At 37.0% G+C, this 288,358-nt stretch overlaps 1 protein-coding gene, 2 long non-coding RNA genes and 1 pseudogene across 3 annotated transcripts; 2 read left to right on the top strand and 2 right to left on the bottom strand.

Moving 5' to 3' along the window:
* Positions 1-842: 842 nt before the first annotated feature.
* LOC123601500 (small VCP interacting protein) lies at positions 843-9,241 on the bottom strand. Its single transcript, XM_045484799.1, has 4 exons — positions 9,076-9,241; positions 6,969-7,019; positions 6,140-6,253; positions 843-1,536 (listed from the first exon to the last, which is right to left on the bottom strand). Exons 1-4 carry the CDS (start codon positions 9,127-9,129, stop codon positions 1,522-1,524), a joined length of 234 nt encoding a protein of 77 aa, XP_045340755.1. The 5' UTR covers positions 9,130-9,241; the 3' UTR covers positions 843-1,521.
* LOC123601502 lies at positions 8,650-231,295 on the top strand. Its single transcript, XR_006714138.1, has 9 exons — positions 8,650-9,012; positions 52,297-52,373; positions 115,808-115,930; positions 116,045-116,123; positions 162,330-162,515; positions 176,981-177,109; positions 177,597-177,711; positions 224,094-224,146; positions 230,951-231,295. It is a non-coding gene; the product is annotated as an uncharacterized LOC123601502 (long non-coding RNA).
* LOC123601499 lies at positions 21,370-22,796 on the top strand (annotated as a pseudogene).
* Positions 22,901-25,498, bottom strand: LOC123601501. The gene is made up of 3 exons (XR_006714137.1): positions 25,408-25,498; positions 24,587-24,631; positions 22,901-23,000 (listed from the first exon to the last, which is right to left on the bottom strand). It is a non-coding gene; the product is annotated as an uncharacterized LOC123601501 (long non-coding RNA).
* Positions 231,296-288,358: the final 57,063 nt, after the last annotated feature.

The following is a 288,358-nucleotide window of genomic DNA, read 5'->3' on the forward strand; positions in this document are numbered from 1 at the left end:
AATTTTATTTCTAAAATAAAATTCAATGATTTCACCATCCTTTAACAACAAAAATACCACTGACCTTCTAAAGGATGAAGAAAAACTGAGCCTGTCTAAATATATGTCTTGCCTGGATATTCATAAACTATTTTATGCCATAATAGAAAAAATAATTTTTCAATGAAGAGTCAAGAGACCTATAATATAGTTCAAACTCTAAAATTATCATATATGATATACTGCTATGTAATACAGGTCTTGTGGGAGGGATGAGCACAATGATGGCTCAGTTTTCTTTTTGTAAATCAAATAAGCTGGTCTAATTTATAGTCTCCATTGGCACTTAACTGTCTTACAAATTCTAATTTAGGGCTCAGATTGTGGCCTTGTCATCCAAAAGAGTTAGCAACCAAATTAAAAGATACAGGAATTCTCCTATTTTAGCTTATTATATACTAAAAAGGAAAATTCAAAAAACAAAAATGCTATAATGTTACTAATGCTCATGTTACTAATGAACAAAAACTAGAAAAGTTTATGACTATGCATCACATAGAGTTACCTCATAGTATGTTTATTTTTAAAGTAGACCTTTTAAATACAGTACCTACATGTTTCTATTTCATACATTCATATTTGCCTTGGCAATTTCGCATGTGTATAAATCTTGAGATCATTCTTTAATAAATACAAAAGAATAAAAACACCTATGAAATTTGGACAAATCTATTATCACTCAGTATAGCCCATCAGATTCTTAGTTTACCTCATTCAGTTACTACAAATATCTTTAGAGCTGAGTCTGACATTGTGTAATAGATCACTGCCCTCTGATGGTACTATTAATATGTAATTTTAAATTCAGCAAGCAAAAAAACACTTTTATTGCAATGTAAAACCCTACATGTTAATTTTATAAGCCACAGAAATAGAAAATAAATTAGGAGAAATTCAACAGTTTCTACAAATTTTCATTACTCTTTCATTGGTAAGATACAAAAATTTACAGTGTCCCTTCAGATAAGCCCTTCAAATGATTTTTCAACATTTTCCCTGATGATCAGTTTAAAGGCACAAAGTCCATAATTTTAAGCAAAAGCCTTCATAGATAATGAAATAAAAAAAGATACAAGGCTAAGCAGAAAAATATAGATTGCTAGGTCATCGTATAAAGGAGAGAAAATACAATGGCAAACTTTAATGTCTGAGGTGTATGCAGACTTTTTGCATGCGACATATATATATATATTCACTATTTAGGTCCATGTTTTAATTACTAAAAAATGGCAAATCACCCACTACCTGCACAAGAGCAAATGTAAGAAAATAAGTATGTGTTGAAGGGTCTGGCCATTTTCTAAGTTTGAACATCAAAAACAGTTTCAGTCTATCAATACTGGAAAAGCACTGACTGCATTTAATGGCACTACAATTACAATAAATTATTTTATTTATTCAAAGAGAAGACATTAGGCTGCGGACGTCCACTTGATTGCAGATATTAGTTACTGGCAGTAGACTTTTCTACTCACGTTACGCTTATGAAACTGTCCACTAGAAAAGATAAAAACACATGGAGACAAGTAAATTTTATTTAAAGTTAATGTGAAAATATCCTAGTGAACAAAAATAGAAGTATGGGCTATACAAATGTGAAGTGATTTCTGTGCATAGCAGTGATTAGTATAATTTTACATGATGGTCAACTTCTGAAATAAGACAAACGATTGTTTAAAGACATAAAGAAGTAAAACAAAATACCTGGGCAGATTAACGGGTAGCTAAATCCCAAATAACCAGTAATTAGCTCAGGAAAACCAAAAGAAAATACCACAAAATAAAAACAATGAAACTGTAAAATAAAAATACAGGAATTCTTGTTTGAGGCAGGGAGCCACAGAATGGCAGAAGTTGTTAAGTAATGGTTTGGCAAAGTCTTTTTCTTGCTTGACTTGAGAAACTTCGTTGTTCTGTTCCATCAAGTCTACTACATCTGCAGGAGTAAACTCTGAAAAAGTCACTGGGATAGTACCAGGTACTTACCAGTCTCTTGAGTAGTGGTTTTCATGTACATCCAAGCAATATTATTGGGTGTTATATATATTTTTGAAGTCTGTATTTCAGTTTTGAAAATTAAGGGTTAATCCAAGTAAATTTGCTTTCATTTTAGGACTTCTTAGAGACTTGGAACACTGTGCACTTTTGAATCTCTAAGAAAGGGAATCAGTATACAATATTGTGTCCAGGAATTTAAAATATTTTATTTTTTACCACGGGACTCTATTTCCCACAATATATCTTTGAAGATTAGTGTTAAAAAGACCAGAGCAGTGATTCTCAATCTGGTTTGGCGCATTAGGCTACCTCGAGGAGCTTAAGAAAGTCCTGATGACTAAACTCCACTCTCAGAGATTCTGATTAGCATGAGGTGGGAGCCAAGGGTCAGCCTTTTTTGAAAGCTCCTCGTGAGGTTCTAACATGTAGCCAGGGTTCCGAGCCACTGCATTAGAGGTCTGCCACTACTCCTGTACTGTCATATCCTGTACTGATATTAGTTTGTACCATGTCATCATCACACTGAGCTCGGAAAATAAAGCTCCCTTGCCACTCTAGAAGAGAGTGGGGGGGGGGTCCTCAAAAAATTAAATCATTTACATGATCCAGTAATTCCACTATTGGGTATTTACCCAAAGAAAATGAAAACACTAATTTGAAAAGATACATGCACCAGTATGTTTATTGCAACATTATTTACAATAACCAAGTTAGGGAAGCAGTCCAAGTATCCATTGATAGATAAATAAAGAATATGTGGTGTATGTGTATACACACACACACACACACACACGCACACGCACACACAAATATCACTTAGCCATAAAAAAGATGAGATCTTGCCATTTGCAACAACATGGATGGACCTAGAGGGTTTTATGCTGAGTGAAATAAGTCATACAGAGAAAGACAAATACCATGTGATTTCACTTATATGTAAAAACAGACAAAACAAAACAAATTTTAAAAAGCAGAAACAGGGTCATAAATACAGAGAACAAACTGATGGTGGCTAGTGGGGAGGAGGGCGGGAGGATGGTCAAAATGGGTTAAGGAGAGTGGGAGATACAGGCTTCCAGTTATGGAATGAGTAAGTCAGAGGGAAAAAAGGTACAGCATAGAAAATACAGTCAAGGGTATTGCAATAGGGTTGTACGGTGACAGATGGTGGTTCTAGTGAGCATAGCATAATGTATAGACTTGTGGAATCGCTATGCTCTACACTTGAAACTAAACTAATGTAAAATCATGTGACAATGAAAAGAAACTAAGAAGAAAAAAAATGAGGTTGCCTTCCCAGAAGATAGTGAGCATTGCCAATGCCAATCATCCCGGGAAGAGGCAGCGCTGGTCAGGAGATGAATATGTGGAGTACATGAAGACAGAGAGAGGCCATGTTTTCCTCATACTGCGAAGTCTGGTGAGGCAAAATCTAGCTACACGGTAGAGGCCACACCAGGCCAGCCTGCAGAACAGGCCTGGCAGCAGCCCTTAAAGGACCTTAGGCCAACGGGTTTGAAGATTAAAGTTACTCTCTGCCTTCTGTTTCCCCTTCTATTAGCACTGAATCTCTAAAAACTTATTTTGAACTTCACTGTATGCTCTCAATGATCTACACAGGTGGTGGAGGGGAAAGGAGCATGTCTCTTAAAGCTAGTGTGTCAGTGGTAGAAGTGATTAGGAATATTCCAAGGGAAAATGACCCAGAGTACAGCAGGAGTGGTTTATCACAATGAGCCACTGTCCAACTTGATGGCCTTGAGGGTGATTTTTATTAATGGAACCAGAGAACTTTCTTGTAAGAACAGTACACAAAGAAAAACGGCACAAAATTTAAAATTGGGATGATTTTAATTCTGAACACTGCTGAAGGGACCAAAAGCAGTACATGGCCTAATTTATTTCTAAAGTATAGGCTTCAGGCTAGGCTTCAGATTTAATTAAGAAAGGTACTTTCTTTCTTAGAGTTTAAAAGCTGATGTTAAATTTATTAGATTAGAATATGTCAAATAAATACCTTCTTAACTCTGACTATATATAAAGTATCTTCTTCTTATAACATTATATGTGATTTTGATTGTCACTCAATACCCCCATTTCTTCTATTATAAAACACTGAAATTCAGCATAATTTCCGGTCACACACTTTAATTTTCACAATTTTTGTTATTGTTTTTGAGAAACTTCTATGAAATAAATCTGGTGGCATATACCTATATCTCAGTAATGACCGCAAATATCTATACTTCTGATAAATATCCTGACTTTGTATCAACCAACTGTTTCACTTTCCAGAAGATTTATTCTCTTCTATTGTGCAGGTATATAAAAAACATAAGCACAACAGTCACAGCTATTTACCTGAAGATTGAAACCAATTATTCTATACACTGTTAAAAGTTGATAAAATTTGGGGCGCCTGGGTGGCGCAGTCGGTTAAGCGTCCGACTTCAGCCAGGTCACGATCTCGCGGTCCGTGAGTTCGAGCCCCGCATCGGGCTCTGGGCTGATGGCTCAGAGCCTGGAGCCTGTTTCCGATTCTGTGTCTCCCTCTCTCTCTGCCCCTCCCCCGTTCATGCTCTGTCTCTCTCTGTCCCAAAAATAAATAAACGTTGAAAAAAAATTAAAAAAAAAAAAAGTTGATAAAATTATATTTTCTTTTACTTTCATTGAGTAAACAAAACTAGATGAATTAATATACAATGGTAAAATACACACAGATAAATCATACTTCTGCATGATATTCCTGAGCCAGAAGCACCTCTTCTCAGGATGCTTCTAAACTGCCTGCCCCACAGGATAGGAGGATATATACATGTATGTATTTATATATAGTTTTAAGAGCTCCCCCCAAAAAGTCAGTGCTATTGTAATAACATTGTATGGTGACAGATGGTATCTACACTTGTGATGAGCCCAGCAAAATGTATAGAGATGTTGAATCGCTATGTTGTACACCTGAAACTAATGTAACACTATATTAACTAGACTTAAAAAAATTAAAAATCAAAAAAACTGAATTGCAAAGACAGTAAATCAGCTAAATAAGTGCTAATAAATCATTGACAAGTTAGATATAAATGACTGAAATTCAGGACATTGTCCTTGTCACAAAAACACTTACTTGAAAAATTTATTTCCTTTAAAAATGGACCAAAGAATAAAATATTTTTTTTTAATTTTTTAAAATATTTATTTATTTTTGAGAGACAGAGTGAGACAAAGTGAGACTTGGGGGAGGGGCAGAGAGAGAGGGAGACACAGGTTTGGAAACAGGCTCCAGGCTCTGAGCTGTCAGCACAGAGCCCGACACGGGGCTCCAACCCACACACTGTGAGATCATGACCTGAGCTGAAGTCGGACGCTCAACCGACTGAGCCACCCAGGCACCCCAAGAATAAAATCTTAGTATCTGAACAATATTTTCTTGTGCTTTAACATGTAAAATAAAACCTTTCTAGAAAACCTTTATAGAAAACTGCAAAGATCCTCAAGTTCAGGGTCCTGTTTAACTTGTCCATCATTGTATTTCCATGTCAAGAGCTGCAATTGCTACGTTGGGAGGTGGGAGGTGTGTATGTTACACTCACCCTGTATAGTCTATTGTCCAAACTGACATTTACTGAACTATGATAATGAGTGACCATGAAAAGCTCAAAATCCTCAAATTACTCAGTGAAAAAAATGTAGGCTATTTAAAAAAAAAAAAAAGGAATCTATAGTGTAATCCAATTCAATTAAGATTGATGTACAAATGGAGATTAGAAATGAGGTCTGTCAAAATGACACTGAATTGGGGTGAATTTTATGTTCTTCTTTATACTCTTCCATATTAAGTTTCCTATATATTGTTATTAATCATACAAATACAAAATATTAAAATATAGTGCTAAGGTAATCAGGAAAAACAATCTATTTTCATTTTTGGAAATGCTGGAATGTCCACATAAATTGGCACTTCTTCCTATCTATTTATTTATGCTTTTAAATTAATTTAAAATTTGCTGATAATCCATTTCAAGAAGAAACTATTGAATAGATTGCTACTGACATTTTTTAACATTCCAAATAAATTAAACTGTAAGTAAATTTTAATACTTACCCTAAGTCCACCTTCTGGTGGGGGCCCAGATGTAGCAATTTGTTTTTCTATTTTTTCCTTTTTCTTTCTCTTTTCTTCCACAGACCGAACATCCAAAATGCCCCGAGATGCAGCCTTTAGAAAATGTATTAAATGGTTTAGAAGAACAACAAAAATTAGTATCCAGTGTCCAAAAGGTATTTGTTTGTTGCTTTTTAGGTTTTTCTTTGGAAGAGAGTTTTATTTGTGGTAACAAAGAATTAGACTACTTCTATAGAAGCTTTGCATAAAGCATCATTTCTTCACTGGGTATTTTTCCCCTAAACTTAACTTGACATCTGTCAGTGCTTTATAAAGTATGGTCACTTTATCCCAAAGAAGAAGGTTTTATTAAAGGGGCATCTCACATTACAGAAGACATCTGTACAGTAATTTTCATGCATTAAATGATATAAATGCATTAATGTATGTTATAGAAATACAGAAATCATTTAAAAAATGATTATATATAAATTTATAGGATATCAGACACAATTTTCATTACAGAATACTAGTAATAAACATCTATTGAGAATAAAGAACACAATTATCTATGTGGGCAGAATTTTATTAAAAAATTTTTTTTTTACTATTTATTTTTCGAGAGACAGAGCGTGAGCAGGGGAGGGGCAGGGAGAGAGGGAGACACAGAATCCAGAGCAGGCTCCAAGCTCTCAGGTGTCAGCACAGAAGCCAATGCAGGGCTTGAACTCACAAACCGTTAGATCAAGACCTGAACCGAACTCATATGCTTAACTGACTGAGCCACCCCAGCACCCCTATGTAGGCAGAATTTTATTTCTACTCTTACCTCCTTCTGTCTTCTCTCTGCAGCCTCTGCAAGCTTTGCTCTTTTCTCTTCCTAAAGAAATTGTGTGTAAAAATATGTTGTAAAATAAAGCCAAACATCATGGATAATTTATATATTATAAACCAATATATATAAAACCAATTTACAAAAATATTTAGTACTCGTTCAAAATGTCCCACTAAGACTGCCACTATTTACAATATTTATGAAATACTTAACTTCCTGAAATTCATTCTCCAAACCGATATACCCTCAAATAAGCACATAAGACACATATACGTAACATGTATTATAAACGCATATATATTATATATATTCAGGTTGTGCTATAAAATAATATAGTTGCTTTTTTTTAAGGCTTACAAGCTAGTCAGTATAATAATAAAACAAATGGCATTTAATAAGACAAGAAAGGAAACATGTGGTTTGAAGTAGGTGGTATTTTCAGGATACAGTCATGAATGAAGTGGGCTAATCTTATTGTGTAGGACATGAAGCCCTGAAGGACATTTTAAGAGGTACTGCTCCATGTTGGGGCACACTGAACATTACTTTTTATATCATGTATTACTATTATTAATTATAAATTATAAATTCATTAAATATATAAGACAGTAAGCAGCATTCCCTTGGCAGCTGTGTTAATAATTTCTTTGTTTACCCTACCACAATACATATATTCATTCATTCACTGGACAAATATTTATTGAGCAACCATCATCCCCCAGGAACTTTTCTAGGTGCTGAGGATGCAGTGGTAAAAAAACCTGACAAATGTTTCCAACCACATGGAACTTACATTCCAGTGAAGGCACACAGTTAAATATAATCAAGTCTGTTTAACATGTCTGTTAAATAGTTGTGCTTTGAGAAAATACAAAGAAGAGTATGGTGATTAAGAAATGGAAGGGTGGGTGGGCGGTATAGTGGGAGATCTATTTTACTTTGGGAGGTCCTGGATAAACCCCAAAGATAAAGTGACATTCCAGTAGTGAACCATGTGTTTATCTGTGGGGATAGCGGGGAGGGCTTAACAAATGCTGGCATATTGGTATTTTACCAACAGCCAAATAAACAAAATTAACAACATTTAAAAGCAACACTAGCAAGAAAGACAAGGTAAATTTTCCCACATCAACTTCCAGATCATTTTTAGTACCTATAATCAAATGGCTGAAGAGTTAATGTACTTCCCCAAACACCTTACTTCCTTCAACGAATTTTTAGGTAGAAGAAGAGAATAATTTAGGTTTTCTATTATCAACAACCTGTAAGGACTATTAATGTAAAGATACTGTTATAAATAGAAAGCTACAAAAGGTATAAATGACTTGTACCACAAACCACTTAAATACAAATTTCAGCTAAACAATGAATAATTTCTAATATATGTCCCAAATATTGCATGAGATACACCTATTCTTAAAATATATATATTTTTATCTACAAATTCAAATTTAACTGGGCCTTTTGTATTTCTATTTACTAGATGTGGCAAAGTTACAAACTCTACATTCCGTACTACGTAAAATCCTTATTGTTTAAAAAGAAGAAATTAATAAAGAGATAAAATGGTAATGGGAAATAGCTGATTATTACAATATCCAACAGAGCACAGGAGTGTAAGAGATTTTATTAAGCACCTTCTTTATACAGTTGGTACAGACACAAGAAAACGCACATCGCCTAGATTAAGAACTTCAGTTGCACCCTGACTTCATCCACCGCATCGCCAAGAATGGCCCACACACCGCACCGTCTGCGTACGCCTGCGTCCTTAAGAACTCCCAATTTCCCCCAAGTCTGCGAAAGGTAAACAGACTCCGGAGCCGCCTTTGGGCAATTTTTTGTAACGGAAGTGGAGAGACCGACACGGAGGCGGCGGCTGTGGTCCCACGGCCAGACCCAAGGTCCCTCAGAGCGTGTCCACACGTCTTCGCCAGCAGAGACCCACCGGCGAGCTGTCCGGTCCGCGCCTCCGCGCCCAACGGCCAGCCCGGGAGCCCCTAGCTCGCGGCCTCCGACGCGCACCTCCGGAGAACAGGTGCGCGCGGCGCGGGTCGGCGGACACGGGAACCCGGGGACGCGGGGACGCGGCCTTACTCACCAGGTCCGGCGAGGGAGGCGCGGACTCCCCCGGACAGGGAAAACACATCCCCATGGGGAGAGCGGCTAGGGGGTCCCTCTCTGGGCCCGCCCAGACCTGACAGTGCGAACTGCGCGGTCAGATCCGCTTCCCAGGTTCGCGGCGCTCGCCCCGCCCCCACCCCTGCCGGGCGCCTCGGCTCCGCCCCGCCCCTCTGCGGCAACGCCCCGCCCCACCGCTCCTCCGCTACAACGCCCCCCCCCCCCCCCGCCTGTCACTCCACCACCCCGCCTCTCCCTACCGCCCTCTAGAGGCAATTCCCCACCGCGCTCAGCACAGCTCCTCCTGGCGAGTGCCAGGGTGGCAGGCAAGCAGGCAAGGCCTCCACGCCAGGAAAAGCTTGCTGAGTTTGGGCATCTAGAGGGAGAGAGAAAAATAGAAAAACTACCTTTTCTTTACTCACTTGTCAATGGACAGATTAAGTTGTTTCCATACGTTGCTATTGTGAGTACTACTGCAATGAACATGGGGTTACAGATTCCTCTTCCAGACGATGCTTTGGTTTCTGTAGTCTATAGATCCAAAAGTGGGATTCCTGTATCATATATATGGTAATTTTAATTTTAATTTCCAAAGAATTTCCATCATGTTTTCCTTGGTTACTCTACTGGTTGACAATCCCAGCAACAGCATACAAGGGTTCCCTTTTCTCCACATCCTTGCCAGCAATTATAACTTGTCTTTTTGGAAATAGATATAGTAGCAGGTGTGAGTTCATACCTCATTGTGGTTTTAATTTGCATTTCCCTGATAATTAGTGAGTTGAGCACCATTTCATGGACCTGTTGGCCATTTGTATGTTGTGGGGAAAATGTCCTTTTAGGTTCTTTGGCCTTTTTTTAATTGGGTCATTTGCTTTTTGCTGTTGAGTTGGACTTAACTTGTGTATTTTAGATACTAACTCATTATCAGATATGTAATTTGCAAATATTTCCCCCATTCCATAGCTTGCCTTTTCATTTTGTTTCTGATTTCCTTTGCTGTGCAGGCGACTTTTTAGTTTGATGTAGTTACACTTATTTTTGCTTTTGTTGCCCTTGCTTTTGGTGTCAAATCTAAAATATCACCAAGACCAAAGTCAGGGAGCTTACTGCTTATGTTTTTTATTTTAAGGAGTTTTTTGGTTTCAGGTCTTATGTTCAAGTCTTTAATCCATTTTGACTTCATATTTGTGTGCGGTGTTAAAAAGTCCATTTTTGTTCTTTTGCATGTAGCTGTGCAGTTTTCCAAACACCATTTATTAAAGACTATCCTTGGGGTGCCTAGTTGGCTCAGTCAGTTGAATGGCCAACTCTTGATTTCTGCTCGGGTCATGATCCCAGGTTTCTTGGACTGAGTCCCACATGGGGCTCTGAGCTGTGTGTGGAGCCTGCTTGGGATTCATTCTCTCTCTTGCCTTGAGCTCCTCTCCCCCGCCCTGCCATGCTCTCTTTCTCTCTGAAAGAAGAAAAAAAAAGTTTAAAGAGACTATCCTTTATATGTTATTGGGTCCTTTGTCAAAAATTAACTGATAGTATGTATGTGGGTTTATTTTGGGGCTTTCTATTCTGCTCCCTTGATCTTTACATCTATTTTTATGACAAACCATGCTGTTTTGATTGCAATAGCTTTGTAATATAGTTTGAAATCAGGAAATATGATGACTCTAGCCTTGTTCTTTCTCAAGATTGCTTTGACAATTCAGGTTCTTTGTGGTTTCATTCAAATTTTTAAGATTTTTTTCTATTTCTGTGAAAAATGACATTGGAATTTTGATAGGGATTGCATTGGATCTGTAGATTGCTTTTGGTAGTATGGACATGTTAACAGTATTAATTCTGATCTATGAACATGGGATATTCTCCCATTTATGTCTGCGATAAACACTGCTTTCTCTCCCTATAGGTTAACTATATTTTCTAGAGTTCCAGATAAATGGAATATCATATGTGCTTTAACTTCTTTCCATTCAGATAAAGGTTTTAAAGCTCATCAATGTTATGTGTGTGTAAGTTCTTTCAATAATATTCCAGTGTTGTAGACATATCTTTTTCATTTCATTTCATTTCATTTCATTTCATTTCATTTCATTTCATTTCATTTCATTCCATTCCATTCCATTTATATCCAGTTTAGTTAACATAGTGTAATAGTTTCAAGTGTACCATGAAGTGATTCAACAATTCTGTACATTACTCAGTGCTCATCAAGATAAGTAGATATACCACATTTTAACAATCAGTTTTCCTATCCATGGACTTAATGGGCTATGTACATTTTGAGGCTGTCATGAACAAAGCTCTATAAATATTCCTGTGCAATTCCTTGTGTGAACTTGTTTATTTCTCTTTAGTGAACATGTGGGTGGGATAACTGGGTCATATTTCACATGTATGGAAAACTGTTAGGAATTTTACAGTGCTTGTTCCATTTACGTTCATAGCAATGGTATAAGAAAATACCAGTTGTTTCTTATCCTAGCCAAAGTTGGTACAGTCAGCTTTTAAAATTTTACCAATTCAAATGGGTGTATAGAGTGGTATTAGTTTGCATTTCTCACCTTTTCATGTACAACTTGGCTGTTGGTGTATCTTTTTAGAAATAGTTCAAATCTTTTGTCCGTATTATGGTATGTTTATATTCTGTAATTTAATTGTAAAAGTTTTTTGTTTTAATTTTCTGGTCAAAGAACATATTCTTTATCACTTCAATCCTATGAAATCCACTAAGAGTTACTTTATGGCCCAGCAGATGGTCTATTTTAGTGTTCTGTGGTGTACTTGAAAGAATATCTGTTCTGTTTATGTTTGTGGCATATTCTATGAATATCAGTAAGATTATTGGCTGGTAGTGTGATTTAAGTCTTCTATGTCTTTGCTGATTTTCTATTTGTCACATCATTTGCCTAAGCGATGAATGTTTCTATTTCAGTTATAATTGTGGATTTGTCTATTCTTTGAATTCTTCCAGTTTTTGCTTAACATATTTTGATGCTCTGATATTGGGTACATATGTTTATGATGATTATGTCTTTGTGTGAATGTTTTATCATTATAAAATGTTCATCTATGCACTGATAATATTATTTGTTCTGACAACCAATTTATGTTAATATAGTCATTCGAGTTTTAAGATTTTTGTTTTCATTGTATATATTTAATTTTTAAACCTTTTAATATTTATATACATAGTGTGTTTCTAATAGTTTGTAGTTGTTCTTGCATTTTAAAAACTCAGTTTGACAATCTCTGTCTATTGGAAGAAAATTCTCCATGGGTCTTTCATGTATCTGTTTTCTAAGCAAAGATTTTAATATAATTTGTTCTAGACTATCTTTTCAAGGATGTTTGCATAGTAAGCAAACTTGGAAGATATAGTCTCCTCTAGAGCAGATTTGTTTACTTTCCGATATAATAGAGATGATGTCTCCCTCCAGAACAAAAGTTGGATAGATTTGCTAGTAACTCTTTATAGAAGATTGGGGTTACTTTAGCTGTGACACAAACCCACTGTGTGCACAGCATTCACCTGGGCATACCTCTTACCAAGGGAAACCAATGTAAGCATGTACTTGAAGTAACAAAGTCCTTTGTTTTCTGCCAACATCTTTGAAGGTATGACAGTCTGACCTCTTATCTTATGAAAATAAAGTCTCAAATCCTTCACAGTTCTTGCTACTTTCTTTTAGTTGGAATGCTTAGACCATTTACATTTAATATAGCTAATAATCAATCTGGGATTGATAATCTTGCCATTTGTTTTCTTTATTTTCAAATCTGTTCTTTTTTCTTTTTTGCTTATTTTTCTATCTTCTTTGGATGGATTTTCAGCATTCCATTTTTATCTTCACTAATGGCTATATGTCTTTGTGTGTGTGTAGTTTCTCTAGTATTTACAATACATTTCCTTAACACATCTGAGTCTCCCTTCAATGTACCTATTTGTGTAAAATATAAGAAGCTTTCTTTGAATTGTATTTCCATTAATCCTCTCCCACCCTTTGTTATTGTCATACATCTTATCCCTGCATGTTATTAATATTACAATACATTAATTTTGCTTAAAACAGTTATTTTTAATTAAAAATTGGAATAAATTTCTCTTATGCTTACTCATATATGTATCATTCCCAGAGCTCTTCATTGTTTTGTGAAGATCCAAAAATTTATCTGATATAATTTTTATACTACCTAAAGAATTGTCTCCTGCATCTGTGGGTAATAATTTTTTTTTTTTGGCTCTTCTTTTCTGGAGAAAATATTCTGTACTTTTGCTTTCAGTTTTAAAGGATATTTTTGTTCCATATAAAACTTGAAACTGACCTTTTTTTTCCCTTTAAAAATGTCCTTCTGATTTACCTTGTTTCTAATTAGGTTTGTGGTTTTCTTAAACTTGTTTCTCCATATTTAACGTGCTCCAGTCCCCCCTGATGCTTTCCTTTCTCTTTTCAATGCTTTTCAGCAGTTTGATTATATCAGGTAATTTGATAATTTTTGGTTTTTATCTTACTTGGTTTTTATTAAACTTTTTGGATCCATGAAATTCATTTTCATCAAATTTGGAAACTTTTTGGGAATTTTTTCACTCCCATCGTCCCCCATTCAGACCTTCCCAGTTATTCATATGTTAGACCACTTGAACTTGTCTCAAAGTTCAATAAGGAGCTAATCATTTTCCTAGTTTTTTTTTTTCCTTTACCTCAGTTTGAACTATGCTATTGCTATATCTGCTATATCTTCAATTTCAGTGACTTCTTTTTTACATCTAATATACTGTTAATATCACTCAGTGAATTTTAAAATTTCAGATATTTCTCAGTTATAAAAGTTCTATTTAGTTCTTTATAATATCTTTCATTTGGAGTGCCTGGGTGGGTCAGTCATTTGGGCATCTGACTTTGGCTTGGGTCATGATCTCACCATTTGTGAGTTCAAGCCCCATGTTGGGCTCCATGCTGAGAGCTTGGAGCCTGGAGTCTGCTTCAGATTCTGTGTCTCCCTCTGTCTCTGCTCTTCCCCTGCTTGTGCTATGTCTTTCTCTCAATAAAATAAAATAAAATAAAATAGTATAATATAATAATAATATAATATAATATAATATAATACGATATCTTTCATTTCATTCTTGTTATATTCATGTTTTTCTTTAAATTGCTGAGCACAGCCAACATATTTATAATAGATGTTTCATTCTTCTAATTCTGTCATCTCTTTTCATTTTGTGTCTGTTTCCAATGGCCTGATTTCCTTTTGATTATGTGTTACAATTTCCTGTTTCTTGGCATGCCTAGAAATTTTGATTGGATAATAGACATTGGACACTGATAGTAGACAGAGAGTAAACAGGTATGATCTTTTTGAGTTTCACCGTATGCATATGCAGTTTAGTATTCAACAAAGACTCAATACAAGCCATTGCAGATCTACAAAGTACTTTGAGTAGTTCCTTACTTTCTGGAATTTGGCCCTACAACTTCCAGTTACCCCAAGATTCCTGAATTCTTATCTTTGTTCCTCAGAGTTCATCTTTACCTCAGGAAAACTACTGTGCTCTGCTTATGGTCCTCTTCTCTGCATCAAGATCTGGAATACTTCTCTAGGCAGTAAATGGGATTCATTTTGTTTCTGCTCTCTTAGAGATCACAGCCCTTTTTGACTTTTGCCTAATTTCTGAAATTTTGTTTTTAGTATTTTGTCCTGTTTTCTAGTTGTTACTGTGAAAGCATAATTCCAATAACTTCCTTTAACCCAGAATAAGAATTCCCTGTATTTTATGTATTTATTTTTTTAAATGTTTATTTATTTTTGAGACACACACACACACACACACACACACACACACACACACGGAATCTGAAGCAAGCTCCAGACTCTGAGCTGTCAACACAGAGCCTGATGTGGGGCTGGAACCTTTGAACTGCGAGATCATGACCTGAGCTGAGGTCAGACACTCAACTGACTGAGCCACCCAGGTGACCCATCCCTGTACTTTACTTTAAATTTTATTTTGGAAACTGCAAATCAGTTATCAAATATAATGTTTTTATTAATTCAGCAGTCAGTACTTTGTTTATAAAATAATTGTGATAATTCTATTTGCATGTTAGAAATTACTTATGAAATTAAGACAGCATTTTACAAAGATAGATGTGATTATTATTTATACATAAAAGTAAAATTTAATTCAGCATTTAAATTTTACCTTAAATGAAAATTTTAATCACATGATAGCTCATTTGCAGTATGGAGATATAGTATAGGCTTTAGTTATATTAAAACTCTTTCTGGGGAGTCTGAGTGGCTCAGTCAGTTAAGCATCCAACTCTTGGTTTCAGCTCAGGTCATGATCTCACAGTTCATGGGTTCAGGCCCCATATCGGGATCTGCCCTCGCAGTGTGGAGTCTGGTTGGGAGCCTCTCTCTCCTCTCTCTACCCCTCCTCTACTCTCTCTTTCTCAAAATAAATAAACTTAGGGACTGTGTAAAGATTTTAAACGTTTTATTTAAACACAAGTCGTTATATATACAGCAGAGAAAATATCTTTTCCCCTTTTGTTAAAGCATAATTCTAAATCTTTAGATAGGTGATATATTTCCATGCAGAAATTTAAACAGGAGTATATAATTTTTAAGGACCTGTATATCTTATTATTCATTGAAAAAGCAGAAAATCCCAAATTTACCACAGGAAAAAAATGGTGATGATGAATTATGGTATTTAATAAAATTCTAGACCCTGTGGTTTGGATGTTACATGGTTGCACTGCATTTATTTTGCTGAAATGACAGAGTATTGCCTTTATTTTTCAAATGAAGTCAAATTATGAGATGCCACTTGATGTTATAAATCTGCATGTTATGGTCTGACATGATGTCTTCTGTACAGATTCCAGCTTTATGACCACTAGAAGAAATTAAAATACATAAAGAAAAATAGATTCAATTAAAATGTATACAAAGAAAATTTTATATAAAGCTATAAATTATTTGGGAAAGGCCTCGAGAGGGAGTATACTTTCTTATACAAAAAGAATTTTATAAAGAACTGGAAATGCTATTCTAAATTATAGCAATGTCACATTCAGATAATAACCAAATATGAAAGGCACTATTATCAAATAACTCATTACAAAGAATGAATATGATATAAAGATGTTTTTCCCCTATGAGTCAGGTAACAAACACTAACTATAAGCAGGAAGAATTTGTAGAAATGAAAAATAACAGTTTGGAGGAAGGGTTAAAGTCATTTCTAAACATAATGGATATGATGGAGATGTTAAGCATAGGGGTTTTCTTTTTTCTTTTCCAGTCTTATGGCTTGTGGTTGCGAAAGCATATTACAGGTGGTTGCAAAGAGTGTTTTAAGTCTTGAAATGACGGAAAGTGAACAACAGGGACAAATAAGTGAAAATAGAAAGAGTTCATATACCAGTATTGGCAGGAATTTAACCATCAAATACTATTTCAGGATTATTTTAATATCCATGATTATGATTAGTAATGATATAAGTAAAAGATAATTTTGTTATAGAGACTTTAGACAGACAAAAACCAAAACAAAAACACCTTTCAAACTTTTTACATCTAGTTGCTCTAGCCTTATCAGCCATATCCTCCTTCGCCTGGGCACACCCCATATGTTGAAAATACTTACCTGTATGGACTCAGGTTTTTATTTTCATCCCAAACCATTTAAGTTGTACAAATACTGTTGTTATATATTTTCCTGAAGCCAAAGGTCAATTTAAGAATAAAGAAAAAGGAGAGGGTATTAGTAGGGATGCCGTTGACAACCCGGCAATTTGCAGAAGATGTAAGAGAAGAAAAAGTGCAAGGATCAGTACAGGTGAATGCTGTGTTACCCTGTGTGGTCTGGTTTGCTTATGGTCATTACAGCTTTGCAACAAGATCAGTTAGACAAATTGAGAGTAAACATTTACGTTCACTTGAAACAATTTGAAAATGCTGTGACATTTTGACCATGTGTTACAAAATGATCACGTGTCCACAATGATTTGGAAATTAGACGAAACCAAGCCAAATCAGACAAAATTGGGCCTGACCACATTTGAGAAGCACTGAGAGTTCAAGCCTTAATATGATACAGTAAACCTCTTGGTCAACATATAGAAGAAACACTAGAACAGGGTTTTCACAGTACCTCCCTGCTATTATTACCCTGTGGGGAGTGGGGAGAGGCCCTTTAGCCTAGGGTGTACTTTGGGGCTTTGAGGCCCCTGATGTTCTTTCTTGGTAGAAGGGTGCATTTTCTCTCTTACAGGATATAAGAGCTCTCATGACTACCTAATACTGCCGAAGGAAAATCTCTAGATTCTTTGAAGACAATTCCAGAATCCTTGTAGTAAGGAGAATAAGTACTAGATTGAACTCAGGCTTCTCATATGTCATACATTTTATATTCTATATTTTTATTTACTTGGAGACATTTTAGTTGTCTCTGAAAGCTCAAGTAAGTTGGTTGGATAATTGATATAGAACAATTTTGTAGATGCTTCTATAAAAAAAAATCTGGCAGCTCAAGGAGAAAAAAAAGGAGTTTTTTAATGGAGAAATCCTAAACGCTGTGTTGTTGAGGGGCAAGTCACAAGGAGAGAAGATTCCTGGCAGGAGATATCTGAACTGGCAATGAGATTGGAAAAATTAACCAAACTAATGTGTGTCCATAAATTAAAAGTTAAAAGGCTCGGAAGTACTGGCAATTGCCAGACCCTCTAGGAAGGTGGTTGCAAGAATCACTGCTGCCTTCTCCCTCACATCCCTTATTATTATACTTTCCCAAGGCATAACTGTTCCGATGTAAAATACGTTGTGCGAGCATATTTCAATGCATATCTAAGAGGCCATGATTATGTGGCGGTATTACAAACACTAGCCTATCAGCAAGGAAAGAGCTGTGTGGATATTTAAGACAGTGCAGTAACTCTGTAAGGTTGAGGATCCTGGATTTGTAGGTGGCAACCGAAAGCTCCTTTGACTGTGCAAAGACAAATGAAGGGGTGGGGGATGCTGAAGGGTTAAACTGTTACTAATAATTTGTAGTTAGTCCAAAACTAAAGAGGAGGGTGAATTTTAGAACGAAGACCATCACAGCCTGAAAAAGGAAGGCACTTTCCTCCATGCTAATGGAGTCTTGATTCTCTTCAGAGCAGCAAAGAAGCCAGTTGAATTTTTCACCACTCTAAACATACTTGCAGCTAAGGGTGGCCAGTGACTCCATTTGGACAAAAGAAATATAAGTGGGGGTTTCCAGACTGACATGTAAAAGAACTTGGAAATCATCAGTCCCATCCTCATTAGAAAAAAGTTGAACCAACTGAAAATCAACAACTCTTCTACATCCATCAGAGAATTGAGGTCATGGGACACACTGCTGTCCTGGAACCTGGAGAGACCAATGATGCTCCTGGAGCCAACACTGTCCCAATAGGAACACTCAAACTTTAATGGACAAATTGCTGCACCTCAGTATGGATAAGCTTCAAAGTTAAAAACTCAAGGTGGGGGGCCAGTGTTAGGGAGGCCCCCATATTTCCTTGAGTTTTACCTCCAGGAGCCCCACCAGGTCTTACTGTGATAATCAGGGGAAAACCTCCTTTCACATCCAGCAGTAGGAGGGAAAAAGCAACTATTTTGAAATTCTCCAGGGCTCTTTCTTCTCCTTAATAGGGCCCTCAAGGGAAACTATTTTATCAGAACCTAAACAATTTGGGCTTTATTAAACCCTCACTGACCTGGGGAAGGGGAATAGCTGAATCCAGACTCTTCTACATGGCAGAGAGAAATACCCAACTCCAGTTCCCTATAGACTCCCTGTTTCACTTAAGGGTAAATGTAGCTCAATAGTTCTAAGGACACAGACTCACTAAAAGCCTGAGACCTAATCATAGGCCATAATAGGCTTCTCTTTCCCCCACAGTTTACCACCACATTAGTAAGGCTCCTGTACAGTATCAGAAAAGTCCAACGTAAAGTGCTGCAAGCCTCAGTTCCTGCTTAGAAAGAGTCTCCAGGGGAACTCAAATACAAGAGGAGACACAAAAATAAGGACACCAGAGTAAACTTTCACCTCTGACACTACAGGTACAGCACACAGAAAACATAGCCTAAATCCTAGCCAGATAAACACAAAATCTCACACTAAAGGTTTGTCTATCTCAGTTTCTAACTTACTCAATGTATCATGTCTGGCCCTTAACAACAACAACAAAATATAAGACATGCCAAAAAGTAAAAACAAAAACAAACAAAAAACAGCTTGAAGAGATAAAGCAAGCATCAGATCCAGACTCAGATATGGTAGAGATTTTGGAATGATCAGGTTTGATTATGACCAGGGGCGCCTGAGTGGCTCAGTTAAGCATCCAACTCTTGATTTCAGCTTAAGCCATGATCTCACAGTTCATGTGAGCCCACATCGGGCTCTGTAACAGCATAGCCTGCTTGGGATTCTCTGTCCCTCCCCCTCTCTCTTCCCCTCCTCCACTTGCTGTCTCTCAAAAATAAACATTAAAAAGAATTTAAAAATGAAATAAAAATGATCAATACACTAAGGACTCTACTGGCAAAATGGACAAGATGCAAAAACAGATGAGTAATGTAAGGAAAAAAAAAGAAAATTCTAAGAGAATTAAAAGCAAATGCTATAAATCTAAAACACTGGCATACATTAAGAATGCCATTGATGGGCTCTCATCAGTAGACTGACACAGTAGAGAAAAGAATTGGAGCTTGACACTATGTTAAAAAAACCTATCCAAACTAAAAAGAAAAAAAAAAGGATAAGAGGAAAAAAAAGGGAATAGAATACCTAAGAACGGTGGGACAATTAAAAACTATAAAAACAAATTAAATCCAACAATATATATAAGTTGTTAATATTTTATTGAAGATTTTTGTATCTGTGCTTTGAGAGACAGTAGTCTGTCATTTCTTTTCTTGTAATGTCTTTGGTTTAGGTATTAGAGTAAGTAATGCTGGCCTCCCATAATAAGTGAGGAAGTTTTCTCTGTGCTTCTATTTTCTGCAAGAGATTGTAGAGAACTCGTGTAATTTCCCTTTTAAATGTCTGGTAGAGTTCACCAGGGAACCTATCTGGGCCTGGTGCTTTCTATTTTAGAATTTAGTAATTTAATTTTATTGATAAAATTTATTATAGTTGACTCAACTGCTGGTATGAGCTTTTTGTCCTCTGTCCTATAATTTTTTCTCTTGGAATGTAGACACTGTGTCTACCATTGTGGAAGCCTTTTTGAGACCATGAGAATAAAAATCATATGAGAAGTTTGAAGGATCATAAAGACAGAGGGAACCTGAGACTTCTTTGGTGATTTTTGGAGCCAACATGTCAGTTGTAGACTGCCTAGGTCAGGAGTTCTTCTTTGGAGACAACACATACTCTAATATGATTAAACCACTGAAGTTGAGTTTCTGTTATAAAGAGCTAAAGTTAGCAATTCCTATTTTACATAATTATTCATTAGTTGTGCTTGTAAACTATTTTCTTTCAAAAAGAAAACCAACAGGAAAAAAATCATAATTATTGGAAATAACATTTTTCCCAAATTTTTCTATAATAAAATATAATATAATCCTAATCCTGGAGATTGCCTGAATAAGGCCAGGGCTCACTACTAAGTTGAAAGAGGAATGTATGAGGAAAATGGGGATTTTCACCCTGAAAAAAAGCCTAAATATGAAGGAAGGTAACAGTTGTCCTCAAGTATCCGAAGGGCTTTAAAATGGAGGGCAATTGGATTCATGTCTGGGTACAAGCAATATAATTAATACTACATGTAAAAGCCTCATGGAGGCATTATGACATGTTATGTGGAAGCACTTTTGAATTCTTGTCAAGAATAGGGGCTCAGTCAGTTAAGCATCCAACTCTTGATTTCAGCTCAGGTCATGATCTTGTGAGTTTGCGCTCCACACCAGGCTCCACGCTGACAGTGTGGAGCCTACTTGGAATTCTCTCTCCCTCTCTCTCTGCCCCTCCCATGCTCTCTCTCTCTCTCAAAATAAGTAAAGTAAACTTAAAAAAAAAACTAAAAAAATATATAAATAAGTAAGTAAGTAAGTAAATAAATAAATCCACGTCAAATATATGCAAAAATGGAATAAGCTGTAATTGGTGTAGATTGTTCTGATGTTGCAAGTGATCAAGCCTAGGCTGAATAACTATTTGGCAGAAGATTTTGTAATTTATTTTCTAAATAATACAATCCAAAAGATTTAAGTAATGATTTGGGGAAGTCAAGGCCATATATGGTAAAGCAAAAACTGAAAACCAGAGTGATGTGGTATATAAGATTTTAGTCTTTTCAGTAAACCCCATCATCTCCAGGAAACAATCTGCAAAGGAGATTTAAATAGGCTCTCTACTTCTCTCCATTGGACAGAGAGCCACTTCTTTTTGTGAAGTGCCAGCTAGGTCCCTGAGATACAATGGTGAAGGTTAAAATAAATGTATTTGGACATAATGGGTTCCTGGTCATCAGCGCTGCTTTTAACTCTGAAAAACCAGATATCATCACCATCTATTACTGCTTCATTGATCTCAACTACATGTTCTACATGTTCCAGTATGATGATTCTACCCTGGCAAATTCAATGGCACAGTCAAGGCTGAGAACTGAAATGTGTTATTGATGGAAAGCCCATCTCCATCTTGCAGGAGCAAGATCCCACCAACATCAAATGGGGTGATGCTCTTGCTGAATATGTTGTGGAGTTCACTGGTGTCTTCACTACCATGGAGAAGGCTGGGGCGTGCTTGAAGGGTGGAGCCAAGAAGGTCATCATATCTGTCTCTTCTGCTAATGCCTCCATGTTTATGATGGGTGTGAACCATGAGAAGTATGACAAATCCTTCAAGGTTATTGGCAATGCCTCCTACATCACCAACTGCTGGGCCCCTTGGGCCAATGTCATCCATGACAACTTTCATGTCATGGAGGGACCTATGACCACAGTCCATGCCATAACTGCCATCCAAAAGACCTTGGACCTCTGGGAAGCTGTGGCATGATGGCTGAGGAGCTTCTATTGGCATCACCAAGACTGTGTGCAAGGTCATCCTTGAGCTGAATGGGAAGCTCACTGGCATGATCCATGTCCACACCCCCAGTGTGTCAGTCATGAATCTGATCTGCCTGGGGAAAGCTGTCAAATATGATGACATCAAGAAGGTGGGCTACACTGACCTGGTTGTCTCCTGCAACTTGAATAGTGACAGCCACTCTTCCACCTTTGATGTTGGGGCTGGCATTGCTCTCAGGGACCACTTTGTCAAGCTCATTTCCTGGTACAACAATGAATTCAGCTACAGCATCTGGGTGGTAGACCTTATGGTCCACATGTCCTCCAAAGAATGAGAACCCCCAGACCCAGGGAGAGGACAAGAGGAAGAGAGAAGCCCTCAGCTGCCGGGGAGTCCTTGCCCCAACTCATCCGCCGACACACTGAAAATCTCCTGGGCTAAAATCCATCGTAGAGCCCCTGAAGAAGGAGAGGGACTTAAAGAGCCCTACCTTGTCATGTACTATCAATAAAGTGCACTTTACCCAGCCAGAGAGAGAGAGAGAGAGAGAGAGAGAGAGAGAGATTTAAATAATAGATGAGAATTTGATTAGAGGAGTTTTAAGGTGACTTCCCAGACTACTATTACACATTTCTCAAAGGAAAGGGGAAACACAAAATTTAGAGTACTGCATAAATTAAAAATAAGGATGTGTTTTGCATTTAAGGAGCTGTTGATTTCAGTGAAGTCTCTATGTTGTACTTACTAGGAGTCCTGGTTCTGGAATAGGAGCAGGTCTTGTAAACCATTTACTAAGTTTCCTCTTCTGTTTCCTTAGGTTTTGCATATTCTCAATACGTTTATCTCTGAACTTTTGGAAAATTAAAAGGAAGGAAAACAAATAATAGTTTTATAACAAAAAGTTAACATGCTGATTGTATATTTTTAATGTCAGTAAAAAATATAAATACAACCAGTACATAGCTATGTAAAAGTAGGAAAAAAATCCTTTTTCAAATGTGTGGTTCCTAGATGAAGAAAACACCCTAGGGCATCCCTAGAGTTTTCAAATGAGCCTGTTTCATCTCTCTGTCTCTCTTTCTCTCTCTTTTTTAAAGTTTATTTATTTTGAGAGGAAGAATGGAAGAGGGGCAGAGAGAGAAAGAGAGAGAGAGAGAATCCCAAGCAGGCCTTGCTCTGTCAGCATGGAGCCTCACGTGGAGCTCTCTCTCACAAACTGTGAGATCATGACCTGAACCGAAATCAAGAGTCGAGTGCTCACCGACTGAGTCACCCAGGGGCCCGAGACTATTTACTCTCGATTCCCATTTCACCAACTATGGGACCCCAGACTCATATATATATATATATATATCATATATATCTATATATCCATATATATATATCTCATATATATTTATATATATCTCATATATATCTATATATCTATATATATCTCATATATATTATATATCTATATATATATCTCATATATATATATGTATATATATATATATATGTCTGTGTGTGTGTGTGTGTTTACTTTTATTTTGAAGTGATGTTCATTTGGGGCATGGGGCTGGTTCAGTCAGGGTGGTTCAGTCAGTTGGGTTAAGTGCCCAACTCTTAGGATTCTCTCTCACCCTCTCTCTCTGCTTCTGTCTGTCTCTCTCTTTCTCTCAAAACAAACAAACAAAAAAACTTAAAAACAATAAAATGAAAATAATGTCATTAAAACCCCCAAAGGAATTTCCTTTATGGAAATAAGAAAACAAAATTTATGCGCATTCTTTAATTACCTTAAACACTGCATATGCCAAGCAGAAATTTTTATGTTCCCATTTTATGCCATCTTTAAGTAACAGAGACCTTAAGGGATCAAACTAGAACACTTTGAAGATGAGGAAGAGTATTAGGATGCAGAGTACATGCATAATAAAAATTTTATCCACTTCCAGTGGGAGTGCAATTGGTGTAATTGCTTTGAAACCTACGCGGTATTACTTTATAACAATGAAACATTGTCTTGTCCTATTATCCAGCCATTCTATTCCTATTATGTTAAAAAAAACCAAGAATACAAAGCATTTAGGTTATTCTCATGAAGACTCACTCTAATAGTAGTCACAGTCCTGTGAAAGATAACACAGAAGTATCTAGCTAGTACAAGTTCTATCATATTAGAGACCCCTGCACATAAAGGAACAAGAGAAAGTCACAATCTTGAAGTTCCCAGAATTATTTATTTTTTATTTTTCAGAGTGACAGCATGAGTGGGGAAGGCACAGAGGGAGAGGGAGACAGAGAATCTGAAGCGGGCTCTGCACTGACAGCAGTGAGCCTGCTGTGGAGCTCGATCTCAGGAACCATGAGACCATGACCTGAGCTGAAGCTGGACACTCAACAAACCGAGCCACCCAAATGTCCCCAGAGTTATTTATTTAAACATTACCTGCCGTGCAGTGACATCTGAAGGGTGTTGCTGTCTTGGCCCTTCCTATATAATATGTAAAATTAAAACAAAACCATAAAAATCATGAGCAAACAACTATTCAGTTATTATAATGGGAAGCCTATGCTACTGCTTTGTATTTATGTAACATATGCTTATTATCTCAATTTGCAAAAGGCAGGATCAGAATAAGAACATGAAGGTGAAAATCAGAGTGGAAGATGGCAATAATATCACGAGAAAAAAGAGTCAGCTCTGAATTGTATTACAAAGACCACGTAGCATACTGAGATTTATCATGGAAGGAAAGACAGGTATGAGCAATCAGAAAATTATGTTTCTGCTGGTCCTCAGGATGATTAAGGAACCCCAGCAAGTAGTATGGTTTTCTGAGACACAGGGAGCTTGGCTTTACTTTCTGGGGTTCCCACACCTTCCACTAATTTCTAAATTGTGCTTTAAATACCTTCCGCTCCCCTCATTTTGCTCCAGATGTTTAGCCCAAAGACCCAAAAGCAATCTCCTCCCCATCTGAATATTGAGAAACTTATTCTGCCCCACCCCTACTTCTGTAAGCCCCATCCCACCTCCGGGACAAACGACTGAGGGTGCCTGGTTTCTAGTGGGCACAAAGGGAGGCTTTTCCTCCTTCAGGAACCGGCTCAGGATCTAGCCTGTCTACCTCACCCGGGATTCTCAGCCCCCAGCACCAAAGCGCCCACACTGGCCGTAATTGCCAGTGATCAGTAATCACAAGTGTCCCAGGCACATGGCCTGGGAAAGGGGCAGACAAGTTGGGTTTGGGGTCTTGGAGAACTCACGGGGTTCACTTGGATGGCTTCGTCCCCCCTACAGCACAGACACATGCTGCTGAGCCTTGGAGCATCCCCCGCTCGGCAAAAGCCCCTGGTCCTGACCAGGACGAAGTCACTGAGGGGTACACCACGCGACACCCCGGAGCCCCGCCCGGCCGCGTCACAATTCTCTTTGTCCTCCCCTGCGGCCCCCTCCCCCCACCCCCCAGTGCCACTGTGGGATCAGGGCTGCTGGGTTACCACAATTGCCTGTTCTGCCAGTACTCTTGCTCAGACAAGCACATGATACAATAAACAGAGTTTAGTGCTCAACTCTGCCCTCTTTCTGTGGACCTCTAACTTACTTCCATGGTCCTTCTCTTCAGCCTGTCATCGGGTTCTCAGTTCCATCTCCTGGTTGTTCTTCCGTCATGACTTCCAGTTGGGTCTATCCAGCTATCTGCCTCATCCCTGTCAATCACGAGGCTAAAGAGGGGGAAATTTGAGAGTTGTCACAATTGCCTAGACATCATCTCCAGCTTAAACTGGGTCTTCACCACTGCTTCCCACCTCTTTTATGTTTGCCTTGCTTTTTCTTGTTTTCACTCGGCAGTATTCCTTCAAACTGTCTCTCCTCTGTTGAAATCTCTGAGCCCACTGTCCTCCAGACACTTTCAGCAGAAGTAGGACACTCTTGCTTCACACACCGAGAGTGGCTAAAGCTTCAGTAGAGCTTATGCTCAGCACTGTTAGATGAGTGCATATATATTAAATCATCAACTTCTTGCAACAACCCAAGAGAACAAGAGCATGGTTATTGTCATCTGGGAAAAGAAGGCGTTAGTAGGTTAAACAACTTGCCCGAGGTTAGGCACTGGGACTTAAATACACAGAGTCTGCTAATGGGACCTGTGCTGTTTGATCATGGTGCTGGGCCGCCAATTGCTTTTAAAAGCCCAGACTGGGGCTACCTCAATTCCTTCCCACCTGTAAGTCTATAACATTGTCTGTATCCACATTATTCTTTTTCCCCTGTAACCCCATTAAATTGAAAAAGTTGTTGCCCTTCTGTTTTTGTCTCGAACAAATCTGTTCATTTTTGTTCCCATGCCATTTTCCTCTTAGAAGCCTCCTCAGAGACCTTGCTCTAGATTATTCCCTCCCCTTGCTAACATCTGTATCTTGCCTGTTTTCTTTAAACAATTAAATGCAAGATGCTCAACTCATCCCCTATTTAAGGTAATAAACCAAAGCCCTTTGAACAACAGCTAATTGTAACTATTGCCCATCCCCTCTATTTACAATAAATAATCCTAAAAGCTGTTGGATGAGATCGGATTCCCATTCCTCTTCTTTACGCCTAATGCAATATTTGGCTTACTGCAACCTTCAACCCCCATTGGTACTTGTTTCAAAGTAGGTCTCTGGTGATCTTCCTACGGAATCCAGTGGGCATTTTCTATTACATGACATTTGCTTCGCGTTAGAAGCTGCAGAGATTTCTCTTGAAAGAGTTAGGCTTGGAAAAATTAAATAATCTTACTCACCCAGGGTGCTGAAAACCATTGGCCACTTCCTTCCTGCAACTCTCCTCTCTGGGAAGAATACAACTTAGAAAAATTGTGTGATCTTGCTCATGATCACGCTCCAGAAACTGATTGGAAATCCTGTGATTTTTCTAATATGCCATGTTGCCTCAAGAACATATGTTTTGGGTACTTACTATTACAGATCTCACTAGGTCCTGGGAATACAAAGATAAATAAACTCATTCGCTGCCCCCAAGGAAAGTCGACAAACTAGCAACAATAAAAAAGTAAAACAGTGTGTTGGGAGTAGTAATAAGGACACATGTTCCGTTAATATGTTAATTTTGTGGCAAATCCTTGTGATTAATGGATAGGGAATTCAGTGCAGTCCCTTCAGGTTTTTGGCGCCTCTAATTATTGTAACCTCTTACTTCAATCCACTATTTCTAGTTCTGTCCTCATGGGCCTCATAAAATAAACTCATTCTCCTCTACATGATGATAAGGTTGGTGAAGAGGCTGAGGTTGTCAGACTCTACAGGCTTTGAGGAGGGAGCCCACAAATTGGGAATCGGACCTCTGAGGAGGGGAATATCGACAGGCTGAACTGGTACCCCTGGATGTTGGTTTGGCGGGGGGATCCTTCAGAGCTGGGGATCAGAGATCTCTTAGGAGGCACTATCTGGCAGGTGCTGTATGACCAACTCTGATTGTATAGAAAAGATAGAAACTGGAAACAACTGTTGCTGGAGACAAAGGCTACGGCCAGGTGAAGTGTCACTGCTGGGGTGACAACTGAGGGCAAGAAAACAGGCACAAGTGAGACCCTTCTCCACTCCACTCACCGTCCTATCTCCCTCCAGCATCCTCACCCCCTGATTGGCTAAACCTACCAGGACTCCAGCTGGCCAGATCTCCAACTTTTTATTTCTAAAGAGAAATAAAATATGCAGAGTCCCAGCCCAGGCTTTATTTACAAGGTAGGATATGGAAGGGCAGGTTTGGAGCCGAAAGACAACAGGTTAATGTGGCACAGCGACCATCGTGCCCCAAATCACCTGCAGTCCTTGGATTATACATCTTCGAGAACGGTTTCAAGTTTCCCCATTATCCAGGTTGATAACTTGTATTACACTACAGTCAGCCAATGTCCTGCACCAGACACAAAACTCAAAGTGTGGTATAAGGAAGAGCCAGAAGGGCAAGAGCATTAACTTCCCAAGTTCAGGCAGTACATTTGCATAAACATTACCTTTGCAGAAATGGATAAAATTTAACTGTAAAATAAATTATGAAAACTCCTGAATACTAAATGCAAGCACAGTCAATATTCCTGTTTGTTCATGTTTGATCGGTATAGAGCTACAATTCTCAAAGTAAACTCCAGAAACTACCATTTCAAAGTGTTTATAATTTTATGTGAAAAATAAAACAAGTAAATAAGCCACCCTTTCCCCTTACATAAAAATAGGTACCAAGTTCAAATAAGTTTGGGACATTCTAACAAAGGCTAAACAAAGATAAACACCTAACTTTACTGCAGGGCCACTCAGAACTGGTAATATGCTGAAGTAATTATGAATATACTATACAAAGGTGTAGTATACAATGTTTCTCCAACTTATTTACTTGTGGGACCAGACCCTCTTTTTTAGTGTGCCATTCATAATGGAAGATTCTATATTAAAGATCGTAGTTATTTCTGAATAACTAAGTATTATTTTATATTACTTCAAGCATGACATATTAATTATGTCACAAACTGACAACCCTGGGTATCCATATTTAAATCACAATTTTTTCACATTCCAATTATTTTCCTCATTTTCTTCCTAAGGAACATTTGCTGATTTTTGTTTTAGATTTTAAATGCAGTTTCTTAACAAGTCAGATTCACTGTCATAGTGTTTCCATAAAACAGAATTTATGGAAAGATGTAAATATTGCATTCACATCTTAAAAAACAGCTCATCCTGTTTGTTTGATGTTTCCATAATTAGGTGTTATTTTTGTAAATTTGTACAAAACCAGAGCAAGTTCTTAAAGAATTAACTTGTAGGCTTTTCCACATAAATGAAACAACTTGTGCAGAAATATAGATAGAATATCAACATTGATCTAATTTGTACCATTATTCACAGATTTTCGGTTTTGTTCATTTTCTGGGTTTACAGTGGGTCATGGAATCTATTTTGGGGCATTCAGAAACTTTAATTATTTACTTTGATTTCAATGCAACTGTTTACCTTTTGATGTGAAACTGTTTTACAAAGTAAACGGAAGAGCCTGACGCGGGGCTCGAACTCCCGGACCGCGGGATCGTGACCTGGCTGAAGTCGGACGCTTAACCGACTGCGCCACCCAGGCGCCCCTAAAACGCTTAATTTTTAAGCAGCCCTGCATTTTTCTTTGGCACTACGACCTGCAAATTGCGCTAAATGGTCTTAAACCTAGCCTCCGAAGTTTGTGAGAAATTGTCTATCTTTCTGCCTGTCTGTACTGAGTTTATAACAGATTTTCTTTTTTTTTCTGTACCTAGGCAATTATATTGTGAAATCTAGGTTATAGACTTTAAGTTTGTCCATATAGTAAGTTACATCTTTTTAGATTCAACTTTTTCCAACCTGTCAAGAACAGTTTTTTTTTTCTTTTCTATAGCACACCTTCATGTCTTATGCCATGAACCTTGCTGCCATTCAATTAAACTTTCTCCTAAGTAGTTTTACATTTGGTCTGCATTTCAGCCTCCTTACCTTTGCTGACTCTGCACCTATCATGACTGCCCCAATATAAAGCCAGATCTGTCCTCGAAATTATTCCTCAGAGGGGCGCCCCGGTGGCTCAGTTGGTTACGAATCCAACTTAGGCTCAGGTCATGATCTCACGGCTGGGCTCCTGAGTTTGAGCCCTGAGTCGGGCACTGTGCTGATAGCTCGGAGCCTGGAGCCTGCTTCAGATTCTGTGTCTCCCTCTCTCTCTGCCCCTCCCCCGCTCACACTCTCTCTTTCTCTCTCTGAAAAATGAATAAACTTAAAAAATATATATATATCCCTAAATCGAGTCCAAGATAAAAGAATTAAAAAAAAATTATTCCTCAGAAAAGAGTAAGTTGCTTTATGCCAGAATCTTTATGAAGTCTCTGTATTTCAGACCCCTTTAGTTTGAAAACAACAGAGTTCTTCAGAAAAATGTATTGGTTGGGAATGGACTTGAATGCCAGCTTTGGATACTTATCAAGGTCCCCTATATGAATTGGCAAAACAAAGTAATTTAGTAATTATCTCTTTTAAAAGTCATTGTAAGCAAGTCTTTTAAAGATCACTTTAAAGATCAATTGAATAAATAAGTGGCTGTATTTTGGAGATCCTTAATATACACTTACAGCACAAATGAACAGAACAAACAACTTCTAACGTTACGTGAAAGAGTACTTAGGCTTTGGATAAATTTCCAGTAACATGTAATAGGATCAAACTAGAATTTAGAAAGGGCTGTATTTCAAGGCACTGAGATGGGAATGAAAAGTTAATATCTTTAAAAACTGCTCAAAAAGTGGCTTTGGCAACAATTAAGACAGTGACATTAAAAATGCATGCAAAGAGGTTGAATAAAACTGTCTAATCAAATGTGGGGACAGAAATAAACAATATTTTAAAACTAATATATTGTTTATGTAATGTGGTTTTAAATGCGGATGTGTAAAAAAATTAAATTAAATATTACAAGTAGACATTTGGCTATTATAGCTACATCTCTAAAAGTTTAAATGGTCAAGTTGACCAAAACAAACAACTTGGGTTTATTTGCCCTTCTAAAATGTCTCTTTCTCTTAATTGAAATAGTTTAATTTTTTATCAATCCTATATTATAATTCAAAATGTTTGAAAAAGACTGTAAACACAATTTCTTATCAGAAAGAACCCAGTCTTAACTATTGATCATCAGACACACACACACACACACACACACACACACACACACACGCACACACACATTCTCTCTCTCCCTCTCCCTCTCTCTCTTTCTGTCTCTCTCTCTCCAAATAATGCTGTTGTTAAAAGAAACTGAGGCATATTAAAATTGTTTAAACTTCATTTGAGCAAGAATCAATTCAAATGGGACAGTGGTTAGGAAGTGGTTAGTAGGATTGCCAGCTCACAGGAGCAAAGAGGAAAGACTTTTCTAGAGAAAATGCAGAAGCAAAGAAAGGAAATCATTTGTTTGGTTATAGCTTAGAGCTTAGTTGGCGGTTTGTGATTGGTTGTCCTTAGAGTCTTGACTTTGTAACCCTGAGGCATTTACAGTTTAGATTTTGGTTTGCTTATATAGGCCGCCATGGCATGAGAGCCACATCAGGCTCATGGCTTCCTTGTTTAATTAATTTAACAGAGCGTAACGTTTTCGCATCCCTCAAGTGTATGAGCAGACTTACCTTTCGTGACATACAGTCAGCCTGGAGAAAAATGTAGGAGCCCCCTCATCTTGGTTTGTCATCTGTGCTCTGGTTTGGGGAAGTCTAGGTTATATGATCCTTAGTCCTTGCCTCCATTACCCTGAAAGGCAGATCTTTACACTGAAGGGTAGGCTGGATCTTCAGTGTTTTCTGAACGGAGTATCAACAACACAAAAAAGACTTGTTCTGCTGATGATGATCAGCTTTCACAGCCAAATTTAAATGATCTTTTCCCCACAAGGGGTGAACTTAAGAAAGGGGAAGAAAAACCCCTTGTGGCCTAATTTCTATCTGGAGAAATCTTCCAAAAGTGCTGATAGCTTCATGATTCCTCTTGGAAATGTTATGAATCTAAAGGTGACATATTAATAAGTTACTCATCTGCATTGGCAATTAATTCTCTGTTGGGAAAAACAACCCCAAATTTAAGAATCTTACATTAATTTTTAGGTAATCATCAAAGCAAAGATGAAATGAATGATTTATAGTCACATTTCATAATTGTTGAGTATTTAACTTTATATATTTTTAATGTTTATTCATTTTTAAGAGACAGAGACAGAGCACGAGAGAGGTAGGGACAGAGAGAGAGGGAGACACAGAATCTGAAGCAGACTCTAGGCTCTGAGCTGTCAGCACAGAGCCTGACAAGGAGCTCAAACCCACAAACTGGGAGAACCCGGGACCTGAGCTGAAGTTGGACGCTTAACTGACTGAGCTACCCAGGCGCCCCTATTTAGCTTTAAATCTGGGTAGGGCATGCCTTAAATGGCTATACTGGATGTATCTTTATTAGACAGAATGCATTTCTAGGAATTGTCTATTAAAAGTAACTTGATATTAGAGTCAGTAATGTTCAAGACTCATGGTCAGTTATAGTAAGTCCTGGCTTCCCTTTACTCTCCATATATACTCTCCATCTCTTCTTCATATATTCTCTAGTTTTGGCTATCATACAATTTTCTGCGCTAAGTTGCTATTTTGAGAACACATGAAAATACATAGTACAGAATTGGAGATTCACATAGAACACAGACCTATTTGTTAAGCGAGAAATATATAACCTTATTTAAGTTATGCTCATCTTTACTTGAAGAAGTAATTCTTTTAGATATCGGATTCCATCTTATCTTCGATCTTTAATTAGTCTACCAAGACTGCCTTGGGTACTTAACAACATAGAAATAAATATGAATTGCTTTGGTAATTCTTTTTATACAATTGCAAGAACATTAAAGGTTGAATCAATATTTCATAGAAGATGTTGTCCAGTTAGCAGGAACTGAAAAATCAGTGTGGGAAATGATCCTCACTTTGCAGTGCCAGACACAATGACTTTACTTTGCTACAAAAGAGAAAAAAAATGTAAATGCAATGTTGTTTCTTAGGAAGCATTTTCTTTCAAGTGCCTACTGTATGTCAAATACAGATGTCAGTGATCATTATACTGATACACTAACTTAATCAACTTTCTTTGTCATAACATTGAGTGACAGTGCTGTATTAAATAATAAGTCCTTTGGAAAGCTCCCCATTCCTATCTTCATGTGTTAGAACTGACAGCGTACAGATTAAACTTTATTGAACATATACCATATTTAAAAAGCGCTCTGCTGGGCGCATGGATTGATTTCTTCAACAGTATGATAGGTTTATATTTATATAGCACATTTATAATAAGTTTCCAAATTTTATAATGAGAAATCTTTCATTTCATGTGGTGTTCATTTCATCTGAACTCCGTAAACCTTGGGAGGGAAGTAAAGTATGAATCCATGGATTTTATAATGGAATTTAAAAAGAGGAAGCTCGGAGAACTTAGGAGAACTAATGAAGGTCATCCCATTCAACATTTCTTAAGTCAATAAATATTTCTGGAGTTTTGTATTAGGTAGTATTCTTTCAGTGGCGAGAACAGAAGCATTGAGGAAGTGACAAACTGAAAGGGATTCTTTTCGGTTTGCATGACTAGGAAATACAGGAGGAAATTTCGTTCGGTCAAATAATAATTACTCATTTCTGTGAGCTATGCTTCACTCTTCAGGTTGGCCTTTGTCTTGCTGAAAATAGATTTTTCTGTAGCTAATGGGGACCTCTAGCACCTCCTCTATCCTGCTAAACTATCATCCTTTACAGTTTGACCCACAACCTGGGAGAAAGTCCTCACTCACAGCTTTTGGGGAGGACTCTGATTGGCACATATTACCAGTTAAGCGGACATATAAAATGCATAATTAAAAAACTCAAGTGGAATCACATTAAATATGACTAGTGTTGCAAATTAACGGAGCATCTCTCTTTTTTTTTTTAACTCAGAAATTTTAGCATTCTTATTTTAAGTTGAATCTAATCAACACTTTAGAAAAAGTGACAAATTATTTTTTCCTTCTTTGGACTTTTTTGTCCAGATACCAATATGGAAGATGTAAATTCATCATTGTTTTTAAAGATATCCAGGCAGAAAGAAGCCCAGGATGACAAATACAAAGTGTGGAATTCAACCTGTAAAAAAGTTAATAAAGGGTATAAAATGATGTTGACCGAAAGCTAGAAAGTTCTGACAAGGAAACATATCCATTGAGATTAGAAAATCCTTTAATAGGCTTTAGGGGCGCCTGGGTGGCTCAGTTGGTTGAGCGTCCGATTTCAGCTCAGGTCACGATCTCACAGTTCGTGAGTTTGAGCCCCGTGTCGGGCTCTGTGCTGACAGCTTGGAGCCTGCTTTGGATTCTGTGTCTCCCTCTCTCTCTGCCCCTCCCTCGCTTGCACTCTGTCTCTATCTCTCTCAAAAATAAATAAACATTAAGAAAATCCTTTAATAGGCTTTAAATAATCATATTTATAGAGAGTCTACATTTACCTAAATCTTATTAAGTAGCAATGAAAACAGGGTAGAAGAAAAAGAGGCTTCTTCTAAAAATACCTTGGTTCAAAATTCTCTGTGTTCCATTTTGATATAAGGTATTTTATGCAGCTAAACTACATTTCAGTTTTCCAGTGGGGCTAATAGGGATAATACTATTTCTTAGAGTTGTAAAATTTAAGGAATAATGTATTCAAGTATGCTCCAGTATTATTTTATTTTCCTCTTTAACTAATGGGTGGGTAATTTCTCATGTGTCTAAAGGTTTCATGTGGATAGCAAAAGAGCTGAGAATGGGTTGCCAAAGGAATATATAGCTTCTTTCTCCATAAGAATAAGTAAAATACATAATAACTCTTTGGATTATTAGAATATTATGTGTGGGTACTTTAGGATAATTCTTAGAATCAGGAGGTCTAGCTATTTTGCAAATATCATGTTTTTTTCTAGGGCGAGTAGAAGTCTTGCCCTTGCAGATAATCATCTAATGTCTCAGCAGCTCTTCAGGGTGTTTGTTTTTAGACAAAAAAATCCAGCAGGTGGCGCCTCCATCATAATATTTACACAGTAACGATTTGAAGTGAGAAAGAAAACAAAATTATCACATAGCCAGAAGATGGTGCTAGATGACCAATCTTTAAAAAACAACGTCTGCATTTCAAATAGGCAACTTCAATTTTACCGAACCTGAGAATTTATAATAAGGGTATTGTTGACACCATTGTTTGGGATGCTTCAGTAACTTCAGGAGCTTTAATTTTAAACTTCCAGTGTATTGCTTGTACAATAAAAGAACCTGACCAGCACATGAAAGAAAGAAATGCTTTCTGACTCTACTTTTTATCACTCACAGCCTTTACAAAGAAAGATTATATTTAAAATGTTTTATTTTGCTGTCCCTCTATCCTCATCTGTTTCATGATTATACTTCTAAAAAATATATAAGCACTACTCACCTCAAATTCCTTGCTCCTTTCCTTTTATTCTTTCTCTAAGATTCTCTCAAGAAGATGAGATAGTAAATTAACATACCTAGAAACCCACAGATACAGTTTCTGATGTATCCAAATAAGAAAAAAGAAATGTGTAGGGGCGCTTTGGTGGCTCAGTCGGTTGGGCGTCTGACTTCAGCTCAGGTCATGATCTCCTGGTTCCTGAGTTCGAGCCCTTTGTTGGACTCTGTGCTGATAGCTCAGAGCCTGGAGCCTGCTTCAGCTTCTGTGTCTCCCTCTCTCCCTCTCTCTTCGCCCCTCCCCCACTCTCCCCGCGCTCTCTCTCAAAACTAAACATCAAAAAACTTTTGAAAAAAAGAAAAAAGAAATGTGTTGAAACGCTTCTTTGCTGTACTTTGTGGACTTAAAAATATTTATTTATTTATTTATTTATTTATTTATTTATTTATTGTGCTTTGTGGACTTTCAAAAACTACTGTTTAGTTTTAGTATCTTTGTACATTCAGTATTCAAGCCTTTCATCTTGCAAAATAATAGGAAATTAAAATTAAACTGCTTTGTAACCTTGTTTTATAAAACCAAGCAAAATTGTATTAGCAAAAATTATTTTCTAAAAATTGTTGCTGGTTGATTTGGCATTCCAAACACTTCCCAGTTAAATATCTCCTAAAGCATCTATTTCTTTCTCACCAGCCACCCCATCTCCTTCATCATCTAGCCTTCGCTACTGGACCATCACGGTAGCCTGCCAATAGTTGACTTTCCTTCCTTCTTGCTTTCCCTCCATGTGTTTTCTCTCACAGGATCAGAGCCATATTTTATAAGTGCAAATTTGGTTATTTCATTCCTGTTCTTAAAACCCTTCAATAACCTCCCATGGCTTCTAAATACCCAAACAAACCTTAACCACACCCAAAAGGCACTTCTCTAGGCGTACTCATACCATTCTTTCTAATCATTTTCTACACACTCGCTACACCACCTTCCTCAGACTCTCTGCTCCCTCCTCCTAGAAGTCTGGTACAAGTCTTCTTTCAGTCAGGAAAGCTGTTCTCCCATGTCTCCACCTTTGTGTCTCATACATGTTCTTCGGATCGAACTCAAACATCACCTTTTCCAGGAAGCCCGATCTATCACCGAGGTTTAGATCAAGGCTCTATATACTATGTGCTCACACAGCACTGAGTGCCTCTCCTTAATGGCACTCCCCTCTGTAACTGGACATGATTTATGGCGGACATATCAATCAATGTCTTTTTTTGCCCTAACTCACATAAGCCTCATGAAGACAGAGGAGTGTTTGCTTTTCTCACTATTGTATTTCCAGAGTAAGAGTGTCACGCTTGACATGTGGGAAGCTCTCTATCAATTTTAGTAGATTGATAGAGTGAATGATCAACGATAAAAATCAGAGGCTTCTGAAAGGTCCACAGTATTTTCCATTGGTGAGATTTTACCCTTAAGAGAATGCCAGGATGCAGGTGATAGCTGTCATCAGATATCTACAAGGCTGTCATGTGGAGGAGGGGCTCCAAAGAGCTGATCTAAAACTAACAGCTTACAGGAGAAATTAAATCCAAGATTTTAAAAACACAGTATCTGAAAATAGAGTAAATTTCTGTAGTAGGTAAGGAACTGCCTGCATCCGAAGTTCGTAGTTTCTTGGTGGGGAGAAGAAAAGGGAATTACGAGACCAACAGGGCAGTTAGGTGGCTTTTGAAGTCCCTTTGAGCTTTGGGATTCTATGGAAGTATGATTTGTTATAAAAAAAAAAAAAAGATCTGTCTTTCTTTCCCATGCTGGTTGCATTCTGAGGCCAATGATGAATGAGGTGGGGATTAGAGTTCTTCTTAGAGTTTTGGGGATTAAGTTTCATTATGTTTAGGACTTTAAAGAATGGTGATTGCCTAGCATGATCTGTACCATTAATTTCAGCTTAAACTCTTATTTCCAACCCCTTCTTGGGATACACTTGAAACAGGATATACCTAGAACTTGTTTCCAATGTACTACTTTCTCTGATAACTGAAATCATCTATTTCAAATTACATTTTTGATCTTTTTACTGAATCACTGATAATATTTGCTTTCAGGGGGTGGGACACATTCTGTACTTCAAGTACATTAATCTTCTTAATTTCATCTGTGAACGTAAGTAGTTAATGAGCTCTTTGTACCATGAATCTATTTTTAGTCTGCTGGAGGAAAAAGGTTCAAGATCTTTACACTTAATATACTAAATCATCACTTTGCTGCCTACCCAGATTTTAGATCAAACTACAAACAAAAATATTAATTCATCCTCAAGCCTCATAATACATAAATTAAGTAGTTCTTAACATTTTTTTTTTTTGGTAGATGGCACATGAAACCTGCATTTACATAGTTTTTTCAGTCAAGTGAACTCCAGCTGTACTAAGACACACATTACCTCACTGTTTAATCAAAATGAGGAAGCAATCTCAAAGTCGATTAATAGGATAAAGGTTAAATAAACTACATAAAGTGGGCCACATGAGGCCTTTTAAAAGAATGAGGTAGTGTAATAAGTACTGATATGGAAATATGTCCATGATATATTGTGAGGAGAAAATATCAAGTAGCAGAGAGTATGTACAGTGTGGGCATATTAAAAAAAAAAAAAAAAGTAATGTATGTAAATGCATCAAAAGAGGTCGCAAAGGTTTTGTCCCAATTGGCAACAGCGGTTATCCCTGGGCAGAGGGATTGCATACTGGGATGGCCAAAAAGATAAGAGGTCAGAAACTCCCTTTTTATATGTTTTTTTTTAAATACCTTTTATTTATTTTGAGAGAGAGAGAGAGAGAGAGAGAGAGAGAGAGAGAATAAGCAGGGGAGTGGCAGAGAGAGAGGGTGATAGAGAGAATCACAAGTAGGCTCCAGGCTATCAGCATGGAACCTGATGTAGGGCTCAATCCCATAAACCATGAGATTATGACCTGAGCTGAAATCAAGAGTCAGAAGCTTAATCAACTGAGCCATTCAGACATTCCTTTGTTTTTACATGTTTGATATACTTTGTAAGGTGGATCGTATTTTTCCTACATGCGTTTACCTTAAAAAAAAAAAAAACTGAGAAGGATGCAAAATAATACAATCTAATGTTAGCTTTCTTCTATAAGAACAAAGAGGAGGAAATGAATCATAGCCAAAGAGACATAGAAGATTTTCATTTCCAGTGTGCACTGTTCAAATTCAGAGTTGTGTTGGGAGAAGAATAATAATGAAATCATACATAGAGATCAGACTATACAAACATACACTTCTGAATCATCCTTGCTCTTGTGTCTGCCAGCTCAAGAAGAAGTTCTAGACTTCTGAAAAGTCTCTTTCCACCTAAACTTTTTGAAAATCTTTTTTTTAAGTTTATTTATTTGTTAAATAAATAAACTAAAGTTTATTTAAATAATATTTAAAGTTATTTAAATAAATATTAAACTAAAGTTTAGTTTTTTTTTTAAAGTTTATTTATTTATTCGATGAGAGAGAGAGAGAGAATGAGCGGGTGAGGGGCAGAGAGAGAGGGAGAGAATCCCAAGAAGGCTCTGTGCTGTAAGCGCAGAGCCCAATGTGGGGCTTGATCCCACGAACTGGGACATCATGACCTGAGCCAAAATCAGGAGTCAGACACTGAACTGACCGAGCCATCCAGGAGCCCCATCCACCTAACATTTTTATGGGCTCGGGGATTTCCTAGCACACCATCTCACCATGTTTTTGTCCTGTCAGATAGCCCACTGCAGTTTCTCTACACAGATTGCTGTTGCTTTGCCGGGCGTGGGAGGCTGTGGCAGGAATGTGAGAACTCTTCGCCGCTGCACTATGTGTCCTGGTTTCTCTCAGGCTTGAGCAGACAAAAGGGAGACACAGACAGTACAAATGCATACACAGAAGAACGAACAAAGGGCATTTCTAAGAGTGGTAAAAAGGCCAACTTAAGTGAGAAATTTGTGTTGGAAAGGAATGGAATGAGATGTAAAAGAAATAGTTTTGTTATACAAGGTAGCTATGCTTACAGTCACAATAAAGTGAAATATAGGTGACTCGGTAGGGTTGTGTGCAGCAAACAGAAATTAAGTATATTCAGCGGAAAGGAATTTAATACAGGATATTAAGTACTTTCACAGTTGTTGGAAGGGCTGAAAGAACAGTTTCTGGGCCAGACTTTCTGGGCTGGTTTCTGGAATAATTCAGAGCTGATCCACAAGGGAAGCTCCTATCTCTGAAGCAGCCACACTGCTACATGCTGTCACAACTGCCTCCCACCCTGAAGAAAGAGCAGCTGAAGCTGTGATCCAGATGTTAGGAAGTTAGACTAGGAAGTCACTTGGTGTTTTCATGCCCACAGTAGTGGAGCAAGGACATGAGCGCAGCTGCAGGAAAGTCTCACATTTCTATATCACCAGCAACAACAGCCAAGAGAGGTAGGGAAACGGTCACCTCTGCATTCTGCCTTCCAAATCTCTCTCAAGTACTGGTGGCACATAATCTGCATCCAGAATGCTAGCTGCAAGAATATTGGGGGATCTAGATGATAGCTTTCCAGACCCTACGAATCAAAGAAGAGTAGAATGGGGGTTGACAGGCAAAGTATCCTCCATACATAGAGAACTTCCAAGTAGGAAGACTCTCACTGATAGTATCACCATCCAGATAAAATAGCTGTTAATATTCAGTTACATATCTATTATTTTTTTCCATCTGTGTTAGTCCATCTACTTATCTCTCTAACCAAATATCTATTTCATCTATTCAATTGGAAGTAGTTATTATTTTTCTAGCTTGTTGAGCAGACCTTCCTACCCTTCTTCGGTACCTCAATCCATTCACCTTTTTCTGGCCAACAAACCTTATCACCTCCAACCCTAGTACCCTGAAGTCTAACTTACAGGTTATAGGAACCAAAAAGTTCCTTTTTTCCCTAATCATTATTCACCTCAGTTTTTGTCAGTGGTATCTGATATGTGACAACTCCTGATATGTGATGTGTGTTTGTGTATCATAGAATAGGACATACTTTGCAACCTGTGTTTTTCATGTATAAATATGGAGCGAGAGAGAGAGAGAGAGAGAGAGAGAGAGAAGAAAGAGAGAGAAAGGAGTGGGGAGAGAGAGAAGGGTATACTACGAAGAATTGGCTCATGTGATTATGGAAGCTGAGAATTTCCTAGATCTGTGATCTGTAAGCTATAGACTCAGAAGAGTTGGTGGTATAATTCAGTCCTAGTCTGAAGGCCTAAGAACTAGGGGCCAATGGTTCAAATCCCAGTCTGAGGGCCAGCAAAGATGAAATGAGATATCCCAAACTCAAGCAGGCAGCAGGAAACAAAAAGGGGTCAACTCCTTCTTCCTTCACTTTTTGTTCTATCCAGTCCCTCAATAGATTGGATGATGCCCATCCTCCCTGAAGAGCCTGATCTACTTGACTGAGTCCACTTATTCAAGTGCTGCCTTCATCTGAAAACACCCTCATAGACACATCTGGAAATATTGTTGAGATATTCCTATTAGTTATTGGACTGACGAAAATCTAGAACTTCAAGGTAATGATATGAATTGCTTGATGAATATTGCCACTATTAAGATCACATGTTGTTTTCATTTTCTTATGTACTTTCCCCCACTATTTAAAGAAGCATTTCTCAACAGTCAGTCCTCATGTTATAGGGACTTTTTAACAGTCTTTTACTCCTGCCCCTTTCCGTGCTCCTCACAGGACAAGATTTTCGTCCTCTTTTTTGTGGCTTTGTCCTCTTTCTGTCTTCCTCCTGTTTGGCATTTTTGATGGCCTGAAGTATCATTGGTTTTATGGGAATTACTAGCACATATGAAACAGTATATTAGAAGATAGCAATTAAAAAAGCTTTAGCATCAGACAAACTTGGGTTTGAAGTCCAGCTCCATCTATTATTAGTTGCCTAATCCTGGGAAAATCTCTTTGAACTTTATTTCGTTATTTGTAAGGATTTTTACAGAGATAATATATAAAAGCAAGGTGTTTAGCACATAGGAAGTTAGCATTCCGAAGACAAATTGTCAATATGATTAGTATCCATTTTCTACAGTCTGATGAATAAAACAATAATGAAAGCTTTTCCTGTACATTGTTATACTATTACTATTTTCCATCTTAAGCAATTGCTGTCACAATGCTGAGCTGTTTTTTTTAATAAAGATTTATAAAACGTAGTTATTTGAGATGAAATAAGGCTGGTGATTCAGGTTGAGGATTGTTTTCTGGAGTAGATGATACCAAGAAAAGTAAAGCTTCACAGAGAAGTTTCTATTGTGTGGTGATGATTTCAGGCCGCCCTATTCTATTCACATAGACAATGGCAAAGTGTGTTATGTGGGCACGGATATTGACTGAGGACTGTCTGTGCTGCGATAAATTCTGTTTTAGTTGTCTATCCTAAAGCCTTCTATTTTAGCAGAGATCCCAGCAAGTCAGCAGCATTTTTTTTTTTTTTTTTTTTTTTTTTTTGTGGTGCAGTCAGAATAGTTTTCAGCTGAGTCCCTCTTTCTTTTTTAACATTTATCACCGTGGGTTCCTCGGGGTTGTGCAGCCCATACGAAACAAGGTTTACATCCGCCTTTGGCTCATTTCTCTCCACATGGCAGCATTCACCCCATAATGGGCTGCGCTGTGCTCCAGCATCCTGCAGAAAAAGCGCTGGTGTGATTCATCTCCTTCCTGTGGATGTCTCAGCTGCTTTGTCACCCCGGCCTTACATTGCAGCCCAAGAATGATGAGAGGAAACAAGAGCAGAGATGTTGCTTATAGTACCTGAAGATGATTTCTCAGGGGAGAGTAACCAAAGGGCTCCTCCTGTAAGCAGCAGATTGCAATTTTAGACTGCATACTGCACTTTGCAAAGGAACGAATACTAACTAACCCTTTTGAATAAAACTTGAATTCTGTTTCCAAACTTCTGACTTTTTTTTCTGGTTACTTTTTGAGAAAAGGGTGGAAAGAACAAGGATAGCGCATACACCACCATGTTTTTCTCTACTCCTGCTCAGGGCTAGGGTGGTTGCACATCCAAATGTGTCTCTTCCTTTCTTGCTAAAGGGATTCCAAATGGGTCTGTAGGGTGCCCAGTATCGTGATATTTTTTTGTCTGGGAGTTGGAGGCCAATGAGATGTAAGGCAATCCCAGTGGGGGATATCCTAGAAATAATTTGCCTTCCTGGGAAAAGCATGTAAGCGGAAACCTGTTTTGTCCATGCTTCTTTCTTCTTTTTATGTCAGTGTCGAAACATGTTTTTTTTTTAAATTAATTTTAATTAACAATGTAGTTAACTAGCATTGATATATTAGTACAATACAGTATTTCAACAATTCTGTATGTTACTTAGTGCTTATCAAGCTAAGTGTACTCTTAATCTCCTTCACCTATTTCAACCATTTCCCCTAGCCACCTGCCCCCTGGTAACCTTCTGTTTGCTATAGCTAAGAGTTTATTTTTTGGTTTGTCTCTCTTTTTTTCCGTTGTTCATTTGTTTTCTGTCTTAAATTCCACAGAAGAGTGAAATCATGTGGTGTTTATCTTTCTTTGACTGCTTATTTCACTTAGAATTATATACTGTAAGTCAATCCATGCAATTGCAAAAATGGCAAGATTTTATTCCTTTTTATGGTTGAATAATATTCCAGTGTGTGTGTGTGTGTGTGTGTGTGTGTGTGTGTGTGTACCCATGTACCACATATATCACCTCTTCTTTATCCATTCATCTATCGATGGGTACTTTGGCTGTTTCCATAATTTGGCTATAGCAAATAAAGCTCCAATAAACATAGGGGTACACATATCCCTTCGAATTTGTGTTTTTGTATTCTTTGGGTAAATACCCAGTAGTGCAATTACTGGATCTTAGGGTAGTTTTATTTTTAACTTTTTGAGGAAACTCCACACTGTTTTCCAAGTGACTTTACCAGTTTACATTCCCAAACAGTGAACGAGGGTTCTTTTTTCTCCACGTCCTCACCAACACTTCATTTCATAGGTTTTTGATTTTAGCTATTCTGACAGGTGTGAGGTGGTATATCATAGTGGTTTTGATTTGCAGTTCTCTGACGATGAGTGATGTTGAGTGATGTTTCATGTGTCTTTTGGCCATCTGTATGTCTTCTTTGGAGAAATGTTTGTTCATTTCCCTATTTTTTAAATGGGATTATTTGAGGTTTGGGGTATTGTGTTTTATAAGTTCTTTATATATTTTGGATACTAACCCTTTATCTGATATGTCATTTGCAAATATCTTCTCCCATTTCTTAGGTTTTGTTTTAGTTGTGTTGGTTTTTTCCTTTGCTGTGCAGAAGCTTTTTATTTTGATGTAGTCCCAATATTTTTTTTTTTTTTTTTCCTTTTGTTTCCCTTGCCTCAGGAAACATTATCTAGAAAGATGTTGTTATGGCCAATGTCAGAGAAATGCCTGCCTGTGTTCTCTTAGGGGATTTTTATGGTTTCGGGTCTCACATTTAGGTCCTCAATCCATTTTCGGTTTATTTTTGTGTATAGTGTAAAAAAGTGGTATTTCACTCTTTTGCGTGTAGTTGTCCAGTTTTCCCAACCCATTTGTTGAAGAGACTGTCTTTTTCTCATCGCATTTTCTTTTCTCCTTTGTTGAAGATTAGTTGGCCATATATTGTGGGTTTATTTCTGGGCTTTCTACTCTGGGCTTTCATTGGTTCCACTGATATATGTGTCTCTTTTTGTGTCAGTACTATATGGTTTTGATTACTACAGATTTGTAATATAACTTGAAGTCTGGAATTGTGATACCTCCAGTTTTGTTTTTGTTTTTCAAGATTATGTTCGTTATTCTGGGTCTTTATTGGTTCCATACAAATTTTAGGATTGTTTATTCCCGTTCTGTGAAAATGTTGTTGGTATTTTGATAGGGATTGCATTAAATATGTAGATTGCTTTGGATAGTATAGACATTTTACCAATATTTGTTCTTCTAATCCATTAGCATGGTAAATCTTTCCATTTCTTTGTGTTGTCTTCAATTTCTTTCATCAGTGGTTTATAGTTTTCAAAGTACAAGTTCACCTCCTTGATTAAGTTTATTTCTATGTGTTTTATTCTTTTTGGTGCAATGGGATTTTTGTAAATGGGATTGTTTTCTTTTTTTAATTAAAAAAATCTTTATTTATTATTTTTGAGAGAAAGAGAGGCAGAGTGCAAAAAGGGAGGGGCAGAAAGAGGGAGACACAGAATCTGAAGCGGGCTCCAGGCTCTGAGCTGTCAGCACAGAGCCCAACATGGGGCTCAAACTCACGGAATGTGAGCTCATGACCTGAGCTAAACTTGGATGCGTAACCAACTGAGCCACCCAGGTGCCCCTAAATGGGATTGTTTTCTTAATTTCACTTTTTGTTGCTTCATTTTTAGTGTATAGAAATACGACAGATTTCTGTACATTGATTCTGTATCCTGTGACCTTACTGAATTCATTTATCAGTTCTAGTAGTTTTTTGGTGGAGTCTTGAGGGTTTTCTACATATAGTATTATGTCATCTACAAATAGTAAAAGTTTTACTTGTTTACCAATTTGGATGACTTTTGTTCCTTTGTCTTGTCTGATTGCCATGGCTAAGATTTCCAGTGCTATGTTGAATAAAAGTGGTGAGAGTGGACATCCATGCCTTGTTCCTGACTTTGCAGGAAAAGCTGTCATTTTTCTCATGGTGTCTGATGTTAGTTGTGAGTTTTTCATGAAGGCATTACACACAGCTGTTTCTTCTAAACATACTTTATTGAGGATTTTTATCATGAATAGATTTATACTCTGTCAAATGCTTTTTCTGTATCTTTTGAAATGATGATATGGCTTTTATCCTTTCTCTTATTGATGTGATGTCTCATGTTGATTGCTTTGCAAATATTGAATTACTCTTGCTTCTCAAGAATAAATCCCACTTGATCACTGTGAATGATTTTTTTTTAATGTATTGTTGGATTTGGTTTGCTAATACTTTGTTGGGAATTTTTGCGTCTATGTTTATCAGAGATGTTGTCCTGTAGTTCTCTTTTTTTATTTTTTATATTTTTAAGTTTATATATTTATTTTGAGTGAGAGAGAGAGCATGCGTGAGCAGGGAAAGGGCAGAGAGAGGGAGAGGGAGAATCCCAAGCAGGGTCCCTGCTGTCAGTGCAGAGCCTGATTCAGGGCTCATTCTCACAAACTGTGAGATCAGGACCTGAACTGAGATCAAGAGTTGGGAGCTTAACGTACTGGGCCACCCAGGTGCCCCTGTAGTTCTCTTTGTATGTGGTGTCTTTATCTGGTCTTGGTATCAAGTTAGTGCTGGTCTCATAAAATAACTTTGGAAGTTTTGTTTCCTCTTCTATTTTTCAAAAAAGTTTGAGAAGAATAGTTATTAACTCTTCTTTAAATATTTGGTAGAATTCGCCTATGAAGCCATCTTGTGCTAGACTTTTGTTTGTTGTGAGTTTGTTGATTTCTGATTCAATTTCATTGCTGATATTCAGTCTGTCCAAATTTTCTATTTCTTCCTGCTTCAGTTTTGGTAGGATATATATTTCTAGGTATTTTCCATTTCTTCTAGGTTGTTCAAATTTTTGGCAAATAATCTTTCATAATATTCTTTACCAATTGTTTGCATTTCTGTGGTGTTGGTTGTTATTTCTCCTGTTTCATTTCTAACTTTGTTTATTTGAGCCCTCTATCTCTTTTATGAGTCTGGCTACAGGTTTATCAATATTGTTGATCTTTTTAAAGAACCAGTTCCTGGTTTCATTGATGTGTTGTACTGGTTTGTTGTTGTTGTTGTTGTTGTTGTTGTAGCTATGTTTTTAGTTCCTATATCATTTATTTCTACTATTTTGGGGTTTTGTTTGTCCTCTTTTCCTAGCTGCTTTAGGTAAGGTTAGGTTGTTTACTTGAGATTTTTCTTGCTTCTTGAGGTAGGACTGTGTTACTATAAACTTCTCTCTTAGAATTATTGTTGCCATATCCTGAAGTTCTTGGACTGTTGTGTTTTCATTTGCATTTGTTTCCATGTATTTTTTAACTTGTTCTTTGATTTTTTGAATGACCAATTCATTGTTTAGTAGCATGTTATTTAATCTCCATGTATTTGTGCCTTTTCCATATTTTTTCTTGTGGTTGGTTTCTAGTTTCACAGCACTGTTGTCAGAAAAAAAAATTATGGTATGTTTTCAGTCTTTTTGAATTTGTTGAGACTTGTTTTGTGGTGTAATATGTGGTATATTCTGGAGACTGTTTCACGTACACTTGAAAAGAAAGTGTATTCTTCTGCATTAGGATGGAATGTTCTGAACATATCTGTGAAATCCATCTGGTCCAGTGTGTCATTCAAAGCCACTGTTTCCTTGTTGATTTTCTATTTGAATGATCTGTCCATTGATGTAAGTGGGGTGTTAAAGTCCCCTACAGTTATTGTATTACTATTGGTTAGTTCCTTTATGTTTTTTATTCTGTTTTATGTATTTGGGTGGTCTCACATTGGGTGCATAAATATTCATAGTTTTTGTATCTTCTTGTTGGATTGTCCCCTTTATTATTATATAGTGTCCTTTATCTCTTATCCCAGTCTTTGTATTAAAGTCTGTTTTGTGTGATATAAGTATTGCTACTCTGGCTTTCTTTTGATATCTGTCTGCAAAATAAATGTTTTTCCATCTCATCACTTTCAATCTACATGTGTCTTTAGGTGTGAGTCTCTTATAGGCAGCATTTAGATGGTTCTTGTTTTTTTTAATCCATTCCATCACCCTTTGTCTTTTAATTGGAGCATTTAGTCCATTGACATTCAAAGTAACCATTGACAGGTATGTATTTATTGCCATTTTGTTACCCGTTTTGTGTTATGTTTGTAGTTCTGTTACTTTCTTCCCTTGCTCTCTTCTCCCATGATACATTGGCTTCCTTTAGTGATATAGTTGCGGTTTTTTTCTCTTTATTTTTTTGCATATCTATTACTGGATTTTGATTTGTGGTTAACATTAAGTTTGTATGTAACATCTTCTCTATATAGTAGTCTACCTTGAGTTGATGGTTGCTTACTCCTCTCCTTACCACATTTTAGGTATATGGTGTCATACTTTACATCATTTTATTTTGTGAGTCCCTTGACTCATTTTTAAAGATATACTTATTTTTACTGCTTTTAGTTTCTTTTCTTATTCTTACTTATGGTCTTTGCTCTCCACTGAGAGAGTCCTCTAATATTTCTTGTAGGGCTGGTTTAATGGTCATGAATTCCTTTAGCTTTGTTTGTCTGGGAAACTCTTTATCCCTCCTTCTATTCTGAGTGATAGCCTTGATGGATACAGTATTCTTGGTTGCACTTTTTTTTCCCCTTTCAGCACTTTGAATATATCATGCCACTCCCTTCCGGCCTTGAAGTTTTCTGTTAAAAAGTCTGCTTATAGCCTTATGAGGTTTCCCTTTTATGTAACTGTCTTCTTTTCTATTTCTTCTTTTACAGTTCCCTCATTATCACTACTTTTTGCCATTTTAATTACTATGTATCTTGGTGTGGACCTCCTGATTTTGTTTGGGGAGGTTTGTGTCTCCTGACACAATCTGAATATCTGCTTCCTTCCCTAGATTTGGGAAGTTTTCAGCTTTTATTTATTTAAATAAATTTTCTGCTCCCTTTTCTCTCTCTTCTTCTATGATCCCTATTATGCAAATATTATTATGCTTGATGGATTTGGTGAGTTCCCTAAGTCTATTCTCATTTTGAAGAATTTTTTTCTCTCACCTGCTCAGCTTGATTACTTTCCATTACTCTGTTCTCAGGTTGCTGATTTGTTCTTCTGCTTCCTCTGGTCTGCTCTTTATTCCATCTAGAATATTTTTAATTTCATTTATTGTGTTCTTCATCTCTGATTGATTCTTTTTCTGTTTCTTTTTTAAGGACTTTACTGATGTTCTCCACTCTTTTCTCAAGTTCAAGGAATGTCTTTATGATCATTACTTTTAATTTTCTATCAGCCATATTACTAATCTCTGTTTGATTTAAGTCTCTTGCTATGGTTTTGTCCTGTTCTTTCTTACCAAAACTTAGCACTTCATGGGTGTCTCCTATGAGTGTTGTGTGCACAAAGGCTGAGCCGTCTTTGCCGTCATCTGCAGTGCCTGTTGTGATAACTGTTTCGTCCCTGAATTGTTAGTGGACCAATCTGGGGCTGCCTTGGTCTTGAGTTGAGTCAGATGAGTCATTTACCAGACATGCAGTAGCACCAAACTGCAGGACACTTCCCTTGTGTTGTCCCCTTTATTGGTGGGCAGGGCCTATAATCAGAAAAGCTGTCTTCCCCACCCCACTGCTGAGGCCACAACCTAACTGGTGTATAATGGTTATCTTTTTTTCTCCCCATGACAGGAGTCACTTTAGACTGGTGGTGCTGGCCCCTGTTGGCACTACTTGCATACTGCCAGGCTTGTGATCCTGGTTTGAATGGACACTGGCCAAAGGTATATTGGAGGGGGCAGATCCAAATGTGCTGGGGGGATGGGTCACATAGTGCCTGCAAAGTTTGTGCACTAGTGAGAGGGGATGTGCCACCATTGCTGAGACCAGGGCCAGCTGACTAGATCCATAAAATGTGCATGGGCAAGGCATGCGATTTTAACAAGGTGCATGCCTGTCCTCCATGGGAGGGGATCTGCCGCAGCAGCAACAACTGCCACAGCAGCCAGAATGAAGCTTCAAAAAAGTGTGTGGGTCAGAAGTTATGTTGTTCACAATGGTTATGCAGGTCTTCAGAGGGAGGGGGCTCATAGAGCTGGGACTGAGGCAAGTATGAGTGGAAAGGGCAAATTCACTGAGGCAGGGGCGGTGGGTGCAGTACTCGTAGCAAGTTAGGTAGTGAGTGTCAGCACCAGGCTGGGTTTTGCAGGTGGCAATGTGTTTATGTTGGGGGATGGGGGAGGTAAATGGTGCCAGCCAGCTCCTTTTTTCCTGGAAGAGTCTCCCAGGGATCTCTGTCCCTCTAGGACATTCTCTGAGATTAGTAAATAACTCTCCCTCCTATATGCCCCAAACATTTTCAAACTGCTTCTTCTATGCTGTATCTCCACAGACTCTTTGTTGTGTTGTCTCTTTAAGGGTGGGGACTTAGCTTCCTATGCCCTTCCTGCTCTTCCAGAACTGAGTCCACTGATTTTTAACATTCTAAGCTTTAAGAATGTTGAAAGAACTCACAGAATTCAAAATTCAGCCCCTCTAGTTTTCAAAGCCAAATGCTATGGAGATTAATCTTCCTTGTGTGGGCTCTCCAGTGTGATCCTCTTTTTCTCTCCCTTCTCTGTGCCTGTGGGTCCCTCCATCCAGCAGACAGTCCCATGGTCTGTTTAACTCCCCACTGTGTCTCTTCCCTTCCTATCCTCTTTGATGTGGCCTCTAAATTTAGTTGTGGAGTTTGTTCTGCTATCCTTCAGGTTGTTTTCTGGGTTATTTACACTGATGTGTGTGTTATCTAGTTGTATCTTTGGGATGGTGTGGGCTTAGGGTCCTCCTACTCCATCATCTTACCTGCCACCAATTCACCCATGCTTCCTTTTTTCTGCTTGAAAAGCTGTTGTGCCCCAAGCTGTGGCAGCAATCTCCCTGTCATGTTGGGATTCATTGCCAGCACAGGGATGGCAGAGGGAAAATTCAGAAAGAGTTTGGATCTTCGATAACAATGTTGAAAGGCTTCTCCAACACTAGCATGTCCTACCTCTAGACTTCTTATTTGGTATGATAGAAAGTGCCAGTGTTGTTTTAACTGGTTTTAATTGGAGATTTTGTTCTTTCAGTGGCAGGCTTTCTCATTGATGAGCATGGTACTTGATGTCCTTTTTGATTTTTGGAGCAGGCTGAGTCATCCTTTCCCTGAATTTGTGCCAGGATGTAGTGGAATAAAATGGAGTCAGGAGGGATGGGCATCTGAAGCATCCAGATGAGGAAAAAGTCTTCACACTAGTGCAAATCAATTTCCAAGAAGCTTAGAGATTCAAAGCCAAGGAAAATCCTAACGTCCAAGTATACCCAAAGCTGATAATAAAACATGAAACACAAAAGATCACAATTCCCTGGGTGGGACAGCAGAAGTAAGAGTATGGGTCAAGTGAGATAATTAAGTGTATTTCCATGAAAAAGATAGGATGCCCAAGGCTGATAGTTATTGGATGTTCTCTTGCCCCCTAAGGAGTGTGTGATCCTGGCTTAAAAGCACAACTTCAGAGAGATAAATGAGTCTTCTTTCTAACATCCTAGCATCTTTTACATTCCCCTTTCCCTAAGCTCTGAACCACAGAAGGCATCTTGTGGTAAGAAGCGGATTTGTAGGTTTCTGAATGAAAAGTTATGCTCTGTGATTTTCTACAGAATAGCTCCTATTCTAAAATCACCAGCCAAAGCAACATTCTGCTCAGAAAGTGGTAAAAATATGCTTAGGGAATGTTCATATACTGTGCTTCATATAGTCAAATTAAGAAGCTTTTCCCCAGAGCCTTTTATGAGTTTGGCACTGGACTAGTTACCATCTTTCAGGAATAACAGTGCCATATTGTACAGGAACCTTATAAAATTCACAACAAAATATAGCAAAGAGCACAATTTCTTTTTCTATCAAGTTAGTTTTTCTCTTTAAAGACAATCTTTATCTATCAGAATCAGTAGAATCTGTTTCTCTAATACAACATGAAATACCTATCTATGATGTTTCTCTTCCAATAAGTAGACATCAATAAGGGGTTGGCCAGCCTCTGTAGAGAACAGAGCAAGAACACCCACCTGGAAACAAATTATATGTATTTCATAATCATTTGTCAAATCTTACTGAAACATCTGAATTCAGCATTAGGTACTGTATCAGTCAGCATTATTAAGTACAAGCAACAGTAATAACTACTCCAAGCAGAAGACATATCAAAAGCTTATTGCCAGCTGTCAGAATCTCTAAATGGTACAAAACCAAGGTTAGAAACTATGTAGCCAATAACAATTCCCCAAATGACACTGAAGAACTGGTCTAGATGCCACAGCACTGACTTGGTCATAGTTACCACAGTTCACTCTTCAGACACCATCAAAACTGATCCATGGCACGATCTTTAGATATGCAGTGTGGCTTACCAGGGATGGAACCCTTCTACTGATGGCACCCTTTGCAGAATAGACTCTATGTAGTTACTGGTTTTTGTACTATTAACATAAGATTCAAAAGCTAGGATGTATATGTGATTAGAGGAGACCGGAGACTGGACTACATCCCTGAGCTTCAGTTGGAAGAAAGACCAGGAAAACAAGCATTTGGAATATTCTTCTTTTATAATAGAAAATGGGATTTGTCTCATTAGGTAGGGGTTTGCTAAACCAGTGATTTGGGGAGGCATTTAGCCATGTCTGTAGACACTTTTTATTGTTTATGCTTTGGCTTCTAAAGCCTCTGGTATTTTTTCCAGTCAATCTCTAAATTCTTATGCCAGTAAATAGCTGAGTGCTGGTCACTTTAAGAGTTCTATTAGAGGATATGCAGCTACTGTGGCCACACCTTGGATTTGAACCAAGTCTGCCTGACTTTAAAGTTTATGACTACTCACTGGAATAGTTCATAGTATTTTACATGTATATAGGCTGCTGGAAATATTTTGGCCACCATAGTTTATTCCTGGATTGCTGAATTTTCAAATCTTTAATTGCCAGTCCATATCCTGTTCTAGGTAATAAAGTGAATGATGTAATTGTTCCCTTTAAAACACTGGGAAAAAAGAAGCATGTGGGGCTGCTACAGAATGGCTTATACTCAGAAAGAAAGAATAGAGCCTGGTAATTGTGCAGGCTCTGGTGCTAGTATTCTTGGTTTCTAATCCTGGCTCTTCAGGTGATTAAGGGGGTAGATTTGATCAAATTGCCCATCTTTGTGTCTCATTTTGCTCAATCATAAAGTGTAGATAAATGTACTTCTCACAGAGTTTTGCTGTGAAAATTAAATTAATTAATGCACAGGAAGCACTCAGAATAGTGCCTAGAATGTGATAAAAACTCAAAGAGTGTTGATTATTATTACTTTCGTGAAGTACTGATTTTCATTTTTTTTTTTCATAGTGAAAATCTCACTTCAGATGGAATCTTAACGGAAAGCCAGAAATGAATGGAAACTGAATAATAGCAGAGCTGCTTTGGTAAGTAAGATGGGAGTCCTCATTTCACTCAGTCTCAGGTTTCCTTTAAGGCATCGCCGGTAGATGACAGTAGTTCAGATTTGTCAAACTTTTACCCTGTACCAGGTTCTGTGCTCAGTTGGCTTGCATTTTTTTCATGTGATAAGTACAATGACCCTGTGAAGTAGGTATTGTCTCCATATACAGATTTACTTATTTATAGGTGATGAGACTGAGGCTTTTTGAATGTTAATAACTTGCAAGGAGTCACATATCCAGTAACTGTCAAAGTCAAGACTGGAGCCAAATCTGCCTGATGGCCATGAATCAAATATTCTTAACCAACTCATTGCGCTGCCTACCCTTGTGGATCAGGTGCCTGGTTTTAACACAATTATAGATGAATTGGGCCATTCTTGCTTCTTGCAGTGATGAAATATTGGTTGGACTCCTGGGTATTACCCAGGAATCAATTAGGAGAACACTTTTTTATATGAATTTGGGAATCTCCACTGTATTAAATTATGTGAGATATGAATCCAAAGAAGCTGAATTCACTGGGATGAGTATAACTATTAGGTATGGAAGTGAAACAAATACTATGCATGATTATAAAAAGATAGCTAATTAACAAAGAAGCAATAAAACGCTCAGAATAGTTTAGAAGGGCAAAATATTATTGATGTTTATTTCTTTGGGTCAATGTTCAGAATCATAAAATTCACAAAAAGCTACTGGAAACTCCTATGTGGAGAAATTTCTACCTGTCTGACAGCCAGAACCTTTATGATATCTGGTGATGGGCAATCTCCTGCTCAGAGTAGATGTTTTCCTGGTAGTCCTCTTGATAATCATTTATCTCCTTTCTATAATGAATCCTTCAGCAGGAAGCAACTTTTTTATTCTTAGGTGCTGCCATCTTGTGTTCTATTTCCCACTGATATCTGGAAACTTGTCAGGAGAAGGCACTGTTTTTCCTTTGTTCCTCCTTCCTGCTGCTACTTAGGTGGCAGGAAAGAAATTTCCAGACTTACTGCATCATAAAGATCACAAAGTGTATGACTGTTTACTATCTCCCTGACCCAGGCCTAAAGGGACAATTGGAAGAAATTGTTGCAGGACCATGGACAGAGTCAAATAAGATGTTCATTGTGATTAGGAGAAAAGATCTTTCATTAAGATACACAAATTACTTGAAAGGAGCTAGCTAGTGGAAGCAGTACCATCATCTTACTCTTTGAAAACTGCTCAGGAGTACCCTTTGGGTAAATCCAAGTGGAAGCCAGAAGGTACTAAAAGCTATTGATGTAGCTCATGCAAGTCAGCCTCTGAAGGCAGCAATCCAGAAGAAGATGGGTAAAAAGTAGAATGAATGAAGAAATGTGTGCACGTGCACATACACACACAGAAATACACACTTAATGAAAATCCACTTCATGCCAGTTAGGGTGCAAAATTCACTCCTTGGCTACAATGACAGAATTTTTTATTATCAGTGGAGCTGGCCTTGGCAAAAAGTTTCTTGTATTTCATTGCACTTTGTTATAACTCTAAATCAGCCAGCTAGAAAAATTGAAAAGTAAGCTAATTTACTTCTCAAAATTTGCAAATACTTGTATCAGATGAAACTGCAGAACAAAAATCTCATTAGTCCCCCAAGAGACAATTTTTGTAATAGCATAATTAAAGCTGTCAGTCATAGGTACTGGAGCAAATGATCAGAAATATATTATCCCTTTAGTCCTTCAGCATGGATGCTTTTCAGACCAACCCATACCTGTTGCATAGATTGGATACATTTTTATTCTACATATTAACTTTAGTGATCTACAGTAGGTCTAGCTGTATAGTGAACCATGATATATTCTTATCATGAGTAGTCCAGCTAATTTAAGTGCACTTCCAAGGGAATTCAAGCACATGGTCCCTAAGGCTGAGAAAAAAATGTGTTTCTTTCTGGATATCATGTATATATAGCTGCGGGTTTGCATTAAAGGAGATTTTCAAGGTTCCTGCTAAAGGGGTGTAAGTTTCAGAAGTTACATCATTACAGTGAATTCAACTTTACTGTCCCTGAAGCTTTCAACATTTTTGAGTTTTCAAAATGGTCATTAATGGATGTGCATGTTAACTTGTTAAATAAATTATGAGAGGACTTTACCGCTGAATTGAGGGTGTCAGGGAATTTGTTTGTTGACGTGGCTGTAAAGGTATCCATTCCCCTGAAACCAGGCCCTCTGTAGTTAACTCTTGGAGGGATACTGAACCAAGAAGAATTCTCTGCTCTGCCTTCCATCTCAGACTCCCAGCTCTTAGGTATTATGGACATCTCACCTGGCTCCAGTCCCTAAAGGACATAACTCTGCTCATTAAAACCAGTAGCACTCTATCTGGTCAGAAACAGGAAAGGAACCATTTAACCCAGAGGAGGTGATCTATCAGGGAAGTTCAGAGAGGAAGAACCTTACAAAACCACCCCAACCTCTCAGGACCAGCATTCTTAGTCTATTTTGGCTGATATAACAAAATACCCTAGACTGGGTAGCTCAGAAACAATAGTGAGAAGTTAACTATGACAAAAATGCCTTTCTCACAGTTTTTGAGGCTGGAAGTTTGAGATCAAACACCTGTTATGTTAAGTCATTATTTATTAAAGTTTCAGTTTTCTATAGGTAAATAAATTCTTAAATTTCCATGAGACTCTGAAGATCTCTTGTTCTTTACCTTAAAAAGTCACATAAAGATGATTGTGCACCCAAAATGGTCACTTCTACTAACTAAAAAAAAATATTTCATTGATAAGTATCAATGTAATTGACAATTCTTACTGAAGTTTTGGGTTTTTTTTTTTTTTTTGGTATTAAAGGTATCTAAAACTCTCTCAACTGATAAAAGACCACACTAAAAATCTTTACAAAGGCATATTTTGGAAATTTCATTGATATGTACCCCCTTATGAATGAATAAAATGACAATAAATTTAACTGTAAAGTTTACCAAAACAAAGTTAGAAGCACCCAAGAAACACATCCTTGATAAGGAAGTGAATAGAGACATAATCCCTAGGCATATGGGGATTGAGAGACAAAAATCTAAAAAGGAAAAAAGTCTAATATTCATCATTGATTTGAAGGTTGCTATTTTGGGTATCAATGCGTTATGCATCTGGCCATTGTGGTACATAATAAAATGATGGAATACAACTGGTTGGACTCTCTGGTCATTTGAGTGCTTTGGTTTTAATTAATCAGATATGGAGTACCTAATTTAATTATGACATTTTATTGACCTGTGCCAACAACAAAGGCACCATTTCCCAAACAGTATGTTAAGAATAAAATAAATGATTAGAATATTTTGATCATTAGTGTATTTAAAATTATTTCTCCATCTTTTATTTACATTTTGTTCAATAATGAACAGATAAGGCAGCATCTGGGTGGCTCAGTCGGTTATGCATCTGACTCTTGATTTCAGCACAGGTCATGATCTCACGGTTGTGGGATTGAGCCTCGGCATGGAGCCTAATTGAGATTCTCTTTCTCCCTATCTTTTTGCCCCTCCCCGGCTCGTGTGCTTTCTCTCTCTCTCAAAATAAATAAATAAGCATTAAACAAAATAATTAACAGATAAGGAATAGCAGATCTGTGCTGCACCTGCTATGGATGTCTCAATCGTGTACAGCCGGGATATGTTGCACATTCAGCAGCTTCACGCAGCTGCCAAGATAGGAGGGAATATGGGAATAGAAATGATTCTCTTTGACTTTAAGTATAGTTTATACCTTTCATTTTGCCTCCTATTTCCAAATATGAGTATGTTGCACAGTTGGATAGGTTTTTTCTACAGAATGACTATGTTGTGGCCTACATCCTATGGCTCCTTGCCATTTTCACTGCTCCATTGTTTACCATAGTTGTAATATACAGCTGCCTTTTTGGTTTTGTCCAGTAGAAACCCAGGTATCACATTCTGGTATTTTGGGGGATTCTGGTAACAAATACCTGATGGAAATTGAAGCTTGAATGACAATATTATTTTATTCCTTTAAATGGATTTGGTTTTTCATTTCTTCATCATTTTTATGTAAAGCAGGAGAACCAAAAGGGGGAGAAGGAGACCAAGACAAAGAAAGAGAAATAGGGAAAGAACAATGAAATAATTAGGAGGAAGAGAGCCAGTTTCATTCTCTTATGAGCAAGTGATCTTGGGAATCGTGATAAATTGAGCCTCACTATCCTCATTTGAGAAATGGAGAATATAATACCTCAGAGTGTTTGTTAGAAAATTGATATTTTTTTAAATAAAAAAATGATTTTTTTTAAACCCCTCCTTTGGTTTCAGCTTCCTCAACTACAGAGGGGGTGTATTCTAGGTGACCTGAAGCGCCCCAGTGTTCAGCTGTGTCACTGGGCTGTGTATAATCAGGTTCAGACTGTGAGGCTGTTTCTATTTTAGGCCTAAAGCTTTACCACTTTTTGGTTTGCATGACTAATACAGCTTCTGTATTACAGCATGACTAATACGAGAGAGAGAGAGAGAGAGAGAGAGAGAGAGAGAGCATGGGGGGGGGGAGAGAAGTAGAGAGATTGAGTATAACTGGATATATAGAGAGGATTCTGAGTTTCCGTTGAGTTCTCATGTTCCTTCTTCATGAATACACATATATTTAATTGCAGTCTTGTCTGCTGTATATTTTAATCTTTTTATATCACAAAGTTTGGCTAATCTGTATATGTCACTTTCTACTTTCACATGTATAAAAGTCACTTCCCAAAACCTTAGAAATGCATATTCTTTGATTTTTCTATACATTTATAGTCTATTGAGATAGATCTTGAGTAAAAGTAGCTAAACTTGAATGTTATTCATTTATTAAGGCTAGCTAGCCTTTTACTGCCTACTTTATCTTGCTGTCAAACATGCTATTGACTGTAACCTATCATGGGCAAATGTTTTTTAAACTAAGTCAATTATATATAACTTATACTATTTAAATTTATTTTCTTTTTACTAAAAACGACTCTTCTGCCTATTTGCATACTACTAAGGCACTTGTTTTTAAGGATTTATTTTTAAAAACTTGCGTTTATTTATTTTTGAGAGAGAGACCGAGCATGAGCAGGGAGGGCCAGAGAGAGAGGGAGACACAGAATCCTAGGAAGGCTCCAGGCTCTGAACTGTCAGTACAGAGCCTGACATGGGGCTCAAACCCAGAACTGAGAGATCATGACCTGAACCGAAGTCGGTGCTTACCCAGCTGATCCACCCAGGCACCCCAAAGATTTATTTTAAAGTAAACTATTTTAATCATCAAAGAAAATATCTTTGTGTATACAAGTTTATAAATTAGTTAGCCATATATACTCTAAATTGAAGTGCTTTCCTTTATCATTGAAGTTAGAAGTATAGAAAATTGAATAATATTTTCAAAAAGAAGAAAAAAGCTTCCATAATTTTGCTCTCCTGATGACAGACTCACTTTCACAGAAGAAATTTGATTTGTATTCAACATACATGTGCATATTTTAAATAGTTGTAGTCATTATGTTGACAGCATTTCTTTTTTTTTTTTTTTCAACGTTTATTTATTTTTGGGACAGAGAGAGACAGAGCATGAACGGGGGAGGGGCAGAGAGAGAGGGAGACACAGAATCGGAAACAGGCTCCAGGCCCTGAGCCATCAGCCCAGAGCCCAACGCGGGGCTCGAACTCACGGACCGCGAGATCGTGACCTGGCTGAAGTCGGACGCTTAACCGACTGCGCCACCCAGGCGCCCCAACAGCATTTCTGATTTTGAAATTTTAATAAACTTTCTCCTGTGTCTTAAGAGACTTGATAATTATGAAAGATTATGTTATATTACACTCTGTTGACTTAGCATATCAACTTATACTTTTTTATGGGATATTTATGTGTCTTTTTGTTTTCTTTCCTCCCTCCTTCTTCCCTTCCTTCTGTCAGTTAATCAATTAATTAATACAGTGCTTTCAAAAAATACCATAGACTGGGAGGGTTATAAACAACAGAAATTTCTTTCTTGCAGTTATGGAGGCTGGGAAGTCCAAGATCAAGGCATTGGCAGATTCAGTGTCTTCTGAGAACCTGCTTCTTGGTTCATAGGCAGCTGCCTTGTTGCTGTGTCCTCACATGGCAGAAGGGATTGAGAGAGCTCTCTGGGGCTTTTGTTATAGGGCCATGATCCCATTCTTGAGGGCTCCACCCTCATGACCTAATAACCCCCTGAAAGGCCCCACCTCCAAATACCATCACTTGGGGATTCAATTTCAATATATGAATTTGGGGAGGGAACACATTTAGTCTATATATGGCACCTTATGAAGAAATCTTATGAGTAGAATTATAGCATCAAAGAGTTTGAATGCCTACATGGTTCTTTCTGTGTTTTGCCATATTTTTTTTCTAAACTAGGAATAGTGCTTTTGAAAAACTTTTAAGTTTGGAGAGTCCAGTGAATATACAGAAATAGTCTTAGTTTTCATGTCTAATGTGCTAGTTTGGCTCACATGTCAGCAAATAAGAAACTCACAAAGTGCTGGTCATCCACATCAATGCTACAACAATTTTTATTCTTTTTTAAAATATAATTTATTGTCAAATTGGCTAACTTACAGTGTGTATAGTGTACTCTTTGTTTTGGGGGTAGATCCCAGTGGTTTATCGCTTTACATATAACGCCCAGTGCTCATCCCAACAAGTGCCCTGATCAATGCCCATTACCCATTTTTCCCTCTCCCCCCTCCCCATCAACCCTCAGTTTGTTCTCTGTATTCAAGAGTCTCTTCTTGTTTGCCTCCCTCCCTCTCTGTTTGTAACTATTTATTTTCCTTCTCTTCCCCCATGGTCTTCTGTTAAGTTTCTCAAGTTCCATGTATGAGTGAAAACATATGAAAACCTCTTTATCCATTTATCAATTGATAGGCATTTAGGCTCTTTCCATAATTTGGCTATTGTTGAAAGCACTGCTATAAACATTGGGTACACTTGCTCCTATGCATCAGCACTCCTGTATCCCTTAGATATATTCCTAGTAGTGCTATTGCTGGGCCATAGGGTAGTTCTATTTTTAATTTTTTGAGGAACCTCCACACTGTTGTCTAGAGCGGCTGTACCAATTTGCATTGTCACAACAGTGCAAGAGGGTTCCCGTTTCTCCACATCCTCTCCAGCAACTATAGTCTCCTGATTTGTTTATTTTAGCCACTCTGACTGGCATGAGGTGGTATCTCAGTGTGGCTTTGATTTGTATTTCCCTGATAAGGAGTGACATTGAGCATCCTTTCATGTGTCTGTTGGCCATCTGGATGTCTTCTTTGGAAAAGTGTCTATTCTTGTTTTCTGCTCATTTCTTCACTGGATTAGTTGTTTATCAGGTGTTGAGTTTGGTAATTTCTTTATAGATTTTGGATACTAACCCTTTATCTGATATGTCATTTGCAAATATCTTTTCCCATTCTGTTGGTTGCCTTTTAGTTTTGTTGATTGTTTCCTTTGCAGTGCAGAAGCTTTTTATCTTGATGAAATTCCAACAGTTCATTTTGGCTTTTAATTCCTTTGCCTTTGGAGATGTGTTGAGCAAGAAATTACTGCAGCTGAGGTCAGAGAGGTTTTTTTCCTGCTTTCTCCTCTAGGGTTGTGATGGTTTCCTGTCTCACATTCAGGTCCTTCATCCATTTTGAGTCTATTTTTGTGAATGGTGTAAGAAAGTGGCCTAGTTTCATTCTTCTGAATGTTTTTGTCCCAGCACCATTTGTTAACAAGACTGTCTTTTTTCCATTGGATATTCTTTCCTGCTTTGTCAAAGATTAGTTGGCCTTACATTTGTGGGTCCAATTCTGGGTTCTCTATTCTATATCATTGGTCTGTGTGTCTGTTTTTGTGCCAATACCATACTGTCTTGATGATTACAACTTTGTAGTAGAAGCTAAAGTCTGGGATTGTGATGCATCCCACTTTGGTTTTCTTTTTCTTTAAAAAAATTTTTTTTAAAAATATTTATTTATTTTTGAGACAATGCAAGAGGCAAAGTGCAAGCAGTGGAGGGGCAGACAGAGGGAGACACAGAATCTGAAGCAGGCTCCAGGCTCTGAGCTCTCAGCCCAGAGCCTGATTCAGAGCTTGAACTTACGAACCATGAGATCATGACCTGAGCTGAAGTCGGACACTTAATCAACTGAGCCACTCAGGCACCCCTCTTTTTCAATATTACTTGGGCTATTCAGGGTCTTTTGTGGTTCCATACAAATTTAGGATTGTTTGTTCTAGCTTTGAGGATGCCGGTGCAGTTTTGATTGGGATTGCATTGAATGTGTAGATTGCTTTGGGTAGTATTAACATTTTAACAATATTTATTCTTCCAACCCATGAGCATGGAAGGTTTTTCCATTTCTTTGTGTCTTCTTCAATTTACTTCATAAGTTTTCTATAGTTTTCAACACACAGATCTTTTATATCTTTGGTTAGGTTTATTCTTATGTATTTTATGGTTCTTGGTGCAATTATAAATGGGATCAATTTATTGATTTCTCTTTCTGTTGCTTCATTATTGGTGTATAGAAATGCAACGGATTTCTGTACATTGATTTTGTACGCTGCAACTTCGCTTAATTCATGTATCAGTTCTAGCAGCGTTTTGGTGGAGTCTTTCGGGTTTTCCATGTAGATGATCACGTTGTCTGCGAAAAGTGAAAATTTGACTTCTTCTTTGCCAATTTTGATGCCTTTTATTTCATTTTGTTGTCTGATTGCTGTTGCAAGGACTTCCAACACTATGTTAAACAACAGTGGTGAGAGTGAACATCCCTGTTGTGTTCCTGAGCTCAGGGGGAAAGCTCTCAGCTTTTCTGCATTGAGGATGATATTAGCTGTGGGCTTTTCATGTATGGCTTTTATGATGTTTGTAATGTTCCTTCTGTCCCAGCTTTCTTAAGGGCTTTTATTAAGAAAGGATGCTGTATTTTGTCAAATGCTTCTTCTGTATCTATTGACAGGATCATATGGTTCTTATCCTTTCTTTTATTAATGTGATATATCACATTGATTGATTTTCAAATATTGAAGCAGCCCTTCAGCTCAGGGATGAATCCCACTTGATCATGGTGAATAATTATTTTTATATGCTGTTGAATTTGATTTGCTAGTATCTTGTTGAGAATTTTTGCACCCATGTTCATCAGGGATATTGGCCTGTAATTCTCCTTTTTATTGAGGTCTCTGTCTGGTTTGGGAATCAAGGTAATGCTGGCTTCATAGAATGAGTCTGGAAGCTTTCCTTCCATTTCTATTTTTTGGAACAGCTTGAGAAGGATAGGTATTAACTCTGCTTTAAATGTCTAGTAGAATTCCCCTGGGAAGTCATCTGGCCCAGGACTCTCATTTGTTGGGAGATTTTTGATAACTGATTCAATTTCTTCACTAGTTATGGGTCTGTTAAAATTTTCTATTTTTTCCTGTTTGAGTTTTGGTAATGTGTGGGTGTCTAGGAATTTGTCCATTTCTTCCAGGTTGTCCAGTTTGTTGGCATATAATTTTTCATAGTATTCTCTGATAGTTGTTTGTATTTCTGAGGGATTGGTTGTGATAAGTCCAATTTCATTTGTGATTTTATCTATTTGGGTCCTCTCTCTTTTCTTTTTGAGAAGTCTGGCCAGGGGTTTATCAATTGTGTTTAGTTTTCAAAAACCATCTCTTAGTTTCATTTATCTGTTCTGCTGTTTTTTTTATTCTATATTGTTTATTTCTGCTCTAATCTTTATTATTTCTCTTCTTTTGCTGGCCTTGGGGTGTCTTTGCTGTTCTGCTTCTAGTTCCTGTAGGTGTGCTGTTAGATTTTGTATTTGGGCTTTTTCTTGTTTCTTAAGATTGGCCTGGATTGCTATGTATTTTCTTCTTAGGACTGCCTTTGCTATATCCCAGAAGGTTTGGACTGTCCTGTTTTCATTTTCATTTGTTTCCATATTCATGTTGTTAATATTAATGTTATTTTATTGTTAATTGTAACAGTTTAAAAAAAAAAAAGATTTAAGCCCTGGAGGCATTTGCAGTAGTTAGGCAATATCTCTGTGGACTGATTCACAAATTTGGAACAAAAATTTCTCCTGACTAAAAAGATGTGCTTTCAATACATTACTATAGATTATATTATCTTCTTTTTCAAGAGTTTTAAATTTTATATTTTTAGAAATTTATATACAGTAAAAGTGATCTTTTGGGGTGTATAGTTCTCGAAATTTCACTACATATATAGATTTGTATAACTACAACCACTATCAGGATACAGGAAAATGCCATCTCCTTTCCAAATGTCCTTGTGCTATGCACTTGCCTGCCAACTTTAACTCTAGACCATGACCGAGGTGCTCTCTGGCAGAGTTTTGTTAGCTCAAGAATATAATAAAAATGTAATTATATGATATGTAACCTTTGAGACTGACTTCTTTTATTCAGCATTAGATTTCCTGTTTTTTCCCTATTTCATTTGTCTATATCCCCTTCCTTCCTTCCTTCCTTCCTTCCTTCCTTCCTTCCTTCTTTCCTCCATATCTCTTTTCCTTCCTTCCTTCCTTCCTTCCTTCCTTCCTTCCTTCCTTCCTTCCTTCCTCCATATCTCTTTTCCTTCCTTCCTTCCTTCCTTCCTTCCTTCCTTCCTCCTTCCTTCCTTCTTTCCTTCCTTCCTTCTTCCATATCTCTTTTCCTTCCTTCCTTCCTTCCTTCCTTCCTTCTTTCCTTCTGTCTTCCAATTTGAACATCTTGAATATCACATTTAAATTTGTCATTAGTATATTTGATACATATTTCAACACAGCTTTTTAAGAGCAGGTCTGCTGGGAACAAGTCTTATTATTTTTTCATTTGGGAATATCTTTAATTCATCTTCACTTATGGTGGATGTTTCACTGTATATAGATTCTAGGTTGACAGTTCTTTGCATTTAAAATTGTTTTACTCCTTTCTGGCCTCCATGGACTCTTATAAGAAATTCTGAGTCGTTTGAATAGGTTTTCCCCTGTAAGCAGCGTTTCTCAACTTTAGTATTATTGGTATTTGGGGCCCAACTCTTCTTTGTTTTGGGAGACAGTCCTGTGTATTGCAAGGAGTTTAGTAGCATACCTTGCCTTTACCCACTAGATGTCAGTAGCACCTCTCCCTCTGTCGTGACTAAACCTGGCTCTAGACTTTGCCAAATGTACCCTGTGGGGAAAAAATCACCACTGCTCTTTACATAGTATGTCATTCATCTGGTGACTTTAAAACACTTTTTTTCTCTGTCTTTGGTTTTTAGCAGTTTGATTGCTGTGTGTCTGGATATGGAGTTTTGTTTTTGCCTTCCCTGTTTGGATTTGCTGAGCTTTTTTTTTTTTTTTTTTCTTGTCTATGGCCAAATTTGGGCAGTTTTCACAAATTATTCCTTAAAATCTAAAGTCTATTTTTCTACACTCTGTAGTCTCCTGGGACTCCAATAACATGGATGTTAAATCTTCTATCACTTTCTCACAGGTTCCTGAGTCTTTTAAAATTTTTTTTCACTGTTTTTTTTTTCTCCTTGTTGTTCAGATTGCACAATTTCCATTTATCTATCTTCAAGCTCACTGTTTCCTCTGTAATCTCCATTCTGCTACTGAGACTACTGAACGAGTTTTTTTAAATTTCAGTTATTGTATTTAGTATTCTAAAATTTTTATTTGGTGTTATTAAAAAATATTTATTTTTGAAAAAGAGATACAGAGAGCACGCCAGAGTGGGGGTGGGGCAGAGAGAGAAGGGGGAGGGGGACAGAGGATCTGAAGCAGTAAGCCGGATATGGGGCTGGAACTCAGGGACCTTGGGATCATGACCTGAGCTGAAGTCAGTCGACCAACCAACTGAACCACCTGGGTGCCCTTCATTTGGCTTTTTACACCCAATTTTTATTGTTGGTATTTTCTATTTTCTCTTTATTTTCTATTTCAAAACCTTTACCTTTACTTCTTAGAGAATTTTTTAATAAAAGCGACTTTAAAATCTCTGTAGTAATTTCAATATTGCTGTCATCAAGACATTGGTGTCTATTGTCTTTTCCATGTGAAATGTCATTTTCATTGCTCTTGGTATGGCAAGTGATTTTGAGTTGTATCTTGGACATTTTAAATATATGTATATGGAACTCAGGTTTATGTTTATATCCTATGAGCAATGTGGATATTTTTGTTTTAGCAGGTAATTGACCCAGTTGGATTAAGGCTACAAGTTCTAATCAGCTTTCTGTGAGTCAATGTCGTTTATATTTTCAAAGCTTTAGTAATATTTTGATAGGGAAAGGTAGGATAAAATAGGCAGAGGGGAAAAGGTTAGGACCTGAGGTCCCTGGATGGGGAAAAACACATAAATTTTTTTAAATGTTTGTTTATTTTTGAGAGAGAGAGAGAGAGAGAGAGAGAACAAGCTGGGTGCGGGCAGAGAGAGAGAGAGAGAAAGAGAGAGAGGTAGATACAGAATCTGAAGCAGGCTCCAGGCTCTGAGCTGTCAGGGCAGAGCCTGTCGAGGGGCTCCAACCCATGAACTGTGAGATTATGACCTGAGCCAAACTTGGAAGCTCAACCAACTGATCCTTCCCAGGAGCCCCAAGAAACACATATTTAAAACAATGTCGGGAGCATTTGAGCAAACTCCCTCCGGCATAAGGTTCCTCTTAGGAATGTAACAGTCACCACCCACTCCCCCTCAGGTTTCCCTCAGGAAGTTGACCATCACAATACCTAACTAAAATAGAGAAAGCATAAAACTTATGTTATACGAAGGACAGTATGACCATAGTGTGATCCCTCACACAATGGAATCGAGCCAATCAGGACAACCCAGCACCTAGAGCTATCAAGCCAGTAAGAATAGAACCTGAGAAGGAACAAGGGGGAAGGGGGCAGGCGACCAAAACCCTATAAAAAAAAAGTCATTTGCCTATTGTCGGGGGTATTCACTTTTGAATACCCCCTCTCTGTAAAGAGAGCTTTCATACTACTCTTACTTTCTGATCTTATACTCTAATAAACTTTTGCCTGCTGCTCATTTTATTTTGTGTCCCCCTCTTCATTCTTCAAAGTGGTGAGACAACCAACCCCAGGTACTGAGGTAAAAAAAAATCCTGCAACAATATTATTGTGATCTGTCTCATGTATGCACCATCCAGCAACTAGTTGGGATCTTGGTAGTGATCTATCCTGTAATTCAACTCTTAATATCTTTGGCATGCTATTTAGTATCCAATCCATGCATGCACATCTCACAGCTCTATGAGGTGCTTTCCTGAACTCCTCCAGTCCTTTCTGTCTCTCTGGGCTTCCTTTCTCTGTCCTCTGGCTAGAAATCTGGGCTTTATTCACCTTACTCATGCTATACACTTTCCATGGCTATGCCCTCGTTCAGGACCAAACAGCAGGAAGATAGGAATGGGGGCTTGTCCCATCCCCTTAGGACCTCCAGTCAGAGAGAAAATTCCCCTTTCCTTAAAGATTTAGTCTTGTGGGCCCTGTTGTCACCAAGATTACTTCAGGATTGCTTGGGAGTTGGGAGACCCTAGAAGATGAGAAAATAAACAAACAAATATGGGATCCTCACCCCCACCCCCACCTCCACCTGTACACCCCCTTTCCCACCAGCATGAAGAAACCCTGTTCCAGCTCACAGAAGGTTCCTTATGGAGCTCTCACTACCCATATCGTTGCCCATGTCCATGTTTAAGGCTCTGTTGAGTCTAGGTTGAGGATATACCAAAGAGGGAAAAAAATGGTAAACCGCCTCATGGTTCATTTGCCCTTTAAATGCTGATCTTTCTCGGTCCTCCTGCTACCATTTCCTTTTCAGAGTCCTCAAAGAGCTGCTCCATGCATTCTGTACACAGTTTATAATTACAGTCAGTGTGAGTGATACGATGGGGCATGCTTACTCCACCTTACTTGGAGCAGGAGCACATGTTACCTCAGTAATTTTGATGTAAATAACCTTTCCGAAATAGGTCCTTAGAGTAGACTGGGTAATTAAATTCATACCTGTCAGATACGTTGCAGTCAGTCTCTTTCTGCCAGGGAATAAAGCCCGTGGTGCTGTTGCTCTTCATTCACATTGTAGTGATTCCAGAATGCCTAGACCTTAGGTAGCGTTTCTTGCAAAGGCGTTGAAGACTTAACATGTGGACTAAATAGTTTGTCACATGTCCCATGGGAGAGTTGTGGTATATAGATTCCATGTGCTTGCCTTCCTGGATCTACACGACTTCACGGTAGTCGACATCTATTAATGAGTGAAAGCAACAATACTAATAATGATTAATGAACTGTTGGTGCTTTGTAATCCCCCTGAAAATGAAGTTCTGCTTGGTCAGAGGGAATCATGTCCAGCACTGATCGCTGGTATCTCCTTTACTGTGCAAAAGCATTAACTATTTCTGACATTCATCGAGTTATAACTTAAATACTTTGTCTACTGGCTTCAGTTTCAGAAAGTCACTGGATGGTAGTGTCTAAATTTTGATAGTTCTTAGCTCTAACTTGACTCACTGTAGGAGATAGCGTTTTTCAATGCAGACTGTAAAACCAACTGTGGGAGTCTTTAGGAAATCTGTGGGAGTCTATATGGTTGCACAAATGATTGGAGATGCCTCTGTCATTGAGTTGGTAGGTTTAGGAATTCTAGAAAGTCTTCAATGTGAAGGAAGACTTGGTTAAAAAAGAATATCATTCTGTTCAGCAGGACTCCAATATCCAGTGAAAGAAAATTTACAGACACCCTTAGAATATTGCAAGAGGTGTTCATATGCCAGACACTTGTGAATAACCTTATCCAGATCCTATGGAATTTTTAAAAAATCAGTTGCCTTATGTCCTTGGAATAAGGTAATAGCATTCCTACTGTGTAGATACATACCTCGTGCCACTGCTTCCATTAAGAACACATTGTTTTGGAGGGCAAGGATGATTTGAGGTGCAGAAATGCTTGTTTAAGAGAAAAGACAAATTAATTAATATGTCATATTACTTTTCTAAGATAGGATGAATGTAGACAGTTCTTGCATGCATAAGTACAGTTTCATGGTAGTGCTGAATGTCCATTTTTCTTTTGCTTCTGTTTGTATTCCAATTTATGACTACTTACAACCTAGCACAGTATTGAAAACCATTGTACATGGAAACTAAGGATCATTTTACAGTACTAAGGAGTTCACATCACTCTTAAAATTGCATATAGATATATATATATAGAGAGAGAAACAATGCACATGCAATCACATATATGTATTCGTTACATTGGCAACAAGAAAATGAATGCTATAATTGTGAATAGTTTTATTTTTAAAAACTATTTAGTAAGGTCTACTTTAAATTAAAAGAAAAATATTTTACCTTACCTAGTTTTTATTTGAAGTGTTAATGTTACTAATTGTAATTAGTGTGTTATTTTGATTTTAATAGTTTGAATATTTTAGAAAAAATAAGTTTTTATTCTAAGGCTTCCTTCTTCATAGTGATTTTCTTCTAAATTCCCAGCTTTTCTAGTTAATTATTAGAAAAAGTCTTCAGTATTGCTACATACTAAAGTACTAAAAATTTACATTTATAGTGGAATCATCCAAAGAAACAGAATAAAATGAAGGGCTTGCTCTTCTAAGTTTTGTATTTCCTGTGTCACCTGATTGCCACCCCAGAGCCTCTCTGACGAGGAAATTCTGGGACCATCAAGAAACCCTCAACTACTTCAGGCCACTGTAGCTGCTTCGCAAAGGGGCAAAGTTTTGAAGAACATTCAGTTTTGAAAAAGCCAATAAGCCAATAAGAGGGGTGCCTGGGTGGCTCAGTCAGTTGAGCATTGGACTTCGGATCAGGTCATGATCTCACCATTCATGAGTTCGAGCCCCACATCAGGCTCTCTGTTGTCAGCATAGAGCCCACTTCAGATCTTCTGCCCCCAACCCTTCCCACTCTCTCTCTGCCCCTTGCTTGCTCTCATACTCTCCCTCAAAAATAAATAAAACATTTAGAAAAAGCCAGTAAGAAAGAAAATCATTTGAATACCAGATCTCTGTGTGAGCTTTTGTGAAAAGTTTGCAAATGGATTTATGTATTTTTGGGTTTTGCGATATTTAAATAGAGAGAAGTGAAGAAAATTCACTGTAATTAAACATTTGTTGAGCTCAGACACCATGTGGGCTCTGGGAACATACAGAGAAATCAGATTCCTTATCCTTGAAGATCATGTAATCTAAGGTCATGTATCTTAAATGTTCTGTCCAAAAAAAAAATTTTTTTTTGTAGAGAAAAGTAAATGTGTAATCTCAGGACTCCTGGGAGCAGGGACTTCTCCATAATGTCTATAAATGGGGGGCTTAGAGAAACACTCTTAGTTGGAACAAGTTTAGAAGATACTTCTCGTTTTTACTTCAACTACATGTTAAAGACACTGAAAACAGCAGTTTTTCTTTCATCTTTAATATATAATCTTCCCTAAATAGGAACATTGTTTTTATTTTCTCTGTTTGGCAGTGGCAGAAAGAGACATTATGCCGTTGTGGAAAGATCTCCAGTCCTCCTGTGTCATTGCTCTAGGCTACCATTCTCTGGGATGTGATTTGAGTTGCCCCATCCACGCCGCAGTTGTCCTTTGAAGTCTAGAATTCTATTTTAGAAGATTATGTAGATTTTTCATTTTCCTTTAAAATATATCTTGTTTTAATATAAAATTAACTGTCCTGAAATTTTCCAGAAGAATGTATTCTTCAGGTATATTTCATGGTTTTGTTTTTGCTTCGTGTATCCTGCGTCTTGTGGGGTGTTTGGACACTAGCTTGAGAAACTCAGGCAGTGGGAACATGGAAATATGAAGGCTATTCAATGATATAAGTCAATTTGAAGTGATCTTTCCTTCACTAATTCATCACATTGAGAAAAGTACTTTTGTTAAAATTACCTTGATGTAAAAGAATCACAGAAAGTACATGTTTCAGTGCTTTTCATTTTTCATATCGTACAAAATTTTGGCAACCACTCAATGAAACACTTTTTTCAAAGGAGCATGGAAATGGTCTTGCCTTATGAATGTTCTCCATTTCAGTAAAATTTTAACTAATTGGCCTCACTTTCTACTTAGACTAGTGATCTCAAATTCTGCATCTCAAGATTTATTTAAAAAAAAAAAGAAACTTGGGGCCCCTGGGTGGCTGAGTCGGGTAAGTGTCTGACTCTTGGTATCAGCTCAGGTCATGATCTCATAGTTTCATGAGTTCGATCTCTGTGTTGGGCCCTGTGCTAGCAGTGTGGAACCTGCTTGGGATTCTCTCTCTCCCTCTCTCTCTGCCCCTCCCAACTCACACTCTCTCTGTCTCTCTCAAAAACAAATAACTTAAAAAAAATTGTAAAACAAAGAAACTTACCTCTGAGATTTTTTGGCAAAATAAAGACAGAATAGAAATCATTAAAATCTACATGGACCTCCCCAAATTTATTACACCTCTATGTAGTACTCACAGATATTTCAAAGGATAGAGTTAAAACTCTTATGCCAAAATAGCATTATATAAACAAATCACAATATTCATTATAAAATAAGGGGAATTTCTAAACTCTATCGATGCATCTGGCCTCACTTCCCTGAAAGCACATGATTATATTCATCATTTTTGGAAGCTTATGGTTAAAATTTTGCACACAATTACTTTATGCTAGAAAAAAAGAAATTAATATTGTTTTTCTCCACATCTTTCCACCCCCAGTTTTATATTCCTTATTTTTTTATATCCATTGTTTAGGTCTGCCGTAACTGTGCTTTTATCTTGAACATCAATCTCTTGGAATTGGAAAGGATAAAAATCACTTTATTGCTAATGAATTATCTAATTCTGCGTGTTGTTTTACACCTTCATGCTCTTGAAATAAGAGACACATGCACACAGGAAATCTGGCAGGACGGTAGGCAGCACCCATTTCAGAATTATACCCCCCAGATCTGCCTATTCTGGCATTAAACGTTTAGTTGCAGAATTGAGAGGGATTCTGCATGATCCACGTAAATGTAAAGATTCTTCAGTTCAGGCTTTCCTAATGATTGGCTTAACTCCCACTCTAGACTGAAGACACTACGTTGGTTCCTAGAGAGTTAACTTATAAATATTCATACATTCAGAACTATAACATATACAATAGGGTAATAATTTTAATTCTGATTCATTCTTCTGCCCTGAAAAATTGATGGAATCCATTCATTCACTAAAGTGGTTAAGAAAATTATTTTTCCGTCAGTTTTCTAGATTTTGCTTATTGTCTTGTGTTTGTCCCTTGCTATGTTAGTCCTAGGGCATTCTGTGCAATTTGCTTAGGATTCTCTTTAGGAAGAGAAATTATCTTTTACAGTTTTATTGACAAGAGGTTTAAGTTACTTTCAATGAGCAAATCATTACTTATTATGTGAGAGCGACTTCATTTTCTTTTTATAGGACCCCGAAATTTCCTATGTCTGTTTAACTAAGTGTTCTGTGTTTTGTGGTCAGCTGATTAAGTATTCTGTTGCAAGGTGGTATGCTTTCACAGCCCCATCTCTACAATTTTGAAAAGTATCAGAAAATTGTAAGATTTCGTGGCAAAACATGAAATGATTTGGTCTGAATCTATTAATGGTCTTTACTTTTCCCACTTGTATGAATGGTCACACATCTCACTGCAGTAATATTAATGTGTTTGGTGGACGATCCTGCCTTAGACCCATCTGGGGTAGAATGTAATACCCAGATTATGCACTTTACTGCTTTTCCAAAATCATAAAGTTCCGGACTCCAGAACAATGTGCCCTCGAGAATGTCAGGTAGGGGATTATGAATCCATCAAAGAAAGAACCTCTGTTTTTCAAATCAGATTATACCTCCTATTGAGGAACCATAGAATGATTAAGTACCTTAATGGCTATATATGAGTGTTACTGCTCAACTATTTCAGTGTCACTGTTAGGTGACTTATGATGACTTTAAATAACATGGACCAGCCTTCACTAGAAACTATTATAAGACAATCTGAGCAAAACTATACTAAGAAAAGATGATTTCCTGGGTCTCTTCCTGACCTATGATTCTCCTATAAACATGCTTTTGCTTTAAGTTTTTTATTCAATTGATTTCAAACAATTACTTGGATTTTTTTATGCTACTGGGTATAAAAATATAGGGGGGGGGGGAGGGGTCTAGAGCCCAGTGCTGATATTTAAAAGGTATCTTGAAAATGTTTTATTTTAACTTTGGTATTGTTTGAATAATTTAACAATGTCAGAAATTTCTAAAATAAATGTTTAAATTCATAGTTTGGATTTAATGTCAAATTCTTATGTAATAACATGCTAAGAATGCATTCTTCTTGGCTCAGTTTTAGATATTTTAAGGACACAAAAGTGAGTGTCAGATCAAACACATCCCCTTCACCCATAGATATTTTACAAAGGGAATGGAGACAAGCTGTTCTATAACCTGTGAAACCCTTCATGAACTTCTAAGATTGAAAAAGATCAAGAGAGGAGAGGTTATTGGTGAAGAGCTTTCTCTGGAGAGCTGTGGGTGTATTACAAGTGTCCATATGGTGGTGGGTAGGGGTGGGCTGTTTTCTGACTCCACGTTTGATCAAAAGTTCCTCTTGGAGAACTTTAAAATATGTTTACTGTAGTGAGAGTCACAGAGAATTGATGCCTGACTCACACTTGAGGAAGCCAGCCTGATGTGACTTCTACTCCTGGGAAAACAAAACCGCAAGACAGGGGATTACCAACAGCTTTGTTGGGGATGTTCATGGAGATGATGGCTGTGTTGAGATTAGCCTGAACTGTCTGAATGAATGGGACCAGGTCTCTCTGATTACCAAGCTTGTGATCCTGAATGCTGTACGATATAGTATACTTATACTTAACTCCATGTGAAATAATACTGTTCATAGATGGATGAAGTAAAAACGAATGTAAATTATACAAAGTAACAGGTTTTGTCAGACAGTGGGGCCATATTTGTATCTGCTATTGGTAACAAAACTAGACAGTTAGGAAAACAATACATTTCTTCAAACTTGAGTGAATGAGATGCTAACAAGCTAGTGGATTGAGAAGAGAGTTTACTCTCAACAAGAATCTCCAAGATGAGTGGTTAGAAGACCTTTATGTATCCCTTAATTCATAAATGATTGCAAACCTGCCTATGTTTCTCGGGAATCTATTTCTACACCCCCCCCCCCCCGCACCCTGCCCCACTGTCTCTCCTTCTCATGTTCTTTCTCTTCAAGGGTTATATTTGCAGGTATGTACTCACAAAATCAATAATCATAACTTTTATTATGTTTATTATAAACCCCCAAATGTATTTTTATTTCACAAAGAAATTTACGATCAACTAGATAAGTATGGACAAAAGTAACCTCTTGGAGATATGGCTGTTGGGCAGTAAGGTGGATTCTCCTGCTAGCTAAGTAACTGCCACTCCCCACCTCTGCACACCCCACTCCCCAACACCCAAACCTCCCACCTGCTTTTTGATTAAAAGTCCATCTCATCAAAACAAATTTTGCCATAGATAAAACTTTTTCTTACAAATAACCAAAGTCTTTGCTGCACATATTGTTTCCTCTGTTTCCTTGAATGCCAAGTACTGCACCCACACCCCCACACAAATTCTGTCCCTTATAAACATTTTTATCCAATTAACTAGTATTTGGTCCTTCTAAATTCACGTTAGGTGTTTCTTATGTAAAACTCTCCTGGTATGATTCAGATGGTCAGATTTGACCCTAAAGAACCCTCTGCACCTATCTATTGGAACTTATCCTGTGGCTGGTGGTTTATTTGTCTGCCTCCCCCACTAGATTTTACTCTGTGCAGGTGTTAACTAGGTTGGAACAGAGTTACTCAGATCAGAGGACTAAAAGGTATCAGCAAAAGGGAGGAGAGGGAAGGGCCAGAAGCAAGAGAAGAATGTGTTGGTTTTGCAGAAGAAGCAGTTCCCAACAAGGAGAGGTAGGGCCAGGTGTTCCACCAGATATCCCCTTGGGTGAGCCAGTTTGGGCAGGATTGGAGCATAAGGCATGTACAGAAGCCCCCTGAGTTGCCCTAAAGTTACCTTCTGGTCATTATAATACTAAGATCTCCTCATATGGGCGGGATTTAATGCCAGGTTTTGGACATAGGAGGTATGCACTGGCATGTAGACATGCTAAGCATGCATGGCTAAACTTAAGTTCCTAAGTAATAGAATGTTTGTAAGCATCTTAATGTATATACAAGCTCCCTAGCACCCTGAGTAGAAGTTTTCTGCTCTAACCCTAAGGGGAGACAGTGCTTTGAGAGCTATCTCCCTGCCTCCTTACTTATAACAAGTAATACAATTCGTTGTTTTCAATACTTCCTTGGGTTGTGTTCAACCTAATGCACCCCAAGAAGTGAACACCTTTGGTTACAAGGATAGAGAATGTGTATACATATTTGTTATTATTTTTCCTTTAGTGTCCAGTACAGTGCCTTGCACAGAGCAGAGGCTCATTAAGTATTTGCTGAATGAATGCATAATTGAATAAAATGTGAAAGACCTGATAAAGACAACAGAACAAAGAGCCCATCTGTAAAAATGAAGAATCCTGTCCACCTCATAGGATTATCGTAATTTAAAGGAGTTAAAAATGCTTAAGTAATGTCCAGCACACAACAAGGTTTACGTAAGTGTTAGCTATTACTATTAGCAGTAAATACAGTGAGCTGGGACATTGAGAAATATCACCGCATCCCAATGTAGATATCATAGGGAATTAGACTTAAGGATGCTGCTGGGTGGCAAGAACTTAACTGAGAGGTATGAATGTAACCTGCTTTGTACGTCTATGATCTTTGTTTCAAGCTTGGTCTAAAGTGGCTTTGGAATCTATCAGTGGAGCACGAATATTGGATACTATGATAATGCTGTTAACTTTAATGAATGGAATAGTGAGAGTGAAATTGGAATCAGTGGGCCCAAGTCCAGGGATGCCTTTCAAACTCAATAACCTGAACTTACCCAATAGAATAGGGATAGACAATGATCTCTTGTTGCAAAGACCCAGACTTAGGAAGACAGGTGTTGTTCAATATCATTGCATCTGGCCCTAATGAGGCAGTTTAATTGGACCCTGAAATAGAAGCATGCCCAGAAAACAGACTGTAAGGAGAGAATAAGCTGAAATCTGATTTAGCATTCTTATTTGACCTCTCCCTATATAATTTGGAATGTTTTTAAAGAACTAGATATGACCATCACTTCCATTTCACCTTCATAAAATAAAAGTCTTCCAATAGAAAAGCTATTAAAAATGACCAGATAGAAAACTTTTTAATGGAGTAGTAAAAGTTTCTGAACTTTTCCAATAATTGCTCTTTCCTTTCCAAAGTGTACAGCTTTAATCTACGGGGTTGGCTATAAGCATCGGTTTACTCATGTGTGACCAGCCCTTTCAGAGTCCATTTTTCAAAATGTAGGTATATTAACTTACAGTGGAAAGACTAATTTTTTTTTTATTGGGAATTCCCTCTCTAATAAGGAAGTTTGACCTTGCGTAATTGTCTTTTCTTCTGAATTCTTTGTGCTAATCTCAGTATGTTTGACTCCTTCATATATTCTTGCTAAACCTTGTGCTAATATGATATTGATTTTTCTCTAAAGTTACATTTTGTGGCAAATTGTAAGCATTTTTCAGATCAACTTATATACTATTTCTTTAATATTACTAAAAGTTTTTGAATAAGATGGATTGCTAGCATAGTGAAATAACTAGAAAGTTTTGATACCTTTAAGAAAAACATAGTATCACAGAAATTTGTAGGAAGGGCATTTCATTTACCAAACTTCACAAATAATATTTTGTGAAACTGTGAAAGAGAAGCAGAGCAGCATAAGGATTAGAAATGTGTGTTTATTGGAATTATATAGATAGGTACACTGCAAAACTTTGTAGAGCACAGGCAAGAATTCAAATGTAGGTCATGTATCTAAATAGGTAAATGTTGCAGAATTAAGCGATTTATAAAACATGTCTTATCTTCTTATGTAAATATTACTAATAACGACTTGAAAGACCGTATTTTCAAATTTAGAATGCTCAAACTATGGAGTTTTACATTGAAACATGACAGCATGGAGAGAGGGGGATGAAGACTTCTGGATCATGGCTTATCCCCTTTTCTTCTCATCCCTCTGTGTGTTCTGAATTGCAAGGTGTCTTTTCTACCCATATGGAAGTCCTAAGCTTGCATGTCCAAGCTGTGCCCAATTCTTTCACACCTGGGAGTTCGTTTCTAACAGGAGATTAAGGTTTTAGGAGATACAAAAGCAGGAATAGACATGCTTGGGCTGGAAATGGCAATTCTGGGTGCTAGTTGCTAGTAATATGGTTCTGAAAGGTGAGGTAGGATCAAGGTGCATGGAAGGGAGCCTGGTCAGCGGAGGACCAGAGAGGAAGCCCTCCAAAGTGCAGGACCCAGGATAGAAGTTTCTCTTACTTGAGTCTAATGGTGATACTTACAATTAGACTTTGGTTTAAATCTTTTTCATTCATTATTAACTGTTCATTCTTAGACAAGTAACTGAACAACTGTAAGGATTTGTCTGGCTTCAGAATGACATGGTTTGAAGTCCTTCTCCACCCAAAACTAAAAGTATTAGTGAAATAATTAACCTGTCTGTCTCTCAATTTTCTCATCTGAAAATTGAGGATAATCATAGTCCCAATCTCAGAGGGCTAATATGAGGGTTGAGAAATTTAATATTTCTAAAGTGCTTAGTATGATTTCTAGCACTAATAAGCACTGTGCATTTGTTTAAAAAGTAAAATAAATGGCTTTCTCATTTTTTCAAGTTTACTTATTCATTTTGAGAGAGAGAGCAAGTACATGCATGTGCTCATGAGCAGGGTATTGACATAGAGAGAGAGGGAGAGAGAGAATCCCAAGCAGGCTTCACACTGTCAGTGCAGAGCCCCTGACATGGGGCTCAATCTCACTAAATGTGAGTTCAAGACCTGAGCCAAAATCAAGAGTCAGACGCTCAACCGACTGAGCCACCCAGGGACCCTTGGGTTCCTCATTTAAAAAAATTTTTTTTTAATTTATTTTTTGAGACAGAAAGAGAGAGTGTAAGTGGGGCAGGGGCAGAGGCAGAGGCAGAGGGAGAGAGAATCTTTTTTTTTTTTTTTTGATTAAATGTTTATTTATTTTTGAGAGAGCACAAGTGGAGGAAGGGGCAGAGAGAGGGAGACAGAAGATCCAAAGAGGGCTCTGCACTGACAGGTTGACTGCAGCAAGCCCAATGTGGGGCTCGAACTCACAGACTGTGATCGTGACCTGAGCCGAAGTTGGTTGCTCAACCAACTGAGCCACCCAGGTGTCCCCTGATTTTTAAAAATAGGAATATACATATATTTATGCATAGAATCATTGCAATGATTAAATAGATAACAACTACAAAGTACTTACTTGGAGTCTGGAACCTGGTTATAATACATGTCCCAAAGTGTTAAATAATAAGAAAAAGAGAATGGGGGCGCCTGGGTGGCGCAGTCGGTTAAGCGTCCGACTTCAGCCAGGTCACGATCTCGCGGCCCGTGAGTTCGAGCCCCGCGTCGGGCTCTGGGCTGATGGCTCAGAGCCTGGAGCCTGTTTCCGATTCTGTGTCTCCCTCTCTCTCTGCCCCTCCCCCGTTCATGCTCTGTCTCTCTCTGTCCCAAAAATAAATAAACGTTGAAAAAAAAAAAGAAAAAGAGAATGGAAAAATTATAGATCCACATGCAAAAAAAAAAAAAAATCTAGACACAGACCTTACACACTTCAAAACTAATAACTCAAAATGGATCACAGCACTAACTTACAAAATGCAAAAGTATAAAACTCCTAAAAGATGACATAGGAGAATATCTTAACTTGACTGTGGGTTTGGCAATAACTTTTTTTTTTTTAATTTTTTTTTCAACGTTTATTTATTTTTGGGACAGAGAGAGACAGAGCATGAACGGGGGAGGGGCAGAGAGAGAGGGAGACACAGAATCGGAAACAGGCTCCAGGCTCTGAGCCATCAGCCCAGAGCCCGACGCGGGACTCGAACTAATGGACCGCGAGATCGTGACCTGGCTGAAGTCGGACGCTTAACCGACTGTGCCACCCAGGCGCCCCGGCAATAACTTTTTAGATAAAACACAAAAATTAAAAATAAATAAATAAATAAATAAATAAATAAATAAATAAATAAAAGAAAGCTTTGATAAAATGGACTTAATTAAAATTAAAAACCTCTGCTCTGTTGCAAACTTTGAGTCTGGAGTTCACACTTGTCCAGCAAGAGAATGGATGCAGAATTGAATACAAGAGAGGCTAATATCCAGGACGAGACAAGAGCCCCGAGTAAGGATCCTTGATTTATATTTATTAGGATCAGAAGGCTTACAAACGTGATGGATGTGCAGAAAGAGACAATAAAACAGTGATCATTAACTCATGTGTGTGAGAGAAAGGGGTTTTGAAGGTATATACAAATCAAAGTCCTGGCTCTGAGCAGATGGCTATTTTCTGCAGGCGCCAAGCACCATGTCTGTTTAGCTTAATTTATCTAGGGGCTAAGACAGTTAGAGCATGCTACCCCAAGGTTAACAAGGCATTTTTCTCGCTAATTAGCTCTGGGCATTTCTACCTGCTGTGGCAGTTTTTTGCCTCTCCCCTTTCTCGGACGCTTTCATCCCATGGGAGCAGCTTTCCACTCTTAAGCTGTGTTTGAGGCTGGAGGCACTTTCACCCTGTGGTGGCTTTCTGCCCTAAGCCTTGTTAACCCATGCAAGCTCAGGGAATTCCTAAACTTATTTCCAACACTGCCCTGCAGCAGACAGTGTCAAGATAATGAGAAGACAAGGCACAGACTGGAAGCAAATATTTGTAAAGGACACATGTGATGAAAAACTATTACCTAGGGGCACTTGGGTGGCTCGGTCAGTTAAGCTTCTAACTCTTAGTTTCAGCTCAGGTCATGATCTCACAGTTTGTGATTTCAAGCCCTGTATCAGTCTCTGCACTGACAGCACGGAGCCTGCTTGGAATTCTGTCTCCCTCTCTCCCTACCCCACCTCTCCCCCACTCAAAAATAAATAAACATTAAAAATACTTAAAAAATGATAACTACTATCTAAAATATACAAAGAACTCTTAAAACACAACAATAAGAAAATAAGCAACTTCAAGAAACAACAAATGTGCATGGAAGGTCATAAGCTTCCTGCTCTTGATTTTGTCTCAGCTCATGATCTCACAGTTTGTGAGATCAGCTGGGTGTCAGCTCTGCATGATGGCATGGAGCCAGCTTGGGATTTTCTCTCTCCCGGTCTCTCTCTCTCAAACTAAATAAATAAACATTAAAAAAAAAAGAAATGTTGGCAAGGATGTGGAGAAAAGGAACCCTAGTACACTGTTGCTGGTAATGCATACTGGTGCAACCACTGTGGAAAACAGTATGGAGTTTCTTCAAAAAGCTGAAAATAAAACTACCCTATGATCCAGCAATCCCACCAGTGCGTATTAACCCCCAAATACAAAAACACTATTTCAAAGGGATACATGCACCCTTATGTTTATTGCAGTGTTATTTAGAATATTCAAATTCTGGAAGCAGCCCAAGTGGCCGCTGACAGATGAATGGAGATAGATATAGATATAGATATAGATACATAGATATAGATCTATATATATATCTATATCTATGTATCTATATCAATATCGATATAGATATAGATATAGATATATAGATATAGATACATAGATATAGATCTCTATATATATCTATATCTATACCTAGGTCTATATATCTACATATCTACATGTAGATATATAGACATACATATCTACATGTAGATATATAGACATACATATCTACATGTAGATATATAGACATAGATATACATATATAGATATATATTAAATTATAAAATATTCAATAATAAAAAATGAAATCTTGCTATTTGCAATAATACAGAGTTGGAGAGTATAATACTAAGTGAAGTGAGTCATTAAGAGAAAGACAAATACCACGTGATCTCACTCATGTGGAATTTAAAAAATAAAACAAATGGGGGACGCCTGGGTGACTCAGTCGGTTAAGCGTCTGACTTCGGGTCAGGTCATGATCTCGCGGTCCATGAGTTCGAGCCCTGTGTCAGGCTCTGTGCTGTCAGTCCAGAGCCTGAAGCTTGCATCGGATTCCATGTCTCCCTCTCTTTCTGCCCCTTCCCTTCTCATGCTCTGTTTCTCTCTGTCTCTCAAAAAATGAATAAACGTTAAAAAATTAATTTAAAAATTTTTAAAAAGAAAAAAATGAGCAAAGGGAAAAAGAGAGAGAGGCAGAAAGAGAAATCAAGAAACAGAGTCTTATCTATAGAGAACAAACTCATGGTTACCAGAGGGAAGGTGGGTGGGGTGGGGGCGTTAAGGAAATAGGGGATGGGGATTAAAGAGTTACTTGTCATGATGAAAAAAAATAAAATAATTTGAAAAAAATGAAAACAACCTGAATAAAACACAGGCCAAAGATACCTTAAGATACCTTAACAGATATCTCATCAAAGAAGATACGCAGATGGAAAACACGCATATGAAAAGACAATCCACATTGTAAGCCATGAGGGAAATGTAAAAAAACAAGGAGCTCCCTCTACATACCTATCAGAGTCGCCAAAATATGGAGTACTGACAATACCACATGCTGGTAAGGATGTGGAACACAAGAAAGGTCATTTATTGCTGGTAGAAATGCAATGGCTGGTAGTACGGCCAGTTTGGAAGATGATTGGGTGGTTTCTTACGAATCTGAACGTCCTCTTCGTATACAATCCAGCAGTTACACTTTTTGATATTGACTCAAAGGAGTTGAAAACTTACATCCGCACAAAAACCTTCACACAGATGTTTATAGTAGCGTTATTCATAACTTCCAAAACCAGGAAGCAATTAAAATGTCCTATAGGTAAAAAAAACTGGTATATACAGATAGTAGAATATTATTTAACACTAAAAGAAAAAGGAGCTATCAAGCCATGAAAACACATGTCAGAAACTTACATGTATATAGTAAAATAGAGCAATCTAAAAAGGTTACATACTGTATGATTCCAACTATGTGACATTCTGGAAAAGGCAAACCTATGGAGACAATAAGAAGGTCAGTGATTGCCATAGGTCAGTGGGGAGGAAAGGTTGAATGGATGGAGCATGAAGAAGTTTTAGGTCAGTGAAGCTGCTCTGAGTGATACTATAATGGTGGATACGTGTCATTATATATTTGTCCAAACCCATAGAATATACAACACCAAGAATAAGCCCTAATGTGAACTATGGACCTCAACTGATAATGATGTACCAATGTGGACTTACAATTTCAAAAAATACATCACTCTAGTGGGAGCTTTAACAATGGGCGAGCTTATGCATGAGTGCGGCAAGGGTTATATGGGAAGTCTCTACCTTATGTTCATTTTTTCTGAGAACCTAAAACTGCTCTAAAAATAACATCCATTAAAATTAATGAGAATATAGCTCCAGAAATATACGTATCAAGATATTAAATTATAATATTTTCAGATTCTCACTATGTATTATATGTGTATATGTGGTCTTTTCACCGACAATCACTGGTTTTGCTTAAAAGTTTAAAAATGGAATTTACTTGTTTAATAAAGGTTTATATGCTTTTTCATCAACAACAATCTGGATAACTGTAAAGCCTCATTTTATTCCTGTCATTGCAAACTAACCTATCTATTTAGCTCATGTTTGCTTTATGTCTAGCAAACTGAGAAAGCATTGGGCATGTTTGCTATAAAGCAAAACGCAATGGGTTAGTAAAATACATGAGCCCACATTAATTCTCTCTGAAGCAGTCTTTTATCCAGGAAGAAAAATATCCTAAAACATTAATTTTATCCTAGAGAAAAGGAGTCTGAGAATACATATCTTCTGTGTTCTTCTGGAAGTTGTTTTACAGAAGAACTTGAAAACTGATCATTTTCTTGACTCCAGTATTTATTAGAAAAGAGAGAGAGAGACAGAGAGAGACAGAATTTAAGAAGCACTTAATGCCCAGATATGGCAGATGTGATTTCTGATTTTAGGTAATGGAAATTGACAATCTGTTTTTCTTTCTAAAGTTTCTAACATTACTCATATCTTTAAATAGGACACTTGTGTATGATAATTCATAAAGTCATTTGAGGTCTTGAAAAAACTGTTCTTGTGTTTTTGACAACTTTAGATTAAAATATCGTTCATAATTTATTAGATGGAGTTAGAAATGTTATGCGGTCTTTTAAGGGCCAATTTTTGAGAAAAGGCCAATTGTGGAGACTTTTCAGATTTGAAATGTATGCTGATGTGGTTAAATGATTCAAGGCTTCAGCCTTGTAAGCATTAGTAAAGTTATTTTAAATAATACTGAAATGTATCTAATAAAACTTAATTTTTATAGCTCTTCTGAGCTTAATAACTCTTGTGGGCAACTATAATCTGAAGATGGTTACCTCTCCGTCATCAAAACAGAGAATGTGTATATATTTCAAACTAAACTCCAATTTCTTTGAAATGCCATAACTAAAGATCATGTACAGAGCACAATTAAATAAAAAGATTGATAAAGTCAAGATAGATATGTTTGGGACAGAGGATCTGTTTTTCACACCAAGAGTTGACTTGAATCAGTAGCCTATAGTAAATGAAAAGTTAATCTTTCAAAGATTCATAAGACATTTCAACATAAACTTTTCAGTTTTAACTTTTTTGGTATTTTGAAATTTAAAATAGTTCCCCAGTTTTCAGTTTTGTGTTTAGCATTTCTGAGTAGAATGGAATCAATAACATCTGACATTGCCCAATTAAAAAAAAAACTACTCTCATTTGTAATAATATGTACCCCCCAAAATGAAGACAGAATATAATAATTTAATTTTTTTAATGTTTGTTGAGAGACAGAGAGGCAGAGCATGAGTATGGGAGGGGCTGAGAGATGGGGAGACACAGAATCCGAAGCAGGCTCCAGGCTCTGAGCTGTCAGCACAGAGCCTGATGTGGGGCTTGAACTCACAAACTGAGAGATCATGATCTGAGCGGAAGCTGGACGCTTAACCAACTGAGCTACCCAGGTGCACCTAGAATATAATAATTTAAAGCACCTAAACATAATATAGTGCCTGGAAAAATATGAATCCAGTTTTCCTGCTCCCACTTTACCTGCATTCAAGGGCTTGTCTTTTCTCTTTCTCTCTCTCTCTCTCTCTCACACACACACACATACACACACACACCCATCTTCTCTCTTTTGTTCTTTGTTTTGTTTTGCAAAAAAACCTTCTGGTCATATTTACTATGTAGTTATTTTATGGCATCATTTATTTTCAGACACCTTAGGTCTTAATCTTTAAAGATATCAAGTTAGGACTGAAGGAAAGTTAATTTTCCTGGGCAGAGGAATAAATAAATTTGTTTTGTAATCTTTCTAAACGTTTAGGAGACTCTTTTATTTATTTCCTTTAATATAAACTATTAGAAGTTCAAAATCTTATCAGAAATATTACATATGTTTGTAAATTGGAAAGATGGAGTTAGTGTGTGCATTAGTCAACTCCTACAATTAAAAGACATAGGAGTGGTTTAATCAGGCAATCTTTATACAGTCTTGATATTCAAGTCCAGAGATATCTTGTTTTTTTTTTAACCTGAATGAATCTACTAATATCCATTGTCTTGATGACTTCAGGACATCAAAGCTAGACCTGATGTTTTCTATATTCAAGTCTCTGGTTTGAATAAACAAGAACAAAAAAGATATTCAATAATTTTGTTTGTTCTTTAACAGAAAAAAAAACATGTCAAGAACAGGTTGTCAGATTGGGGTTGGCAAATATTTGAAACATTTGGACGTTCTAATACAAAAATAATTATTTGTTGTTTACCTGAAGTTCAAATTTGACCTTGCACCCTTTGTTTTATTTCTTGAATCTGATAACCCTGGTCAAAAAGAAACTTGTGATCTTGAAATTATGAAAGAAGATTACAAAGTGAAGTAAGCATCGTTAAGAAAGTCATTCAAAATAAGGCTGGGAGGATATTGAGGAAGCAGGACCTATGCATGTCTCCTGTTTTGGTTCTTGGAACACCATGGACTTTGACTTTTGTCAATTGCAACTTGTCAATTGCACCTTGGCCACATTCTGGAATACATCCTTCCACTTTGGACTGAAATAAGTTAATGTAACATGTATTAACTAAATAACCATTTGTGTATTAGTCAGTTTCACTCCCTAAGTTCCAATCATTCTTTTGAAACAAGTTACATAACCTTGTGGTTTTTGCCTTTGTAAGCCTGCACTCCCTCACTTGCAATTCTGAGCACACTTTCAATTTTGGTCCACTCCGTGTCTCCCAGATTGCAAACTCTAAGACCCCAAATCGACACTTTGGATTGCTTTACAGCCTCTTCTTCTTGGTCAACAAAATTAATGAGGGAACAACCACTTTTAATAAATTTCAGTTGTTTGAAATTTAATTACATAAACCAACCATCCCATATTTTAATTATGATTATAATTTCTTAGAATTATTTCTTCTCCCCTGCCCCACTGCTCAGTGAAAAGTTAAGAGGATTGTACTAAAGAACAGTTTTTTTCTGAGAGAATTTAATAGTTGATAAAAGGCAAACATTTTGAAGCCACATGACATTTATGGCATAAAAATTAAACATCTGTTGTAGTCCAGTGAATAGCAAATCATAGAACATATCTCTAAAAACATGAAAATATTCTTTTCTCAACACTTTATTAAATATACACATTATCAGGATCAATATCATGACATCATTCTTAATTTCTGTTATTTTATAAATATCAGGTATATTTAGACTTCCTTTAAAGTGTGTCTTTTCAGAATTACCTTTTTGTCCCCCTCATGGCTCTAATAATGAAAAATTGCCTTTATTTTGATTGGCCACCCTTCCTACCTTTAGGCTTTTAGCCTCTTCCTTCTCAAATATATTCTATCAAACACTGTAGTTAACCTTCCTTAAAACAAATTTATCATTCTGCTTCTCTAGCTGATGGTTATCAGTGGTTTTCTACTTCCTTTTAGCTTCTCTTCCAAACCATATCACCTTCCAAATAAATTTGGCCTTTTTGTACTTGACCAATATTATTTCCAGTGGCTCTACAACAAATATTATTCTTTCACTTCCTGCAATACTGATTTTAACCTCAGTCTGGTTCTGGATCTAGTGTGAGCATTACAGTTCAGAGCCTCTCGCTTAAGGACGGCTTGAATCTCACAGCATCTGCTGAGCAACACTAATAACCAACATGACATATCTAGGGAGGAAGCTATGAGAACTGAATCTCTTTCTGCTGTTTTGTCTTTTTGTTCAGCATAGGTAAATTAATCTCGTCTGTCTTCATCCAGCCTTTTTTCATTGCTTCCATGACCACTCTCCTCATCTTTCTAGATGCTACTGATATTTTGTCCTAGAGCAAAGTTCAGATTTTCCTTTCCTACAACAAATTCTAACAGGGCTTGTGGTTTGTACCACTGGACTCAACATTTAACAGTGTTAAATACTATCTCTCTCTCTCTCTCTCTCTCTCTCTCTCTCTCTCTCTCTCTCCTCATTCCACTCCCTCTATATCTTGACAGTGTCCCTTGCCCTTAGTTCTTACTCTTACCACTTTTTTTACTATCCACCCAAACAGACCCCGCTGTTTGTTTTCACTTTGTATAGAATCACTCTACAAATCTTAAAAACACTACAGTTATATGACACTCTAAGTCCATAGAATTGTTCTCGGGCCCCTGATGCATTGTGTTGAAGTTGGTCTGAGGTGGTAACTAGATGGTAACTAAGTAACCGAACCTCTGGTTCCAAACACTTTTATTTATTCTTTAAGAAATAATTTATCGCCTATCTAATGCTGTCAGGCTTTTTGGATTTATCAGTGAAGAAAACAGATGATGTGTGCCTGCTGGAGATTAAAGGTGGTGTGACCCTCCAGCCCCCTGTGACTCTTCCTGGAGAACTGTCACCACAATAGCAACGTTTCTTACTTGCCTAGGACATACAATTGGAGCTCTGGAGCTCTGTTGATATCAGTAGGACATGTGTGTATGTGAAGGTCATAGGAGTGGGTGATACCAATTTCACTGGCTTGGTGCCCAATCCATTGATGCTCAATAGGTGTTTTACGATGGAGTTCAAGGTGTGCTTGGGTGGCTCAGTTGGTTAAGCATCTGACTCTTGATTTCAGTTCAGGTTGCGATCTCAGGATTCATGAGTTCAATCCCCAGATCAGAGACTGCACTGACAGTGAAGAGTCTGCTTTGGCTTCTCTCTCTCTTTCTCTCTCTGCCAACCCTCCACCCCCCCGCCCCCGCTTGCACTCTCTATCTCTTTCAAAATAAATAAGTAGACTTTAAAAAAAAAGACAGAGTTCAATAAGTTGTGTAGTAATAATCTTCTTTGTATCAGAGAGGAAGCTGTGTACTCAGAGAGTTTCATGAGCCCAAGTTCAGTTTGCCAATGCCATTATATTGGGCATTTACACTCAGCTCTTCTAACTCAAAATTCTCTATCCTTTGTCTTCAACCATGTTTTGAGCTATTTTTTTTTAATTTAACTATTTAGTTTTATCTTTTTCAAATATTGTAAGCCTAGCAAGATTAGGGATTAGGAATTATGTCTCTTATTGCATTATTCATATACACCTTCTTGAGGGAGCAGAATACAGTAGCTGCTCATGAATACATATGATTATCCTTGTGCACTTTTTTTAAACAGAGAATGCTTTTAGGGCATAGGAATTATGCTTAGGTAGCAGTGAGAGCTTGCATATTGTGTAGTAAGTATCAAAGGTAAATCTTCAAGAAACAGATGTTACCATTTCTCTGTTATCTCCCTTTCCATTAACCAGCTCATTTGGATCTGCAAACAGATGTTCACTGAACAAAATAGCTGCTTACATGTACAATTGCCAATTCTGTATGCACCAATGAATACTCCAACTTTAGAAAAAGTTAGCTAAATATGTTCAATTTCACTGAACTGTATTTTCTATAAGGGACTAGAAGTCTTGATCTTGCTCTCATGCATTAAGTAGATAAATTGCTTCTAATTTGTCTTTTCCATTGGCCTGCAGCTATAACTTATCTGCTGAAATAGGACATAGGTCTTCTGAAGACTCTTGGACATATATTCACGGTCTCTCATAAAGACACCAAATTTTCTCTCCATACTAGAAAGAGAGTACAGTTGCAGTCAGGAATAGTTTTATTTGCACGTTTTACCTACTATGGTGTTTTCCTCAATGAAGAAAACAGTTTTAGGAGACCAGAGACAGAAAATAGAAAGCATCAATTCACCTATCCATTTTGAGTCTCCTAACCTATCCCAAGAGTCACTGAAGACAATCAGGCTTTGACTGTCATTTCACAGCATTTGGGTAAAACATAAATTTTAATACAAATTATAATTTTTAATTGTTCTTACAGGGTTTTTCATTTTTACAATTTAGAAGAAACCTGGTTAAAACAATGCACATTAGTGGGCTTTCTAGGGAAAAAAACAGAACCTAACATCAACAGTTTTAAAAATTGGACTCTTACTTTTAAAGATGGAAAACAAATTGAGGGTTGATGGAGGGAGGAGGGTGGGGGCTAGATAGGTGTTGGGCAATAAGAAGGGCACTTGTTATGATGAGCACTGGGTGTTATATGTAAGTGATGAATCACTGAATTCTACTCCTGAAACCGATATTGCACTGTACGTTAACTACTAGAATTTAAATAAAAATTTAGAAGAAAAAAAGTTGGACTCATGTTCATTAGTGTTAAATTAGCTTATATTTAGCCATTCTTTAAAAAATATCTTACAAAACAGTTTATTTCTTCCCAGCTCACTAACTGTATACAAGCGCACCTGCGCGCGTGTGTGTGTGCGCGCGCGCGCGCACACACACACACACACACACACACACACACACCTTTCGAAACACCTAGACTGAAAACAGAGTTGAACATAGACATATTTTTGGAGTCAGTTTTGATGTTGACTTAATATTTTTAAACCAGTTTGCATATGAAGGTGTGCTACAACATTTATAACCTTTCAGAAAGAAAAGGCATTTCAGTCAATGAACCAGTGAATTTGCCGATTGTAATAATTGCAAAGCTATTACCTAAGAATAGCCAATTACTGTAAGCTCTCAGAAAATATTAAGCCTTGGTTATATTTTGGATTGATATAAAACAACATACATTCCAGTTGGTAATTAATAAGATCTAGAGAAAAAAATGGCTGGTGTTCTGATTAAGGGATTGGCCAATAGCACCCACAGCTGCTTTAAATAGAATCGCTGATTGAGTAGAATGGTGGATCCCAGAGGCTGGGGTTTGGGGAGGGAATTGGGGAGATGTTGGTCAAAGAGTACACATTTCCAGTTATAAGATGAATAAGTTCTGAGGATCTAATGTATAGCGTGGCGATTGTTGTTAACAATACTGTATTACACACTTGAAAGTTGCTATGAGAGTAGATGTTAAATGTTCTCACTACAAAAAAGAAATGGTAATTATGTGAGGCATTGGGTGTGTTAGCTAATGCTATGGTGGTAATCACTTCGTAATATATAAGTGTGTCAAATCAACACAGTAAGTTTAAACTTACTTAAACTTAGTGACTAAATAGATGAAACCACTGATAAAGTTATGTTTTTTTTCCCTTAGAAATGATAACATTAACAAAATAAATTCAAAATAAACTCAAACAAAATGAATATGAGGTCATTGCTATAGTTGGAAGTATGGAGTCAAAGACTGTGTTTTTTTCAAAATAAGCTTTATTTTAGAAAAGTTTTGCATTTACAGAATTGCAAAGATAGTACAGAGAGTTCTCATATATAGCACACCCAGCTTCTCCTATTATTAACACCTTACATGTGGTACATACTAAGTACCATAGTATGGTACATTTGTCAGAATTAATGAACCAATACTAATACATTGGTTTTAATTAAAATCTATATATTATTTCATTTCTTTAGTTTCTCCCTAATGTCTTTTTATGTCTCATGATGATATCCAGGATATCACATTACATTTAGTCTTCACGTCTTCTCAGGCTCCTCTTGACCATGATGGTTTTTCACACTTTACTTATTTTTAATGACTTGGATAGCATTGAGGAGTACTGGAAAGGTATATTGCGGAATGCCCACATTTGGAATTTATTTGCTGTTTTTCTTATGGTGATACTGGGGTTATGTGTTTTGTGGAGGAAGATCCCAGGGGCAAAGTGCCATCCTCATTATATCATATCAAGGGTATATGCTCTCAAAATGATTTATCACTTTTGATGTTAACCATAGTCACCTGGCTGAGGTAGATTTATTAGGTTTATTCCCTTTACTTTCTATAATTTTTGGAAGGAAGTCTTTATGCACTGCCCATACTCAAAGTGTAGGGAATTATATTCCATCTGTTTGAAGGTAGAGGATATATATAAATTATTTGGATTTTTTTTTTTTTTGCACAGAAGACTTATCTATTCTCACTCATACATTTATTAACTTACTTAATCATATATTTATGTCAAGTGTCAGTATGGACACATGGGTATTTATTTTATATTTTGTGTTATAATCCATTTGTCAATTCTCTAGAAAAAATAGAATCAATCTCTCTCTCTCTCTCTCTCTCTCTCTCTCTCTCTCTCTCTCTCTGTCTCTCTCTCGATTTACTTAAAGGAATTAGTTCACATGATTGTTTGGGGATAGGCAAATTCAAAATCCACAGGGCTGGGGCGCCTGGGTGGCGCAGTCGGTTAAGCGTCCGACTTCAGCCAGGTCACGATCTCGCGGTCCGGGAGTTCGAGCCCCGCATCGGGCTCTGTGCTGACAGCTCAGAGCCTGGAGCCTGTTTCCGATTCTGTGTCTCCCTCTCTCTCTGCCCCTCCCCCGTTCATGCTCTGTCTCTCTCTCTGTCCCAAAAATAAATAAACGCTGAAAAAAAAAAAAAAAAAAACAAAAAAAACAAAATCCACAGGGCTGGTCATCAGGCTGGAATCCAGACTGTGATTCCAAAAACAGTCTGGAGGAAGAAGGACCTTCAGAGGACGTCAGTCTTTTTCTCTTGAGATCTTCAACTGATTGGATAATGCCCGCCTATATTATGGAGGGTAATCTGCTTTACTCAGTCTATTGATTTAAATGGTAATCTCTTGAAAATAAAAAATACCTCCACAGCATCATCTATGCCAAATATTTGACCAAATATTTGGGTACCATGGCTTAGCCAAGTTGATTGATAAAATTAACCATCACAATCAACTATTATTTTTTTTATCAAAATGTACCAGTTTTGGTCATTAGTAGCTTTTTCAATGGGCACCTATGTCCCTTTGACATACTCATCTTTTTCTTTTTTTTTTTTTTTTTTTTTTTTAGTATTTGTTTTCTGCTACATATAGTGCTCCAGGTTCATATTGTATATTTCCTTCTCCAGTCTTAAAAGCAGCATCCATTTATCAAAGGAGCTCTTTTTTCTTTAATTAGAAAAATAGTATTAGAAATGAATCTGAGAACTATATGTGCTTGGTTCTACTGGAGAGTCATTGCTTCTTTGCCCTCTCAGCTGACAGAGCAAGAAATATATCTGTCTATTTGTGTGTGTGTGTGTGTGTGTGTGTGTGTGTGTGTGTGCGCGTGTGTGGATAATTTTAGAGAGAGAGTGTGGAAATGAGAGAGGAAGGGGGGGGAGAGAGAGAGAGAGAGAGAGAGAGAGAGAGAATCTTAAGTAGGCTCAGTGCTCAGCACAGAGCCTGATCTGGGGCTCAATCCCATGACCCTGGGATCATGACCTGAGCTGAAATCAAGAGTTGGATGCTCAACCGACTGAGCCACCATGCACCGTGTCTATATTTGTGTGTGTGTGTGTGTGTGTGTGTGTGTGTGTGTGTGTGCGTGTGTATTCCCACATGGATCATTCTGGCCATCTGTCTCCTCCTGCTTGCCTGTAAGCTCCCACAATGAGAAAGGTATTTTCCATCATTGACCATCCATTGAGTTACTTGTTCAGTTGCTGTTTACATGTATAGTAATTTCAGAATGTTTAACCCATGCTTCAGTTTGAAGCAACCTTATCAATTAGAGTACAGTGTTTTATGTGCTTTTTTCCCTTTTACTCTCTCAAACTTTACTTATTTCCAAAGTTACTTAGGTTAGTTAAAAACCTTTTCCCACCCCTTTCAACAATGTTGTTTCAAATGTTTGTAATACAATTAGAGCATTTTTTTCACAATATATCTCCCAACCAAAGCTTTCTTGATCTCCCAAATTATTTTTTAAATTTGCATACATTAAGATTCACTTTTAAGCTGTAAAGTTGAATGGGTTTTGGTAAATATATAATGCCATATAACCACCATTAGAGTATCACAGAATAGTTTCACCACCCTAAAATATACCCTGTGCTTCCTGTATTCAACACTACACTCAACTACTTGACGTGACATGATTGTTTATCATATCTGTGGTTTTTATTTCTGTATAAAAATGCATATAAATGGGATCATACAATATGTAGCATTTTCAAACTGGCTATTTTCATTTGGAAATGTGAAGTGAAGGTTCTTCCATATCTTTTCATGGTTTCATAACTCATTTATTATCATGGAAAATATTTTAATTTTTATTTTTTTAATGTTTATTTATTTTTGAGAGAGAGAGAGCGAGAGAGACAGAGCATGAGTGGGGGAGGGGCAGAGACAGAGAGGAAGCCACAGAATCCGAAGCAGGCTCCAGGCTCTGAGCTGTCAGCACAGAGCCCGATGAGGGGCTCCAACCCACAGACTGGGAGATCATGACCTGAGCCGAAGTCGGATGCTTAACTGACTGAGCCACCCAGGCACCCCTAAGTTTTAAATTTTAATGTATTTTTATCTAGTGATATATTGAAGGGTGTCTTTGGTGTTTCCAGTTTTTTGTGATTATGGATAAAGCTGCTGTAAATATTCATGTGCTGGTTTTGTGTAGACATTAATTTTATTATCAGTGGATAAACATACAGGCACACGATTTCTGGGCCTTATTATAAGACTGCTTAGCATTGTAAGAAACTGCCCAACTGTTTTCCGAAGTGGTTGTGCCAGTTTACGTTCCTGCCAGCAATGAATGAGAGTTTTTGTTGCTCTGCATTCCTGCTAGCAATTGGCAGTGTCAGTTTTGGGGAATTTAGCCATTAATAGAATTATTGTGTTATCTCATTGTTTTAATTAGATTCCCCTAATGACAAATGACATGGAACATCTTTTAAATGATTATTTGCTATCTGTAGATCTTTTGGGGGGAGATGTCTGTTTATACTGTTTGCCTATTTTTTCATTGGGTTAATTTCAGATATTGGGTTTTAAATGGTCTTTTTGATTTTGGATTATCACTTTATATTTTGCAAATATTTTCTCCTGGTGCATCTGGGGTCCTTTTATTCTCCTAACAGTTATTTTTTTCACAAAGCGTTAAGTTTTAAATTTTAATAGATTCCAGTTTATCAATTTTTTCTTTCATGGATCATGCTTTGGGTGTTATATACAAAAACTTATTACCCAACCTAAATTTATATAGATTTTCTCCTATATTTTCTTCTAGAAGTTTTATAGTTCTATATTTGATATTAAAACCTATAATCCATTTTGAGTTCATTTATTGTCAATAGTGTAAGGTGCGTGTCTCATATTTTTACATTTGGATATCCATTGTTCCAGCATCATTTTTAAACAAAAGACAATCCTTTCTCCATCAAAGTGACTTTGTACCTTTGCCAAAAATCATTTGAATACATTATATTGGCCCATCTCTGCACTCTTTATTCTTTTCCATGTATCTGTGTGTCTATTCATTAGTCCATACCACTCTATCTTGATTAGGGAAACTTTACATAAGTCTAAAAATATGTCTTCCAAAATTGTTGTTCTTCTTTAGTATTGTTAAGGTATCCTAGAGTCTCTTACCTTTCCAGATAAATTTTAGAATAAGTTTGTTGGTATCTACAAAATAGCTTGCTAGGGTTTTGACTGAGATTGTTTTTAATGTATACATTAGGTTAGGAAGAACTGACATCACCTAGGATGTCAGGGTGCCAAATCTACAGACTGAGTTCAGTTTATGGATGATTTTTCCATCTCAAAGGTATTTTGACTGTTCCACTTGTACTGTCTTCATTAGATATCACTTTAATCTCGCCATTCCCCAGTGCATTTACAACATTAATTAAGGCAAGTTATGTTGCATTAACAAGTACACCCTGAAATTACTGATTTAACATAATGAGGTCTTAAGTTTCGCTCAAGCAAAGAATTGTGGCTCAGGTAGCTCTCCTCTTTCCTGCAGCCACACTATCTGGAACATAAAATTGAACATGGGGCATCCACGTTCATCCTCAGCTGAAGCCAGGATCTTTGTCTCTTCTCTTACCTCTCCATCCAGGGTTCCTCATATCCTTCCTCTTCTCCAAGCAGCCAATCACCCTTACAACCTTTTGGTTTGTTTGTTTAATTCACATCTCTGCCATACTGGCTATGCCTTGAGGTCTGCATATGAGTTTTGCTTCAAAGTGGAAGCTATGTACACTATGAAGAATAATATATCCCACTGATTTCAGAAGTAGAAGGCGGTGCAATCAGATAGATTGTTTTTTTTCTCCTGAAAATGCACTAGAACTTCTTTATTTCACTGATGTAGGAATATAAAAATGAAGTCAGTTATTACTTTGATAAATCAGGTTACAACTAATTTTTTTTCAGGGACATTATGCAATTCAAGATATGCTAAATAAGGACTCTAAAAGCAAAATATAATAATTATTGCAGTTGAGGTTACTCCTGATTTATTCAGTAGCAAAAATATTCAAATATTTTACCCACTGTAAATTTAAGACTAGTCCTCGCTTTATTAACTAAGCTAATTTTGAATGTGTTAAAGTAACTACAACTGAATGAAAGTGAAGTAATTAAAATTAAAGTAAAAAGGCAAGAAAGAATTCTGAAATCTAATTATGGTATTAATGTTCATATGCTATACATTGTTATCTAAAATCTACGTGTATTTTGTGCTTCCCTTTCTCTTACACCCCTCCTGCTTTCTCAGAAAGAACTTAAATAGCATTTTTTTAAACAAAGACTAATTTTTAGAGAAGTTGTTGGTTCACAGCAAAATTGCAGGGCAAGGTACAAATACAGAAATTTCTTGTATACTCCCTACCCACGAATACGCATAGCTTTCCACATTATCAGCATCCCTCACCAGACAGGACATTTGTTAGAATTGATGAACCTATACTGGCACTCTATAATCACCCAAACCCAGAGTTTACATTAGGGTTCAGTCTTGGTGTTTTACATTCTATCAGTTTGGACAAATATGCAATGATGTGTGTTTACCATTATATTCACTGCCCTAAAAGTCCTTTGTGTTCTCTTCATCCCTGCCCTCCCCTACCCAAACCCTGTGTGTGTGTGTGTGTGTGTGTGTGTGTGTGTGTGTGTTTTACTATCTCCATGGTTTTACCTTTTTTAGAATCATACAGTTGGAATTGTACAGTATGAAACCTTTTCAGATTGGCTTCTATCACTTAGTAATAAGCATTTAAGTTTCCTTCGTGTCTTTTCATGGATTGATAGCTCATTTCTTTTTTAGTGCTGAACAATATTCCATTGTCTGGATGTACTATAGTTTATTTATCCATTAACCTACTGTGGACATCTTGGTTGCTTCCAAGTTTGGGCAATTATGAATAAGGCGACTATAAACACCTGTGTGCTGGTTTTTATGTGGACCTAGTTTTCCGTTCCTTTGGGTAAGTATCAAGGAGCACAATTGCTGGATCATATGTAAAAGTAGGTTTAGTGTTGTAACAACTGCCAAACTCATTTCCAAACTGGCTGTACCATTTTGCATTCCCATTAGGAAGATATGAGAGTTCCTGTTGTTCTACATCCTTGTCAGCATTTTATGTTGTCAGTGTTTTGGATTTTGACCATTCTAATAGGTCTGTAGTGGTAATTGCATTGTGGTTTTTTGTTTTGTTTTGTTTTTTTGTTTTTGCATTTCCCTGATGATATACGATGTGGATCATCTTTTTTTTCAACTTTTTTTTTTTTTTTTTTTTTTATTTTGGGGACAGAGAGAGACAGAGCATGAACGGGGGAGGGGCAGAGAGAGAGGGAGACACAGAATCCGAAACAGGTTCCAGGCTCCGAGCCATCAGCCCAGAGCCCAACGCGGGGCTCGAACTCACGGACCGCCAGATCGTGACCTGGCTGAAGTCGGACGCTTAACCGACTGCGCCACCCAGGCGCCCCTGGATCATCTTTTTATATCCTTACTTGCTATCTCTATATCTTCTTTGGTGAGGTGTCTGTTAAGGTCTTTGTCTCATTTTTAAATCAGGTTGTTTATTTCTTATTTTTGAGTTTTAAGTGTTCTTTGTATATATTGTACAATATAGTCTTTTATCAGATATAGTTTTTGCAAATACTATCTCCTAACCTGTGGCTTATCTTCTCATTCTCTTTACATTGTCTTTCACACAGCAGAAACAAAAAATCAAACAGAAACAAAACAAAACAAAAAGGTAACAAATAATAATTAGGATGTAGAGAAATCGTAACTGTTTTACGCTGTTGGGAATGTAAAATTGTGCCACCACTATAGAAAACAGTCAAGAAATTAAAAATAGAACTACAGGGGCACCTGGTGGCTCAGTCAGTTGAGTGTCCAACTCCTGATTTTGGCTCAGGTCATGATCTCACAGGTTGTGAGTTCAAGCCCCATATTGGACTCTGCACTGGCAGTGAGGAGCCTGCTTGGGATTCTCTTTGGATCCCTTTCTTTCTGCCCCTTGCCTGCTCACTCTGTCTCTCGAAAATAAATAAATAAATAAATAAATAAATAAATAAATAAATACTTAAAAAAAAGTAGAACTACCATCTGATCCATCAGTCCCTTTTCTGGGTATATGCTCAAAAGAATTGAAATCAGGATCCCTAAAAAGTATCCATGCTTTCACGTTCACTGCAGCACTATTCCCAATAGCTGAGTTATGGAAACAACCCACATGTCCACTGACATATGAACAGATAAGGAAAATGTGGTATATACAAACAATGGAATATTATTCTGCCTTGAAAAAGAGGAGGGGCGTCAGGGTGGCGTCAGTTAAGTGTCTGACTCTTGATTTTGGATCAGGTTATGATCTCACGGTTTGTGAGATCGAACCCCATGTCGGGTTCTGTGCTGGATGTGGAGCCTGCTTGAGATTCTCTCTCTTCCTCCCTCTCTTCCCCCTCCCCACCCCGCCCCTGCTTGAGCACACATGCTCGCTGTCTCTCTCTCTCTCTCTCTCTCTCAAAAAAAAACAAAAACAAAAACAAAAGGAAATTATGCCATTTCCAACAACATAGATGAACCTCAAGGACATTATGCTAAGTGAAATAAGCAAGTACAAATATTGCATGAGTTATCTAAAATAGTCAAAACTAAAGAAACAGAGAATATAATAGCAGGTACCAGGGATTGGTGCGTGGAGATGAGGAGTTGTTCAATTGGTGTCAACTTTCAGTTATGCAAGATGAATTCATTCTAGAGACCTGTACAGCAGAGGGCCTATAGTCAACAAACTATACCGCGCACTTAAAAATGTGTTAAGGGGCGCCTGGGTGGCTCAGTTGGTTAAACTTCCTACTTTGGCTCAGGTCATGATCTCGCAGTCTGAGTTCAAGCCCCTCATCTGGCTCTGTGTTGACACAGCCTGCTTCGGACTCTGTGTGCAGAATCCTCCCCCGCTTGTGCTCTGTCTCTCTCTGTCTCTCAAAAATAAATAAACGTTCAAAAAAGAAAAAAAAAAAAAAAAAAGAAAAACGTCTGTCCTCACAAAGGGGTGAGAGAGAGAATCCCAATCAGTCTCTGCACTGTCAGCACAGAGCCTGACTCAGGGGCATGAACTCATGAACCAGGAGATCATGACCTGAGCTGAAATCCAGAGTCGGACACTCGATCTACTGGGCCACGGAGAGGTCCCCTGTTAATTCTTTCGAAGAACCAGCCCTTAATTTTCTTGATCTGTTTTACACTCTCACCCCTCTTTTTCTAGTCTGCAGAGCAAAAAGTTCCCGCCCTCAGAGACACTCGATCAATCACCGCTCCTGTGTCCGCAGCTTCTGTCAACGCCTCCGCCTTCCCCTAGTCTGTTTCTGAGCTGTCTGGCCACCAGGTGGCGCCTCTTTCCAGAGTTTTACCTCCAGTCAGGCTGTGTTTCAAAACTCCACACTTCAGAGAACAACCACCGTCCCCCCCCCCCCGCCCCCCGCGGCCCCGAGTTTGGACCCACAGTGGTCTTCTGGGGGAGGGTTTCGCCGCAATATGGCCGGGGCTGGCTTGTCCCAGAAAAACAGCCTAGCCACCACGCAGCAGCTCAGAGTTGGTGGTAGATCGCATCACACGGCCACACCAGGGTTTGCTGCCCTCAGCTGGCCTTTTTTTTCCTATACCGTTGAAAGTGGTGGCTTTGATGGCACCTGCTGGGTCTTTTGCCTGTGGAGAAGCAGTATCACCTCTACCAAATGTACTCCAGTCAGGGGAACCGCTTCTCCCTTTGCGAGCCAGGGGATCTTCAGACCGTGCAGCCTGTTCCTGGGGCTCCACCTTGCTTCCTCGCTGGAGCACCACCAGGGGCCGACTTCTGAAACTTCAGACTCTTTGCTCCGCAGTTTATAAAAACCTTTGGTATTGAAGCCCTCTCCTTTCTCCCCCATCAGTGGTTTTGGAGAAAAGTTTTCTTGTGCAGCCCCCTGTGCGTGTTTTCACTCTTTCTCTGCGGCTGCTTTCAGGGGGAGTGTTGCCAAACCAATGCACTGCTCTCTTCTCCCCCTCAGCCTTTGCCTCTCCACCAACACGTCTCCCTCCCCTCTGCAGCAGGGTGCTTTTCTCTCCCCCAGTTCACCCCTCTGCACCTCTCCGTACCTGCCATGTTCCTTCCTTAAAATTATGCAGATTGTTCTGTTAATCCTTAGGTCAATTTTTTTTAGGTGTTCAAAATGGCTTGATGTTGATCTAGCTGTGTTTGAAGGAGGAGATGGCCCCTTATTACTCCGCCATCATAACTCCTCCCCAGGTCCCAATCATTGTTGATCAACATTTAAATTTTAATAAATTTATATCTTGGGTTCTTTAAGCCGCATATATTTTTTGTGGTTACATGGTTTTTTATGTATTTCTATTATGGAGAGTATTTACTTAAAAAGTTTGGGGTTTTGGGGGGATTAGATTTAGGTGTTATCCAGCCTGTTTTCAATTTATTTATTTATTTTGAAACTCAAATCTAGGTAAAAAAAATTGTTTTACAGTGAAAATTGTTAGAATGTTTCACAGTAACTAAGTGTTGACATTTTTTTTTCATATAGAACAAATCCAAAACAGTGATTCAGAGATCTTCAACTCTTTCATATTATCCAGATTAATGAGAGAAAAATTTCCTGAAATGCCAATAGAAAGCAGCAATACTAATGACCTTTCACAGTCCTTTCTTTTATGGAGAGACATTATCTTTCTAACACATTATTTATTTAAAAACAATAATAAATATGCTTTATTGTGTCGCTTTTAAGTTATTTATTGTAGTATTGCAAGTGTAACCTCTATTTTATCCTTATTTATTTTGATAGTTAAAGCAAAAAAATTTATTTGTTTAGCGTAAGTAGGAATTCATTGATTTACAAAGCAGGATTATATGTTAATCTCTAAGACTGATTAAAAAGAAACCAACATTTTTCATCAGTGCCTATGTCTCTGTCTAGAAGGGCTTTATTTTAGTTCCATAAGAAATTCATCAAAATTTCTAAAGGTTCTGTCTGCTATGAAATCAGAAAAGCTTAACACAGATAGGTGGTGAGTAAATGCCCAAGCTATAACACACCTAATGTAGTGTCCTTGGCAGGACAAGAATGAGGAGACATTGCATTTACAGCTACTGTTGTTCTGGACTGGAGAAAATATGTAAATGCCAAGATAAACGCAGACAGAACAAAGTAGCAGAACCTCCTTGCTCATAAACCAAGGAGAATAGATCTGGCTCAAAACATGAGAACCTATCTTTAAAATCCACACCACTGGTAGAAATCATGGAAATGGATTACTGGGGTTGAGGAGTGGGACAAGAGACGGCAGAGTCTGGAATCACTCCCAACACACAAATCTACACGAATAGTGACAAATGTGTGTTGATAAAACAAATGTTTCTTGCTTCTTCATAAGCATACTTTTCATAAACTCATCTGGATTCATGCATTCAATTATTTGATGCCTCAAAAAGGCCATAAACAGCATCTGGAAAAAATGACACCAAGAAATGTGGCCTGCTCATTTCAGTAGCTAAAGCTGATACATCAGCGGATCGTGAATAATTATGCACCTGTGGGCCTACCATTATTGGATTGGAGGTGCAGACAGACAGGGATCAATGTTATATAAGTCTTCCTGTACTGTGCATCAATGCCAAATGAAAGATCCCAAAGTCTTCCATAAATATACCGTCAAAAGGAGGCTGAACAATATGCAAAGCAGTGTAGCAATCATTTTCCCAAAAGAGAATGCAGCTGTAACAAAAGAAGACACATGTTATTCCTATAGAAGTAGAAAAACTCCTCTGGGAAATTGAGACTGTTTAGTTAATGATTTGCTATAAAATATTTTTATCAAAATGCTGTGATTAGCAACAGTTCATTCTAGGAAATAAAGGGCTTAAATAGATGGAGGCTTCCAGATTACATAATAACAACTACATTGCCTGTAAATAAAATGATAAATCAAAGATGGAGAGAGAAAGAGGGACACAGAGAGACAGAATTCAAGAAAGCTCCTGATTAAGTAATGGAGGGCATAGGACCTTCCTGTCCTGGGAATCCTGGGAAACTTAAAAGAATACATGAATCTCAGGATTCTGAAGTTTGGTCACTTAACTATTCCTGTTTTCTGTTGTTTGGGTAAATATTACCTTTATCTTCCATACTGTTTCCCAGTTAGGGTTGAGGATAAGAATGGTACAAGCATTTATATCTTTGATATTGTTATACTTATATAACGCAAATGAGAACAAAGGTGTAGACACATCAAGCCTGATGGAATTATGCTCGTTCATAAGGGAAAATTCACATCGATGGCATCAGTAGCATGTGTCTGTATGGGGGCCCACATCACCATTTCATTTTAGGGTAGTGCACAGATATCTAGCAGGGCCAGATGTCATGGTCTAGGAAGAAACCTTGACACTTTGAGCTCCGTAGCTTTTACAAGCTCTACCTTACCAGCTCACATTCACGGGCGTTCTTAGCACCAGCTGTTCCCTTGGAGTGAGGGTAGGAAGGCTGAGGTTCAAGACTTGTAGTTGACTAAGATCACATTCGCCTTTAACACTGATCTTCATAGATCTCTGCAGGAGGTAATTTCTCTTCTGAGAGGCCAGCATTCAGGGAATCAATCCTGATAAGTGAAATCTGCCTCTCATCTTGTAAATTTTATTTAAATTTTTATGTAAATTAGGTAACTCTCTTCATGCATTCATGACATTTTTGAGGCACATGACATAGATTTGGGATTTTATTAATATAAAAAACAACTTTTAGCAACACTGATGCAATGGTTTCTAGATAAAACTGGCAAGACTTCCTCCTTAGGCTACCATCTTGCTTGAAGATGATTGTCCACTTGGATTTCTTTGTCTTTGGGGGCGAGGCCTCCTTATCACTAATGTTTCAACCAAACAAAGGATCAGAAATTGTATTCTCTATTTCCTTCCGTTCATGACTTGAATATTGTTTATTTCTTAGTTTCTCTTATTTTCTCTCTCATCCTTAAAAGCATATAGAGAACATACACACTTTTATGAATTTACCGATGTAAAGTTGTTTCTCTGATTGTGATTATATTCTTTCTTCTTTCTCAAGTGTTCTCTCCACTGTTTCTGGCAGACAGGGAGTAACTTCCTGCCTCCTCACAACTTGACCCCCAATGTACACCTTGACACTTCCAGAGTGACCCAGTTCACTCGTGAATGTGCTGGGCTGTGTCTGCGTGAAAATGTGGCAGGCGTGAGCTTTGGGACAGGGCTAGATAGAAACTTGGAATCCATTAGTTATGTGATCTTGAACAAATCCCTTCTCTGCTTCATAACATAATTTCTTTTCATTTCAAATAGCGATAATACTATGTATTTCTAGGGATTTCTGTGAGAATTATATGAAATACATAATACATGGACTTTTCCTTCCACAGTGCCTGGCTCTTCCTAGATACTGAGAAAATGTGAATTCCTTCTTTATGTTCACATTATAAGTGTAGTGTAATGATCGCCTTTACATTTTCTGCAAGTACACAGCAAAGACATAGGGAATGAAAGATTAGAATGTAGGAAAATGGAGAGCATCAGTGGAATTACAAAGAACAATGAGAATTTTAATCTCAGGCTTCCCAGCTAAGTCTTCATCAAGTAATAGTCCACACCAAGATGTCCATTAAGCCACAGTGCTAGAAGAGTATTTAAAAAAATGATCTCTATTATGAATTTCAAAGACCTCACAATAAAACACAATAGGTTTTTCTGCTTTTTCCTAAAGAATAAAAAAAAAAACATATATACATATCAAAGTTTAAACTCTTCAAGAGCAGGAACTCTGTCGTATTCTCCTTTGTTCCCCAAGTAAATATTTCTGAAAGAATATATGACTCCCTACTGATGTCTTTTATGTTCAGAAACTACTAGAGATAGAAACCAAATGGCCCCTGAAACCTGAGGGGTTTTTTGTTTTAATTATTTGCTTTGTTTTGGAGAGTACATCATTGGGATAAGTCAAGGAGATTTAAATAATTACTTCTTTATCAATTTTTTGCTTTTGTATTTGAGCCATTTACATTTTATTGAGCAATAGTAGTTGCCCTTCAGAAATACTACTCTAGGGGTGCCTGGGTGGCGCAGTCGGTTAAGCGTCCGACTTCAGCCAGGTCACGATCTCTCGGTCCGTGAGTTCGAGCCCCGCGTCAGGCTCTGGGCTGATGGCTCAGAGCCTGGAGCCTGTTTCCGATTCTGTGTCTCCCTCTCTCTCTGCCCCTCCCCCGTTCATGCTCTGTCTCTCTCTGTCCCAAAAATAAATAAACGTTGAAAAAAAAAATTTAGAAATACTACTCTAAGTTTATTGTGATCTTTTGATCTTCTATCACGCTTGCATAACTAATATGCATTGAGTCAGGAGTTAAAGTTCCACGTTACCTAGTTTCTCATACTAGACTGTACCATAGGGAAACAGAACATACTGGAGAGACACTGTATGGTTTTGTTTCTGGAATAAGGATTGTCTTAATAGTATTGTGCGAGAAATTATGGCAAAGCCTTCATTTGACAAATATTTGGGCCACTGCAACTGTGATAAAACCATCTATGAAAATAATAGCCAACAGATGGAACTAGGGCAAGGCCAGTGAGACACTGGCCTCAGACTCAAGATTTAAGGGGTGCCCCAAAACTCAGCAATTAGGATAATATTTTAATGTATCATTTTTAAAAATAAAAACGAATGCAAAAACTAAGGTGAATGTCAGTATTTATGATTTGTTCTTTCATCTCAAGCTCTAGTTGTGGCACTTACCGATCTTGTCTTTATTTAAAATTGTTACATTTTTTGTTCATCATGGAGCTTTTGTATTCATTTTTATTTTTAACAGTTGTGCATTGAAATACAATTTGTCTTGAGTGGGTTTTTTGGTGCCCTTTAAATTTATGCCTGAGGTAAGTGTTTCACTTGCCTTGCCTTATTTCCCTGCTTCCTACAATAAGGCAGAACACTCTGAATGTGAATGCCAATAGAATAAAAATTGAGGGAAGCCCAAAAGAAACAAACTCAGAGTTGCACCCATGGCGCAGCACACACCTAGAACAGTAGCAGGAAATTGTTAAAGGTTACATAGCTAAAAATAGAAATTAAAATAACTTAATTTGAAGTAATACATTAAATGCATAGAACAATGCCCGGTGCATTGTAAACTGTACTTTTCACATTGTAAGCTCTTGTTAGCTATTACTATTATCATTTTTATCACTATTATTAGTGGTTATATGGCTGAGTTATAAATTCTTGTGCTCTATTAATAAACCTGTACTCTTTCTGGGGCGCCTGGGTGGCTCAGTCGGTTAAGCAGCCAACTCTTGATTTCAGCTCAGGTCATGATCTCATAGTTTATGAGTTTGAACCCCCCATCGGGCTCTGTGCCATCAGTGCAGAGCCTGCTTGGGATTCTCTCTTCCTCTCTCAATCTCTCTCTCTCTGTCTCTGCCCCTACTCTGCTTGCTTTTGCTCATGCATGTTCGTGTGCTTTCTTTCTTTCTCAAAATAAATTAATAAAAACTTTTTAAAAATAATAATAAATCTGGACTCTTTCTAACATGCTCAATAATCTTTGCTGAGCCAAGTTATAAAAGTTCAGTGTTTTTAATATTTGCTTTGCAGAATTGCTTACATAATTTATGTTATTAATTACTGCATGAGTTGCTTTAGAGAGAATTGTGTCAAAATCGTTTTCTCTCCTCTTTCCATATTTAGTGTTCACTTTATCCTTTGGAGAATGGCTGATATCTGCATTTCAGTAATTTCCATAAAATTTAAGAGTCATCGAAACTATCAGAAATCAGGGGCGCCTGGGTGGCTCAGTTGGCTAGGCGTTCGACTTTGGCTCAGGTCATGATCTCAAGGTTCGTGGGTTTATGCCCCGTGTCAGGCTCTGTGCTGACAGCTAGGAGCCTGGAGCCTGTTTCAGATTCTGTGTCTTCTTCTCTCTCCCCGCCCCTCCCCCACTTGGGCTCTGCCTCTCTCGGTGTCTCAAAAATAAATAAATGAAAAAAAAATTTTAAAGCTATCAGAAATCATACAAAGTGGTATAGCTCTTTTTTCTTCTTCTAAATTTTTGAAATGCAAAGTAAATATTTTGGAAAAATATTGGGTTTAAACTAGAGAAAGGGCTGGATTTAGTTAAATTTAAGCATGTAACACTAAAAATTATCACAATTTGTACTTAATATTTAAAAGTATGCATTTTTAACTTCCAGAACTTTTTTCTTTTGTACAGGATCATCATTCTAATACTATTACACTTCTCTGAAATTCACCTTTAAACTTATGTTACCTACAAAATTGAGATCCTGGCCCAGATAAAGATGACTGTGACAGAAAATCTATAAAAAAAAAAAAAAAAAGAGAATCCATCCAACCTTGCCAGCCTTTGTGCAGGTGTTTTCTTAGATGAATAAATACCAGCCAGAAAAAGCAGAAACTAAATTGTCTATTAATTTAAACTCAGATTGTAAACCTAGAGTGGCTCAATAAACCATTTTTTTCCTCTTCAATACTGCCCCCTTTCAAAATTATATCCTTTATGGAAGACCCAACACAATATCCAGTTTCCATGAAAAAGGAGAAAATAATATTTGTTGATAATAGACACCATGCTAGGCACATGTTTCCAGGCAAAGGGCTGAGGACTTTCAAGTCAGCACACTAAAGTGAGTGGTATATGCCCAGATATGCTTTTATCAGAACTCTGGGGATCAAAAATGCTACATGTCTTGCCCAAGTTAATAAATAATAGAGGAGGCATTCAGAACTAGTTATCTGACGCTCAGTGCTTTCTTCCATAGGGATCATGACCCAACTGAACCTAATTAATTCTAATGACTTGTTCTCAAAACACTTCTTGATTTAAATCTTCTCTGTATCAAAGCCAGTAATTAGCAAACAATAATACTTGACACAGGTTTAGTAACTGTGTAACTGTGCCCTGATAATATCTATTTCTACTGCATATTTCATAGTGTCCTGTGTGTGCTAAGTTCAGAATAAATACCACATTTTTCGAATCATCCTTAGGGAGAGGCTTTTATTGCATAGCTGCCTTTAGAAATCCTTTCTCTTAGTAATCCACATTTTCATGGAGAATGGATTCTCTCGTGGGTCTGGAGGCTGTCTCAACCTCTGTGTGTTTTGGACAAGATTGCATAAATCAACCCATGATGACTTCGTAAGGACACCAAAACCAGTAGCAGTACCGTCTTGCCCCTTTTCACCAGCTCCTCTTATATAAATATTAATCGGTCCCTTACTTCGGTGCAAAATTACCTCCTTGAACTTTCCCTTGTTTTGAGTGCATTTCAAAAATACACACTCCTGCTATGTCATCCTCATCTTTTCCCCTTTTCTTCCCAAATTCCAATTCCCTTCCTTCTAACTCTCAACACATACCCAACTCATATGCTGAAAGCTATGTCCTAAGCAAAAGATAAGCATCTAGTCTATTAAGTTGAAAATCTAATCCCATGTACAATCAACAAAAACCTTTTTTGATTTTTAAATTTGCCTCATATTTTTCTAAAATTAGTATATGAAGAGATCAACTTTTGTCCCAAATATTAAGATAAATTAGTTTCAATATACAGGGGGTGACTTATGCTATTCTTTGGAGTAAATCAAACTTTTCAAGTTTATTCTTCAATGAGAATTGACCATAGGTAGTGCATATGACTCAGCCTCTATTATTATAATCATTATAATCTAACTGTAATAATAATAATAATAGTTGGCATTGTTAATATATTACTTATGTGAGTTACTCATTTTTCAGCTCAAAAAACTTTACAGTATAATGTATTTTACATCCTGACTAATTATTTTATTTCAGTTCATTTTAATATTGTGGAACTTTGTTCTTTCACTCTCTTTTTAAAATGGAGAGAGTTTGAAATTAGAAAGACAAGATATTTAACCACCTCTATATACTTCCAAGTAAAACGTCTCATTGCTACTAGAGGAGTTGATGAAAGTTGTTCTCTACATCTAAATAAGCTCTTTGACAGGTTATAAAATTAATTTTAATAGTCAGATGAGGAGAAGTATTTATTTCATGGGTAGGGCCTAAGACAAACATCTAAAAGTACCTCAAACTGATAAGTGTTGTGCAGGAAAATATAATTTTAAAAACATAATTTCACCTAAGGCTTATATTTCTTCAATAAGAGCATAGAAATACATGAAATAAAAATAATGTTCTTGAAGTTCTTTTTTATATCAACGTATTTAGGTACTATGGTCCATTTTACCTTATAAGCCTAACAAAAAGATACCCATATAAGTGAAAGAAAATCAATTGCATATGTCTGATTTAGAATTATGTTCATTTACTTAATAGTTTATGGTCTTGAAATCTCGTTTATAGCATTACCAAAAGGATAAATATTTTTAAATGACTGAAAATTTCTGATCACCCGAATAATAGTTTTGAGTTGCCAAAATCATTAAGAGCTTATGAGTTGAACCAGAATTTCTTACTTTTCTTCACGTTTCTACTTTGCCCACAAAAAAACTGACATTTACAAATATAGTAGGAATTCAGACAGTTCTATAAAATAATTGTGATTGCTTTTAGGAACTAACAATTAAATGATGTGAGGAAATTGACACTTTTATGAGTGACTATAAGCATTTTTCTTTTCTGTTTACGAAAGAAAGAAAAATGAAGAGTCTTCTAAGGTGACACTGAGAATATGTAGCAGAACAGGGGAGGGTGTCTTTTCCTCACTCTAGCTCTTTTGAATCCTTCCAGTAGGGCTACTTCTCTCTGGTGTGCTGTGTAATCTTTCAAAGAGAAAACTGCCTGCCTATTCAAAATATACAGACTTTTTTGTAGTTAGACAAACTGAATCCCAGACAAAATAACGCATAATTAAGAAGATTTTAAAAATAAACTTTTAATTCTGAAAAAGACGGACTTTTAAAAATCTTTAAAAAGTCCTTTTCTTTTTTTTTTTTTTTAATTTTTTTTTCAACGTTTTTATTTATTTTTGGGACAGAGAGAGACAGAGCATGAACGGGGGAGGGTCAGAGAGAGAGGGAGACACAGAATCGGAAACAGGCTCCAGGCTCTGAGCCATCAGCCCAGAGCCTGACGCGGGGCTCGAACTCACGGACCGCGAGATCGCGACCTGGCTGAAGTCGGACGCTTAACCGACTGCGCCACCCAGGCGCCCCTAAAAAGTCCTTTTCTGAAGGCATAAGCTTTTAAAGATATTTATCATTTTCCATATCTTGAATTTTTTTGTACTTGAGACCTGTACTTGAGATCTTACATAACCATAAGACACACTGGAATGAACACAGGGCTTTGAAAGATGAAAACAAAAGCAAGATCCTTGGACATAGATAGATACAAATATAATGCATGATTATTTTTTAAACCTTAATTATTTCTTAGTGTGAAACAGGTAAAGGTAGTGGGTGAAAGCAAGTACTTTAATTCAGATAGACCATATTTCAAATCTCAGCTCCTCTAGTTTACCTAAACTTATAGACTTGGGAAAGTGATTTAACTTTTCTATGTCTCTGTTTCTGTGCCATAAAGCATACCTAACAGTTAGTGGTAAAGATTGAAAGACTATCTATACAAATGGACAATGACCAGACCCCCTGTGATGATAGGTCTTTGACCAACAACCTCTGTAGCAACCAGCCCAGGATGATCAGGACTTGCCAGTTTTCCTATTTTTTGCCCCTGTTTCCAACTCAGGATCAACCACAGAAAGCCAAATACACTCCTTAAAACAATCACTTCCTGCTCCCCCCAGGCCAATGACCTCCAGAGCATAACGAAACCCCCCCTTTTTAAAAAATGTAAAATAGCTTTTTCATTCCTCTGCTTACCTTTTTCATTCCTCTGCTTACCTTTGAGTTTCATTCCTCTGCTTAACTGCCAAATGCAGTTAACATGGCTTGCTAATAACGAACTCTGAATATATAGCCTCTGTTTTCATTTGTGTGGTCTTCATTTAGTTCCACAAGAGTCCCTGAAAAATGAATGTAAAGAGCCCACTTTCACAGTTAGTATAGGAGTGCTCAGTAAAATGGACAGAAACACCTGTTGCATGATGGAGTCTACATCCTCCTTAATTCTGCTAAAGATGATGTTTCAAACATGTTTAAACATTTTATATTGTGTTGGAACAGTTTAACTCACAAATATTCTTGCCCTCTGCCAGCATGCATTCATGCTGACTATCTGGAGCTAGTAAAACAATTCTTTCGATTTAAAAAGTAGATTATTTTGCAGAGGAGTAAATCCTTCTGGCCTAAGAATCAAGCACATGATGGCAAACAACCTCTTCAAGATACCGATGAATAGGATGGGAAGTTGAGCTAAAAGAGGCACATCAGAATTAACTAGTAAGTATTTGAAGAATACAGATCACTTGTCCCAATTATAATCTAATGAATCTGAATACATAGCGGGTGGGATCCAGGAATGGGATTATGAAAAATCTCTCTAGATGATCCCAGTGAGAATTAACTATAAACAACATTGGCAGACACCTAAATTAGATGATTTTCCCACTTTTAAAAATTAAAACAAAAAAAATCCTTGTATTACTATATTAAAAATAGAAAGTAAGGGGCGCCTGGGTGGCGCAGTCGGTTAAGCGTCCGACTTCAGCCAGGTCACGATCTCGCGGTCCGTGAGTTCGAGCCCCGCATCGGGCTCTGGGCTGATGGCTCAGAGCCTGGAGCCTGTTTCCGATTCTGTGTCTCCCTCTCTCTCTCTGACCCTCCCCGTTCATGCTCTGTCTCTCTCTGTCCCAAAAATAAATAAACGTTGAAAAAAAAAAAAATTTAAAATTGTACAAAATTTATAAAAAAAAAAAAAAAAATAGAAAGTAAGACAAACTTAAGCTACATCACTAAGAGAATTCTATATATTAAGATTAACATCAAAATATAGTTTCTCCTTTCCTGCATCCTCTGGACTGGAGAGGTGATCTGGTTTCCAGCCATCAGGGAAGACAAGACTTTTTTTTAAAAGTTTATTTATTATTTATTTTGAGAGAGTGAGAGAGAGACAGAGAGAGAGAGAGAGAGAGCCCATGTGTGGGAGGAGCAGAGAGAGAGGGAGGCAGAAAGAATCCTAATCAGGCTCCACACTGCAGAGCAGAGCCCAATGCAGGGCTTGAACCCATGAGCAGTGAGATCATGACTTGAGCCAAAATCAAGAGTTGGAAGTTTAGCTGACTGAGCCTCCCAGGTACCCCAAGACAAGACTTTTGAGTTCAGGCTGCAACTATGTTTTCATTCACATTTACAATAAAAATCATGGGAAACCTAGTAAGAGCCCGGTGCTATTCTCTTCTGTTCCTTCACACGCTAGAGTCATTGCCCTATCAATTCTGCCTCTCGCTCCTAGAATCCCCTAAATTCTTCATTCCCTGGCACTATGCCTAGGGAAGAGGCGATTACTGCAAAAAAACTCTTGTGGTTGAAAAACTGTATTTCCTATGACAATAAATATATGGGCGAGGAGGACACCTACGCACCGGCAGGAGCTCTCCTCTCTGGGGACATCTTTGAGCTCCAATGTGTCCTGAGCCCTGTGGGTCACTGCATAGTAGACAAGAAATGGAGGCAGTGGGCGCTCTCAGCCCTGACTCAGTGAGGTATCTGCCTTTCTTTAATGTATCTGCAAAAATGAATTCCAGATACTGTACTGTTAAGAAAATCTGTGAAGGAAATTTGGAATCTGTGTGCCAAAGACAGAAATACTAAATGGAGGGAAAGCATTGCCAATGGCTTGGCATAGCTTCTGAGACAGAGGAAAAAAATGAGGATGTTGGGTAATGTAAGATAATAGATGCCCCACTGAAAATACAGTGAGTAACTTCTCATGCAACCATCTGTGCCCCAACTTGCTTAGCAGGAAACTGGCATTTATAAAAGGATTTACTCCATTTACTGAGGATTGTCCACAAGGTGCTTGCATTTATGCTGTCATATGTGTCTCTGGCTTCTATCTGTTATTCACTCAGCTAGCATTGTCAAAATCTCTTGGTTTGAAATAAGTTGCTTCAGTGAGATCAGAGAGAGGATCTATGCTTCCCCAACTCCTTTCATTCACGCAGTCAGAAGCTCTTGTTAATTGCATATAACCTCAGTTCACATGCCAGCTCCAAATGATGCAGAATGACAGCTTGCGCCACAGTGTTGAGAAAAAATGGTGAGACCAGGTCTTGACTCAGCAGAAAAAAGAACTCCATGCAAGACTGATGTCTTCTGTTGGCCTGGGGTCAGCGTGATCGCATCTTAGAATCACCTGCTTGCATGTCTATCACCCCACACTATAAGCAGTAATTAGATTGTATTTCTGTTCCTTCAGAAGGTAACGTTTATTGTGATGACTGAAATACCACTCCTAGTCACTGCCATGTTCCTCTCTACCCAACATTCTGCCTCTGAATGGAAACCAAAGGCTATTCTAAACTCCTTCATCAGCTCCATATTTTTCTAAAAAGCCTGTTACAAATTTCTATCAATAAGTAATATCCCATCCAGCCATAAAAAAAGAATGAAATCTTTCCATTTGGAACAATGTGTATGGGTCTAAAGAGTATAATGCTAAGCAAAATAAGTCCGCTGGAGAAAGACAAATACCATATGATTTCACTCACATATGGAATTTAAGAGACAAAACAAAGAAGCAAAGGAAAAAAAAAGAGACAACCAAGAAACAGACTCTTAACTATAGAGAACAAATACGGTTAACCCAGGGGAGGTAGGTGGGAGAATGCATAAAACAGGTGAAGGGGATTAAGAGCACATTTATTTTGATGAGCACGGAGTGAGATATGGAGCTGCTGAATCACTGTGTTGCATACCTGAAGCTAATATAACTGTGTATTAGTTACACTGGAATTAAAATGTTTTAAGTACATATGCTTGAAAAAAAAGAATTAATACACCTATATTTCTAATCTTTTGGCTTCTCTTAGAGTAACATGTTACAGAAAATAAAATAATTCTAGTACTTGATTTTTAAAAACCTCCTTCAAACCTCAGATATATCACATAATTTTGTAACTTAATTAGCAGCTTAAATACTATACTGTATTAATATACAAGCAAAAACTAATTACTAAGTTAAGTAATATATGTGTATTTATTTTATGTGGGTATGTGCATACATTTATATATATGAATTAAAATGCTTTGTTAAACAGCCATTTATTTACAGTTTATTAAACAATGTTAGTAAACTTAGAATATGACTTTCCTTTATATAAACTGTTTCTTGGATTTTTCTTTTCCTCATACTTGCATACATTATGATTTTTTTTCAGTTTGCCACTATTAAGAAAAATAAAAAATACCCAAGTCAGCCATTTTTTGCTTTTTAAGAACTCCAGGAGATGAAATTAAAATGAGTAACATAAGATGTGTGAATCTTTCTTCTTCTTCTTCTTCTTCTTCTTCTTCTTCTTCTTCTTCTTCTTCTTCTTCTTCTTTTTCTTCTTTCTTTCTTTCTTTCTTTCTTTCTTTCTTTCTTTCTTTCTTTTTTAACGTGTGAATCTTTCAAAGTTTGTTAAAAGTAACTCTGTTCACCATAGAAGTGAGTAATTAAGTCTTGGCATCATTTAATGTGATTGAATTGGTTAGTTAATAGCAAAGAAAGTCACTGATCCCTGGCAAACTCCAGTCACCCCCAAACTGCTTCTTCTCTACAAACATTTACTCCATTAATCATTCATTGAGTGTCTGTTTTATATCCAGAGCACTTTGGCTGATTTAAGTAATTCTATACCATGGCATTGTGAGGTTAAGAAACTTCTAATCCATTCAAGGGAAAGGGTCATGTAACAGAAAAAGGAAGATATTATGAAAAAAAAAAAGTTGCCATCTAACCACTAATTTGTTCTATAAACCCTGAGATTTTCCTTTACTCTGTTGTCTCCTTTATCTGTCTTCATATCTTCATTTAATCACCAAGCCTTGTTGACTCAAACAGCTATATATTTCATAAACCCATCCACATCACCTTATGTAAGTTTCCATTGCTCTGTTCTTATATTCTTTACACTGAACTCTTTGAGGACACTTTTGTATGTCACTCACAGACATTGATAGTATACATAAGGCACAGTAGGTTTTTCAGCAAATTATATACAAATATATATTTGAAGATGAGGCACGGTAGAGGAAAGGCTTGAAAATAAAGCTTAGGAGGGGCGCCTGGGTGGCTCAGTCGGTTGAGCGTCCGACTTCAGCTCAGGTCACGATCTCACGTTCCGTGAGTTCGAGCCCCACGTCGGGCTCTGGGCTGATGGCTCAGAGCCTGGAGCCTGCTTCCGGTTCTGTGTCTCCCTCTCTCTCTGCCCCTCCCCCGTTCATGCTCTGTCTCTCTGTCTCAGAATAAGTAAACGTTAAAAAAATTAAAAAGAAAAAAAGAAAATAAAGCTAAGGAAATGCAGGCAACATTTTTTTTTTGCACCTACTGGTTCCCAGGACCTGGGCGCATACTAAATAAACTTTCTCAGTATCTTTGAAGGGATAGTCAACTTTGTCAACAAACGAACTGACTTCCAATAGTCTTTAAATCACAAAATTGCAAAGTAACAAGGTAGGGATCCAAACTCGTGTCTCTACAAATTACTCTCCCATTAAGTATTGCCTAAGTTATTTTACTTTTATCCTAAAGAAAATGGGGAGCTAATAAAGATTTTTGAGTCAGGAAAAGCATGGTAATAGTTGTATGAAAATTTGATATGGCAACAGTGTGCATGATTTTGAACAGAGACACTGAATTCAGGGAGCTACAAGGCTAAATCAGTGACTAAGAGGATTGGAAATAGTGTCCAGGTCAGAGTAGAGCCAGTGGAGATTAAAGAAAGGAATAACTTTTGCCGTAAATTATATTGCAGCTTATGATATATTTATGAGAAATTGCTGGTTCTTTTTCCACTGCATAGGAAGAAAATATTTCTTAAAGAAAAGAATCACCTTCTAGAAAACACAGGTCGAGTACAAACTTGAGGGCATTTCAAAAAATTCATGGTGTCGTTTTTCTAGTTTAAGAAACGTGCTGCAATGCCAGGCCAATTTCTAATAGTGCCGTAGCTCTTCTTCTGCGTCTCGGAGCAATCCATGAAAGTACCTGTAGGCAAAGGAACTTAAAGGCTTGGTGTTTGTAATTTCATCAACCTACGACAACCCTCTCAGCAAACTAGAAGGAAATGCAAGTTAGAAAAATGGAAAGGTAGGCTCCTGGAGGAGATGCTCCATAGGTGTCTGGGAAGAACTACTGAGTAGGGCACAGCCAGCAGGCAGTTGTTGCAAGCCTCAAAAAACACATCTCAAATAAAAGGTTTATCAAGAGTTGTTTATAAGTCAAGTCATCATGAGTTCCAGTACCTTTTCGTAGGGAAAGTGCTCATTGCTAGGCTGTAGATGGTCTCAATAAGAATGGGAGTCAAAAAGCTATGAGTTAGATGATGTAATTATAAGATAGGAGCCAAAAATTCCAGGCAGAGGAGATACAGTCTTCAATACAATCAAAGCACTTATGAAAAGAATAGAAGAAACACCTTTCGTAATGCTACGTGGCCAGAGAAGGGTGAATGCTATACTTTACCGCTTAGGGTATCTAAGACTCATTCAAATTAAATGATGAAATTTTGTCCCCATTTTACATTACTAGAAACTCTTCTGATACAAAAGCATAACTCTGTAAATATACTAAAAACCATTGACATGTAGATTTTAAATGCCCAAACTTTATGGGTTATAACATATTTCAATAAAGTTTTTTAAAAAAGGGCAAACAACAACTGAATCAGACCAAAGATATATAAAAACACATGACAAAAAAGTCACAGAAAAACAACTGAAAGTTTGTGAGAAAACTTGGTGTTACAATAAGAGAAATTTTCATGTGAGAATTAGTTTCAGGAGAAATAAGAGAGATACATATTTATAGCCAAGAAGAGACAGATTATGTGTACTGAAAGATTCATGTCAGGATTACGCCTAATAACAGATAATTAGGAACAACCTAAATGTTCAAAACTGAAAAAATAAGTAAGGATATTACTATACATATAACCAAATGCCTTCTCGGAGTTAGTCCCCAAGACTATCCTCGCTTCTGATACCAACTGTAAATTCAGGGTTTCCAGAACTAAGCTTGCATTTAGTAATTCATTAGACAGTCTCCCAAAACTGATGGCGAAAGCTGTTTTTCTGGTAGTTATCGTTTGTTATAGGGCAAGGAAATGTATCAAAATAAGCCAAAGGAAAAGATACATAGAGCAGGGTCTGTAGAGGTTGCAAACACAAGCTTTTGTTGTCTTTAGAATGTGTTAACCTCCTGGAATTGATCTGTGATGATATATAAGCAATAATGCCACAGGAAGCTCATCTGAACATCAGTGTCCAGAGTTTTGGGGGGACTTATTTGGTAAGCATCATTGATCAACTGATTGCCCAGACGGTGTTTCTTGGTCAGTACCCATTCTATGATTATGGGATGTGGCCAGCCCCACTCAAAGATCTAGTGTGAGTAGCCCCCACACTAAACTAAGACATTCCTGTCATATCTGATATCAGTTACCTTCCAGAAGCTGAGGACAACGGCCAGACTGATTTCTCTTTGCCGAATCCAATTCTTTGCTACATGATGATGAATTAGGAATCCAGGGTGTAAGATGCAACTAATATGAAATAATTACAAATAATCTGTGAAAACCATAAAAGCAACAACACAAAATGGTGGCTATGTGGATGTTGCCAATACTTTTGAGGAAAGGAAATAGTTTACTCTCCTCCATTATTACATGAAATCAAGGTCACTAAACTTTCATCTTCAGCTCAAATAAAAGCACAAAGAGAATGACTCTTCCAGACGGTCAATTCAAAAGACTGAATTTACAGGAGCAGAAGAAAGAAGTACAAAATTGAGATTCTCCTGTAGCAAATTGACCTTGACTCTTTTGTCTGTGAAAAGTTATTATTATTAGTGGTGGGCAGGATTTGTATCTATGAACCCCGTAGGATATTCTGCAAGTGAAAGACAATTTGGTACATCTCTTTTGGGACCTGCAATGGAAATGAAGTAGAAAAAATAAGTTTTTGCTCTCTTGCTGCCTAACTAAATGTCAAAATAAGAACCTGGAACTGTATTAATTCATTATATGCATTTTCAAGAAGTTCACAAATAGTGGGCTGAGTGATATGGATTTTTTACATTCAGTAGAATTGTGTTAAAAGAGAAATAATAGCTATTCAAATGTGCAGTGATTACATTTTCGCAAAACATAATTTTCCACCAGAAAAACCAATACTCTAAATCATTTTTGCAGGGGATGAGGAAGACAGAGCAGAGTAAGTGTCAACATGAGCTTTGTTCTCCAATCACTCTCAAATTATGTTATTTAAATTTTCTAACATCATTCACAATTTTATTATCAAGGCTCTTTTTTCTTGTCCCATTCATCAAATTTAAGTTTATGTGAAAAATGTGATCTATCTCATAGTGTGATAGATCTATCTTAAGTAGAAAATGTACTCTATCTAAAAGGGAGATAATTTTGTGTGTGTCCTATTAAAACTTGTAAAATTTCACTCCAAATGCTAACACTTCAAATGTGGGGTTGTTTCTCAGCGCATATTTGATTTCACCCATCTATGTGAATCCGGCTACCATTACTGTTTTTTCTCTTCTCCTTGATCCACTAATTTTAATTATGTAGCATCAAAGAAAAAAGGTCTGCATATGTCTCTAAGATATTTTATTTAAAAATTTAGTTTTCAAGGACTAGTATAAATGTCTGTACTTAACTTTGCCAACAGTGGATTACTTCCAGATGCATCCTTCAATAGCATCATGTAAACATAAACTTTCTTCTCATAGTCATTACAGCTAGCATTTATTGGACATTTACTATGGCAAACATTGAGCAAATATAGTACATGAAATATCTTGTTAAACTGTCACCAAAAACAAATGAGCTAGATATTGTTATTATCTTCTTTTTATGAGGAACAGAGGCACAGAGGTTTATATTTGAAACCCAAGTCATCTGAATCCAGAGTCTGTGTTCTTGACTACATTATGTCCATCCATTTAGCATAATGCTATATATAAAAAGGGCTCTTGCTAGAAGCACAGTGAAGTGAAATTGAAATTCAAGGTTAGTGAAGGACCCTTTTATTTTGGTAAGTCAGTTCTTCATAGGAAAACAAGAAAAAAAAAAAACCACCTTAGTTTGTGATTTTAATCACAGACGTCCGTCATTTCTCCAAGGATGACTAGGATTTGCCCAGATAATATTTACTGAATATCTACCAGGTAAGAATTATACAGTATTGGGGAATATTGAATTCTCATGATTACCAGAGGGAAGAGGCCCAGGAATTTCAGAACTTTCCCAAGTTTGCATGCAAAAATTTGACTTTAATATATATGTGTACTTTTCTGAATAGGATGCTAAGAGCTGTCGTCAGAGTTTCCAAGAATTAATGGCATTGCCCATAGGATTCACAACCACTGTCCTGGGGGATGTGGGCCAAAGAAGACTGGGTTTGGACCTGGCCATTCGGCTCCAGGTGAGAAGAATCTTCTTAACATATGTGTACTGAGCCAGCACATTAATATCCAGGGCCCACATGGGGTGGGGGTTTCAAACTCTGTAGTGTTTATAACATATGATTTTTGCCCAGAGCCCCTTTGGACAAATGAAGATTCCAGAGACTTGAGTCCAGCCAACTTTCTCTTTCCACTCAGAAGACTCATCTAGTAGTAAGTACAACTATAACCCCAGGAATGATCATCTGACAGGACAGCCACAGGCATCAGCACAGTTAGCACTGATGATACCATAGTTTTATTTTGTATTTTTACCTATAGCAGAACCTGCTCAGTGTGTTGAAGAAAACTTAATAATAAAATCCGCTGTCAGCCTAGAAAATCCTTTCCTCAACTGTGGCTGAGAAAGAAAACAATCAAATCAGACTGAGATGTACATCACAGGTAATCTGCTAATGACATTATAAAGACAGGACAATCCCATCCTTGCTATGCTACCACACAGACATGATCCATTATGCACGTGTTCTCAAGATTCATTTGTCTTCTTGGAATAAGACGTGACAGAACTTCTGGCTGCACATTCTTTCACAGTTCATCTCCAATTCACCTGGTTGATTGGGGTAGCCATCTGGGCTAGCTAACTGCTTTCAACTGAAGAGGTAATAAAATTTCTGTATCTCTTTGACAAGCAGGTGGTTACAGCTTGGAGAAGGCCTCGAGGCTAAGATTCTGTTGGCAAGAAGATAAGGACTCCAGCTTCCCTTATGTTTACATTTCAAAGAGAGAGAGAGACCCTAGGCCTTTAAGGAGAACTTTCCTAGACTCTAAGACTAGTTTACTTATCCCTTAAAAACGCTTATGGACACAATCAAGTGGACACAGAAAGAATTTACAAATACTAGGTTTCTCAAGGACATGTTCTAAGAAAGGGGGTGGAGAACACTTCTTTTTGACTTGTGGCATCAGGGAAAAATATTTAAAAAAAATATTTTACCTTTATAATATTAACATAATTTCTTTCCAGAATTACAGTGTAAGGAAAAGGTGGGGCATTGGCTTCACATGTGACCTTTACTTACACCGTCCCCCAGAGAGTGCTTGTGGGTGCAAAAGTGGGGGAGGGGCTAAGGGAAGGCCTGGGAGAGACTCTCAAGCATGCTCCACGCCCAGCACAGAGATTGATCCAGTACTTGATCCCATGATCCTGAGATTGTGACCTGAGCCAAAATCAAGAGTTAGATGCTTAACCAACTGAGCCGCTCAGGCGCCCCACATGGGATCATTAAAACGAGATTTTTCCCCCCATCCTTTGAGATAACAGTTTTTTTTTTTTCAACGTTTATTTATTTTTGGGACAGAGAGAGACAGAGCATGAACGGGGGAGGGGCAGAGAAAGAGGGAGACACAGAATCGGAAACAGGCTCCAGGCTCTGAGCCATCAGCCCAGAGCCTGATGCGGGGCTGGAACTCACGGACCGCAAGATCGTGACCTGGCTGAAGTCGGACGCTTAACCGACTGCGCCACCCAGGCGCCCCGAGATAACAGTTTTAAGAGCTAATGGATTCAGTCTATGTTTCTGGTTATGTTCTACAGAAAGGAGATTTGGAGATGGAAATTCATGCTCAGGGCATTTAATGGGGAATTCTTAGACTCAACACCTGTGGAGAAATGATGGCAGCAAGTTCCAGCAAAGGGAGGGAGTGAGCATTAGTTAGCTCTGTGGCCTAGAAGGCCCTGCATATTTGCAGAGCATTGAGGCAAGGAGGGTGGGCTTTTCCAAGGGGACTTACATTAACTGGCTGTATGTTGACTGCCCCTGGGAAGGCAGTGTTACCCTGGCAGAGGTCGTTCTCTTCTAAAAAGGACAATTCCCAGAGGATTCAGCCACCAACCATTTGGAGAGATAAGTGTTTCTGTTCCAAAGAGAGGGGCGGGGACCTGGGTGGCACATCACATCCATTACAGTGTCTGACTTTTCTTTAAATCTAAACTCTACTCTATTTCAACACCATTCTTATAAATAGTGTGAGTCAGTGTGTGGGTGAACAATTTTAGAGCAAAGAATTACCAGAGGATTTGTGAATAGTCTCTGTGTACTTAAGGAATAAATGCAGGAAAAAATAGGGTTAGCCTGTTTGAAAACCAGGCTACCTAGATTCAGCTGCCAAGTGTGCATCTTCCAAACTCTGCCTCCTTCCTTTCTCCCATCTCTCCTAAGGAGGCCAGGAGGCTCAGCCTGGACATTTACAAATCTCCTTTGTGGAAAATCCATTACTCTCAGTGCCCTGAGTGAACATTATCAGGATTAAATCCCTGGTTTGGCATGGTTGTGGAGGGTTTTTTAAATAATAAAGCATCACATGTGATAAATAGCAATGTATACTTTAATTATGTAGTTGCCAAGTCTAATTATATGTATCGTGCAGCAACTTAATAAATGGGTTCTCTCAAAGAAGGTTACACTATGTATATAGCATTACTTCAGTGCCTGTGAAAGAAAACTTTCCTGCCTAAGCCCTTCACTAATTTGTAGCTATGCAAATAGTAAAAATGAAAAAAAAAATAGGCTATCTAAGACACTCACTACTGAAAAGCCTTCGATGGCTGTCTTTAGGCTGCAAAAAAAGTCCCAGCTCTTATGAATAGCTTACAAGGCTGCCAGTCTTAGACCCAAGCAAGGGGAACCCCTGCCCATGTCCGTGAGCTTTAGAGGATATCCTGTGACTCTCCTCTGGCTTTCCCACAGGAAGGCAGTCTTTGGGGCCAAGGAGATATGCCTACTTATAGTCCTTGCTCCTGCATGCCCTGCTTTTCAGCTCTTGCTTTACAACCTCTTGCCCAATGGTGACCTGTTTTCGGGGACCAGGCAAGGCCTGACCGGGGTCAGCACTTCATGCAGGCCTTACAACTTGTAAACCTTTGAATATATGATCTGTAAATCTTCATTTGTATTCTTTCCTCATGTTTCACAAATGCTGAAGTCAGGCCTGGTCCATGACCTAACCCCTAATTTTTACTTCAGCCCCATCTTTATTCAACCCAGTCTCTTCCCTTGTAATGTGCACTTGGAACATACTTAGCATACTTAACTATTGACAGTTTCCCAAACAAATCAATCTGTTTCTTATCTCTCCGTGTTTGCAGTTGCCTCTGTGAGTAATTTTCTTTCCATTGACTATCCCATGCCCCCAACTCTATTCTGCCTTGTCTACCTGGCCTATTTTCACAGAAGAGGCAGTTTAAATATTGCTATTTGGTGAATCTTTCCCTTGTGTCCCTGTTCTTGGTTCTCCCTCACCCAGCTGCACTTACATACTCATTTCTCTCTAATCTAGATTAAAAATATTGGCATCAATGAAACTATATCCTAGTTGTTAGTTGAGGATAGGAACCATTTCTTAGACATCCTTCTAACAACAGAGTCTATCATTGTATTTCATGAAGAGTAAACACTTCAAAAACATTTGCTGAATGAGCGTATCTATAAACTATTCAGTAACATGATGTTAGCATTCTTAAAAATGAGAAAAAATAGGTCACAGAAGTATTATCGTGTGAGTTTGAATGTTAAACACACTCTCTCCCTAATTTTAATAGTTCTAGGTTGATGAGTATCTGGATTTGATATATACAACTCATATGCATAAGTAGCTGTTGAGGCATAGATAGTTAAATTACTAAGTCCAAAGAGATAAAACTTATAGCAATGACTCAAGGAAAGAGTTAGTGTTTATTTTATTCTATGAACAGAGACCAGTGGTGAAAGAGTTTTGTGGAGTTTTCTTTGATGAAGTAAAAATACTTGTTCTTCATTACTTTCCTGAGGGTGTGAGGGATTAAGTACACAGTGAGTACAAAAGGAGGTTGGGGGATATACAGTGCGAATGGAATTGAATGATTCTATTTCATGGCTGCCCAAGATAATGCTTAACACCTCACACATTTAGAGAGTGTCGTCTACGTTTCTTCTACAACCTTGTATCATTTCCTTAGAGAAATTGCAAGCTTATTGCCTCAGACCTACCTATTACACAAAGCTCGATCGATACAGACAATTCATGTGCTTAGATAGTTCATTCCGGGGAGAAAAAGAAGGATGCTGCTGTAAAAATGGTGTCATTGTTTCCTATAAGAGTAATAATAATAATAATAATAATAATACAATAGGGCAATAATGCTGAAGTTTTTACATACGTATAATTTAATCTCCTCTAAGTTACAATTTGTATGAAAGTCTTCTCAATTATGTTTAAATTTAAGAAATAGGAAACACTCAGGGGTACCTGGGTGGCTCAGTCGGTTAAGCATCCAACTTCGGCTCAGGTCATGATCTTATGGTTCATGAATTCAAGCCTCGCATTGGGCTCTGTACAGACAGCTCAGAGCCTGGAGCCTGCTTCAGATTCTGTGTCTCCCTCTCTCTGCCCCTCTCCTCCTCTCATGCTCTCTCTCTCCCCCTGTCTCTCAAAGATAAATAAACATTAAAATTTAAGAAAAATGTAAGAAAAGAAATAGGAAACACAGTAACTATCACCAATCACACACACACCTTGTCCAACTACCTATCTAGTCATCGATTGACCAATAGTATTAATATAACAATAATATCCTCTTCAATATTCCTATTTTTATTTCACAATACAAAATGTAAAATAATAAAAAATTCATTACAATCATAAATTTAAGAATGGCTTTATTTTTTATATCTTCATTGGCACCTTTGAAAATAAACCTTTGGTAAAACTGGATACATGACAATTTTTGAAATAGGAAAGAGACTATCTTGCTGCCTTCCTTTACTTTCTATCATTTTATATTTTATAGATGAAAAAAACCTATGACTTGAAGAGATTAGTAACTTGCCCAGATTCACAACTAGAAAGCTTTAGGTCCAGCAGAATTTAAACCTAGGAGGTGGACTCAGGATCTTGCCCTCTGAACTGCAATGATATACACACACCACAGAGTTGAAGCTATAAGTCATTCATAAAATATAAGAAGATGCTCATTAGAAGTGTTAACAATCCAGTATTATGAAACTGAGCACATGCATTAGAGGTGCAGAGATGTTCTGATTTTAAGAAGCAAAGATCAGGGGTACCTGGGTGGCCAGGTCGGTTAAGTGTCCAACTTCAGCTCATGGTTTGTGGGTTCGAGCCCCACATCGGGCTCCGTGTTGAGAGCCTGGGCTCCGTGCTGAGAGCTCCAGCTCAGAGCCTGGAGCCTGCTTCAGATTCTGTGTCTCCCTCTCTCTCTGCCCCTCCCCCACTTGCATTCTGTCTCTGTCTCTCTCAAAAATAAATAAACATTAATTTTTTTTTTTTACAAAAAGAAGAAGCAAAGATTAAATAAATTTCAGGTCTCTTAAATCACTCACTATGTAAATCAAAGTCTGTGGGTGAGATCAAAGTGCAGGAAGCTCATACATACAGGCCTGCTTTGCTCCTTAACTTCACCATTTATAAAACAGGGATCATAATTGCATCTACCTCAAGAGTAGTTGTATCAGATTAGTTAATTCATCTAAAGTACTTAAAACAGTGTCAGCCTCATGAATAACACTCAGTAAATGAAGCTGTTGTTATTGGCATTGTTATTACTAATAGTATGTAGTGATGCTGATTTTTAGAGGTAACACAGTTAAGTGATAAAAACAACAGATTTTGTTTCTGTGTTCTGTCCCTACTTGTGGAATTTTGAACAAGTCTTAGTTTCTTTGAGTTCTAGCTTTTTTCACTTTTCAGGTTGACATAATGAAAGCAATCCCAACCAGTTTTCCAAATGGATTTGAAAAGCAAATAAGAATATTAAAATTTTTTTAAAGAGATAGGTGATATTAATTTTAATAATGTATTTATTAAAACAATTATATCCAAAATATAATTACAACATGTAGAAATAGAAACTACAGAGAAAATTATTAACATGATGCTTTATATTCTTTTTTCATACCAAGTCTTGGAAATCCAATGTGTATTTTACAATTACAGCACATCTCAAGTTGGACCGGCCATATTTTCAGTGGTTGATAATCATGAGTGCGTAGTGGCTACCATCTTGGACAGTGCAGTATCATATTCTATAATCCTCATTATGACCAATGAAATAGATATTATTTTTATTCTTATTTGCGAACGAGAATACGAAGGTTTAGAGACGTTAAGTAACTTGATTGAAATCGCATGACAAATATGTGGCATCAGCAGCATTTCAGATAGGCTTTTTTTCTGGCTCTAAGACCCTTGTTCCTCTCCCTCTAAACACACTGCCTCTCCAAGCTTGCCCCTCCAGCTCAGCTTTACCTAGCTTTAGTCTCATTTTTTTTTTTTAATTTTTTTTTTTTCAACGTTTATTTATTTTGGGGACAGAGAGAGACAGAGCATGAACGGGGGAGGGGCAGAGAGAGAGGGAGACACAGAATCGGAAACAGGCTCCAGGCTCTGAGCCATCAGCCCAGAGCCCGACGTGGGGCTCGAACTCACGGACCAGACCGCGAGATCGTGACCTGGCTGAAGTCGGACGCTTAACCCACTGCGCCACCCAGGCGCCCCTAGTCTCATTTTTTAAAAAATGTTTATTTATTTTGAGAGAGAGAGAGAGAGAGAGAGAGAGAGAGAGAGAGAGAGAGAGAGGGAGAGGGAATCCTTAGCAGGCTCCACACTCAGCATGGAGGCCAACACGGGCCCTGACCCCACGACCACGCCAGGCCGAGATCATGACCTGAGCCAATATCAAAAGTTGGATGCCACCCAGGTGCTCCTAGCCTCCTCATTTTTAACTTTAGTGGGAATTCTGCTACTATAAGGTGATGATGGAGATCAGAGGAAAAAAGGAGTGTATGGCCAGGCTGAAGTTTTTAGCCTCACGAAGCACATCACAAACATTAACTCAAACATATAATCTCATACCCTTCATTGAATCATAATTACAAATATTTTCATGGAAGTCATACTACTGTCACAAGAGTGAATGGGTACTCATGGGAGACTGAGAGAAAAGCCAAATTACCTGCTGCCAATAGGGTGTAAAATTTCTTTAAAGTCTCGTTTTTTTCTCACCTTATTTTGTAGGGAGGGGGGATGATGCTACTTTGCATATACTCCAGTATAGCCATGCTTCTTTTAATATAGAGCTAATGTTTAAAATGACTCAACACAGAGTAAGGTGGGATTTTGAATACCCCTGTGCACTTTCATATGTCTTCGGGTATGTTCTTAACACAGTTTGAGAAGGAATACCTTCCATATGGTCTAAATTTTATCTATGAAACATTCAGATTACCAAAAAGCTTCCAAAGCAGAATGCACTGTTTTTGATACTTCCAAAAATTACTTTAGTTGGATTGTTCATTCATACCAAATAACCATGGGAACATTATTGATAACTTTATTGTATTGCATTCCACTACAAAATGTGACACCTTCTTTTATGGAGACAAAGGGAAATTTTTCTCAGGCCTCGTTTTTAGGAAAATGTCCTAATCTCATTTAATACTGAGGTATTGATGTTAGTTTCCTCTTTGCACTTGTCAAAAGCGACATTTTTGGTCCGCTTCTAGAATCTAGATAGGGCTTTGTGGGATAGGTACACTAGAAATGTTATTTTCCTTACTCTTACTTTTTCAAAAGAATTTTAAACCCATTTTATTTTTTAGAGAAATTTTAAGGTCACAACAAAATTTAGTGGCAGATACAGAGATTTCCTGTGTGCTCTCCCCTCCCATATAGATACAACCTCTCCCACTATCCCTACTAGAGTGCTACATTGGTTATAATCCATGAACCTGCATCAGCACATCATTATCAGCAAAAGTCCATAGTTTACATTAGGATTCATCCTTGGTGTTGTACATCCTGTTTGGGCAAATGTATAATGAAATGTATCTACTAGTAAGGTGTCATATAGAGTAGAAATTATATAGGAATTATTTTGGTTTTCTTTAATGTTTATAATAGTTATTCTTTGGAGTAATATTCTAATTTTCTTTGTATATTGTAAACTTTTTGGTGCCAGCATCCATGCTATTTTCATTTTGGCATCCAGCCTGTACCTTTCATGAAGCCACGACACATAGTTGTTGCTTAATAGGTATTTTCAAAGTGCGTGTAATTTGCCACTAACCACAAGGTACAGGAACAGTGTGATTTCCTCCTTTGTGGCCTTCACATAACTCCAGAAGAGTCATTAAATTAAACCTGGAAACATATAAATGATATGTTTATTAGCTTTATTCATACCTGTATTGACAAGGATGTTATATCAGTATTTAAAGGATCTTGTGTATATTTACTGCTATCATGTCTTCCAGTTCATGTCTAAATTGAATTGAAATAACTCCTGTAACTCCTAAACTACACAGAAAACAACTACAAACATACTTTGTATTAATTTTTAGAGTAAGGGGATTTTCTGATTTTATTAGAGGTTGAAAACCAAGGGGAGGCTGACAGAAATGCATCCATCTAAAAACTTCAATAGCTTATATAATCACCATTTAGCTGAAATATTGTCAAGGACTCACTACATATTTTCAAAAGATTTTAAAAGTGGAGGTGATTATAATGCACTTTGTGATTCCAAAAGAAAGCCTTTGAACATTCAGAACAGATTTTTTTTCTCTTCCCTAGAAGCAAAGGGTTATTAATTTCCCCTCTAAGTTTTGCTTCCTTTTTTTCTCGTGGGTAAAGGCAAAACATGCTAACTATAAATTATCAGCCTCCTGACACGCTCTTATCCTGTTTGCAAAGTTTGAAATATCATTAATTTAAGATCTGATAGCAAAACTGAAGCAAATTTACATAGCAAATGCCAAAATCAATATTAAATTTATGTTCTTTAAAATGCTTTCAGACTTTAACTTTTTAGAAAAGTTAAACTAATAAACTTGTTAATGGAAATATTTCTGTGGAAGATACATTGAGTAGAGCCTATTTTCATTCTTCTTTAACTTGTCATTATTTTGAATAACAATGTTAAGGAGAAATTCAAGAGCAAATACATATTTACATATTTATATCCATATATTTACTGTCACTTGTAACTTAAATGTAAACAGTAATAATAGCCAATCTTTTTCAGAAAAGGAAATTAGTGAATTTGGTGCTGTATAATAATTACATTCATTGAGCCTTTTGAATGTCCCTTCCTAAGGGAAGCCTATACTGAATCCACGTGTAAGTTAGGTGCCCCTACTGTGTGTTTTTATAGTCACCTGTACTGCTATTTCTCAAAGCAATTATCATATCTGTAATTATGGGCTTATTTGCACAAAAACTGTTCATTAATATCTGTCATTGTCACTAGATTATAAATTCCAAGAGAGGCAAAGCTCGCTTTTTTTCTCCCCTGCTGAATTCCCAGTACCTGGGAGGAGTTGTCCAGTAAATGTTTGTAAAACTAATCATTAATAAGTAACTGATCCAAATGATGCATCTACATATAGCTGGGGAATTCAGGCATACCCACTTGGGCATTTCTTTCTCTTAACTTTTTCAATAGAGATCTAATCAATATGTGTTTGTACAGTATCAGACATTTAAACAATTAGGACAGATTGTGGTTGAAACTTTGAAAAATCTTTCACTTTCCTCTCTCCCACTGGCAATCAATCCATAATAGATGAGCAAATTGGGAGACAAAGGACTTATCATTTCTTTCCTGCCTTACTCAAAGTTCAAAGACCCATCAACAAATGCAGGATGATAGGTTACTTTATACAATTTCATATTCTTTGGGCACATGGCTGGCTCAGTCAGTTAGACTTCTGACTTCAGGTCATGATCTCGTGGTCTGTGAGTTAGAGCTCACGTTGGGCTCTGTGCTGGTAGCTCATAGCCTGGAGCCTGCTTTGGATTCTGTGTCTCCACTCTCTGCCCCCGCCACACTCGTACTCTGTCTCTGTATCTCTCTCCCTCAAAAATAAATAAACATTAAAAAAATTTTAATTTCATATTCTTTGTTCATGTAATATATTTCTAAAGTATTACAATCAAGTCATATTGAAAAGGAGCTTTTCATTCATATGTATGCCACGTGAATGATAGCTTAAAGACTGACAGACGTGAAAGATGCTTTATGATAATTATCAAGTCTGAGAATCTATACCCTTATAAATCACATTTCACCATTGGCTAATTTTATTTTCTCATTTTATCAATGAGAAAGCAATTTTGTAAAACACTGCATTTTTATTTTAAAATTAGAAGTTATTGAATCCTAATCTAATGCTTCTATTCATGATCGCCTGCTAAAACAAATCAAACACACTAAAAAGCATATATAACTAAGAATTAGTCACAAAACATATGATAAAATAACTAAATTTATTAGACAAGCAATTTCAACCTGAGTTGCCTACATGTTTCCCCATTTTACAATGAAACCAAATAAACACATACCAAAATTGCCATATTGTGGAGTTAAATTATGATCAGCTTAAATATGTCTTTAATCCAAAATATTAAGACTGGAGCAACAAGGTAATACTCTAGTATTCACCATGCATGTAGGTATATTAAATCTGCTAAAGAAAAAAAAAATCTGCAAAACTTTTTGAAAAGTGTTTTCTCGGCAGTCACTAATTTTGTAAAGTCAATAAAGTAATTTCTGTGTCAATCACTAACATTACATTATTTCATGAAATATGCTTTGGGAGGAGATACTCCTCTAAGTGCCTATTTTTAATCAATCAGCTAATATGTTTATTGAGCATCAGTGTGTGCAAGAATAAGAAAGTCAGGACCCCTGCCTTCTAGACTTTTCTTTTTAGGGGAGACAGAAAATAAATAACCAAGTAAAATAATTAGGATGATATAAATGCTTTGAATAAATTTGGGCAATATAACAATGACGTCTAATTTCTGATGGGAAGGTTGGGGAAGGTCACTCTGAGGAGGGTATATTAAAGCTGAAATCTGAAGTAGAGAAGGATCCAGCTCTGGGAAAAGCCAAGAAAGACCAGGACAGACACAGAGAATCAAAACTATAAAGATCTTTAGATAAGAACAGTATTATATTCGAAGAACTGGAAATTCTGTGTGTCTGTAGAATATATTTTAAATGCAATCAGAGTACCAGATACCATTGAAGAGATAGACAATTCATACAGAGCCCTATAGATCCATAGTGAGTGATTCGTCCTTAATTCTGTGGAAATGCACCTAAAGGTTTTAAGCTTCATGAAAATATAATCTGGTTTACATTTACGAAGAATATTCTGGCTGCTCACAGTCAGGGGAATGGAAGGGAGAAGTACAAGAATAGAAAAAGGGAGATGATTTTCAAGGTTATTGAAACTGTCAACTGAAAGACAAAAATGGTTCAAACAAGGGTGATGTCAATGGAGAGGGACAAGAGTAAACAAATCAAAATGCAGTTTGGAGATAAAGCTGACAGATTTGCTAATGGATTTCATGAGGAGACTGATGGAATAAAAACAGTTGAGTATGACTTCTTAACTTTCTGGGTTTTAGAAATTGAATGGATGGTGATGTCATTTCCTGTGTTCGTGAAAATTGGAAGAGGAATAGGTTCAGCAGCAAAAAGTCATTATTTTTTTTTATGTTACATTTAAGATACCCTTTAGATATCAAGTGGAGGTGTCAAGTAGGTAGCACATAAGTGAGAATATGGAAAATTTATTGACTGGAGGTACATTGGATTATGATTTATACGACATCAATCAACTATGACACATACAGTGTCAGGAAAAAGTTGTGAAAGGTTTTGAGAATGAATGGATCAAAATTACTGGGTGTAATCAGTAGAAAACTATGTCTTCTTTACAGCATACCCTTCTTGGTTATTTGATTACAGAGGAATTGTGCCTTGCATTGTTTTTGAGTTATTTTGCAACTATAGACATTGCAGGTAACTGATGAATGACAATGATTCTTGTCTGGGATATGCAAATACATTTTATCTGGTGGAGGAACAACCGAATCTTCGAATCTTGGGTTCATTCCCAAAGCCAGTTTTGCATGTATTTGTAAGTTTTAGTTCACCTCCCATTACTCCCGTCAAATAACCTTTTATTTTCTTCATGGATCTTATTTCCTCTTTGAAATAAACTTGCTTATTTAATGATTTAATTATGTATGCCCTACCTTGTCTAACCAGGGGGTTAGAAGTGAAGTCCAGAAGGACAGAATTGTTACCCATCTTTACTATACCACTGCATCCCAAGCGGCTACCAAATGCTTATTATTTAAAAAAAAAGGCTAATAAGATTTTTCTACATAAGTGAATACTGGCTTTTATTTAAAATAACTTTTGGAAAACAACCTGCAAAGAAATAGAAGAGGACATAGTCTAGTAGTTATGCACATGGACCCTGGCTCTGCCCTTAGTAATAGATGTGACTTTCTGCATGATATTTAATGTACTTTAGTTTTCCTGCTTGTAAAATGATAATAATAACTATGCCCACATCTTAAGACTATTATAAGAATTAAATGTTAACAACTTGTTAAATGTCTGGGAAGGTACCTTGTGTCTAGTAAGCACTGCATGTGTTTGTTGGACAAGTAACGGCAGAGTAGATGACTCATTATATTTTAAACCTTTCCCTTCCAGTTTCAGTTCTTCACTCAATGACAGATTGTTTCAGTGAAGGAGTATACAACTGGGCAAAATCATTTAGCAGATTCTTTTCTTTCTTTTTCTTTCTTTTTAGCCAATTTTTTTTTCTGTTTGTTTCTTATATGCTCACAGCTTCCACTGTCAAGGCTATTTTGAGTGTGATGTTGGCACAGGGGGGTGGAATTCACCCTTCATTTTGCAATTATTTAGGCTCTAAATTATTCATCACGTTTAATGCTCAATCAAAATTTTTAGAAGCTGGCACCTGCATTTAGTTTTGTGTGGATGGAGTGATTGATTGATTGATTGATTAAGTGGGAGAAGGATTCTTTTTAGGATTTTATTGTGCCTTGTCATTCTCTGAAGGGTGTTTTAAATCCTTTCTCTGCAGATGGCATTTTCCTAAAGAATTTTGTACTGGAATAATTTAGATTTTGTGGTATTGTGAACATGTTTGTTTGAACCCTTTGTAGTGACATTTCAAATCTTGGGAAGCTATGTTCAAAAACATATCCAACATTTGAGAAGATGTGGACACCTTTAAATAAATTGATGACTTCTTCCTATCTTTCCCATAGTTCTGTTTTCCAGGTTAAATTTAAAAAAAGTTAGCCTAGGACAGGCTCAGGGAAAAAATAAGATTAAGTTCAAAATCACAGCTTGCCTTTAAAAACTCTTCACCTTGGGGCGCCTGGGTGGCTCAGTCTGTTGAGCGTCCGACCTCAGCTCGGGTCATGATCTCGTGGTCTGTGAGTTGGAGCCTCGCGTTGGGCTCTGTGCTGACAGCTCCGAGCCTGGAGCCTGCTTCGGATTCTGTGTTTCCCTTTTTCTCTGCCCCTCCCCCACTCATGCTCTGTCTCTCTGTCAAAAATACATAAACATTAAAAAAAGTAAAAAAATAAACCTCTTCACCTTGTGTCTCTTCTTTACCTTTTATAGTCTCATCTCTGATTATATTCCCGATACACCTAGTTTTTTAGTCTCGTTGACTTACAAGCTATCTTCCACAACCCTGATTCCCTTTTCTTGCCTCTGGCTCTTTGCTCAACTGTTCCCTCTCCCTAGAATGCTCTTTGCCACCATATAAACTCAATAAAAATATTTTATGAAGCCCACTCAAGTTTCAAATGTTCCAAGATGCCTCCCCAGATATACCCAGGAGTTTTATATACCATACTTTCTCCTCCAGCAACGCCATCAGAGCATTTATTATGGTCTGCTTTGAGCCAACATTTCTACACTGTTTCTCTGTTTCTGTTTCTGTTTTTCTGTTTCTCTGTGATTATTTAATTGAAAGCTTCTGAGGCTCATTTTAATTTTTAGTTATTATGGACTACAGTGTCCTGTAGAATGTGTTACCAGGGTGAATTTCAAGTGATGTGTGTTGTTGAAAGGGATCATTCTAATTTGGCCATGGGATCTATAGTTGAAGCTGAGTTCAGATCTTGTATATACTCCTACTGTGACAAACCAGCCTCTAGTGTTCATTTCCTTTATCTATAACATGGGAGTAAAACCAACTTCTTTAAAGAGCTGTTGTGGAGATCCAGTAAGATACTACTGTGAAAATAGTATGTAAACCATAAAGAACAATATAAGCACTGATTTCTGTGATCTACTGTCTTCTTTCTTTTCAGGCATTTTCGCTCTTGTGCCTTCTGGATAGCATTCCACTTATAAAACCATTTTTTCCCTTCCATATGCCCCATCGAGCAACTATGCCTGTGTATTTCTTAATTTGGTAATGCATGTCTGTATTTCTAATTTACACATCTTATTTGGCATTTAGAAATACAATGGTACTACTGCTCCAACTTGCTTCTTTTAATCAATATGTAATACCAATGTGATGATCAGGGTAGGATGATGGTTATACATGATAGTGATCAGAACCACGGAGAGCAGCAGGTGTATGCTGAAGATAATAGTTATAGAAAGTTGAATTTATCTGGTCTTGGTCATGAAGATATAGACTGTAATTTAAGAAGAGAAGACTATTAAGAAATCATATTGATTCAGTTAGAATACTTAAGTATTAATGCATTGTTCATTTTACTATTTCTAGCACTGCTCCAAAAAGAAAGAGGCAGATGCAGAAAAATAAAAGAGGCAGATGCATAAAATGGTAAAATGTTGACCGGCATATTTGGCTGTTTATTATATAATTTCGTAAAAAAAATATTTGGACAATGAGGAGCTTGGAAATAGATTGCTAAGAAGGATAATAATTAAGAGTAGATTATAGTTCACTAGATTAGGCGTGTTTCCTTTTGAGTTCTCTTAGTTTCCACTGAGACCAAAAGCGTCTGGTTTGCTGAATACCACAAGTACTTGTGGCATCTCTTAGATCAAAGCCTTATATAGTTCCCAATACCCCATTTTTTAAAGGGAAACTTGAAATCTCATTTTTCCTTGGTCTGAGCTATTTTCTAAGGAAGTTTTCATGATCCTCAGTTGTTGGAAATAAACTGCCAGGCTCTCATTCAATACTTCCTTCAAACCCCACTTCCTTCTTCGAGTCCTGGGGGCCAGTTCTCCTCACTCTATCTGGGGTTACTCAAAAAACATGTTACTTAACCCCTAAATGCTATAATATTTTCATGTCCAATGTTATGTTATCCAAACCCCACCCTGTAATCATTGCCCAAATCTCAACTGTGCTTTTTTGCAAATATTCAAGGAGAATATTAATGTTCATAATTCAGTAGAATCTTTGATACGGTTGTTTTTATCTTCTCTGGAAGAAGTGCGTTGGGATTTAGAATCTGCATTCTTTAGCAGATTTTGCAAATTAAATAAATTCTCCTTTTTAAATTTACCCAACTATACTTCCATTGCCATATCCTGGTCCTTATGTGGGTTATGAATATTCAGCATATTGTCTCAATATACAGGCTATTAGCAAAGTGAAATTAAGATTACTTTGCTGAAGCAATAAGACATAGCCATAAAGGAGCCCCAGGGGTTTACTTTAGTGCTAACAAAGTGCTGTTAAAGCAGTGGCCTCTAGCATCACTTACATATTTTCAAAAAGTAACACTCACTGAACCATGTAAGAGCTTACCAAGTTGAAGATCTGCAGCAAATTTTGGTGCCAAACTCTTTATTTCTGAACATATATTCTCCCCACTGACCCCAAGATATCACTGACAGGAAAGGGAATATGCAGCTTTTCATTTTTTTCATTTTAGAATTGTTAATAAGTGGATCAAAAATCAGATATTGAAGCAATTACCAAGTGTTTGGTGCTCCAGGGTATATGTCCTTAGAAACTGATTGAATTCAAGAAGTAAATTGATAAAAGCAAGATCTAATTAAGTTTATGAAATCTCTGCTATTGAGCAGAGCAGAGAGAACTAAAACTATCACTTAGCATCAAGTGATAATGCTGCTTCAAAGGTCTTGCAGAGAGTAAAGAGAATGAATCAAGACATAAAAATACTTCGAGAGAAGAAATAAGTTCTACCCAAGGAAAAGAAAAAAAAAAGCGCATACTGTCAGGCAATATTAAACTATCCTGGTCTATATTGGGTTTATATTGTCTGAGAGCATATTATCTTGAATCCCTGTCTATTATTTTATTCAAGATATTGCTTCCATAATAAACAAGGCATCAGCTAAGATTACAAGAAATTTCCAAAGGGATGGATTCTTTTGGAAAACCCTTGAATACTCTAATACTGTGAAAAATCTTGGACTTTTTCCCTTATAAATCTTACAGGAGATTAAGCATCTTAGAGACACTATAGAATTAATCCAGAGAAGAAGACTGCAGGGGAAGGCAGTCTTGTGCGTGCCATGTTTCCATCCCTACTCTACCACCATTTAGGAGTGGTTGCTGAGCTTGACACACTTCTTCTTCTTCTTCTTCTTCTTCTTCTTCTTTTAATTTTTTTTCAACGTTTTTTATTTATTTATTTTTGGGACAGAGAGAGACAGAGCATGAACGGGGGAGGGGCAGAGAGAGAGGGAGACACAGAATCGGAAACAGGCTCCAGGCTCTGAGCCATCAGCCCAGAGCCTGACGCGGGGCTCGAACTCCCGGACCGCGAGATCGTGACCTGGCTGAAGTCGGACGCTCAACCGACTGCGCCACCCAGGCGCCCCTTTTTTTTTTTTTGAGCTAGCACACATGCATGCAGTGGGGAAAGCAGCAGAGGGGGAGAGAGAGAGAGAGAGAGAGAGAGAGAGAGAGAGAGAGAGACAGAATCTTAAGCAGGCTCCATGCTCAGCATGGAGACTGACGTGGGGCTCAATTCCATGACTGTGGGATCATGACCTGAGCAGAAATCAAGAATCAGACATTCAACTGACTGAGCCACCCAGGATCCCCACACACTCCTTTACCTAGACCTAAAGAGCCCACACAGCCTGTGCCAGGATTTTCATTTAGTCTTTGCTTAAAGCATGTGGGTCATATGGCACCTGACCAGCTCTACTGTGAGGAGTTGAGGTCTGCTTGGGATTCTCTCTTTCTCTCATTCTGCCCCTCCCTGACTCATGCACTCACATGCATGTGTTCTCTCTCGCTCTGTATCTCTCTCATTCTCTCAAATAAATAAACACTTAAAAAATGAAGTGGGGGAATGGAGAATGACTAGAAAGTACCTTCGGGAGGGTCCATTGTGGACTTGAAGATTTACCACCCAGATCCCCCTTTAAGAAAATACTTGTTGCCTCTGCAGCTGGCAGTGTTGTCAGTGGATAGCATTCAACTCTCAGCCTCTCCAGGGATTGCCACCTCACTCAAGCTCATGCCCTTTCATGCGTGGCCAACATCCAATGAGTGATCAAGACAGAGGTATAACAACCTAGCTATTTCTATCACTCATGAGACGACTCTGATGGGCCATTGCAGCCCTGGATTCCCGGTGGAGTCCACTGACCCAGTCAAGCCTGCATCTCAACTGCCCACTTTGCCTAGTGCTGCTTCCTTTCTCTCCCTTCCATATGTATTGATTCCAAAGATATTCCCTAACAAATATACTGAATCCTAAACTCCATTTAAATTCTGCCTCCTAGAGTACCTATACTCCATAGCCTCTCGTCCAAATTTTTCATTTTATAAATGAAGTTTATCTCTATCATATATCGAGAATCGGGCTGTGATTAATTTTTGTTTCACTTTCTTCCATTCAATCTGCTCACCTCTTTGGAAGGGGTGCCAATGAGAGGCTAAAAAGTCTATGAAATAAAGGAATCAAGTAACTGATTAATTTTTAAAGTGAATAAATCCTCTCTGGAGATACAAGAACAGATTAAAATCACTCTTAATGAGTAGAGAGGCTGAATGTGATGTTCAGAAGGTCAAGGCTTGTAAAATAAAGAAAAAACAATTAAAAAAGAACAAAACTTGTCACCCTCAAAGTTGCTGAGATGGGATTTCAGGTATAAAGAGACCACAGAGTCTTGCACAAGTACTTGGGAAGTAGATCAATAATGAAGTTATTTCTCTTAAGACCTGTTTGCACATGTATTTATACAAAGAAAAAGAGAGAGAGGAATCTTGCAGAAATTTTGCTTTTTACAACTCTCCTACAATTTACCCATGGGGTACTCCACCAGCATGTTCTCTTTTTGTCTTTATATTCTGTTTTAATAATTGATCTGTGTTTGGCTGCTTTGAGAACCAGTGCACTCAGGCAGCTCCACATTGCCAGAGAGGATTGGATGTTGGGCAACCTTATCTATATGGATGGTTAGTTGCTGGACCTTTTTCCTGTCTAGGACAGGATCCGAAGCAAAGCTGCTTCTAACTTTTGTGTCTTTAAACCAAAGAAAACATAGATTATGGGAACAACTTTTTAAGGCACTTAAAGAGCACTATCAGGAAGTAAGAAAACTTTAGTGTTTTGTTCTTAGGTTTTAGGTAATTTCATGTAGAAAAATAATTGGTTGACAAATTTTAAGCATCAGACCAGTATTTTAAGATTAGAAATATTAGCTGAGAGAGTAACAAAGCCAACTCTTCCAGCTATATTTTCTAATTTTTAAAACATCATACAATGATGATCTCACGTAAATAGCATTGTAGTTACTGTAGTTTTCTTGATAGCATGATTTTTTTTATAAGATCATAATTGCTGAGGAAGAAATGGCTGCAAAATAATTTTTGAGACATACTACCACATCTCTGTTAGAATTAGATAATCCAATTTTATGGCTATGATGATTAGATAAGTATTGATCATTTTTCAGCCATTGGGAAATTATGAAAACTTGTCATTAGTTTTAGAGTCATGAAAGAATAGCTTATATTCTTGGTTAGTGGTTAAAACTCTGCCTTATGTTTTGTTTTGTTTTTTTTTAAATCAAAGACAATTACTCTGGGGAATATGAGGATATTTTCAACTCCCCTTCTGTCATCTTACTATACATGGGACGAGAAATAAATCAGAAACATGAAACATTATGTTATATATGGTCTGCACTCAAGGGCAATAGGATGTTGTTGTCGTAATTCTGTTCATTGACTTGTGTCTTCCTTGAACCTACAAAGGTAATGAGAGGCAGACATGTCCCAAATAGAAAAATAGCCAGAATCTGTCATTGAATATTTTACTTTGAAAGGTTTTTTCAGTACTATTTATAATAATTTTAGAAATCTTAGGGTATGTGTTTTATTGGGCTCTCATTTATTTTCATCCTCAGTTAATCAGTTTTGTTCTTACGTATTTATGATGGCAGACAACTGCCAGATTCTTTGCCCATTGTAGAATGTTTATGTGATGACTTTAGAATAAATAATTTTCATACAGAAATGACAAACTACTTGGGAAAGTAACTTAAAAATATGCCTGAATATGAGTTTTCCACTTAGCAAGAGAGATCTAATTAGTGAATGCATATGGGTAACCAAGTCAAATGGGAAGGATGTGGTTCTACTTACCCATTTGAGACCAACCTTTCTTTTTAATCTTATGTTCCTAAAAACCTTTGAAGGAGTTCAATGACAAATATGGGGAACAAAAGTCCTACCTTGGCAAGCTGTTATTCCCTGAGTATAACGCTGAAAATACTACATATAACCATTAAATGTAGTAAGTTAGATTATATCTGAGACATAGTCCTGGAGTTTAATGAGTTTCTAAAAGACTGTTCTCTGCAGAGCAATTTTCTTAGCTCCTTAAGTGCATTAACAGTTACTGCCTTAGAAAGAAGACCCACCCTTTATGTTGTTTACTTGTAGCCATGACTTTTATATCGGGAGTAGCCAGGCATTTAGAGGCTTGACTTCCCACGAACAAGTGAAGTTCTATTTCTTTCAGGTTGTATCACTAAAAGCCTATTACGTGTTTACAATGAAAACATAGGTTTATACCTAAGTTTAAACTATTGTATTAAAAAAATGTGCATCATTGTGGTTATAATTTAAGATACGGTGACTAGAAAGGGAAGGTCTTAAAGTCTGCATTCATTTGGGGGGGCTTCAAATCTTACACAGTGAGGATTTTCCTGAGGACCCCTACCAATATACATGAGAAGGATAACAGAACAATAAAAGTAAAATTGCAGAGCCATAGTATTCTAGCACACCAGCTTCTTGAGTCTCTTATGTATTACTTTATTTTCCTCATTGAGTGTACTCATTTGCTCTTTAATTCTTGGGAGAAAGGAAATCCCAATTCCCATAAGATAATTACCACTCTGAAAACGGCTATTTTCAACAGCAAAGATCTCAAGCCTCTGAGAGTGTGGTAGGCCTTTGGTTAAAACGTGTTTACATTTTCATATTAGAAAATCTAAAACATTCACTCACATGTGGACAACTGTTATTTACTCTTATTACTGCTTATTTATGTGATTGTGTACATGATGTGTTCTCACAACAGTTCATATCGAAGGATAATTTTTCTGATAAATCCCTAAATGTAACTAGAATCGATGGCTTTTATACATTCCTGTTGTCTCTCTGGTCTCTTTGAACAGCAGGTGGAGCAAGGTAGCTAGTTGCTGACTGCTGCATGCAATGATTTTCCCCTAAGTAACTTCAGAGTTACTTCCTAGTAGGTTGAACTCCATCCGTAATAGTCTTTTTCTTCTCTCTTTCTCTCTCCAGGCGATAGTAGTGTTGGGCACTGGTGGGTCTCAGTACACTGATGTGGTACACAGAGGCTAGAGGTGTGCCAGTATATTGAGCTCTTTAGAGTCTTTGAAACAGGTAAATAAGGCCTGCAGCAGCTGAAGCCCTTATGGATTTTGCAGGGTGAGTTCCCCAGGAAGCAGATTCTGTAATGGAAATTGGATAGCAGGTCTTTAATAGGGAGTGCTCCTGGTGTCGATACCTAATGGGTGGAATGGAAAGGAAGCAGGCCTGGGGTGACGGAGAATTCCACTAAAATCCGGAGCTGTTCCTAAAGGGACATTTAGAGTTGGAAGTCTTTTCATATTTGTCCAAAATTGGATATAGGGGGCTGGATCTTTATACACCTCAGACACTGACTATGTAAATGGACAATGACTAGACTATTCATAGAAATAGAACAGTGGCCCACAATCTGCAGCAGTCAGCTAAAGAAATCCACTACCTAAAGCAACCAGTCCAGGAAGTCAAATAACAACTTCTGTAGTAATGGGCCTCCCTAGCAAGTGACAGGGCATTGATTCTTGTAAAAAAAAAAAAAAAAAAAAGAAGAACACATTGTTAGCATTCACTGCTCAGGTTATGACATAAATTGTGCATTAGACTGAATGTAGAAAAGCTAGAAGCTAAATGAAGCTAAATGAAGCAGCTAAAGGAGCTGCTCTCATGCTAAATATTTTGTCTTTGATATGTTCATTAGCTTCCTTTTTCTTCTTGCTGTTTTCTAAGTAGCTTCCTCCCAACATACATGCAAGTTTAACTCTCTTCTCATTATGCACCCGCTTTTGTCTTGGATGATTTGCATAGTAAGGTTTGGATTTGAAAACACGCATGGTACATAAACAAGGAAAATGTTATAGAACCAGGGAAAATATATATGTGTTTTACTTCACATTTGATCTGATTTTCTAAACCAAGGTTATGTAGAATTCCTCCTTTAGGGAAATAATTTATTGGAAGAATATTGTAGTGTGTGGAGAGTGATATTAGTTCAAAGAGTTGTCAGCAGAGTGACTGTCAGGAGGAGGGAAGGTGTGAATCTCTTCACATGAATCTCTCTTTCCATTTTTATTGAGCCTGGAAATACGAAGCAAGAATATGGAATGCCTGAGTATAATTCTAAAAAAAATGTGGCTTTTTAAGTTTTTTAAATAATTCAAAAGAAAATTGCCAGAAGTGAAGCTCTGACTTACAAAGTCTGTCACTTTAACCTATTCTTTGTGAAATAGTCCCAACTCACAAGCTATCACTTTATGTGCATATTCCTTATTAATGCAACAGAAATTATGTGAATATAATACATCCTGGGAGTATTATGCATCCTAAAAGTTTTATATCTCAGAGTATTGTCCTGATCATTAATTAGTAATTAAATATTATATTAGAGAAAAGTAATTGATAGTGTGGAGTATAGTGCAATGATTAAAATAAGAATTGGAATGCTAGACTGTTGGGTTCAAACCCTTGCCTACCAACTTTAGCTGTGTGACTCTGGGCAAGTTTTCAATCAATCTGTTTCTCCAAGGATAAATATTCTGATAAATCCATTTAAAATGGATTTCACGATTCATTTTAAAATCAATTAACAGGCATTTCAGAGGTTTTGAATAGTAAGTGAATTAATATGGCTCAAGCCCTTCAGAAATTGCCTGGCTTAGAGTAAGGACCAGGACCACCTCCTTACACGGCTCCAGGGGCACTATTTGCAGTGATTTCTATGTGATGGGTGCCTTCTGGAACACAACATAGAACGAGTATGGTGCCTCTTGCCTTTGTCTTTTATAGAAGTGTTGGGAAGATCAGGGAAAGTGTAACTTTTACGTTATTGTAATTAATGCAGGGTGACTAGATGTTCAGTCAGGAAAACACTGGTTCCGCCTGTCATTTTATGCAGGAGTGTGGGGAATATCTTCCTTGGTTTTCTTTGAGCTGCCTGACCCTTGGGTTAGCTTCTGTATTTTGGAAGATTCTAGCTATTAGTTCTTGTCATATATATGTATGGATCCCCGTCTCTTTCTTCTCCCCCTGCAATTCTAATGACATGTATGGTATAGAATTTGAAATTTTGGATGTTCTGTTCTAGTTTTATTCGTTATTTGTCTCTTTGCATTTTCATTTGAGAAATTTATATTGAACTATTTTCAAGCTCAGTGATTCTTTCCTCAGCAATATCCAGTCTGATAAGGAGCTCATCAAAGGCATTCTTAATTTCTATTAACAGTGTTTTTGATTGCTAGCTTTTACCTTTGTTTCTTTCTTGGGGTTTCCATTATCTCTGCTACGTAACTCATCTATGCTGTAATATTATCTATTTTACATCCTTAACATATTGATTATAATTATTTTAAATTCCCTCTCTACTAATTCCAACATCTGTGTCCTATTTGATATTGGTTCTGATGCTTTCTTTGTCTCTTCAGAGTGTCTTTTTCCTTGAATTTTCATATACCTTGTAATTCCTTGTTGAAGGCCAGATGGGTTGCACTAGATTTTAGTAATCGATATATATATATCAATTTATATCGATATGTATATAAATCTTTAGTGTGAGGATTTATGTTAATCAGGCTACAAATTGCAATATGCTTAACATTTGCCTTATCTAAGTTGCCTTAAGTTTTCAAATTCCTCTCGTGTCCTTGTGTCCTTGTTATTGGCTCACATGTTTACTTTGGACTTCCCTAAATACTCCTCCTCAGAGACAGTTTGTGTTCTGTAGCTCTTCTAGATGTAATCCACTGTTACAGAGCCTAGTTGGGATGGTGCAAAATAGGCCTATCTCATGCAAAAGGTTCTGGATATGGGTCATAAGTAATTGCTCTTCACCTTTCCCACCTAGTGCCATAAAAGGATCTTTTCTTGGATCTTTAAGAACTTGGTGGACTTACAGAGGGTGACGATAATAAAGTAAGGGATTCCTCCTAAAATCATGGCCCCTTGAAGTTTCTCATGATAGTCTGTGCTCAGCCTCCATCACTTAGTCAAAATTCGCTTTTAAGTTTAACCAGTTTATTGCTTCAGGATTTCTGTTACGAAAATCAGAAGTTAGCTGTGATTATATATGCTTGTGTCTCCAGATATCAGGGTGGTGGTTTGTTCTGTGACATCAGTTTTCTGACAGATCCAAAAAAAATGACTTATTTTTAATTCATCCAGTTTTTTTCTTGTTGTAAGCATAGGAGTGACAATTGACGAGGTCTGTACATATAGGAACTAAAACCAGAGTGAAGTCTATTATTTTTTCACTTTCTCGAAACAAATAAACAAATTTAAAAAAAAACCTATTCATTAACATTCTTGACCTTTCCTCATACTTTTTGTATATGCCTATTTATTATAGTCACATAAAGACTTCTCATTCACTACAGCCTTTGAAGATCTGGTAATTGAATCATAGACTATTTCTATGTCTCAAATTCTGTTTGTCAGGGTGATTTTATCATTCATGTAGTTGGATATTAACTATAAAGATAAAGAAGTCTTGGTGGTCAGTGTCATTATTTGAGCCAACAATCTTTGACCTACTTTTTTCTCTCTTACGTATCCAGCTCTCTTTGTTACACAGTATAATTCTCCAGTTATTGTGTTGTGGCAAATGTTAATATTCATAAAGAAGCCAATTAAGAAAATCATAATTGGAAATGAACTGAGAATAAACACATCAAATCCATTATCTTTCCCCAGTCTCTGTAAAAGCGTTTCAAAATAGGGAGTCTTCAATATACATTGAATAAATGTTGGCCATAGATTCTTTTATATATTGATAACAGTATTTATTAATCAGTATTTTCTTCAAAAATTAAAATTTTCATATGAAATTATAATCTAGTTAAGAGAGATCTGCAGGGTTTGGCAAGCAAGGAAATAAACTTTTTAAGGATAGAAAAAATTATTAAATACTTAAATAATTTAAGATTGCATCCATTAATGGATACGGATGAAGGAAATTGAAATATGGACCAACAAATATAAATGTAGTCATTATATGTAAGTTCCCAATGATTTTTTAGCTTCATCAATACCCTTATATAGAAAGTATTTAATTCTGCGATGGATTTTCATTTATGGATAATATTCACGATTTCACATAATTGATAAAAGATCTCAACCATGAAAGCTAGAGATTTTAATTAAAAGTGAGCTTGTGAAAATGAAGTTCATGTTTAGTAGGCAAGAAATTAGACATAGCATTAAAGAGATTAGGAACAACAAATTGCATTAAGTGGAAAAAAAATGTGTTCTTTCAAGGGGTATAGAAGGATATAAAGTCTGCACTTCTGATTTCTGAATAAGATATAGATGAAGGGGATAGAGGTCATATAAATTGGGTTTTACATAATTTGAAGAAACTCAAAGATTTAAGTTGTTCTCATGATTTAAAAAAAAAAATGGTATCAATTGTTCTTTCTGGGCTACTTTTCTAAAGATGTAAGGAAGGGCAGCAAGAAGAATAAAGTCTCACTCTATCTCGTCCAAAGAGGGGACAAGTGAGGTGACCCCACACACAGAAATAAAAGGATAAGCAATACAACATATGAAATGTGTTCAACTTTGCTGATATCCACAGGATATCAGGAAATACATATTGAAGTTGTATATTAAAACCATGGTAACGTCCCATTACACATTCAGCATATTGGCAAATGCTCTCATAGTAGCCTGCCAACAAAAAAATTATAAGGAAATGATGAAGCTAGAAAATGACCATTTGCAAGCTTCTAAGTAGCAATTAATTTAGGTGGGAGGCTTCCCTGTTTTCTAAAACTAATTTGTGAAAGTTTAATGAGGAATAGAAGATTTTAGTATTCTCAAACTACCTTCTCACACATTATTATAGGAGAAAATTTATAGTGAATAAACCAGTGGAGCTCCATCTTATCTATGTGATCAAGGTTAACATTACCAAAAATGGGGGGAAAAAAGTCGATCTCAATGTCCTATAAAAATTCCATAAATACAGTCTAGCTTGACAAACATCAGCAAACTAAAACTGAGAAACATTATACAAAATACATATTCAAAGTATTCCTATCATCCATTTTGAAATGAAATCTGGCTCCCAAAGTATATTGTTTGCAGGAACATCTTTCTCACTTAACGCATTTGTAACATATCGTCAACTAATGTGCAAAATAATACTGTTCTTATGTTGTTTTGCCTTTCACTGTGGACCCAATAGATATGCTGTCCACAATAAATTCCCAAAGAGTGTAATAGTTCTTTCCTTTTCGTGCTATTGGGTGATCTAGCTTTATTTTGCTTTCACTGACCTACTGATTTTAAATTTCTACCGGGCTCCTTCAAGTCCTAATTGATCATATCATTTATGTGTTCATTTTTACTTTTTACCTTTCAGAAGAATTAAACAATGATCTATAAATGATTTTTCTTCAATTTTCTTATAGGTTTCCTTTGGAAATAATAAGAATAATAAATTAAGCTTTAGTGGGTATTTATGACTGAAAAAAAGATCCTTATTTTGCAGAAATGTTGAAAATAGCCACAGAGTTTGTCTCATATTTACATGGTTACATTATTTCCTTGACAATGAGTAGATATTAAATTGAAAGCTTATGTATATTTGTATATATTATGTATATATTGGAGACAATTTGAATTTCTCATAAAGCCGATTTCTTTTATTATGTGAGAATGCTTCTAATGTGCATTTTTGCTTAATATAAAAAGATTTGGTATTCTGGGCATATTGTTCTTACATAAAGATAAGACATGTTGAACTTTTAATATTAACTACATATCCTCTAGTATCTGTGAACATGAAATTTATTTAGAGTGTATAGTTCATGCTCTTTTACAATTTCACAAGAATATTTAATATTGTATAACCTTTGAGCTCACGTTTTAAATGTTAGAGGAAAAGATAATGTAGCTGCTTAATTCTACTTTGGCAAACATTGCCTTTCTTAAACAGACCAGAACAATGAAAAAATAACTTTAATAAAAGTTATTGGTTTCAAATGGTACATGTAGATACACCAAAGTGTAACTTAGTCTCCCCTTCCCCTTTCTTGTGTGGGCTAGACTTAGTGACTCACTTCCAAATAATAAAGTATGATAGAGAAAAATATTAACATTGTAGTGGGTAAACCTGGCAAACACTATTTTAACCAAATGATTGTGGTTGACGTCATCAATAATATCATGTAAACTCTGCTATGATGTTACAAGAAGGGCACTTTACTCCTGATGTTCTTTCCAAAAATCCATAACCCTAGTTTAATCATGACAAAAACGTCAAACAATTTGAAGGACATTCTATAAAATCCTTAAGTAGCCTGTCTCAAAATGGTCAAAGTCATAAACAACAAGAAAAGACAAAGAAGCTATCAAATACTAGGGTACACTAAGGAGACATAATGACTAAATGCACTGTGTTATCTTAGATTTGGTTTAGTACAGAAAAACTGGTCAAATCCAAATAAAATTTGGCATCTAGTTTATAATAATGTTCCAATGTTTCTTAGTCTCAACACATGTAATGTATACAATGTAAGATGTTAACAATAGGAGCAGAAACTATGTGAGGAATGTATGTGAACTAACTGCACTATCTTTGCAATGTTTTGTAAATGTATGAATATTTCCAAATTTTAATTTAAAATAAGTGAAAACGAAATGGAGTAGACTAAGTAATGCCTACCATTAAACTCCTTATACTTAAATTTTTTTCCATTAATTTCAAGAATGATTTTGGATATAGGTTAGTAGTACCCTTTATTTCAAGTTAGTTCCTATTGCCTAATTATATCACATTAAATATGCACTGGTTACGGTCCCAATGAATCTAAATTTAAACATCAAGCCTAGTTGTCAACTTAAACTGAGTCCTTAGTTATTCAGCTTATAGAGTGATTATTCTCATGAAATGTTACATTTCATATAGAAATAAGTAAACATGTATATCCTACTTAGAATTTCATTCTCTTCTTTAAGCAGAAATGATTTTAACAATTAGTTGAGGAATGACAACATCCTCATTTTTAATCTTTACCAAAAAAAGGGGAGATCAATGACCTTCATAAATGTTTTAACTTAGAAATATCATTAATAATCATTCTATATGTTCTGACTGCAGAAAAGACTTTTGGGAGGAAATGAGTTCTGTCTTCAAAAACTGGAAAGTATGCTCAGTAGAAAAGAAATGAGACTTGTTTTGTGTGGACCTAAAAGCAGAACTAAGACCAATTGATGGGAACTACAGGAAAATTGACTTTGTGTTCAATACAAGGAGTGGTCTAATAATGACAATGATCAAAATAGTTAGTGTGTTACATTATATGAATGGGAACTTTATTTCTACAGGGGAGTAAGCAAATTGGACAACCATTTTGGAGAAGTTGACACAGGGGAAAGCAAACATTGAATAGATATTTGGACTAGATGACCTTTAAAGTTCCAGGCTGTTACTGTACTTCTGACCAACTGACTCTAAATCAGAGGTTTGCAGGACCCCCTCCTTGGGTACCATTAATTTGCTAGAACAGTTCAGAGAACTCAGGACGCTCATTTATTCACTGGATTACTCATTTATTATAAAGGATTTTAAAGGATAGGAATCAACAGCCAGATGAAGAGATACATAGGGCAAGGTCATGAACAAAGGAGCTCCTTTCCTTGTGGAGTTAGGAGCCCAGTTTGGTGGCATGATTCTGACTCCCCAACCTGGAAGCTCTCTGAACCCCTTCATTTGTTTTTTTTATGAAGACTTTATTACATAGGCGTGATTGAGTAATTCATTGGCTGTTGGTGATTGATTCAAACTGTAGTCCCTCTCCCTTGCCTGGAAATCGAAGTGTAGGACTAAATGTTCCAATCTTGTATACCTGGTTGGTTCCCTTGGCAAATAGCTCCTATTCATAGGTGCTTTCCAAAAGTCACCTCATTAACATACACCCAATTGTGGTTGTGAGTCACAAGACACCCATTTTACTTTCCTGGCTCTGAATGGATTTAAGAAACTAAGGACAAGATACCAAATATCATATCAAAAGGTGCTCCCATTGGTCTCAGCCTCAGGAAATCCCAAGGGTTTGGAAAACTGTAAGCTAGGAACTGTGGATGAAGGCCAAATGTATATGAGAAATATATTTTGTCCATTTAAATGATCAAATCTATCTATCTATCTATCTATCTATCTATCTATCTATCATATGTATATATATCATATATGTAACAAATCACAATTTATAAATCACAATTATCACATTCTCTCATCAAGCTAAATTCTAAGATTACTTCTTGATTGTTTTTCCCCTTTTTCTTCTCTATACCTAATCCATAACCAACTCCTTTAGAGTTAACCTGCAAATGTATCCTGACCCAATACACGTTTTTCTATCTCCACTGATACAACCCTAGTCCAAGCCACCACCATCTCTTAGTTCCTTTCTGTCCCCGGTAAAACAAACTTTAAAAAAACATAAAATATGTAACACCTTTCCTCAGCTTAAGAATGTTACTTCTTAGGATAAAAATATAAATTATTAATTGAATCTATAAAGCTTTATATGTTTCTGTTTCCTGTTTACCTCTCTAAAGACTTTTTTTTTTAATTTTCATTTCATCCCTTTGCTTCAGAGACACAGGCATCTCTTCTGTTTCTGAAATATATCAATTTAATTACCTGACTTAGGGAATTTTGCAGGGTTGTTGAGGGTTCTTTTTCCTTATCTTCATATGCTTGGTTTCCTCTTGTTGTAATTGTCTCAGCATTTATGTCCTTGAAAACATATATGATCACCCAGTCTAAAATAGCTGTCAGTCACTATCATAGCACCTTAATTAATTTGCCTCCTTTGTTGAAAAGCAAGTTCTGTGGGAATGGGACTATGTCTACCGTGTTGCTATTGAGTCTCTAAAACTGGGAAAAATATCTGGCACCTAGTAATACTCACTAATACTGAAATTTAGAGAAAAACTGATAAAAGTAAAAGGCAAATAATGGGCTAACCATCACTGGAAGTGATGGATGTGGCTATTGTATACATGAATGGAAGGTTGCATTAAATAACCATTAACATTTTATTAAGCTTGAGAGTGTATGGGTCTGTTTCTGGGCTTTAAAAGCAGACTAACTAGGGTTCTCACAGTTACTAATTATATGATCTTGAGCTATTCACTTAATTTCTGTCTTCTTTGGATTTTGATCTGTAACAAGGGAACAATGATAATGGTGCTTATTTCTAATGGCTGTTGAGTTGATGAAATAAGACACTAAGTATAATACAGATAGCATGCCTAGCACAGTGTCTTTTCGCAAATGGTTGCAGCTCTTTAATTCTTAGATTCATTAATTATATCGAACTGCATACATTTCAAGTTTTCATTGTTAAATCATTCTTAATAATGGTCTTATGTTATCCATGATGGTTTTGTGGCCCACATAGATTTCCATGTCAACATTATTCTAGGGCTATATTTTCATGTCTGGTCTCTTCCCTCCCCTTTTTGTCACTCAGTTCTGATAAACATTCAATCTACACAGTGTTCAATATACATACATCATGTGGAATGTATCATGCAACGTATCTTGGATCTCTTTCATTTTTAAGTCATCCTACAAAGACTCATTATATTTTTGTTTAGTGATGAAGCTAAGCAACCTTACTGAGATTATATTTGTGCAATATAATACAAATGGGGGAGTGGTTAAGGGACAACAGCACTGGGGCAACAAATGGCTAAGGTTTTTTTTCCAATATTTTCCTGACTTGCAAAGACTGGCCCTAAGCATCCTTGAGTCCAGGAATTTAAGGTAGAAATAGAAACATCGCCTGAATAAATGTTTTCTTTTAAGGAATACTTTCTACCTAATATCACTGCAATTTTCTAGATATACTAATTTCTTTCTATGGAATGAATTATTTGATATCTTTGCATGATACAAATATCAGGACATATTACTAATGAGAGAAGACTTCCTCATACAGAGGAAGACTACAATGTTTATTATTTTCTCAATATGCATTAGCTCTAGATAACTTCTGTGCTTGCCCTTCCAAAGCAGGTCATTTTGGAGAAAACGAAGGAACATGAATACACATATGCAGTTGAAATACCCTCTTAAATAGAGCAGTCTACCTTGATGAAAATATAGAGGCAAAGAATTTTTTAAAATAAATAAAACATACTTATGTAATTGATATTACTCAAATTTAGTATTAAACATTTGAATAAAGTTGACTGGTCTGGGGGAAGATTTTCAGTCATTATTTTTGTATGATTTTATAATTACAGTCATTTACATTTTCTATTGAATTTTAAAGATGAGCACCAGGTGTTGTATGGAAGTGTTGAATTGCTATATTGTACAGCTGAAACTAATATTACACTGTATGTTAATTAACTGGAATAAAGAAAAAAAAGACCAAAGTGTTTTCACATGGTTTACATGTTTTATTTTGCAAACTGGAAAAAAAAAGTTTTGTTAAATGATGTTGAAACTTAGCTTATTTAGGTGATAGCAAAATGTTTGACTAATACAATTTTAAATATAAAAGTAAAAGCAAAAATATATATTATACTTATTCAAATGCATTTTTAAGTTGTAATGAGGCAATTAAAATATAAACAGAAGACATTTTAAAATATAACATTCTACAACTATGACCTTCAAAAGTTCAAAGTTCCCTAAGTGTTTTACCTTTTATTATTTCCTTTTAATTCGGGATTACATACAACTCTGAGAGTATGTATTAATGTCAAGAAAAAAGGGATTCTTTGCAATAAGCCTTCTGAATGGTAACAGGTTATCCATACTTGAGTTAGTATTTTGGACAGAGCCGAGGGCCTTTTGTGCATAGTTTCGAGGTGCTAATGATAAAAGATCGAGGACAGGGATATACCACAATCTTTACATGAATACAGAATTCCTAAAAGCACATATATTGGTTTATTGGGAATAATGTTGTTCTAAGTGTGTGAAGGCATTGGAGGAAAGTGGTTTTAAAAATTTATTTATTATTTTTTATTTGAGAGCGTGCGCACGAGAGAGAGAGCACACAAACGTGAGCAGGGGGGAGAAAGAGAAAATCAAGCAGGCTCCATGCTCAGTGCAAGCCTGACATGGGGCTCGATCCCACAACCCTAGGATCATGACCTGAGCTGAAATCAAGAGTCGGATAATCAACCGACTGAGCCACCCAGGCGCCCCAGAGGAACGTGGTTTTAAAGGGTTTTATTTTTCTCCAAAAGTTGGTGCCAAAGTCTCTTCCTATACATCCTCATGTAGCTATTAGACTGGAAATCTTTTATTTTAAGTGACTGTGTACTGTTCAAGCTCTACAATATTAGATTACTAAATATTTGTCAAATTATTCCAGTATATCAATAGTATAATATTTTTAAAGAGTTAAACTGATGTTGTAATCAAGCAGTTAAACCATTTTTTTTTTCATTTTCTGAGAAATTAAAGAAGCTCCTAATAAAGGAAAGTTTTGTGCAAATTACTGATTTGTTTTACAGTATAGTGATTGTCACTAAAATTGAAAATCCAGACTTAAATGAATATAATAATCCAGGATAAAATTGTTAACTTACAAACTAAAATATTTCACTATGGTAACTTAAGTCTAAATCTCAACAAACACGATCATTTTAGAGTCCACTGGAAATTGTCTGAACTAGTTAATTAAAGAAAAGCCGAACCACATAAATACAAACAAATTAACATTATATACCTGGGCTCCTCCTGGGGACACTAAATTAATTTAAGTTTGGAATACTAATTGTTGCAGTTAGAAGACTCTTAAAAATGAACTAATACTAGCTGAAAGTACAGGTGTGGCAGCAATGAGAAGTAAGCAAATTAAATAGTATGAAACCATGTGGGCAAATGTCAATGCCTAATTGGTAGTGCATTATTATTTAACAATGATTAGAAGATTCATCATGTAAATGAGTCCCAATACAATAGGGCCGCATCTGTAATTGATTATTTGATCATCAGTCATTAAAAACCACTTGGTCTCATTTAAAGATGCTTCAGAGAACATGCATTTGTTGGGATTAAAAATGTAGAATGGCAAATAAAGCAGTAAAATTGCACTGCTTTAAAGAAATGAATGAAACAGATAAGGAAATTCCTCAGAACTATATTTCTTGTATCATATAAATTATTTTTAGAGTTGGAAGTGGTTTTTGAGATCATTTATTCTCTTCTCACACAGTAAATTGCTCCTCATTGAACAATTTTGTGGCACTGCTAGATGTAAATACAGATCCCACAGTCCTTTCTCATGAATTTTCCACCGACTATACTGTGTAGTCTTTGTTTCTGAAAAATTCTTAATAATTCATTGAATATAATTAAAATACTGTTCTATTTCAGTTGAATTTCATGGTGCATAATATTCATCTTCCTTCCAATCTCCTGAGTTGATTTTAATTGGAAAGAAAAGAAGTTAAAGAACTTCATTCACCTCAAATGCAGTATCTCAATGTCTGAACATTCTACTGTTTTCCTGAAACCTGGAAACCTCTGACCTTCAGCAGATTAAAAGACAGTTAAAAAACATGATTTAGGGGCGCCTGGGTGGCGCAGTCGGTTAAGCGTCCGACTTCAGCCAGGTCACGATCTCGCGGTCCGTGAGTTCGAGCCCCACGTCAGGCTCTGGGCTGATGGCTCAGAGCTTGGAGCCTGTTTCCGATTCTGTGTCTCCCTCTCTCTCTGCCCCTCCCCCGTTCATGCTCTGTCTCTCTCTGTCCCAAAAATAAATAAACGTTGAAAAACAAACAAACAAACAAAAAAAAAAACATGATTTACTCTGTTGTGATGAATAACAAATGTGTAAACATACAATGCAAGGTGAATGTGGTCAGGTGCAAAAGGTACTGAATAGAGTGAAATGCACCTTTGCAAACTTTGATTTCTTTATATTTAGAATAAGTTGGATTAATGTTTTCTGTACCCCCATTTAGATCTCAACCAGCTCTCAATTTGTTAACAAATTAAGAGGCTAATAAGACAGGCATAAATTTAGAACTTTCCAATTATACCCGATAAATTGTCCTGACTGCATTACAATAAAACCAATGATATCTCTGATTAATATTTCAAAAGGGAATGATAGAGATAAAGTTATCATCTAGTGTTTCAAGGACACACACACTAGCATGAGCAGTAATAGCAGATGGTAAACAGGAACATTTTTCAAGGCGCTAGAGAAGAGTGTGTGACATTTACTATTGATAATGGTATCCCTGCTGTTTTGAAGATGAATAAATAAGCTTGAATGTATTACTCTTTCAATTAGAAACAACAACCCTAATAAAAACAAACTAAAATAGGAATTTACTGTAAAGTTTTCAGTATAGGAGGTACTTCGTGGGACCCAAGACTAGAGGGTTGGAAGCAGAAACTGAAGGGTTTTTTAATTATTCCCTTCAGTCCTCTCTTGCCTTTGCTTGTCTCCCTTCCTTCCGCATTGTCTATCTGGCTTCTTTCTTCTAAGAACTAGCTTTTTCTGAAAGAGCCAGAAGGTAGCTGAATTATGACTCAAAAGTTTCATCACTTTAGTTTGGCTTTTTACAGAGACTCAATGACCATCTCTGGAGAGATGCTGTGTGGTTAAGTGGGTCAGTCAACTCTCCCTCCAGCCCCCATTAACTGCTATGATAAGTGGGGGTAAAAATTTGGCTTGTTTGAGGCTCATCTCTGTGTGGAGTATGTAATTTCTAGAAAAGGGTTAATGGTTCTTGGATTTAATGGAAAAAATATATTATGAACATTTCTTCCCTTCAGTTCTGAGCATGAAGCAGTACAAAGGTGATGCTAAAGAAATAATTTTGAAAAGCTAACTCTTGAGAATAATAACTAATTTCTCATCTGTAATTCTTTTTTTTTAAGTTTATTATTTTGACAGAGAGAGAATGTGCCCATGAGTGATGGGGAGGGGAAGGGCAGAGAGAAAAGGAGAGAGAGAATCACGAGCAGGCTCGCTGTATCAGCACAGAGCCTGAGGTGGGGCTCAACCTCATGACCTGGGAGATCATGACCTGAGCCAAAATCAAATCCGAAACTTAACCTACTGAGCCACCCAGGTGCTCTGTCATCTGTTACTTGTTTATTTGTGGAAGCATATTTTGCCTAAGGACACTCATTTATGGAGGAACAATAAATAATAGTCCATTTAATGAGCTCTTACTACACGCCAAAATCTATCTTAAATACTTACATGTAATTAATAGAACTATATATACAATGGTTTTATTGAATGTCTTATTTCTCAGGCACTATTCTAAGGACTGAAGATTCAAATGCATGAAACATTTCATTGCAATTGAGATGAGTGTTCACAAGAGGAAGTAAAGGGTGCTATGGGAAAGTAGAGTCAGGAAATTTGTCCTACTTGATGTTCACAGTAACCCTGCTAGACAGTGCTGCGGATGACTTATCTGATGTGTAGCATTATCACCTTATTTAACAAGCGTCCCAGAAGGATGGAACAAAGCCTAAATTAAAAGCCAAGCATTTCCGATACAGAAGTCCCTGCTTGTGTTATAACGTGGAGGTATTAAAACTTGGAAGTAGCTGTGATGCAAAAAAAAAAAAAAAAAAAAAAAAAATCACCAAACAAATGGTTATTCCAGGCACAGACAAAAGGCTAGAACTCAGGTATGCTGACTGGGAGACATACTCTTTCTCCTGCTGTGCATTTCCTCTACAGAAATAGACGAAAAGTACAAAAGGAGTGGGTTCAGCTTTCTCATGAATTAAATTACCAAGAAGTGCCAAATCAATTTAGCTTTTGTTACTTAGCAGTGACATAAACCTTCATACCCACACTATTCTCTAGATTTACTTTTCTGAGAGAAAATCAGTTTCTTGTAAAAGTGGTGCTGGCACAGGTGGGATATTGTGAATTTTACTGACATAGAGATGTTTAAGGGGAGAAAAGTTTGATGTCTTGTGTTTAAAATAAAAATGAGATTGATTTCAGTGCCACAGCACAAATGAAGAAATGTCTTTGCTTTAAAAACCCCTGAGTTTGTATGTCTCTTGTACAATAAGATTGTTGTACTAACTTATGTATTTTTTCATTGCTGAACATAATCTGAAAATCAAATGATTGCCTATGATTGAAGTATGAATCTTACTCTCTGTGAAAGAATTGCGTTGCTAATTAGATGACACATGTCTTATACAATTTTAGAATTTTATATTTTTATTTTATGTTATTTTACATACGAGCAGTTTGTATATTTTACATATAAATTTATTTTGCTATAATATTTAAGATTAAAAAGCTTATTTGCATCTTTTGAAAGGATAAGCTAAAATCTTATTAGTTATCTTAATAGATTACTTGATAGCATCTTGGTAATAGCTGCTAATGATAGCTAAAATTTTTGAGAAGTTACCACACATTCAATATGCCTCAGTTAGTAAAGCAACATCTAACAGAACATTCTGAGCCAACATTCTTTGTATTTTTTTTCCTGAGCCAACATTCTAACAAGATATATATGTGTTTCAAAATATGACTGAATTTTTATATTCAGAATAAGCTTACTTTTTAGTCAATGAAAAACTGTAGGAATAATTTTTCTCAGTGGTTTGTTATTTCTCAATGCATTTTACTTTCTGCCTGGCCTGATGCTTTAAGTGTAAGTGTGTAATTTATTCTGTATTCCCAAAGGTTACTACGAGGGGTTAATAAATTTTCAAAAACCTTGAAATATAATTATGAAAAGCAATAAGCCATATTTAGAGCTCTAACAATTTCAAATTTTTTATCATAATTTCAACCTGAGTATTGAGACTATCTTAATATGTGGTCCTTTCAAGTTGGAGATTTTTAATGCTGAATGAAATGTGGTAGAGTATGATCACGAAACTCATACACCTACAGTTATTCTAACAGTAAACAAATTAATGGGGATTGTCACATGTCATATCTTCCTATGGTGTTGCAGAAAGATTCATACCATATAGAGACATTAAAAAATAATCAGACATTGAAAACAAACAAAAAATATGGGCTCCTGGTTGGCTCAGTTGGTTAAGCATCTGACTTCAGCTCAGCTCATGATCTTGCAGTTCATGAGTTTGGGCCCCATGTCATGCTCTGGGCCGACAGCTCAGAGCCTGGAGCCTGCTTCAGATTCTGTGTCTCCCTCTCTCCCTGCTCCTCTCCCACTCGTTCTCTCCGTCTCTCTCTCTCTCTCTCTCAAAAATAAATAAACATTAAAAATAATTAAAAAAAGAAAACAAGCAAAAATAATCCAAACCTTTTCTCATGCAGGTTTATTATAATCTCTGTTACTGTATTTACTATATTCTTTTTTCCAAATAGCACTTTTCTGTCTGGACTGAGTTCTTAAGCAAACCAGATGGCGTGAAATAGTAGCTTTTTGAAGGTTAATAATTGAATTTCTTAATATTTTCTTAGATAGCTTTGAACCATGTGAAATGTATTTGCAAAAGTCACTAAGTCAGTTAAATGAACTCTGCTGGGAATGGATGAGAGTAATTAAAAGTGCAGCCAGAGAAACCCAGCTTCCACATTACTGGCGCTGCAAATTTGGGCGAGTTACTAACCTCTCAGCAGTTAGGTCCTTCCTCTATGAGGCTTGGGCAATAATATTACAATGTCTTCTTGGTTCTTTGATGGTTAATTTGATAGTGGGGATTCAATGTTACAATAGCCAATAATGTTCATAAATTGTGTTTATTGCCCAAGCACATATATCCCCAGCACTCATATCTCTACACAGTTTTGTTTTCCATATTCATAGTTGCATATTTCTCACTCCTTTCAAAAGATACAAACTATGGTCCCTTATGGGAAGTCTCTAAAAACGGAAGGCAAATTGTGGAGGTAGTAAAGGATGTGGATAAAATGTAAAGATCTCTGATTTCTGTAACTTAATCAGTTCACATGCTGTACCTTCTCTTATCTTTTTGCTACAACTTGTCACAGCTTCAGTTTTATATACTTTCAGTCAGATTTTGATCAGCCACTGTGATGAATTTGTATGACATAAATCATAGTAATAACCAAAGTGATGATGATAAGAATTATAACAACTTTTTTATAGAGAGCCAAATTGTGTTATATTACTTTATATTTGTATATCTTATTTCATGAATTGAATGAGTTGTGAACTATAATAATCCCTAATTTATAGAAAACTGCACTTTGATTACCTTTAAGTGTGACATAAAAAGTTTTGAAATTTGAAATTATCTGCTGAGAAGCCAAATCATTTACCTTTACCTTACTGGTATAAGAATGTTTCAGAAGTTAGACTGTCATTAGTTGCCCAAATCCATTTTTATGTATTTAGATAAAAATAACAGACATCATGTTTTTTTCATCATTTTTTTCTCCAAAAAGAATATTAAAATTCGTATCTATTATGAAAAGAGAGAGAGAACAGCAGGGGAAACACAGAATTTTCATACTAAAGTGTGAAGTATTTAATTCCTTTTGATTTAAAACACTGTCCATTTTTACAAAATATTTGTTATTTTGTTCAATTATTTGAAAACAAAAGGGTTTTTTATAAAATGACAGTCATATTAAGAAATGATGCCTGAATCATATTCTCTAGAACCCTAAATCTTAAAAACATAAAACAATTTATGACGTATAGTTCATTCTGAAAGGATTTTTATTTCAGTTAATTTATTTGAATAGGTATCAAATATTAAAAAGCTAGAGTCTTTTATGCCAACTTTGCATTTTGTTTTTACTTCAAATTTGTGCAGAAATCTGACATTATTTTCATACCAATTCAAAGGTGTTTTCCACATGACTATGAAGATAGATTTTTTAAATTAACTTAGAGCTCCTGAATTCTATTTAAATAGAAATGTGCTAATGTACTTTAGCTTTATAGAAATAGACTTTTAGAAATACAATTTCTGGACATTTTGATTCGTAAATGTTATGAATTGGCATTTCTCTTACAGATGCTTCAATTTGGCAGAATATGATTTGGCAATAAGAATTATATAAGTATTCTTGAATTTGTTACAATCATCTTATATTGACAGGTACTTTATAGTGTTCCCCCTAGTTTATTTCATGCTACGTGATTTAGTTTTATGACAAAGAGAATAGAATAATTTATTAAAAATAAAAAAACTTTCATTTATAGTTCTGTCATAAGATAGGATGGACCAAGCTAGTCATATACTATAACTCCCACCAAGAACAGCAAAAAATGGATGAAACAGAGACATTATTTATATGAGTATAATGGTTAGATGCTGAAGAAATAGAAACTGAGGCAACTAAGTCACCATCGTGGCAAGAATCTTAAAGAGGTACACTTAATTCTGTAGCCACTTTTCCCCAGGGGGATTTGCCAATTCTGCTTACTCCAAGCAGTTGAGATTCAAATTTTGTATTTGTTTAGGAATGTTGAAAGGGCCAAAGGAAAAAAAAAAAGCAGTGCTTTTTGAAGACCTTGGCCTTGGCGCATGCTTGGGTTTATGCTCAGGACATTTGCCGAAATCTGGGCTATATTTTATGGATACTAAGAAATTAAACATAATTCTACCAACATACCAAATAGAATTTCAGCAAAATCATGAGATACAAATTAGAGGTTGCAGCCTATTCTGAGGTGGAAACTTATAGACTGCCCCGGGCTGTCATTGCAATATTGTAGATGACTCTGGACAAGTCAGTGGTAGAATGATGCTTATAGTACTGTGAACAGTCCTTGCCTCATCACATTCCTGAGTTGATGGTCATAATCTTCCACCACTCTGTTAGCCTAGCAGAGAGAGTTGCAAACCCTTTATGGAAGAGTATAATATCTGTAGCCTCTGTTATTGTTTTATATACCATTTCTGGTAATCAAAAATTACCATATATTACAAAACACAGGGAACATAAATGAAAACCAAGTTTAAAAACAAACAATGAAAACAACTAAAAATGATGTAAGTTTAGGTGATGGATGGCAAGGAATTTAAAATAAATTTGGCCATAGGAATGAATAGAAATAAATACAGTAACACCTTGGATTGCAAATGACTTGTTCTGTGAGTGTTCTGCAAGACAAGCAAATATTTCTAATACATTTTAACTTGATAAATGAGCAATGTCTTGCAATACAGGTAGTACATAATGCCAAAAGTTCACGTGATCACAACTGAGCCAATGCTCGCTCTCTCTCGCTCTCTCTCTCTCTCTCTCCCCCCATCACTGTGGGATTGTGGGTGATCATCTCCCATGCTCAGATGCTTGGTCTCAGGATGCTGCGCTTGGCAGAAATCAGTGATTTTTCAGAACACCGGAAGGTGCCCACAACTGGCACTAGTACATTTTTTGTCACTTCAAAGCACCTATGGACAGTCGTTTGCTTTTCATATGAGTGAGCTTAAGAATGCTTTGCTTCATTCTGGGTTAGGCTGCCTGCAGATATAGACCCTTTCCTCTGCTTCCTTATTGCCAGTTACATTAAATACATTATATGACAAAAGCTTATTAATATTGTACTGTAGTCAATATCCGTGTGAGTGTATACCATGGCTCCCATGCAGAAAAAGGTTGAAAAGAAAGGCACTAAGAAGAAAGAGATGATTAAAGTCGAAGTTAAGAAGGAAATAATTGAGAAGTACGAGTGATGTGGGCAAGTGTCTGAAATTGCAAGATTTTATAAGGAGTCTACTTCTGCATCTCATCTGCAGAGGAGGAGGAAAAGAGGTGGAGGAATCCCTCACTTCCGATAAGATTAGGGAGGTGTGTAAATGGGGAAACAGTGCAAAATTTTGTAGGAAAATATTACATAAATAAAGCTGTAGCAGTGTGAGTGATGAATCTGTTTTACAACAATGCAATCTCACACTTTCACAAAATCTTCTAAAGGAGGCAAAAGCAAGTGTCATTGGATAGGTTCCATGTTAAAGTTGCATGAAAAGAAAAGGATTCTATTGAGCCAATAGAGAGCATGATACTGTTAGTGATAGTGAAAGTCGTCTGACACAATAAACCCCGTCTCTTGTCTCCTTCACACCAGTCATGAAGATTTTCAAGGGTAAATGCAGGTTAATTTGTTTATTTTTCTTTATATTTTGTATTACAGTATTGTAATCATTTTTTATGAATACTTTTGTGTTGTGGAACAAATCATCTGAGTTTCCATTATTTCTTATGGGGAAATTTGCTTTGATATACAGGTGCTTTGGATTACAGGTATGTTTCCAGAACGAATTATGCTCGCAAACCAGAGTTTTACTGTACAATAAAAGATGAAGAATCAGAATCTCAAATAAGGAATAAAGCGTAAATTCTAAAGTTAAAAGACACATCATATGAAATAAAGATAATTTTTTTGACAGAAGGATAAATGCAGCACAGATCAGAAAAAGTGAACAAAAAGAATTATTGATACAAAATGCCTAACTGAAGCACGGAGATAAAAAAAATAAAGGAAAACATAAAAGTGAGTTTAAGAGATATGTGAGTAAAAGTGTAAAGATCTAACAAATGTCTAAATGGATTCCCCTCATAAGACTGGAAAAAAGCAGAGCAGAAATAATATTGAGGAGATAATGACTAAACATTTTTTTCTGGAAGTTCTGTGAAGTTGAAGACTAACAATACAAAGACTATAATACATAGGTGCAACACAGAAGATCATTGAGAAACAAAGATAAACAATTGTTAAGAGTAATCATGATGGGGGTGAGAGTGGGTTGGGGGAACACATGATGTTAAAAGAAGAACGGTGAGACCTTAAGCTGACCCTCTAACAGAAATTATGGCAACAGGAAGTCATTGGAATAACATATTAAAAGTGTCAGAAGAGGGTTGCCTGGGTGGCTCACTTGGTTAAGCCTCCAACTCTTGGTTTTGTCTCAAATCATGACCTCATAGTTATGGGATTGAGCCCTGCATTGGGGTCCATGCTGAACGTGGAGCCTGCTTGTGATTCTCTCTCTCCCTCTGTCTCTTAGCCTTTCCCCTCCTCTCCAAATAAATAAATAAACATTAAAAAAATAAAAATGTCAGAAGAAAATAACTCAATGTAAATTTTGTACAAAGCAAAATGATCCTTTAAAATGAAGACAAAATAAAAGTGTCTCCAGACCTATGAAAACTGATAATTTTTGTTAGTAAACCAGGACTGAAGGAAATATTAAAGAGAGCTCTTGAGGCAGAAAGAAAATGGTCCTGGAGAAAAACACATATTGTAGAAGGGATATAGAAAAAGGATAGTGCAAATGTGTTGGCAAATGTAAATACATAGGCCAAATATTAAAACTGTTAAAAAATTAGTTTTAAATAATGGAAAATATATAATTGATTTCTTCCCTTTCTTCCTAACACAGAGATTTTAAAGCCCTTGCGATTTCCTAAGTGATAAGAGCACTAGGCGCATCGTTTTTTCTAATATTAGGTCTTTGACCTTGGTTCATGACACTGAACTAAAGCCTTTGAAATTTCCTAGATGGTAGCAGCATCTTTGGTTCTAATGACATGTGTCTTGGTGGGCTCCTGGATGGAGACTGGGTCACCAGAAGTCATGATTAGAAGCTTGGGACTTTTAGCCCAACCCTAGCCCATTCTCTGGAGAAGGGCTGGAAAGAATTAATGATTGATCATGTGTCCACGATAAAGCCTCTATAAAAATTCCCAAAGTATGGAGTTTGGAGAGAATCCTGGTTGCTGAACTTGTGAAGGGTTGAGAGTGGTGCTCCTGGAGACTGCATGGAAACTCTAAGCTTCTTCCCACATACTTGCCCCATATGTCCCTTTCATCTGGATACTCATCTGTATCCTTTATCATATCCTTTTATAATAAACTGGTAAACAATAAGACAACTGCTTTCCTGAGTTCTGTGAGCCACTCTAGCCAATTAATCGAATCCAAAGAAATGGCCCTTGGAATCTGTGATTTATAAGTGATTGGTCATAAGCACAGGTAACACCTGGCCTTGACAATTGGCATATGAAGTAGGGGGAGGCTGTCTTGTGGACCTGAGCTCTGGAGTGATGCTATGTCGAGGATGAGAGTGTCAGAATTAATTTAAATTGTAGAACACCCAGTTGGTGCCACAGAGAATTGCTTGGTGTGGGAAAAAAAAACCCCGTACATCTGGTTTCAGAAGTGCCGAGTATGGTTTTAGTGTAAGAATAAAAAAAAAAAAAAACAAAAAAAAAACAAAAAACAAACAAACAAACAAAAAAAAAAACGGGAGGAAGAACTGAGTCTTATTTTTCTTCACAAATGGTAATGTCTTATATATTTTATTTTTTTAATATTTTATTTTTAAGTAATCTCTACATCCAGCGTGGGGCTCGAACACACAACCCCAAGATCAAGAGTTGCCTGCTCTTCTGACTGAGCCATCCAGGTGCCCAGTCTTGTGTGTTTTAAATGCATGTATACCTTTTATATATGTTAACAATAATAAGACATAGAAGGAGAGGTAAATAAAGTTAAAATGTTTTAATTTTTTAGCATTAGCAAAGAAAAAAGTAAAATTTTTATTGGATTTAATAAGTAAAGATTTATACTGTAATAATATTTAGAGCCACTAGTAAAAAATTGAAACAGATTTTATAGCAAAGAAATTAATAGAGGGGGAAACATTTCATTATTCAAAAGAAGGCAAAAGTAATAAAAATTAACCTAAAATAGTTTGGCCTAGTATAAAATAAGCAAAAAGTTGATAGTTACGAACTTAGCTTTATCTTTAATTATTTTACATGTAAATGGAGCAATTGAAAGTAAGTCAGTATAGAGAAGTATATGCTGCTTATGAAGCACATCTTAACTAGGAGTCGTAATATTCCACCTAGAGCATCATGTGGCTTGAGAAATGTACAATTAGATGTGAGTCTCTGTACCAGAAGTCTACAGAATAGCTAGGAAGTTTCATAAGAGATGCAAACAATCATTAGGCATGGCAGAGAATAATACAAGCTATGGGATGCTTCAGTAAAGTGCTAGAGAATTCCAAAGGAGAGGGAAATTCCCTTCTAACAGGGTGAAAAGGATTTTTTAAAAATATGTTCTATTACTTGTGTATTTTTATTAAAAAATGTCTCCAGTGCCTTGCTTGGTGCTGAGGACATAGTAGATTCTCAATTTCTGTGACATGACTAGATGATTCAGGGATATGGATATGTGCAAGAAAAGTATTCATTCAGAGAGAAAAATAGGTAAAAACAATCTCAGAAGCAAAAACATGTGAGTAAGTTATTGGTGAAAGTGTCCATCTGTTTTAAGTGGGAGAATGAAGGGTATAAAGGTATAGTAAGCATGAAGATCCAGAGAGAATAGCATTGTGCTAGAATGTTTATGGATTCTCTGTCCAGCAGAGGCAGAAAAGAAAAAATAACTCAAACTGATTTTATAACAGCTTTATTAATAATTCACAGACATATAACTCATGCTATTAAATTGTACAATAGTTTTTAGTATATTTACATAGTTGTGTAACCATCACCACAAAAATTTCTACATCATTTCACCATACCAGTGTCTCAAGGTTATTATAGTTAAACAGCATGTATACAAATCACTCAGTAAAGCATCTGGCTCCTATTAAACATTGCTTAGTAAATGTCAACCACATATCGATACTGAAGTAAATTTTAAGTGACAGAGGGATAGTCTATGAACTATCCTTATAGTGATCTAACCCTGTGACTGCCAGTCATTAAATTTGGAGCATAATTGTTGACCCATCTCAAATAATGTTCAGAAAACATCTATAAACCAGCAAGTCAAGTTTGACCAGTCGTTGATAAGTGAATCTGCAGGAGAGGGTAAGTCATCAAATTGAAGGAACTAGACAAATTGACAGCATACCCGTGGAGGAAGGGGCTCACGACCAGGAATTGTTCCACCAGCAGAGGTCAAAGATGAGACAGGCTTTCAGGGCCTCCTGTGGTTTCCTAATGGTGCAAGTGCATCTTCTAACCTGTCCCTCAACATGCTAGAGATAAAAACTTTCCCAGTGCTTTTTCTCGATGAAGCTCTATGGCCCTTGAATTTCAAATATAGGAAGAGACAAGTGCAGCTGTCCACATTCAGCATCTTATGACTTAAAACGATTTTAAAGTCTTGGTTAGAACAGCAGCTATTAAAAATGTCAGCGAAATGAAGAGTTACATAAATTTTAGTTCAGTTAGGACTCGTGTGTGTGTGTGTGTGTGTGTGTGTGTGTGATTGCATGCTTACACAATGTCATTTGGGGACATTCATGTTCTTCCAATGATTGCTGAGAATTTACTGTCCCTTCCACAGGGAATACGTGCAAATATGTGATAGAGATCACCTGGTCTAGTCTTACTTTTCAGTGTGACTTTCCACGGTGGCCCAAAGAGCTACAGAAAGAGCAAATTGTAAAAATCAGTTTAAGGAAAACTTCTGGAATTATAGTGTAAGGAGCTCCATCAACCATTTTCCCAAGGAAACTACCATAACTAGTTAAAGTTATAAAAGAACAGTATTTCATGTTCTGGAAGTTGTCCTAATGACACAGTGAAGATGCATATTATTGACAGACATCACAAATGTGGTGCCCTGAAGAGATACAGGTGTTCTTAGTGACCTGAGAAGAAGAGAAACAAATTACATTTGTTGAATACTCACTGTAGTTCTGGCAGTGTGGTAGGTGTTTTTAATATACGTTGCTTAATTGAAATCTCACAAGAGCACCAACAAGTTACTGCAGGTTAGTTGATTTCATAACTTTCACTTGAAAGGAGAGGTGTATTTATTTATTGACTAGCTATATTTATTCAACATGTTCTGTATACCAGATGCTGGGTTAGGTCTTGGGAATACACTACCCAATAAATGGATATCATTGTTATCTTCATGAATCTTCCTGTGTAGCTGGGGAGCAAACATTTAACAAACACACAACTGGTGATATATTTATAATGGGGTATATATTTTATCACAAATATAACAAATATATCAAAAAAGCTATTGATTGCTTAATATATGCCAGGTATTAAACTGCATCCTTGCCTATGTAAGAATTTCATATATCTTATATGATACTTGACATTTATCTGACAGGTACTGTAAGTTAGGTACAGTATTAACAACCATATTTTATAGCTGCTGAAACCAAGGCCCATGGAAGTTAATGACTTACCCAAGATGTCACAGGCCAGTAAATGGAAGACTAAGGCTTTGATCCTAGATATATTGTCTCTAGAAGCATAGGTGTGTGTATATTATGCCCTAAACTTTACCCCTACCATCCTTACACAATTTATAAACAGCATGGCTGGAATTTAAACCCTTGTGTTCTGACTTCAGAACATACACTCTTGAACCTCTCTGCCATGCTGTCAATGTATGAACAAGGAACAGAACAAGTAATACTTTGTGCTGTGAGTAATGCAAAGAGGGGATCTAATCCAGAGAAGGTGCCAGCCAAGAAGGGATACTGAGGTTGAGGCACATGAGCTGAGTTGTGGCTACTTAATAAAAGGGGAGAAGAAGAGAAACAGTGCACCTGGACAGAGGAAAGAGGTTGTGAAAGTCTCAGAAATGGTGACAGACTTAAGGCATGAAAGGAAGGTCATTGTGGCTGGCAAATGTTAAGTGCAAGGGGAGTTGGAGACAGATGGGTCTGGAGAGGAGGCTTGTGGTCAGTTCATGTCTCAAAGATTAAACAGATAAAAGGAAAGTTTATCATCAGTTTCAAATAGTCATAAAAGGATCAGAGCTCAATTTCTAACTACTGTTGAATTTTTCTTGAACTCTTGAGTTCAACTTCTTGTTTTTCATAATTTTTCAGGTGCTCTTTCAACTTTTAAGTATGAGAAAAATGAAGGAACTGGAGACTTCTGTTTCTACTCAGTAGCTGTAATAAGAAATCTGCATATTGGACTTGCATCTTGAGAGGTTTCGGTGAAAAGCCTTTAACTGATGGTAATTTGTGAGTTGGAAAAAAAAAACTTTGCTCATCTGACAAGAACATTTGGTGAGTAATCAGATACGTTCTACATAAAGACAGATTGCTGGACTTGAAATTAATATTTTATTGCAACTTTATGTAATGAATATATTATTTTATGACCTGTCAACTGTTTAGCCATAATTACAATTCCTACGTACAGAACATTCATTTTTGTCCTTCCAAAAGAGCATCAATTATATTTGTTTTAGACAAACTTCACAAGAACTCTAATAAGTGGAACTACTTCCTGTTTGCCTTTATAATATTCCCCTAAAAGTCAGCCCTCCTGGTATTAAAATAGTTTATAATTAGAAATTCAGATCAGCCATTATACATTATTTCCACTTTCTTTATTTTTGAAATTCATGCAACTAAGTGTGATCAGGCAAAAAACAATTAGAGATGTGCTAAAATACTTACAAAATATTTAGCTATCAGATATTTTCCCAAGCTGTTTGGTCTCATGTTTGAATAGTATTTTGAAACAGTCTGTAATGAGAAAAATTCTATATTAAAAGCGCATACATTTTGGGGCACCAGAGTGACTCAGCCAGTTAAACGTCTGGCTCTCGATTTCAGTTCAGGTCATGATCTCACAGTTTGTGAGTTCAAACCCCCCATGGGGCTCTGTGCTGACAGATTCTCTCTCCCTCTCTCTTTGCCCCTCCCCTGCTCACACACTCTATCTCAAAACAAATAAGTGAACTTTAGAAAAAAAGCACACACATGTTTATAAACATACATACATGTTGTAAATAACAGTTAAATAAATAACAGATATGAACATAAAGGTGCCTTGGTGTCTGATTTGAGATGGGAAGGCTTTGACATAGAACTTAATTTTTCACTCACATACTATATCTAAAGAACACTGCGGGTGAAAAAAAGAAGAGATATTAATGTATTTACAATACAAAGCTGAATCTGTATCTCTTTTATCCGCCTTTGTTTCTGCACATTTATCTTCGGGAAGATCAAGCCAGATTTGCCCACTTCCTGCTGTTCATCTCAATGCTTTTGTGTATTCTGTTTCCTCTGCCTGTTGTGTCCTTTCCAACCTCCACCTGTCCTCACATGTGTGCCTCTTACATCGTTTTATTTTTTTTTTAGTGTTTATTTATTTTTGAGAGCGAGTGAGCAAGCGAGCACGAGTGGGGGAGGGGCAGAGAGAGAGAGAAAGAGCGAGAGAGAGAGGGAGACAACAGAATCCGAAGCAGGCTCCAGGCTCCGAGCTGTCAGCACAGAGCCCAACTTGGGGCTCAAACTCACAAACCACAAGAACATGACCTGAGCCGAAGTCAGAGGCTTAACCGGCTGAGTCACCCAGGCGCCCCCTCTGACATCGTTTTAAATTCTAGCTCCAAAGTCCCTTCCTTTTAACTTTCCATCGTTCTTCCTCTTCTCATACCTTATTTTATTGTATTTGTTAAAACTGTTTCTGCAAAGTTATATTTATTTACATGCATATTTTCCCTAGTACTATCTTGGAATGTAGGAAACATGTTCTAATCATCTTTTATCCTTCATTTCTGGTGCAATACTTAAGACCTCATGTTTACTAAATGTTTTGCAGAATGAAGTTAGGATGAGTATATATTTATAAGCAGATGAAGTAGAGCACATACAGTTCTGGCCGTAGTGATGCATTGGCAAAGGGATGCAAGAGAGCACATTGTGTTCTGTCAGTGGCTACTTACCCAATGTGTTAGAGAAAGTTTGGAGCAAGAACACAGAATCTGGGGTGCTAGAATATGAAGGGTCTGGTTTGCTTTGCCGAGAAGTTTGTTTGGCATCCTGTAGACAAGAATGAGACCTGGAAAGATTCGAGCCAGGAAATGAGATAATCAGATCTGTGTTTTGGCGAGAGAACCAAATGGTGGCACGGACGATGAACTTTATTACAAGACAGTGGAATTAAAAAAGCTAATCAACGTGATATGGTTGTTAAAGAAGAGCAAATTAATGAGGAAGACATTTTGAAGATGTAATTTACAAGATTTGAAGAGAATATATTGCTAAAAATTCACTGTAGTCTTGCTAATGTGGCCGGATAGCATGTTGTACTGTACCAAGTGACGTCTGCTGTGATTTTCAGTCGAAAAATGTGATGCTGCTCTTAGACAACACTGTTGCCTGGCTGGACAGCAGAGTTCAAGAGGAAAACCTGTAGAAATTATCCTCCACCACCAACCACCACTCTCCGTCATCTGGATCCTATTTTGGGGGGCAAGGCAGTGAGTAAATTCAGTTGGGCATTAGAACTTTCAGGTGAATTCAGGTCTCTTTTATTATCAGTGTATGGAGTATTTAAGATGCCTTTACTGGCTATAGGGCTTTGCCTTGAAATAGTTTCAATAGACTTTTTTTGTTAATGTATGTAAACTCACCAAATCATTACTCAGCAAAATAAAATAATTTATTTCTTGAAAGAATGGCCATTCCTTTATCTCTCCAGTCCTAGTAACCAACACACAGGTAAGCAGTCCCTTAATAATTGTTTGCTGAATGAGTGAAGGATTGAATGTAGACTGAAAAGAGAAAGACATGTAACTGCTTTGTGACTTCTTTACAAACACATCTAAAGAAGCACCATTTGTTTGATTCTCATTACTTCTCCCAAATGTCGCTTGTAAAGCCTTCATGGATTTATATTATTATTTTCATATAACATTTTGCAAATTTTTAAAAATTTTATTTATTTGTTTTGTGGGGGGGGGTGGGAAGGACAGAGAGAGAGGGAGAGAGAGAATCCCAAGCAGGCTCCACGCTATCAGCACAGAGCTTGATGCTGGGCTTGATCCCATGAACTGTGAGATCATGACCTGAGCTGAGATCAAGAGCTGGATGCTTGAGCAACTAAGCCATGTAGGCGTCCCTTTGTCAATCTTTTTAAATGAAAGAGGCATGCTCCAAAAATATAATAACTTCCAAATTTTCATGGTTATGTTGTTCCAAGTTTAAAATAGATACTTATCACTTAAAATAATTGTTGCTTCAAAATCTAAGAATTCTTTTCCTTCTATTATTAAATATTTATCAAGGAACTACTGTGTCCCACATGTTGCTGTGATGATGATGCAAAGTGAAAAGACACAGTAACTATTTCCAGTAGTTTATGACCTTGCAAGCAGGAAAACATGCACATAAAACGTTCATTACCAGTTGGGTAGTATATTTGTTTCCTAGGGCTTCCATAACACGATGCCATGGACTGGGTAGCATAAAGAACGGAAATGTATTTCCTCACAGTTCTGGAGTCTACAAGTCCAAGATCAAGGTATTGGCAGGTTTGATTTCTCCTGAGACCTTTCTTCTTGGCTTACAGATGACTGTCTCCTCACTGTGTCTTCACATTGTTGTCCTTCTGCATGTGTTCATCTCATCATTTTGTCTCTAAATTTCCTTCTCTTATAAGAACACCAGTCATATTGGACTAGAGTCCAGCCTAAAGACCTCATTTTGACTTAATCACCTCTTTAAAGACCACATGTCTAAATAAAGTTACATTCTGAGGTACTGGGAGTCAGGACTTCAACATGACATTTGGGGGATACAATTTAGACCATACTAGGGAGAAGATAGGATTTGGCACACCTAAAAGAATCCAGTGTCAGATTCAAAGCACTCAAATTAAACCCAGAATGGGCAGATATTGATTTATTTTTTAAGCAAATAATAAAGATAAATTTATGCTGCTGAAGAAATTTACATGAAAATATAATTTTTACAGCTTTCTCCCTCTCATGCTGTCTGCTATCTGCTCTAATATGAGTCATAATCATTTCTAAAGCCTCCACTGAGATGTCATGAACAAAAAAGATCAGGATTTTACAAAGGCATCAATGCCTGTAGCAGATAAGCACAGAGTTCATAAAAAAGATATTTTTAATGCATGAGGAATGAGGACAGTGAAGGGATGGGTGGCAAGATAGTGTCTATCAAGTACATCTACAGAAAAACACTCTCCAGTAGGGCTTCTCCAGGGCACCCACCTACATTCTTCCATCAAGAGATGAGCAGGGCTTTGTTCTCAAATGAAGAGACATTTATTGTACATAAGGATTTGCTTTTCTTGCCTGCAATCCTTCTCCCAAATCCCATCTGTGATCTTAAGGAGTACCTCTTTTCATACAACATAGTTCCTGATCAAGAGATTTGTTTTATAGAACAGAAGTGCAGAGATGCTTATGAAATGTATTGTTCTCATGATCCCCCATCACTCTGAAGCAACTGCCCTGATACAATGATGCCATGGCCTTCTGAGATGCCAACTGGATGACTAAACCTTGTGGGGTTTGGGTATTGTCCTCTACGATGCGACAAATGGTCTACAGCAGCAGCCGTCATATGCTGCTCTTTCTCTCATAATTAGTATTCACAAATCCAGAAAACAAGGAGTGAAATAGGAGTGACTTCTCACTATTACACTGAGATCCACTAACATCATTATTGTTGCCTATACTCAACACCTCTCGACTTGCTTGTCTTGATTTTCCCCAAGGGAGAAATATTTAAACCTAGGCCTACATCAATACTTCCATTAAATCAAAATTTAACTACCACTTGGCTTCTTTGGGTTCCTCATATTAGTGAATCAATAGGCAAAGAGAGTAATGGTGTTCTGTCTGAGATGGTTGATTCTGATTATCTGAGAAATTTGGCTGTAATGGGGTCTAGAATGTAGGAGATCCTCTGGGGCCCCTCTTAGTACTTCCGTACCCAGTGATTAAAGTCACTGGAAAATGAAAACAATCAAATACAAGAGGGACACTCATGACCTCAACTAAAATCATAACTGGACAAGGTGCTTGCTGAAGCAAAAAGTGGGAAAACAATGTAATTATAAATAACAATTATGATCACATGACCAATGGCAGAAATGAGAACTATAATAGTTATGGATAGTATTTCTCATTTTGATATGCATATACTTACTTGTATATATGTTAACTTTTTAAATCTTTTCCTCTTACATTTGCCTAGCATCTAAAATAAGAAGTATTAATAGTAGTTAATATTGTATCATAGTTTGATTTATAAGATATCAAAGAGGAATGTGCCTGAGGTAGAAGAGGAATGAACATCACCTAAGGATGGATAAAGGGACTTTGTGTCTCATTTTGGGGAGAGGATTGTATAAGGGACAGTTGCCTTATGTTATATGGAAGCGGAATTGTGCTATTGTTTTACTTAGAAATTATTTTAAGTATGACTAATAAAAGTGTGTGTAAATGTCAAGTTGACAACGGTGAATTGTACTGAAATTATATTGTGTCAATTTAGCATAGCTAGAACTACATTTCTCAGAAATCCCTTCCCTTTATCATTCTGGGTTTAGTCTGAGCCAGATTTTGTTAATGAAAATTGGAAGACAGTAGTGAAATAGTAGTTGTATTCTTTTCCCACACATGAGGTTAGACTAGGTCAGTAGGCACGAGGCAGTTCACACGTGTTATCCCTTACCTGCTGTTATCACTTACCTTTTCAGATGTGGGCCAGCATTTGACCCATGGCAACTCCAGTTCCTGCTCGTCTCCTCTTTTACCTTTGCGACTCCTGGACCAGGTGTTTGTTCTCCTCAGAGCCAAGGATGCCAGCTTCATCTGCAGGACAGCCTCATCATCGTATTTAGAGGCTTAGAGGCAGTTGGAGATCCACACAAGGTCCAGTCTGTCCACGTGGATTTCGCCTATCCTCACAATTTTCTTTTAATCTCTGCTGTCCCCATTGGATGTCCTTCTTCCTTTCCTTACTGCCTCCCCAGCTGACTTTAGACTTCAGCACCAGACGGTATCAACAACCTCCCAAAGTCTATTTAACCAGCTTCCTAAATTGTGTAAGATCTAATCCTAGTAATCAGTGTGTATATTGCAGGAGTTCTGTTTCTGTGATTGAACTCTGGGTGATAAAATTAGTTAGAAATTTTAGAACCAATAGGGCAGTACTTTCTTATTTTAGCATTTTTAATTTAGCATATTATTTTTAGCATATTCTTTTGCAATCATGGAAAACTGAAATTAAATATCTGTACATATGTATCAATTTATTATTCTCACACACTATGCAGTTGTTTTATCAGTTACTAAGACAGCAAAATACTATGAATTTTGTCATTATTCAACAAATATAACATTTGCACAGTTGTAGGAAATACATTTTAACTAGAATTGACAGAAGCCAATGACTTAATTTCATGAAAAACTGTCTTTTCTCAACATTTTAAAAAATGCAGTGTCGTGATTTTTATAATATTCTATGAATAATCAATTCTGCTATTTTAAAACTGTTTCTAATTTTGAAACTTAGTTGAGACTTTAAATGCTAGTTAAATTTTAGACTTCATTTTCATTCTCATTATTGGTCTTTTCATTTTGTTTTGAAAAATGAATAAGGTCTGAAGAACTCGATTCTGACTTTGGTCATTCTTACAACAAAACATTTTCAAATTTTGATTTATTTTTCCCTCTCTAAGTAGGTACCCTGGGTAAAAGTGCTATTACTGGCCAGATTAACACATAAAAGGAAAAACATGGGTTTGGCACCTGACAGTAGTTTTTTCTTCCAGCTCAGGATGGTATTCCTTTCAAGATTTGAATTATTGTAGGAACAGATGGACAGGCCGCCAGTAAATGGTCCGCCATTGCATTTATTATCTTATAAAGCACAATGATCTCATAAATATTTTAATCTAAAATTCTCAGGCAATAGCTGAACTCTGTCTACTTGTTCATGGTGCTGTTGATATAGAAGTACTATATAATTCAGGTAAGAAAAAAAAGGGGCAGGGTAAAATACAAAGACAGTACACCTCAGAAGGTAAGTCTAATGCTGCATTTTATGAAAATAGAAAATGGAAAATAAATTGTTTAAAAACCACAATCATATATGGCATTGTCACATTGTACAGAAACCATCTTTATAAATCAAAGAAAATTTTATATTAAGGAAATGCCTTTATGTGTTTTAGAAAAAAAATATCTTTCATCATTTGTTTTAAGCAGGCAATGATTCAAGTTGTATTTTTACTAATTAAAAATGTGGGAAATTAAAACTCAAACTTAGATCTAATGTCTCTTAGTTCATTCATTGAAAATTATCTTCTCTTTTAATTTGCAAGAATATCACAATGTGGCCAAGGAATGAGAATATAGTCATCAACTGATTCTTTATCAGAGTTCTGTAACCTGTTTAAAGATATGAAAATAATCTTTTAAAAATGCCAACCATTCTGCAGTTATCTGCACTTCCAAATACATTGTATGTAGATCAATCTGCAAAGTATTAAAAGCCATATATTATGTATTTACTCAAAGGTATCCCATATTGAATTACTGAATCTACTTTTCTAAAGTTGTCTTTTTAAATACATAGAGATTTAAGAATTTATAAGAATGCCTAGGATGTTTAGGAAATGAATAGCAATATAATTTGTAGTCCTTTAAAAATAAAATCCCTTATTTTTTTGACAAAATGAGCCTTATTTCTCTGAACAATAGTATGTGTGATAATTCCATCACATTCATACCAAGAAATTTCCCATCTACACTACAATTAAAAGGGAATCAATAGTAATATCTTTACTAACTTTATATGTAGCTCCTCATGGACTATAAGAAAAAAAGGAGATACCAAATAATTTATTACCAAGTGAGAATATTTTAAAAATGAAAAAGAGGTTGGAGAAAAGAGAAATAGATATACCAAGAGAGCGACAGAAAGGAAAATCAAAGTGGAGGCCATGCAAAAGATCTAAGAAAAATGATGCACCTAGAAATTTTCTCTCATCTTGGTTTATTGATGTTAAAGGCAGTCATGAAAGGTATATCCAGTTATAAAGTTGGAACTAAAATATTTTAATTGTAAATCATGCCTGACTTTAGAGTTAATAAATGTATTGATACATTTTCTCATTACATTTATTTTTCTAAGTTTATACTTTGATTTAAATTGATAGTAAATTTAATTCTTCTAATATAGGCTTTTCAAAACATTCTTGACTATTGAATTTCTACTCATTATTTATAGATCTGATTAATAGATAAAAACTGACCCTTCTCCCAGAACAAAATCAGTTACTAATCTTACTTTATGTCCACCACATTAGAACCGTTCTATTCCCATTCCCATCATTCTATCTTACATAACAGTTAGTTATACGACTGGCCCTTGAACACACGTTTGAACTGTGCGCGTCTACCAATATGTGGATTTTTTTTTGATATGGTACAATAGTATAAATGCATTTTTTCATGATTTTCTTCATAACATTTTCTTTCCTCTGGCTTTCTTTATTGTAAGAATACAGTATATAATACATATACAATATACGTATTAATCCACTGTTTACATTATTATGTTATGGTTTATGTTATTTGATTGAGTCAACAATAGACTATTAGTAGTTAAGCTTTTGAGGAGTCAGAATTTATATTCAGCTTCTTGACTGTGTAGAGGTTTGGTGCCCCTAATCCCCATGTTGTTCAAGGGTCAACGGTGTATATGGCTGTTACTTTCATTAGAAAGGATGTTTTTTCAAGGCAAGTATTCCTTTCTTCCTTCCTCTCATTATTTATGACATTATAGTGGGAGAGGGGTTCAAACAAAGAATACTCATCACTACATTTTCCACAACTATATTTTCTATCTAGCATTAGTCAAGGAACCTGCTAATAGGCCTAATAATGCATAGCTAGAACTACATGAAGCGCTTACTCTCAGGTTGTACAACAAACCGTTCATGGTAATGATGTTGTGGTTCATCCAATCAACAAATATTGATTGTGCTCTTGTGAGTATCATGCAAGGTGTTGTGGCTGAAATGGTTAGCAGGACTGACTCAAGGAACTTACAGTCAAGTTGGGAAGACAGAGAAGCACAAATAATCTTGCAAATATATAAGATATATCAGTTAAGTTACATGCAATATATCAGATAAATAATGTGTTTCTCTGTTCATTTATGTATTCATTTTGAACTCTAGTTATTTGTGATAATCAATCTTATTCAATAAAATTGCACATTATTCCAATTTTTAGTCTTCCTTTAAGAAATTTAATGCAATTTTATATTTTTGTTCCTAATGACTCTGCATCGTTGATGTATTATATTCTGAATGAAATATAGTTCTCCCCACTATTATAAAGTATGTTTTTTTCTTTAAGTCATCTGTGTCCAGGCACATTAATAATTATCACTTTTTGTTTGACAAAGTATCTTTGATTTTATAAACACAGTATCTTTATCAAAGAAGGATAATACTGTGTATCTTTTTAAATATTCAAACTGATCATTTTTTTTCTTAACGCATTAACTTGATCCTCTATCAATAGTTGAGTAGTAGGGCTGATTGCAGCCATCTCTGTTTTATTCCTCATTTTCATAGAAATAAGGCTAGCATTTGCTGTTAGTTTTGGCATAAGAGTTATTTTTTATATTGGCATTTCCTTCCCATTTTCTCATCGTCCTTCCTATAAGGAGTATGCATGGCCTTCTCCATGGCCATTTGACTTCCAGTACCTCGCAGTTGAAGTTGTTTTGGTTCAAGGAGTCACTGAATGTCATGTTCAACAGAAGCTTTAAGAACCATTTCATGATTTTGCCAAGATTCATTTTCTTCTACTTCTATGAGTTAAAACTGAAATATTTCAGTTGTAAGTCACACTTGATTTCAGAGTAGGTAGGCTACTACATTAGCCAGGATCCAATAATGAGGAGGATATATGGAACAAAATTGAACAGAAACAAGCAGAGCCAATGTTATGCCCTGAATACATGGAAATTCAATGAAGTAATTATTTCTTGCTGTGTGATAATTACTAAACCATTTGCTTCCAAAAATTCCTATTTTATTTAAATTTTCATTAGAATCCCTGTAAGTTTTATCTAATGACCTTATGTCATCCATTTCTTTTTTTTTTTTTTTATTAGAGAGAGAGAGACAGAGACAGACAAAGAATGGGTGGGGGAGGGGTTGAGAGAGAGGGAGAAAGAGAGAATCCCAAGCAGTCTCCATGGTATCAGTGCAGAGCCTGTTGGGGGGCTTGAATTCACTAACCATCAGATCACGACCTGAGCCTAAACCAATAGTCGGACACTTGACTGACTGAGCCACCCAGGTGCCCCTGTCATCTATTTCTAGTTATATGATTTTTCCTTTTAATGTATTGATTGAATGGATTATGTTGATATAGTTCCTGAATTATGACAACATTCCTGGACTACCTAATTGTAGTATATTAAACACTATCTATAGTACCTACGTATTAAACACTACCTATAGTATAGTATAGTATAGTATAGTATACCTATAGTATAAACACTACCTAATTATAGTATATTATTTTTGTTAAGTAATACTCAATTCTGTGTATAGCAGACCCTCTTTATCTGCACTATCCCTTTCTGTGGTTTCAGGTATCTACAGTCACTGAAAGTCTAGAAGCAGATGATGGTCCTTCTGACCTGTCATCAAGTCAGTAGCACTCTGTTGCTGCATCACAATGCCTACATTATTCACCTCACTTCATATTGTCAAATAGACATTGTATCATCTGACATCATCACAAGAAGAAGTTTGTGTATAGTCCAAAAAGATATTTTGAGACTAAGAGGCCACATTTACATAATTTATTTTACAAGACATGTCATAATTATTGTATCTTATTATTGTTGTTCATCTCTTATTGTGTCTAATTTATGAATTAAACTTTATCATAGATACATATGTATAGGAAATTAAAACATAGCGTAAATAGGGTTCAGTACAATCTGCAGTTTCAGGCATCCACTGGAGGTCTTGGAACATACTCCCCATGGAAAAGGGCGGATGTATATATATATATATATATATATATATATATATATAGTAATAAGTTAAATTAGATTTGTGGCATAAAATTTGTTGACAAATACCTTGTAGTATTGTATGACCTGAATAATTTTAATTCTACAGGTATTAGTTTTGCAAAGGTTTTTAAGAACTTTAAAATTTTCTGTACTAAATTATCATTGAAGATGGCAGGCTGAGAATAGGCTACAATCTTCTCTACACTCCAGATTTAGAAAAATTTTGAAAAAACAGCCAAAAAACAAGCACTTATAAAAAGGGAACATTTCACCACTTCACTGATCATAAAAGAGTTAGACATCTCTCAGAGATGGGCACTATATAGGATGATATGGGAAGTCACAAAAAATAGGACAAAGGCAAAAGGCAAAACCAAATCCATGACTGTTGTACTGTTGTATACATGGAGACAATGGATGCTAAGAAGTGGATAACGCCAGAGAGACCACAATAGTAGTAACCAAGCACGTGAACTCCTAGTGTAAGCTTTCAAACATGAGCATGAGTGAGTGATATCAGGCAAGAGAAGCAGGGTATTGTGGATGGTAAAGGATGGGAGAAATATGGAGGACCCATATGTAGAAAGCTAGCACTGAAAATACCATTAAGGTACTGGCTTCTTGCTTTTTCTGAAACTATACCAGAATTCAGGACACATTTTATTCTCCCTAAGCAGTTTGCACAAACAGAAAACATAGTCGAAATGGAAATATATTCCCAAAGATGAAGATACAGTCAAGATGTCTAACAGATAAAAATAAATAAATAAATAAAACAAGACACATACAAAGCTCAACATCGGAGAGACAATTTGAACAATGTTAACTAATAGAGGAGGCAGAATTGGACTTTCACATAAACATGAAAACACTAATCATAAGAGCTGACATTATTTCCTAGGTGGCCAGCACCTTTTTACGTCTATGTGTTCTACCATTAAATGGATGAAAGAATGCAGGAATAGACCAAAGTCCTACAATAAGAATGATTAGCAGTAAATGAAAGCAGTAATGAAAGCAGTAATTATTAGTAGAATAAAAGTGATAAATCTCAAAAATGAAAACTGTTGTTGAAATTAAAAACAGAAGTCCAGAATGTCCTGAGAAGAAGCATGCATTACGTTCTGGAAGATCTTGTTGAAGGGGTAAGCCAGAAAGCACCACGGTTGGAGAGAGATGAGGCATGTGAAAGAAAGATGGCAAAACGTGGAGGCATCTAGCAGTTTCAGTATGTGACTTACTGGCAGCCCAGAGGAAGTACGTGGGATATAGGTGTGTACAAGACCACAGGCGATCTGTACTCAAGAAGGAGTCTGATGAAAAGAACCCACTCTGTCCTGAAGAGGATAAGTTAAAACAAACAAACAAACAAAAACTAATAGATTTAGACAGAGTGACAAAGAATACAAATAAAATCTTAAAAGCTTCCAGGAGGATATACAGATACGGCTACTGAAGTCAAGATAGCAATGGAACAACATCTATGAGCAGGAAGACTGCAAAGGCCCACACATAAGGAGGGAGAAAATGTACAGCCTTATATTAATGTATTAATAATACAAGATTACACGTCGGTGAACCATGCTTTCATATTGAGTTAGAAACAAAATAAACCCATCAAAGAATAAGAAAGGGCTAATAGAGGGAAAGTTGAAGTTGATGTAATAAACATAAGAGTTAATAAAAATAAAGATGTAAAAGATAATAAAATAACATATTCAAACTTTTTGAAGTATGACAAAAGAATAAAAAGCTAGTCATTTTAGACCTAAAGTATTAAATAAATACAGATACCAAGAAGATTAAAACAATGTTAAGAAAATACTATGGACAGTTTAACCTAATTTGTTTTGGAGAATACATATAAGAAAAATGGCTCTACAAGCAGAGACGTAGAATGAAGGTGGAGTCAGATTGTGATCTCCAGAGACACTGACATAGTCTGTGAAGATCCACCAGCCTGGAATGCTTTTACCTCCAGTCATTCAGATTTCAACTCAAATATCAGGTTTTTTGAGGCTTTCTGACCATCCTAATAAAATCAGTTGCCTCGTCTTATATCATTATTCCACTTATTTTTCTCTCTTATCAGTGGTTGGAAATTTGTTTTGTTGCTGTGTAATGTTGGACCTGATTGTAGCTACTCAGTAAATTATCATCTGATTAATTGATGGACTGATTAATTAACCCCATTTTATTTTCTATGATTCTTTTTGTTGTTTATTTTCTTTCCAGCACTTCCTACCTTTTCTTTTTTTTCTTCCTATTGGATTGCATAATAAACTAAAACATTTTTCCACTGACAATTTTAAAGACGAATTCTAACAAACCTTCAAAAAACAAAGTTTCCATTTTATACTTGCTCTTTCAGCACTGAAAAAAGAGGAGGAGGTGATGAATCACCCTTCTCCATCTGGCATCATGTTTCCTTTATCTTGATTGAAAGGACCCCAGAATCATCCCATGATGATTAGGCCCAAAATCAATAAAATTTCAAATAGGCACCACATAAGCTATTGTAAATAGATGAATGCCTATCTAAGAGACAGCATCTACATATACACAGATAGGAATAAGTTGTGAGGAATGCCAGTGTGGAATACCGTGGCAGGCCCTGTGGATTCCTGGGAAAACTGTTAAATAGTCCAAGAAAATTATTGTGAAACCAAGGTGAAGGCAGGATGCAGTCATAGAAGCAGCAGGAAGGTGAATCATCAGGGGCTTGATTATTGGGGTGTATTTGGAGTTTAGGGGTGACAGAACACCAAGATGGTGGAAGAGGCCACCAGGGGGACAAACTCACCTAACTGGAATATAGCATTGGTTCCCTGGCCCGAGACTTTGACACTCAGGCTCCTTGCCCTGTGCTTGTCATATGGTTGAAGGTGTTATTTTGTTAATTTATCATTGGCTAATGAATTTGCTAACAGCACAAGGCAGTGGGGTCAGAATTGAGAAAGAATTCCGTGAATCGCGTATGCTATAATCCTTCAAAACTCTCTTCTCGTTTTTGTCAGGCAGTAACTATATCACATTTTTTTTCAATATATGAAATTTATTGTCAAATTGGTTTCCATACAACACCCAGTGCTCATCCCAAAAGGTGCCCTCCTCAATACCCATCACCCACCCTCCCCTCCCTCCCACCCCCCATCAACCCTCAGTTTGTTCTCAGTTTTTAAGAGTCTCTTATGCTTTGGCTCTCTCCCACTCTAACCTCTTTTTCCTTCCCCTCCCCCATTGGTTTCTGTTAAGTTTCTCAGGATCCACATAAAAGTGAAAACGTATGGTATCTGTCTTTCTCTGTATGGCTTATTTCACTTAGCATCACACTCTCCAGTTCCATCCATATATCACATTTTTTAAAACGCTATTTCTATAATCTGAGGTGTTCATACTTTTTCCCATTCATAAAGTTAGTGATCTTCATAGCCAACTTGATTCCCTGGCACATTTCAATACTTTTAACTTTGTGGACCACAGGCAGATGTTTAATGTGCAGGAGAATGGAGTGGCTCTTATTCTTGCTGTAGATGTAAACATCTTCTAAGTTGGTATGTTTTGCACTTAATTCTGGATTTTTGCATAAAAGACAGATAGTATGTTGTAATCCTAGATAATGTAGCATGCTTTCTTTACACTAGATAAATGGTTGGCAGGGAAATGAGCTGCCTAATTCCCGGGAGAGTGACTGATTTAGGACTCCAGTGCTGTGCTCTGAATCCACCAGCACCCAGTTCGTGGGCATATTTCCAAAGGCTGCTTGCTCCCAGGTGAGGAGTTGCAAAATTCATGGCCCCAAAATATGTCCCCTTGGCATGTAGATTATTTTGAATTGAAAGCAATCAGGACCCAGTAGGCTCAAGAAAAACTTATACCTTTCCCTTTAACTAACCGAAAGAATTTAGACTCGGAGCCTGATTCAGAAAAAGAGTTATTGCCAGAGATAAATTTTCATCTGAAAGATCCATCTGTGTGACAGGGCAAACATCTAATTACCAAACATCTGCGCTTCTTATTGTCCTATAAATTATCTTCCTCCCCTTGGAAGCCCCAGGCCCCAATCCTATCCCTTAGCTCACAGTGACATATAAGCCTCAACTGACTGACTTGTCTCATATTCTTTATGGGGCTTCCATATGCGTGTAATTAATTTTTTTCTCCTGTTAATCTGTCTTATGTCAATTTAATTAATAGACCAGCCAAACAAACAAACAAACCTAAAGACTAGAGGGGTAAAACATGTCCTCTCCTACACAGGCAATGACTGAGCACAGCAGAAGACTATGACAGACCTGTTCCTGAAGGGTGACTTTGGCTGAAGGACTCCGTGATGACCTTGATGAAGTGTCTTAGAACTGTCCTGTAAAAGGAGGTACTTCTGCCCAAGCGTCCTTTTTTCCTTCTGTCTTCCACATGCATCAAACATGCATTGATCACTTGCCTTGACTCTGTCCCCATTTATCCTCACAAGCAGTTCACCTAATAAATCTCTTGCACATTTAATTACATGTTGATGTCAGCTTCCCAGAGGACCCAGACTAAAACAGGTACTAAATTGTTCTAAAAATATAGGCTTCCAACTTGTTTTGGGTAATTTCTGGAAAAATTCCCTCCCTCTTTTCTTAATAAATTGTCAGATGAAACCACTTTAGCTTTTGAAACTAAAGAAATGAATAACACCAAATAAATTAAACTCGGTAGTGTAATTGATTTAATGGGCTGCATGTTAATAGATCAGCTATGATGTTTCACTTTTCTGAGCTGTTGCTGGACCATCACTAATGAAGAGGAACAGAATTTGCCACCTCAAAATATACCTCTTTGGCATAAGAATTATTGTAGGCTGCTTTTTAAAAAATCAAAAACACTGAAAACTGACTAGAAGTTACCCTCTGTAAAAGACACTTATATTTATAACAGAAACCTTCATTTGTAAGGGTGTCTCCTTACAGAGAAAGATGACCAGGTCTCCAGAAATTCTTATCAGTGGGGAAGGCAATGAGTTACATCTGCATAACAACTTTACCTTTGTTTATTGTACTCTTCCTGGTAACCTCCCCAAATTGGCCTTCCCCACCTACTCCAAAATCTTTCTTTTATCTTTAGCTAGAAATGGTATTTTAGGTGGTGGCTTAGACCATTTAGGGTAGTTATTCACTTTTTCTGGGTCTCTCCTATGTATACAGGAGGTATATATACTATTAAGCTTCTGTTTTTCTCTTGTTACCCTGTCTTTTGTTACAGGGGGTATCTCAGCCAGTAACCTAGAAGGAGAGAGGGAAGATTATTTTTCCTACCTTATTCTAATTTTTAATTATTTAGGGAATCCACCTCAGAAACAAACACCTTAAAGAGTATATGCAAGGACTAGAATTCTTTTTTAATTGTGATAAAATCATTTCAACATCAAATGGGTTCCCATATTCCCTTAGTATGTACATTTTCTTTTAAAACATGAGAACATTTTCTGAGAATTGTGTGAGTTCATTTAGATTATTGAATTAAGGGGCCGAGTGTAAAACCTTGTTCCAGATGGTAGAAATACTTGTCACTCCCTAAGACTACTTCAATGCCTAACATTTCTCTCCCCACGTTGAAGACACTAAGCATGGTTAACAGAGTTGAGGGCACTTGGTTTGCTTTAGGTGGTCGCTCTGTAGGAAATATCTAAAATAAAACCAGGGTGTTTTCCACTTCCTACCTTGACTCTGCCTCAGGCAGCATATATGACTTCACCCTGGTTGTTGATATGCAAGGCCTCCTGCAGTTGGCTTCTCCATTTTCCAACATAGTTTACATGGAAGGGATAGGAGAGACATAGCTCTAATGGCAAAGCCTTGAAAATCCTTGGGAGTTCCCTGTTCCTATAGGAGCGTGGTTACAGCTCTGACTCCCATCCCGTCATGTTTCCTCTTTATAATGCTACGAAAACAAAAAATCCTTTAAGAAATCCTACTGAGTACCACTCCTGTTGCAGGATTCTTTTTTTTTAATTAAGTAATTATTTTAATTTTATTTTTTATTTTTTAAAATTTACATCCAAATTAGTTAGCATGTAGTGCAACAATGATTCCAGGAGTAGATTCCTTAGTGCCCCTTACCCATTTAGCCCATTCCCCCCTCCCACAAACCCTCTGGTAACCCTCAGTGTGTTCTCCATATTTATGAGTCTCGTCTGTTTTGTCCCCCTCCCTGTTTTTATATTATTTTTGTTTCCCTTCCCTTATGTTCATCTGTTTTGTCTCTTAAAGTCCTCATGAGTGAAGTCATATGATTTTTGTCTTTCTCTGACTGACTAATTTCACTCAGCATAATACCCTCCAGTTCCATCCACATAGTTACAAATGGCAAGATTTCATTCATTTTGATTGCCGAGTAATACTCCATTGTATATATATATACCACTTCATCTTTATCCATCGATGGACATTTGGGCTCTTTCCTTACTCTGGCTATTATTGTTAGTGCTGCTATAAACATGGGGGTGCATGTGTCCCTTCGAAACAGTACACCTGTATCCCATGGAGAAATGCCTAGTAGTGCAATTGCTGGGTCATAGGGTAGTTCTATTTTTAGTTTTTTGAGAAGCCTCCATACTGTTTTCCAGAGTGGCTGCACCAGCTTGCATTCCCACCAACAATGTAAAAGAGATCCTCTTTCTCCGCATCCTCGCCAACATCTGTTGTTGTTCATGTTAGCCATTCTGACAGGTGTAAGGTGGTATCTCATTGTGGTTTTGATTTGTATTTCCCTGATGATGAGTGATGTTGAGCATTTTTTTCATGTGTCGGTTGGCATTCTGGATGTCTTTGGAGAAATGTGTATTCATGTCTTTTGCCCATTAGTTCACTGGGTTATTTGTTTTTTGGGTGTTGAGTTTGATAAGTTCTTTATCGATTTTGCATACTAACCCTTTACCTGATATGTCATTTGCAAATATCTTCTCCCATTCTGTCGGTTGCCTTTTAGTTTTGCTGACTATTTCCTTCACTGTGCAGAAGGTTTTTATTTTGATGAGATCCCAGTAGTTCATTTTTGCTTTTGTTTCCCTTGACTCCAGAGACATGTTGAGTAAGAAGATGCTGCAGGCAAGATCAAAGACATTTTTGCCTGCTTTCTCCTCAAGGATTTTGATGGCTTCCTGTCTTACGTTGAGGTCTTTCATCCACTTTGAGTTTATTTTTGGGTATGGTGTAAGAAAGTGGTTCATTCTTCTGCATGTCACTCTCCAGTTTTCCCAGCACCACTTGCTGAAGAGACTGTTTTTATTCCAGTGGATATTCTTTCCTGCTTTGTCAAAGATTAGTTGGCCATATATTTGTGGGCCCATTTCTGGGTTCTCTATTCTGTTCCATTGATCTGAGTGTCTGTTCTTGTGCCAGTACCATACTGTCTTGATGATTACAGCCTTGTAGTATAGCTTGAAGTCCGGGATTGTGATGCCTCCAGCTTTAGTTTTCTTTTTCAAGATTGCTTTGGCTATTTGGGGTCTTTTCTGGTTCCATACAAATTTTAGGATTATTTGTTCTAGCTCTGTGAAGATTGCTGGTGTTACACTGATAGGGATCATGTTGAATATGTAGATTGCTTTGGGTAGTATCGACATTTTAACAATATTTGTTCTTCCTATCCAGGAGCATGGAATCTTTTTCTATTTCTTTGTGTCTTCTTCAATTTCTTTTATAAGCTTTCTATAGTTTGCAGTGTATAGATTTTTCACCTCTTTGATTAGTTTTATTCCTAGGTATTTTATGGGTTTTGGTGCAAATGTAAATGGGATCGATTCCTTGATTTCTCTTTCTGTCGCTTCATTGTTGGTGTATAGGAATGCAACCGATTTCTGTGCATTGATTTTATATCCTGCAACTTTGCTGATTCATGAATCACTTCTAGCAGTTTTCTGGTGGAATCTTTTGGGTTTTCCGTATAGAGTATCATGTCATCTTTGAAGAGTGAAAGTTTGACCTCCTCCTGGCCAACTTGGATGCCTTTTATTTCTTTGTGTTGTCTGATTTCAGAGGCTAAGACTTCCAATGCTATGTTGAATAACAGTGGCAAGAGTGGACATCCCTGTCTTGTTCCTGACCTTAGAGGGAAAGTTCTCAGTTTTTCCCCATTGAGGATTATATTAGCGTTGGGTCGCTTGTATATGGCTTATATCATCTCGAGGTATGATCCTTCTGTCCCTACTTTGTTGAGGGTTTTTATCAACAAAGGATGCTGTGTTTTGTCAAATGCTTTCTCTGCATCTATTGAGAGGATCATATGGTTCTTGTCCTTTCTTTTATTGATGTGATGAATCACGTTAATTGTTGTGTGGATATTGAACCAGCCCTGCATCCCAGGTATAAATCCCACTTGGTCGTGGTGAATAATTTTTTTAATGTATTGTTGGATCCGGTTGGCTAATATCTTGTTGAGGATTTTTGCATCCATGTTCATCAGGGAAATTGGTCTCTAGTTCTCCTTTTTAGTGGGGTCTCTGTCTGGTTTTGGAATCAGGGTAATGCTGGCTTCATAGAAAGAGTTTGGAAGTTTCCCTTCCATTTCTATTTTTTTGGAGCACCTTCAAGAGAATAGGTATTAACTCTTCCTTAAATGTTTGGTAGAATTCCCCTGGAAAGCCATCTGGCCCTGGACTCTAGTATTTTGGCAGATTTTTGGTTATGAATTCGATTTCCTTACTGGTTATGGGTCTGTTCAAATTTTCTATTTCTTCCTATTTCAGTTTTGGTAGTGTATGTTTCTAAGAATTTGTCCATTTCCTCCAGATTGCCCATTTTATTGGCATATAATTGCTCATAATATTCTCTTATTATTGTTTGTATTTCTGTTGTGTTGGTTGTGATCTCTCCTCTTTCATTCTTAATTTTATTTATTTGCATCCTTTCCTTTTTCTTTTTGGTACAACTGGCTAGTAGTTTATCAGTTTTGTTAATTCTTTCAAAGAACCAGCTTCTGGTTTCATTGAGCGGTTCTACTGTTTTTTGTTTTGGGTTTTTTTTTTTTTCTGTTTTGATAGGATTAATTTCTGCTCTAATCTTTTATTATTTCCAGTCTTCTGCTGGTTTTGGGTTTTATTTGCTGTTCTTTTTCCAGCTCCTTAAGGCATAAAGTTAGGTTATGTATCTGAGATCTTTCTTCCTTCTTTAGGAAGGCCTGGATTGCTATCTACTTTCCTCTTATGACCGCCTTTGCTGCATCCCAGAGGTTTTGGGTTGTGGTTTTATCATTTTCATTGACTTCCATATATTTTTTAATTTCTTCTTTAACTGCTTGGTTAGCCCATTCATTCTTTAGTAGGATGATCTTCAGTCTCCAAGTATTTTTTACCTTTTCAAATTTTTTCTTGTGGTTCATTTCGAGTTTCATAACGTTGTGGTCTGAAAATATGCAGGGTATGATCTTGATCTTTTTGTACCTGTTGAGGACTGATTTGTGTCCCAGTATATGGTCTATTCTGGAGAAAGTCCCATGTGCACTGGAGAAGAATGTATATTCAATGCTTTAGGATAAAATGTTCTGAATATATCTGTTAAGTCCATCTGGTTCAGTGTGTCATTCAAAGCCATTGTTTCCTTGTTGATTTTTTGATTAGATGATCTGTCCATTGCTGTGAGTGTGGTGTTGAAGTCTCCTACCATTATGATATTACTATCAATGAGTTTCTTTATGTTTGTGATTAATTGATTTATATTTTTGGGTGCTGCCACATTTGGCGCATAAATGTTTACAGTTGTTAGGTCTTCTTGGTCTATAGACCCCTTGATTATGTTATAATGTCCTTTTTCATCTCTTGATACAGTCTTTGTTTTAAAGTCTAGATTGTCTGATATAAGTATGGCTACTCCGGGTTTCTTTTATTGACCATTAGCATGATAAATGGTTCTCCATCCCCTTAATTTCAACCTGAAGGTGTCTTTAGGTATAACATGGGTCGCGTGTAAACAGCATATAGATGGATCTTGTTTTCTTATCCATTCTGTTATCCTATGTCTTTTGATTGGTGCATTGAGTCCAATGACATTTAGAGTGAGTACTGAAAGAACATGAATTTATTGCCATTATAATGCTTGTAGAGTTGGAGTTTCTGGTGGTGTTCTCTGATCCTTTCTAATATTTGTTGCTTCTGGTATTTATTTATTTATTTGTATATATATATTTATAAATATATATATGAATATCTATATATATTTTTATGATATATATATCATATGTGATATATGATATATACATCATGTATATTTATGATTATATACATATATATATACATATATATATGTGTATATATATATATTTATTCATCTTTTCTCCCCTCAGAGAGTGCCCCTTAAAATTTCTTGCAGGGCTGGTTTAGTGGTCACAAACTCCTTTAATTTTTGTTTGCCTGGGAAACTTTTTCTCTCTCCTTCTATTTTGAATGGCAGCTTTGCTGGATAAAGAATTCTTGACTGCATATTTTTCTGATTCACTACACTGAATATATCCCTCCACTCCTTTCTGGCCTGCCAAGTTTCTGTGGATAGGTCTGCTGCAAACCTGATCTGTCTTCCCTTGTAGGTTAAGGACTATTTTTCCCTTGCTGCTTTCATGATTCTCTCCTTGCCTGAGTATTTTGTGAATTTGACTATGATTTGCATTGTTGATGGTCGGTTTTTGTTAAATCTAATGAGAGTCCTCTGTGCTTCCTGGATTTTGATGTCTGTGTCTTTCCCCAGGTTAGGAAAGTTTTCCGCTGTGATTTGCTCACATAACCCTTCGACCCCTATTTCTCTCTCTTCCTCTTCTGGGACCCCTATGATTCTGATGTTGTTCCTTTTTAATGAGTCACTGATTTCTCTAATTCTTAAATCGTGCTCTTTTGTCTTAATCTCCCTCTTTTTTTCTGCTTCGTTATTCTAAGTTTGTCCTCTATGTCGCTGATTCTCTGTTCTGCCTCATTCATCCTTGCTGCTGCTGCATCCATCCATGATTGTAGCTCAGTTATAGCATATTTAATTTCATTATGACTATTTTTTTACTTGTTTTATCTCTGCAGAAATGGATTCTAATCTGTTCTCGACTCCAGCTAGTATTCTTATTATCATGATTCTAAATTCTTGTTCTGACATCTTGCTTGTATCTGGTTGGTTAAATCTCTGGCTATCGTTTCCCTGTGCTCTTTGTTTTGGGGTGAATTCCTTCGTTTTGTCATTTTGAAGGGAGAAAAGGAATTAATGAGGTAGAAAAATTAAAATTAAAAGATTAAATTTTAAAAAAATATTAAAATTTAAAAATTAAAAATACACACACACACAAATCGAATAAATGATGCTAGGTCCTAGGTATGTTTTGGCCTCGGTGTTGAAAGTAGTTTCACAGATTAGAAGGAAAAAAGGGCCGTGGGAGAAAAGGAAAAAAAAGGAAATTGTTTGAGAGTTTGAAAAAATGAATACACTGAAGTAGACTAAAATGAGATGATGGGAGTAAAATAGAATTTGAAAAACTATATACAAAAGTAAAGAAGATAGTAGAAAAAATTAGAGAAAAATATTTTTAATAGAAATTGAAAGTAAAAATGAAGTTTTTCTTTTTCTGCATTAAAGAAAAAGAAAAGAAATGAAAAAGAGAGCAAAAGACAAAGACAAAAAAGGAAATCGTTTGAAAATTTGAAAAGGTGAATACACTGAAGTAGACTAAGATAAAATGATAGAAGTAAAATAGAATTTGAAAAAACTTACACCAAAGTAAAAAATATAGTAATAAAAATTAAAGAAAAATATTTTAATAAAAATTGAAAATAAAAAGGAATGTTTTCTCTTTCTGTATTCAAGAAAAATAAAAGAAGTGTAAAAGAGAAAAAGAAAAAAAGAAAGAAAAAAAAGGAAAGAAAGAAAGAAAATTGAATAGATGAACCTGCTAACAGATTGAACTAGGACTGAAATTGCTTCATTTTCCCCTAGAGGTCAGACTATGTAGTGCTTTATAGTCCATAAACTAATCAGGCAGTGAGACTTGTGTTCTTAAGGAGCGAAGTTGCCCCAGTTGGGCGGGGCTCAGTGTAACGGTTCTGCTCTCCACTAGATGGCGCTGCTAGCCTACTGTTGTGGAGTGTTGCAGTGCTCGTAGGTGTGTATGTGCATGTGCGGGAACGGTGAAAATGGCACTACCCAGCTACCCAGTCTGTTCTCCCAGATCAGCACTCATCCTCTGTCTTCAGCTTTTGTCCACTCCCCACTTTTTCACTCTCTGTAACCAGGTCCAGACAGTATCTCTCTTCCAAGTTTTGTCTCAGATGCAACTGTTTTCCCCACCCCTTACTTTCAAAGGACTGCAGCTTTGACCCGTTCCGCCCCTCTGTGGGAGGGTCTCACCAAGCAATTGCCGAATGAGCAATGGCCAAATATTGGTTGCACCCAGGAACTTCCACTGGACCCTGCTGCTGCTGATGCCCCGAAACTGCAGCCAGGTGCCAGCCCACCCCAGAAAAAGTTTGCAAGATGGTGTAGCAGCAGTGTTTCAGGGATTATGGAAAAGCACAACACACATCTGGCACCAGGCTTCACCCTTAAGGACCTTGCCCCAGCACCAGCAAATGTGGCCGCCTTCTGGGGTCTGCCAGGTGGCTTCGACAATCTCTACCAAATGTCCTTCCAGCAGTGGAACCACTTTTCCTCGTGTGGCCCGAGAACCTTCTGGACCCCACTGTGTTCCTAGGGATTCGCCCTTCCCACCAGAGCACCACCAGGTATTGACCTGCAGAGTTGCAGCCTTTGTGCTCCCCTTGTTCACAGTCTTAATGGAATTTAAACCCTCAGTTTTCTCCTTTCCCCCTCTTTAGTTTAGTCCCTGCAGCTGTTTTCCAATTTTCTACTTTCTCTCCAGCTGCTTTTGGGGAGGGCTGCTTTTCCCGTATTCTACACCCCCCCCCACCAGTCTCCGTCCTCTCTCCACTCACAAAAGCACCTCTCTTCCTGCTCCTTCTCGCTCCCCAAGTTCGCCTCTCTGCGCCGCGTACCTGCTGAATTCTGTGGTTCAGGTTGTGCAGATTGTTGTGTTAATCCTCCAATCAGTTTTCTATGTGTAGAGGATGGTTTAATGTTGGTCTGGCTGTATTTCATGGACGTGAAAAAAACTTCCATGCTGTTTTGCCATCTTGGCTCCTCCCCTCCTGTCGCAGGATTCTTTACCTCAATTCCCTGAGTTCCTTGTCTCTCCTTTTTGAAGAATGAAGAGGTGGACACAAAATAAAAGCATCAGGCAAACGTTTATTGGAGCATGAGATCAGAAAGGAAGAATAGTATGAAGGTCCCTTTACAGAGAGGGGGCATAGGGACTATAGGCAAAGGTCTTTTTTAATAAGGTTATGGTCACCCACCCACACTTTCCCTTCCCCCTTATTCCTTCTCAGGTTTTGCCCTTATTGGCTGGATAACTTTAGGTAGTGGGCTGTCCATTCCTGATTGGCTCCACTCCATTTTGTGAGGAGTCAGACTATGGTCATACTGTGCCTCATATAACATAAGTTTTATGGTTTACTTATTTTAGTTAAGTATTTTGATGGTCAAATTCTGGAGGGGAACCTGAGGGGAATTAGTTGGTGTCTGTTAGAGAGTTTGCTCATGGTCAGACACTCCCAAAGTATGTGTTTTTTCCCACCCAGAGACCTCAGGTCCTAACCTTTCTTTCTCTGCCTGTATTATCTTGTCTTTCCCTATCATACTCTTACTAACAAACCCATCAGTATCTTCAAGTGAAGAAAATCTACAATTTCATTCTCTACCCCGACCCCCATAAAAAAGTGTGTATGCAGGTGTTGCAGGATTTTTTACCTCAATATCTGGGATTTGTTGTCTTGCCTCTTTGAGGAATGGAGAGATGAACATGGAATGAACAGCAGGCAAAAGTGTGTTAGAGTATAAGATTAGAAAGTAAGAAAGCTCTCTTTACAAAGAGGGGGCATTTGAAGTTGAATACCCATGACAGTAGTCAAGGGTCCTTGATTTATAAGGTTCTGGTCCCCCCCACGGCACCCTCCACTTCCCTTCCTTATTGTTGCTTCTCAGGTCCTACCCTTATTGGCTTGATATATATATATATATATATATATATATATATATATATATATCAATATATATATATATATGTATATATATATATATATATATATATCAATATATTGATATATATATATCAATATAGTTGCTGGGTTGTCCATTCCTGATTGCCTCATTTCCATTGTATGAGGAGTGATCTATGGACATACTGTTCCTTGTGGGTCATAGGTTTTATGGTGTACTTATTTTTAGTCAGGTCTTTTGTCAATTTCCTGAGGGAAACCTGAGGGGGAGTGGTGGTATCTGTTAACTTCTTATGAAGAACCTTGTGCCCAAGGGGGTTTCTGTGGTCAGATACTCCCAGCATTGTTCCAAAATATGTGTATTTCCCCATCCAGGGACCTTAGGTCCAAACCTTTCCCTTTCTGCCTACTGAATCCTCTTTTGCTGTCATATAGGGGGACAGGGATGTACTTGAAGCAGCAGACTTAGACTGGAAGTTAACAATTGTGAGGCAGGACCAGGGGGCATCAGAATGGCTGCTGTGGTAAGTGGTAGAAACACAGCAGTAGCATGAGCAGTGGCAGAGCCTGGAAAACCCAGCAAATACAAGCACATCCTTAGTATAACCACTGCGAGGAAAGCTGAGAATAAAAATGAGCAGGACAGAAAAACTGGGAAAGAAGAAGAAGAAGAAGAAGAAGAAGAAGAAGAAGAAGAAGAAGAAAAGATTTGGAAATTTGAAGAACAAAGCACATTTGCACATTTATTAAGTAAACTTCCTGATGCTTTACAGAAGAGGGAGCCCTTGAGCTGAGAAACCTGGACAGCTACTCTAAAACCTTCCTCTCACCTACTCCTAGCACTCATTTCTCACTTCTCACCTGCTGATAGCTGATATGTAGGGAAATTTACTAATAAAGGAGGAAAGTAAAGAATAGAGTGATTAGGGCAGGGATATAAACAAGAGGAAAGAATCTCTCTATATAACAATCTCTATAGTTTAGACTCTTGGATCATACAAATGTGTTACTACTCAAGAAAAAAAAACAACAAAATAATTTCTTGAGATTAAGAATAAATGGAAACAAGTTAACCCAGTTGCTTATCAGTTTTAAGGGTAACCACACAAAGAGTGGGAATTCACAGCATACAATTTCGACTGTGTATCCTTAGTGAAATGTACTGTAAGCACAGATAAAAAGGTTGATTTCATCTTAGTCAGTGATTTAATTAATAGTAGTCTTATTAGCGATTGTATCTTGAAACTGTTTCCTTTTTATAATGAGATAAAGCAATTAAGTATATTAATTATTTTGAGTCCCGATTTTCAGTGCTAGAGAAGGTAGATATAATTCAAAAACAGAAAACTCAAATAATTTAAGTGAACCCCCTGTTATACTAAAATTGAATTGCATTTATCAGTGTGAATTCATTATTTTAAAACACATCTTCTAAGTGTCTTCTAACTATGCACCCAGGTCTGAAAGCAATGTCATTCAAACAGTGAGCTTATCTAAGCCTAGTGTTTGATTCCTTCGTGCCATTCTGAAAGGCACTAAAAGGAACTAGAGTTCCATAGAAAAATAACTGATTCCCAGTCTGGGGAAAGGAGAGTACAAAGGTGCCTAGGATGTTTTTTGTGAATGGAAAGTTCCAAAAAATCTGTAGAGTTGTGTTAAAAATGACACCAGATCCTGCTTGAAGCCATGTACGTTGACCAACATTGTAGATGATTTGAGCATCCAAAAAATGATTGCAGTTAATAAAAATATATTATATCTCTATACAAATCCAATTATTGACAGGATTTGAGGAGAAAGAATGAGAGAGTAAGAGAGGAGAGAGACAATAAGCCAGAAATAAAATTTGTCAGTTGGAGGTGGGTTTTTGTGTCAGTCCCCTGTTCTGTGCCAACTCTGTCTGGTCTTCTCAGTTGTCACAATATCTGAAGCCCCCTTGTCCACTTCTTTTGTCTCAGCCACGTTGGTGACCAACTCCATGGGCACACAAGCCCACAGCAGCTCACAATTTTTTTGTGTTCTATGCCTCTTGCCTTCTGCCCTGGAGCTTTTCTACTGGCACAGAATCATTAGACATTGTAAGACTTGCTTGGTCTCATGTCAACAGTAAGTCTTAAATGATGAGAGATGGAAGCTGGTGGGTAAATTATCTCTTTTACCTGTTGGATAGATGGTCTGAGACAAAGTAGTTTACTTGGCGTCTCAAAAACCAAACAAACTAGCAGTCAGCTTGCTCATGCCAAACAGTAGCCAGTTTGATAATTCACATACTATGCTCTCCCTCTTTCCCTACCTAAGTCCCCTTTTCCAACACCTTTGCTTCCCTTAGATGGCACATCATAGTAAACTAGCAACCTATTAACTGTGTGTAAAACTTTTTTTTCTAGAATCTAGATCAAGACACATTTAAACAAACTCCTGTTCTTGTAATTTGGTTTCAAAGAGAAATGACTTAGAATTTTTACTGCTTTTTGTAATAGGGACTGTATTTCTGATAAGTAAATAGCCCAATAAATGAGAAAAAAAAAGCTTTATATGATAAAACATGATAGTAAATGTAAATAAACTATAAACATTAGAAAATTATCATGCTGCAACCTAGGTGAAAATTACAATCAATGTTAAAATGATTTACTATCTTATTGATGGGGATTTAGAAATTTACAAAGTAACACCATGGGGTTTTTTTTCAGAAAGGGAAATATAACTGTATATAACTAAGAAATCATTCAGTTACCACTTTTTTTTTTTAAATTTAATGTGTATATATTTTTGAGAGAAACACAGATTGCAAGCGGGGCGGGGGGGGGTGGGGACAGAAAGGGAAGGAGACAGAATATGAAGCAGGCTTTAGGCTCTGAACTATCAGCACAGAAACCAATGTGGGGCTCTAACTCACGAACTGTGAGATCATGACCTGAGCCGAAGTCGGATGCTTCACCGACTGAGCCACCCAGGCACCCATCATTCAGTTACCACTTCAACCCAGCAATCAACTTTAGCAATGCAAGGATTTTACCCAAGCCAGGTACAAAATATATTTTTGAGATAAGTGCTGAGTTTTTTATATCAACAGGCTATTAGATAATATTAGGGAATTAGTATCTTTAATACATTTCACCCAAAATAACACATTTGGGCCCTTTCACAGGATCTGGTCATATGGACCTATTCTGGGTTTCTAGGAAAAAGAAAAGAAAGAATACTGATGATCACTAGTAATGTCTTCCACAATGATATCAGGTTTCCCTATCAATAAATATGGGTATAAGCATTTAATTTTGGTCCTCTTTAATGTAATTTGGTAAATTGCATGAGGATGTCTGGAGCTGTGGGCAGGCATAGACCAGGTGGTTGTAATGTATAGCTATGAACCACTTATTTAAGAACCACAAACAGTGAAGCATGCCTAGTTTTCTAAGGAAGATATTCAGCGCTATACCAACTTTGCCAAAATGTAATCTGGGCATACTCTTACTCAAAGTGAAGGATGAGGATCACTTGGGTAGCTCAGTCCGTTAAACATCTGACTTTGGCTCAGGTCATGATCTCATAGTTCGTGAGTTTGAGTCCTGCATAGGGCACTGTGCTGGCAGTGCAGAGCCTACTTGGGATTCTCTCTCTCTCCCTCTTTCTGCTTGTATTCTTCTCACATTCTTTCTCTTTCTCAAAAGAAATACATAAACTTAAAAAAAAGTGAGGGATGAATGTATAGTCCAATCCTACTTAATGGCAACATGGCTCATAATCTTTATCCCTTCTTTTTTCTTTTTTTAAATGTTTATTTATTTTGAGAGATAGAGAGAAAGCAGGGGAGAGGCAAAGAAAGAGAGGGAGGAAGAGAATCCCAAATAGGCTCCATGCTGTCAGCACAGAGCCTGACTTGGGGCTCAAACCCATAAGCCATGAGATCATGACCTGAACCAAAATCAAGAGCTGGTTGCTTAACCAACTGAACCACCTAGGCATCCCAATACTTATCCTTTCAAAAAGCAATAAACAAGCATTATTAGCCTGGTGCATGACATCCTAGAGTCAAGGCTGAGGTGACCAAAAGTGAGAGCAGAACTGGCAGTGAGATCCTTGTAGGTAGGGCCAAGATAGCTGAGATACAAGTCCACAAAATGGGCAGCCTACATAGTAGCTGGGAATCCAGAGCCAGATGCCCATGGACAGATAAATAAATAGATTAGTACAGCCATGTAGTGGACTGTCATAAATCAGAGGCATATGTGAAATACTATGGATGAATCTCAGTAACATGATGGTGAGGGCAAAAAACAAATTCCCCAATACTGCATGCCGGATGACACTCTATGATCAAGCACAAAGTCAAGAAAACCTAAGAAAAATATTGTTTCCATTTCCTTATTATGTCAGAGAGCTATAAAACAACAACAACAACAACAACAACAACAACAACAAGCAAGTGACAAATACACATAGTTACTTGTGGGGGCTGCAGTAAGATGGGACAAGGAGAAAAATTGGATACATTTAGGTAATCAGTAATGATTATCTGAGGCTGTGTTCATTTATTAAACAAAATAAAACAATGTCATGCAAGAACCGAAGAACTAAGAATAAAACTTAATCCAACTCTATGTACCTAGGCTCTAAAAGATTAACTTATCTCTCACATTTGAAAGTCTTATTAAATGAATAATTTGTTTCCAAATTTAAAAAAAAGTGTTAGTGATCTCAGTGTTAATTCCTGTGATATTCTTGCAGCACAATAAAATGTTAACATGTGAAACAATTCTTAACCTGAAGGATATGATTTAGGAAACTTTCAGAACCCTACATCTCTATGGAAACAAAGCAGGGAAAAGAAATATATGTGCCTGCCTTTTATTTTCTCCTTTGTTGAGAAAAGGCTTCAATGAAATAAATATTAAAACTATTAAAAATAGAGTAATATGTGTTTGAACAAAAATGTTTGAATTAAGTTAATATTATTACCTCTCTAAAGAGTAGCTATGCATTAGTTATGTTGCTATTTTCCTCTTTTTTCCATGTTGGCTAAATGAGCAGACCTTAAAGTGAAGATATATATACCCAGTGAACATGGTTTACATTTTACTATGGACTGATCTGGGTCTCCTCAAAATTCTTATCTGAAGCTCTAACCCCCAGTTAGAATGCATTTGGGAATTGGACCTTGAGGGGGTAATCAAAGTTAAATGAGGGTATAACAGTGAGGCCCTAATCCAACAGGGATGGTTCCCTTATAAGAAGAGGATGAGACAACAGAGCTCTCTCTCTCTGCGATGTGAGGGCACAGTGAGCAGGCAGCCATCTGCAAGCCAGAGAGATTTCCACAGGACCTGACCATGTGGGCACTCTAATCTCAGACTTTCAGCCTCGTGAACTGGAAGAAAATAAATTTTCTGTGATGGCAGTGTAGCTAATACACATATTTATAATAATCGAAACATTGTGTATTTTGCTATAATTATGCTATAATTCTTAGAAATATGGGAGTGTCTTTTTGTAGCAATAGAAGGAGGTGAAAAAGGTATATAATCATAATAATGATATATCCAAAGCCATTGCTTATTGGTGTAAAATCAAGAAGTAACAATATACCCTAATTGTTTAGAAACATGAAGTAAATTCCAAATGAATTTGAAGAGAAGGAAATTCCAAACTTCTCAGAAGAGAAGTGAAAATGTTGCATCTGGGGAGATGGAAATGAGTGGGGAGGCAGAAAAAGATGTAGGACTGTGTTGGGGAAGAAGAATTTCCTCTGCCTTTCAAGATCCTTCTGGCTGGACTTAGAATCAAATTGACATGAGACAGATTAACAGGAGAAAATCAAATTTAATAGTGTTCCTATAGGAACACAAACATGGAAATTCTAAAGACAGGCAATAAGGAGAAGTGTAGGATCTGAGGAATACAAAGAAGAGAAAGACCATTAGCATGAACTTGAAAGATGTTTAGAAAACAAAAGTGTCCTATTATGCAGATAGGTTTCTTATACAAAGAGGTATCTCTGTTAATAGCTCTCTCTCTGGTAAAGCAGGCAGTTATGGGTAAAGAGATTTTTCTGGATCTGTTGGGTTTGGATTGTTTTTAACTCAAAGTGTTCATACCAAAGTTGGCCATCTTGGGGTGGCCTGGCCCTGGCCCTCAAAATGCAAGTTTTCAAATAGAACATAAAACTACTTTAATCTCCAAGTTATGTATATGTGAAATTTTAATAAATAATACAAATGAAGTGTGTGTGTGTGTGTGTGTGTGTAGTCTGAATTGAAGTGGCTTATTTTGTAGGTGTGTCTAATCTGGATCTTAAGAAGTAAGCAAAGCCAAAATGCCACAAAAACTGTAGTTTCTTTTTCCCAAAACTTAATTTATGAAAATCTGAAGACTGGATTCAGATGCTCTGTCACCTGCTTTCCCAAAGTTTAAGATCTAATAGGGAAATGTGAATATGCTTCCCATTTGACTTCAGTTGTCCTCCCACACTGTGGCAAGAGGATATAAAGTCCTAATTACCCCAGGCCTCAGTCACGTACTTTGTTTTGGAGCTGTGTATGGTGGCATCCTCGCCAGATATTAAGGACCAAGAGTGAGTAGGGAAGTATCTATGAAAGAAAACAGGGATGAATGGATATGGGTGGCCAAACTAAAAAAAATAAGATATAACCAAATGTCAATTATAAAATCAAAATTTGGTATGTTCACAATGAAATGTCAGCTGACCTTGCTCCCATGTAATAATGGTGTTATCAATATGGGCATGCAGATTTAGCATTTTAAAACTCTTTTCTGTTTTTTGTTTTATATATTTAAACATTTGCTAAATTCAATCACAACTAATACATTAGTGACTCTGAATCATTTCAGCATGACTATAGTTTGGTATATCACTGCTGCTTGCTTAAAATATCAAAGTATTCCATTATTGGTATAACTCAAGGTTTTTGTGTCTTTTTAACCTTACTCAAGTCCCATCCTCATGTATTTCTAATATTTTACTGCTTTTCTTAACTAATTCAAATATTTTTCCAGCACTTTAATAGCTTAAAGTAGAAACAAATTAAATGTTTAGATTTAATAGCTTTGGTATTTTAACTGAATGGAATATTATACAACTCTTAAAATTATAATTCTGAATATTTGGGGAGATATATATACATATTACGTTATAACATTAAATAAAGAAGTATGCAACATAGCTATTATATAAGGTACTCTATGTACACCTCGATGAAGGAAGAAATTAATTCACAAAACAGGCAAAATGTCTTGATGGATGCTAGATTAAAAAGAATTGTTTCTCTATAGTTTTCTTTAAAATTGGTGATAACACACCTATGCTAGAAATTTTTAATGCTCACACATATTGATTATCTGTTCCTACGGGACAGTTGAGAGGCATATATTTCTCAGTCTTTTTGTAGCTAGGTGGGATCGTATGATTGGTTTTGGCCAATGGCTTGTGATAGCAATAACATGTGACATTTCCATGCTGAAACACTTATTTACAGAGGTGAGCCCTTGCGGCAATCTTTTGTCCCTTATCAAACAGATCAGAGAGGAATCTTCATGTTAAGATAGAGCCAGGGGACCTAAGCAGCCTGGGTCACACAGTTACTTTATGGATGACAAGACAGTTGCCCTGCTGAGTCCTGCAGAACCACTGTGCACTTTGTACGCATGATAAATAAATCCTTGTTGGCTGTGTTTATTTGTTTAAGCAATATAAGCTAGCCTGCCTGAATTCACACAGTTTTAAAACAGAAAAGTTACAATGACGAAAATATTTGATAACCAAATGATAAAAAAAATCTTTTACATGCTTAACTCGAGTGAATAGAAATCACAATTAAAATTGTCCTGAGGTTTAATACACATTTAGAAGTGAAACAGATTAATTTCCTACTGAATAGTATTAATTTGAATTTATTTTATAATTTCTTGAAGGCTGGCTTGATTGCTTCCTGGTACATTCTTTGTGTTTACCAGCTCTTCTGTGACTCATATGATTATTCATAAAAAGTAACCATAATTTTATTTGATTCTGACTGAAATTCAGTTCTTGATGTACACGTTCATTCATCTATTCTTTTGTAAGTGTATCAACATAGTTTAATTGAAAACTTTCCATATATCAGATACTATTGTAAGTACTAAGAATATAAATGGTAACAATAACTATAGGTACATTTAATAACTACATTTTTAATTTTAGACATTATTTTTGGCCTTTTATCTGATTTAATCCTCACATATTATGATAAGCCTAAGTACTATTCTAATTTTGGATAAGAACCTGAGGTCCAAGAATTCAAGTAACTTGCATGAGGTCATGCAGACAGTAGGAGGCAGAACCAGGATTCAAATCAATGTCTGAACCCAACATCTGGACTCTTTCCCTCAATCTACAAGACCATACACCCCAGTTGGCTGGGTACATTTATTGCTCTACTGTAATTTCAAATAGAATGCTCTGTCCTCTTCTAAAGTGTTCTGGTTTAGAAGATAAAATATGTGGTCACCCTACTCATGGCCTACGGCATCACAGGGTCCCTACTCACAAGGTAGACAGAGTTTAAGTATGTCCAGAGATGTTTTAAAGAGTGATCATATATGAAAGTGAAATTCCAAGTCCAGTAAACCTTCCTAGCTCATTATTGTCCTATGGAGCAGTTAAAATCTAAACAGAAAAGGACATTTTAGGAAAAGCAAAAAACAGGGCAGTGGGGGAGCTACACATATAGAAATTCAGCGTCAGTCAGGTGATGCCAACAAGGAACAAAACTGGGCTATTTTGCTGTTAAGAAGGCAAACAACTGTATCCATAATATTCAATTATTTATGACTTTTCCCAGCGTGCTTATTCACTAGATTATGCAAGAGTACTCAGATGATCAGCCAGGGTAAGACAGATAAGTAGAAAAGTACAAGATATTGCTTGAGAAGAATAATGTCACTGCTAAATAAGGATAATCAGTCCTTGAACATCACACTCAGTGCATTTGTGAACCAACATGTAGATCATGAAATGCAGTGCAGGTTTATTTTGTAGCTCTGGGCATCCGTCATGGTGGGCTTCTTTGTCAGATTATAAAGATTGAGATTAATGAGTGTCTCATAGAAAATGACTCAGATTTACATGGATTTATGAAACAGAATCTACCTTATTTTCAAGTAATTGACATGACTATTCCTATCTCTTTGGATATCCGGTGGAACATCAGGAGAGGAAGCATACTAACCAGAAACAGTCCATGAAAAAAAAAATTGTTTTGATGCTAACAGTTACCCAGTGCCTTTCAAATGCAGTTTGTTCCTTGATGGTATTATTCAGAAAAATATATCTCAATCTGTCTGATCACTTTATATCAATTTTGAAGTGCAAGAACACTTTGCATCATTGAAATGAAAGACTTTGAATCCCTTTCCTTCTGAGATTTGAGAAGGATGCAAAGCATTAGCCTACGTAATGAGAACAAATTATGTTATTATCAGGCAATATTTGAAAATGTGAAGTAGCTCATGCTTAAAATTGGTGAATTAAACATAAGTAGTATTTTCTACACTGTTTGTAATTAAACTATTTATCCAATAAAAGCACCATAATTAAAGACAAGAAAGACATATATTAAGGTCATATCGTTTATCAATCTATCTGAACTACTGAGATGAATTCTTGTATCTCTAGAGATATGTACAGAAGAAAACCACATAATTTTCATTTTAGAAACATGGAAAGATATTTTATATTTTACTTGACTGAACTCTAGTTATGATCCAATTTATGCTCACAATTTTGCTGAATAAATGAAAGAATAAAGGAAAGGAATGAGGAAGGGAGGGAGGAAAGGACTGTAAGAAATAGTTTGTAGTGCAAAGATGCAAACAAATCTGGTTTCATATCTTGGATTTTCTTAGAAGTTATGGAACATGGAGAAAAAATGTTTAGCATCATTAATAGTGATCTCATCTATGAAATAAGAGACATACCATTTAGAGCTGTTGGGATGACAGGAGGAACATCTATGAAAACATAAACTAATATTCAAAATGCATCAACAATATAATGAGCTAAAATAAAATTGTAATATTATTTGGATTGAGTTCTTTTAAATATGATGTCTAAGGCAAAGAAGGAAATAATCCTAAATAAGTCACAGAGATGAAAAGTACAGCATAAGGAATATAGTTAATAATATTGTAATAGTGTTACAATAATAACATGGTAATATTAATTACAATTGATACTAATTGTGAGTATTATGTATACTAATATTATCTGTATGGTGACAGATGATGACTACACTTACCTTGGTGAGTATTCAGTAATGTATAAAATTGTCCAATCAATATGCCATGCACCTAAAACCAACATTACGTTGTATGTTAATTATACTTCATCTTTTTTTAAAAAAAGAAGGAAATAGTCTTATGCTTCTACACCAAGGTCAGCCCACATCTGGAGGATTGACGCTTATATTTGCCAGCAAACATTAAGTGGAATGTTGTTAGTCAGGAGTTGTTGAGGGGATAGTGAGGGCCCTCGCACCCATGACATTTGAAAATGGTCAAAATAAATATAGATATTTAGATTTTACCTGGCATAACTTAGAGTGAACACATTTGTCTTTAAATAGGTAAAAGGCTGAGGTGCCTGAGTGTCTCAGTCAGTTAAGCATCTGACTCGGTTTCAGCTCAGGTCATGATCTTATGCTTCCTGGGTTTGAGCCCCACGTCTGGCTCTGCACTGACAGAATGAACCTGCTTGGGATTCTCTCTCTCTCTCTCTCTCTCTCTGCCCCTCTCCCGCTCATTCTGTCTCTCTCTCTGTCTCTTTCTCTCAAAATAAGTAAATACACTTTAAAAATAAATAAATACGTATTTAAAAGGATTTCACAATCAGTACAAGTGAAGATTTGGGCAATGTTCTAGGAGTAAGATTTAGATTAATCATTGTAACATCATTATTATTCTTTGACCCATTAGAATTTCTCTACATTAATCCAGACAAATACTTTCAATTTTTGAATGTCTTTCAAAGATATTAGAAAGAAGGCTTTCTAAGAGCCTAGGTAGAGGTGTGTCCAAATGTTTGCAGATGGGAAAATGATATCTTGAACCACATAGTAAGTTTAACCCTTCTTTTTAGAACTTACAGGAAAAACAGTTGTCAAAATATCATATAGGTTAAAACAAACCAAAGCAATAAAATCCAGTCACTCAGTACTCAGATTCCCCTCTGTTCTTGTATCCTTTGGCCTGTCATGGAGGAGATCTAATTCCATTGTTTTCCATTTCCACTTGAAATTTAGAATCTAAAATAAAGCCAGATCGGTTGTACTTGTGTTGAAAGGGGGCTTGAAGTTAGCTTCCCAGGAGCAATGACAATGTGGCTACTTAAGTAAAATATCTAGTTATTTGATGCTGGTTGTATGACAGTCACCAAATGATATTGGTTCAGTGACAAGAGGGAGAACACAACTGGCATTTGGCCAATCATATTCTACACTGATGTCAACAGAAAACAAGATCGTCACAGAGCACTATCAGCTCATTTGGTTCATTGTACACAGCACAGATGTCCTCCCTGACTTTTCTCCTGTTATTCCCTCTTAAAAAACTAACTCTTAAAGCTCCACTTTGCTTATCTGGCTACATACATGTACTTTAACGTTATAAATTCATTCTCCCTTGCGCTTGAGTGCACAGCTAAAGTGCACTCTCTCTTTTAATTAGGGGTGATGGCATATGCCTCATTCTGACTGACGGAAGGAGTGGGAGTGGCAAAGCTCTGCATTTTGGGGGAGTAATGCACCGCCAAATAACCACATAAAGGACGACCTTGCTCATCTGAATCACACTTGGGCAAACTGTATGTGAGCAACAGATTTCTGTTGCATTGAAATCTTAAATAAATGGCCCGATTTTTTAGCAGCTGAGGTATAACAAGTTCACATGGCATTCAAGACCATTTCCAGTGTATCAGCCTTTTATCCTCTTGCACAACATTTTGTTTGGCAGCGTATTTTCTAGCTATAATAGTCTGCTCTTTATTTCTCATTCTCTGAAGTGATTTAATCCTCCCTGTCCTTATGTTGCCTTTTGTCAAGGATACATACCTTTTCTTGGACTCTGCCTAAGTGCTTGGAAAACTCCTACTCGGTCTTCTTTAGAAACTTTCCAGAGTTAGTAGTGAAGACCATTATTTCCTACAAATACTTGCACAGCACCTTTTGCACACCTATTATGGATCTTATATCTAGCTCACCAATAGTTCTTGGATGAAGACCCAGCAGTGAGTATGTGTCAATTAAAATTTAAGAAACGCAATCAAGAACATACAGGGAGCTCTTATATTTATTATTATTGTTGTTTAAGTGTTTACTTATTTATTTTGAGAGAGACCGAGAGAGAGAGACTGTGCATGAGTGGAAGAGGGACAGAGAGAGGGGGAGAGAATCTCAAGCAGGCCCCTTGCTGTAAGTGCAGAGCCCAACGTGGGGCTCGATCTCACAAACCATGAGATCATGATCTGTGCTTAAATCAAGAGGCAGACGCTTAACTGACTGAGCCACCCAGGCTCCCCTATTCTGATATATTTTAATAATAAACTTACCTATTGGTTTTCTGTTGTCCCAAATTTCATCCATTGAGATTCTGATACTGTACTTCCTTATGTCTAGATAATCCAGGACAACAGAAAGTACATTACTGCCTAGGCCCAGAGAAAGAGAAAGTAAATATTAAACAAAATCAGGATCTCAAAGAGATATTTGTTCACCCATATTCACTGCAGCATTATTCACAATAACCAAAAGGTGTAAACTATCCAAGTACCCATCGATGGGTTGATGGATGGGAAAAAAATGTGATACATACATATGATTGAATATTATTTAATCTTAAGAAGGAAAATCTGACACATCTTACAACATGGATGAACCTTGAGGACATTATGCAAAGTGAAATAAGCCAATCACAAAAGGACAAATACTGTATGATTTCTACTTATACAAAGTACCCAGAGTAGTCAAGGTTATAGAGACAGAAAGTACAATAGTGATTATCAGGGGCAGGGGTAGGGGAGAATAAGGAGTTATTGTTTAATGGGTGTAGAGTTTTAGCTTTACAAGGTGAAAAGAGTTATGGGGATGGATGGTGATGATGGTTGTACAACAATGTGAATTTACTTAATACCACTGAACTGTATACACTTGCAAATGAATAAGATGGTAAATTCTATGTTATGTAATATTTTATTTTTATTGTCTTTAATTTTAATTCCAGTATAGTTAACATACAGTGTTAAATTGCTTTCAGATATATAATATAGTGATTCGACAATTCCATACCTCACCCAGTGCTCATCACGGCAAGTGCCCTCCTTAATCCCTACCACCTGTTTCACCCATCGCCCAACCACCTCCCCTCTGGTAACCATCCGTTTATTCTCTACAGTTAAGAGTCTGTTTCTAGGTTTCTCTCTCTCCTTCTATTTCTTTTTTCCTTTGTTCACTTGTTTTGTTTCTTAAATTCCATATATATGGTATTGTCTTTTTCTAACTCGCTTATTTCACATAGCATTATACTCTAGCTCCATCCATGTTGTTGCAAATGGCAAGATTTTATTTCTTTTTATGGCTAAATAATATTCCATTGCATATATATATATATATATATATATATATATATGTATACATATGTATATACATATATACATATGACATCTTTTCTTTTTTTAAATTTTTTTTAAATGCTTTAGTTATTTTTGAGACAGAGACAGAGTGTGAGCAGGGGAAGGGCAGAGAGAGAGGGAGGCACAGAATCTGAAGGAGGCTCCAGGTTCTGAGCTGTCAGCACAGAGCCCAATGCGGGCCTCAAACCTACAAACCACAAGATCATGACCTGAGCCGAAGTCGGATGCTTAACTGACCGAGCCACCCAGGTGCCCCTATACCATCTTTTCTTTAGCTATTCATCTATCAATGGACACATGATCTGCTCCATAGTTTGACTATTGTAAATAATTCTGCTATAAGCAAAGGGGTGCATGTATCCCTTCATATTATTGTTTTTGGATTTGGGGGCAAATACCCAGTAGTGCAATTCCTGGATCTAGGATAGTTTTATTTTTAATTTTTTGAGGAACCTCTTCTATACGATTTTCCATAGTGGCTACACCAGTTTGCATTCCCACCCAGAGGGCACTAGGGTTCCTTTTTCTCCACATCCTTGCCAACACTTTTTTCTTGTGTTTTTGATTTAAGCCATTCTGACAAGTGTAAGGTGATATCTCATTGTGGTTTTGATTTGCATTTCCCTGATGATGAATGATGTTGAACATCGTATAATGTGTTCATTGGCCATCTGGATGTCTTCTTTGGAAAAAATATCTGTTTATGTCTTCTCATTTTTAATTGGATTATTTGTTTTTTGATGTTGTATTGTATTGGGTCTTTATTTTGGATACTGTTTATCAGATATGTCATTTGCAAATATCTTCTCCCATTCAGCAGGCTGCCTTTTAGATTTGTGATTGTTTCCTTCAATTTGCAGAAGCTTTTTATTTTGATGAAGTCCCAATAGTTTATTTTTACTTTTGTTTCCCTTGCCTCAGGAGACATATCTAGGAAAATGTTGCTACAGCCAGTTTCAGAGAAATTATGACCTGTGCTCTCTTCAAGGATTTTTATTGTTTTGGGTCTCACATTTAGGTCTTTAATCCATTCTGAGTTTATTTTGTGTAGGGTGAAAGGAAGTGGTTCAGTTTCATTCTTTTGCATGTTGCTGGACAGTTTTCCCAACACCATTTGTGGAAGAGACTTTTCCCCATTGTATATTCTTGCCTCCTTTGTCAAAGATTAATTCACCATGTAATTGTGGAGTTGTTTCTGGACTTTCTATTCTTTTCTACTGATCTATGTGTTTATTTTTATGCCGGTCCCATGCTGTTTTGATCACTATAGATTTGTAGCGTATCTTGAAATCTGGGATTGTGATACCTCCAGTTTTGTTTTTCTTTTTCAAGATTGCTTTACTAAATTCATTTCTCAGTTCTAGTAGTTTTTTTGGTAGAGTCTTTAGGGTTTTCTCTTTATAGTATTATGTCATCTGCAAATAGTGAGAGTTTTACTTCTCAGCTTTACTTCAATTTGGATGCCTTTTATTTCATTATGTTGTTTAATTGCTGTGGCTAGGACTCCCAATACTATGTTGAAGCAAAATTATCAAAATGGGCATCCTTGTCCTTTTCCTGACCTTACGGGAAAAGCTCTCAGTTCTTCATCTTTGAGTATGATGTTGGCTGTGGGATTTTCATATATGGCCTTTGTTATGTTGAGCTATGTTTCCTCTAAGCCTCCTTTGTTGAGGGTTTTTATCATGAGTGGGTGTTGTACTTTGTCAAATGCTTTTTCTGCATCTATTGAAATGAGCATATGGTTTTTATCCTTCCTCTTATTGATGTGACATGTTACACTGATTGTTTGGTGAATATTAAGCCAGTCTTGTATCCCAGGAATAAATCCCTTTTGATCATGGTGTATGATTTTTTTTAATGTGTTGTTGGATTTGGTTTGTTAATATTTGTTGCGGATTTTGGCATCTATATTTATGAGAGATATTGCCCCCATTCTGTTTCTTTTTAAACATGCGTCCTTATATTTGGCATTTTCTATATTCCTTACTTTCTCTATATTCTCCCATCCAACGTATTTTCATCCTTTTTCTAATTTTCAATTGCATATAAATTACTGCATGAAAAGAGGAAAAATAATTCATGTTTTTAGAACCTTTTATATCCCTAAGCAGTACTCTTTTCCTTACAGTAGATAGTATGATTTGTGTTTTTCAAATTTTTATTTTTTTTAATGTTAATTTATTTTTGAGAGAGAGAGACAGAGAGACAGAGACAGAACGGGGCAGGGGCAAAGAGAGGGAGACACAGAATCTGAAGCAGGCCCTAGGCTCTGAGCTGTCAGCACGGAGCTCAATGCTGGGCTTGAACTCATGAACCATGGGATCGTGACCTGAGCGAAAGTCAGATACCTCACCAACTGAGCCACCCAGGCATGCCTCAGATTTTAATTTTTTTAAGTGATGTTGCTCAGAGCATGTTCTGCAGCTGGATAACAGTGTCGGAGTTTCACCTGGCTAAACGGGGTGTCCAGAACTAATGAGTGATAGCAATAGTAGAACATTCTCCTCCTGAGATATTGTTCCTTTCTCTCAAGCATCATGAGTTTCATATGCAATGATCAAACACACTGCAACAGCTAGAAGAGATGACACTAAGAAGGACTATGTCACAGTCCCCATGGACTTATGAGTCCATGGAAGAATCTTTGAGTTCTGTAGTGATTGTAAGTGACCATCTGCCTTGGCCCTGAAGTCTTCAGGTGTGCAGACTCGCTCACACCACAACAATACATATATATGTCCTACAACTTCAGGCCATATTCTAGTTTCTGTTCCACTCTGATCAGCTTCTTAGCTTGTGACCCTCTTGGCTTTCCTACCATTTAAACTGACTGATTTCTCCTCCAGGTTTTAGACTCAGCTCTCTTTCTCTAATTTAGACTTTCACTTCCTACCTCTACCAAAATCAAATTCTCCTTGAGCCTATAGTAGTTTAACTGCCAGTGGTAACTACTTCATTTATTCTAGACTAGGCTCATCAACTTTTCATTTCAGTTCAAGTCTTTCTGAACAGTTCCCCTAAATGTGTTGGCTGTGCATTCATGAGCATTTCTCAGACTCAGGGAAGAAATCTGATTGCTATGGAACTTTTTCAGTCGTGAGAAGCAAGCAGCAGAGCTAATAGTTGTTGCTGTTCTTGCCTGTTAATTAAACTAGTTTCTAAAACACTGCATTAATAGTTCATGAAAACAGAGAGTGCTGAAAAATTCAAGGAGCATTTCTCTCACTCTCATTGGATGAGGGCCCTAAAAGTAAGCTAAACTCATGTATGTGTGTATCCCAGGAGCGCCATCTACTCAAGGATTACATAGCATTTAAAGGATGGCAAGAAATGTAATTTAAGCCCTTTACAGCATGGTTACGTTGGAAAACACTTTATTAAAGGGCCAGACTTCTAAACGATCCAATATATAATGTTCTGTGCCTTTGGGATCGTAAACTGTAATCTTGACATGTTACTCTACCCAGAGGGAGTTGAGTGCAAAGGCAGGAGGTAACAGCATCGTTCTACCAGATTTCCAAGCAAGCCTGCCAGTGGTTGTTGGAGCGAGTATGTGTACATATCTTTTAGCTGAAAGATGCTTATAAGACACATTTTAGTGCATTTGAGAAAACTGGCATCTATAATTTATCAAAGCAGCCATTTGAAAAATGAATAAAACAGTCACACCACTTTTGAATCACAAGTCTCAGATTTGCTTGCTAAAATACAAGTTATTTATTTTGAAAAGATGTGAGTGGCAGTTCTTGTATGTAGTTGTATAGCTTTAAAAAATGTTTCAATGTTTCTGCTTTAAACTTTTAACTAATTTTTAGTGAGATAGGTATAGATAAATGTATTAGGTGGAAACACTTTTGGGGAAGTGCCCCCTCCCCCTGCCAAAAAACCGCCAAAACATCAAAGTTTAATATATTATCTGCACTAGAGATTATATCTAGTGGAGAAACAGAAGTAGATACTGTGAATTAAATACAGGATATATTTTGTATTGTATTCACTAAAGAAAACTCTTTGAGACGCAGCTGGTTGGCTCCATCAACTGGTTAAGAGTTTGGCTCTTGATTTCTGCTTAGGTCATGATCTCATGGTTCATGGAATTGAGCCCTAATCGGGCTCTGCACTGACAGTACAGAGACTGCTTGGGATCCTCTCTCTCCCCCTCTCTCTGCCCCTACCCTGCTCTCTCACTCTGTCTTTCTCTCAAAATAAATGAATAAACTTCAAAAAAAAGGAAACTCTTTGAAAACAAGAAATATAAAACTAATTATAGCAGAGAAAAAGAGATTAGGGAGAGGTAAAAGAAAGGACAATAAAAACAAAATAAGAAAATAGCAGAGATGTTTCAGTAAGATTCAATGGAAATTTAGGTTAAAGAGTGATAATAGGCCAATGGAAGAATTCCCCGGGTAACAACAACAACAACATTTAATTTTTCTAATAGAATTACATTTAATTAGAAGCTGCTTGATCAAAATGCTTAAAGCCGGGTATAGCGCACTTAAAAGAATACCCAGGAGTAGATGTTGGGAAGCATATCCCTAAATAGCCAGTGACTGAGTACAACTAAGCTTAGGTTTTTGGTTGTTTGTTTTTGTTTCTGTTTTTGTTTTTTGATTTCCATGATGAGAGAGCTGGTTCCTTCCAGATCAATGGCTCCATGATACTCCCATTGCTTACATACATACGGAGCCTGATGCCTGTGAACTCCACTCCGGTAATGGAAGTAGCCACTGGAGAAAGACAAAGGCGCATGGAGGCAGAGCTATGTTAGACCCTGAAGCTAGCTTTCTTCTTGCACAGGAAAAAAAAATCCCACTGGGTAGCTCAAAAGAGCAGTTCTATACAGTCTGTCATAGCGGATTTTTTTTTTTTTTTTGGAAAGAAGAGACTTTAACTAAGAGTCCAATTCTGTCAAATTTCACTAAAATCTTTACCGATTATTCACTTGATCTTAGCCAAAAGGCCGAGAAGCGATTTTACTGATTATTCCGAGAGACCCTTAGAATTTCTGTGGGTTTAGCAGTTATTGAAGCTTGGTATTAATCCAGTGTCTTCTACATAAACCTTGGTTTCCAGGTCCTTTGATCTCTTCGAAAAAGATCTCTTATCAGAATGCTGAGCAAATAATCTTTCCTAAAAACCCCTTAACAAAAATTTAATTTCTGACAATTAATATAACTCCTCCCCAAATATGCTCGTAGAAGATAATTGCAACTTCGAGTTGGGAACAGAGACAAGCAGAACATAAAACTTGAAAAAGTCAGCTGAGAAAGCACAACACTTTGTAACTTCTGAGACTGACAGTATAGGCTTGGCTGTAAAACAAACAAGTAAAATCATGGGGTTTCCCTTTGTTGTTTACGCAAGTTGCCTCCTTAGTTTATAGAATGCGCTCCATCTGTGTAGCTAAACCTTATTTCAGTTACAAGGTTTGTGTTTACGTGGATATAAAATAACAGCCTGGGATGGTGCTATTAATTGGTTATTTGATGAAAGAAATTGTTCATATTATTATTAGGGAAACTCAGAGTTAGGGAAAGTCTCCAAATTTGGTCTAGCCCCCTTCTCCCAACCATCCGAACCATTGCCACAGGGCATGGTAGATGTAATTTTCAATGTGGAGTCAGTTCAAATTCCAGCTGTGACACTTGCTAGCTGGTGACTTGAGCATATCACGTAGTTCTTCAGGTCATATTTCATTCATCTGAAAGGTGTTAAAATAATACACAGATCAAAATGGGTGAAAGTTTTTTAAAAGGTATCCATCTAAGTGATGCCAGGGTTCAGTAAAATTAGATCCCACTCCCCTCAACAGTTCAAGAAAAGCTGTATTGGTCATTTGCTGGTGTATTCTCAGTTTGGTCATCACCTATGCTCTGCTTGGGTAACTTGTACCAGTACTAAATGATCTCTGTATGAATGAGAGTTTGTTTTTCTGGGTGGACTCTGATTCAATTGTTTAATCTCCTTTTGAGGGATTATTAGCACAAACTTTTATTTTTATTTGGCTTTACCTTCTGAATTATTCATGGTATATCACATTCCCCTGGTTAGCATAGGTTTATAAAAATTGTAATGAACGAAGTGGTTAGACACTTTTATTTTTTTGTTTGCACATTAGGAAAGGCTCCATAAATCTAATTTTACTGTACTTTAACTGTGCCACATCTCCCTCTAATTTGTATTTACAAGTAATTGCACATGGTGAATAAGTACTTGTACGATTTCAAATTATGCCTGTGAAATCACATTCTCATTCCAGTCTCATTTTTTAAAAAATTATATTTTAATAGCTCCACTGCCCTGAAAAGCCATAACAATTTAATTATTTTGAATATATTGTGCTTTGTGCCTATTTTCTATTCATAATCCATCTGTGTTATTGAAAACCTTGCAATTAATACTTAGAAGTTAATGAATTACCAAATGGAAAAGTCCTCTGATGTTCGCCATTGAAGGACTGAATTATTTTCCACCAGTGAAAAGGTAGAATGCAGGTATTTATAAAGGTGCCCATTTAGTTCCATCTTAGCCTGTGGTTTACTGTATTGTAATCGCTCTTAATTTGGAAACGATTTTGTTCAACTCTCTGCAGCTGTTGAGTGGGAAGATTACATGTTCAGCATTAAGGGTAAAGATGAGGGGTTATAGAGGGGCTATTTTCATTAGTCAGGATAAGTAATGCTAGCTGTTGCAATACACTGAGATCTCTGGATCAAGTACACTGGAATTTGAACTGTCTGACTCCATATTGAAAATTACATCTACCATGCCCTGTGGCTTAGCCCTCACACAAAAAATATTTTAACTGTTCATGCAGGGCCGAATGTATGCCAGTGAAGGGTTGCCTTCATTCTGAGACACAGGGATGTAGGCTCCATCAAACCTGTGATTCAATCATCTCAGCGTATAGACTTTTAGATCAACTTGGCAAGGGGAAAAGGAGCTGAAGTTTCACCCAGGATGTTTTCAAGGGGCAGAACAGGACTGGGAGAAGCCTGTATCATCCCCGCCTGATTCATTGATCAGCACCCAGTTTCATTTACTCAATCTAATTACAAGGCGAGGTGGGGCAGCCCATGGAATATTAGGTAGATGCTTACTATGTCTGTTATGTCCACTAAACAGGTGGGGATGATGAACACCAGGAGATAGAACCGTGTCCATATCTTTGCCCATCAAGTTTATTTTTCTAGAGTACCTGGACTTCTTGCTTTCCTGAGGAATTCCCACGTAGCCCTTTTACTAAGATTTGGAATGTACTTTCTCCTTGAGGCCTATCTGGATACCTTTAGGCAGATGTAATTGCTCCTTTCCCTACATTTTCCTATTTGATTTTACATTATAACTATTCATAAGAAGAGCTCCTATTTATTGAGAATTTACTCTATGGCCGTTTGTGGTATAGGGAGAGATCTGTTTACCCAAAGAAAGCATTTTCTCCATTCACCTTCTGGCTCTGTGGTCCCTGCATGATAATTCCTAGAACTACAAAATGAAGAGTGTACTCATTCCATCACTCCTGCCTTGTGGAGACCCAGTAGATTTATAACATATTCTTTTTTTGGAGTATATTTAAGGAGGAAACTAAGATCTTACTATTTGGTATGCTAAATGAAGTAATTCCTTCTCTCATGCATTTAATCTTGTATTCATTAAGCAACTGTTAGACACCTATGGTATGGCAAACACTGTGTTAGAAATGGAAGATCAAAAAGTGTTTTTCAGAGATTTCATTCTCATAGTGGATCCTGGCATGACACACAGTTTCAATACAATAAGAGAAAGGAGTTGTAGAGAAGGGATGGTCAAAGTAAGTGCCCAAAAAGTTGATTGGCTTTACAACTCTAAAAGAAAACATACTTAAGTGCCTGGGTGGCTCAGTCGGTTAAGCAGCTGACTTTTGACTTCAGCTCAGGTCATGATCTCAAGATTCATGGGTTTGAGACCTGCATTGGCCTCTGAACTGACAGCGCGGAGCCTTCTTTGGATTTTCTCTTTCTTCCTCTTTCTCTGCCCCTCCCCCATCTCTCTCGCTCTTGCTCTCTCTCTGTCTCTGTCTTTTTCTCTCTCAAATTAAATAAATAAACTAAAAAAAAAAAAGAAAAAAATAAAACAAAACATACTCATGGAAACCCTTTTATGGGTGGACCCATTTTAGAATGTTATTATTACTTTTTTTAGTTGTTTTGAATATAGCCAATATAGGGGCCTACTTTGTAACAGTTCCTTCACAGAGAACCATGTGAAGGTAGGAATTCCAGCTGTGATTTACCTACATATGGGTGAGGCTGCTCTAGATTCAGCTGGACCCTGGAAAGGAGCCAGAAGGTTACACATTATAGTCTCCAAAACACTTAAGGTTATAAATCCTGAACTCATAGATCTTGAACTCCTGGAGGATAAGGGTTATCCTCTACCTATTTTCTTTCTTTTATAAAGCTTTTTTTTTTCTTTCTTTACATTTTTTTTTAATTTATGTTTATTTATTTTTGAGAGTGATAGAGACAGAGTTCCAAGGAGGGGGGGAACAGAGAGAAAGGGAGACACAGAAGCTGAAGCAGGCTTCAGGCTCTGAGCTGTCTGCACAGAGCCTGATGCGGGGCGGGGCTCAAACTCAAGGACTGCGAGATCATGACCTGAGTGACTGAGCCACCCAGACACACCTCTTTCTTTTTTTAAAATTCATAATTAATAGTGCCCAGCACCGTGTCTGCCTCAAAACACTCAGCTACTCAACAGTTTTTTGAATAATCCCATGTATGTTAGTAAATATGGATGCAATAGGAAAAAAACTATATCCCTTATAGCTCTGACCAAAAACTCTTTCATAGCTTCAAGTCAGTGCTCAGTATGGGTTCTAGAATACAGTAAGGTTGACTTTAGTTTGATTAGCAAGTTACTTACATTTACTTTATCGACATTGCCGAATTGTAAAATGTGCTGCAATCTGTTCTTATCAAGTATCCAAATTTGCTGCATTTGGTTAAGAACTTACATAAAGAAAAAATACTCAAACCTCTTTCACTGAGTTGCTTTTTATTTTTGGGAGAAGCCAGTTGGTTAATTCTCTACTCTAGTGATTTATTTTTGGTACATTTGCTCATTACATTTAGTGCAATATAATTACAAACTAGGGATGGCAGCATGTGAGCTCAATGTAAAGTGCGATTATTTTCCTCATTAATTATATTCAAAGCTCACTATCTCCTTTACACAGGTTTCTTGAAGTTTGATAATTTTTCAAAATAATTCAGAAGCGTCAGTGAAGACAATGCACTTGGTTTTTGTTTTGTTTTGTTTTGTTTTTTACAAAAGGCATAATTTGGCTTAATTCACTGTGATTGGTTCCTAAGTGGGTTTTTAAAAAAATTATCTGTGTAGATTTTTATTTTGTCTTGCTTTATGAGAAATATTGATCAGCAGTTTGCTTCTGCAAATTGGGTACATAACCCAATTCTTTTTGAGAAAGAAATGGAAAGTATTTAATCATTGTGTTTGCTTCTTTTATTCATAGTCAATACTTAGCTTTCTTTATTCATTAATATTAATATTTTTATTCATAAATGTTCATAAAAAAGTGAAGCCAACATTGAATACTTTCAATACATTTATTTAAGTTGAAGTATTATTGACATACAGTGTTAACATTAGTTTTATGTATGCAATATAATGGCTCAACAATTCTATACAATAGCCACAGCTCGCCATGATAAGTGTATTCTTTTTTTTTTTTTTAAGGTTTATTTATTTATTTTGAGAGAGAGAAAAACCATGAGTGGGGGGAGGGCCAGAAAGACAGAGAGAGAGAGAATCCCAAGGAGGCTTCTCACTGTCAGGGCAGAGGCTGATGTGAGGCGTGAACCCATGAACCATGAGATCATGACTTAAGCTGAAGTCAGACACTTAACTGACTGAGCCACTCGGGCACCCTGATAAGTATACTCTTAATTCCCTTTATCTATTTCATGTGTCCCCCCACCCAGTTAGTTTTCTGTATTTAAGAGTCTAATTTTTTGTCTCTTTTTTGTTTGTTTATTTGTTTTGTTTTTTAAAATCCTATGAATGAATGAAATCATATAGTATTTGTCATTTTCTGTCTGATTTTTTTTAAGTTTTTTTTAACGTTTATTTATTTTTGAGACAGAGAGAGACAGAGCGTGAACGGGGGAGGGTCAGAGAGAGAGGGAGACACAGAATCTGAAACAGGCTCCAGCCTCTGAGCTGTCAGCACAGAGCCCGACGCGGGGCTCGAACTCACGGACCACGAGATCTTGACCTGAGCCGAAGTGGGACGCTTAACCGACTGAGCCACCCAGGCACCCCTGTCTGATTTATTTAGTGAATACATACTATTTTTTAAAAAGCATTACTGGATTAATTTAGAAGCTTTTTATAGACTTTATGGTTGAGGATTCTTTTTTTTAAGTTCTTGTATGATAAAGAACTTTATCATGTGGCATGATAAAATGCGTGTGTGCACAGTATTTTAAGAGTAGAATTTTTTTAGATAATGAGAATAACTCTAAAATTTTCAATTTAAACATGGCTTGATACAAATGATATTAATTGACAATAAAATAAAGTGCTGATAAAATTTACCAACTTTTTGCACAGAAAATAGATTTTGGAGAATAGAGGTTGATGCTTGATACGATCAAAAACCTGTGAATAGAAATATTTCAAAATAGCATTGATTATAAGTAAACGCATTAAACATTCAACTCCGGCAACTTGATTCACTTAATGTTCCTCATCCAGTTTGGGTTTGCTTGTCCATGTACCTTAATTCAATTCAATTTTTTTTTTTTTTATTGACTTGGAATATTCTGCTCTCTTATCTCCTCAAATCTATCAAAGACTGAACAAGGCTTAGCTCAAATATCTCCTCCTTAATGAAGGTTGCGTAGTACTTCCCAACCTTTTCCTTGAGTGGTCTGCCTTATACAATTTTTTTTCTCTTGTATAGTTTCTTTTTATTTATATTTGTGTAACTACTTGTATTCCTTTGTTTGGGCAACCATGAGCTCCTTGAGGACAGACTAGGGTGTCAATATATTTTTATCTCCTAAGCAACTGGTTCTGGCAGAATGGAAAACAAGTCTCTACACGTTCATCCGGAAATGAGAACACACAATCCAGCCAAAGTAAGCTCAAAATACACAGCACATTAAACATCTACCCTTCTGCCACCCCAAGCTTCCACACTATATTTTAATATAGTACGTGAACAAGTTGTCTCCTTAAGTGATAAACACACCTAGTGATAAAATCATTAAACTGTGCCACCATATTCTGTCATACACAGCGTGTTATGGCTGCTACTCTGTGCACACTGGGTATTTCCAGAGACCCGTAAGGCAAATATAGTTTTCATGAGAAATAAAACATCCAGCTCTTGATGTTTGAAGGCGATAGGAATCGAATGTGTGATCTGAGCAAATGAGATTCTACTTAGCTCCTGCTGCTCCTTTTCTTATTTGGTGATGTTTTTATATATTTTAGTTTTTCTATTTATCTTTATTATTGATATTCTTTTTTATGCCTGAAGTATTTTTCACCTTATCACCATGCTTCTAAATCTCTTTAAAAGTTTTTCTATAGCAAATCTGTATAGTGTAAAGATATCTGCATCTTTCTGATACAATCCACATGGGAATATATTCCTCAATACAGAAATGTTAGCAATTATTCTAACCTGTCATCTGTTCTGTCTGCAATTCATTATTTTAAGGTACTGTTTATTTAAGTATTTCCTAAAAGTCTTCAGTAAGTACTCTTACAACCTTCTCTCAGTTGTTATTATTTAGATGATGAAACTGGACTCTTCTTATTCAGTGAAGACACCCTAAAACCCTGAAGACAGTGTGTTTAGATTTTATTCTAATCTCGTATTATTTCTGTGGTAGGTTCCCCTCCCTAAGGAAAGAAAACAAACAAACAAACAAACCTCAAGGCAACCTGGCTACGTGACAACATCCCTCAACCTTGTAACATGAGACCACTTAATCTGACTGCATGTTTGTGGGTTACCATATATGGGAGACAAAGAAGTAGAAAATGTATTAAAAAACTAGACCATGTGGCTTTCGGGGCTCAGTTCTTCGGGTAGGAACCCAACCGAGTGGTGCTGGCACCAATAAAGTTGTTTCCCGGAAAGAAAAGCCTTGGTGCGGACTCTGTGCAAGACTTCTGCTACATTTCCTTTTTCAACTTGCTTATTAATTATCCCCAGTTAATACTTTGTGTCTTATTTCATGTTACAGAATTTCATACATTCAAGGTTGGACAACTGTTAACCCAGCACTTGAATTCCCATTGTAATACTCAATGTTCTGAACCTGTATTATATACTTCCAGAAAATACTGGCCAAGAAGTATCTTTATTTTGTATTAAAATAGACTATGTTCTTCAAAAGTTTTCCCACTAATCTTTTAACCGCTAACTCTCTAATCTAAGTCCATATTGAATGGATTTTCGCCATCTTCACAAATACACAGTTTATCCTTTCATATCACGAAAGTTTGCCTTCTCTAAGGCAATTCCAATTACTGTCACTTCAACCATGTGGTACCTGATTTCTGCCATTATCTTTTCATTTGGGTATCAAGACTATGTCCCAAGGGTTATATGAATAATACTGGATAAAGATACATTTTTATTCAGTGAATCTCAAGTGGAGGAGCATGATTTCATTCCCCACTTCCAGAATAGGAGAGCCTCTGTTACTGACCTTCTAAATTATACAGCCACCACCCTGACCCCTCCAGTGTTGAAAATCACTGTGTGTAACGAGAGTCAATACTGACAGAATTGTGTTGCCTCTCGACAAAAGTTAAGTACCACTGTTTTACACAAAATACTTCTGCTATTGCTCTTCAAAATCACAAACTCAATTCAGATTATAATTTACTTAAAATGAATAGGCTCTTCAAATTTACTGCATTTAAATCATGATTATTACCACTTTGCCTGATGGAGTTGATTTGATGGTAAAGATGAGGAATCTCAAATGTATTACCTAGAAAAATCAAGTAGAATTCTCTGGGGGGAAAAAGAGAGTATAAAAACAGGCTCACTAGTTCCTTTCCCGAAAACTGTCAGAAATGACTAAAGAACAGTAAAGAAAAAAATAGGACATGATGCCAACCACATTCCATATGTTTCAGAGAAGGACTACCAGTAAAGATTCAACTGAAGGGAGACATCAGAAAGTGAGTGAGAATAGTGAGAAGTGAGAGGGGCGATTCTGAAAAACTCCAATGTTTATACTTCCGGTTTGGGGCAAAGGTTAGAGTCACAAGTAGCTTTTGTGTGAGATGTGAGCCACCATGATTGAAGCCCTTTTCCCTGCCTCAAACCCAATGCACTAAAACTTGAACTGACTTTATAGGAAAGTCAAATGGCCTCTTATCACTATTCTTCTTTGGCTCCCTCTCATAGTAGCAGACTCAGTTCCCTCTGGATTTAGAGGAGCATGGTTTTACATTGGAAGTCTGAAAAAAGTGATGGTTTATTTTACTCCTCCAATTCAATAGATGTAGGCCCTAGTCCGTTGTTGTAAACTCACCAAACAAAATAAAGCAGGATATAAATCAAGTGCTTGGAAGATCAAAATTCTCTGATTGTAAATGTCTGGAGACAGTTTTATTCACTTTTTTTCAGGCTGCTGAAGTACAGAATTTATAAAAGCACATATATCAGCCATTATACGAGTTTAAACTCTGATGGGAAAATTGCCCATTTGGACAGAAATGGAGAAGGAAGAGCCCATGTTTCTTCTATAAATAGAAGTATTGGATTATTTGGTGACCAACTCAGAATGTGAAAACAGAAGAAAAAAATCAAAAACTTTTAAAAAATCTGAAGTAAAATATAAGACATAAACAGTATCAAAAAATCAAGTGGAAATTCACATTAGAAGATTTTCCCAAGAAAAAGAAAATGGTCTAAAAATTATATTCCCAAGGAATATTTTAAATCACGTCTTTATGTCTTTATAAAAAACAAGAGATGACTACCTATAATTAACAGATTATAAACCAAGAAGAAGGCAAACTAGAAGACAGAAATTCAAAACATTTAATATCATAATTTATATCATTGGAAAATTTAAAATGGTATCAGAGGCAAATAGGATTAGACTCAAACTGGAGAAAAGAAAATCAGTGGTGTGAAGAAGAGATTTGAGAAAATTATCTAGAAAGCAAAAGAGGGAGCAAAAAAAAAAAAAAGTGATCTAAGAGAAGAAGGAAGACATGAAATATAATTAACAGAAATTCAGAATATAGTTGCAAAGGAACACAAATGATACTGGTTCCTGTATATATCCTAGAATATATATTGACTTGAATTAATGCTTAATTCTGCACATTCAAAGCACTCATCACCTACTAGGTGAAATGCTAATATAAACAGATGCATTGTGAGTTTCAAAGTTACAGAAATGTCCTAATAAGCAACAAGGTAACGTAAACATTCATAAGAAGGAAGGAGCAATTTCCTATATGAGCTTCTACATCTCCTTGTGTTCTTATTTCTCTGGTCTTCAGATGTGTCAGTAGTCAGTTGAATACTCAAGAGATGCCCCTGAGTAAACCCTGGAAAAGCTCTTCCTCTGTGCAGCTTTCTCCTTTCCAGTCCTCTGCTCTGTGAATTCTGATCCTTTGGCTTCTCAGAACCACATGCTCTTTAGTTCTCTCAGTAATCTGCCTGGGTTCCCTCGGTGTGTTGCTGCCTGGAGATTTTTACAGACAGTAGGTTGGGGCAATCCTGAAGCTCGCTGCATTTAGCTTCCACTTGTCAGGGATCCTTTCTTTCTTGGTATCCAATGTCTAGAAAGTCTTCCTCAAGGCACTTTTCCCAGTGTTTGGCTGTTTCAGGGCGGGAGGGTCTGTTCACTCCCTGTTATTGCATCTTGTGTGATGTGAGGGTCCACACTGCATTTTGTTAGCTTTCTGAGTTTGTCCCTCCCTCCGCTCAGCTTTTTTTAAAAAAATGGGTGTTGGAAGGGGCACCTGGGTATCTCAGTTGGTTGAGGGTCCTACTTTGGCTCAGGTCATGATCTCACAGTTTGTGAGTTCGAGCCCCACGTCGGGCTCTGTGCTGACAGCTCAGAGCCTGGAGCCTGCTTCAGATTCTGTGTCTCCCTCTCTCTCTGCCCCTTCCCCACTCACGCTCTGTATCTGTCTCTCAAAAATAAACATTAAAAAAAACATTTTTTAAAAAGTGGGTGCTGGAATCTGTTTATCATATTTTCATTGTTCGTGATTTTTCTTTCCTTCTTTTTATTTTAACTCATTGAACTAAGTCTAGTGGTTTAGCCAAGGGAAAACTGCCAATGTTTTAGAAACTATTGTTTCCCTCTGCCATTGAAGAAACGTTGGAAGCTTTAGTCCCAGGCTATTTAAGATACACACCCCAGCAACGTACCACATATTTTTATTTCATTAGGCTAAGGCATTGGGCTTCGTTTACTCTAATCCTGGAACCCAGAGCAAATGTATTTTCCAGTTCTGGGCTTCCAAGGTGTTTAATTTGTATGTGTCATTGTTTTAAAATTGTATCTATTTGAATATTCGAGCTAAAGTTAGAGTTGAAAGTGTGGCCAAGCAATAACAACAAAAACACTTATTCAAAAGTCTCCAGGTTTTCATGGTTTTCTTTAATACGCCTGTAATACATTACTCATCATTTTACTTTCTCTCATTAATAGTGAATGAATCCTTCCTAACAATGTGGGTTGTTTGAAGGTAAGAACCCTACCTTATTCAGCTCTGTATTATTTTCACTCTACCTGTAGACCATTAAGATACTTCGAATCTCTCACTCACCTAATGAACCATAAGTGTGAACATAAATAGTTATTACTCAAGGAAAATATCCATTTGCTAGAAAGACAACATAGTTATTTTTGGACTTTACCACAGAAAATGTCTTAGGAAGAGAAACTTATCATTTTTTTTTTATTAAAATTTTTTTTTTCAACGTTTATTTATTTTGGGGACAGAGAGAGACAGAGCATGAACGGGGGAGGGGCAGAGAGAGAGGGAGACACAGAATCGGAAACAGGCTCCAGGCTCTGAGCCATCAGCCCAGAGCCCGACGCGGGGCTCGAACTCACGGACCGCGAGATCGTGACCTGGCTGAAGTCGGACACTTAACCGACTGCGCCACCCAGGCGCCCCGAGAAACTTATCATTTTAATGGATATATTGGTTAGGACAGTCTGGGTGGCATGGGATGAGGCAGAATTACAGTTTACTTATAAACTGCAAAAAAAAAAAAAAAGTGGGTAGAGATCTGTGATAAAGGAGGAGCAGATGTCAAACAGGTAAAAGTGATTCAAATTAAAATGGCCGTGGGCCAAGTTTCTACAGGGGAGAAAGTCAGAGAGATATTTAAAAACGGGCTTAGCTAATAACTCCGTTTTGAGCTGACTGTGATTCATGACAATGTAGTTCCTCTTCTGCTCACCGTGACTCTGATACAATCTTACTAACACATGACTTTATGACAACGTGTTTGTTTAGGTTTCTTTTTTGATGTGGGAGTGATAGTATTTACTTGAAAAGGAAAACAAAAATGAGAATTGCAGAATAGGCAAAGGAGTGAGCAAGGATCAAGAACTCCTCAGAAGCAGGACACTGGAGTGACAGATATCTACAAGATCTCCAGAGAGATCAGTTCCTCAAAAAGTTAAACATGGGGTTATATGATTTAGCAATTCTAGTCTTACATAAATTTGTACACAAATGTTCACAGCAGAGTTATTCATTATAGCCCAAAAGTGGAAAAAGCCCAAATGTCCATCAACTAATTCATGAATAATCAGAATGTGGTATATCCATAGAGTGGAATATTATTCAGCAATAAAGTACACACTATGTGACACATGCTACAACATAAAGAAATTTTGAGAACATTGAGAACTGAAAGGAGCTAATTAAAACACACACACACACACACACACACACACACACACACACATATATATAATCCATTTATATGATATATCCAGTATAGGCAAATCTCTATATGGAATGTCGATTATGTAGATTAGTGGTTGTCTGGGGCCAGGGGATGGCATAGGGATGGGTAGAACTGGGCAGTGACTACCAATGGATACAGAGTTTTGTTTGGGGATGATGAAAATATTCTAAAATTGATTGTGATAATGATTTTAAAACACTGTATCTGAAAACTCATCAAATTGTACCCTGAAAAAGGTAAAGTGTATATGAATTATATCTCAGTAAAACTTAATAAACATGATTGGCAGATAAAATATAGTATGCCCGATTAAATTTGAATTTGAAATACACAAAGTTTTTAGCGTAAATATATCCCAAATATTGCATATTATAAAGTTATTTTTGGGGCACCTGGGTGGCTCAGTCGGCTGTGCACCTGGCTTTGACTCAGGTCATGATCTCACAGTTTGTGAGTTCGAGCCCCGCGTTGGGCTCTGTGCTGACAGCTCAGAGCCTGGAGCCTGCTTCAGATTCTGTGTCTCCCTCTCTCTCTGCCCCTCCCTGACTTGTGCTCAGCCTCTCTCATTCTCTCTCTCTCTCTCTCTCAAAAATAAACATTAAAAAAAAAGAATTATAAAGTTATTTTTATTTTTATTTCATACACAGAAATTCTTGTTATAAATTATTCATTGTTTATCTCAATTTCAAGTTTAACGGGGTGTGATATATTTTTATTTGATAAATCTGATAGCCCTACATTACGACAAAGTAGCCTGGGCCTAAATAGCACTTCTGTCTTTCCTTTCAGTAAGCACCTAAAGAACTCTAAGGGAGTTTCACATGAAGATACTAATACAGTGTTTACAGAGAATAATAAATATTACAACTTGTATAGCTTAGTACATGTTAGGCACTATCTTGCTGCTATCGTATTGGTAATATCTGTTCAGTATGTATAAGTAAGTTAGCCCTTACCAAAGTATATAATTTTAATAAAAAGACAAGAAATTTTCATATCTTTCCTGATTATATCTTGGGTAGTCTGCTCACGGAGATATTTTCTGTATTTGGAATGAAGGGAATCTAAAATATTTTACTGTGGCAACTTACGACTTAGATCTTCAGAGATCAAACAATTCCAGAGTGAAGCTGGAAATTTACATAGTAGTAAGATTCTTGAAAAACAAATTCAATCACTTTAACATCCAAATTGATTTTGAATATATCCAAGTAATCCTCAGTTAAAAGTCAAACACTGGGGTTCCTGGGTGGCTCAGTTGGTCAAGTGTTGGACTTTCAAACTTTGGCTGAGGTGTTGATCTCATGGTTCTTGAGTTCCTGCTCCAAGTCGGGCTGGCTCTGTGCTGACAGCTCAGAGCTTGGAGCCTGCTTTGGATTCTGTGTCTCCCTCTCTCTCTCTCTGTCCCTCCCTCAAAAATAAACATTAAACATTTTTTTTAATTAAAAAAAAAGTCAAACACTATTTTTTGTTTAAGATTATATGGATTAAGTTCAAGTCAAAAGCTATAGAAACCTAAAAAAGTCAATAGCTTTGTTACCGTACCTCAAAATTCATTTTAATGATTTATCCAATTCAATCACTAGCTATAGTCTGTAGTGTTAACTAGAGAGTTTTGCCTATTCTTCATATCAAATCCACACTCATATGATAAATATTTGCCACAAGTGAGGAATGACTTCACAAATATTACATGCAATAGATATATCATGGACAGTTTATATGGATATATGTCTTAATATTTTTAAATTCACAGAAATGGATAAACAGCCCTTACTGAGTTTGTCAATCTCAACCCTATAGAAACTAGTCTGACAAAAATATTTAGTTTTTTATTTGCCAAGCACAGCATGTGCAATTAAAAAAACAAACAAACAAACAAACAAACATAACATTACATACAGAGAATAGTATCTGCCTTCACTAAGCTTAATATTTAGCAGGAGAAACAATGTATGGACATAATTACAAATACTAATTTATCACCATTATAATCATTGTCATTATATGTGAGTGTCCGTCTGAGTATTTTAGAAAGCTTCTAATCTTTGATTTGTTTTCATTAGAAGCTTGCTCAGATATTTGAATTTTAATCAGCAGGTACATGTATGTGGTTTTCTGTCTCTTAGCATTTCACAATTCGCAAGCACAAAAGCAGTGTAGAAGGGGAAACGGATAGAGACACACATCTAAAAATAAAAATGATAACAGACAACTGAGCTCAAGGAAGAAAACAAGATTAAAAGGTATACAGACATATAAATGTGGCTTAGCTCCATATTCTGTGTTCTTCAAACTTTTACCTTTAGGCATAAAATTCATTCTTCAAAGAAATCCTATTTGGAAGCTAAAAAAAGAAACCTATAAATTTATGGCTATAAAAAAGAAAACTATACATTTAGAAACCTATACTTTTATGAGGATAGAAGATGAACTGGGAGCATGGTTTTCTTTATAAGATCTTGAATTTTTTTAATATTCAGTGTCCCCTCATTAACTGAAAGTATCTAGATTTTACTAAAATTTTGGAACCATATGCCAAGCCTCAAAAAAAAAATGTCACTACTGTAAGCTTAGTGGAGAAGTATAATGTCATCTTCTATGTCATATGTAGCATTATTTACATAAAGCATTTGTTTTTTTATAGAAATATTCTAATTCAAATCCCATGAAAAGAAGATTGAAGTGGTATACAAGTATTTGATAATTCAAAGCTGTCTTGCCTTAAGAAATCACCAAACACCGAATGAGGAAAAGGTAGCAGCCTTGGAATTTTATGAGTTCATATTCAAATATTAAACCTTTGTTGCAATTATTAATATTACAATGCCAATAATATTTAGGGAAGGAAGACTAAATAAAGGAAGAGGGCATTCTTTTGGTATTTACTGGTTATTCACCTGTCATTTAACTCAAAAGCTCCAATACAAATGAGAAAACTGAGACTCAGATTGTATGACACTCCTAGTCTCATATCTCATACATCTAGTACATTTTGGACTAAGAATTCAAATCCTAGATATTCTAACATCAAGTGGGGTGCTCATCATAGGATAATGCTGGTCTTACAGAGGAGACAAAATACATGAGCCACATGTTACTGGAATATCTCATTTATTCCAGGATATATGTAAAGGAGAAAAGAGAGCAGATGATTACTGTTAAAATGTATTGAGAGCTTAACTTGTTTAGACAATATAGTAAATATTTTACTTGCATTAATTCAATTTATTTTCACAACCAGTTTGTAATGTTGTTGCTATTTCTCTGAGTATTACATACCGGAAAGTGAAGGTAAGGGGCTGAAGTTACTTCACTCAGGTCACAGAGCAGACAAGCTGTGGAACCAGAAGTCAAGGCCTGGTAGACTCAAGTCAGGTGCTAAGCATAGGTCTTACTACTAGGCTATACTGTACTCCTGGTCTTAAAGAAAAAAGAGACTGAACTTTCAGATTTGTTGATAATTGCAGGAAATTATTTCAATGGATCCAGGCATTATTGAACACCAGACCCTTCAATGAGACCTATTCCAAGCATGCATTACATGGCTGCTTTCTTTTTTGTTCAATTGACTTTATTCATATAATCAAAGATTATTCATCATGCTAAGTGCAAGCAGCATGGGGCACTAGTTTAGGATAAGAGGATTCTAAAGGCTCATGCCTTTCTTTTCTCTCTATCTCTTCTCTTACAGAAAAATAATAATTTATCACAAGGATTCTGCTGAGCAATTTATAACTTTGCCTGCTCTGAGCAGGAAAATATACTCAATGGTGACTTTTAATCAAATGATTTATTTATGGAGTCAGTCAATTAGCTAAGCACATAGTTCCTCTAAAGCAGTGTTTCTCAGGCTTTATTTGAATTATGTATCATTGGTCAAGATTTCTCTACATTCCCATAGTTTACATAACGAGAATAACCATAATTTTTCCAGCTATAAAATGATATTCAAATATTGCATATGGTATTTAAAATTTATATATGTAATTCTACCCTGCTCCACTTCAGAATTTCCATTGTCTTATTTTATTCTTTCCCTATGTCTTTGAGAATTCTTGTTGGAACACTAGAACATTCCTTTTAAGTGACATTGTTACTGTAGCTCTTTCCCCACCCCTCAGGACCAGATTCTCTGTCTTCCCTTAACTCTGCCCTCTATACCTACTCTTGAGGTGATGAATCTTTTTAAAGTCCTCCAGCATTTAAACATTTTGCTCACAGAGAGCTTGTATTTCTATAATTTTATTCTGTCCTCTGATGGATAGCACTGAAAAAAGTTGTATAGTTCATTAGGGTATGGGATGTGGGTGAGACGGGCAATGAAAACAGAGCTCAAGTAGTTGGACCCCATCCACTTTGCTAGTCTTTCTCCAATAAAATTATCAATTAGGCTTATTGATTCTAAACATGTATTTTCACATATATTTTCAAGAGACAGCCCCCGCCAAAAAAAGCAAACAAATAAAACTAATTTCCTCTGTCTGCCTTGTGAAAAAAAGAAACTTTTCTAAACTTCAGTTTTGCAAGTAGTATTCTGTACAAATAAACATTCATGACTGTGGTTTTGTGCTTAAGAGGTTCTGTCAGTATTCAGGGAATGTTCATGGATGCTAGGATGACCATCTATAAAGCAAAGTAGGGGTCCTGAATACCATTTCCATAGCCAAGATGCATGAAAAAGGCCCAGAATGGGGTGAAATGGCACATTCCTGTCAGGGGGGAAGGAAAGGGTGACAAGGACGTCAACTTATGGGATGGATATCAGAGGCATTGTGGGAATTTCTGCCATAGGGAAAAGGATGGGTAAGGTGGCTGAGAGAAAAGACCAGCAGAGGTGTGGACAGGTCAGAGATGCATGGGGCAACATCTCATGAAGGGGAATGTGGTCATTCTGATGGATAGAGCAAAGAAACATATGGCTGTCCATTGCTGTGTGAGATACAAGATTTGAAAATTAACTAGAAGCGGCTACAGGAGGTGATCACAACACACTTCTTCATTCATCATTGTTTTTCTTTCCTCCAAGTTTTATTTAAATTCCAGTTATTTAATATAGACTGTAATATTATTTCAGGTGTATGATATAGTGATTCATCACTTATATACATCACCCAGTGCTCATCACAAGTGCCCTCCTTAATACCCATTACCTATTCAATGCATCTGCCCATCCATCTCCCCTCCAACAACCTTCAGTTTGTTCTCTATAGTTACGAGTCTGTTTCTTGGTTTACCTCTCTCTTTTCTTCCCTCTGTGTTCATTTGTTTTGTTTTCTTAAAGTCCACACGTACTCATATAGTTCTGAGGCTGGTCCAACTTCTAGTAACTTACTGCTTGAAACAATTTTTTTGTCCTCTCTAAACTTCAAGTTTCTTTTTTAAATTTGTGAAATGAGGATTATAAAACCTATTTCAGGGTTGCCTGAGTGGCTCAGTCAGTTGAACGTCTGATGCTTGATTTTAGCTCAGGTCATGATCTCACGGTTTGTGGGACCAATCCCTGCATCAGGCTCTGTACTGACAGCGTGGAGCCTGCTTGGGATTCTCTCTCTTTCCCTCTCTCTCGCTACCCCTCCCTTGCTCATGCTCTTTCCCTTTCAAAATAAATAAATAAGCATTTTAAAAAGCCTATTTGTAGGATTAATGGGATAAATTAATTTAAATGGTATATAAACATTCCTTACTAGTCCAAGGGAATTAACAATTCAGTGCTAGCTATTTTTATAATTAAATGAAGATGTTACCTAGAGAACGTGGCCACAGGAAAGGTGTCAGAGGATGAGAAGGGAGGGAAGCCCTTAGGTATCACACCCTGAGCAAACAGAGAATAAACCTAAAGAAAGAACATTATCTTAATATATGCTAGTGGATGCTCATATGATAAGAAATGTACTGTTAAACATAATAATATTTTTCAGCACATCCTTTATGTAAAGCACTGCCCTGAAGTTTCAGCCATTAACATATTTAATCTTAACCAACGAGATGTATTCTATTAACATTCTTATTTCATAGGAGAAGAAACTAATGAAGGAAGAGATTAACAAGTAGCCCCCAAGGTCACTGAGGTAAGCAGAGGAAAATTTGGAGGGAAGGAAGCCTCATGAGAGAGTCTACATCTTAATCAGCTTGAAATCCTGCCTCTCAGGATAAGCTATGGGGATAAATGTATCAGAGTTATACACGCAAACCATTGAATTAAGGTTGTTTTATATTAGTTAAATGTATGAATTCCTGATGTCAACAACATATCTATATTTCAGTTATCCTACAAAATGCTGGGAGGTGGCAGGGGGAATGCAGCCAAATGTAATATTCTAGTTCTCATTCAACATTAATATCTCTATAAATCGCATCACTGCCCCTGTAGTTGTGAAGTCTCAAATCTAGAAGCCATCTTTAATTCCTCACTTTGTCTCGCCCTCTCCATTCAATAATCCTAATGATTCTTCCCAGCACTACATCCCAAGTCAATATATATTTTTGATCCAATGTGACCACCTTAGGCCAAGCCACCATCATTTTTCATGTTCACAAATGTAACTCTTCTCAGCTAGTTTCCCTGCCACAATTCATTCTCCTCACAGCAGCCACAATGACCTCTACCCACCCCGGTACCATCTCCTACCACTCTTCCCCTTCCCCTTCCCCTCTATATTTTACCACACTGGCTCTTTTATGGTCCTTAAAACATAGCTCATTCCACTTTTGTGCTTGAACTTTACATCACTAGTGTCTTTCTTGTCATTAAGTTTTCAGGTTAAATGTCACCATCTCTAAAAAGAGCTCTCATGACCACTCAATCTGAAGTAGTGTTATAAATGAAAATTTCATTTAAAAATTACCCAGAGAGTTGTAAGAATATACCAATGAAAATGTTTCCATACTAAGGGGTTGTTACTTTTTTAGGTGGGCTACAAGTATTAAAACAGGAAAGGATTTAACTGTAAATCAAGTGGCTATTGGGTTAGTTGAGAAAAATTTTGCCAACACTCTGGTGTGTTTGAGGTTTACTGTACTTCTTGAACTTTAAATCTGTTTAGAAGTCAGAAAATAATTCAGGATCAGTCCTGAGCATGGACACGTTGCTTGATTTGGTTTCTGCAGTGAGAGGTACTCATCTTAAGCCTTGAATTTAGAGAGGTGCTTTAGTGCTTTGAAAAGGATAACAAAAATTGCTTTACCTCAAAAATAAATGCTTCTCTTTGCTTAGCTGTCTCCAGAGCCCTCTACAGGAGTTAATTAGACTAAAGAGATAATTAGGGTTTAGGAAGGGAAAATAGAAATTAAATGACTGGCAGATAAGGAGTTTTGTGGAGGTTTTCTCTCTCTCTCTCTCTCTCTCTCTCTTTCTTTTTTCTCCCTCCCTCCCTTTATGCCTCCCTTCCTCCCTGCCTGCTTTTCTGTCTCTCTTTTCTTTCTTTCTCTTTTCTTCCTTCCTTCCTTCCTCCCTCCCTCCCTCCCTCCCTTTCTTTCTTTCTTTTTCTTTCTTTCTCTCTTTCTTTCCCTCTTTCTTCTTTCTTCCTCCCTCCCCGCCCCCAACTCTCTCTCTCTCTCTCTCTCTCTCTCTCTCTCTCCTTCTTGGTAGCCTCCGGAGATAGAAAGCACAAGAGGGTCTTGGGGCTCTGTTCATATGTTTGTTATTAAAGAGTTGAAATTTGCTGAAGAAGGTTATTTAGCAGCTCAGATAGTCTTTTTGCCTTCTAATTTCCTTTGGTTTGGAAGTAATAGGGACAGACATCAGACTGGATTATCCTGTTTTGAGGGAAGGATATAGAAGCATTTCATCCTCTCAGGGAAACATCTCTTCTCATTCACAGCAGTAACAATCTCTCCAATTTACTGAATACTCTCTCTACATCAGAACTGCGCCAAGCTCTTTGCAAAGCCTGTTAGATATATTGGCTTTAATTCAATGCTCACAATTATATGGAGTTGATATTATCATCTGCATTTTATAAGCCCCCAAACCAAGACTTAAATATCTTTTATAACTTGCCCCAAAGCACTCAGCTAATACAAGGATGTTGCAGACTGAATCCATTTTATCTGTACTTGAGGCACTTGGTGTAACCATTTCACTACATTGCTTCATGTCTATGTCAATCCAGTGTATTAATTAAAGTTCCCAGGGGCGCCTGGGTGGCGCAGGCGGTTAAGCGTCCGACTTCAGCCAGGTCACGATCTCGCGGCCCGTGAGTTCGAGCCCCGCGCCAGGCTCTGGGCTGATGGCTCAGAGCCTGGAGCCTGTTTCCGATTCTGTGTCTCCCTCTCTCTCTGCCCCTCCCCCGTTCATGCTCTGTCTCTCTCTGTCCCAAAATAAATAAACGTTAAAGTTCCCACAGTTTATTTTTCTAGATCACAAGCATGTTTGTATGAGAGGCAGGGGAGAACAAAGATCATGCTCCAAAAGACTGAATAGCCTTGAGAACATGAGGGGGTATTTGCGGTCATGGCATGGGATAACTCCTATCCTTGTGCACATCCTTGCATGTAACATCATAACAACTAACTACAACAGACTGGACAGAGCCATTTCCCATAAATCAACTGACTTCTGACTTCTCTATTCTTTCCTGTGTGTGTGTGTGTGTGTGTGTGTGTGTGTGTGTACATGTACCTGGGTGTATAAATTTAATTACACTAATTGCCATTTAAATCCGAGTGGAAAATAGCAGGCATTATGACACAACAAAAAAAGATGACGTTGGAGCCACACAAGGTTGGGACTCTACTCCATGACCTTAAAATGTGACCTTGCGTAAATCACTTCCCCTCCTAGAAGCACATCTCCTGAGGAGCACAATAGGAGGCTGGAGAAGATGATCACCAAGGCCACATTTCAGTTTTCAAAGTCTGGAGAGCATGAAGTGGGCAGGTGGTGTGCACGTAAGCTCCACTCCGCTCAGGCCCCAGGTCTTCCTCACCAGTCTCTTTGATCACTGGTTCAGCTGTGATCTTTATTTTCATCACATCTTTTATTTGCTCTTAAAGAACATGTTTGCTCTGATTCTTCCCCTTCCATCTTCTTGTCTTAATAGTTTGAGTAAAACTAACTTCATTATTTTAGCTCTGTGAAAGTTTTGTCAGTCAATTGCAATCGATGTCATTTTTATAAGAACCTTCTCTAAAGCTTGCTGCCACCCTTCTTTGGAGTTCCTTTAGTTGCTTCCCTTTGCTTTGGTTCTCCAGACACTTCTTTTGGGTCCCTTCCCTTCCTTCTGGAATGGCTTAGCCTTCCTCACTCCCCTTTACTCACTACTTTCTGCCTTCTGTTTTCATCCTTCAGACATCCTCATAAAGTAAAAAGCCTAGTTTGTTTTTGCCCCAGAGTTAATAGTCCATAAGTATTAAGAAACAGTAATCATATCTGACTGCTGTGTATATCTTTCTAAAAATTAATGTTTTGAGCTTTCCTAAGTTAGTGGATGTTCTCTTTAAAATGAGAAAGCAAAAACAAACCAAACTCCATTATAAGGTTTTGGGTTTTTTAGTACCCTATGAGGGGGAAATATTTTATCATAGGACTAAAGATGTAAATACTTTTGTAAATATGCTGCTCACAAGTTCATTCATGATAGAATTATCATAGATTTTAGCGAAAGAAAATCCTTAGTTCAAGTGTCAACTTCACTGTTCACTGTCTAAGACCTTGACAATTTCAAAACCCACAAATTTCAAAACATGTTAAGGAATGTAGTCCCAGGACTTCCAAGATAAGCCTGCTGGCTGAGAATAGGGGGAAAAAGGGAAACAGAAATAACATTTCAGTGGGCTAATTCTCTGGTGGTATTCTCAAAGAATCTGTAAGTCTACTCTTGAGACATTCTTCCTAGTCTGAAATTAAATCACTTTACAGGTATTTTACCACTGTATTGGGAGTGGATAAGAACTCTTTCACATATACCTAGGACTCCCCCCATTTATTTGGTGATAAGTCATTTCACAATACATTATTTTAGAGGTGTCTAATGGTATGGTATGAATAGGTAAGAACCAAATAGCCAGGCACTGTTGAGATAAAATCAGGATACATGCAGTTGATTTTTTTTAACTTCATGAATTCTCTGGAATGTCTGCTTAATACCAGACCTTAATAGCTCTTGAGGATGCAGTGATGAATAATACAAATATCCTTCCCTCCTGGAGTTTACATTTAAGCTCTGCACTGGTGTTAAGGTCAAACCAGATCAGGATAGGTCACAATGCTTCCAGGTTCGTGCTCATAAACAAACAATTACCCATAAAGTGACTGAGCATCAACTTCAGGGATGCAGCCTTTCCAAGGCCCCAAAGGGGTACTGTTGCTGGGCTCACATCCTCATGTTATTTTTATTAAAGTTTTTTTATTTGGGATAATTATAGATTCACATGCAGTTATAATAAATAACACAGAGAGAACCTGTGCTTCCTTCACCCAGTTTCCTTCCATGGTAACATCTTGCAAAGCAATACAATACACTGATCTTATTCACATTTCACCAGTTGTATGTGTATTCATGTGTGTGTGTGTGTGTGTGTGTGTGTGTGTGTGTGTGTGTGCACATGCTGAGTTCTATGCAATTCTATCACATATGTAGGTTTCCGTATTCCCCGTCACAGTCAAGGTGCACTTTGTAACAATACCCACTTCCCTTCTATACCCACTCCTGGGAACCGCTCATCTGTTCTGCATCTCTATTGCTATTTCAAGATTGTTATACAAATGGAACCATACAGAATGTTCCTTATGGGATCCACATTTTTTTTTCTTTTTAAACTTAGCTTCATTCCCTCAGTATACATCTAAGTCAGTGCATCTTTCAACAGTTCATTGCTTCATATTGGTGAATGTTGTTGAGTTTTTGGTGTTTATCTTAATTAATTTTGTCCTGAATATGCACATGAAGTATTCTGGATCAGAGACAGATTAACATTATTCACTTAAAAATGAAACAATGTTGTGGACACACCCACCAATTCTTACCTCTGTAACAGCATGGTAGAAGCAAGGTCGAAATTTGTATACATACAAACTCTAAAGTCTATGCCATTGAGGAAGGATGGAATAAAATAGATTTTCTGTGTGTGTGTTTGTGTGTGTGTGTATGTGCATGTGTGTGTGTGTGCACGTGTACAAGAGAAAGAGACAGCTGACTCCCTCTTTCTTCTTTTTTTTTTTTTTTTATTTTTTAAAATTTATTTTTGAAAGAGAGAGAGAGAGAGAGACAGAGCATGAGCGGGGGAGGAGCAGAGAGAGAGGGAGACACAGAATTCGAAGCAAGCTCCAGGCTCTATGCTGTCAGCACAGAGCCTGATGCGGGGCTTGAACCCATGAACCGTGAGATCATGACCTGAGCCAAAGTCGGACCGTCAACCGACTGAGCCACCCAGGCGCCCTCTCCCTCTTTCTTCTTAAAAGGAGAGAGAAAAATCTTTGCTGCTTAGAGAGAGGATGTAGAGGTCCCTGGGTTCCCACTGTAGCTTTTGTACTGTAAATATCTCTCCCCGAATGCAGATAATCTCTGGTGTCTCTGACTTTTATGACCTAGAGATATCTTCAAGTTCTGGATCTTTATTTTCTTTTGAAATGTAAATGAATACCTCTGGAGTTAGTTAGATCTCCCTGGGGTTCCTGCACTATCTTGACGGTTGTAAATTAAGTTCTCAAGGCTTGCTCAGCTCCGGATCTCATGTTTTCAGCCAAATGTATTCAGAGAGCCCCAACTCTGCAGACACATAAAAATATTTTATCTACAACCAGCGGGGGTATTCCATGTTATTAACATACGTCAGTTTGTTTCACCAACTGAAGGACATTGGGGTTGTTTCCCTTTTCTGGCTATTACAAATGAAGCTGTAATGTATATTCAGGTATAGGTTTTTATAGGAACATAAGTTTTCATTTCTCTGGTATAAATGCCCAAGAATACAATTGCTAAGTCATATGGTAATTTCATGTTTAGTTTTATAAGAAACTGCCAAACTGTTTTCCAGAGTGGCTGTACCATTTTACCTTCCATATATTTTTAGAAAATATTTTTACCACATGTAATTTAGACTGCTGTCTCCAACTCACATCTTATCACATGTTCCCCTCATGTTGAGAGCAGTGGAGTGACTATAGAGAATTTTGTGATCTAGCTAAAGGGAAAGTGAATGATACTTTTAGATTGAGTTTAGTGAAATATCATTATACAGCTCAAAATTATATGCACATATAGTGAGATATTCCCAGCCCAGTGTAGGAATGACTTCTAGGAATACTTTTACTGCTCTGTATCAACTCCATCAGTGATTTAAAATGAAGGTGCACAATAGGAGCCTATTCCACGCACCAAAAGTATGTGTAGGATAGAACAGAACTAAAGTTTGATTCATACACAGAGAGCCAAGAGTTAGTTTGTGGAAAGTTCTTCCAAATATTGTATATATATTAAGACACTACAGATTTTCCTAAAATTGACAACATACCTAAAATCTTATGACTCTAAATTTTTTGTCATATAATGAATTGAGAATGTGAATTATACTTTTATTTACATATTTTTAAAGTTTATTTATTTACTTTGAGAGAGAGAGAGAGCACACAAACAGGGAGAGAGGGAGAGAAGGAGAGAGAGAGAGAATCCCAAGCAGGCTCCATGTTGTCAGCACAGAGCCCATTTCGGGGCTTGATCTCAGGAACTGTGAGCATGACCTGAGCTGTTTTGGCTCAGTGTGGAGCCTGCTTGGGATTCTCTCTCTCCCTCTCTCTCTCCGCCCCTCCCTGTTCACACACTCTCACTCTTCCTCTCAAAATAAATAAACATTTAAAAAGTATCAGTAATACGAAACAAATTCAAATAAACTATACTAGATAAAACACTGTTTTTCTTTTATTCACTCTATAGGAAAAGAATAAAATTTTACTCATACCAAGATACAGAGAGCTTATAGATATTTACACAGTATAAAGGTATGTCAGGTAGGTAATTAATGAAAATATCATCGGTGTTTTTTGTTTGTTTTTGGTGACTTTTTTCAGTCTTATTAGTTAGCTTTTTCTAATTTGCAATTTGTTCTAAGTTATTTTCTCTTTCTAATTTTATATTAAATTGCATACATCATTTTGTATTCATAATTGCCTATTCTCTTTCTTAAAACAGCCCCCAAATTACATAAACTTTAGGCCTCACAAGACCTGAATTCACCCTGCTTATAATGTCCAATTTTTCAAGAACAAATAAATATTCAAATTTGACCCCCAAATGGCCAGCATTAAGTAGACACATGAATTATTCCAGATTTCCTTAATAATTACACAAGTGAGAGATGGGGACCTTAGCATCCCAACATACTTCTGAGAATAGGTAAACACAGCCACTCCAAAAAAATCTACAGTGGGAATTCCTAAAGAAAATTCATAAGTTTATAAGAAACAATATTATTACTACTAGCATTGTTATAAAATGCTTTGAATTATTAACATTTATTATATATATTTTTTACTTTAAAGTTTACTTTTTATTTTTATTTAATTTAATCCTTTAAGAAACTCTCTGGAGTAGTAATAACAGGATATTATAATTAAATATTCATTTTACATGTAAGAAAAAGAATTTCAGCATGATTGAATGACTTTCCTTTGGTCACAGAATTAATATGGAACAACAAAGAAATGATTTCAAGGCTCTTGGTTCCAAAGCTAATGCTTAATTCATTATTCCTCATTGGCTACATACAGGAGAAGACAGGCTCACTGCCAACACCATGACAGATAATAAACCAAATATAAGGTGAATATCTTTAATTGAAAATGCTGAATTTATCTTTTAGAATAAATGTCAAAGTTGACCCTGGTGCAAGACTAAATTTACTTTTAGAGTTATTAATGTTAAATGAAGCAAGTAAAATATGGTGTTAATTACAGTCTAAAACCATGTCAAACTGTATATTGGAGATGACTGAACTAATTCATAGGATTTCATTAAGATCTTAGATAATTTTAATATGAAATAGAAAGATAAAGGAAACTCATCATCATCTTAGTGGATCAATGGAATTATTTTTTCACTAAGCCACTCTCCATTCATATATATACAGTTTGAGAAGTGATTCATTTTTCCTTTCTCTGTATTTGCTTTCTTTGTACTACCATTATATTTATCACATCCTGGTCTATATTATATATTCTTCAACTACTCATTAATTTAACAAATATTTATTGAGCATTTACCATGCCCCAAGCACTTTATTAGGCACTGAGATAGAGATGTGAAATGAAAGAACAAAAATTAAGTGTCTATATTTCTTTCTTCATCATGAAACAAGAGCCCCTGTGAACTGGGACCATGCCAGCCTCCAGACTTAGTGTCAAAATTTATCTGAATATCTAAAATCAATTAAAGTGCCAGATATTGAGCTGGACTCCATGAGTTGAGGACAAGGTTGAATTGAAAAGGAGAAATATTTTAAGAGAAAAAAATAGCTTTCATTGTTTTAAGGTCTTTCCATACATAATTCATACGACATCCCCAAGCAGAAAGTAACAGTACCATCCCTATTTTGTGATAAAGAAGATAGAGGTTAAATGACTTGCTTAAGGTCAAACAACCTTGTGAGCTGTATAGGCAGTATTTGAGTTCAGAAGTCCATGCTTTTATCCATATCTTATCTAAATTGTAGATGACAGTGTGAGAACAAAACTTTTTTTTAACTTTATTTTTTATTTTTAAAAATTTACATCCAAATTAGTTAGTATATAGTGAAGCAATGATTAGTAGATTCCTTAATGCCTCTTACCCATTTAGCCCATCCCCCCTCCCACAACCCCTCCGGCAACCCTCAGTTTGTTCTCCATATTTATGAGTCTCTTCTGTTTTGTCCCCCTCCCTGCTTTTATATTATTTTTGTTTCCCTTCCCTTATGTTCATCTGTTTTGTCTCTTAAAGTCCTTATGAGTGAAGTCATATGATTTTTGTCTTTCTCTGACTAATTTCACTTAGCATAATACCCTCCAGTTCTATCCACGTAGTTGCAAATGACAAGATTTCATTCTTTTTGATTGCCAAGTAATACTCCATTGTATATATATACCACTTCTTTATCCATTCATCCATCGATGGACATTTGGGCTCTTTCCTTACTCTGGCTATTATTGTTAGTGCTGCTATAAACATGGGGGTGCATGTGTTCCTTCGAAACAGCACACCTGTATCCTGTGGAGAAACGTCTAGTAGTGCAATTGCTGGGTCATAGGGTAGTTCTACTTCTAGTTTTTTGAGGAGCCTCCACACTGTTTTCCAGAGTGGCTGCACCAGCTTGCATTCCCACCAACAATGCAAAAGAGATCCTCTTTCTCCGCATCCTTGCCAACATCTGTTGTTGCCTGAGTTGTTCATGTTAGACATTGACAGGTGTAAGGTGGTATTTCATTGTGGTTTTGATGGAAATTTCCCTGATGATGAGTGATGTTGAGCATTTTTTCATGTGTTGGTTGGCCATCTGGATGTCTTCTTTGAAGAAGTGTGTATTCATGTCTTTTGCCCATTTGTTCACTGGGTTATTTGTTTTTTGGGTGTTGAGTTTGATAAGTTCTTTATAGATTTTGGATAATAACCCTTTACCTGATATGTCATTTGTAAATATCTTCTCCCATTCTGTCAGTTGCCTTTTAGTTTTGCTGATTGTTTCCTTCGCTGTGCAAAAGCTTTTTATTTTGATGAGGTCCCAGTAGTTCATTTTCACTTTTGTTTCCCTTGCCTCCTGAGACTTGTTGAGTAAGAAGTTGCTGCAGGCAAGATCAAAGACATTTTTGCCTGCTTTCTCCTCAAGGATTTTGATGGCTTCCTGTCTCACATTGAGGTCTTTCATCCACTTTGAGTTCATTTTTGTGTATGGTGTAAGAACGTGGTCCAGGTTCATTCTTCTGCATGTCGCTGTCCAGTTTTCCCAGCACCACTTGCTGAAGAGACTGTCTTTATTCCATTGGATATTCTTTCCTGCTTTGTCAAAGATTAGTTTGCCATACGTTTGTGGGTCCGTTTCTGGGTTCTCTATTCTATTCCATTGATCTGAGTGTCTGTTCTTGTGCCAGTACCATACTGTCTTGATGATTACAGCTTTGTAGTATAGCTTGAAGTCTGGGATTGTGATGCCTCCTGCTTTGGTTTTCTTTTTCAATATCACTTTGGCTATTTGGGGTCTTTTCTGGTTCCATACAAATTTTAGGATTATTTGTTCTAGCTCTGTGAAGATTGCTGGTGTTACTTTGATAGGGATCGCATTAAATATGTACATTGCTTTGGGTAGTACTGACATTTTAACAATATTTGTTCTTCCTATCCAAGGCATGGAATCTTTTTCCATTTCTTTGTGTCTTCTTCAATTTCTTTCATGAGCTTTCTATAGTTTTCAGTGCATAGATTTTTCACCTCTTTGGTTAGATTTATTCCTAGGTATTTTATGGGTTTTGGTGCAACTGTAAATGGGATCGATTCCTTGATTTCTCTTTCTGTCGCTTCATTGTTGGTGTATAGGAATGCAACCGATTTCTGTGCGTTGATTTTATATCCTGCAACTTTGCTGAATTCATGAATCTCTTCTAGCAGTTTTTTGGTGGAATCTTTTGGGTTTTCCGTATAGAGTATCATGTCATCTACAAAGAGTGAAAGTTTGATCTCCTCCTGGCCAACTTGGATGCCTTTTATTTCTTTGTGTTGTCTGATTTCAGAGGCTAAGATTTCCAATGCTATGTTGAATAACAGTGGCAAGAGTGGACATCCCTGTCTTGTTCCTGACCTTAGAGGGAAAGCTCTCAGTTTTTCCCCATTGAGGATATTAGCGTTGGGTTGCTCGTATATGGCTTATATCATCTCGAGGTATGATCCTTCTATCCTTACTTTGTTGAGGGTTTTTATCAACAAAGGATGCTGTATTTTGTCAAATGCTTTCTCTGCATCTATTGAGAGGATCATATGGTTCTTGTCCTTTCTTTTATTGATGTGATGAATCATGTTAATTGTTTTGCGGATATTGAATCAGCCCTGCATCCCAGGTATAAATCCCACTTGGTCGTGGTGAATAATTTTTTTAATGCATTGTTGGATCCGGTTGGCTAATATCTTGTTGAGGATTTTTGCATCCATGTTCATCAGGGAAATTGGTCTCTAGTTCTCCTTTTTAGTGGGGTCTCTGTCTGGTTTTGGAATCAGCGTAATGCTGGCTTCATAGAAAGAGTTTGAAAGTTTTCCTTCCATTTCTATTGTTTGGAACAGTTTAAAGAGAATAGGTGTTAACTCTTCCTTAAATGTTTGGTAGAATTCCCCTAGAAAGCCATCTGGCCCTGGACTCTATTTTTTGGCAGATTTTTGATTACTAATAAGATTTCCTTACTGGTTATGGGTCTGTGCAAATTTTCTATTTCTGCCTGTTTCAGTTTTGGTAGTGTATATGTTTCTAGGAATTTGTCCATTTCCTCCAGATTGCCCATTTTATTGGCATATACTTGCTTACAATATTCTCTTATTATTGTTTTTATTTCTGTTGTGTTGGTTGTGATTTCTCCTCTTTCATTCTTGAATTTACATATTTGGGTCCTTTCCTTTTTCTTCTTGATCCAAGTGGCTAGTGGTTTATCAATTTTGTTAATTCTTTCAAAGAACCAGCTTCTGGTTTCATTGAGCTGTTCTACTGTTTTGTTTTTTTGTTTTTTGTTTTTTTTTTTGGTTTCAATAGCATTAATTTCTGCTGTAATCTTTATTATTTTCTGTCTTCTGCTGGCTTTTGGGTTTTATTTGCTGTTCTTTTTCCAGCTCCGTAAGGTGTAAGGTTAGGTTGTGTATCTGAGATCTTTCTTCCTTCTTTAGGAAGGCCTGGATTGCTATGTACTTTCCTCTTATGACCGCCTTTGCTGCATCCCAGAGGTTTTGTGTTGTGGTGCTATCATTTTCATTGACTTCCATATATTTTTAATTTCTCCTTTAACTGCTTGGTTAGCTCATTCATTCTTTAGTAGGATGTTCTTCAGTCTCTAAGTATTGTTACCTTTTCAAATTTTTTCTTGTGGTTCATTTCGAGTTTCATAACGTTGTGGTCTGAAAATATGCAGGGTATGATCTTGATCTTTTTGTACCTGTTGAGGACTGATTTGTGTCCCAGTATTTGGTCTGTTCTGGAGAAAGTTCCATGTGCACTGGAGAAGAATGTATATTCTGCTTTAGGATGAAATGTTCTAAATTATCTTTTAAGTCCATCTGGTCCAGTGTGTCATTCAAAGCCATTGTTTCCTTGTTGATTTTTTGATTAGATGATCTGTCCATTGCTGTGAGTGTGGTGTTGAAGTCTCCTACTATTGTGGTATTACTATCAATGAGTTTCTTTATGTTTGTGATTAATTGATTTATATTTTTGGGTGCTGCCACATTTGGCGCATAAATGTTTACAGTTGTTAGGTCTTCTTGGTCTATAGACCCCTTGATTATGATATAATGTCCTTTCGCATCTCTTGATACAGTCTTTATTTTAAAGTCTAGATTGTCTGATATAAGTGTGGCTACTCCAGCTTTCTTTTGTTTACCATTAGCATGATAGATGGTTCTCCATCCCCTTATTTTCAATCTGTAAGTGTCTTTAGGTCTAAACTGGGTCTCTTGTAAATAGCATATAGATGGATCTTGTTTTCTTATCCATTCTGTTACCCTATGTCTTTTGATTGGAGCATTGAGTCCATTGACATTTAGAGTGAGTACTGGAAGATATGAATTTATTGCCATTATGATGCTTATAGAGTTGGAGTTTCTGGTGGTGTTCTCTGATCCTTTCTAATCTTTTGTTGCTTTTGGTATTTATTTATTTACATATATATTTTTTCATCTTTTCTCTCCTTAGAGAGTCCCCCTTAAAATTTCTTGCAGGGCTGGTTTAGTGGTCACAAACTCCTGTAATTTTTGTTTGTCTGGGAAACTTTTTCTCTCTCCTTCCATTTTGAATGACAGCCTTGCTGGTTAAAGAATTCTTGGCTGCATATTTTTCTGATTCACTACACTGAATATATCCTGCCCCTCCTTCCTGGCCTGCCAAGTTTCTGTGGATAGGTCTGCTGCAAACCTGATCTGTCTTTCCTTGTAAGTTAGGGACTTTTTTTCCATTGCTGCTTTCATGATTCTCTCCTTGCCTGAGTATTTTGTGAATTTGACTATGATTTGCATTGTTGATGGTCGGTTTTTGTTGAATCTAATGAGAGTCCTCTGTGCTTCCTGGATTTTGATGTCTGTGTCTTTCCCCAGGTTAGGAAAGTTTTCTGCTATGATTTGCCTACATAACCCTTCTACCCCTATTTCTCTCTCTTTCTCCTCTGGGACCCCTATGATGCTGGGGAACCCCTATGGTTCCTTTTTAATGAGTCACTGATTTCTCTAATTTTTTTTTTTTTTTAGTATTTTTTAAAGTTTATTTATTTTTCACAGAGAGAGAGAGAGAGAGAGAGAGAGAGAGAGAGCGTGAACGGGGGAGGGTCAGAGAGAGGGAGACACAGAATCCAAAGCAGGCTCCAGGCTCTGGCCCTCAGCACAGAGCCCAACATGGGGCTCGAACTCACAGACTGCGAGATCATGACCTGAGCGAAAGTCGGATGCTCAACCAACTGAGCCACCCAGGTGCCCCCGATTTCTCTAATTCTTAAATCGTGCTTTTTTGCCTTAATCTCCCTCTTTTTTTCTGCTTCATTAAGTTTGTCCTCTATATCGCTGATTCTCTGTTCTGCCTCATCCATCCTTGCTGCCGCTGTATCCATCCATGATTGCAGCTCAGTTAGAGCATTTTTAATTTCATTCTGGCTATTTTTTACTTGTTTTATCTCTGCAGAAAGGGATTCTAATCTGTTTTCGACTCCAGCTAGTATTCTTATTAACGTGATTCTAAATTCTGATTCAGACATCTTGCTTGTGTCTGTGTTGGTTAAATCCCTGGCTGTCGTTTCTTCATGCTCTTTCTTTTGGGGTGAATTCCTTCGTTTTGTCATTTTGAAGGGAGAAAAGGAATTAATGAGGTAGAAGCATTGAAATAAAAAAAAATAAAATAAAAAAATATTAAAATTTAAAAATTAAAAACACACACACACAAAAATCGAATAGCTGATGCTAGATCCTAAGTGTGTTTTGGTCTGGCTGTAGAAAGTGGTTTGAAAGATTAGAGAAACAACAAAAAAAGGGGGGGTGGGAGAGAAAAAAAAGAAATCTGTTGAGAATTTGAAAAAATGAATACACTAAAGTAGACTAAGATATACAAAATTAGAGAATGTAGTAGAAAAAAATTATAGAAAAATATTTTTAATAAAAATTAAAAAGAAATATTAATTTTTTTGTTTTTCTGTATTTAAGACAAAAGAAAAGAAATGAAAAAGAGAAAAAAGATAAAAAAAGAAATCGTTTGAAAATTTGAAAAAGTGAATACACTGTAGTAGACTGAAATAAAATGATGGGAGTAAGATAGAATTTGAAAAAATTTACATAAAAGCAAAAAAAAATATAGTAATAAAAATTAAATAAATATATTTTAAAAATGAAAGTAAAAATGAAGTTTTTCTCTTTCTGCATTCAAGAAAAAGAAAAGAAATGAAAAAGAGAAAAAAAGAAAAAGAAAGAAAAAAGGAAACTGTTTGAAAATTTGAAAAGGTGAGTACACTGAAGTAGACTAAAATAAAATGATGGAAGTAAAGTAGAATTTGAAAAAAATTTACACAGAAGTAAAAAATGTAGTAATAAAAACTAAAGGCAGAGATGTTTAAGAAAAATTGAAAATGAAAATGAGTTTTTTCTCTTTCTGTATTTAAGAAGAAGAAAAGAATTGTAAAAGAGAAAAAGAAAAAAGAAAAGAAAGAAAATTGAATAGATGAAACTGCTAACAGATTGAAGTGGGACTGAAATTGCTTTGTTCCCCTAGAAGTCAGTCTATGTAGCTCTTTATAGTCCATAAATTAAGCCGGTGGGGAGACTTGTGTTCTTGAAGAGTGAAGTTGGCCCAGTTGGTCAGGGCTCAGTGTAACAGCTCTGCTCTCCCCTAGATGGCGCTGCTAGCCTACTGGGGGTGCATTGTTGCGGTGCTGGTTGGTGCGCATGCGCATCTGCGGGAGCGGTGAAAACTGGCGCCATCCAGCCACCCAGTCTGTTCTCCCAGATCAGCAATCACGCACCTGTCCTCTGTCTTCAGCTCTCATCCACTCCCCGCTTTTTCACTCTCCATGACCAGGCCCCCGGCAGTACCTCTCTCCTGAGTTTTGTCTCAGATGCGGCTGTTTTCCCCAGCCCCTTACTTCCGAAGGACTGCGGCTTTGACCCGTTCCGCCCCTCTGCGGGAGGGTTTCACTGAGCAATGGCCAAATGAGCAAAGGCCGAATATCGGCTGCACCCAGGAACGCCCGCTGGACCCTGCTGCTGCTGGTGCCCTGAGACTGCGGCCAGGTGCCATCCCGCCCCAGAAAAAGTTCATGAGATAGTGTAGCAGCAGCATTTCAGGGATTATGGAAAATCACCACACACATCTGGCACCAGGCTTCACCCTCGACGACCTTGCCCCAGCACCAGTGAATGTGGCCGTTTTCTGGGGTCTGTTGGGACCAGGTGGCTTCAACTGTCTCTACCAAATGTCCTTCCAGCAGTGGAACCGCTTTTCCCTGTGTGGCCTGAGAACCTCCCGGACCCCACTCTGCTCCTGGGGATTCGTCCTTCCCACCAGAGCACCGCCAGGTATGGGGTTGCGGGGTTGCAGCTTTTGCGCTCCCCTTGTTTACAGTCTTAATGGAATTGAAACCCTTTCCTTTCTCCTTTCTCCCTTTTTAGTTTAGTCCCTGCGGCTGTTTCCAATTTTCCACTGTCTCTCCAGCTGCTTTTGGGGAGGGCTGCTTTTCCCGTATTCTCCCCCACCCCCAGTCTCCGTCCTCTCTCCACCTGCAAAAGCGGCTCCCTGCCCGCTGCCGGCTTCTCTTTCCCCAAGTTCACCTCTCTGCGCCACGTACCTGCTGAATTCTGTGGTTCAGGTTGTGCAGATTGTTGTGTTAATCCTCTGATCAGTTTTCTATGTGTAGAGCATGGTTTAGTGTTGGTCTGGCTGTATTTCATGGGTGTGAGACACAGAAAAACTTCCATGCTGTTCCGCCATCTTGGCTCCTCCCTCAGAGAACAAAACTTCTAAATTGTCAGTGATGAAAGGTTTGACTCCGTTGACATATGTAGCTTAATTTACTGGCCAAAAGGAATTATCCCATAATTAGGCTGTTAGGATTTTAGAATACGACTTTGGGAGTATGCACAAGCTGGAAAGTTTCAAGCAGCCTAACTATGGATAAGAGATAATCATAAAATGTTGACATCTACATGTAAAACATCCTATGTATCAGGCATTTCTTTAATCACTCAGTTTGCAAAACCTGCCTGCATACTATGTTTCCATCTTTGTTTATATCCACTTGCTTTCTAAACAAGCGTTTAAAGGGAAATTCTCAAAAACAAATCTGGAAGCAAGTTGCCTTTGACAAATGGCTGATGTTGATTTAACTGAGACCTAATTTTTATTAAGCTATAGAACATTTCTATAGAATTTTTTCTAAGCAGAAGTTTTCAAGGTGGTTCCTGCTGTCAAACTATTAGACACAGTAGATTTTCCAAGTCTTCATTAAAACCTTTGAGATTACCCCCTTATCTGTTTGATCACATTTTCTAGAGTCTCAGTAATTTTATTGTTGTGGTAACTCATTTTTTTTTAAAGTGTAGTTGACACACAATGTTACATTAGTTTCTGTTGTACCACACAGTGATTTGACAACCCCATATATTATGCTATGCTTAGCACAAGCGTAGCTACCATCCATCTCTTAATAGGGCACTTTCAGATTTGACTTGGAATCAATGTCCTTCCTTGAGGAGGTGATTCTTGAGGACAAGAACCATATTCCACTAATCTCTGTATTCATGGCACCCAGCACAAGGGGTGGATTCAAAAAATATTTGTTTAAATTATTGAAAATGCCATCAAGGTTGGCAATCATGAGTTCGTGAGTGACAAAGAAGTGATGGGGTGGGGGGCAATGGAAAGCGGGAGGCTGGCACTGTAATTTTGGAGTCAGAGTTTTCGCAGAACACCTATGGAGGGAATTAGCATTAGCAGTGTATAGTGCTCTCTCTGTAATTGAAAATCAGTGCTTTTTGATTCGCTATCCCCTTATTGTCATTAGAAGCTTGTGCTGCTTCATCATTTAGAGCAATTAAATACCATGAAAGGTTTCACCCTTTTGGCAGAGCAAGCTCTTTTCAATGTTTCTATACTTTATCTTAAGCTTTCAACCAATAGAGTTGGTGGGAGAGTATCTCCTTATTAGGCTTTATTAACTTCAAGGCTGGAACATTTTGTTCAACTGAGAATTTTTACTGGGAGTTTGAATTTCAATCTCTTTTTATTCTCATTTCATACTATTCAAGATTCAGGATTCTTTTTTTTTCCCTGATCCCATATGACCCTTGATCTCAAGTCCCTTTGATCTTTGCTTGAAAACCTACAATACCTTGGCCAGTTCTTTTCTGGCTATGGTCAGTCAGAAGTAACCAACATATACAAAACTTTCACTCTTTCCAGAAATCTCTCTAGAATCATGGCTCTGAGAATCTGTCATCTACTTTCCATGTAAGAAAAAACATCTGCTTTACCAAATATTTCCCCAAAGGATAATTGCTTTCTCCCATCCTCTACCTGTTCTTTATTACACACATATCAAACACTAAAAAAAAAAAGACAAATATTTTAGTCCACTGTTAAAGTAGAAGCCCAGTTCAAAGTACTAAGTTTTATACTACTCACTATAATGCAAGCTAAAGTGATGAACCACAAAATCATGGTGACATTACATAGTAGATGATTATTTCTTACTCACATAAAGTCTAAAATGGAAAAGTGGGGGCGCCTGGGTGGCGCAGTCGGTTAGGCGTCCGACTTCAGCCAGGTCACGATCTCGCGGTCCGCGAGTTCGAGCCCCGCGTCGGGCTCTGGGCTGATGGCTCAGAGCCTGGAGCCTGTTTCCGATTCTGTGTCTCCCTCTCTCTCTGCCCCTCCCCCGTTCATGCTCTGTCTCTCTCTGTCCCAAAAATAAATAAACGTTGAAAAAAAAAATAATTAAAAAAAAAATAAAATGGAAAAGTGGATGTCCTTGATTGGCAGGTGGCTATTCTCTCTGTCGTAATTCATGGAACCATGTGTTTTTCTACCCTGTGGTCCTGCTATCTTCAACACGTGAACGTCAAGGGTATAGTGTTCGCCTGTATCAGGAGAGATGTGGAAAGAATGTGGAGGATCACATATATGAGTTCTTTATGAACCAGGCTTGTAAGTGTCTACACATTTCCATTCACATACAATTGGTTAGATCTCAGTCACATAGTTCTACCTACTAGTAGGAAGGCCAAAAGAAGAAAGAATGGTATTGGGGGCATGCATGGGGGGCATGCATCATCTCTGTTGTAATAATACATAATTAAACTACATATTTTTATACTATTAAAAAAATACACCATTGCTTAAAATACCAAAGTGGTGATAAATAGCTGAAGCAGTCACAGCAGATCCTTGGAAGGGGTAGTATTTGAGCTGTGACCTTAAAAGTAGGCATGGATGGAAGTAATGGGGAAGATATAGCTATAGCAGAGGTATGAGATAGGACTGAAGGTAGACTACTTTTCTCAACTGAGGGTAATATTATCTTGCCCTGTCTGCCTCACAAAGTTATAGATGTGAGCTCTGTGACCTATTGCCTTCATAATTTGTCTTACACAGAAGAACAATATTATTTGGGAATTATGGCTGTCTTTTCAGAGAGCAAAAAGAAGTGTGCCAGTCTTTGTGTGACCCCCTCTTAACTAGTTTACGGTGCAAAGTAAGAAAAATGTGGTAAAGAAGAATTCTTGTGTCAAAGTATTGGGCGGTTTTAGATACTGAACTTTGGCTTGTGCATTCAAAGAAGAGTGTTGCCAACACATTACTTAATGAATGTTGGAAGATAGATTGTATCAAAGAAGTATATAAGCAAGTTCTCACTTTGTCTGTTTCCGACAGAAATCACCCTGTAGTCTTTATTGAAAAATAAAGCTTTGTGATCTTCCTTAACTTGTCTTTGGCCATTGACAGGGGTCTTTTTACTAGTACCATCTCCATCTCATAGCCTTACCTTGAGAGTAGGAGCTCATCCTTGTTGTCTCTTATTTACATGCTAAAAATTGGTCAGAATTTTATATCAACAATCAAAGGAGAATGTCTAATCTATTCATGTTGTACAGAAGGATAATTGAAAGCAAAGTTGTTCAGTGATTTGCTCAAGGTCATCTAGGCCATTACTGGAATAGTTTCCAATTTTAGAACCCTTGCCAATATATGCCAGATGTAAAAAATCACTTCTGGGGCACCTGGGTGCCTTAGTCAGTTAAGCGGCTGACTTTGGCTCAGGCCATGATCTCACAGTTCGTGATTTTGAGTCCCGCATCAGGCCCTGTGCTGACAGCTCAGAGCCTGGAACCTGCTTCAGATTGTGTCTCTCCCTCTCTCTCTGCCCCTCCCCAGCTCGCACTCGGTCTCTGTCTCTCTCTAAAATAAACGAAGATTTTTAAAAAAGGTTAAAAATTACTTCTTCAGTTTTGTTTTTTATGCCTGATTTTCTCATCATTCTCAAACTTTTCTACTCAAAAATAAACAGCCTTTGTAAGCCTGGCAATGTCTTTTGTCCTTAAATTTTAAAGTGGATAGTTTTGAGGTCAAGTAGTAACATAATTCTAAAAATTCATTATTACTGACTCTGTCTCAGTTTTCATACAGAGAAGGATTGTCATTGTTAGACGGCTAATGCAAAATTTCACTTTTGAGGTAAATTTTAATAGATGATAGGTATTCAACATGTCTTGCTGATAAATTTGTCAACTATTTGGTTAATAGAAGGACTCCAAAACTCAGAGACAAAACATCAATAATTTATTCTGTGCACGTGCAGGTCAGCTCATTTTTCTCAGCTAAGCTGGGCTCAGGATGTGCTTGACTCAGAGTTGTAGGTCAGCTCTATGTCTGCTGTGTGTCGTATGCTTAGATCAGCAGCTGACTGAAACATGTTCTTAGAATAAAAGTCAGGAGAACAAGACCAACAGTGCAAGCATATTTCAAGCCTCTGCTCACGTCTTCGTTAACGTCCCCTTGGGCAGATCTCATCATGTTGCCAAATCCTGCGTCTCAAGAGTGGGAAGGGATAATCTGCTATCATGAAGTCATAGCAAATGCATAGAAGGATAATGCCTTGTTTTCATTCACTGATAAAATGGTAACACTCAATAAACCACTGCCATAAACAAGTCTTACCACATATACCTACCTAGTGGAATCTAGACTGCACTCTTTGCCCGTCTTTTACCCAAGATGGATTTTCTATGCTCCTCCACAAGCCAAACCTCCATGTGTGCACCATGTTCTGCCACCTCTCCCTCTGTTCAAGGACATTGCTGCAGTCATCCTACCACTGCTTTCCTGTGTCATTAGATCTTAACTCTCTCTACTGGGTCATTCCCATGTGGAATCAAATGTGCTCTCTTTTTTTTAATGCTTATTTATTCATTTTTGAGAGAGAGAGAGAGAGAGAGAGAGAGAAATTGAGTGGGGAAGGGCAGAGATAGATGGAGAGAGAGAATCCCAAGCAGGCTCCGCAGTCTCAGTGCAAAGCCCAGTGCAGAGCTCGATCCCACAAAATGTGTGATCATGACCTGAGCCAAAATCAAAAGTCAGACACTTAACCTAAGCCACCCAGGCACCCCTTAAATATACTCTTTTAAGGAAAAAAAATTCTTCTTTGATCTAACTTTCTCCACCAAGTACTACTCTTTGCTCCCTTTTATCTTTCAAAAAAGTTGTCTTTAAAATTGTTTTCAATTGTCCTCCTACCAATCTCTCTTATATCTATTTTCATCAGAATATTGTCCCCACCACTCCACCTAAAACTAACCTTGTCAATGTCCCCAATACCCACAATTATGTTTAAAAAAATTTTTTAACGTTTTATTTATTTTTGAGAGAGACAGAGTGCGAGCGGGGAGGGGCAGAGAGAGAGGGAGACACAGAATCTGAAGCAGGTTCCAGGCTCTGAGCTGTCAGCACAGAGCCAGACAAGGGGCTCGAACCCACGAACTGTGAGATCATGACCTGAGCCGAAGTCAGACGCTTAACCGATGGAGCCACCCAGGTGCCCCACAATTATGTTTTTAATTGATGTTCCATTATCAACTTTCATCTAATTTGTCCTAAAAGAAAATTAGACATAATTGATAATTATTTTTTCTTGATAAACTTTAAAAATTTGATTTCCACAATTTAACATTCTCTTGGCTTTACTTCTACCTAACTGCTTGCTTCTTCCCTCTCTGTTTGCTATATAACTCCCTCTTGCATGCAACCTCTTAATGGTCTAAGCCCTTGGTTCCACTTTCTTCTCTCTCTATTTTCGGTTTTTTTTGTTATCTCAACTCTCATATTTTTAATACCATCTATATGAAAGCATTCTCAATTTTACATTTCTTATGTGGAGCTCTTTCCCAAACTTCAAACTAGTATATGGGAAGAATTTAATGTATCTTTTTTGGATAGAAAGCATTGTATTTACAAGTGATACATGGAAACTTAGCAGGCATATTGTAACCTTGGGGTGAGCTAGACTGCATACTGAAAGTGACAGAGAAAAAACATGAAAAGAACTTAAGACCTTTGAGGCAAGGCTGGTTATAAGCAACCTGGGACTGATCTTCCTCAGGACTTCTTGTTATGCAATATGGGTAGTCTTTTGTGTGGTTTGGAGCAAATGAGTCATAGTTCAGTGTTGCTCAGATAAAAATATCCTAAATTATGCATAACTCTAAGTCAGGGCTCTGCAAACTGTGGCCATTGACCACATCCAGCAACACTCATTCATTCACTTTTTATCTATGGCTCCTTTTACACTACAATGACTGAGTCGAGTAGCTGTGACAGAGACCATATGATCAGCAAAACTGAAAATGTCCACTTTCTGACCTTTTATAGAAAAAGTTTATCAACACTTTCTCTTGGACATGGATAGATATAAAATGTATTAAAATGGAAATATGTATTTAAGTCACTAAGTGTTTGTATTGTTTTATCTATTAAATTTAGCCATAGTGTAGCTACTCCGTGATTATAATTTCCACCCAATATTCTGGTCTCAAGCGGTCTAATTGTAGAATACTAGCATGCTCTACAGTAAGTAATTTGATTAATGAATTGATTTCATATCCTTTATTAAATTCCATATTTGTCTGTAGGGCCCATGTAATGAGCTATGTCCAAAGACCCTCCTATCAGCATGAGTACTGATTGTGAATTTAACAGTAAAGGCAGGAAGGTAGGAAGGCAAGAAGATGAAAGGCTATTAATTATAAGTAAATGAAGAGTGTTAGGTTTTCCTGCTGGGGATCAGGTACTACAAACTTTAGTGATTATAATGGCCATTCCTAAATTGTAATGGAAAAGGCTGAACATAGTAGAACTCATATGTGTGGTTCTGATGGCTGAGAGGAAGAATGATTAAGGATCAATAATGTGACTAAAATGTGTGTGTGTGTGTGTGTGCATGTGTATAAATATGTATTTGTGTGTATGAGCATATCATATAGGTGTATGTCTGTGTCTTCCAGGCATATATCCAAACATATAGAAGAGGGACTGAAAGAATATCCCCAAATGTGTGTAACATTGTATGTCTGGGTGGGTGAGATTTGGGAGTCTTTCTTAGTTTATTTTTTTTTTCAATCTATACTTGTATTTTCTGTAATGTAAATTGCTTTGTAATATGTAAAAGTAGAATTTATTTAAATGAAAACTCAGGAGCTACACATATACTTAGTGGGTTATTAATTCTCCAAAGGTGCAAATAGTTAGGTACAGTAGATTGTATCTTCAAAAATGGCTGGCCCAGTATCACTCAACTCACATTCTTCTTACCATATAACTTTGACAGTCTTCCATAAGAAGATAATATCTGTGTTGCCTTCTATTGAAGGGGTAGAATTTGTGATTATGGCACAACTAAAGCTATGTGTCTTATCAGGGTAAGCCATTAATGTCATCACAACTTCCCCTTGGTTCTTTGGGGGCACTCTTAAAATTTAGCCAGCGTAATTGGAGAAATCCTTGGGTGCCTTGTAGAGATGCCCACATGAAGAGAAGACAACAGCTTGAACTATTATATCAGCCATGTGAGTGAGCCATTTTGAAAATGGATCCCTCAGCCCCCGATGTGCTACCCACTTAATGCTACAGAAATGAACTATCCTCATTGAGATCAGCCCAAATTGCAGACTTATGAGCAGATAAATTATTATTGTTATTTCAAACACTTGGTTTTTGGATATATAGCAATAGATTAGTTTGTTATATAGCAATAGATAATCAGAACAGTCACATAATATGATAATTAATAGCTTAGACATTAGAGTAAAGCAGACATCAATCCTGGCTCTACCATTTACTATGGTGACCTTGGGCAAGTTTCTTCACTACTCTGGTTCTCAGGTTTCTCATCTATAAAATGGGCATGATAATGATATTTCTTTCCTAAGTTTGTAGTGAACATAAGCAAATCACGTAAATTACAGAGTGATGATTCAATCAATTATAATTGCTGTTTTGTTATTGCTGCTCTTGCTAGTGTCCTGTAAAACACATAGAACCTGGATAGTAGGACATTTATGCATTTGTCTATAATAACTCTAATTCCCACTGTTAACCTACTCAGAAGGCTGGTCTGTAGAAATATCCTGCCTCAGAAATGTGCTTTATCAACTCTCAAAATTGGCTAAGCAATTGTTCTGGCAGGTCTCTTGAAACTCAGAGTCCTTGCTTCTGCATATTTTCCTAGTTGTATAAGAAGAAGAGAGTGATAACTCTCAAAGGAGAAGATGATTAAAGTTGAGACATAATGAATCTACAAGTGACTGTGGATCAGTGACCAAACAGAAAAGCTCCCAATGTAGGGATTTAAGAACCTGCATTGTAGTGTTTTTTCTCCCCCCACTCCTTAATAGTATAATTCCCTATCCCCACACTCCCCATGGACACACAAACACATAAACAGCTTACATCAAGACACTGTGATTAATGTGGCCAATTGAAACACAGGTAATTTGAATCACTCCACAAGCTGACACTCATACTGGATGCTAGGTTCTTTTGTGAAAGAAACTGCAAGGTTTATCTGGTTGTAGAATAACAAGAGATATGGTTTATGTTTTACAGCTTCCATAGTGGATTTCAGTGATTTTTATGAAGGCAAAATGCCGTACTGCCATTTGAACAAAGCCATTGCCAAGGCCTCCTGGAAAATGCAAAGGAAGTAACCAAAAAGGCTCCTATTTTGAATGAACTTGTGGAAATTTTATATGTAAAAATAGTATCAAAATTATAAAACATATCACAGTGGGTGTGTTAGAAACTGCTGGTAGTGTCCCTCCCCTTACCACACTTCTATAATATTTCATATGCTGTGAGAACTACACACACACACACACACACACACACACACACACACACACACACACACACATGCTTATATATTAGACGTTTATTTTGTTCTTGTTGTTATATTTAAGAGTTTTTCAAAATAATCTCAGATTTCTTGAATCTATCTGGAACATTATCTAAAACAGGTACTAGGTGGTGAGTTCAATAGAAATAGATTTGGCTGAACCAAATAAAATTGCCGCTGTTGTGGTATAAGTAGCCAAACATCAATAATTTCATAGTGTTCAACTACTGCATAACAATGTGGTTGGGGATAGAAATAAAGTGGGGAAGGGCCATGCCTTAGTTCTTAAATAATGAAGAAGATCCAGATAGACTATTGGTGGGGTAGTCCTAGGGACCAACACACCCTATTTGCAGAAAGACTATTCAGAATGAAACATATCAATTGCCCCTCACCTGATGTTCTCAATGACAGAGCCAAAAATTAACCATCCTTGCTAAGCAAAGATGTCCATATTCCAAGAAAGAAGATGATAAGATACTTATCAGTAGCTGCTTAAATTACTTTTATTAATTCTGATCCACTTGTGATCAATCTCTGGGTACTTGATAGAATAGTGTCAAGTCACTGAGCTCATGTTCTTCACAAATAGTATTTGTACTCCCTTGACATACAGTTTATTAAAGAAGGCTCAGTATAGTCTGTTGCCTTATGCCAATCAAGTTATCCACCACAATTTCCATAGTATAAAATGTGTTCAAACACAATGTAAGGCTAGTCACCAAGCAACCAAATGAACAACAGGATCACAGAAAGAGAATGTATTGCATTAATCCCATTTACATTACCAGGTCTGACAGTGGTAGGCAATAAGGGAATCTTCCAGAACAAAGAAGAATACTATGTTGGTTATGCTGCCATGTGGTTTGGAGTCACATTTCAGTAAGTGGTTTGGAGTCAGGAGAAACTCTGTATGTATGTATTTATATTTTACTTCTTCCGTATAGTATATTACCATTTTAAAAACAAATGAGCAATAGAATATTTTATTTTTTTAATGTTTATTTACTTTCGAGAGAGAGAGACAGACAGAACATGAGCAAGGGAGGGGCAGAGACAGAGAGGGAGACCCCGAATCGGAGGCAGGCTCCAGGCTCTGATCTGTCATCACAGAGCCTGATGCGGGGCTCAAACTCAGAAACCATGAGATCATGACCCGAGCCAAAGTCGGACACTTAAACCCACTGAGCGACCCAGGTGCCCCAGCAATAGAATATTTTAAAACCTCATTTAAGATGGATCTAATCATGAATCTCCACATGTTTTGATTTTTAGCTTTACCAATAACAGCCAATCTTGGATTATAGAATGGACAAGGCACATTTATTTTTCTGAGTGTTTTTGTAAGATATATGATGCAGTTGTTCAGAAGATCAATTTTTTTCCCCAAAACCTTCTCTGAATTTATGATATTGAGAAGTCCCCCAAGTGTGTATATTCCTGTTCATCTCAAAGTAAGCAAAAAAAAAAAAAAAAAGAGTTTGTTTTAAGCTAGATGCATGGAAGCTGTCATGGGGAAGATGAAAAATAAGATAAGCAGTGCCATCTGAGCTTCCTTACCTTAGTAATGAATGTTATAATAGTTTGCTTTTAAACAGGATTCTACGACTGCATAAGTGATGTCAAATTAGAAAGTAGTTACATTGGGGACGCCTGGGTGGCTCAGGCAATTAAGCATCTGACCAGCTCAGGTCATGATCTCATGGTTCATGGATTCGAGCCCCACATCAGGCTCTGTGCTGACAGCTCAGAACCTGGAGCCTGCTTCGGATTCTGTGTCTCCCTCTCTCTCTGCCCCTTCCCTGCTTATACTCTGTCTCTCTCTCTCAAAAATAAAAATAAACACTAAAAAATATTTTAAAAAAGATAGTAGTTACATTTATTCAGATAAACAGTGACTTTTTTCTTCAAAGTAAGTTTATGCCCAATGTGGGGCTTGAACTTATGACCCCAAGATCAAAAGTCACATGCTGTACTCACTGAGCCAGCCAGACCCCCCCCCCCTGATGCACAGTAACTTAAAAACAATTACCACAGTAAATTTACTAATGATTTTCAGAGAATATTTTAAGTAGTCCATAAATTCGAAGATATAAAAATCAACATAAAATCATGTATACTCTGGGAAAATATGTTAAACCATCCTTGTTTCTACGGATAAATTCCACTTGTCCATTTTGTACGATTCTTTCAAGAAGAAATTTTTTTTTTTTAATTTTTTTTTTCAACGTTTATTTATTTTTGGGACAGAGAGAGACAGAGCATGAACGGGGGGAGGGGCAGAGAGAGAGGGAGACACAGAATCGGAAACAGGCTCCAGGCTCTGAGCCATCAGCCCAGAACCTGATGCGGGGCTCGAACTCACGGACTGCGAGATTGTAACCTGGCTGAAGTCGGACGCTTAACCGACTGCGCCACCCAGGCGCCCCTGTACGATTCTTTCAATGTTCTCTTAAATTTAGTTTGCTAGTATTTTGTTGAGAATTTTTGCACCTATATTCATCAGGGATACTGGCCTGTAGTTTTATTCTCTAATAGGATCTTTATCTGGCTTTAGTATCAGGGTATTCCAGCCTCATAAAATGAGTTTATGAGTTTTCTTTCCTCTTCAATTTTTGGGAAAGTTGGAGCAGAATTGGCCTTCTTTCTTCTTTAAATGTTTGACAGAATTCATCCATGAAGTCATCTGTTTCTCAACTTTTTTTTGCTGAGTGGTTTTTGATTATTGATTCAATCTCCTTGTTATTGGTCTGGTCAGATTCTTTATTTCTTCATGATTCTGTCTTAGTAAGTTGTATGTTTCTAGGAATTCATCCATTTCTTCTAAGTTGTCCGTGTATACTTGTTTAGTCCTCTCTCCCCACCCCCCCCCCTTTGTTTTCTGTTGTATCAATGGTATCTGTTGTATCAGGCTCCTTCCTAGCAGTTACATAGCTGCAGAGGCCTGGGCTGGCTGCCAGGAAGGGTTCTGGTTTCTGAGTGGGGTAGCAGGAGGGACTGAGGCTGCTAGTAACAGCAAAGATAAATACCTGTGGTGCAAAAACTGGTGAAATTTGCAGGCAGATTAGTTTCTTCACTGGTGAAAGCTGCTGGGAATTTTGCAGTGCCCCTCACTGGGAACAGAGGTAGCTCCCACTGTGTGGCTGGTACTTGTAGTAGCCCCTGTTTATCTTTTTTCTTCCTAGCCTATTCTATACATCTGAGGTTTTTTTGTCCTCTGGGTGGGGTGAAATTGAAGCAGGTCCTTTGTGTGGTGCTCTGAAACGGTGGAGAACCTCAGATGCTCACCCTCCTTTTGCGGGTGAGAACAACTCTTTCTAGTTGGACAGTTCCCTTCAGCATTGAGCAATGTTAGTTTTTTGGGGTTGAGATAATGTAGGCAAGTGAACCTGTTTTTCTTTCCCTTTTTATGCACTTACTCTCAAGCTTTTGTTCTCCTATGTTGCTGAAGTTCTTAAGTGGACTACAAAGCTCTTCTAGAACTGTTTTTGTTCATAGATTGCTGTCTAATGAGTGATCGTTGTGGGGGGATGGAGGCTGGGGTCTCCTATTCCACCATTTTGGTGACATTAGAGTTTCATTGATTTTATTCATTGATTCATTTAAAGATACTTCGTGAATGTAACATATGTTTATGGCAATGTAATAAAATGAAGCTTCAGTCTAGGAATTATTTGAGTTTAAGGTCCTTGCCCTTGAATAATATAAAGAAAAAGTAAAAGGAAACATACAAGAGTCTGGAGGTATAAAAAGAATAAAAGAGGAGGAAGATAGTAAGGGAAAGGAGAAAAGAGGAGGAAAAGAGGGCAGAAATGTCCCTTGCTATTTGGAAAAATGGTTTGTGTCAGAAGACAGACATGATCTCCAAGGCCATTTCTGTGCTCACTACACATGCAGTCCTTGGCCTCCTTTCCCTCATCTGGGTAATGGGTATAATATTCACTTCTTTCTTAAGTGGATTTAATGAGATCATCACTATGAAGTGTCTCGCATAAAATCAATACTCAATACATGATAGCTGTCATCTAGTTAAATGTATCTTAGGAGTTAACTGTCTTCAGACATTTTGTATCCAAAATCCTTGATGATACTGTAGGTGGGGGAATCAAGACCTAGATAATCAAGTCGGAGGACATTAAAATAAAGTGAATTCACTATTATAAGATCAAAATAAATATCCACATTACAGAGATAGAATAATAACCCCCAAAAGAGTAAGAAACAATGTAAATAAGACAGAGTCTACTAAAGGAATCAAAAGAAAAACAAATATCCAGGAAAGTGAGCACCAAGTAAAGTAAGGAAGACTCGAATACTAAGGGCCTGAAAATTTATCCTTCCTTCCATTCCGTATTGGTTAAACTCTCATTCCGTTAGAAATCTGAGTCCTATTTTGATTACCTTTGTTTAAAAGGATGAAATGAAACTTGAAAAGCTTTAAGAATGAATGATAGCAATGGAAATAAAACCTTATAAAGAAATGATAGAAACAATTTACATCATTTGATTTAGCAAATAGCATTTTGGGATATGATATAAATAGTACTCAAGGTAATCAGCTTTATATTTAGTTTCTGAATATTGAAGTTTGTCTTTTCCAAGTTCATAAAAAACAGAAATAAAAAAGAGGAAGAAAAGAAGGGGGAAGAAAGTGTAGCAGGATTCTAGCACACAGAGTCATGACACTGAGACTTTTCTTTCCAGGAAGCAACTTTATTCCTACTGGCATGCTCAGTTGGGTTCTTACCCAAAGAACTGAGCCCCGAATGCCACATGGCATAGTTTTTTTTTAATATATTTTTTACTTCTTTGTCTCCCATATATGGTAACACACAAACATGCAATCTGATTAAGTGGGTTTATGTTATGAAGTCCTGAGGGATGTTGTCACATACACATATAGCCAGGTTGCCTTGAAGTTTCTTTTCTTTTTTTCTTTCCTTAAGGAGGGGGCCCTGCCACAAAAGGTCAAATTAAAGCAAGAATTTCAGTTAAAATTAAGAAGGAACCACAAGGCCCTCATGGGTGGCTCAGTCAGTTAAATGTCCAACTTTTTGATTTCGGCTCAGGTCGATGATCTCACTGTCATGAGATTGAGCCCCATGTGGGGCTCTGCGCTGAATGTCGAATTGGCTTGTGATTCTCTCTCTCTCTCTCTCTCTCTTCCCCTCTCCTCGTACTCTCTCTCAAAACTAAAAAAAAATAATAATAAACTTTAAAAAGTAACAAAAACAACAACAGCTAAGAAAGAACCAGATGTGTAATCAAACATGGGAGGAAATGGCCTCAGGGTATTTGTTTGGGATTTATTACTTTTGTAGCCTTTAGCATGTTTACAAAGAAACTACTATTTGTCTTAGACTATTTATATAAATGCTTTTGAAAGGTGGGAAAAGCTGTAATAATGAATCTCTTATTTTGTGCTTAATAATTTAATAAATCACCTAATCATCTCAAATTCACTAATCATAGAAGAAGCAAGTAATTGTATAGAGTTGTGTGGTATAGTAACTATGAACTAGTGTAGATATTGATATCCTAATTAACGTGATTATATGTAACTGCCAGACAGTGATAACAGCCACTATTTTTTGAGCACCTATCCTGTCAAAGATTATGGTAAGCCCTTTAATGCACGTTTTTAATTCACTTCTCACAAAAACTTTGAGTCAGCCTGTATTAATATCACCATTTTACAAGCATAAAAGAGTTTTAAAGAAGAGCACAGAGACAATAAATATGAGAGCTGGGATATAGATGCAAGTCTAAGCCCAGAGCCAAGGTCTTAGCATTAAATCATGTTGCTTCAGCCTAAATGAGAGGTACTGGCTTTGACATCCCTTCGAGTCCAAGACTGGTATCAGAGAACACTGGCCATTTGCAACATTGAACAGAGACTAGTACAACTTTTTACTTCTTTTAAAATGACTACGCCCTTTCCTCAGGAATCTAGTGCTCTGAGATGACAGACTTGGAAATAATTGAGGATCTGATTTATTCATTTTCACCCATCTATCTTGTTATGGTGCTCTTTGGGGCTTACAAATTCATTGGAATGCAACAACAAATAGAATAGTCTCTGGCTTAAGTACTCTTCAAAACAAAACAATGTGTCTGCTAGCTAAGCTTCAACATTCTCAAATTCAGTTACCTCCATGTGGTTAAGATGAAATTTTTCTACAAAAAAAAAAAAAAAAAAAAAAGAGAGAGAACATATTCCTGTACTTATAGAGAGAAAAAAGAGAAAAGTCATTGTATATATTATCAAGTTTGAGAAGCAGCATATGTTTTTAATCTTAGGATAGAGGGGAATTTGTGTGTGTGCGCGTGTGAGTGTGAGATCTCTTTATTTTTAAAATTTTTTTGTGTTTCTTTTTTTTTTTTTCCTTTCCAAGTTTTTATTTAATTTCCAGTTAGTTAACATACAGTGTAATATTAGTTTCAGGTGTACAATTTAGTGTGTATACTTCCATACAGCACTCTGTGCTCATCACAACAAATGCCCTCGTTAATCCCTGTCACCTATTTAACCCATCCCCCCATGCACCTCCCTTCTGATAACCCTCAGTTTGTTTTCTATAGTTAAGAGTCTGTTTTTTGGTTTGCTTCTCTTTTCTCCCCCATATTCATTTGTTTTGTTTCTTAAATTCCACATATGAGTGAAATCATATGAATGAATTCCTTTCACTGAATTATTTCGCTTAGCATAATATCCTCTAGTTCCGTCCACATTGTTGCAAATGGCAAGATTTCATTCTTTTTCATCTCCAAGTAGTATTCCATTGTATCTATCTATCTATCTACCACGTCTTCTTTATTCATTCATCAGTCGACGGACATTTGGGCTCTTTCCATAGTTTGGCTGTTATAGATAATGCTGCTATAAACATTGGGGTGCATGGGGCACCTGGGTGGCTCAGTCACTTAAGCTCCGGACTTTGACTCAGGTCATGATCTCATAGTTCATGGGTTCAAGCCCCATGTCTGGCTCTGTGCTGACAGCTCAGAGCCTGGAGCCTGCTTCAGATTCTATGTGTTCCTCTCTCTTTCTGCCCCTCTCCTGCTCACGCTCTGTCTCTGTCTCTGAAAAATAAAAAAAATTTTTTTTAAATTAAAAAAAGAAGCATTGGGGTGCATGTACCCCTTGGAATCTGTATTTTTGTATCCTTTGGCCAAATACCTAGTAGCGCAATTGCTGTATCTAGGGTAGTTCTAGTTTTAATTTTTGAGGAAACTCCATATTGTTTTTCAGAGAGGCTACTGCAGTTTTCATTGAGGAGAGTTATTTTTTTAATTGAATTATTAAACCTTATTCAGAATCACCAAGTCTAAATATGAACTGTCAGATCTATAGGATATTCTCATCTGAAATCCCTGGCCTAATTCACTTATCAAAATGGTTCACAGTTCCATGCTGAATGCTTTAATCTAATTTTTTTCATGGCAACATTTTCATATTTTGAGCATATTTTCATGTGTGATGATGAACTGTGAACAGAAAATGGACCTTTTATAGTTTTTCCATTGTCAAGTTTAGAACCAGAGTTCTCCCTTCCCATGGCACATAGACAGTTGTATGTTTCCTTAACAATAAAAAAAAGAACCCCACTGTCAGCAAAGGCAAATCAGGACTCCAATGAGTTTTCAGAATTAAATCTAGTATGCTTTTTCAAAAAGGGAAAAAAATACTCTGAGTTAAATCTGATTCGTATGTAAATTATTATATATTAGATAATACATTAAAAGAGGCAAGCAAATGGTAAGGTTTGAATTAATGAATATAATCATCAATACAGACACAGTACTTTTTAATTTTGTTTTTTAATTAAAAATATATATATTTAAAGTATACACTATGATGATTTGCTATATGTATACATAGTGAAGTGATTACTACAGTCAAGCTAATTAATTTATCATCTTGCATCATTACTATTTTTTATGAGAACACCTGAAATTTATTCTCATAGCAAATTTCTAGTATCTAATACAGTATGATTATAATCATCATGTAATACATTAGATCTCTAGGCTTATTCATCAATACTGATAATGAATTAAACTATAACAGAATAATAAAGATGTTAGAATAATGATTTGAAAAAATTATTCTGTTTATTACATGATAGTTTCTTTTTATGAGTAAAAATTGCTAGATGCTCTATTTAAGTGGAGAAATCAAAAGGAACTGATGTGGTTGGAGCATTTCTTATTGCTTCTGTGTCCTGGCCTTCAGGATAAGTGGTGGCTCTCCCATGTTTCGTCCCATGGGTATTTTGTGTCACATAAGAACATACATTTCCTTTTTCCAATGGGCAAATTCACATCGACTTTCCCACTTACTACTCCTGTCCTCTCTCACAAAATAGATGTTGTGACTTAACTCGGAATAGTGGTCCTGCAAATGAACTCTTAGGGATAATTTAGAAGAAATAGAAGCACATCATTCTGACAAGAACCCTGGGGTTTTTACAGATAATTGGATTCAATCTTCAGAACTTGGTGAAACCAGTAGAAGTCCCAGAAGCTCAGCAGTTGCTGTGCTATCATGAGTTTTTATTTTTGTTTTTGTTTTTGTTTTCTTTTAAGGAAAAACTCCATCATATAAATACATATGGAATGTTTGACTGTTTTGACCATCAAAAGAGAAATTCAACATCAAAAAAATCTCTTTGTGTGTAAAAAACTTCTTAAATCTCTGAAAATTATGCTAAGAATCACCATTACAAAATGGCATCACATGAATTTACACTTATCCCATGCCATTAATCAAAGGAGGACAGTATTACATCTATTAATCTGCAGTTCCACAAGCAAACTGCAGGGATGAGTGCTCCAATTTGAGAGGATGTGAGCTTCACTTATTTTCCCATTAAAATGGGTTACATTTCTAGAAATTCTAATACTAAATTTGGATGCATAGCCTTTATTCTCTGCTCATTGTTCAGTTCTGTAAGTCACAGTACAGAGACAGATCTATTGAAATGACAATTTTAATTCAAATTTATTATTATTTGTTTATTGTTTATTTACTTTTGAGAGAGAGAGAGAGAGAGAGAGAGAGTCACAGAGCATGAGCAGGGGAGGGGAAGAGAGGGAAGGAGACAGAATCTGAAGCAGGCTCCAGGCTCTGAGCTGTCAGCAGCACAGAGCCTGATGCATGGCTTCAACCCATGAACTGTGAGATCATGACCTCATCTGAAGTCCGACGCTTAACTGACTGAGTCACCCAGGCACCCCAACAGTTTTAATTTTAATGTAGTTATGGAATTTGTCAGTATGTACATAAGGGAAAATCATTTGGGAATGTTAAACATCTTATTTGAGTGTAAAATGATACTTTTATGGTTTCTTTTGCCACTAAACAAAAAATTCAGCTACTTATATACTAGTAAAGTTTAAGATATATTTCTTTTGATACAGATTGCATGCTGATATTTTCCAGTTAACAGTTTTGATTGTGTGCAACTATATTTTCAGGGTCAGCATTCTTAGAATAATAACATCTATTATTGCCCTTAGGTAACTCCGGAGTATGCTTGCTATGTTTTATGCTGAATTTAAATTTATTTAGATGCTTTATCAATACATTTCCTGTTTTGGTGATTAGATTGCAACTTAACATGTTTTATTTTCATTGAGGCACAGGCGAATAAACTATGTGAGTGGAGGTAACATTGTTTTTAAAAATATCAGTAGACCTATTGAAGAAGACCTAAACTTAACACCTATTACTAATACATTGCACTTTTCTACTTTTGTGAACTTCAAGATTCTTAAAAGTTCCAAATCTCAATGCCTAAGGTATGAGAGAAAGACACATGTAACATACATAATACTACAGATTTTCTCAATGGCAGATTGACATCCAACAGAAGGCATTAAGAGAACTAAAGTCCTACAGACCTCAGTGAAACTCTAGTTATGTATACTTTAAATAGCCAGTTATTAAAAATTAAATTATTTAAGTTTATATATAAGGTTAATCAAAGATTTACTCATGTCAGAGGCATCTGTTTAAATATTTATACCGTAGAGAACACCGTCAGATCCTTAAAAATTACAAATAGGGCGCCTGGGTGGCTCAGTTGGTTAAGTATCTGACTTTGACTCAGGTCGTGATCTTGCGGTCTGTGAGTTTGAGCCCTGTGTTGGGCTCTTTGCTGACAGCTCAGAGCCTGGAGCCTGCTTTGGATTCTGTGTCTCCCTCTCCTCTGTCTCTCCCCCCACTCATGCTCTGTGTCTCTCTCTCTCAAAAATAAATAAACATTAATTTTTTTAAAAAAAAATTGCAAATAGTAAACAAACATTTATTGGAGTTCTGCTCTGTGAAGGGTGTTTCTACAGCTGGAGATACACTGATGATGAAGATTAATATCTTTGTCCCCATAGAGGGGAAAGACAAGAACAAAGAAGGTAATATAAGGTAATATAAGATGAACTCAACTACTAATGGATACTAGAAATAAAATAATGTGAAAGAAGGACAGATAGGTGCTCTCCAAGGAGGTCCCCTTTGAGATGAGAACTGAACAATGAGAAGGAGGCATACATACAATGATTTGGGAGAAGAGCATTCTAACTATGAGGAACATCAAATGCAGAGGGACTGATTGGAAGTATACTTCACCTATTTAGGTATAAAAAGCCAGTGAGCCTGGCCATATTGAAAAAAGGAAAGTGGAGGGTGAAGCAATCAGAGAGAGGCCAGAGGTAGGCAATGCAGGGCTTCTGAGATCCCTGAAAGCAGGTTGGTGTCTGTTCCTGTGGCTAAAGGAAGCCATTTGAGGGTTTAAGCAAAGTAACACCATTTTCTCATTTACGTTAGTTTCTGGGCAGAAGGTGGATATAGTGGAGCAAAAGAGGAAGCAAAGGAGCTACATGGGAAGTTGCTTCCTTACTGGAGGTGAGAAATAATGGCAGACTGGTCCAGACTTAAACGGTGGAGATGGGAGGAAGTACAGTGGTCTCCCTTAACCACAGTTTCACTTTCTGTGGTTTCAGTTACCCCCAGTCAGCCATGGCCCTCATTCTGCTGTCTCATCAGAAGGTCAGTAGTAACCTAACCCTAGGTCACATGCCCGCACCATTCACCTTACTTCATTTCATCACACAGGCATTTTATCATCTCCCAGCATCACAAGAAGAAGGGTGAATATAGCACAGTGAGATATTTTAAGAGAAAGAGAGGGAGACCACATTCACATAACTTTTATTGCAGTATATTTTTATAATGTTCTATTTTCTTATTAGCTACTTTTATTAATCTCGGCTATGCTTAACTTAAAAATTAAATTTTATCAGAGGTATGTATGGATAAAAACATAGTATATATAGGGCCCAGTACTACTGGCAGTTTCAGGCATCCCTGGGGGTTTTGTAATGTATGGATACATGGATAGGGAGGGACTACTGTAGTCAGACTTGGGAAGTACATTTTAGAGGTAGAGCTAATGGAGTATATAGATGGATTGGAGCTGAGATGAAAGAAGAATCAAGGATGAACTCTAGGTTTCAGTCTAATTGGCTAGGTAGATTGCAGAACCATTTACTAAGATGGGGAAGGTTGATATTTAAATGTAAATAAATGGTTCTGTGGCCACCATATTCAGTTGGAAATATCTAGGATGAATGTATCCTAAGGCTCGGAAAGAAATATACATTAGAAAGTCATTAGTGTACTCTGGCTCTCTAGATAGAACTATGTAAATATACTGATCATATATATACATGTATATATATAGTATATAAGTATAACATATAGGATGTAGTATATATACATATATATATATATTATATAATATAGTTTTTATATTAACAACAATATAGTATATAGTGCATTCTGTATCTGTTCCCCTGAATGCTAGCATATACAAAGGGCCTTTTTTTTGGCCAGTCCTTTATGCCAAGTATATCTAGCCTTTTTCGGGAAGAAGATGAGTCTATCTACCCATTTCCATGGATCAGTTGCCCACCATATCAGTGGCCACATCATTTCATGACAGGCTAAATGTAGCTGATGTGAAATCATTTGTCCTTCTCCCAGACACTTCTTTAAAAGACAATTGAACACTTAAAAAAGATGTTCAAGAAAGGGAAAGATGGCCATGGAGTAGAAGGACTCTAGGCTTGCCTCATCCCATGAACACAACTGCATAACTCCCGAATCATACTAAATACCCCAGAAATCAACATGAAGTCTGGCAAAACAAACTCCACAACTAAAGTTAGAGAAGAGGCCACACCAAAGAAGGTAGGAAGTGCAGAGACATGGATGGTGGCCATGGTAGTGGGGAGGGAGCCACAGTCATATAGAAAGGCAAAAGACAGATTAGCACATAGGGAAGTGCACAGGGAACATAATTCCCCATAGCAATTGTCTTGGAAAGTGAGAGGGGCTGAATTTTGTGAGTTCTTGAAACCAGCGTTTAAAGCCTGGAGTTCAAAGGTCAGGGTGCTGGGCTCAGATAGAGCCCAGAGGCACTGGAGTTCCTCTTGGAGAGAAGGCAGGACAAACAGCCCAGGGACAGACAGTGTGGAATCCGAAGAGCTCCTGGGGCACACAATGAGAGGCTATCCACTTATCTTGGAGCATATCCCAGAGAGACCCCTCCAGGAACAAAGGAACAAAGGACCTGGCAGGTGTTATTTCCCACCTCCTCCCCTCATCATAAACACAAGACCACCAAGAAAAACAGCACAGTTCCTACACTCACTAACTTGCTTATAATAAAGCCCCACCCCCACACATGTAGACGGTCCCCTAGTCAAGCTTGCCTCAGTCCCAGCATGGAGAGCCCCCACCCTCAGAAAACCTAACCAATCCCCTGCCCACACCACATTTCCTGACCTAGGAGTTTTGCAGGTCTTGGTTCCAGTGGCAATAGGTCTCATTTCACAAGAAGACCAGAGCACACCTAGTTGAAATGTGCCACATTTGGGCCAGAGACCAAATGCTGCCATAACAGGCAAAGAGCCTCTGCAGACAACTGGCCTAAAGGATAAAGCAGCCAAAACAAACAGCAGAGCCCACACAGCACACATTGGAGACATTCCCTGAATGCCAGGCCCTGGGGAACAGACAATACTAGTCCTTGGGGCACTATCAGAACTTTTCTTCACAAGGCCTTTATCCTCAAAAGCAGAAGATGTAGCTGACTTTCCTAATGTATAGAAACAGGCTCAGAGACTTAGACAGAATGAGAACAAGGAGAAATTTGTCCCAAATGAAAGAACAGGACGAGGTCATGGCCGGAGATCTAAGTGAAATAGATACATGTAGCATGCCTGATGGAGTATTAAAGCATAAGGGTACTCAGTGGATTTGAGAAAAGGGGGAAGGACACCAATGAGATGCTTAACACAGATAAAAAGAGCCAATCAGAGATGAAGAGTGCAATATACAATATTAAAAACATGCTTGATGGAATGAACAGTAGGCTGGCAGAAGCAGAGAAATGAATTAATGACCTAGAAGATGGAGTAATGGAAAGTAATCAAGCTGAATAAAAGAGAGAAAAAAGAATTATGCAAAATGAGAATAGACTTAGGGAACTCGGTTACTTCATCAAACATAATAACATTTGCCATATAAGAGTAACAGAAGAAGAGAGAGAGAAAGGGGGGAAGAAAATGTATGTGAAAAGTTAATAGCTGACAACTTCTCTAATCTGGGGAAGGAAACACATATCCAGATCCAGGAAGTACGGAGAACCCCCAACAAATTCAGTAAAAGCAGATCCAAACCAAGATGTATTATAATTAAAATGCAAAGTATAGTGATAAAGAAAAAAAATTTAAAGCAGAAAGACAAAAGAAGGCATTTACATACAAGAGGTAACCCCATAAGACTCAGGGGATTTTTCAACAGTAAATTTCCAAGCTAGGAGAGAGCAGAATGACCTATTCCAAGTGTTGAATGGGAAAAATCTGCAACCAAGAATACTCTACCAGCAGGGCTGTTATTCAGAATACAAGGCGAGAGAAAGAGTTTCCCAGAAAAACAAAAACTAAAGGAGTTCATGACCATGAAACACCCCCTGCAAAAAATATTTGAGAGCGCTCTTTGAGTGGAAAGGAAAGACCAAAAGTGGTAGTATGAAGATAGGAAACACAAAAGCAGTAAAAAAATGAATATTTTTGTAAAATATCAGTCAAGGAAATCACAAAATGAAAGGATGCAAAATATGACAACATGTACCTGAAACATAAGGAGGAGAGGAGTAAAGAATGAGTTCAAACTTAAACGACCATCAACTTAATATAGCCTGCTATATGCAAAAGATTTTATATACAAACCTAATGAGAACCACAAGTCAAAAACCACTAATAAATAGGGCTGTTTGAGTGGCTCAGTAGGTTAAGTGTCTGACTCTTGATTTTAGCTCAGGTCATGATCTCAAGATTCATGAGTTCAAGTCCCGCATTGGGCACTGCGCTGACAGTGCAGAGCCTGCGTGGGATTCCCTCCCTCTCCCTCTCTCTGGCTCTCCCCTGCTTGCGTGCTGTCTCTCTCTGTCTCAAAATAAATAAATAAACTTAAAAAAACACTAATAAATCATCAAAGGATAAAGAGAAAGAAATCCAAATATATCACAAAAGAAAACTAGCAACCCATGAAAAAGAGAAAGGCAAGAAAGGATATGAGAAAATATTCAGAAACAACCACAGCTAATAAAATGACACGTATATCTATCAATAATTACTTTGGATGCAAATGTATTAAATGCTCCAATCAAGACAATGGGTGACGGAATGAATATTAAAAAAAGGAGGAGGAGGGGCGCCTGGGTGGCGCAGTCGGTTAAGCGTCCGACTTCAGCCAGGTCACGATCTCACGGTCCGTGAGTTCGAGCCCCGCGTCAGGCTCTGGGCTGATGGCTCAGAGCCTGGAGCCTGTTTCCGATTCTGTGTCTCCCTCTCTCTCTGCCCCTCCTCCGTTCATGCTCTGTCTCTCTCTGTCCCAAAAATAAATAAACGTTGAAAAAAAAAAAAAAAAGGAGGAGGAGGATGAGGGGAAGGGGGAGGGGGAGGAGGAAGAGGAGAAGAAAGAAAAAAAAAGAAAACAAGACCCATCATATGCTGCTTACAAGAGGATTGCTATAGACCTAAAAGCACCTGCAGATTGAAACTGAGGGGATGGAGAACACTTACCATGCATGGATGTCAAAAGAAAGCTGGAGTACCAAACTTAGAGAAAATAGATTTTAAAACAAAGACTGTGACAAGAGACAATGAAGGACACTATGTAATAATAAAGAGGACAATCCAACAAAAAGATATAATAGTTGTAAGTACTTATGCACCCAACATGAGAGCACCTAAATATATAAAACAGTTAATAATAAACATAAAAGAACTAATCAATAATGATACAATAACAGTAGGGGACTTTAACCCCCCATTTACATCAATAGACAGATCATCTAAACAGAAAATAAACAAGGAAACAATGGCTTTGAATGACACACTGGACCAGATGGACTCAAAAGATATATTTAGAACATTCATTTTAAGTGCACATGGAATATTCTCCAGAACACACCACATATTAGGCCGGCACAAAACAAGCTTCAACAAATTCAAGATCAAAGTCATACCATGCATCTTTTCTGATCACAGCACTATGAAATTAGAAGTCAGTCACCAGAAAAAATCTGGAAAGACCACAAATACATGGTTATTAAATAAGATGCTAGCAAACAATGAGTTAACTGGGAAATAAAAGAAGAAATTAAAAAGTACATGGCAACAAATGAAAATGAGAACACAATGGTTGAAAACCATTGGAATGCAGCAAAAGTGGTTCTAAGAGAGAAGTTTATGGCTATACAGGCCTCATAACCTTACACCTAAAGGAGCTAGAAAAACAACAAACAAAAACTAAAACCAGCAGAAGGAAGGAAGTAATAAAGATTACAGCAGAAATAAATAATAGGGATGTCTTGGTGGCTCAGTTGGTTAAGCATCCAACTCTTGATTTCGGCTCAGGTCATTATCTCCTGGTCATGGGATAGACCCCTGGGTCAGGCTCTGCACTGACAACAGGGAGCCTGCTTGGGATTTTCTCTTTTCCAATCTCTCTGACCCTCCCTCACTCCCACACACACAAACTCTCTCTCTCTCTCTCAAAATACATAAACATTTTTTAAAAAGTATATATAAATGATATAGAAACCAAAAAAACCCAAAAAACCACAAAACCAAAAAACAACAGAACAGATCAAAGAAGTGAGGAGATGTTCTTTGAAAAAAAATCAATGAAATTGATAAACCTCTGGCCAGACTTAAGAAAAAAAAAAGGACTCAAATAAATAAAATCACAAATGAGAGAGGAGAAATAACCAACACAACATAAATACAAACAATTGTAAGAGATTGTTATGAAAAACTATATGCCAACAAATAGAATAGCCTAGAAGAAATGGATAAATCTCTAGAAACATATAACCTACCAAAACTGAAACAGAAAGAAATAGAAAAATTTAACAGACCAATTACCAGCAAAGAAATTGAACCAGTAATTTAAAAATTTCCAACAAAAGTCCAGGACCAAATGCCTTAACAGGCAAATTCTATCAAACATTTAAAGAAGAATTAATACCTATTCTTTTCAAACTATTCTAAAATACAGAAACGTTACCCTGATACCAAAATGAGATAAGGCTAGCACCACCAAAAAACAAAACAAAACAAAACAAACAAAAAAAAACTTCAGGGTGATATTTCTGATGAATATAGATGCAAAAATTCTCAACAAAATACTGGCAAACTGACCTGAATCCAACAATACATTAAAAAATTCATACACCACAATCAAGTGGAATTTATTTGTGGGTTGCAGAGGTGGGTCAATATTTACAAAACATCAATAAGAGCAAGGATAAGAACCATATGATCATTTCAATAGATGCGCAAAAAGTATTTGACAAGGTATAGCATCCATTCATGATAACAACCCTCAGCAAAGTAGACTTAGAGGGAACAGACCTCAACATAATAAAGGCCATATATGAAAAACCCACAGCTAAAATGGGGAAAAACAGCACTTTTCCCCTAAGGTCAGAAACAAGACAGGATGTCTGTTCTCACTACTTTTATTCAACATAGTACTGGAAGTCCTAGCCACAGAAATCAGACAACTATAAGAAATAAAAGCCATCCAGATTGGTAAGGAAGAAGTAGAACTTTCACTATTTGCAGATGATATGGTACTATACATAGAAAACCTGACAGACTCCACTGAAAAGCTGCTAGAACTGATAAATTCAGTAAAGTCACAGGATGCAAAATCAGTGCACAGAAATCTGCTGAATTTCTATGTACCAACAATGAAGCAGGAAAAAAGAAATTAAGAAAACCAATTCCACTTACAATTTCACCAAAAATAATAACATTCCTAGGAATAAACCTAATGGAAAAGGTGAAATACCTGTATTCTGAAAACGATAAAACACTGTTGAAAGAAATGGAGGACGACACAAAGAAATGGAAAGACCTCCGTGTTCATGGATTGGGAGAAGAAATACAGTTAACATTTCTATACTACCCAAGGCAATCTACATATTTAATGCAGTCCTTATCAAAATACCAATAGCATATTTCACAGAACTAGAACAAACAATCCTAAAATTTGTATGGGACCAAGAAATACCTCAATCTTGAAAAAGCAAAGCAAAGCTGGAAACATCACAATTCTAGACTTCAAGTTATATTATAAAGCTGTAGTAAAAAAACAGTATGGTACTGGAACAAAAATAGACATGCAGATCAATGGAACAGGAGGAAAAAGCCCTGAGATAAATTCACAATTATATGATCAATTAATATGTGACAAAGCAGGAAAGAATATCTAGTGGAAAAAAGACAGTCTCTTCAACAAATGGTGTTGGGAAAACTGGACAGCAACATAATATGAATTAAACTGGGCCACTTTCTTACACCATATACAAAATAAATTCAAAATGTTATAAAGACTTAAATGTGAGGCCTGAAACCATAAACATCATAGTAGAGAGCACAGGCAGTAATTTCTCTCATATTGGCCATTGCAACATTTTTCTAGATAGTTCCCCTGAAGCAAGAGAAACAAAAGCAAAAATAAACTATTGGAACTAAATCAAAATAAAAACTTTCTGCACAGCAAAGGAAACAATCAACAAAACTAAAAGGCAACCTTCTAAATCAGGGAAGATATCTGCAAATTATATATCCAATAAAGACTATCCAAAATATAAAAAGGACCTAAAAAACTCAACACCCAAAAAATAAGTAATCCAATTAAAAATGGGCAGAAGACATGAACAGACATTTCTTCAAAGAAGACATACAGATGGCCAACAAACACATGAAAAAATGCTCATCATAAGTTATCGAGGAAATGCAAATCAAACCTGCAGTGCAATATCACCTCATACCTGTCTAAGTGACTAAAAAATGCAAGAAACAACATGTGTTGGTGAGGATGTGGAGAGAAAGGAAGCTTTGTGCATTGTTGGTGGAAATGCAAACTGATGCAGCCACTGTGGAAAACAGTATGGAGGTTCCTCAAAAAGTTAAATATAGAATTACCCTACAATCGAGCAATCATGCTACTGGGTATTTACTTCAAAAATACAAAAATATTAATTCAAAGGGATGCATGCACCCCTATGTGTATAACAGCATCATTTATATAATAGCCAAACTATGGAAGAACCCCAAGTGTCCAGTGATAGATGAATGGATAAAGAAGAGTTGGTATAGGCAGAGAGGGGGAATATTATTCAGCCATGAAAAGGATGAAATTGTGCCATGTGCAATGACATGGGTGGAGCTAGAGAGTATTATGCTAAGAGAAATAAGTCAGAGAAAAATAAATACCAAATGATTTCACTCATGTGAATTTCATTCATGTGGAATTTAAGAAAAAACACACGAACAAAGGATAAAAATGAGAGAGATGAACTGAGAAACAGAGTCTTAACTATAGGGAACAAACTGATGGTTGTCAGAAGGGAGTGTGGTGGAGGGTGGGTGAAACAGATGGTGGGAATTAAAGACTGCACTTGTTATTATGAGCACTGGGTATTGTATGGAATTGTAGAATCACTATATTGTACGCCAAAACTAATACAACACTGTATGTTAACTAACTGGGATTAAAATAAAAACTTAAAAATAAAGTTCATTCTGGGCACCTGGGTGGCTCAGTCAGTTGAACGTCTGACTCAAGATTTCAGCTCGGGTCATGATTCCAAGGTCGTGGGATGGAGCTCTGCTTTGGGCTCCACACTGAGTATGGAACCTACTTGAGATTCTCTCTCTCCTTCTACCCCTCTCTGCACCTTTCTCTCAAAATAGAATGGGATGGAATGGAATGGAATGGAATGGAATGGAATAGAATAGAATAGAATAGAATAGAATAGAATAGAATAGAATAGAATAATATAAAAGTTCAAAAAACAAAGGATAGTTAACACTTCAAAAAAAGTAAGTAAAACAAACCAAACAAAACAGAAAAACAAAGTAAAATAACCTGCTAAGATCTTATGGTATGGCATGGTTTCTCCCTGTTCCTCCAGGCCACCAATGTCCCCATCAACCCTGTGGAGTTCAACCTAGGCTTCATGGTGTGTATGATACCCAAGTTGTAGTGGGCAGCACTTCTAGAAGTGACTGATACCTTGCATCTGCTGGAGGTGCCCAAAGGGCCAATTGAGGAGAATGAGAGTGATGAGAACTTTCTGAGGAAGTTGTACCACATGGTGCTGAAGGTGCATATGCCGGAGGGTGCCCTGCAATGCCCCAGCATGCTGCCGAGTGATGAGAAACAAAGACTTAATCATATCAGACACCATTTTCTCCTTCTGTGACCCTACGTGTCTTTATTTATGTACATCCTGCTTGCTACTTCAGTCATGTGTATGCCCAACCTTTGACCCAATGACATAACAAGCAAGGTCTTGAACTCAATATTATAGATTTTTTCTCATTAATGAGAATGGTTTTTGTTTAAAACCAAAACAACAACAACAACAACAGCACTTCTGTTTCCCTCAACAGTTGCCCTTTACCCAACACTCAGGTCTCCAAATGAAGTGGCATAGTAGGATTTTGTTAAGATTCTTGAAGAAATGATTTTTTTTAAGTCACAATACCCACATTGTCTAAAATATAGACATTTGCAAATCTTTAAGAAACACATGACAGTGTTCATTCATATTTAAACAAAATAAGAAATGAACACTGGTGACTCACCTTAAGAGAACATGATTAGCTAAAGAGACTAAAAGGAATGTGAGAAACTTTGTTTCTGCTAGGTACTAGCTGTGGTATCTCAGTCTAAGTACCACTTTCCTTTGTATGGAAGAGTAGACTGGTTTAGTGAACCAGCTGCAGCTTCCAGAGAAATGCAATGGAATGTGGGTAATGGTTTCCATCGTGCTGTCTTCTGGTTCAGGGAATGCACGTGTGCTGCTCTTCAGGAAAGCTTTTTGCAGAAGTCACCTTCAGAAGTAGTGTTAGCATTCTTTTTCAAGACTACTTCACATTCCTTTATCACTTCAAGTAGAATGCAAGTTTTCTGTTTGTTTTCTGTTTTTTTGTTTTGTGGTGGTCATTCGATTTCATTTTTTAAAAACATAAGTCCGAACTTCAGTGCCAGTGAAAAGAAACTCTTCTAAGTTATCTACTTTGTGCCCACATACATTGTGCCTAGATGTCATATGCCACTGGCTTTACTCTGAAGAAAAAACGAGGAAGGCTTTTAGAATTTGGGCATTTGCACATTAAAGTCTAAATTCTGCACTGGAGGTGTTTACTGCTGTATGCCAGGCATATTTTTATTTTAATAAATACCTTTGAGGGGAAATTCGTACAATCAAACAACATCATGGCACACACAGTTAAATCCTAAGGCAAAAGTGGGGGAAAGAGATCATTGCACTATAAGTTGAGATAACTGAGTGCTTTTCTAGGTCCTATAGTAACTAGCTTTGTGACCTTGAGCATGTGACTCATCTTCCCTAGGTCTCCATTTTTTTCTTTCAGTAAGCAAAATGAGGATGTTTTTACTCTCATTTATATTATACTTACCTTCCAAAATGCCTCCAATTTTAACATTGTTAGGTATATGTGCATATATAAGTAATAGTTAAAAATGCATAGTAAATATTTAATAAAAGTATAAAAAGCTTATCCATATTTATCAATTTGCTAGTCTACTGTGATACGCTAGTTGGGCTATTGATGATTCATCCAGTGTGTTTTATGTTTCATATAATATGCTTAATCAATACACAAGTCTTTCTTACAAGTTTTTAAGAAAGAAATTATTTTGAGTTCTCGCAACATTATTGTACATCCACTTCCACTTTGCATTAGTAAACAAAGAAAACTGTTTTCCTTGTGACTGAAATTAGAATTTGGTGACTAACATAAACATATGTAATGTCAGTCATGCTGTCAAAATCAAAAGTATGGGAAGAACTGGAAATAATGATTAAAGGCAGGAACTGATAATCGACTAGGTGCATTTTCTGAGTCTCAATCCTTTTATTAAGGCTGTGAAATTACCCTTGATTTCAACAAAAGGATTTTGAAGTGCATTAACTCGCAATCTCCATGAGGCCAATATTTCTTTTGTTCATGGTTTTCTCCCAGAACCTAAAGCAGTGCTTGCATATTTTAGGTGTTTTATGCATATGTGATTCAACAATGCTTTTTCATTGAGTTTTCTGTCCCAGGCCATTATAGTCCATCTTGTCCTCCCCCACTGAAAGTGAACTCTTGTTGGGGCGCCTGGGTGGCTCAGTCGGTTGAGTGTCTGACTTCGGCTGGGTCAAGATCTTGAGGTTCCTGGGTTCAAGCCCTGCGTCAGGCTCCATGCTGACAGCTCAGAGCCTGGAGACTGCTTCAGATTCTGTGCCTCCTTCTCTTTCTGCCCCTCCCCTGCTCACACTCTATCAACAATAAATAACTGTTAAACTTTTTTTTTAAAAAAGGAAATGACTTGTTCCCCTATTATGAAGTGTATTTACAGATTTTATTTGGAAAGTTTGCGTTTTTCATTCTCTGCTTTGACTTTATGAAACCCCAATAGTCAGATTTGAATCTCAGTCTTGCTACTTGTAGACTATGTCTAATTTAGTATTACCTACACTGTTTCAGAGTGTACTCTGAATCTGTTGAAATCTTTAAAACTAACCTGGACTTCCTTTGTAGGTTTCCTTCAAAGAATGTACAATCTGCAGTCAGAGGAGAGAGAAAAGTTACTAAGTATATTAAAATTTCACAAAGGCTTCAGCAACAAAAGAAAAATACGATCTGTTAAAGAAAGTTTCATTTTAAACCTCAGAAAGATGACAATCAATCATAGCTCCTTTACCCAGAATATTTTGTAAGTCACTAAAATTATGAAGATAAAGTAGAGATATTTGTTATGAGTCTGCTAAAATATCCTGTTAGTAATATGACTAAAACATTGTACACTTTGATAACAGAAGTGCACTTCTATGTTGTCCAAATTGTACATGGATTTATATAAATAGTCTTTGATAAACTATATTAAAAAGTGAACACCTACCTTTCTTTAAGTTTTTATTTCAATTCCACAATTTAGTGATTCAGTACTTCCGTACATCACCCAATGCTCATCACAAGTGTCCTGCTTAATCCCCATCGTCTACTTAATCCATCCTCCCACCCACCTCCCCTCTGATAATCATTAGTTTGTTCTCTATAGTTAAGAGTCTGTTTCTTGGTTTGGCTTTCTTTTTTAAGCCCTTATGTTCATTTGTTTTGTTTCTTATATTATACAATATGAGTGAAATCATATTGTATCTGTCTTTCTCTGACTGCCTTATTTCACCTAACATAATACTCTCTAGCTCCATCCATGTCATTGCAAATGACAATATTTCATTCTTTTATATGGCTGAGAGATAGATAGGTAATGTGCCCTTATATATATTCTTATCCATTCATCGAATCGATAGAAATTTGCACTCTTTCCATAATTTGGCTATTGTAGATAATGCTGCTATAAACATTGAGGTGCATGTATCTCTTCAAGTTCGTATTTTTAAATCCTTTGGGTAAATACCTAGTACTGTGATTGCTGGATAGTAAGGTAGTTCTATTTTTAACTTTTTGAGGAACCTCCATACTGTTTTCCAGAGTGGCTGCACTGGTTTGCATTCCCACCAACAATGACAGAGGGTTCCTCTTTCTCTGCATCCTCCCCAACACCTGTTGTTTTTTGTATTGTTAATTTTAGCAATTATGACTGGTATGAGGTGATATCTCATTGGAATTTTGATTTGTATTTCCCTAATGATGACTGATGTTCCATTCTTGGCCAGTTTTACAAAGATTATTCTTATTCTGCTTTATTTTGTGGAAAATAATGCTAAAGTAAGACATAGCAATGAACTTTTGGCAAACAAATATTGGAATTTGAACATAATTCATATAACATTGTAAACTTTATGCCTATTGATTCCTGATACTGAACAAGGTAATATTAACCTTGGTATGAAGAGGTGCTAAAAGCAGATGTGGTACTTGACTCCTTGGACTTTAATGTCATTAGGAAGAGAAGCAAAGGCAGCCAGTTAAATCAATGAACAGGTAAGGAAGGGGTGAGGTTACTGGATGTAATACCTCTACATTGGTTGGCCTTGGGTTTGATGGGGAACAAAGAGAGATATTTGAACTTATACCTCCATATAGTTAAAAAGATCAAATAAGTCCCAATAACACTTAATTTTGTCAGGTACCAAATCATAAAATAAAAAATAAATTAACCATTGACCTCTAAACATCAAAACTACCATTAATAATGATTATAAGTAATGTTAAAAACTAACCATATTGAGAGAATCAGTGTAAAAATGCACTATTTATCATGTTCAAGAGGGGCATAGTCAAAAGTGAGGCATAGCAAGATAATCAAGGCATGGATGTAGTTGGTATTTCTTAAATCTTATTTTAGTTCTGCATGTTTTATTTCAAAAGGGATAAAATTATATCTAATACATGAAGTTGATAATTCTCTTTGCATTCATCATAGATATTGTTTTTTTTTTTCTAAATTAACAGCCTGATTATGCAAATATCATAGAATTTTAGCCAGTGAATCACTTTATTCAGGTTTCAGTTAAACATGCTTTGTTAGTGCCAGAGGTTATATGGACTTGTGAATTTGCTTCCTTTTTGTGTCATGAATTGTAAAACTGATTAATTGGACCAGTTTATTAGCTTTGGAGCCCTACAGGAAGAAACGTACTTCATAGAAGAATGATTGCTTTAGGAAGCATAAAATTAAGGAATTGAACACATGAACAGTAAAAGATCTTTTCCTTAGAACAATGTTCATCCTCTGATTAAAGGAATCATTTAAAGCTGAAAATACAGAATTGTACCCTTAGCATTTTTTAAGTGTTTATGCTACTTTGGTTATGGTGCTTCATTAAAATGAGGCATAGAAAGAAAAAGGGCATTTATAGATTGTTGCAAAAGCAAATCTGTAGGGTAAAATAGAACTGGCCCTGTGTACTGTATACTACTTAATTCACATTTTTACTTCATATATCTTCAACTACATTGTTTTACAAAATTAAACATGGAATCTTCCAGATGCCCTTCTTAAATACACACTTAATCCTATGGAGGAAAAAAAATATTTTGGAGAACAGAGAGCTTCTAAAGCATAGAAAGAAAAGAAAAACCAAAAAACAGCAATATCCTAATATATCTATAATTACTACTTCTTCCTGGTTTCCACTAATATTAGGCTCAGTCCAGATTTTCCCATACTCTGACCCTAAACTGTCATTTATGTCATCATTATGACTTTTGATATTAAAAGCATAATGACTCCATCCTTTTGCCCAACTTGTTCTTTAGATAAATTAGCCCTAGTAAGATCCCATGATGTATGTGGAGATTATAGGAACATAACTGTTACAGGATTATAGTTTTGAAATAACCCCACCTCTAGCTCCAGGCTCGTGTGGTGTCTAAATGGAGAGTAGCTCAATTGGATGGGGGCTGGCCAGATGTGGGACAACCATCAGGTGGATGCCTGTGGTGTGGGAGGTGAAAGAATTCACCTGAGGCAAAACAAAGGAGAAAGACGTTTATTGAATACACAGCAAGGGGGCAGCAGGCAGGACAGCAGAGGAGAGGCTGTCTGCAATGAGGTTAGTGGGCAGGGCTGTTTTTAAAAGGGGAGGCTGAAGAGATATGGCGACATATAGAATTCTCCCCTTTGTGGTAACTGTGCCCGGTTGTAAGTAGCCCACTGGTCAGTGAGGGCCTGTATCTTGAGGTGGGTCGCCTGATGGGCCTTTTCTACATTCCATTGCTCAAGACTGTTTGCCTGGAAGCAACCTCCACACCTAGGATCATTGCTTTATCTCTGGGGAAGGAAATGAAACATTCTTTCCAAAACTGTCAATGTTCCTCCCTATTTTCCTCAATGGCCTGTTTAAAGAAAAAATAAATAAATAACAAGAAGAAATAAGTGAGGGAAATGAGTGTCAGAGAAAGTGGAGTAAAGAGAAATACGCTTTAGGTAATTGTCAAAACCCCCTGAAACATGTTTCTGGAAGAGTCTGAACTCTTTCAAGGATTGATTAGTTCTACCTGCTTCATGACCTGCAACCTATTCCACAAGACATATAAACTGTAGAGTGTTAAAATGTTTGTAATTTACTATATTTAGGGACATGACATTCAATTTTTAAAGAAGGATACTATATTTACATTTTTAGTCTTATAAGTTAACAGAATAAATGTAGATTACATGATGTTTGAGGACAGGAATTTTATGTTCTCCTCACTAACCCAGCATGTTGCCTCCAACCATTTTATTTTTATCTAATGCTATTAAATAACTCATATTGAGTCGGTTGATTGATTCGATTTGTGATATCCTGGTGACAACTGAAATCACATTTTCTCTTCATACCTAATGTTGAGGAATAAGATGTTAATGCATTAAAATATGTTATGTTGCTCTCTGCTCAGTAAAATACCATATCTGTAGTTTATAATAAAGTTTAGGGAAAGATTTATCATTTGATTCATAATTAACTTTATATAATAGATTTAAGCTTGGAATTGGAAAGAAAAAAATAACTTCAAGTAGACAATTTGTTCAACTAGAAATTGATAGAGTAGAATGTTTCTAAGGAAGCAATTACGTACTAAAACCAAGTCCATTGAAAATCTGTCTTGAATGATGAGGTGAAACGCAATGAAGATAATGTTGTTATTGCCTGTGGCTCATTTGCCTGAGATTGCTGGTAACCAAGATCCTGATTTGGAACTAAATTGTCCATCTAAAGGTGCTGACCTGATACAGTGAGTCCCATTACCAACCTCTGCAGTATAATAGACTGTTAAATGTGAATTATGAATTTCAAACGATCAGATGATCCTTTATTTAACCTAACTTCAGAGCCTGATTTATGTTGATGTCATCAGTGCAGTTGTTGACTGTTGACATTCTCTTTTACAACTATTTCAGGGAATTAATGCACAGTTAGTTATTCACAAAGCTTTGATAAATTAGTGAGAATTATTATTGTTATTATTATTATTATTATTATTGGCAACAGTGAAGATTTTCTTACAGGGAAGTAATACATTGACCAGCCCATACTGTATTTTCATTTCTCATTATTAATGAATAAACTGGCATTCTAGTTTATACTGTAAATCCTTGTGAATTTAGTTAGTAGGAACTCTTCTCCTTTTCCCTACTCACCCATATTCCCATCAGGGCATCCTAATAAATATCAAGAGACTGGACCTATAAGTTCTGGTCTATGCCAAACTGAGTACAATTTATGCCCAAATAATATGACCTTGAGCTCTTTCTTTTGAGGCTGTCTTTCTTCCCTGATAAATCCATTAGATCTTACTCTGAAATATTTTCCTTTCTCAAGCACAGACGCAGCCCTCATTTCTTGAAATCCATGTTTTATCATGTCTCCAGTCCAACAGAAGGATGATTGATGACAATAATTGGAAAGCATATGTGAGGACAATAAGAGTACATATTCCTCAGATGTTTCTGTGGTAACACTAACTCTTAATAACATTATTGATAAGCTTGTGGAAATTTATCATCACCTGGAGATTCTTCAAGTTCAGTATCCTCAAAACACTATATATGTGTGCTTTCTCTGAACATAAAAACACAGAATTCTCACTCAAATGCTTTGGGGAAGAGTTCTTAAGAGTTACTATCAGGGGCGCCTGGGTGGCGCAGTCGGTTAAGCGTCCGACTTCAGCCAGGTCACGATCTCGCGGTCCGTGAGTTCGAGCCCCGCGTCAGGCTCTGGGCTGATGGCTCGGAGCCTGGAGCCTGTTTCCGATTCTGTGTCTCCCTCTCTCTCTGCCCCTCCCCCGTTCATGCTCTGTCTCTCTCTGTCCCAAAAATAAATAAACGTTGAAAAAAAAAAAAAAGAGTTACTATCATATGCAAATGTGGCCAAAACTAAAACTATTATTTCCACTTATTCCCCAATTCTCCTCCCCTTCTACTTGGTAACAGCACTATTTCCAAACATTTTCTTTCTCTACTGAATTTAAAAATAAATACCTGTTATGTAAGGTTTAGCTGTTGGTAATATTTCTAATGAATTTAGACAGCTGTACTCACCTTCTGATAATCTACATACCTTCAAACTCCTCCCATGCAAATTCTTCAAAATTAAAGATTCTAGAATTTGAGGATTTTATTTTAAACTTCAGAGCCAGTCATTTTCTAATTATGTTGAATAACTGGCACATATACTGACACAGTACATATTGTGGATAGTATTCTTCTCATCATGATTATTTAGTTTGAAAAGAGATAAAAAGTGCTTTTCACATCTGTAGTACCACTAAAGTTTGGTTCAGCTAAAACTATCCTTCATAATATGTGCAACTTAAAAGATGGATCTGGTTTCAGCTCAGAGATGTAAACTTAAAAACTATAAACAAATGTTTCTCTTGATTGCAACATAAAGCTGAAGTCAGAGGGCAATCATTTCAACCCAGATCTGTAAAGAGACAGAACCTACAGGAAAAAACACAATCCAAAAATCTGCTCACCTGACACAGACAGTGTGGCTTCCATATAAAGCAGTAAGAAGAATTCAACTAAGAATGTTTTATCAAGTTTCTAAATTCCACATGTAGGCCACAGTGGGCAAAGCCTCTGAGGGCTACAGATACAGGTGGATTTGTATCCCATTATATATACTTTCCTCCATGAAACTCCAGGCATTCATAAGTAAGAATGGGGGAAATGGCAGATAATTACAACAAACCTCTTTCATGGAATTTTAGACTTTGGGGGCCATGTGGTTGGTGTCTGTGACATCTTCTTAACTCTTCCATTGTATCAAGAAAATAGACATAGACTACACATAAATTAAAGGGACTCTGTTTTAATAAAACTTCATTTATAGATATTTAAATTTGAATTTCATGTAATTTAATGTTCTACAAAATATTTTTAAAAATGTAACATTATTCTTACCTCTCAGGCTGTACAAAAACAGGCAGTGTCCTGCATTTGACCTGTGGACTGTAGTTTGATAAAGTTTCCCTAACATTTGAATGTTTAGATTCTAAAAAGAAAGTAATGAGGTTTGTATTAATTTTCTATTGTTGCTTTAACAAATCACCACAAATCGAATGGCTTATGGCGACACAAACTTAGCATCTTAGAGTTGTATATGTCACGAGTCTGGGCACAGTATGGCTCATCTGGTTCTCTGTTCTGGACTTCATTGGGCTGAAATAAAGGTGTCAGCAGAGAACTTCATTTCCTTCTGAAGTCTCTAAGGGAGACTCTTGTTCCAGGCTTATTTCAGTTTATTGCCAGAATTCAGTTCCATGTGGTTGTAGGACCCAGGTCCCTGTTTCCTAGGTGGATATCAGTGGAGAGCCTCCTAGTTTCTAGAGGCACCCACATTCCCAGGCTCATGGAACCCTTCAGACCTAGCGATAGGAGATGATGTCCCTTCACATTTCAAATCACTCCGAGTCTTCTCTTCCTTCTCTTCTCTGATGCATCACTTCTTTCGTCATCTCCTCTGTTGCGTTGTTCCAACTTCTTGCCCTTGTTAAGGCCCATGTGTTACTGAGCCTACGTGAATAATCCAGGAACATCTCCCTTTCTTAAAGTTGTCTGATTGCCAACATTAATTCCATTAGTAAAGTCTCTTTTGCCATGTAAAATAACATATTCACAAACATAATAACCAGGGTTTAATGCAGATCATAGGGTGGGGAAAGGCAAAATCCACAAGGTCCATGCCACCATATACTATTTTGACCAAAACCATCTAGGCCTACAGCCTTGCCAAATTGTTAAAAGATCCAATCCTTTCACCCCGTTCCTTTCTTTATAGCACTATATCTCTGCCTAAAGGGATGTTAACATATACATACAAAAAAAATTAAAAATTAACCCTGTATTAAAGTTTAGCAAGGATGTAATTATTCTTTATATATACATATATATGTGTGTGTGTGTGTGTGTGTGTATATATATATATATATATATATATATATATATATATGTATGTATATATATATGGCCTGTATAGTAGGCTGCCTGTTGAGCAATCCCACAAGCTGGCAGCATGAATTTCATAGGTAAGGGATATGAGCAAATTTTTGTGAACTGCTGTTGCAAGAAATAATTTCAGTGAATATCTCTGAAATGTACCAAAAATGTAATTTGAAACTCCAACTAAAAAGTCAGCAAGAACCATTATAGTTGCATTCTTGGAAGAAAAACAATTTTAATGGTGAGAATTTATCCATGCCTCTGTTTTGGGTTTCTAAAATGACCTAGAATCATTTTAAGGCAGCCCAGCCTCCATTAATCAAGTGAATTCAAGGCAACAAATGGAAATTAACTTCTAACTTTGCTGTATTCAGTTATTCCATATAGTCAGAGAATTAGTTTTTAGAACTACACAGAGAATAGTTCTGGATACATCGTAGGTACCGACTATATACATGTTGATTGGTTACCATATCATAGAGAGTGGTCACATGAAAGAACAGAAATAACTTTGTGGAAAGTTCTGGGTTTTAGTTTTGGCTCCCCTCTTTGTTCTTAGGTCCCAAACACTCAGGACCTCAATGTTCTGATAACAAGATTAAAGATTTTGGACTAGATCAACACCTCATGTTCAAAAATGCATCTTGGTAGCAAACACTTTAATGTGTACACTTGAAAAGATTAAAGTACTCATAATCAGGTAACTTCCTCAACTTGATAAAGAGTATCTCCAAAAACTTGCAGTTAATATGATACTAAATGAAGAGAAACTCAAAGGCTGGAACAAGGCAAGGATGTCTCCCTCTGACCACTCCATTTCAATATTCTACTGGAAGTTGTAGCTAATGCAGTAAGAGAAGACTAGGAAATAAAAGGTATGCAGATTTGAACGGAAGACATAAAACTGCCTTTGTTTGCAGATAACATGATCATCTATGTATAAAATCTGAAAGAATCAATTAAAAATAACTTCTGGAACTAATAAGTGATTATAGCAAGGACAGAATACCAGGTTAATATATAAGTCAATCATGTTCCTGTCTACCAACAATGAACAAGGAGAATTAGAAATTAAAAACTCAATATTATTTATGTTAACATAGAAAAAATTGAGGCGTGCCTAGGTGGCTCAGTTGGTTAAGCAGCCTACTCTTGATTTCCGCTCAGGTCATGATCTCATCATTCGTGAGTTCAAGCTCCACTTGGGGCTCTGTGCTGACAGTGTGAAGCCTGCTTGAGATTCACTCTCTGTCTCCTCTCTCTGTTCCTCCCCCACTTGTGCTCTCTATTTCTCAAAATAAATAAATAAATAAACTTATAATTTATAAATAGAAATTTATTTATAAATTATAAGTTTATAAATAAATACGTTTATTTATTTATTTATTTATTAAATAAACTTTAAAAAGTTTAAGAAAAAAGAAAAACTGAAATACTTAGGTATAAATTTGTCAAAACATGTACAAGATCTGTAGGAAAAAACCTACAAAACTCTGATGAATAAAATCAAAGAACTAAATAAATGGAGAGATAATCCACATTTATGAAGAGGAATGCTCAGTATTATCAAGATTTTAGTTCTTCCCAAATTGATTTATAGATTCAATGCAATCCTCATCAAAGCACTTATAAACAAAGTCAAACAAGTCAGACATAATTGCAATACAGTCAACACTTAGAGGAGAATCATGTCTCTCAACTTCTATGAAAGCATGACAATAAGTACATTATTTACTTTGTTGACCTTCAGCTTGTGTCTGTGTAAAATTCTTTGCTCTGCATATCACACTTTCACATACTGGTAGAACAGTATTATTTCATGTTCCAGGAAATGTGTTCGCTTTTTGATGTAGGCTTAACAGGATGCTATCTATGCCTCTTACTTCTTAGTTGAACCCTACTCTGTGACCCAGTAAGCCAAAATTTTGTTATCTCTCAGTTGTCATTGTAATAGTATGTGTGTATTTGTGTGTGTGTGTGTGTGAGTGTGTGTGCGTAATCATGCATAATCATTAGTAGTTTATGAGACAGAAGTGTGCACATCAATTGAGATAAAATGAATTCCCAATTATTGGTTCCCCAAACTAACTTGGTATAATAAACATCAAGTGAGGATAATCTTAAGACATATGTATTATTGAGCTTTACAAATGAAATTTATATTTTTTAAGTCATAGGTGATTACTAGGTAATTGTATTTATCTTTAAAGCTTTCTAAGTGATTCTAAAGTCACCCAGATTGGAACTACTATTCCAGGTTTTCTCTTTCTAACTTTGAAAGATATATAAATGTGGGGCACCTGGGTGGCTCAGTCGGTTTACCGTTGGACTTCAGCTTAGGTCATGATCTCAAGGTTCACGGGTTCGAGCCCCGCGTCGGGCTCTGTGCTGACAGCTTGGAGCCTGGAGCCTGCTTCAGATTCTGTGACTTCCTCTCTCTGCCCCTCCCCACTTATGCTCTGTCTCTCTTAAAAATAAACAAACTTAAGAATAATTTTAAAAAATATATAAATGCTTGGTGCCACAATCTAAGTTCTTTATTTTTCCGGAACACAGTTTCAGTTTTCTACTGACAATCTGAAGTGACCAATAGCAGACAAACAGAAAAGTTTTAAATAAACAACCAATTTCGGTTTTCCTTTTTTTTTTTAAATTGTAACAGACTTATTAATTATATTTAATTGTAACAGGTAATCCATTAAGACAATCTCCATATTAATCAATTGAAAATGACCAACTACATGGATGTTTTAGTTTTTTATTTATTTGCTTCAGAATTTATTGAATATAGCTGAATTATGAAATACAGATAGTATCTGCTTAACAGTGCACTCATAAGAAAGCTGATTGTTACTAAACATGATGTTGGGAAGATGTAATCATAATATATTTGGGATCTATTAAGGTCATAAATGCAAAGCTGATAGTTGCAAAATCATGAAGTAAATGAAATGTGTCTTTGATACTCATTTATTGCTTGCATCAGCACACTTTAGTCACCGCCTAAGCCTCACCTTTCCCAGATGCTTATCACCTTTACATGTGATCTTGCCTTCTCATCTGTCATCATTTTCCTAAGTTGAGACCTGCCCAAGCCCAGTAGCAACTTTAGAATACTGAAAGGGAGACTCTGAAAGAAAAACTAGGCCATAATCATGAAATTGTAGGTCCCAAAATGCAGGGGACAGGAGGCTTAACGTTACAGAGGTTAACATTTCTATTTGCACAATTTCTATTATACCAGTATTCTTAAAATTTTATTCCATAATTTTTTAACAATTATGTTTTAGGGTTTTTTCTTTTGTTTAAAGTTTATTTATTTTTAGAGAGTGAGGGCCAGAGAGAGAGGAAGAGAGAGAATCCCTAACAGGCTTCACACCCTCAGTGTAGAGCTTGACATGGGGCTCAAACTCACAAACCATGAGATCATGACACGAGCTGTGGTTGGATGCTTAACCGACTGAACGACTCAGGCGACCCTAGGGTTTTTTTCTTAATTCTTCTTAACTTTTGGTGCTTTCAGTGGTTTCTGGCTAATTAAATCAATGTAGAAGTAAAAAAATGTGATAAAAATGTAAAAATAGCCTTTCTTATTTACTGTGAAAATATTGAGTACACTGCACCTTCTAGGCACTTTGCCACCAGAACATCTTTGAAAAGAACTGGCCATTTAATTATTGATTGTAAGATTCAAAGGTGTTGTCAATCTCGCCCAAATTTATGTATGTATATATATTCTATGTGATACATATCAAAATCTGAGAATGATATTTTGTTTTTGTTTTTTTTAAATTTTTTTTTTCAACGTTTATTTATTTTTGGGACAGAGAGAGACAGAGCATGAACGGGGGAGGGTCAGAGAGAGAGGGAGACACAGAATCGGAAACAGGCTCCAGGCTCTGAGCCATCAGCCCAGAGCCTGACGCGGGGCTCGAACTCACGGACCGCGAGATCGTGACCTGGCTGAAGTCGGAGGCTTAACCGACTGTGCCACCCAGGCGCCCCCTGAGAATGATATTTTGTAAGAAATGGAGAAGTTGATTCTAAAATTCATATGGAAATACAAAGACTGGTCATCTTGAAAAGGAAGAGCCAAGTTGAAGGATTTATATATTTTTTTAATTATTTTTTTTAAGTTTGTTTATTTACTTATTTATTTAGGGAGTGCATGAAGGAGGGGCAGAGTGAGAGAGAGAGAGAGAGAGAGAGAGAGAGAGAGAGAGAGAATCCCAAGCAGCCTCCACACTGCCAGAACAGAACCCGACGTGGGGTTCCAACCATGAGATAATGACCTGAGCCAAAATCAAGAGTCCGAGGTTTAACCGATTCAGCCATCAAGGAGCCCCAGGATTTATATATTTTTATCTCAAAAGTTACTCTCTTTATTAATCAAGACAACTTGCGGCATTGCCAGGAGGATAGAGAAATACATCAATAGAACATAATTGATATTCCAGAAATATGTCCACAGAAATATTCTAATTAATTTTCAAAGAAATAATTAAAATTAAATCAATGGGAAAATGCTAGTTTTCTCAGCAAATACTGATAAGACTACTTGATTCCCCATGGGGGAACAAAACTACAGACCCCTGCGTAAAATCATCTATAGAAATTAATTTGAGTTGGATCATACATCTAAAAGTAAATACTAAATCTATAAATCTTCCAAAAGAAAACATAATATCTTTGTGATTTTCAGTAAGCAGTAATTTTTTTTGGAAAAAGCACAAATAGCATTAAACATAAAAAGAGAAAAATGATAAATTGGGCTTAATCGAAATTAAAAACTTCTGTTCTTTGAATGGTATTAAGAAAATGCATAAGGAGGGGCGCCTGGGTGGCGCAGTCGGTTAAGCGTCCGACTTCAGCCAGGTCACGATCTCGCGGTCCGTGAGTTCGAGCCCCGCGTCAGGCTCTGGGCTGATGGCTCAGAGCCTGGAGCCTGTTTCCGATTCTGTGTCTCCCTCTCTCTCTGACCCTCCCCCGTTCATGCTCTGTCTCTCTCTGTCCCAAAAATAAATAAACGTTGAAAAAAAAATTAAAAAAAGAAAATGCATAAGTGAAACACAGACTGGAAGAAAATGTTCAAAAGTCATATATCTGAGGGGTGCCTGGGTGGCCCAGTTGGTTAAGCAACTGGCTCTTGGTTTCGACTCAGGTCATGATCTCATGGTTCATGAGTTTGAGCCCCATGTCGGGCTCCATGCTGACAGTGTGGAACCTGTTTGGAATTCTCTCTCCGCCCCTTCCCCTGCTAGGTCTCTCTCTCTCTCTCTCTCTCTCTCTCTCTCTCTCTCTCTCTCACACACACACACACATACACACAGTAAATTAATAAACATTAAAAAAGTAGTATGTCTGATAAATGACTTTATCCAAAATATATAAAGAACTCCCACTATTCAATAATCAAAGACAAAGAGTGCAGAAAAAATGGGGAAAAACTTGGATGTACACTTCAAAGGGAAAATATAAGCATAAACAATAAACACATGATAGATGTTCAACAGCACTAAATATCAGAGTAATGCAAAATAAAACCACGAGATTGCACCTTGCAGTTAATATAAATGCTAAAAGTAAAACGATGCAGGGAGAAGGGAGAGATCTCACATTGTAGAGGATATGGAACCATTAGAACTGGAATATGAAATGGTACAACCATTGGAAAACAGTTTAACAGTTTCTAATAAAATTACACATGAACCTACCCTACAACCCAGGAATTGAACTCATACATATTTATACAAGGTAATTAAAAACCTGAGTTCACAAAAAACTTTACAAAAATTATTCATAGCAATATTATGATAGCCAGCTACTGAAAAGAGACAAATGTCTATCAATGAGTTAATAGATACGCAAATTGTCGTGTACCTATATAATGGATTACTAACAGTGATGAAAAGGAATGAGCAGCTTACTGATTTATGCAGCAACATGGATAAATTTAAATACGTGTTAAAGAAAGATACCAAAGAGAAATGCTTACTGTCACCAACCCAAGACCTTGACACAGTCAGTAGGAGAGTCCAGACTACTTACTCTGGGGCCTCAGCATCCCCTGGGTCAAAAGGCTTGGGCCCGTTCTTTGCATACTAGAATACTGCACCTGTGTGTGCAGCCTGGGGCGGGGGACATTCTCTGTGACTAAGGAGACAGTTCTACTGTGAGAGAATGATGCCGGGTGACAATTCCCTCCTTGTCTCCCCATTTATTTTATTTGTTCCATGTGTTATCAGCTCGCTACTCCTAGCGCTGCTGGGCAACACGTCTTTGAAAGGGAAGTTTTATTCCTTCACTGACTTTTCCCATAAGAGGCTGGGACAAATAACATGGGCTCAGTGTCTCCGAGGATCCGATTCTTAGGCGGGAGATGCAAACAGCTGAAATATCTGCCCTTGGCCCACACAGGTGACCTGCACCTGCAGCACGGGTGGGCTCGCGTCACTCACTCTCCGGGACCCACCTGGTGCTGAGGCCCAGCGCCTGCAGGAGAGTAGTGCGCGGGTCTCCCCCTCCTCATCCTGTGGCTCCCCGCTGCCCCCGCTCTGTCACTAGACGCTGCAAGCCCTAACCCGCGGTGGGCAGAGATGGACTGAGGGACAGGCCCCACTGAAAACAGGGAGCGAGACCCGAGATGGTGTCCCCTGAGAGGCCAGTCCTGCTTGGGACTGTCTGGCACCCTGCTCCCTGACCTGGAGGGCACATTGTCACTCGCGCTGGGGGCAGCATGGGGAGAGGGAGGAGACCCAGCGATGGCCCTGTGCTGGAGTCTATGGGCTGCGCAACCATCCGGGGCCACCACAGATTCCCATGTGTCTAGGTGATGGGGAGGGGAGGGAGCCAAGAGAGAAATCTAACGTGTAAAACCCGCTTGTTAACCTGGAAGGAGGTGAGACTGGGAACGACTAGCAAAGGTGGAGGCAGGTGTCCCTTACCTGATTAAACGGTGTTTGGAAGAATAGTAGGATTGGAAGGGGAAAGATTTTGTTGTGTTTTCTAAATTGTCCATGAGAACAGAGACCTCAATCAGCTGTTTAATGATAATGTTCAGAATGCTAGAGAGGCCAAGTTTCCAGAAAGAAGTGGAACCTGAGATATCAAGTGTGCTTCTGTGGTCGCTTCTCTCTAGGGACATTTGTTGATTCTGGGCTTGAGAGGGAAGCTGAGAGTCCAGGCTTTATGCAAGCAGAGGAATACTGGTAGACAACAGAAATAGCAAAATTGTAGCAGTTTTACTGGGTTGGAGTGGCAAAATTGGAGCCTTACAGAGCCTCAGATGCACAGCCAATTATTGACACTTCAAGACATTTTCTGCATTCTCAACCTGCCTTGGGTGAAAGACTGTAGTGCTAATTTGAAAATCCGTGGACTTCAGAAATTCAGTGCATTTGAGTTTAGGACTTCGTGGGAGGGGCCTGGTGAAAGTCTTAGAAGGTTGTACTCTGAGAACAGGGGCAAACCAGAGGTAGAATCTCATAGAAAGCCATCACACTGTACTTAGTTCCTGATTGGCATAAGGCATAAGGTGATCTCCAGTGAGTGGAGAAGCCTCAATGCACTTAAGGAAAAATTACTGAAACTCAAAGACAAATGGAATATCTAGATGGATTAAAGATGTAAATGTGTCTCTCTTTTCCACGAGGAAAAAAAAAACCACTTTGTAATAATAAACAATGTTTATTATCTCATAGGTGAAGGTAAATTCTTTTAGGGGCATCTGCATGGCTCCGATTTCAGTTCAGGTCATGATCTCACTATCCATGAGTTCAAGCCGTGCCTTGGGCTCTGTGCTCATAGCTCCCAGCCTAGAGCCTGCTTTGGATTCTATGTCTCCCTCTCTCTGCCCTTCCCTGCTTGTGCTTTGTCTCTATCTCTCAAATAAATAAATAAACATAAAAAAATTCTTTTAAAAAGGCATAAATAGAACAAACAACACAGAAAAACACTATTGAATTTACTATATTAAAATTAAAGCTTGTTTTCTGCTTTCAAGACTCATGGAAGCTAAATATTGGAGTTTGGGACCCAATAGGATGGCCTGAATATTTAGCCAGAGTAGGTCTGCCCTCATAAGCCTAGCTTCCTCTGATCTCAACTTCTGACTGGATTAGGTGAATCAGGATTTCATGTAACTCTTCAAACTTAACTCAGATATACGATCTCAGTAGTTCTCAAATTAGCTCTCTCTTTTTTTTTTCGTATTTAATGTGCAGTGCTAAAAGAGAGGACAAAAATAAATAGAAACAAACCTATAGAGTATTCAGATAAGGGAATTACTATATAACCTTTAAAATTAGCAGACCTAAGAGTTAAAAGAAAATTTTAAAAAGCATGAGATTATGTCAGATGATAGTAAGCTAGTGAAAAGGAACGAACATAAGAAGTATGATTATCTTGAGAGTGCCATGCTATGACAATGGCACGCTGCATGGAGGGGCCCCTTGGGAGTGCTTCCAACCACAGTGTTGGTGTTCTCCCAACCCAGGAACCAGACATGCCAGTGAATGAGTCTTCCTTTGACTAAGTCATGGCAGTCTTTGATTCTCCTCAGCTGAGGTCTCAGAGCTGAAACAAACTGTGTCCATTTTACCTGAATTCTCAGCCCACAGAAACTGAGACTTAAAACAAGAAGAGTTCTAAACCACAGTTTTCTGTATAGATTTGTTCCATGGCTGTAGTAAGTGGAATACTGCTAAATTTGATGATTATATCCACTGATTTAACAATTTCATCAGAAGTCATACTTGTGCACACGGAGGCATAATGATGATCATTGTAGTATTTTTATAAAGATGAAAATCATAAAAAAAATATGCAGCAATAGGAGAATCCATACCAAATTAGTGGCATATATGTGCAATAATTTACTATTAACAGGGTCATAAAATAAAGCTATATATGTCAGCACAGATCATCCTGGAATAAAAATATCTAAGAGGATGCAGTAGAACTGGGCATGACTGTAGGTTTCCTGGTTTGGTGACACTGGAGAAGTCACTTTTTTCTTTGGACCCCACTTCCTACCTCAGGAAAATAAGGTTGTTTGTTGGTTTATTTGTTTTCTGGATAATTATGGAAATACCTTTCAGCTCAGAAATTTTTATAGTTCTATGATACAATCTTAGCTCAATTATTTACAAAACTTCAAACCAAAATTAATGTCTGCTTTTTGCTTATTCAATTTGATATTTACAAATGTGTATTCCTTAAACAAGAAAAGAGCACCTCTAGATAGACATACACTAAAAACATCAATACCAACAAAAGTTTTTGGAACTAACAGCAGACTGGCACAACATCTGGCTTCTAGGTTTATTATGTCTTAAAAGTCCATGATTTCCTTGCTCATTGTGTTCTTGCTAATGACACTGAGTTGAAGTAAATCAGGTGGAATCCCATAGGAGCTGCAGTGGTTGCTCTTAGTTGTGAATTTGGCAGGAGAGCTCCTCCTAGAAATGAGGAGGATAAAAAGGGTATCTTATAAAAATAACAGTAATATCATTTTCAGTCTAGGAGACACAAGAGATAAGGAAATAGGACATATTTTCTGTAGGGCTTTCTTGGGTTTGCGTACTAACATCCTTGACTTGCAATTGTATGGTACTGCAGGCCATTAATTAATTTGCATGCTAAGTATCTGTCCCTTAAACAAATCCTATACATTGGCATCACAAAACAATTGCAGGCAGAAAAAGGTCCCCATAAAGATGGTACTTGGCTGCAAAACATTTTGAAACTCAGTTTTTAAAGTCAGATCAACTAGATAATACAACTGACAGCAATTTTGGGAAAAAAAATTAATCCCTCCAGTGAAAACATATCAGTTAGTGTTCTCAGGCATCATTACATTATTAACTCACAAAGTGTGATCAGGTTTATTAAAATTTAAAGGAATGGCAGAGTTTGCTTTTTGTGTCTGACTAGATTCACACACTCCAAGAAAATAATTTCAGCATTAAGTAATGGCACATAACATTAATATGAATTTGCATGTAATAAATTTCCAAAAATAGAGTGTCATACTCTAGAATAAGTCCTAGAACGTACAGGCATTTTTATCTACAGCCTGATCATATCTGATCCTTCCTTGCTATTCTTTTAGCTGATCTTGCTGTAGAAAGGTAATATCCATGATGGGACTGT

Source organism: Leopardus geoffroyi, chromosome D1 (assembly GCF_018350155.1).
Source record: "Leopardus geoffroyi isolate Oge1 chromosome D1, O.geoffroyi_Oge1_pat1.0, whole genome shotgun sequence".
NCBI classification, from domain to species: domain Eukaryota; kingdom Metazoa; phylum Chordata; class Mammalia; order Carnivora; family Felidae; genus Leopardus; species Leopardus geoffroyi.

What these genes read in the sequence shown, in the direction of transcription:
- LOC123601500 (XM_045484799.1), bottom strand. Translation starts at nt 9,129, where the DNA reads ATGGGGATGTGTTTTCCCTGTCCGGGGGAGTCCGCGCCTCCCTCGCCG. An exon ending in CGCCTCCCTCGCCGGACCTG is followed by an intron (nt 7,020 to 9,075) that starts GTGAGTAAGGCC and finishes CAATTTCTTTAG; the next exon opens with GAAGAGAAAAGAGCAAAGCT. An exon ending in CAGAGAGAAGACAGAAGGAG is followed by an intron (nt 6,254 to 6,968) that starts GTAAGAGTAGAA and finishes CATTTTCTAAAG; the next exon opens with GCTGCATCTCGGGGCATTTT.